The 239,714-nt window shown below is 52.3% G+C and overlaps 8 protein-coding genes, 1 long non-coding RNA gene and 1 other non-coding gene across 22 annotated transcripts; 3 read left to right on the forward strand and 7 right to left on the reverse strand.

Moving 5' to 3' along the window:
* Nucleotides 1-426: 426 nt before the first annotated feature.
* On the reverse strand, nucleotides 427-11,769 carry NUAK2 (NUAK family kinase 2). Of its 2 annotated transcripts, XM_051639062.1 has the most exons (8): nucleotides 11,557-11,586; nucleotides 9,186-9,363; nucleotides 6,544-6,664; nucleotides 5,069-5,220; nucleotides 4,093-4,158; nucleotides 3,000-3,119; nucleotides 2,578-2,710; nucleotides 427-2,497 (listed from the first exon to the last, which is right to left on the reverse strand). In XM_051639062.1, exons 3-8 carry the CDS (start codon nucleotides 6,584-6,586, stop codon nucleotides 1,362-1,364), a joined length of 1,650 nt encoding a protein of 549 aa, XP_051495022.1. In that variant the 5' UTR covers nucleotides 6,587-6,664; nucleotides 9,186-9,363; nucleotides 11,557-11,586; the 3' UTR covers nucleotides 427-1,361. The 2 variants fall into 2 exon arrangements, with proteins under 2 accessions (XP_051495022.1, XP_051495021.1); XM_051639061.1 differs by lacking the exon at nucleotides 9,186-9,363 and having other exon boundaries at nucleotides 11,557-11,769.
* A 9,173-nt stretch (nucleotides 11,770-20,942) lies between these two features.
* KLHDC8A (kelch domain containing 8A) lies at nucleotides 20,943-54,476 on the reverse strand. 6 transcript variants are annotated; one of them, XM_051639043.1, is made up of 8 exons: nucleotides 32,991-33,074; nucleotides 31,999-32,172; nucleotides 26,383-26,449; nucleotides 25,763-26,195; nucleotides 24,179-24,343; nucleotides 22,746-22,961; nucleotides 22,291-22,392; nucleotides 20,943-22,074 (listed from the first exon to the last, which is right to left on the reverse strand). In XM_051639043.1, exons 4-8 carry the CDS (start codon nucleotides 26,136-26,138, stop codon nucleotides 21,881-21,883), a joined length of 1,053 nt encoding a protein of 350 aa, XP_051495003.1. In that variant the 5' UTR covers nucleotides 26,139-26,195; nucleotides 26,383-26,449; nucleotides 31,999-32,172; nucleotides 32,991-33,074; the 3' UTR covers nucleotides 20,943-21,880. The 6 variants fall into 6 exon arrangements, with proteins under 6 accessions (XP_051495003.1, XP_051495000.1, XP_051495001.1 ...); XM_051639040.1 differs by lacking the exons at nucleotides 31,999-32,172; nucleotides 32,991-33,074 and adding an exon at nucleotides 54,445-54,476; XM_051639041.1 differs by lacking the exon at nucleotides 31,999-32,172.
* Nucleotides 47,568-47,639, reverse strand: TRNAW-CCA (transfer RNA tryptophan (anticodon CCA)). Its single transcript has one exon. It is a non-coding gene; the product is annotated as a tRNA-Trp (tRNA).
* A 621-nt stretch (nucleotides 54,477-55,097) lies between the features above and the next one.
* BLACAT1 (BLACAT1 overlapping LEMD1 locus) lies at nucleotides 55,098-82,002 on the reverse strand. 3 transcript variants are annotated; one of them, XM_051639057.1, is made up of 2 exons: nucleotides 81,893-82,002; nucleotides 55,098-55,262 (listed from the first exon to the last, which is right to left on the reverse strand). In XM_051639057.1, the coding sequence occupies exon 2, from the start codon at nucleotides 55,221-55,223 to the stop codon at nucleotides 55,122-55,124; it is 102 nt and encodes a 33-aa protein (XP_051495017.1). In that variant the 5' UTR covers nucleotides 55,224-55,262; nucleotides 81,893-82,002; the 3' UTR covers nucleotides 55,098-55,121. The 3 variants fall into 3 exon arrangements, with proteins under 3 accessions (XP_051495017.1, XP_051495015.1, XP_051495018.1); XM_051639055.1 differs by lacking the exon at nucleotides 81,893-82,002 and adding an exon at nucleotides 71,578-71,608; XM_051639058.1 differs by lacking the exon at nucleotides 81,893-82,002 and adding an exon at nucleotides 58,733-58,778.
* Nucleotides 82,003-96,152: 14,150 nt separating this feature from the next.
* Nucleotides 96,153-131,543, forward strand: CDK18 (cyclin dependent kinase 18). Its single transcript, XM_051639028.1, is given in 17 exon segments — nucleotides 96,153-96,259; nucleotides 114,386-114,540; nucleotides 120,551-120,696; nucleotides 121,093-121,218; nucleotides 122,905-122,961; nucleotides 123,204-123,318; nucleotides 123,473-123,567; nucleotides 123,659-123,721; nucleotides 124,098-124,221; nucleotides 124,299-124,366; nucleotides 124,368-124,420; nucleotides 124,743-124,840; nucleotides 125,135-125,240; nucleotides 125,466-125,508; nucleotides 126,003-126,093; nucleotides 126,402-126,479; nucleotides 126,793-131,543. Coding segments are annotated over 16 exon segments (1,422 nt in total). The 5' UTR covers nucleotides 96,153-96,259; nucleotides 114,386-114,416; the 3' UTR covers nucleotides 126,828-131,543.
* On the forward strand, nucleotides 128,471-156,478 carry MFSD4A (major facilitator superfamily domain containing 4A). Of its 2 annotated transcripts, XM_051639020.1 has the most exons (11): nucleotides 128,471-128,647; nucleotides 131,598-131,680; nucleotides 142,724-142,922; nucleotides 143,058-143,297; nucleotides 148,786-148,957; nucleotides 150,583-150,698; nucleotides 151,739-151,912; nucleotides 153,240-153,387; nucleotides 154,018-154,088; nucleotides 154,230-154,350; nucleotides 155,350-156,478. In XM_051639020.1, the coding sequence occupies exons 1-11, from the start codon at nucleotides 128,471-128,473 to the stop codon at nucleotides 155,412-155,414; spliced, it is 1,566 nt and encodes a 521-aa protein (XP_051494980.1). In that variant the 3' UTR covers nucleotides 155,415-156,478. The 2 variants fall into 2 exon arrangements, with proteins under 2 accessions (XP_051494980.1, XP_051494981.1); XM_051639021.1 differs by lacking the exons at nucleotides 128,471-128,647; nucleotides 131,598-131,680 and adding an exon at nucleotides 136,605-136,878.
* Nucleotides 156,479-157,465: 987 nt separating this feature from the next.
* Nucleotides 157,466-179,380, reverse strand: ELK4 (ETS transcription factor ELK4). Its single transcript, XM_051639029.1, has 5 exons — nucleotides 179,156-179,380; nucleotides 170,708-170,923; nucleotides 168,394-169,314; nucleotides 167,141-167,257; nucleotides 157,466-165,875 (listed from the first exon to the last, which is right to left on the reverse strand). The coding sequence occupies exons 2-5, from the start codon at nucleotides 170,912-170,914 to the stop codon at nucleotides 165,777-165,779; spliced, it is 1,344 nt and encodes a 447-aa protein (XP_051494989.1). The 5' UTR covers nucleotides 170,915-170,923; nucleotides 179,156-179,380; the 3' UTR covers nucleotides 157,466-165,776.
* Nucleotides 179,381-188,841: 9,461 nt separating this feature from the next.
* Nucleotides 188,842-194,093, reverse strand: LOC127393699 (Krueppel-like factor 15). Of its 3 annotated transcripts, none has more exons than XM_051639038.1 (4): nucleotides 194,036-194,093; nucleotides 191,874-191,980; nucleotides 190,954-191,774; nucleotides 188,842-189,222 (listed from the first exon to the last, which is right to left on the reverse strand). In XM_051639038.1, exons 2-4 carry the CDS (start codon nucleotides 191,892-191,894, stop codon nucleotides 189,051-189,053), a joined length of 1,014 nt encoding a protein of 337 aa, XP_051494998.1. In that variant the 5' UTR covers nucleotides 191,895-191,980; nucleotides 194,036-194,093; the 3' UTR covers nucleotides 188,842-189,050. The 3 variants fall into 3 exon arrangements, with proteins under 3 accessions (XP_051494998.1, XP_051494999.1, XP_051494997.1); XM_051639039.1 differs by having other exon boundaries at nucleotides 190,954-191,213; nucleotides 191,490-191,980; XM_051639037.1 differs by having other exon boundaries at nucleotides 190,954-191,980.
* Nucleotides 194,094-195,870: 1,777 nt separating this feature from the next.
* Nucleotides 195,871-223,021, reverse strand: SLC45A3 (solute carrier family 45 member 3). Of its 2 annotated transcripts, none has more exons than XM_051639012.1 (5): nucleotides 222,929-223,021; nucleotides 205,892-206,304; nucleotides 204,793-205,626; nucleotides 203,129-203,394; nucleotides 195,871-199,671 (listed from the first exon to the last, which is right to left on the reverse strand). In XM_051639012.1, the coding sequence occupies exons 2-5, from the start codon at nucleotides 206,061-206,063 to the stop codon at nucleotides 199,216-199,218; spliced, it is 1,728 nt and encodes a 575-aa protein (XP_051494972.1). In that variant the 5' UTR covers nucleotides 206,064-206,304; nucleotides 222,929-223,021; the 3' UTR covers nucleotides 195,871-199,215. The 2 variants fall into 2 exon arrangements, with proteins under 2 accessions (XP_051494972.1, XP_051494973.1); XM_051639013.1 differs by lacking the exon at nucleotides 222,929-223,021 and adding an exon at nucleotides 209,271-209,470.
* On the forward strand, nucleotides 199,484-211,250 carry LOC127393710 (uncharacterized). Its single transcript, XR_007891533.1, has 3 exons — nucleotides 199,484-199,566; nucleotides 202,951-203,724; nucleotides 210,345-211,250. It is a non-coding gene; the product is annotated as an uncharacterized LOC127393710 (long non-coding RNA).
* Nucleotides 223,022-239,714: the final 16,693 nt, after the last annotated feature.

The following is a 239,714-nucleotide window of genomic DNA, read 5'->3' on the forward strand; positions in this document are numbered from 1 at the left end:
ACAGCAGCGCAGAGGAGACCTGAAACATCTCCTGTTTAACCCAGCTAGAAATGGGAAATCGTTACGGTGCTTTTATAGAGCACTGAACTCGTTTCAGTGCTGCAGCAGGAGGACACAGGTTGTTGGGGGAGATGGTTTAAGCCCACGGAGCAGCCTGAGCCCTGGAGAAGGGGCATGTGCTGGAGCCCTGGAGGGACCACACACACACTGCACAGAGGTGTTACACCCCACAGGACATGTCCAGAACCAGCTCACATTCAGCTGTACTGGATGGAGCAAGACCCAGCACCGTGCACAGCCCCATCCCACCAGGAGCAGCACAAGAGCCATGATCCACCAGCCTGGGACAGGCAGCAGCACCCTCTGACAGCTCCCAGCCCCCCAAAAAAACCTGCAGCAGGCAGCAATCAAGAGAAAAACTCAATCTACCATTTGCTTTTAATTTAATGTTTTTCACAAGACCACTTTGTAGGAAGGAGGGGAAAACACACACACCCTTGAGAAGGGAAAGGGCCAGAGAACATATGGCAATAGTGCAACGGAGCTTCAACCTGTGGCACATGAGACAAGGGCACAGGCACCTCCACCCCTCAAGGAAAAACATCCAGGAGCCCCACACTTCCCGTGCTGCTGAAGTTTTATAACAAGTCAGACAAAGGCAATAAATAAACAAATGGTGCCTCACCAAGGGCACTTTTTTTTTTTCCTCCTTTCAACATTTAAAAAACAACAAAACAACAAAACAAAAAACACGTTGACATCAGAGTGTGTTCTCAGCCTGGGGTCTCAGCCAGATCCAGTTGGGTTTCCCAGAACAGGAGTGGGAAGAGCTGGAGCCTGGGCAGTTTGGACCCTGTTGCCATCATATCCCAAGAGCCCATCAGCCAGGGCAGCACCTTTCAGCCCCTCACCAGCACCCTGCTACATCTCCAGCTTATTTGAGGTATATCACCTGCCCCATCCATTACCTTGTGCAGCCTCCCCCCCAAAAAAAAAAAACAAACAACAAACCAGTGCAAAGAAAAAAAAAACAAACCCAAACCCATCCCCCCATCCCCTTGGATTGCCCCCTTGAGATGAGCCTGTTTGCAAGGGGAGGACAGCAGCGAGGAACCTCCAGAACCCTCCAGGCCCCTCTGTGGGGTTGGTGAAGGGATCACTCAGGGCTTTGGTCCATTTCATGTCCTGGCCCCAGGGTGTCCCAGCATCCCACAGCCACCACAGCTCCCACGTTCCTCCCCAAGGGACATGGGGCTGCAAAATAAATAGGTGGGAGGTGGCTCAGCAGCACCAGGGCAGGGAGGGCTCAGCCCCCCTCCCCAACACACACACCCCCCAGGGAGCCCTGCTGGGAGGTGCCCTCAGCTCAGCTTCATGCCGATGGTCACGGCACGCCTGTAGACCTCAGTGACATTGTCACAGCCCACCAGGGACAAGCTGCTCTCACGCAGGGGGCTCCGGCAGTGGGTGACAGTCCAGCGGCGCAGCCTGCGTCCTTCCTCCACCTCCTCCTCCTCCTCTTCCAGCCGGAGGAGGCTGTCGGCAGAGACGCAGCCCCTCATGCCCCCAGTGCCGTGGGGGACACGGGTGGGCAGGTCAAGCTGGTCGAAGGACTCGGTGGAGAGGATGCTGTCCTCGCTCACGGCGCTGGACGGGCGGGCGCGGGGCGCCTGGGGCAGGGGCAGCTCGCTGAAACCCCCAAAACCCTGCCCGGGGGGGCTCTCTGCCTCGGTGCTGCTGGAGGAGTACTTGCCGTTGTGCTTGAGGATGCCTTTCCGGCGGGTGGGGAGACCCTGGGGGCCCTGCTCTGGGGAAGGGGTGTCAGCAAACACACTCTCATCGAAGTCCAAGCTCCCCGCATCCAGGACTCCCCCGGATTCGCAGCACTCCAGGGATGAGTAATACCCCGATTCCCTCGTCGAGGGCTTTTTCAGGATTCCCTTCTTGGGCATGGCCACGGGCACTGCTCCAGCACCTGCACTGCACAGCAGCATCCCAGAGGACAGGATCCGGGTGAGACCCACAGCAGCCACCTCACCGTCCTCCCCCTTCACCTCTCCCACAGGCACTGCTGGTGGGGGGCCAGGGCCAGGCACCTTCTGCTCGCAGGAGTTCCTCTTCTTCAGGATGCCCTTGGGCCGCTTGAGGATGGACTTGGAGGGGTTCTCTGGGGCCAGGGCCACCTCCTGCAGCACGTGGGAGACGTCGTTCTCCTTCTTGGATTTCTTGAGGGAGCGCTGCCGCTCCAGGGCCACGCCAGGGATGTGCTGCTTCAAGAAGCATCGCACCTTGGAGCTGTTCTCCAGGAGGGGGCGGGAGGAGCGGCGCAGCCACTCTGCCACCGTGGCCATGGGGGACTCGTTGTCCCGCAGCTGCTCTTGCTCCCCCACGGGCACTTTGTAGCCCCAGTTCACCCACCAGTGCGTGGCGATGTCCTCGATGGTGGCGCGGCGCTCTGGGTTCACCATCAGCATCCAGCGGATTAGCCCACAGGCATCTGGGGAAGAGGCAGGTGTCAGGCACTGAAGGGAACATGGGGAGGGGGGGGGACAGGCAGCCTGGTGGGGGTCTGCCTACCTGACAGCTTCGTGGGCTCCCGATAGTCCCCGCTGGTGATCTGCTTGACCAGAGTCTTGTAGTCATGGCCATCGAACGGCATGGTGCCGTGGACCAGGATGTAGAGTAGAACGCCCAGGGACCAGCTGTCCACCTGCCAGAGGGAGGGATAAGCCTGGAGGGGGGAACCAGGACCAGGTTGCCCTGACCCCCAGCCCAACTGGGCACAATACCCCCACCAGCACCTCAGCAGCAGCTCCAGCCACCTGCCTCCCACTGTGCCCATCCCACTGCAGCTGCCACGCACCAACCTTGTGGTGCCTGGGGGACCTGTTGCCCCAAACCAGACAGGCAGGGCTCTGTCCATGATGCTCTGATGGGAAAACAGCCAGTGCTTTGTGGGGTCCAAGTGAAGAGGCAGCAAGAGACCCCACAGAACCCACCTCTGGGCCCTTGTAGGGCCTCCCGTTGATGATTTCAGGGGATGCGTAGAGAGGGCTGCCACAGTAAGTCTGCAGAAGTTTGTCCTGCTGGTAAACGTTGGACAGGCCAAAGTCTGCAATCTAGAGAGACATTTATAGCCATTATCAAGCAGCAGTTCTCTATAGGTGGAGCAGCACTGCCACCTGAAACTCTCCCGCTGAAAGCTTGGCTGAAACCAGGGCTGCCCTTGGCATCCTGCTCCTGAGTGCCCTCAGTCTCCCCAGAGAGCAGCAGCAGCCCAGCTTTCCACCCCGAGGCTGCTCCTGCCCCTCTTCCCCTCCCAGAAAGCTCATTCCAGCCACCACAGCCACTGCCTTGCGGGCTCTCCCCTTCCAGCCCCAGCACCAGCCTGCCAGGAGCAGAGGCAGCTGCAGGTGTGGTTGGAGGCAGAGCTGCTGGGCTCTCCTCCAGCTCATTCCCAACCACAGCAGGCTGCCTCAGTCCCTATCTGCCCCACCTCACTCACAGGCACTCATTATCCTCATTACGCCGTCACCTCTCAGCAAGCAGGAGGTACAGTCCCTACTCGTGAGCTCCCAATTGCAAAATTACCCCTGGCAGAGATAAAGCCCCACAGCCTGTTCCTCCCCAGCCGTGCCCTCCCTGCCCAGTGGCTGCAGCACCGCCCGGGGCCAGTGGAGCTGGGACCTGCCTGAGCATTCAGGGACCAGGACTTTCTCTGGAAAAGCCCTTTCTTACCCAGCCACCCATGCTCTGACCTCAGCACTCAGACTTTGCCCCCTTATCAGCAGGCACAGATACATTATGGCTTTAATGGGCAGCACCAGGGCTCTGCCTCTCCTGATCCACCGCCCGGCACAGATAACAGGGAGCAGGGACTGGTGCCTTCCTGGCTCCCCATCTCCTGGGCAAACAGCAGCGATGCCAGCGGTCCTGGAGCTGACAGATGCTTCCCAGAGCTGTGGAGAGCCACGTGCCCTGGGGACATTGGGGTGTTATGGCCACCCCAAGTCCATCCATGCCAGGCAGCATCCCTCAGCCCCCTCTGCCAGGTGACACCCCGAGGGTGGCCAGGCTCTGCCAGCCTCTCACCTTGATGTTTCCATTCGCATCGAGCAGGATGTTCTCCAGCTTCAGGTCCCTGTGAACGATTCCATTCTGTGCAGGGGAAAGGGAGAGCTGGGGTGTAGTTCACAGCTTGTTTGAGGAAGAGAAAGCCAGGCAGCGCGGGGAGGTCACTGCCGTGCAGCAGCACACAAACGGCGCTCGGTGACGGCAGCCGGAGGAGCAGTAAACAACCGGGCTGCCTGGGTGAGGACGGGCTGTAAACCACGTCCTACATGGGTGCTACCAGCTCCCCGTGCTGCTGGGAAACACCAGCAGGGTGACACCCTGCGCCGGGCACCACGCTGGGCTCCCGCACCCACGAGAAGCGGCAGCTCCTGCCAGGGCAGGGGGGGCACAGCTCCACGTCTGCCAGGACCTGCTGCTCCCCAGCTCAGCGAGACCCTGGTTTGCTTTGGGTTCAGGAGGTGTCCTTAAGCACTCTTCCTGCTAAGGGCATGTGGTACCCAGGATGGAGGCATGGCCAAGCATGGCCTTAGAGGAGGGAGACCGACAGGTTTGAGGGTCCTTCCAGGGCAGGCACAGCTCACCCCACAGCCCCAGACAGGGCCCTCCATCTATATCCCTTTCAGGGCACAAGATGGGTGACCCAGGGCTTGGCTTTCATTCCCAGCCAACAGCCCCCCTCCGGGCAGGCAGGCAGGCAGGTGTTGGTAACTCTCCAGAGGGTTACTCAGCCTGACACCACAACAAGCCAAAAGCCAAGGCAAGGACTTTTCCAAAAGCCACTCAGGCACTGCCTCGTGGAGCCCGAGGGCTGCCACACCCTTCAGATAAGGGCAGGATTAACCCCTCTCCTGGGAAAAGCCAACAGCCACGAGCTCCCCTTACCTCCCACCCCAAGCTGAGCTTCCCCAGTGGGCACTGGATCCATCCCAGCTGCTGCCCCTCTGCCCAGAGCCCACCCCTCTGCCCGGCCCCCGGGAAGGCGGTGCTGACCCACCTTGTGGCAGTAGTAGACAGCAGACACGACCTGCCGGAAGAAGTGCCGAGCCTCCTGCTCCGACAGCCGCTGCCGCTCGCTGATGTAGTCGTACAGGTCCCCCTTAGGGGCGTACTCCATCACGATGACGATCTTGCTGCTGTTCTCAAACACTGCGCGGAGACGGGAAGGCACAGGGCGTCAGGAGGGATGCTGGGAGCTCAGGAACCTCCTGTCAGCACGTGGCTCTTCACCAGCAGCCACCCCGCCGCCTGTGCCCTGGGTCTGTTGTGCACAGCAGCAGGTGTTGGGGTTTCTGCGGGTGCCTGCAGGGCGGTGGGGGACAGCCAGAGCTGCCAGCTGGGCACTGCCACCAGGGTTGCTGGCCAAGCAGCCTCTGCAGCCACAGAGCACAGGAGAAAGGGTCCTGCTCTGCCAGAAGGTGACTAAGATGCGTGGTTCTTTGCTAGATAGAGCCCTGCCAAGGGGGAAGGTGACAGAGCTCCCACTGGCACGGGCCAGGTGGCCTTTCTGCCCGCTCCCATTGCTCCCAACAAGGCTCTGGCTCAAGCCAAGAGATGGAGCATTTTCTTCCTGTTTGCAGAAAGCTACCTCGGTATTTCTGAATTCCAGCAGTCAGGGTGACTCAGTCCTTGCAAACACCAGCTATGAACTGCCAGCCTGCTTTGCTTGCTTTTGTTTGGAGGACAAAAGGGCTCTGGAAACCTCACGTACGCCAGCGAGGCGGCAATGACCAGGCACGGGGCAGTGAACCCCAGCAGAGCCAGCCCCGAGGAGGAGCACAGGGCACAGCAGGTCTGCAGCCAGGACTCGGTGTTGAAGCAAAGCCTGATCCAGCAGGAAGGAGGTTTGCTCCAAGTCTGGTGATAGCTAGAACTTGAGAAATTTCCCTGTGGTTGGTGTCGTCCCCACACCCTGGGAGCAAAGCCCAGCCTGGCTGTAACACTGAGCCCAGCAGCATCAGCAGGTCTCCCAGCATCCTGTGGTTTGGTTTTCCTCTTCCCCAGGGCAGGGAATGAGAAGGAGTCAAGTGCTCAGATCAGCTTCAGCCTCGGGCTGAGAGCGGAGCCAGAGATTCCCACCGCTGCAGCACTTGCCATGGCTGGAGAAATCATCCAGCACAACTGGAGCCACACACAGCACCAGGTTTCCTGGAAACCCCTGGTCACCAGCCTCCCCCTGGCACAGCCCCAAGGCTTCCAGCCTCAAAGGGCCACGTAAAATCTTGGAGCCAGCTTCCCTCTCCGGACTGGATGGGAAGCAGCTATTTCTGGAGCAGGTATTTCCCCTGCAGGCACGTGGGGGAGCACGGCAGGGAACCCACAGCAGCATCTGCTCTTCCCGTGGTGCTGAGTCACCAGCAAACAGCTTCTGCTCCCAAGGAACCAAGGAGAGAGAGCAGCAAGAGGCCCAGCTCGGCCCTACCCAGCCCCGTGGGGGGGGCTGCTGGAGAGCAGAGGGAGAGGAGGGCTCACCTTCATGGACTGCAATGATATGAGGGTGGTTGAGGGAGGACATGATCTCAATCTCTCTCCGGATATGGACAAGGTCCTGCTCATCCTTGATCTTGTCTTTTCGGATCGACTTGATGGCCACCTGTGGATGAGCACAGAGGGTCACTGAGCTGCTGGGGACAGGAGCACTGCAGCTGCCCAAAGCCTTCTGCAGAGCAAAAACCCACCCTGCTCCTTCAGGAAAGGGCTCACAAGAAAGAGATCACCACGGCCCATCTCCTGCACCCAGGTGTGCTGTACCCAGCTGCTGCACAGCCCCCTGAAGCACCTCCAATAAAAGTGAACTTCATCTATTCATTTTGTATACTTTTCAAGTCCTGTTGCTGTGCACCAGGGAGAAGCCAGCTCTCCCCAAGGGAAACCTGCTACCAGAGGAGCTCCCCAAGCCTCCTCCTGCAGGTAGCACAGCCTGCTCCTCATTTATGTGCCATGGTTTTACAGGAATTTTGTCCCAGGCTACTGCTGCCACTGGACCATGGCCAGCCAAAGGAATGTGACCTGCACACATGACTTCCAAGATAATAGCAGCAACATCTTCTTGGGGTCATGGAAATGAAACAAAACCAAACCAGGTTTTGTTTTCCATGCAAATACTTAATGGCAAGGAGCTGATTATGTAGAGGTAAGAGAAAGTTTGGTATTAAAGGGTAGCTCCCTCCCAGGCACAGGACTCTGCTCCAGCCAGGGCTGCAGATGCTGAGCTGCTTTCCAGGCTTTTGCTTGGGTTTTCAAGTTATCCTCTACAAGGAAACTGAAAGGGGAGGAGAAAGAAGAGTAAGTGCTGGAGAATAGATGCCTTCTAATCCTCTTTCAAAGAGGCTGGGGGAGAGACAATGTGCTCCTAGGGTTGAATTTACAACTGAATCCAGCAGAACCTCTTTTTTTGTATGGGACAAGAATGCGGAACAGCATTAATCCTGTAAAGAGACCCCCACACGGTCTCCCAGCAACGGGAAGAGGGACCATGGGCACCCACCAGCCCCAGCTGCCAGCACAGGAGCAGTGCTCAGGGCTGGGGCACACAGGGACCCTCCTCTGCCTTTGGCTGTGTGGGGTGGATGCTCAGTCTCATCTCCTGATGATTTAGGGGAGCAGGGAACCCCTCTCCCTGAGACCTAACCCACCAAGCAGCAAAAGCCCCAGAGCAGGTTCACAGCCCTTGCCAAGCCAGTCCCACCACAAGTAACCAGACACTAAAGCAGCAAGATCTCAGCTGCCACTTCAGTGTCTTCACCTGCCAATTTTAAAGGCTCAGATGGGCAAGTGAGAGGTGGCCATGGATGTCCCTTTGGCCCCAGAGCACACCTCTGCTGCACTGGGCCACTTTAGGCCAGCAGTGGCCAGGGCAGGGGCTGCCCCATGTGCTGGAGAAGGTCTGTGCCTGCACCAGCCCCAAGGCTTGAAGCAACCAACCAGAATGGACTCTGGGCAAGGGAAGTTCAATAACCCAGGCCCAAGTTTCTCTACAAAGCAATACTGAAAGTGCTTAATAGCTTCTCAAAAGCCAGGTATTCTTTTCCCTGACCTTTGTACTAGGTTAACAGGTTAAAGTTTAACAATTTTTTAACTTTTTAAATTTTTTTTGCTCCAGCCCCTGATTACCTGACCCCCACTAGAATGCAGGCAAAGCCTTTATGCAGCAACCCAGCCTTCTCCTGCCCTCCCAGATTCCTGTTGACTCAATCCATTCATCTCCCCCAGCCCAACAGCCTCAGCATTTTGGGGTGCATGCAGCACATTTGCTTGCTGACCCAGCTGCTCAAGCACACGAACTGCTGAGCCAGGGCTCAAGGCAAGATCCACCAGCCATAAAAAGACCAAGTGGCTCCAGGCTGTCAGGGCAGGAAGCCTTGGGAGATGCCAGGGGCTGTACCCAGCTGAGTGCTGGAGAAGGCCCTCGCCTACAAGCCTGGCAGTTTGTGCCCTCTGAGGCAGATGGGAGGCAGGGCTGGAGCTGTGGGCAGGTTTGGGAGCTGTGAGCAGGTTTGAGAGCTGCTGGAGCCCCGGGGCTGCTGCCTGTGTAACGGCCAGGCAGAACACACTGAGGACAGGACACTGTCAGGGTCCACTTCTCCTACAACAGAGACTGAACCAGCCGCTCAGGGTGGGGTGATTTATCCATCTGCCAAGCCCTGCTGGGGAGGTTAATCCCTTGGCCATCCCATCCTTCCCCAGGGGTGCTGAGAAGCAGCTCTATTCCAAAAATATTCCCTACCCAAGAGGCCTGACAGCAGAGGATCTCCCCTTGAGACAGAAAAGGCCACGCTCAGCCACCCTGGAGATGGGGACCAGCAGCTTCAGGGACAGCCACTGCTGCAGCCTACACACTGCCATCAATGCCAGAATTTCCTGCAGGAAACAGCCCCAAGAAGTCCTGCTGCAAGAGCCTTGAGAACTTGGGAGTACTTTCCAAGTCAAAAAGGCTTTAATTAAAAAGTTTTTTGGGGGCAGAACAGGTATTTTCAGCAGCTGCTGAAAGATGCATTAAGCTACAACCCCAGGCAGCACTTCAAAAGTTGTTCCAGATTGCAAGTGCAGCATTTCATGCTCCATGAAATATGGATTACAACCCAGTACGGAAGAGACCAGGGTTCACCCCTTACTGGAGATCAAAAGAAGCTTTGCTGTTTTGGAATATTCCAGGTGCTGCCTTCCCCTTGACACCAGACAAGCCCACAAATATGTTTCCGACACTGCGAGCGAGTCCCACGGGAGGTCCCTCTCTCTGTTTGCCTTGGCTGCAGGCCAGGGCTTGGGAACCAGGCTGGGAGAAACAGGAGGCTGGAAGGAAAAGAAAAAAAAAAAAGGCCAGATGCTGCCATGCAAACAGGTGCAGGAGCCAGTTTGCACCACCATGGCACACATTACTGAATCTTCCAACCAAAAGATGCTGGTGAAAGGGGAAAAAAAAAAATATTAAAAAAAAAATATATATATATAAAGAAAAGTAAAAAGAACCAGCAACTCTCCCCCCACCTGCTTGATAATTAAGGGACACACTAATTTTCCAAGGAGTGGAAAAGGCACTCAGCAGCAATATCCACCAAAGACATGAGCATCATTTCACCTAAAGGATTTCTAATCAGAAAACAAGGGTGTTTGGTTTTTTTTCAGACAAAGAATGTCCATGGGAGTCCCCAAAAATCCTTCACCCGTGGGAGCCTGGTCTTCCCTGGGGCCTACAAACTGATTAGACACTTTGCTCTGAGCTAAGTCCAAGTAGGTATTTCAAATTCAGAGGCCAGGAAGCAAAACCAAGATGCTTCAATATTCAGTGCCTCTGCCCAGGCAGTTTCTGATTTGCCAGCAGCAAAACCCATGGATGGAGCAGCTGATGGAGCAGCTCCAGCTGGTAACACGGTGGTGGAGGTGGCAGTACCTGTGCTCACACCTTGGTGTTTAGGCAGTGAAAGCCACTTAGAGCAGGAGTAAATAACCACCCAACTCAGGATTAGCCTGAAGATTAAACAGGTCCGGAAATGCTGAGTGCTACAAGAAAGAATTTGTGGGAAGAAGAGAGATTTGTGGTTAAGCCTCCTGTTCCTACGTGGCCAGCTCGCCGAGGTACTAGTTAGTTCAGCCTTTGACTATCTCAGGCATTTATTAGCGAGTCATTGGCCTGCGTATTTAATTTGCATTATAATAGAGAAACGCTGCTAGAAAAGCATTCCCTCTCCGAGGGGCTTCCGTAGACAGGTGAGTTTTCTGGCAGTTCAGAGACTCCCTGCACAAGCTTTGTTAGGCAGAGCCAGGCAGAGCCCTGCTCGCCCATCCCGAGGGGAGGGATCCTCCTAGAGCTGTGGGTGGAAGCTGCATTTCAGGGCCCTGATTATGCAGCAGAAGAGCAGCTTCCTCGGGATCAGATAGGCTAATGGCAATGGCAGATCTGCCTTAATTAAGAGCTGTCGCGTTACACAAGAAAACCTCTCAGATTTACAGTTGTTTCCCTTGCCATGCCTCGGTGGCACGTTAGTGATCCAATCTCACCCCCTGCTCCTCTGCTCAGCCCCGGGAGCCCCGCCGGGCCAGTCCCACCCTCTCAGGCGGGATCCTCATCTCTCACCCATGGTCTGAAGATGGATGGGTGCACAAGTGCCTGTCGAGGGTCCCATCCCACACCGCAGGGTGCTGGGGGCTGAACGGGGGCAGGGCAATCCGGCTCAAGCTTGCCTTCAGAACCCTGGCAGACCCCCTGAGGACAGGGCTGCCCGGGGAGCAGCCCCCCGCTTTCCTGGGGGAGCGGGTCGGGTTCCCAGCTCCGACCCGCGCGTTGCCCCTCGCTCCGGAGGGGCCGGGACGTGGAGCGAGGCACGATCAGACACTCGGGGGGGGGACACGCGGCTTCGCCGCACCCCGCTGCCCCCGCCAGACGGCAAACCCAGCCACGAACCGGGGCGAGAGGAAGGGAAGAACCCTCCAGACTCAAGTGCGCTGTTTGCTCTTCGCTGCCGGAACCTGCAGCCTCCTTTCACCAGGAAGCCCGACGAGGTCAAGTGGGCGAGGGGAGATAACCCCCCACCCCCCCAGCCCCCCGGGGTGGTGGGAAGGATGCGAGAACCCTGCGGGCTGTCCCTGCCTGCGGCGGGGGCCGGGGGAGCAGGGCTCAGCCTTCCCGGGGCTCAGCCTTCCCGGGGACCGGCTGGGGAGGGTCGGGGCCGGGGGGGAAGCGTGGCGAGGGGAGAAACGGGCCGGGGCGATGCACAGGGCTGAGGAGGGAGACGCACAGGGCTGAGGGGGGAGACGCACAGGGCTGAGGGGGGAGACGCACAGGGCTGAGGGGGGAGACGCACAGGGCTGAGGGGGGAGACGCACAGGGCTGAGGGGGGAGACGCACCGGGGAGGATGAGCTGGAGGGATGCAGAGCAGCGCGGGGGGGGCTGCACCGGCCGTGCTGCCCAGAGCAGGGGGATGCTCCGGCGCTCAGGCTGAGGATGCAGCGGGAAGAGAGAGAGGGGGCGGGGGGGAGATTCTTACCAGCTTCCCAGAGCGTTCCCGGGCTTTCTTCACCTTCCCGTAGGTGCCTTTCCCCAACGTCTCCAGGAACTCGTACCGGTGCTTGAGGTTGTGTTTGTGGTGGTGCCGTTTCACCGCCTGCTTCTTCATCAGCGGCCGCGGGGACTTGATGAGCCCCTCGGCCAGCGAGGCGGCCGCAGCTGCCCCGCTCCCCGGCCCCGCCGCCCGCTCCATGTCCCGGCCCCGGTTCCGCCGCTGCCCGGCCCGGCCCGGTCTCTAAATGCGGCGGCCCCGCCGGCCGCGCCCCCCCCCCGCGCCCATTGGCCACGGGGCGGCGGCCCCGCCCGGGAGCCGGTGCGGGAGGCGGGGGGGGAACCCACGGGCAGGGGTGCGGGGGGACCCGGGTGGGGGGTGCGGAGGGGAGAATGCGGGGGCACCCGCCGGCTGGTGGGTAGGGAAGGCGAGGGAGGTGCAAGGCAGAGAGGCAGGGTTGAAAGGGAGGGGGGACAGTGGGGTGTAAAGGGGTGTCCTGCAGGATGGGGGGAGCTAAGGGCTTCCCAGAAGAATCACGGACTGGTTTGTGTTGGGAAAGATCTTAAAGATCATCCAGTCCAAGTCTCTGCAAGGACACCTTCCGCTAAACCAGGCTGCTCCAAGCCCCATCCAACCTGCCCTTCAACACTGCCAGGGATGGGGCAGCCACAGCTTCCCTGGGCAGCCTGGGCCAGGGTCTCTGCACCCTCACAGGAAAGAATTTCTCCATAATTTCTGATCTAAACCTACTCTCTTTCAGTTTGAAATCGTTTCCCCTCATCCCATCCCTCCCTGCCCTTGTCCCAAGCCCCTCCCCAGCTTTCCTGGAGCCCCTTCAGGCACTGGAAGGTGCTCTCAGGTCTCCCTGGAGCCTTCTCTTCTCCAGGCTGAACGCTCACAACATTCTCAGCCTGTCTCCAGAGCAGAGCTGCACCAGCCTTTGAATCATCTCCATGGTCTCCTCTGGACTTGCTCCAAAAGCTCCATGTCCTTCTTGTGTTGGGTTACCCCAGAAGTGGACACAGGAGGGTCTCACTAAAGCAGGAGGAGAGAATCCCCTCCCTTGACCTGCTGGTCACTCTGCTGGTGATGCAGCCCAGGACACAGGTGGTTTCTGGGCTGCAAAACCACATTGCAGGCCCATGCTGAGCTTCTTGTCAACCAGCACCCCCAAGTCCTTCTCTTCTCAATCCATTCCCCACCCAGCCTCTATTTGTGTTTGGGATTGCCCCGACCCACAAGCAGGACCCTGCACTTGGTGGTGCAGAAAGAGACTGGCACCCAAAGGCCAAGAAGAGGAGCAGGAGCAGAGGTGCTGGGAGGGTGTGGAGCAAAGAATCCTGGTGCCTCACACCAGGAGAACTGCAGGGACACATGGAGACAGCCAGCCAGCCAGGACATATACACACAGGTGTGGTTTGCTGCAAGAGCCATGAAGCAGCCAGAACTCTATTAAAAAATACATATTGAGGGCAAATTCTGAGAGAGGAGAGGCCTGGGCAAGTGCAGCCTGTTTGTACTTGCCACAGGACTGTGCTTTGTCCTCCTGGACACAAGGCCTGGGAGGGAGCAGTGAGATCCACCAGCAGAGCCAGGGGGGGAAAGGTCTGATCTGGAGCTCCCACGCAGAGGCTCCTTGTGGGCTCTTCTGGTTAATTCTGCAGCACCTTCCCGTGTGGTCCTTCTGCCCCTGTGGTAAATCTTTGTTTTGAGATATTAAAAGAATGCAATTCTTCCCCAAAGCAGCCAAAACAAAAGCTCTTGCCCAGCTCTGGCATGTGTGAGGACACACCATATTGATTGAAGAAAGAGATAGCTCCAGCATTACTCACCCCAGCGCTCAGACCTGGATTTTCCCACCACTTCCAGCAGCTCAGGGCAGGGTGAGGCAGAGCAGGGGCTCAGGACAGTCTGCGAGGGATGATCTAATCCAGCACTGTCCCCTCTCTGCAGGCTTTATGTCCCCAGGCACAGGAGTGGCACAGGACAGAGCTGTGCCACAGCTCAGCACCACTCTGTGCTGTGTCAGGATGAGACCCAGGCAGGTGTTGTGGTCCCCTGAGTCCTGCACTCTGGGTACTGGAGGGCTGGGATTATGGAGTGACTGGGGAGGACATTGACCCTGCAGGGAAGCTGGAGCAACACCCGAGTCCAATCTGTGGAGCTGTGCACCAAATTCCTGCTCCTCCATGGCTGTGATCTGCCTTGGTGTGTGACGGGTTGCATGTCACAGACTATTTTGACCCACTTAGGACTCAGGTATCTTTTACCACCAATATCCCTGACTTTAATTGCCAGTGACCTTGTGGGACCTCCATTCCTCAGGGATGAACAACTTCTTGGAGCTTCAGACTGGTCCTGCATCCCTTCCACTCTCAAACCTCCCCCCTGGGCTGAACACACAGACAAATCTCTCCTCTTTTTTAAAATGAATGATCTCCCACCCGCGTGGTGGGGAGGGGGAATGACCCGGGAAGACACTTTGCTGAAGCAGAGTTGCAATAATGAATTATTTACTGTGCAGTAACAGGAGCTGCACTTCACTTTGCAACCAGCCAGCAGGGCCCATAGGGAAGATAAACAAGGCGTAGATGAGATTAACTAAACTGCTGTAATTTCAATGTCAAAGTAAACAGATAGGATCCTGTTCAGGCACAGCCCAGAGATTGCAGAAGGGTTGAAGGGAGAAGGTACAAACCTACCTGATTGCAACCAACAAAGCCATTTCAATTGACTAAGATGAAAGTGTCTGTCTCCTGGACACTGCAGGAAATGCTACTGACAACTCTGCGACCGCTCGTGGTTTAACCCACCGCTCCAAGAAGGCACTTGAGCACACATTTAACTTCAAGCACATGTTTAATACTCCTGTTGATTTACAAGGATGTTTTCCAGAGGCTTTCCCCATGATGAAAGGAAGTGGAGCCTTGGCCAGCTTCTCTTTCTGTTCCTACCAGACAAATTCTTCTCTGCAATTTTCTGTGTTGATAGGTAGGCTTAGGTATGCTTTTGTTCTAGGCTGGCTCAGGAAGCCTATTTTAATGGAAATGTCAAGGGACACAGCTCTAAGTCCACTGGAATCCACTGATAAGGATCCTCTATTGTAGCAGGATTGCTACTGGTTTCTTGGCAGTGGTGAAATCCACTGAAATTCCCCCTGCCTCCCCCACTGCAGCCTCAGAAATCCTCACGGGGGTTTCTCCAGCGGCAACACTTTGTGCCACGGGCACCAGTGCCTGGCTGCTAAAACCAACATGAAAGTCAACAAGGAATTTGGCTCCATGTCAGGCAACCCAGCTCCAAGGCAGTGTAAGCAGCCCGGTGCTTTGTCTCAACGGAAGCTCTGTTTATTGGCAGGCTCCTAACTTGGTATTTATTTGTTTCTTATTTTACAATAAATGCTACAGCATGACCTCAGTGCTAAAAACATCCCGGGCAAAACCTACAGCTCTGCCATCAGACTCGAGTGGCCACAGGCTCTGTTCAGCTCTGCGTGAGGACTGGTAAAGGAATAAACTTTCCCCAGAAGATACACTTACAGCAGTGAGCCCTCCGAGAGGGAAAGGAAGAGATTTGCTGGGCATTAGAATACCAAAGGCAACAAAAAGCTTAATGATCACCTCTCCTTAGTGTTGTCAGCTGGCAGCATTCCTCACCTGCTGCTGGAGAGTGCTCAGGCGGGTGGGAAACGCATTGACCCTCAGAAAACACCAAGGAAACTGGTTTTGCTCTGATCCTCCCAATTGGGTGCCACATCCATCAGCAGAAGAAGGGAAACACATTAGAGTCAATAAGAGCTTTTTGGAAAAGTAATTTATGGCCTATCACATCTAATGATTGCAGCAGAGGCCACCTCTGCACCCCACTTCCACCACAGCTGTGGATCACACCAGCCTCCATCCATCCATCCATCTGCTCTGGGTAAAGCCCAGCTCACTTTTTCCAGCTTGATAACTACTTGGTGGGGCAGGTTTCATGCCCAGGCTAGTCTTTTGTAAGGATCAATTTGCAAAAACCCTATTGACCTGATAAAGTTTGCACCGTGGTGCTGGTGAACATGGGCCCTGCCATCCCTCCTTATCACTGCCAGGGTGGGCAGAGCAAGGAGCTCCCTGTCACATGGAGCTATGGAGACAAGGGACATGTCACAGCAAGGATGGATCATAGCTGGAGAAAGCAGAAATAATGTCTTATTCAGCTGGAGAGATTAGGAAAAAAAATGAAATCCTTGCTCTTTGAGGGGCTCTGTGTGTGGAAGGGTGAGTGGTGAAGCACAGCCAGGAAAAGAGGAAAGCAGAACTGTCCTTAGAGTGACCGGGTTGTGGGCAGGGTGTGCAGAGCCCTGCTGAGGTGCAGCCCTCAGGGAAGGACAGGCTCCCAGGCTGGTATCCTGCTCACTGGGACCCCAGGAGTTCCCAGGACAGTCTGTGACACACACCCCTTTCACCAACAGATTGAGGAGCCTTTTAGTCCAAACTATAGTAACCCCGGAACCGGCTGCTTCAAAATGTGCACTTATCTTCTCTGGAGATTTAATTGTCATGTTATCAGGTGATAACATGATCTTTGATATTCTGTGGTATTTACCTAAGAAATTGCTACAGATAGAAGAGAGTTGTGCAGTGGTCTGAATTGCACTTTAATCTAGAAGTTCTGTGATTAAAAACTAAAATAGCAGCACCCGTCCAGCCCCAGCCCTGTACTTCAACCACCACAATATAGGCCAACCCCCATGGCTGAAGCCCCCACTTACAACCAGTAAACACAGAGAAAATATTATAATACATTATTGTACATGTGATTCTTCTAATATACCATCTCATCTAGGGTTCCCCTACCACAAACCAAACAGGTTGTACAAATGAAACGACCCGGGACACCCTGTGATACACTCCCAGGCGCTGGAAGGTGACAGCAAGGGAGGGTCACAGCCACAGCAGCACGTGGGGCTGCAGAAATGCTGAGGCATTTCTAAAAACAATAAGCAAACTCTCCAAAAAAAGCTGGAGCTTTTCTTCCCAAGGCAGGAAGTGTCTGTATCTCAGGGTAGTGACTGGATTTCCGTTACGGGCGGATGCTGACGGGGGGGGTTTGTCTGGGGTTGGCTTGGCTGTGACTCAGTGGCTGGTGTCCTCTCAGGGTTGGGGACCTAGCAGCAGGGAGAGAGGGGCTCTGGTGTCTCCCAGTGCTGCTGCAGCTCTGACAGAACAGAGGAGCTCTATTCCCAGCTCTCCAAATAAATCAGGAGCTGGAGCTCTAGGGCAGCGTTTGCACAGTGACGTTGGGTTCCATTTTGGGAAGTGCTGGGCAACTGGTGGCCAAAGGCCAGCACAGATCCCAAAGAGCATCTCCCCTGATGGCCACAACCAGCCCAGCAGAGCTTTGCTGTGCATGTTACAGGCCCAGGGCAAGACACAGGAGTAATTTCTGCTCCAGAACCCGCTCCGGGAAAGGTTGTTCTAAGGAAGTTTCCTGTTTATGCAGACAAAGGCTGCTCGGGGACAATGAGGAGCGATGCTTTTTGACCACCAGCCCCCAGCCCACTCGGCGCTGCTGTGCCAGGGCAGCCACCAGCAGTGGTGCTGAAAAGCCTGGCTGGCCGAAAGCACAGCTCGGAGCATGGGGAGGTCAGGCGAGGACACAGCAGCAGCCAGCGCCGGGATTTGTTGAGCCCCACTGGGCAGCTGGAAAACGACAGGAGCTCAGCTGGGTTTCAGGTCAAGGACAAGAGGCTGTGGGTGAAGAGGGGGTTGCTGGTGGGTACCGGGCTCCTGGGAAACCCGGGGGTTGGCTGGGTCAGAGGGACCAGCCCACAGCTCCCTGGGGACAGGAGGAACTGACTGACACAATCTGCTGAAGATCAGTAAGGAAGCAAACCACAGTGCAGCGTTCAAAGCACTCGGTGTACTGGAATGTGATCCCATTTCAAGACAAGTCTCTGTGAGATCTAGCACATACATTAAAATAAATAAACACAAAATCCTGCAGACAATTGCTGAGGCCAGAAGGTCCTCTGTGTGAGCAACCAGAACAGAGCAGGGAGGAACGACACAGCCCAAGGTGAGGGGGAGGACCTGATGTGTGTCTGTCACCCACTGAGCTGGGACAACCTGTGAATTCATGCATGTACCTCCCTGAGAGCTCCTGAAGCAGCTGTGTGGTACAGTGGTGGCTCAGACAGCAGAGCCTGCTGGAGGTGACAGTGGCTGACAGGTATGTACTCTAACACAGGACCAACCCAGCCCTGGGCACAGCCCGTGGGATGAACCTGCAGCTGCCCTGGGCTCAGCCTCCCAGCTGAGCCTTCAGCTTGTCCCTCCAGGCACAATGAGATCCAGCACGTGTCCGTGTCAGCGATGGAAGCACTCAGCACTGTCTGCTGAAAAGCGTGTGCAACACACACCTGAGGAAAGAAACTCTGCAGCAGGGGGAGCAAGAGAAGGATTCAATCCCACAGACATTCCAGTCTGGGGGATCTGAGAAGAGAATTCCAGCCCGTCAGAACTACTGCGAGGTGTGTGGGCTCACAGGCAATGTCTCTTTAGGGGAACAAAATGCTGGAAGAGACGTGACATGTCCTTTTCACATCCAGTTATTTGCTGGATACGCTTCCAGCCAGGATCCCTGCACAACCTGGCGTGTCGCAGCCAGGCTGCCATCCCCCCGGCACAACTCCCGCACGATTCCGGCCGGGAGGTGCCGGTGCAGCCTGGGCTCAGCCCGTGGATGCCATCTGCTGTTCAGAACACCGGGAGGACACCGGGAGCCCGTCCAGCCCAAACGCACAGCACTGCTCTTCAAACCAAACCAAGCCAACCCTACACACAGATTCACCTCCCTGCTCCCCAGCCCTGGCTCCCGCTCACCTCCCCAGCACCCGGAGGGCAGGCACAGCCCCTTGTTTCAAACCAAAGCAGATTATCTCCTGCAGCCTCCTCCTTCCCGCAGCAGAGAAGGGAAGGATTCAAGTTGCAGCTGTGAGAAGGATCTGTGGAGAGGCTTAATCCCCCAGCTCGTGTCTGCCAGTATGCTGGAATTAGGGAATGCCACCACCCAGATGTAGAGGTGATATGAAAGCTTGGAGGATTTCCCCAGCTCCAGGAGGGAATCTCAACCCACTAGAAGGGATTTCCCACAAGCCAAGGGAAGGGCTCCAAGAAAGCGGCTGTTGCTGGGGTCCCACAGAACCTCCTTCCAGTCTTTGATGAGCATAGAAGTGACTTTAAATAAGCCAGTGCTGTCCAACAACTTGCCATGGATTGCTGGGCATCCCTCATCCCCACAAGGGAGATGCTCTTGGTCCAGAGGAGCATGGATGAGCCCCCAGAGAAGCTGAGCACTAGCAGGGGGGGTCCAGGAGGGCATGAGGAATGGCCCTAACTGAGCCATTTTTGGGGTGCAATGCAAGTATTGCTGCAACTCAGAGGGCTCCTCTTTCTGTCCCTCTCTAAATGCTGGGCACATCCTCAGCTTTGATCACTGACCCTCTCCCCCCAGCCTTGTCCTCAGTCCCTGACATCTCTTCATTAAGCCCCAGAGCAGGTTTATTCCCATGACGCTGCTTTATCCAACTGCTGCTTTATGTTTCAGCCTTTCTTGAGGGAAAAAGCAAAGGCTCAGCCCCCAACTGTGCTGCAGCCAGACAAAGGGAGCAGATTCCTCCTCCCCTTGCTCCAGCTGAACAAAGCCAGCCCAGCAGCACCCAGCCCTGAGCCTGGACCAGCACAGCCCCAACAAACAGGGCTGGGGCTAATGGGAAAGCAAGACCAGAGGAGCACCAGGCTGAGCTGTGTGTGGGAAAGGTTCCTTAAGGACAAAGGAAAACACTTCATTAACAGCTAGAGACTCTGGGCTGTGCAGAGGCGGCTGAAACAGAGATCTGCTGTGCTGGGAACCACAGGGTTTGTTCTAGAAGAGAAGTTCCCCTTTCTTCCTCCAAGCCTTCTCTATCCTCCTCCAATTTTTACAGTTCAAAGGGATGTTTTATGAGCCCTCTGGGGTCAGCACGCACAGAGAGGGGTGCTCTTAGCACCTTCCCTCAGCCCTGCTAGACCCAGAAGACCTTTAATCATCCTGGGATGCTGTGAGACAGCAAAACCTGGCCACAGTGCCCTGCTCACCATTCCCTGCAGCCTCAACCATAGCAGATCTCACCACAGAGCCCTCCCCAGCTGCACTGTGTCATGACTGTCTCTGCTGGGCTCTGTGTCCCTCACCAGGGCCTGGACCAGCTCCTCCAGCCCAGCCAGGGCTGCCTCAGGGGTTGAGCTCCTTCCTGCAGTTAGATACTTGCAGTTAGACAACCTTCCAAAACGTGGTGCCTTAACAAACGCAGCTTCAGGACCACAGATGGGGGTGTGACAGGGGATGGGGACAGACACTGTCATGCCTACATAGGCAGCCAGAGACAAGCAGGTGGGATGTAAATAATTAGTGAGCAGGTTGTTAACTGCCGAGTTGGTGCCTTTTCCCTTTCATCTGAGCTACACAGCACTTTGAGATCAGAGAGTGGGGACCTGGAGCTGACAGAGCTGCACTTCACAGAGTCATCAAATCGCTTCGGTTGGAAAAGACCTTTAAACCACTGAGTCTCAACACTAACCCAGCACTGCCAAGTTCACCACTAAACCATGTCCCTCAGCACCACATCTACATGGTTTTTATGTCCTTCCAGGGATGGTGACTCCACCACTGCCCTGGGCAGCCTGTGCCAGGGCCTGACAATTCTCTTGGTGAAGCAATGTTTTTCCTACTATCCAATCTAAACCACCCCTGGGACAACCTGAGGCCATTTCCCCTTGTCCTATCACATGTTACTTGAGAGAAGAGATGAACCCCCCCCCCCCGTCTCAAACCTGCTTTTGAAGGAGCCTTTTGCTTCCCTAGCAAACACCAACAGGCAGGAATGGTCCCAGCTCCCAGGGAAGGGGCAGCAACCAGGGGAGCGGGGCTCGGGGGCGATGCTGAAGGTGAGGCCGGTCCCTGCCCGCCCGGGAAAGCAGCTCTGGGACGGGACACCCGCGGAGCCTGTGCCCGAGGGGCGGCGGGGAGTGAGCCCCGCTCGTCCCCCTGTTTCTGCCGCCACCCCCCGGTCCCCGCCGCCCTCCCCTGCCGTTGCCGCGGCCACCGCACGGTGTCCTCGGAGCTCCGCAGCGGGTTTCCGCGGTTCCCACCTCTCCCCACAGCCCAGGAACCGCTTGAAGAGGGCTGGGACACCTCGGGAAGGAGCAGTGCCCAAGGCACAGGCACCCACCGATCCCATCCCCCGGCCGCCCCCGCCGTTCCCCCCGGCCCCCTTTTTACCGTCGGGAATCCCACATTTTCGTTCCATCGCAGCACAAACGGGCTTCTCCGAGGGCTTTTCTGAAGACAGCTTTTAATGGTGCGACTGCTACAAGCTGGAATTGTAACCCTACGGTTCAGACAGCCCCTCAAAAACTGCCCCAGCTCTGGCCGGGGTCTTCTGGCTTCCCTGCCAGCAAAGCCATCACCAGTGACACTGCCCAGCCCTGGGGGAGAGCTCTGGAACCAGACACAAAGCTCAGTTTTGTTCCTTTCTCCCAGAGCTGAACAGAAGATCTGGAATCATTACAGGGGCTAAAAACCAGGTTGGACCATTGCAGGTTAAGGACCATCTCTGCACAAAACCCAAAGGTAGTATCAGTGCTAGTCCTGTGCCAAAAGGTCTGCCCTCAAGGCAAAACAAGTCCCTTGGGCATTCATGCCCTCAACTCCAGCTCCTGGCAACATGACAGTCAAATGCTACAGGTCTGCAGGAAAAGCCTTGCTATGAAGGCAAAAAACAATCCCCTGGATCTGGCTGCAAGTTGGGACATTCCCTTCTGGCAAGCCAAGGGGATCTGTGCAGGGAAGCACACATATGTCCCAGGGTGCTCAAAGAGGGCAACAGCACATCAGTTCTCCCTGAACCACCACTGACCTGTCTGGATACTCCTGCACCTCCAAACCTTTGGTAGTGGGTGAGGATGGCAGCAGGGAGATGCTCACCCATGCCCTGATCTCCAGAGTCCTTCCTGACAGGAGACACTGCACACCAGTGCTGCAAGCTCTGAAGGTGACCAGACAGGACTCCTTCCCTCTGTGGTCTGGAACAGCAGCACCCAGGAGGGAGAGGAACAGCAGCCCTAGCTGCCAGCTCCTGCTGGCTCCAGATTCAGGCTGGGTTTAGCTACCAGCAGACCCAGGCTCCCAGGGCAGCTCAGGTGGTTCTCACCCACCCCAGGCACTGCCCAGCACCACCACGGCTGCTGGAAGCAGGCAGGGGCAGGGTCCACTGCTGGGCAGGAGCCAGCTAGGAGTCAGAGAGGCACAGAGCCTCCACAGCACTGCTCAGGCCCTGGCTCACCCCACCCACAGCCAGAAGGCAATTCCGGACCACGATGCTGGAGCAGGCACAGCGTGGGGTGGGCATGGGGGGCAGGCTCTCCCACTTGTTCTTCTCAGGGTGGAATGCCTCTGCAGACTCCAGGACAGTCGGCTGGTTTCCTGGAAGCACAAAGTGAGGCACTGGGTCACCTGGGAAGCACCAGCAAGCATCCCCTGTCTGCTCTGGGACACCATCTGTGATCTGGGCCCCATCCCCTGGTAGGGTCTGTTTCCCCTGCTCCCTCAGGCCAGCCAGGGCCAGGATCTCTCCCCTCTGTAATGATAACATGACTCACATATGCTATTAAAGTGTCACCACCACCCCCAGTGCCTCACCTAGTCCCCCAGCCACGACAACTCTGCCTTTCAGGTAGCCAGCCACAAAGTCTGCTCGCCTTTTCTTCAGGTAGAAGGAACGCTCCATCTTCATCCAGCCACCTGGAGGGATGGGACAGACTGGATAATACAGGAGCATCCACTCCTGGGAAACCATCTACACCTCTGACTTGCTTGTAGGAGGGTAGTTTTGCTGCCACGACACAGGGGTCAGCTTTCTGACCACCACACCAGGAAGGAGCTGTTGAACCCAGCTGCCTCAGCACCATGGTTTTCCCCTCTGCTGCTTTAACTTGTTAATCCTGACTGCAGACCTGCCTCTAGGCTGGGCTCAAGGCACCAAGGGTCCCAGGACTCAGCAGATGAGACTCCATGCTCTGCCAGCCCCCAAAGCACAGCCTGGCACACTACCCACCCTGCTCCCCTGGGAAGGACAGAGCTGGGAGAGCCCCCACCTTGTTCCACGTCAAACACGTCCACGGTCCTCATGAACTTGGGCTGCCGGTAGAGCCGCCCCTGCCGCAGGCCCCCGAGACTGAAGAGTTTGTCTTCTGTGGGCACGAATCTGGAGAAGGCTCTTTTGTTGGGGATGTTGGGAAACTTGGTCCACGACCTGGTCTCTGTGTCAAAGACTTCAAAGGCGTTGATGGCGTACTTGGACTGCCTTCCACCTGGGACAGGGAGGTGGAAAGGGTCAGCTGGGCTCAGAGCACCAAGTGCCAGAGGAGCCTCCTGGGACAGGCTGAGAACGAGCTGCCAACGGATACACTGTCCCCTCAGGTCTCAAGTCACCTGCAGGAGGGCCTTCTGAGCCAGATTAACTTCTCACCCTTCCTTTAACTGCAGGTTCACGAGATGAAAACAGTTCATTTCTCAGTGCCTCACACCCTTCACCGCGGCAGCGCGGGTGGCTGGCACTGGAAGGTGTTCAGTATGCACCCGTTTAATCAAGACAAATCCACAGCAGAGCAGGGATCAGTGCTCAGGGAGCCTTTGCAATTCAGATGAGTTCAGTGCCGGTGCAAGCCCTGGCCTTGCTGCTGAGCTCCTGATGGAGCAGAGCCAGAGCAGCTGCTGCTACCACCAAAGATGTGCATTATTCTTCCCCCATCTGATGCAGATGAATGCAGCTATTCTCAGCTCAGATGCTCAGCCTGCCTTTGAAGGCAGAGCCTTGTGCTCACTACCAGGGCCACAAACTGCTCACCAGCAGCAAGCAAACTGCAAAATAGATCAAAGAGTTTCTTCTGGTAACCCCTAAAGAAAGCCAGGGCTGTCTGGTGGTTTGAGCAATCAGGATTCCTGCATTTTGATCCTGATATGCCATGTGGCCACAAGCTAACAGCAATATTTCTCAGCCTTAGCTGACCTTTCTGTAAGCAAATCTGGTAAAATTTGTCCCCTGAAAAAGGCTTGGTCCAGCATTTCCCAGCTCCAGGTCTCTCCTCTGCCAGAGCCAGTCTCTTTGGGAAGCTGCACAGTGCTTTGCTCATGATATAAAATGCATAGTAGTATTTCCACTCACTAGCTGAGTGCAAGGGCTTTTAGCACAGGACTGCAAATTGAGCAGAGAGAAGCTGTACCCTCAGCTGCCAGCAGCCATGGATGGGCCTGGGACAGGGAAGGCCACTTGCCAAGCACAGAGCTGCTGCTGAACTCCTGGGGCATCCAGGAGTGCAGGGGCTCTCATAGGTGCTTGCTACAGAGCTGTGAATCCCAACCCAACACCAGCCCCACACAAAACCTACAGCTGCAAGCTTTGATATTCCTACATGTGTGAGAAAGCAGGCAGGGATGGAGAGGAGCATTCCCAGGAAGGCTTCTCAGTGCTCAGATCAAAGGAGAAGCTGCCTGATGAAGAGGAGAAGGAGGCAGGACTGCTGCTTACCCAGCACGTAGATCTTGGTCCCCCGGAGGAAGGAGGTGGCAGCATACCTGGGTGTGGGCATGGCTGCCAGTGACACCCAGATGTCCTTGAGCATGTCATAGTGCTGCAGGTAGTTGTGGGGCCTCAGGTCAGACCCCATCCCTCCAGCTGCATAAACTCTGTAGTCTGGACAGGGCCGAGAAGAAATCCCACAAAATCATTACAGGAAAGCATCAGAAATACATATATACACAGAAATACCCCCTGCAAAGACACACGTGCCATCACACCAGTGCCAATGCTCTTTCCCTGGCTGGGGCTGGTGCTCCTCAGCCCAGCTCCTGCCTTGCCCACCAAGGTCTGACACAGGATGGTGGCTCTGCCACCCAGACCAGAGGGTTCAGAGCCAAGACAAGGCACTGAGGCTTCCTGTTCCTCACCAGATCCCTATCAGCTACATCCACCTCTGGCTAATGGCAAACCTTGCTCTCCAAAACAAATTCCTACCTGCACAGCACCCACATTATCCCCTTCAACAAGCACTTCATAGACAAGGTTAAAGAGAGCAGAGACAGCAGCCTTGCCTGTGTGGGCAGCCCTACAAGGCAGCTGAAAAAGCAGAGACCAGCCTGCAAGCTGCATGGATTTGGGCAGTTATTTTTGTTCCTGGCCTCTCACACCACACTGACCCTGCCCTATCAGTCAGGCAAGCTTATACTCAGAAGAAAAAAAATCACCTCCAAGATGGTAAATATTATTTTTCAACATTCCTTGACAGTAGCTTTTAAACCCACTTAAGCAAACAAACCAAGCAGCTCTCAGAGAGGCTGCCTGGAGATTAGATTCATAATCCCAGGCATGGTGGGAAGCTGGCTGACCCCAGGCATGCTGCTCCCCAACACAACTCCCAGCCCCAGGCTCTTCAAAGCACAGCAGAGCATGTGAAAGGAAATCAATGCTCCTCATCTCTGCTTAGGAACTAAAAAATGAGATGGGCTGTTCCAGCAGAGCCTCACAGACACTTAACAAGCCCCATTTAAGGCAGGGGTTAAATGTTCTGAGGGGAGCTACACAAGAGCTCCCCTGCAAGGCCAGCAGCTTCCCCTCCTTGTACAATGATTTGAGTCCAGGACCATGAAGCCAATTCTCTCCTGGCTGGTTCTGGGTTTGGACCAAAGATGTCTCTTCAAATCTAAGCTACTCCGTGGCCCTGAGACCTTCACCTCAGCCAGCAACATCATTCCTATTTTTTCAACATCTGCAGCACATCAAGTCCAGAATGTGCTACAAAACCTTGCAGAAATTTGATTTGAGGTCCTGGAGCTTGGACCTGCTCAACATATCCCCAGGTGTTGATGTTACAGAGCAACCCCCAGCTTTATCTGCTTTTGGCTGCCTACAGAACAGTTGTCTTTAGCAGGCAAGATACTACAGATACCTGGGGCTCAGCTTCTAGGAGTACAGGTAAGGGTTTGGAGAACAACATAACCCTGTGCCATTGCCCAGAAAGCCTTTGTGCCTGATGCATCAACTGATGCTAACCCTCCTCATCCCACCACCCCACAGACATCCCTCCCTGTCCTGGAAGGACTGAGCCCTCCTTGCCTTTTGCTGTCACGGAGATGCCCATGGCTGCCTCTCTCAGCGAGTTCCTCTTCTTCCACTTGCCCTCATCTATGTTGTACATTTCCACTATCTTCAGCGGCATCTGATTCACTCCAACCCCTCCTATCACCATGATCCTCTTGCCCAAGTTGACCACGGCCACCCCTGCCCGTGCTGTGGGCATGGGGGGCAGCGAGGTCCACTGGTCGGCCTCGGGGGAGTAGACCTCGAAGCAGTCCATGGGGACACCATTGTCATCACAGCCCCCAATGGCAAACACCTGCCCACCAGCTTCCACCAAGGTCGAGTAGACCCTGCAACTCGGGAGTGGGGCAAGGGTTTTCCACTGGAAGTCTTTGGAATTAGCTAGTTCCATCCTGGCTGGTGGGGAGAGGCAGCATCGGTCCCTGCCCGCGGGAGGGGGCTGGTTACGCTGCAAAACAGAGCAGAGAAGTGCCAGGGGAAAAAAAAACAAACAGCAAATATGAAATGCAAACAGCATCCAGCCCCTGGCAGAGCTGCAGGCAGCCAAGAGTAGGGATGGGAGCACCCACACCAGGCAGCCCCCCCACCCTGGTCCCCTCTGCCACCCCCCAACACACAGCACCAGCCACCGGTACCTCTCATTGCATCTCCATCAATCCTGCAGTTCCAGATCTGCCTCAGAAGCTCATGCAGAGATGGATCCTGAAAATAAAACAAAACAAAAGGGAGAGGAAGAAAAAAAACAAGGCAAGAGAGGTTGGAGTCAGTCTGTTATCCTGTTTCCTGAGCATCCCCGCCCCCAAGCGACATTTAAACTGAGGAGGCTGCAAGCAGTCTGCTCACTTCCCCGGCTGCTTTCCTGCCTGCTGGGGAACTTTTCTGCCTTCTCTGATCCGATGACTCCTCCTGACCCTGTGTACCTCCTCCCGCAGACCCAGCTCTCAGCTGGGAAGGTGACAGTGCTCACCCCTCCAGCCCCGACCCACAGGCTGCACCCATGAGCTGGGAGGGTTGGGGAGAGCAGCCCAGGGAGGGAGGCACAAACCCACAGCCTTGTTCTCCTCTCTCGGAATGGCTGTTGAGCATGCAGATGAGGTTAATTAATGCAGGAGGACAGAGAGAGGGCAAACGGAAAGGAACAAAGGCAGCAGCTTGCTCAGCTGCCCACCGTGTGGAAGAAGGTGCATCTTGCACTGAGCACCTCTGGTTTTGTTGTGTAACAGCCCAGCTCAGGGTTATTCTTCTTCCTGACACAGCAGCAGGGATGTGGGGTGGGAAGCAAAGAGCCAGCCTGCACTCTGCTACCTAAGATATATAAGCACAAATAAAACAACCAACTGTTATGCTCCTGAGGTCTCTTGTGGCCATGGACACACTTCTCCCAAAAAGGAGAACCAGACTTGTTCCTGCTGCTTCACCTGGAGCAGAGAGTAAACAAATGGGGTCTGCAAAACTGCCTGTCCCAGGAACAGGTTGTCTTCCCCCAGCACCCACTGCCTGGCCCTGCCACAGCACTGGCTGCCCAGGTCTGACCACAGCCCTTCAGCTCCCAGCCCTCCAACAGCCAGAGCCTGTAGCTTAGCAACAGCCACCTCCAGCTGCTTCTCATCACCCAGCACTCCAGATAATCCAGGGTATCCTGATGCCTTCTGGGGACAATGAGGAGGATCCCCTTGGAAAGGGAGAAGCCCCAGGACACATCAGGCTGCACGGAGGGCAGAGGCACATGGGCTGTTATGACTGCACCCCAGACTCATCCCACATGTAGCACACTGGAATGCCACATATTTCTCCTATAAATCCATGCCTGTGGTGCTCATCAGGTAAGCAGGGAGGCAGAGATGGCCCTCGGACCACAGCCAGGAGTATCTCGGGTACCATCCAGCGTCCCCACCAACTCCCTGTCTCTGCCTGGGGCTCAGCCTGCACAGCCCAGCTGAAGGGGTGAGCAGTTTCCACAGTCATGGTGGTCCTACATCTCCTCTGAAAGTATAAATTAGAGGAGACTGACAGAAAAGCATCACTGAAACAGGTCTCAGACTGAGATCCATCAAGATCACTTCATATACAAGTCTGAACTGACAAGAAAACCCATCAGTCCAAGCAGGGCTGCTTATTTCATCTTATTCCCCCAACTACATTTCAGAAGTCAGCTAAGCATCATTTATGGCATAAAGAGTGTGGTTAATAAACCCATAAACACTCCCTGGGCTGCAACCCCCTCAGCAGCAGGACCCAGCCTGGGCACATGCGCACAGCCCAGCACCGTGGGGCCGTGGTAAAAGGAGCACAAAGCAACAATCAAAAGCAGCAGCAAGTCAAGCCACGCTTTGCATCTTCCCAGCAGCTGAGGAGAAAGGGGCAAACAACAGATCAGATCCCCAGCTGCTGTTCTCCCCTCCCTCCAATCCCTTCTCCTCTGATGTGCCTCACCACACACAACTGGATCCGCTCAGGGATTTTTGCCTTGGCAGTTTAAGCAGCTCTGGGTTATTGCTTTCATTAATAATTTATTTTCTTTCCAGGTGAATTTTCATGCATCACCCTGGACAAATTCAGCATGGTCCAGCAAATCAGAAAAGCAGAGCCAGCTCCTATTTCCAGGAGCATGACAGATTTGCATCCTGACCTCTGAGAAGTAATTTCCCTGCCCTGAGCCTCAATTTCTTGAGCTATAAAGTGAAGTCCTGGGATGAAACACAATCAGCATCACTCAAATGTCTGACAGAAACAGAAGCTTATGGCTAGTGCCAGACAGTTTCTCTCCTGTCATTAAGGCTATCCAAAGCTCAAGCATAGTTGTCTAAAAATGCTTAAAAATCCTTCTTCAACACAGCAGCACACAAAGTGTGACTCCAAGCAGTTGGAGATGCTGCCCAGTATTTTCCAGGGAGTGCTGGGCAGGTCCTTCGTGAGACCAGGCAGAGCAAAGTCCTGCACATTCAGCCCAGCTCTGATCCCAGACAGTGGGAACCAGCAGATCCAGAGCCACCAGCCCCAGTAATGCAAAGCTCTGCCTGAATCGAGCTGCCTTAGCACACAGATCATTTGCTATTCTTCTCTTTCATGCTCTTTGAAGAAAATCAAGGTCAGCCTGAAACACCCCCCCCTTTTTGTCTCCATCTCTCCATCATCACCTGAGCCTCAGAGGGAAGCAATGCCAGCACTGGCAGCTGTCAAAATGTGCTGACCAAACACCTCCCTGCATACCAGCTGTGTTCTCCTCCCAGGCAAAGGGAATTATCATTCAATTACACACAAAAAAAAGGGAGCTTTAACATTTCTTTTTCCTTAAATGGCTACATTGAAATAAAAATTAATGGTAATTGCTATTCTATCAGAGATGGCAGGCATGGTACTTAGCCCAATCCAGGGCCCAGCCTGTACCTTTGCAGGACACAAGCCCTGGCTTTAAGAGCTCAGCACCCACACACCTCCCCAGGGTCAAGTGGCTGTGGAGCACAGATGGGCAGGGAGGGTCCCACAACACCCACAGAGAGGGGGACAGGGGCTCTGGTGGGAGAGAGGAACCTCCCAGTCCCTAGGGCTGTGCTCCCTGTGCTGTAGCACCCAGCTGCCTCCCCCAAGGAGGGGCCATTCCTCACCCTGCAGGTTACATCAGGCTCTTTTATAGAGCTCCTGGCTTAGTGACATTTATTACCTGCAACAACTTGTGATTAGTGAAAGAGAAATGCTGGTGGGTATTAAAGTGATGGATGGGCTGAAAAGGGCAGAGAGGCCTTGGGGCTGCCTTCCCTGTCCTTCCTGTCTCTCTTCTCTCCAGGATTTAGAAGTTTTTCTGCTCTGGATTTGAAATTCCCTTAGTGCACAGGGGCCAGCACATGGCCCAGCTGGAGCTGAAATCTCCACCCCCAGCCCCCCGGGTGGTCCTTTGGCTGATGCACTACCCCAAATCTTGCACTGCAACACTGCTGCCCCAGCACAGAGCAACAAGGGCTCCGTTTCCACCTCTTCACATGGAAGGAAAGGCAAAAAGGCTCCAGGATATGAAAAGTCATGGAGATACTCCCAAATCTAAGGCTCCTGGTGAGGATACGAAGCCCCAAGACAACACTGCACACATCCCCAGGCACACTCACGCGTAACACACGTTCCCTCCAGGAAGGAACTCCGGGCTAGACACAGAAGGAGCCCCCTAATCCTCACCCAGCCCGAGGCAGATACAACTCACTACAAACTGATCCTGTACCTTGTCCAATTTGCTCTGAAAAGCCTCCAGCACTTCTGCAGCCCCAGCAGATCATTGCCATGCCTATTTGCTCAAACCCTCACTTGAAGAACAGTCTTCATTTCAGAGATACCACAGAGAGCCAGGAGACCACCATGCTTCCTCCTGGCTGAGCCCACCTGAGCCATATCCAGCTGACCCTCAGCTTCACTGACTTCAGTAGCATGACCCCAGATTTCCATCCCTGGATCTGGGAATGGGTCAGACCCAGGATGCCCATCCAAGCCCAATCAGGAGCTGTGCTCCCAGAACATCACTGTTCCCCATTTCATCTGCCAACAGCCACAACACCCACATATTCCTTGCTGTCACCAGGAGCAGGCCAAGAGACACAGACAGCAACCAGCCTGACAAAGAAGCCTATTAGAATAACCACTGCCTTCAGAGAAGCAGCTCTTGTACTCACCTAAATGTCATGTCAGATAAGCATGGGGCAGCCCTGCCCTGTGCCAGCCAGCAAGGGGCTGCAAAGCTGAGCTGAAAACAGCCTGACATCCAGCCAACATCACTGCCCAGGGTGGTAATGATTCCCACTGCTCTGGGGAGGGGAAAACAGGAACAGTATGCTGGCAATAGCCCACAAACACTGAGAAGAAATTCCGGCTCCTGCTCAGCACCAGGCAAGAGTGAGCAGCTTTGGTTCAGCCCTGTCTGGGCTGCCTGCACTCTGTTAAATAACGAGCAGGGAGAGATGACACAGCACAGAAGAAGTGATTCTGTGCAGGGCACCTGTTTCTGTCCCAAGGTCAGGGCACAAGGCCAGGAGAAGGGACACTGAATGCAGATCCTCAGGAAATTCACCCACTGCCAAGGAGGGGTGTCGGGCACAGCCCAGATCTCCCTGCTTGCTCCTGACTCTCTTCCCAGTGCAATTCCAGGTTACAGCACTTGGATGCTTTCTGGGTGCTGCTCCAGGCACAGGATCCAATGCACAGTTTGGAGCAGGGATCACCCCCTGGAAAGTGTCAGTCCCCTGTGGCTCAGCTCTTCTCCTCCCAGTGTGACCCCAGACCACTAACCACAGCTCACCTGCTCCAGGGGGCAGAGATGGAGCCTATTTTCACCTACACTGGAAGTTAACAGGATACAGCACATCTCAAGTAACACATTGAAAAGTTTCAGAAGTGGGAGCAGCACCTAAACCTCCCCATTAACCACTGAAATTGAAGCAAGCTGCTTTTCCTCCCAGAAACACATAAATGTCATGATTCAACCACCCTTTGCACTGTCAGATAAACATGAGCACAGGGTGAAGAGGCCGTGGGCTCAGGTACCAACCTTTGCTATTAAAAAGAAACAAATGCATCCTTATTTCAGAGGGAGACAGCTCACTTCTCTGCTACCCAATAAAGAACAGATGTTGAGAGGAGCCCAGCACCCCAAAACCCCATTGTGCAACAGCCCAGAGAGCTCAGCACCCCCACAGACATAGCTCGCTTCAAACCCTCACCACTTATTGGAGATTTAGAGGGATCAGGGTATTTGGAAAAGTCTGGGACCTTTGTAATGTGATCTCCTATCCCAAACACTTGATCTCTTTTCTTGGTGACACTCAGAACCAGACACAGACAACCTCTCTATAAGCTTTGACTATTACACAGTCCCAACCCACAAGGTCATGCCAAACCAAATCTAGGTTTTCAGGTAACTCCAACTTCTAAGCAGAAAATGCTTAAAAAAACCTTTGAAAATGGGAGACTTTGATGCCTTTACCTCTCCCTTGCTCAAACCCTGACAGCTGAGGCTTTAAACAGAACATGCATGAAATTTTCAGTCTGGTATTTCCGACCTCTCTTCACACTGAATCAAGTTTCCCTGCCACAGTAACAGCTACCCAGAAAAATAACAACAAAAAAACCCCATCAGTTCCCTGCCTTTCTCTGCAAATCACCCAGCTGGGAAAAAAAAAAAAAAAGACTGTTTAGCTATAAGGAAAGAGGAAAAGCAATGCAATTTTAAGAGAATTAATTGTACCAAGCAAAGAAAAAGCAGCAGCACTCACACGCAGCCGGTTTCATTCCTGTTTCTGAGCATCTCTTCAGACCCATGTAGGGGCAGTTTGGAGGGGAGGACAGCAGGCTCTGACCCATCTCACCATCTCCCCAGCTTTCCCCCTTCACCAGCCCCTGGAGATCATTTCCACCCTCATCATGTCAAATGCAATTTCCTGTGGTTGCTAATAGGAGGAAGGCAGAGAGGTCATGGATGGAAATATTCCAGAGCCAGCAGAGCAGCAGTTGTGCAGCACAGGGATGCAGGAGGTTTAAGCAGACAACGGGACAAGGAGAAAAGCAGTTTCATATTTTGGCACTTGTCAGCACAGGGAAAGAGCCCAGACCATCCTTTTTTCCTGGGTGGGCTGAAAAGCCACCAGATCAAGGTAAGATTTATTCCCATGGCACTTTGTCTCAAGAGACAGAGTTATTTTATCAAGAGAAAAGATAACCCACCTGCAAACTGAAGGGTCCAGCTCCCAGCAGCATCCTGCAGCTCCCACCCTCATCCCCAAAGGCTCCTTCTGCTCTCTGCACAAACAGCTTCTCTTTTGCACAGGTCAAATGCAGAAGGTCTTTTTCAAGCCCTGCAGTCTCACTGGTTATGTTTATAAAGCTCCTGTTAGTCTGTATTTTAGGCTGGATCCCTCTGGAGGGAATGTAAAGAGCCTGGGCCAGATCAGCTCATGGCACACACCCATCCTTGCCAGCTGCCAGGGCCTGGCCTGGGAAAAAGGCTGAAAAAATGGGATTTGGGGGCTAATAGCCAGGGGGGGTGGGGAAGAAAAGCAAAAAAGGGAAAATACATTCTCCTTCACTGCTTTTCTTGGTTGAAACAAGCTCAAAGGGTGGTTTGTTTTGTTTGTTTTTTTCTGGTTGCTGAATAAAAACCTGGCCTGACAGTGGGAGGAAGCTGCCCTCCTCCTCCTCCCCCAACCCCCTCAATAGCCCCCAGCGAGGAGCACCCTCCCTCCTGCCCAGAGAGCTGGGATGTACTCACAGCTGCCGGGAAGCGGCGGGTCCGGGTGCAGCATGGCTGGGAACGCTCCTCAACTTTACCTCCCAAATCCTGGGTGCCCGCAGAGCTGCCCTCCCTGCCCGGCTCCCTGCCCGGCTCCCTGCCCGGCTCCCTCCCGCTGCCCGCGGCGCTGCTGGGGGGGATGCGAACGGCGCCGGGAGCAGCCGGGGCTGGAAAAGCTGCGTGGGAGGGGAAAAAGATATATATGTAGATTAAAAAAAAAAAAAAAAAAAAATCAGCATCAATCCAACAGCCCTAATCTTCACCCCCTGGGAGATGTAGGACAATGAAGAGGGAGAGCGTGTTTCCCCATCTGGGCTCTCCCCCAGCGCGCAGCCGGAGGGGGGGTGTGCACAGCCGGCATTCCCGGCCCCAGACTTCAGCCTTTTATGGCTCCCCAGCTTGCACAGGATGTTCTGGCACCGCGGCTCCCCCCGCCGCCCTCCCCGCCTGCAGAAGCAGCCTCGGAGAAGAGGGAGGCAGACAGACAGAAAAACCAAAAAGCAGGAGCTGCCTCCAAGAGGAACCAAAGGCCCAAACGTGCTCCCCGAGAGCGGTGGGACCCCCTCTGGGAAGAGCTCCCGGGCACTGGAGCCCAGCTCTGGGGTGCACATCCCATGGGCACCCAGTGTGGGAAAATAAGGGAGAGTGGGGTCAGGCAGCAGCGACCCCCGAGCCTCTGCTCCCTGCACCTGGGGCTCCAGATGCCCCATGAAGAGCTCACTTGGCTCTTCTGGTGGGATGTGGGGCCCTCTGAGCCCCCACTTCCCAGTCAGCCCAGGCTTTCCTGTCCCTGACCTGCTTCTCTGCTCTTTTCCTAAAGGTGTTGCAGAGTAACTTTGCAGAAAAATCATTTCTAAGCAAAAGCAGAGAGAAAAATCCTTTCAACGCATCTTCCATCGAGCTTCAAAGCTCCTCCCCAGAGATGCTCAGCCCAGCAGATGTTTCTAATCCTTCAGGAATCCCCTGAGCTCTGAAAGTCCCCAACACCCCCAGGGATTTCTGCCTCTTTCAGCACTGTGCTCATAGTTCTCCTCACCAACACAGAGCTCTGAGCACAGCTGGTACCAGTGCAGCAGCATCAGTTGCTCCAGCACTCGACAGCCTTTGACGCAGCAGCTTCCAGAGCTGGGTTTTCATATCAGAGGGACTCACTTCTGCAGCAGCCACTTCCTGCAGCCTGGACCAGTGAGTCTCCAGAGGGGGCCAGAGGAGGTTTCAGGTTCAAAAGGAGCTTGAAAAAGCCCCTCAGTGCTGTCCCCAGTTCAGGCCTGTAACAATCCAGACAAGGCTTGCTCACGCCGGTTGAGACACGAAAGTACTTTAAAACAGCTCTAGCCATAAAGGAAGAAAAATGAGGAAATCAACAATAAGTTGAGTGAAATGACTCTACATAAAGCAAATTCTCATCCCCTACCAGCTATTTTAATCTCCTGTTAGCTTTCCAGTGGGAGGATTCAATTTGCATTTAAATAAAAACCTCAAGCTCAGGGCCCATCTAACATTAAGATGTTCATTACAAAGGCATTCACCTCTTAAGAAATTTTGTAAAGACCCCATTGAACTGGATTTTAACAGGGGTCTACTAGCAGTCTGGCATTATTGGACATTTAGTATTTCTAAGTTATTATTTACCAGACTATTTATAGATGAGTCTAGGCAGCTCTAAACAAAGGTTTCCAGCAAGCTTGCAAGCTCCCTGCTTACAATCCAGGAGGTAAAAACAACTCCAAAACATCACAAAAGGTCTTCTCAAGAAGAGCTGTCTGCAGAGAGCTTGGTTTCATGGGATAGGGAGGCATGGGGAAGGAAAGGGGAGGCTGAGGGCAGGCTGATGTCAAACCACATGGGAGCTCCTGCTTTGTGGGCTGGGATCCAAAGCAAGACCTTGGCTCAGGACACTGGCTTTGGTCCCAGGTGAGTTGTTGGTTGGTTGACTTAGTTTTTTCTTTAGTCAAGTCTTTCATTTGGTTCATTTTGGTGTTTTTACACAGCTGTTTGATCTCCAGCCCCTCATCTCCTTCTCATTTTCCTTCCTGCTTTCTGTCAGCCCATTTCACCTGTTGTTCTGTGACTGAGGCTGAGCTCCCCACCGTGTTTGTACAGCACCTGGCGAGTGGGGTTCTCAGGGCAGCCAGGGCCTCTGCCTGGTAGCAGAAATGTGATGGATTGGGATAAAAGAGGGAGCAGAAATGGTGTGACACAGACCAGGGTCCTGATGGAGCCCTGCCAGGAAGCCTTGATAATCCTTGTCCTCATAGTTCCTACATATCTGATGCTAATAACTGTTATTGAAACTACCCTTTCATCTCCACAAGCATTTAATTCACCCTATTAAAAACAAAACAAAGTAAGCCCAAGAGACCCCTTGCTGACCTTTCATTCCCTGGTGTCATTTCTTAGAGAAACACAAGCAGCCTTACCTGCCCACGACCAACAGTCTGCCCCATGTCAACACCTGCCAAAGACCAGAGAGATGAAGGCAGGGGAAGAGGGAGAGTTTAAATTGGATAAAAGCATGGAGTATGACAGCTTGGCCAGAAAGCCCCAGGTGTTCAGCCCCTGACTGCTTTGCCTGGTGGCAGTCAGACCTGACAGCCTGGAAAATAACTGTCTGGGAAGGACAGAGCTGAGGAAATGTACTCAGAGACCCGAGCCCTGGGACAAAGGCAAGTGTTGGCTTCCCCCACCAGATGCTTTTTGAACAGTGAACATGGCACAGCACCACACCCCAGCAACCAGTGAGCCCTTCCCATAGTGCAGGGCTCCTGGGAAGGAGGGAGGGATGGATCTGCTACCCACCAACTGTGAGGGAAAGAAACCCACCAGTGTCAGTCAGAGAATGGTGTGAGGAAACCAGAGCCTCCTCCTGATGGAATCTCTTCCTGGCAGTGTTTGCTTGTTGTGTACAGAGACCTCTCAGGATATCCTGGAGAACTTGTACAACAAGGAAGGCCCAGGGACACTCCACTCAAAAAGGAGAGAAAAAACTTTTCCAGGCTGCTTGCAAATGCTAAAGGAGATGTCACTGTTAAAGGAAAAAAAAAAACACATTCAAAACCTGTAGCAGTTTCCTGCAGTTCAACCTCTGTTTCCATAGGAACAGCAGGAGAGTTTCAGGAATTCCTGCAAATTACACAAATAAGCCAAAAAGCACTATTTTCTTTTCATATTCCTTACCCACATCACTACCAAGCACTCTTGACTAGACCACTTCTCCTAAGTGTTTGGAAAGGACACATTGAACAGCAGTTATCAGGCCAGGAGGCAAGAAAACAGAGAAAAAACAGCAAAAAAGCATCCCAGAAGCCCAGTAAAAACACTTTTAGAAAAGAAAAAAAATCAGGATTTTGTAGCTAAAGGAGAAAAACATGCAAGAGGACCCAAGACCTGTCCATCCGTACATTGGTGCTGGAGCACACAGGCCCCTGGCACCACTGACCATGGGAAACCATGGATGGGCACAAGCAGAGGGACTAGACAGAGCACTCAGTCCTACCCTGTCATCTCTTCCAGTGATTTGGCAGCCTGACAGTTAATTAACTAGTTAATTAATTAATTAATTCTCCCTCCTGCAGGGCCCTGAGCTGGTTACAGTCACCTTAATATGTGGAGACAGGAGCCAAGAGCTTCAGGATCTCTCAATCAGAATATTTAACCCACACAGAGAAGTCCACCAGCTGTGTCTGCCCATTTGACAAACACAGAGAGACACCATTTCAGGACAGACAGGCACTTCAAAAAGACAGTTGCTGGGAAAAAGAAAACACAACACCCAAAACCCCCTGTATCATTAAAAATCAGCTACAGTTCACAGAATTACAGCAGCATGAAAGAGCTTTAAGCTAACTAGTTAGGCTATGGATGCATCTGGCTTTGCATGCTTTTTATAAAAACAAAAGTCCTTGTTTATATTCAACTGGGAGGAAAAAGAAAAAAAAAAAATCTGTTTGTTCCCAGAAGAGGGTTAATGCCAGACACAGGAGGGCTGGAACAGCTAATCTCCATGCATGGTTACCAGAATGCTGAAATACAGCAGTGGTTTGCTGGTATCACAAGCTGCATCCCTTGTGGTTTTACTGAGTCTGTTTCAATGGAAGAACATCTGCCTTCCTGACCAGTCCTGCAAGAGTCAATCTAGCCCAGTGCAGGGCACAGAGCGTCCTGAGTTTCCCACAGAGCACATCTAGCTCTGGGAAACACCTGAATGCCCAAGGAAGAAAAGGGACTTGGAACAGCAGCGTTTTGTTCTCTGCTCTTCAAAGGAAGTGAGGGTTAATTATTCATGGAGCAGGCAGTGACAAGGGACAAGGCTGTCTTAAGAATGGATTGGAAAGGGGATGTGGGTAAAAAAAGTCAGTATATCATTTTAATTTTCTATAAAGGAACTATTTTAATAGATTTGGGGGAATTAACTCCCAATCTACCCCCTTTTTTTGTCCATTTACACTGCAGTGAATGTTTGCCTCTCCTCTACGGGTTAAATATTGAAGCATTTTCTGCTTTAAAAAGGAAAAAAAGGGCCCAGCTTGAAAATGAAATGCTCTCAGAAGTCCAGCTGCTTTGTTTCAAAGGTTGCCATAATGAAACTTTCCCATTTCTCAGAATTTTTCTCTTTGTTTTGCTGATCCCCAAAGCTAAGTTCATGGGTAGACACATTAATCTGTAACAATGGACTTTGCCCAGTTCTCCCTGGATTGAGAAGTTCTGTTCTTGGCTCTGGCACGTGAAGCTTCTGTGACAAGTCACCAAAAGTCACCCATTTCCAGCTTGCCTGGATGGTGGTGGATGCTTGGCAAACACCTCTGACCAGTGGCTCCCTTATATGTTGCCCTGCTCCTTACAGACTGGGAGGAAAACTGCTCCTGCACCCACAAGATCCCAAGAGTGGTTGGATGTAGCTACAGGCCTGGGAAGCCAAGGGAAGTGATGAGCAGGTCTGGAGCTGCTCAGATCAAAACCATCCCCAGGAAGAATGAGGCAGATGCAGAATCATAGAATTGTTTGGGTTGAAAGGGACCCTAAAGATCATCTAGATCCAGCCCCCCTGCCATGAGCAGGGACACCTTCCACCAGCCCAGGTTGCTCCAAGCCCCATCCAACCTGCCCTTCAACACTGCCAGGGATGGGGCAGCCACAGCTTCCCTGGGCAACCTGTTCCAGTGTCTCCCCACCCTCAGAGTGAAGAATTTCCTCAGGAGTTCTCTCAGAAGGAAGAGATTGTCTCACCCACCTAACCAAGTCTTGTTTTCTGTAGCTCCCACTCTCCAGACATCTCCCAGCCCCAGCTGCTGCCCATCCTGGGGTGTCCCTGAGAATACAGGGATGTGTTGCTTATAACTGACCTCAATGCTACAGCACTTCTGCTGTTCCCCACTTAGCACCCACTTGGCTGTCATTACTCTCCTAAGCTATTCCTGCCAAGCAGAGATCCTTGCTGACAGGTCTCCAGTGGAGAAGGCTGCAGCAGATAAATGAGAGGCAGGGGGAGGCAGTCAGGGCAGGCTGGCAGCCCCCACGGGGGCTCAGTGTGCAGGAAGGTGCCAGGTGCTCCCATGTGCCTGGGTGCAGGGCAAGGGGAACTGCTAAGCTGGAGGAGGTGGGTGGTAATGGGATGTCAGCTCAGCAGCAATCCTACCCACACTTTCAAGGGAGCAAGGGAAAACAGGCTGAGGGAAAAGACTGAGAAGTGAGACAGTTAAGGCAAGAAGGTGGGAAAAACTGTAGAACAAGATTTTCTCTGCTGCCATCTGAAAGGGGTGCCAAGTCCTGCTCTCCTTTAGACCTAGAGATGCTGCACATGGAGGGCACAAATCCCCATGAGTGATGTGTTCCTCAAATCACACCCTACTGGGGTTTTCTTTTATGGGGAAGAATGGAAATAAAGGTGGGGTTTCTACCTCCTGGATAAAAAGAGAATTCCAGACCAAAACCATTTAACCTATATCCCTCATTTAGGGTAAGGTCTTCTAGCTCAGTTTTAAGTGTCATCTTTCCTCAGCAGCTGATGCCACATGCAGATTTCATCCTAAATGCCAACAACTGGAACTGGATCAGGGCACAGAACTGCAGTTTCCACCCCAATCCCATGGGAAGACAAGCAACCTTTGCCAAGTTCAGCCATCTACTGCTTGAAGGTCCCACCAGGACATAACCCATTAAGCACATCCTGAATTCATTTTAAGGACTCACCATCCTGTCAAACACATTTAAAAGCACACGTGCTCTCAGACCCTAGCATTTCATTAAACACAAACCTTTTGTGGTTACATGTACTGTAAGGTCTAAACTTCCAAGTGCTGACAGTCTCAGTGAGGCCATTCCTACAACAGCCCAATGCAAGGTTGCTTCCCAAGCAGGGGTGAAGCCTTCAGCAGCCCAAGAAATTGGCAGCCTCTTTTTTTCTTCTCTAAATTCCCAGACACAGCCAGAGCTACCTGAGATTGCCCAGCACTGAGCTAGATTTGTTTGCCAAATCAACTGAGCTCATACACTTCAGGCTCAACAGCAAATATCTGTGACCCCTGGCATGAAGCAGGGCCAGCATTGATGGTGATGTTTTGCTTCCATCCACTGGGAAACCAGTGCAAATTACAGACACAGCAGGGCTGGGTGCTCCATCAGGTCCATCACTGCAAATCTTATTGTGATCTCTTAAATCACAGAGTGCTCTAAGTGTCAAGTAATTTTACATGCACAAGTCAGGCCAATCAGCTCACAGTGCCCTGACTCCACACTGGTTTTAGAGCAGAACAGCAAAAACTGTTCATTAGCTCAGTCAAAAGAAAGTGGATCCAGACCTCACATTTGCCAACTAGAAGTAGACAAAGTCTGTAGCCCCTGCAGAGGCAGCAGTGGCCTCTGCCATGTGTCTTCCTAGTGACAAACAGGAAAACTCCTGCAGGAAACAGGAGTACTCTGCTAGAGGAGGGCAAAACTCCTTACAACATGTTTTTTCAGATGAATTGATGGATGTTTTCTAGATGGCAAAGGATGCTTGCTACCTGTGTAGGGTTCTACTTACAGAGAAAAATCGCTGTCATTGGAGGTGTCCTGCTGTATCACAGTGAGTTTATCACTAGCAGTCCCAGTGCAGTCCTTGAGATCTCCTTTGCACACAGCAGGCAGGAACAGAGCACCTCTGCATCCTTGTTTTCACACCTTGCATCTTAGCTGCTGGCCAAGAAAACAGTTATCATACATGTCATATATTCTATCATTCCATGGTAAATATAGTCCCCCACAAAGTAGGTGCTCTCTTTAACTGTAATTTTCAGGGGCTGAGGTTGCAGCTAACTGGGAGCAGGGGTGGAATGGGGCCCAACTTGGCTCCTCCCAGTGCAGACAATACCTGTGGGTTATTTGTTTTGCTGATCAGTTCAATAAAGTGAACAAGCATAAAATGTGCTAAGCTCACTCCCCAGGGAGGAAGGATTGGTTCCCACTCCATGCTGGCAAGATCACTGCTCTGCCTTCCTCACTTCCAGGGAACCAGAGGAGTCTTGACACAAACTGAGCTTCTCTGGAGGTGGAGGAAGCTGGTCATGTCTCCCCACGTTGAGCTGAGGAATGCATCTTTAATCCAAAGCCAATATTAATGAGACCTACAGCTCAGTACAACTGTCTTGAAGGAGGTCAGGCAGTAACAGGGACTGGGTACCACCACCTGAGGTTGGGAGGAAACCAGAAATAACTGACATTTTCAGCAAGCCCAGCAAGCCTACCTCCTGTGCTACAGAAGAGCCAGAGTGGGAGTTTGTTTTCCAAGCATGGCTTAAGCTGCAGCACCTGATGTGCTCAGGAGCCTGGCCTAATTCTACATTTTTAAATTTTATTTTTTTTTAATGCTAAGCCATTAGGAACATTTGCCCTCAAAGCATTTATATCTAAGAAAGACCCAATACACCACCACTGGGCAGTAACACACTTCATGTCATATAGCAGAAGAGGACATGCATTTGAACACAAGCACACACATCCCTAGCATGTTGAACAGGAGATGAATGGTTCTGTTATCCATTGCCAGGAGGAGTTCAAAAATCCTCATCCCTGGAGCCATCACTTTAGCATTCTCAATTGCAAGGAGGGTCTAGAATAACTCACTAAATTCAGAACACAAAAAAAAACCAAAAAGGGAAAACAGATGCCAAGTATCACACCGTGCCCCCAGGGCAAGACACCTGATGCTAGGGAGGAAGAATTCCACCTCAGCTCATACATGTTCAAATGAGAGGAATAAATGATAATTTTCCCAATAAGAACAAGGCTCTGAAGTTAGTTAGGAGGAACAACATGACTACACAGCCCTTCTCCACCACCCTGAGTAACCAGACCAAAGTTACTCCACATCAGCTGGATCATTCAAGCCAAGGTTTTGCAGAGGAAGCACAGGATGAGAGAGTGGGGACATGGAAACAGCAAGGAGCCAAGCCTGGAAGTGTGAAACAGAACTGACAAGGTCTGTCTGTTACTTAACAGGGAAGTGATGGCATTTACATAGCAATTTGAAGCAGCTAAAAATTATTTTCCTATGAATGCAACATCAAGTAAAACCAGAGCACATTCCAGCTTTCATCACACTTGCTAAACTGGAAAATGAGCTTCACAAAGTGGGAAACATTTGAGAAGAGAGAGCTAAGACCACACCTTGGTGGAAAGCCAGTTCCTTAATTCCACTTACTTAGACTGTTATAGGAGTCAAACTCCTCTTTTTAGTTTATTACCACTGATTTTAAAAAAGAGGTAACTTCCTACCTCACATTACAGCATGGCCAAGACCTGAGGGAAAGATTACAAAGTGCACACAGCTTAAAGACAAAGCAAAATGTCTTAGAAGTGAAGGAAACCATTCAGCATCTCAGAAACCACTCAGTCTAAGAGGGAATGTGCCCAGGCATAAGAAACACCATGGTACTTCCTGATGGGAAGTGATTCAGTGAATGGAAACTGCCTTTAAATGACATTATTTCAAGTGGATTGTTCTTCTGCAGATAGGAAATAAAAGGGCTTTGGGAAGTACTTAAAATCACTAAGAGATTATGTTAAAATAAAGGCTGGTTGCCTGCTCTAACAGGGATGCCTCTGGAATATTAATTGGTGTTCAGGATCTCATTGTACTCTTGTCCACCATTTTCTCACCCTGCTGGAGAAAGAAATACTACTTTGAAGTGATTTATTGCACAAGTTAGTAAGCAGTGCACAATCAAGAGTATTTTGCCTCCAGACCCATCATCTAACCACAGCAGCTCATCAAGCTCATCTGCATGCCCAGAAAACAGTGCTGATCAGCCTCCCTGGCACAGTGATGCTCCAAGGCCTCACTCAGGACCAGAGTCCCATTGTGCCACCAAGAGACAAATCTTGTGCCAAAGAGACTGATGGCCAAGCCCTGCAAAGATGGAGCCACCACCTTTAACATCAGGCACCAGGCCCATGTCCAGGGCTGCACACCTCAACAGATCCAAGTGCTTGGGCAAAGAGATCCACCTGGAATCTCGTGTTCCAAGATGGTCCCTGGCTGCATTTTAAATGCTACATAGAATTTAACCTACATCACAAATTTCTGGTAAATACTCTCTTCAAAAGGGAATGCCATCTTCTCTAAGATAACCATCTTCTAGGCTATAGGCTGTGCTGAGAAGGAAGTGGGATGCCTGAAGGGGAGCAGAATTCCTCTGGAATGAGCAAGCTCATTTGCTCCGAGTTGAGTCAGGATCCTCACACTGTTCTGTGAAGTGTCTGCAAGATAAATTCAGACAAGATGGAAGATTTCTAAGCTTGAGGTTTAGAGTCCAAGGTACAGGCTTCTTTGCTGCTGTACCAGTAAGTGAAATGAGATCCATGACTCCCGGATGGGACACTAGTCTAAGGGTTGCACCTTGGAAAAGTTTTGTGCCCAGAGGAAGTGCAGAGATGTGACTGCTGAGAGTCAACAATGTCACAGTGTCTGCAAACAGCCTGGGGACTGCCCTGGGAACTGCCAGCTGACCTCCTGTCCCTGTGTCTATCAGCAATTCATCCTCTGCCAGTATTTGTTCTACCTGTTAATATTTCAAGCCAGACTCATTAATCCAGGCTGCGGGCATGTAATTAAAGCCTCTCATCAGGACTTCCCATCAAGTCCTGAATGCCACACAACACAGACCATGTTCTTGTTATTCATATTGATTTAAATTAGAAACTTTTTTCCAGTTTTTCCACCCATGACATGTCTACACACAGTTACAACACAAAGGTGATGTAAATGTAACTAAGAGCCCAAAACTACTTACATTACAGAAGTAGAAGCAAAGCCATCCTCAAGCTAGCTTGTACTTTAGCACTAATTAGTCATCTGATAGGTACTCTATTCTTAATTAGCAATCCTTTATCTAATTCTTCTATACTTTAAAATCTATGTGAGGGACAGATGGCCCATCAGAAAGTGGCACCAATGTTTGTTAGCAACTAGTTTCACAATTATTCTTATGAATGTACCTAGTGCAAATTGAAAGCTACTAGTGACTGAATGAACAGAGTCCAAGTAAATCCAGTTTCATGTTCTGTTGCCAGAAAGTCAGAATTAGGAGACAGCAAACCATGATGGAATTCCAGTTTAAGTTCATTCCTAGAGCTAGGGATTGCAAGGGGAAAGGCACCACAAAATTAATGTACCCTTCTTTGCAAGACTGGAATCTGCACCAGGCAACAGAAGCTTCATGTGACATTCAGACATCTCCAGGTGTGAAGATAACAAAGGCAGCAGGATGGGCTGAGGGAACACCAGGGACTTTCACTGTGCTGTTTAAGGTCAATACATTTTCCATGAGCATCACAAGAATGTTCTTATTCAGTGAAGCAGCTACCAAAGAATGGTGAGTTTAACAAATCCTGCTCTTCCAAACAAAGCTGGAGGAAGTGGAAGGCAGGCCACAGAAGGATGCTGATTAACTGATTAGAGGTAATTGCTGCCTTTGTCATGAGCTAACACAAAGAACATCAGTTTATATCAACTTGCAATTTCCTTCATTTAGCTGTAGATACATAAAATATTCATGCATTAGCAGATGACTTAGTGCAGTGCAGCCAGAGGCTCTGCCTGCTGCCACTGTGAAGTCTTTTGTTTCAAAGGTTGCTCCAGCACTTCTGTCTGAGGGAGGAGAAAGGGGGAGAAAAAGGGCCATAAAATATAAGTGAATTAACCTGAAATATCAATACCAGGTTGCAGAATTTGATACTTTAACAAGTTCAGGACATCTTTAAGGATCACATTGCTCACCCCCTACCCCCCTCTGGAGCATTCCCTGGTTACAGGTGTGGGCTGCAATGGTTTCCCACCCACCCAGCAGGCACCTCCAGAACATGATTCCAGAAACTCAGGGACTGCAAACAAAGCCAGGAGCAAGAAACAGGGCTGAGGATGGAAGCACATTGGAGTCCCTGGACTAAAGAGATGGTGAAGAGCCCATTCATCTGTTGGGGATCACACACCAAAACCAAGTGAGCAGTCACTTAACCAGCCCCACAGCTCAAAGCAGTAGACCCAGTAAATAACCTTTTCCTTGAAATCATTTCTCAGTCACTCTACAAAGGAGCTGTGTTTGAACCAGCTCTGCTTTTGTTATGACAGCTGCTACACTGTCAGATTAGCCCAGTGCACAGCTGTTGGCTCAGTGCTTTTGCAAAACATGTCTAAACCACTAAGGATTTTGGAACTTTTTGTTTTTTCAAACAGCAACAGAAATCACCCCACCAAGCTAATTGCTTAAACAAAGCTGGATATTCATTATAGTCTGTGGAATAAATGGGAAGTTTGCCTTCATCTTTGAAGAGAGCTTCAAAAGGACAGAACAATAAAGAAAAGGTGGGGACAAAACAGCTTTCAGTACTGAGCAACTCCCCAAAAGGCTTTTTGAGATTAAAACAGACTGTTCTACTTGAGTAAAAAAATTCCCTTTCAGCTCAGATTTTTCAGAATATTATAGGACCTCTGAAATGGTCCCTGTACTTCATTCTCTTCATTCCTCTTCCTTTATCTGCTCATCCAGAATCCTTCTGCAGCAGGATTTCATTTTCTTCCCATACAACTCCCAGCTGAAGCCTTTATTTAATTGATGCTTCCAGTGCTGAGGGTATTGCACTCAGAATGTCAGGCTAAAAGCAGCACATACATACAAAGTACAGTCAAGCAATACCACCCAGCTAAAAGGTAGATTCCCTATGTTTATCTGACATATCATAAAAGGGAAAAGGCACCTGAAATCCCACAATTCAAAGCTCAGCTTTGCTGGGGCTGTACAAACACAATGGGATCTTCTCAGCAGTGCTCCTGCAGCACATTTCCATATAGATTACACAGACTAAATGAATCATTTCTAGCACAGAAATATTGTGCATGACTGCATGCAACAGCTGCTCTTTCATGCATTGGTCTCTTGTGACCTGATTTTGAGTATAACATTTGCCAGCCTGATTGGGAGGGGAAAATAAAAAACTCCAGAGATCAGAGCCTGACTGAAGGAGCAAAATTGCCTCAAGCCACACCTCATTTGCTTCCCTTTCAGAGGATGGAGGCTTCAGATCAGCTATTTAATGCCTTTCTGGGTTGTTTTCTGGAACAATACTCTTTTTTCACTCTACACTGGGAAGTAAAGCCATTGGGACAAGATAAAATTAAATTACCTCAGTGACATTCACAGAGTTTCTGTGAGCCATGGAGAGGTGTTTGTCTCCCAGGACATGAAGTCCAAGTCACAGGTGCAGACAAACATCACTAGCAAATGCTCAGGTGGTTTAGAAAGGGGAGGTTTTATATAAACAGAGCCCCTTCAGCATCAGCACTCCCTGCATTAGAGCCTCACCAAAGATTGATACTTGTCTCCAATTCATTCCTCAATATGTCAGGAAATCCAGAAGGAAGCCTCAGGAGCAGCTCAGGGAACCATGGAACTGTCCAGGTTGGAAAAGAGCCATAAGATCATCCAGTCCAACCTTTAACCTAACTCTACTAACCCAGCTCTACCAGCCCCCTGCTAAACCATGTCCCTAAGCACCATATCTCCACAAGTTTTAAAACCATCCAGGACTGATGCCTCAGGCATGCTGGCAGGTGAGCCATATCGGGGGGAGCAGCTCTTCACCCCTCAGCACCGGCTCAGGGATCTCTATTTTACCAGGAAAGAGGATATGGAAGGAAAGCAGAAAGCTGGGCACTGCCCCCCACAGATCATGGCAGGAACAGGATCCCAGGAGATGCTGTTACAGGCTAAATTTACACCATTTACCTTCACCTTTAATTTTTGCCTCTGGTCAGACTGAAGAAAACCCCATGGCACAGCATGCTAGAATTCCACAGGAAGTTCTGTCCCATGGATTTCATTCTTTCACAAAATATTTCGACCTCAGCAAGATTAATCATGGAATCACTGCCATTCCAGCTTACAAATAGCTTTAGCATTGCACATCTTCAGGGAGCACATTGCTGGGGATAAACCCTTCCAGACAGGAGGTTATTTTTTGCCCAGCTGTTTTACCTTAATTAAAATTGTATCAGTGAAGGCAGAGCAGGGCAATAAAGACTCCCTTTCTTTGGTGCTATTTTTCAACACAAAAGGAAGCTTCGTGGCAGCAGAAGCTCAAAGCATCATTCCTGTCTGCTATTATAAAGCAATGAAGTTCAAAAGAAAAGCCAGTCAAGACAAAAGCCATTTAATGGAAAGAGATCAAGACTGCAGGAACTCAGGTGTACACACAACCCATCATCTTCTGAGCAGGTTAAAGCAGTTAATGACCACTTAGGAGCTTTATCCATCCTGCAGGTTAGACTTTGCCTTTACTGTTCCTTCCAAAAGTAAAATAGTTTCAAATAACAAAGTGCATGGCTGCTTCAAAGCTAGAGCTGCTTCTACCATGAACAATTATGCATGGAATATTGTGTGCTGTATTTAATTCTAACAAGTACCTGATTCAGCTGTTTCTGGGGCTTCTTAGCAAAAAGGCACCACTTGATGGAGTGTCCCAGGAGACAGGCACTGTCACCCAGGGGTGCTTAAAAGCTCTGCTTCACTTGCTGGTGGTTCAGTTTTGCTTATCCCCTCCAAGTCTCCAGCCCGAGATCCCTCAGAGTCCGTACAGCACAAGCACCTGAAAGCAAAGACATTCCTAAAACATTCCTTACATTGACGAGAGGCTCGAGCTGCTGCCATCCCTCAGGGTCACTCCTCACCAACCCACACCCTGCTCCAACACCCCTGGGACCACACACCCCTGCTCGAGCACTTCGGGGTCCCACCAGGGTGGGGCTGCTATGCTGAAAAGCTCGGGCATCCCCCCAGCCTTCCCCAAGCCCCCCTCCTTCCCTCCCCCGCCCTCCAGGAGCACCCGCTGAGTTCCCAGCGGGTGGGTTCAGTTCCACTAATTATGGACACGGCCCTGCCCGGCCCCCGAGGAGCTACATGCACCGGGCGCCTCACGCCCCTCCAGAGCAAGAATTAGAGCCGAGGAGGAAACCCACGAGCTCTGCCCTCACCCCAGGCTGCAGCTCCAGCCCCTCCGCCTAAAAAGCAACCCCGCAGGGCACCGTGACCCCGACGTGATTCGAACACGCAGCCTTCTGATCTGGAGTCAGACGCGCTACCGTTGCGCCACGAGGTCTCGCTGCGAGCCTCCCCGGCCTGCCGGGAAGAGCGTGAGGCCGCCCCGCGCATGCGCGTCCCCACAGGCCCCGCCGGGCCCGCCCCGCCCCAGCGGGGGGACCCCAACATGTCCCGGGACGGGGGAACCCCCCAAACCTGCCCTGGGAAAGGCCCTGACGCGCCTCGGGGAGGGGGGAAAGGCCCCGCACAGGGCCCCGCACAGGCCGCGGGGCTCGCAGGCCGCCGCCGCCGCTGCCGCCTGAGCTTTCAAGGCTCCCGCCGCGGGCGGTACCACCGCGCGGGGAGGGGTGTCCCCGCCCCCCCCCGGCCCGGCCCCCCCGCGCCCCCCCGCGCCGGGGCGCAGCGTCCCCCCCCCCGCCCCCCCCAGCCCGTTGGTCCGGCCCGGGCTGGAAGGGCCCCCGCGGGGGGAGCCCCGTGACATGCGTTGAGTTGCGGCCGGTCTCTGGTGCAGCGCTGCCCCCGGGGGGTTACACCGCATGAGGGGGGGGTTGGTCCCTTCCACAGCTCGAGCTGATAGGATTTGGGCTGCCCTTGTGGTTTTCTTTATAGCCGCCGGCTCCTCAGGGCTTTGGGAAGCCGCCCCTGCAGCCGCTGCGTTAAACACCGCTGGGTTTTCCCGCAGCTCCCGCTTTGCGCTGCGGGTGTGTAAATCAGTGAGTTTTGCAGCCCGACCCCGCAGCGGGCTGGGCGGGAAGAGAGCGGGGTTCGGGAACCCACCTCCCCCCGTGCCCATCTCCCCCCGCAGTCCCACCAAACCCCCCCTTCCCCTCCCGCGCCCAGCCCAGCCCCGAGCAGCCCGCACGGAATGACACCCAACGCCGGGGGCTGTCGCGTCAGGCTGGTTTATTCCAGCAGCTGCTGCAGCTGCTGCTCGAACAGCCGGGCCGGGAAGGCGCTGACCCCGAGCGCAGACCCGGGGGGGCCAACCCACCGGCCCCGGCACATCCCGCTGCTCCCGGAGCGAGGTGAGCCAGCAGGAGAGACAGATCGATAGGCGGGTCTCGCCGTGCAAACCGCAGTCCTGATATGCATCTATAATTTATAGTACAATCTTGTAAACCAGACGGGTTACAGCAGAAGCCGTCGGGCTCGGGGTGTTTACAGCTCCAGGATGCCCGGCCAGCGTTACAAAGAAACGTTCTCCAGCCGCTCCGCTCGGCAGGGGTTTGCGGATCCCTTCCCACGGAGCTCCCTGAGGAGACGGCGGCGGGTGGGATGCTCCTGCACCCCCAGGAGCTGCCCCAGCGTTTGTACCCCCGAGGAGGGCAGGGAGCAGCTGGGGAAGTGCCCCCCGTGGGCTGGATCCTGCCACAGGGAAGGGAGAAGATCCCGGGAGGTGGTGGTGGGTGTTTTAAGAAAACCCTCCAGGAAAATGATGCTCAGCCCCGGCTCCCTTCCCTCCCGGCCAGCGTTGCTCATTAGCATGTAGCCCAACAATTACTCAGACAAATGTGTTTTTCCATCTGACTTCAAAAAGCCTTTGGCTGTGAGTCTCACTGATATCCCAGGAATGACAGATGCTGTTGTGGGGCTGATTTATGCTCTGAGTACCACCGTGCCCTTACCCACATTGATCTCCCTTCCAAGCACTGGTGATTTGTTTTACGAGGCCTTGTGAATCAGCTCAGAAAAGGAGGAAGCTTGTCAGGTACCAAAACCCCTGATCTCCAAATGTCTATAAAATCCATATTCTAAAAATTCTTATAAATATTGTCTCTAGCATAAGAAAGGCAATAGGAAGTTAGCTGCTCTGTGCCTAGATACGTGTGCTTGTTTACAAATGCCACATTTATTTTCTCAGAGGTGCAGTGGGTAGAGGAGAGGACTCTTGCCTTGCTGGAGATGCTCATTTACCATCCACCAGCACACAAGGCTGACCTGGTCTTCTGTCTCTCCAAAGTAGAGAAAAGTAATTTACTGGCATCATGAAAACAGACTAAAAATAGCTGGTTTCTATGGCTACTGGGGCTGGGAGACTCCTGAGGAACATGTCTGGGTAGGTCCCTTCGTGATGAAATCCAGACAGTGGGATAAAAGAAAAGGACAGTAAAAAGAGGTTTAATGCTTTGATCCTTATTAGGGAGATGCTGCAAGGATGGTTCAGTGCCTCTCCCTCTGCTTGGTCATTCTAGGGATCGATAGAGCTTTATTAGAAGGGAATTAGGCAGATGGATTGGATTGAGCAAAATCCCAAATCAAACACTTCGAGTGAGCTGGGCTGTGTTGAGTCAGGGCTTCCTCAGTGTGTGCTGCCTCTGCCTGTGCTTTTGCCCAGGGATGGGGCTGAGACACATCCAGGAGAAACCTGAGTGCTGGGGCTCAGTGCAAGCTCATCTCTGTCTAATTAATATTTTTGTAAACATCTCATCATACAAACTATCTGGCCTAAAGAGGTCAAATTTAGCCCGTATCTTTAAATTTCTAATAAACTCCAGAGCAGTGATGAATCTCTCATGGTTTAATTCCACGGGTGTGTTACTCCCGTGGTCACCACAGGATACAAGGGGACTGTGCAAAAAAAACCAACAAAGTTACCTTCAAGAAATAACACTTGGTGTTTCACCAGCTTCCTATTTTTGGCCTAAAGATAAATCTGAAGGTCCCTGCCAAGGACAGCACCGGAGCTGCAAGCCCTGGATTCGGGAGGCTGTGCTGATGTGCAAAAATAGGAACTAAACAAGGTCAGCATTTTCCCAAAACAACGTGAGCTTCCCTGTGCCCACCTGGAGCTGCCTGACACTGCCTGCACCTGGTCCCCAGAGCAACCTGCTGAAAAACGGGGTGTTTTGGGGCAGCCAGAAAGACTGGATGTTTTTTTGAACCAGTGGAAGGTGAGGAGGCAAGGGCTGGTGGGATGGAGCCCAACCAGGAACTGCAGCTTTTGTCAGGGGTGTTTGTGCCCTCACAGGGCAACACGGGAATGCTGAGCAGCTGGGAGAAAACCCTGCCTGTGAGAGGGAGAAAGGGTAGCTTTGAGCAGGTAAAAAAAGGTTTTTTTTCTCTTGGTTGGTACCTGGGATGCAGAAATTGCCCAGCACACATCCAAAATCCAACAAGATGCTTCTGGGGCATTAAAGCAGGAGCTGCCTGTCCTGCTGCAGAGCATCTGCCTTGGGAACACTGGGGTTATTCCCTCATCCTTTTTCACATCTCCACCAAAACCTTTAGGAATGTGTTACAAGACAAGAGTTCAAGCTGCAGTTTCTTAAAAATTTCTTTTCTTGCCTTGCCTCCTGCAGTTTGAGCACCTACCCTTCCAGCTCACTGCAGAAACATCTCGTCTTCTCCAACCAGCTGCCTCAGTAGGACCAGGAGCATCTTGGCCACCAGCACCTCTGCCCATGGGGGCTGCACCCCACACCCCACACACATACAGGTTTTGGTCCCCAAGCCCTATATTGTAATGCAAATAAACATCTGTAGGCTCCCTTGCTCCCTAATAATCCAGTATTTTCGAAGGGGTTTCACTGCCTACCTTGGAAGTGAGCCTGAGCTGATGCTCTGGTTGTTTTGGTCACTAAAACTGATTTTTCCCAAAGCTCCATCATGAACCCTCAGTACAGGCAGCTCCTTGTTTCAGATGTTGCTACTCTGTCCCCAGGGCTGGTGCACGGGCACTGCTGGCTGCTGCCAGCTTCACCCCAGCCCTTTGGCACAGGAGGAAAAGCTTGGGGTGCACGGGAAGGGGTGAAGGAGGGCTGGAGGTGTGGGCTCTCTTCATAAACCCTGGGAACCCACAGAGCAGGTAAGGCTGGCGTCGTCATGAGGGGTCTGCAGAGAGCCCAGCTGCTGCTGAGCCATCTTGGGGAGGACATGCTGCAAAGGCAGTGTCTGCTGCTGGAGACATCCTGAACAAAAAGCAAACTCCCGGTTTATAAAAGTGCTGGGGGGTTGTGCAAACGTGGGGGAGAGAGAAAGCAAGACAGGGTGTGAGAGGGTTTGCAGTGTGGCAGGAGCTGCCAGGCGCAGCCTTCAGGGGCTCAGGAGCAGACGCTGCCCTATTAAAATGCTGCCACTGGAAAGAGGGGGGAAAAAAAACAACAAACCTGTTTGGTTTTGCCCACAGCAGCTGTGTCAGTGAAGCTGCCTGGGCAGCTCAGAGGAGCACGAGAGGCTCAGCTCCGGGCAGGTTTGCTCCAGAAAAGCATCAGGCTGGAGTCTGGTGGGAAACAATGTGCGGATGAAAGGACCTTCAGCCATAAATCTAGAGGTCAAGTCATTATGATGGGGGAATCAAACAGCACCACAAGCCATTTATGAACACAATAGAGGTCAATCCAGGAGCAAACCATTTTGCTCGGAGCCATGGTGGAAAACATATTGTTGCTTTGAGAGCTACATCCATCCAGGGAGCTGGGAAGTTCACTTTAAAAACAGTTGAAGCTCAAGTGCTTTAACGTTTGTGCTGAGCTTGGTTCGTTCATTGTCTTCTCCAATGCACATACAGTGGGTGTGGGTGAGTCTGCCCCTCTGGGTTCTACCTGCTGCACCATTAGACACCTGACTTGGGAACCTCCAGCTGGAGATGGGAATATTTGAGACAGAGAGAAAACCTGACCAGGCACAGAGGTGCTGCACACCCCCAGGGTGCAGCCAGGTGCATGTGTGTGCAGAGCGTGTGCACCGTGTGTGCACGGCATGTGTGCAGCATCTGCACAGCCTGGGCAGTGTGTGTGCAGCCTGGGCAGTGTGTGTGCAGTGCGTGCACAGCACTGCACAGTGCAAGCAGAGCATGAGCACGGCCTGTGTCCAGCAGAGCTCCCAGTTCATCCCAGTCCAGCCTGGGGGACGCCCACCACCACCAGGAGCCCCCGGAGCCCCATCCCATCACGCACCAGCCTGGTCTCCCGGGCTGCTCCATGCAATGCTGAACCTCCCAGCTAGACACCAAATCTCAGGCTGGCCATTAGCACCACATCTTTAGCTGCCAAACCATGATGGAGCCTGGAATCCAAGAGGCTGAGCAGTAAAGGTTACACAGTAAAGGACTGGGCCAAGCTCCCTCAACCCCACAGTGATAATTCACTGTACAGCCTGAGCAAACCTGCCCATGATTTTCTCCAGACCTCTGCTTTTGATGCTCTCCCCCAGAACAGCTCCAGCTCTCCACACTGCACTCACAAGGGTGATCCCTGCTCGGATTGTCGTTGGGAGGGACCCAGCTTGTGTCCCTCCAGGAGCGAGGGAGGAGTGAGGGACCCTCAACCAAGCCAAAATATGTGGGCATCAGCATCAACCTCACCCTCTGTGCCTTGGCCCAGCAGCTCCGCATGCGCTGCCTGAGGCAGAGGTTGATGCAGCCCTGGAGGAGACATCAGCCCCAGCACTAACCCCAGGGTTTGCCACCAATCCCTGCAGGCCAGGCTGGAACCTGCTGAGCTTCATGGTGACAAATGACAGCGAAGCTGGACTGGTGTCCTGGCTGGCCCCTTTACAGGGCATCCGTGTGCCACCGTGGGTGCCATTCCGTGCCAAAACCTGGAGCACAGCTGGGAACTGCCTGGCTGGGAACACTGCCCTGGGGCTGGATCCCACAGCTCACATTGCTTGGGCTTAAAGAGAGGAAAAAGTAAAGTGCTCTGAGCCTTCTGACCCAGGGTCTGACACATGGGGACCACCTGCAGTCCGTGTCCCCAAGCCCAGTCCTGGCTGGCTGCCACCTCCAATCCAGCTCCGAGCTGCTTCCCACTGCAGCCCAGACAACGGGCACCCAGCAGAGGGGATCTGAAGCTCCTCAGCAGCACCTCCTGCTATTGGTGCTCCTGACTAGGCTCAGGTTTTTGTGCTGAATCCTTTGGATAAGAAAATAAAGTAACAGTCGTGTTGGTTCTGGCTGTTGGCTGAGCCAACAAGTCTCCTCCAGAGGGAAGGGGAGCTGCCAGGGGCACGTACAGCTCTGTTTGCCCAGTGCAAATCTGGTCTGGGAGCACTGGGCAAACCCTGGAAAGGTTGAGCCACTTGATTATGGGGGGATGATGTCTTGCAAACAGGAGCATTGGGGCCATTGGAGCTGCTGGTGCCTGAAATGAGATCTGGAACGTCAGGTACATTCAGGGATGGGGGAACCAGGCACTGAGTCCTCCATGGCGATCCTCAAACTCCCCAGGGGACCCCAGCTCACTGACACTTGCTGGCTCTCCAGAGCCTGGGGCTGTTTGGAAGACAGCTGAGTGGGAATCTCTCTGAGCTCCCCCCCAGGAAGGCACAGCACACAGGGAGCTCCCAGATGGCTTCACCAGAAGGTGGGAAGGACACATAGGTGGGAAGGGGAACTTGGGGACAGCCACACAGCACAAGGAAGATGCTTGACCACTGTGGGAGGAGACAGTGGCAGGAGCAGGACTAACCCTGGGGGTTAAACTCACAGGGTCTCCATACAGAGAAGGGAGGAACAGGATGGAAGAATTTTAGGATTTCACCTCCAAAGGACACGTTTGTGCTAGAAATGCCCCTGCAGTGAATCTCAGGTGCCTGGAGCTCAGGGGTTTCATCCCCTTTTCCCAACAAGAACAACCTTCCACTTATCCTCATGGCTCACACCGAGCTGTGCCCCCCTCCATGGTGTGGGAGCTCCCAGTCCACACCAGTCACACAGGGAGAAGTGTCCAAGCAGGGTCAGTGAGTTTGGAGCCTCCAAAACACCCCACTGTGCTGCACCCAAAGGACCAGGCAGGGCAGGGGCATGGAGGATGGCTTCTTGGAGTCATAGACATTTGCTTGAGACAGACTTCAAAAAAGAAAACCAACCCCCAAACCAGTTTCTTTTTACATTCAGCCGATTCTGCAGCAGCAGGACAACTTACCAGCCAGGGGCCAGCCTCTCCAGCATTGTGACTCCAGGAAGGACAAGGTCTGGCCCCGGCTTTTGAAAACCCCTCCAGGGTCTGTCTGTTGAGATGTGCTGGAGCAAGGGCAGGTCGGCTTGCTCAGGAGGGAAATCTCTAACCCATGGGGACGCAGGGTCTCTCTGGCACCAGCTGCCAAGGCCTCAGCACCCAGCCAGGCTGGAGCTCTGGGCAGAACTGCTGCAGCACCTGGATAATGTCCACAGCATCTGCTTCTGCCTCTCAGGAAGGTCATTCCTGTGCTTCAGCTCTCCCCCGGCCAGGCAAGTCTCTGGGGGGGAAACAGGGGAGACAAAATGAGAGAAGCTGCAGGACAAGTGTGTCAGGGCAGATGAACCAGCTGCCTCCACGGTCTTCCCAGCCTGCTGCTGCTAGTGAGGAGTAAAACCATTGCTCAGGCCCGGGCTCCCCTTCCCCTACCAAGCACCATCCCTGGCACATCGACTCAGCCAAACATCCTCCCAGCCCCCCAAGACACCCCAAGGCAGTGCAAGCAGTGGGTGATGCCCAGGGGGAGCTGGTCCTTGGAGAGGCAGGGAAAGAGGCAGCAAACGTCCCCCCCGCAGCCCCGCCGTACCGAGAGGAGGGGCCGGGGTCCGGGGGCAGGCTCTGCGGGGCACACAAAGGGCTGCTCCTCACACCGCTGTCTCCTGCTCCGCGCTGGACTCTTCTTTCTTCCTCTTCATCTTGCAGAAGCCATGGAGCCCGCAGAAGCAAGCAAAGGTGAACTGGGGCATCACCTGGAGCAGGAGAGGTGCGGGAACACCCCAGGAGACCTGGATGGGGACAGGGAGAGGAGTCAGGGCAGCTCCGGGGGGGGTGCACGGGCAGGATGGAGCGTGTAGGACAGATCCCCAAAACCACAGGACTGGAACATCACCCTGCACTGCCCGCATCTCCCTTCCCCCTCCTTCCCCGCATCCAAAGCCCCCAGCCACGCACTCCCAAATTCCCTACCCAGTCAAAGACGAGGAGATTAAAACTCCTCCCCCCAGCCCCTCTCCTCAAAAGCAGGGAACAATGGGGACAGCCGTGGGGACAGCTGGCAGCTCCTGATGTGCACGGGAGGTGCCCCGGGCGCGGGGCAGCACAGCCCGGAGCCCCGGCCCGCACCCTTTGTGGCCGTTTTCAACAGACAAAATAATGCCCCAAAGCACAGCCCGGGTTACAGCCCAACAGCTGCAACATGTAATTATGCAAATGAAACGCTGGGGTTTGCTGTTTTGGTTTTGTGTTGTGATTTTTTAATATTTTTTTTTAATAAATAAAAATGCTGGCAGAAATACTATCTGAAGCACAACTTTCCTTTTCTTCCTACTTGAAATTTTAGCTTTTGTCCGGTTGGCAGATGACCTGCTCTACCTGCCCCAGAGGGGCTGGTGCTCCAAGGGAGCTGTGCCCAGCCCTTGCAGTCACATTGTCACCACCCCGTGGTGACACCCTCCAGCCGTGCCAGGAGCAGAGGGACCACAGCACCCACCACACACCCACTGCCCGGGGCTCCCGGCAGAGCCTAGACTCAATATCTGCTCCTCATCGGCACCAGCTCAGACAGGGAACGTCTTGGGGCCTCAGTTTACCCATCTGTTAAATGGGCACGATGCTCGAGCTGTAACAGAAACACGTGGAAACCTCAATGTAGGAGTTACTGTCACCTCCCGAGCCTCACGGCCACCAACAGCAGTGAGCAAAGAGTGACACCCCCCACCCCCCGAGAGCCGAGCACTGCTGAGCCCCCCCAGCCCACAAACCCCGGCAGAGTTTGGAGCAGCCCTAGTTCACAGCAGGGACAGCTGTGAATTAACCACAGGGGAAAAAAAAAAAAAGCCAAAGCAGGTGGGACCCGAGCTCCCCCCCCCCCCGCTCCCTCTTTCCCAGCGGTGATGTTGCAGGGGGGTGATGCCACATCCCTGCCTTCCTGCTTTCCCCCTTTCCAAGGGGCCCAGCTGCAGCACAAAGCCAAGGGCAGCAGCGTGAGGCATCCCGTTTAATTCACTTCTGCTGCTGCTCCCCCTCCCCAGCCATCTGGGTACCTGCCTGGTAGCTCCCAGATTAAATCAGGCTACCTCTGGAGCTCTCCAATAAGGACAAGAGGCTTTTTAATGAGTCTCTCCCTCTGAATGGCTCCTCAGCAAAGCGGCAGGTCTCGCGTCTCTCTCTTTGTGCTGCTGCTTTTTTGTTACCAGCCTGAGAACGGGATTTTGGAGGGAACGGCTGGTGCCGAGGGGCTCGCCAGGGTGGGGGGCCGCTCACCTCCTGGCCCCTGCACCCTCCTGGCTTCGCATGGGGTCAGCTGGAGCAGAGCAGAGCACAGCCAGTGGGGAGGGGATGAAGGGAGCGCCCCAGTTTGGCACCCCAGGTCCGATCCAGCCCTGCCAAACCCAGACTCAGTGCACACCTTCCTCGCCCATGCAGGGCTCTCCCCGCCTCACCGGGCTCCCTCCCAGCACCCTCCCCGCTCGTTAACACTCTCCGCATTAACCAGGCCAGCACGGCTGCCCCAGACCTCCCAGGCAGCGCCGCCTGAGCCGCTCTGTGTCCCCAGGGCTGCCCGTCCCCGCTGCCCCATGCCACCCCATGTCCCACCCGTGCCCGTCCCCTCTTGCAGACACAAAGCCACCCCGAGAGCCTGGGCGGTCCAGCGGGGACCCCAGCGTCCATTAGGGACCTATTGATATATTTAGAGGAGCTTGTTCCATGGAGGCTTTTCAGGCTGACCCTCTGCCTCGCATTGAGGCAGCAGACAATGATGAATGAGCCCCGGAGAATAGAGGCAGCCCAGCTGAGGCTGACGCTCCTGTTCTTCTTGAAAAGGTAGAAAAAGGACCCTGAAGGAGCAAGGAATAATTAAAAAATAAATGAACTGGCTTGGGCAGTGATGACAGAAGCCCTGCCTGATTTGCAAGGGCTGGGCATGCTTCACAAACCCGGGCTGCCCTTTCTATTCAAGGGAGAAGATCCTCTGGATAAAACTCCGCTGCAGCAGAGAAAATGCGAGGAGCATTAAAAATGTAAAGCTAGAGAATTCTCTTTAGTCAACTGCATAACCCCGGGCCGTGTTTGTCACTGTCACAGTGATGAATTGGGAGCTGTCTGAAATCAGCATGCTCACTTTAATAATGTCACTTTCCCCGAGCTCTAAAAAATGTCTTTCTGAAGCAGCTGGACGGAGTCTGTTCCTTAGCCCGGCAATTACCCATTTCCCTGGGCTTCACCAGGCAGCCCTCGGCAGCACAGCCTGGGCAGGGAGAGACCAGGGTGCAGGCAGAGATGCAGGCAGGGATGCAGAGATGCAGGCAGGGATGCAGGGATGCAGGCAGGGATGCAGGGATGCAGGCAGGGCTCAGCACAGCCTTGCTGCAGAGACAGGCTGTGGCTGCCCGGTGACACCGGCGGGCACAGGAAGGGACGCTCCAGCATCAGGATCTCTCCTTTCCCCTGGTTTTCTTACCCAGCTTAACGATTTCCCAAAAATGCCATTGAATTAATTTTGAGCTACTTGGTCGGAAAAACAAAACAAAACAAAAAACCCACAACCCCCGACATTAAGTTTTGCATCTTAAACCCTAAATTTCAAAGCCGCCTTTTGCCGCCAGCGTGTCGGTTTTTTCCTGGGAAATGGGATCATTTGCAATGGAAATTGGTCCCGTACTTTTGCAGGGAACTGAGTGGAATTAAATCATTTGTAATGAAATGCAGAAAAGTTCCCAGAAATTTCATCTCTTTTGCCTTTCACATCCATCCACCTCTACAGATTTTCAGGAGTGACTGATGGCTTGGGGATCACCAGCTTGGTTTTCTAAAATCCGCTGAGCAGACACCCTGGGAAAATCCCTGGGAAGCACCTGGAGCTGCAGGACTGAGCTCAGGGGACTTGCAGAGACTTTCTCCTGGAGGATGGCAGCTCTGTGCCATACAGACACTCCTGCATAGAGAGATCCTGGCATCAGAGATGCAGGTCCCACATCCCCTGGACAGCCTGTCCCTGTGGGGAGGGACAATCCCCCGCCCCCCCATCCTCCCCACGGCCACAGGATCCATCCAATTTCACGATTTTTCAGCCAAGTTTTCAAACCTTTTAATTCCTAGGGTTACTCTTTATTTCCCCCTCCATCCCCCAAACCTTGGACATTTCACTGCTTACAACCAGTCCTGAGATAAAACCAACTTCAAAGCAGTTTCTATAATGAGCAGCAGCGCATTAGAAACCCCACAACAGAGGAGATGAGACCGGGATAAAACTAACCTGAAAAGAAGCACCATCCCTTTAAGGAGAGATAATGAACGGAGAAGCTGTTGCTTGGCATGTTTGCAGAGAATCACTAATTAAAACATCGCTTCTGTAAAGTCTGCTGATCCCATTGATTCTTCCCCCCACACAGTTAATTTGCTGCTAGGAAGGCAAAGTCGCAAGGGTCCTCATTATAAAAATTTCACTGGCTGCAGCTAATGGTTGTAATTAATAGGTGCAATAAATTTCAAATGGGCAGCCAGGGTGTTCATTAGCTGTGGGCTGACTCAGCACCGGTGGCCTCACCAGTTACTAAATAACCCATTTCCAAGCAGACGGGAGGAGGAAGGTTCTCAGTGGCACAACCAGCGCATCCGTAATTCCCCGCCGAGAGCCGAGCTGAATAAATAATTCCCGACGAGTCCCTGATTTGTCTCATTGGTGAATTGTCTGTGCAAAGCTCCTCCAGCTCTCAGCCAGCTAAACCAGCGGCAGGTTTTCCCGAAAGCGCTGGCACGGCCAAGGGACCTGGATTTTGTGTGGGATCAGCACTCGATGACTGAACACTTTGATGCAAAGTAGGTGAACATCCAACTCTGGCATCACGTAGCCAGGCATGGACCAACCCCCTGGGAAGCTGTTTGTGCAAAGCACAGCCCCACACTTGCCCACGCAGCTGCTGGCTCTGCCTGTGGGGGACGTGGGCTGCAGCGTGATTTTTAATGCCCTGGTCCTGCTCTGAGCATCCTGCGCTGGGGCTGAGCTTGGAAACCACCTCAGACTCCCACTGAGCATCATTTCCACCTCCCCCAGGAGGTTCCAGTTGCTGCAGCCCCATGACTGCACCAGCCCCTCCCTGGGTGCTTCCAGCAAGGTGCTGGGCTCTGCCTCGTTAGGGCTGGGTGCTGTCACAGCTTTGATTAAAATACCCAGCTCATTATCATCTGGCTGTAATTAAGCTATTAATAATCGGCACTTTCTCCCCGAGTTACCTCCTGCGATCAGCATCTATAGGACACTGGTGCTGCTTCTGCTGCTCTTCCTGCACCACCACGGATGCTGTTGGGAGGAAAACCCCACTGAGCTCAGCCCGTGCATTGTGTCGTGGGATGACACCTCTGCTCAGCCCAGGGATATTTAGGAGCTGGTGCCCTGTGCATGAGCCTGGTGACCCTTGCATGCCCGAAGCCAAAATCAGGGCTGCAGCCCGGAGTGGTGCCTGGGGCTGCCAGCTCTGTGTCAGGGCTTGTTTCCCCTGTCAGGCTGCAGTTTCCTGCCGGACAAGCCTGTGCCTCGCCCACCGGCAGCTTTGGGATACAGGAGCTCCACACCCAGCTCCAAGAGGAAGCTGGGGATGATGGATGCCTGACTCATAAAGGGCAGCTATTATCTGTAATTAGTGTCTTGTCCTGCTCTGCACATTCTCCCCTGGGAGCTCAGGAAAGACCAGGGACTGTTGGGGGGGATTCAACAGCTCCAGCATTTTTGCCGGGCGCTTTTGGAGATGGAGCTGCCCAGGAGCATCTTTGCAGCAGCTCTTCCTCTTCTCTGGACCAGGGACAGGATTTCCATCACCGTTTTCTTAACAACAGGTGTGTGCTGAACTTACTCCAAGCCGCTTTGAAAACACCAACCTGACCCACTGTTTCACCGAGGGCTGTAGATGTTGTACAAACACGGCAGCTGAGGGGGTTGGGTTTGCCCGGCTCTGGGCGTGGGCAGGAATTGCAGCCACACGGGGCTGCGGGCAGAGGCCGTGCTAATTGAAAGGTGACAGGAGCTGCTGCTGGGAGCTGGATGCCAGACAAGGCGAGAGCTCACCTGGCGCTGGCAGCATCTCCTCTCCACCATGGACCTTTTCCAGGGGTGTCTGCCAATGTCTTCTGCACGGCAGGGCTTTTGAGACACTCGTCCCGGGTGCGTCCCCCTGAGAATCAAAGACTGAAAACTCCAAGTCACATCTTGCTGCTGAAGCCCTTGTGCATTGCCAGCAAAGTGCTGCAGCTGGGCAAACAGGGGCAAGAAAGAGATTTGGCAGAAAGTCACCAGCCCTGGCTCCTGAGCACCAGACACCCCGATCAACATGCCCAGTTTCCTCCCGTCCCGGCTGCTCCTCGGCACAGCACAGAACCACAGAGCCTCCCGCTCCCTCCCTTTCTCCCCTGCTTAATGCCTGCCTTGCTAAAAGGAAAATCAATAGCATCAAGGGTAGTGAGAGCAAGTCTCAGGGGTGGAGTATCTCGCCAGCACAGCACAGACCAGCTGCCAATAATCCTGCTCTGAGCTGCCTTGCCCAACAGCCACCGAAACATTCCTGCTGCCGTGTCTGCATCCCGCGGCCGGAGAGGATTTTCCTCATTGCTTCCCCAGCACAACATCTCGGGTTGCAAGTAAAGCAAATGGCCACCAAAAAAAAATATAATAAAATAATTCAATAAAGAATGGGAGCCCTGGTGTATTTTTTGGTTAATTTGCCCTGCTCTGCCCTTCTCAGAGGTTCATGGCACCCTCACCCCAGGCTCCACATCCCTGGCCCTGGGCTGAGTCGTGCGTGTCTGCCCCAGGGATGGGCCTGAATGGCTCAGGAAACCATTGTCATGGGTGAATTTTCTGAATGAGCAAATCCTCATTAAAAAATAATTAAAACAGCCTGGTGAGATTGGCTTAATTCCTTTCATTTTGACCGATGGTGTTTAGTTTTGATGATTTATGTGCCACAGTCTTGCCAGTTCTCATGCTTTCATCGTTGGAACTCATGGGATTTCAAGATTTTCTTCCTTCCACACCTCCCTGAGTCATGGGATTACAGCTGAATCTCAGCTTTCATTTTTTTCAATGATGATTATTTTTAAAGATGCATTCCAGGCTGGTGAAATAAACTTGAAAGCCTGACACCTAATGACTCAAAGCTCAGGAAGTGAGGGGGAAAAAAAAATAAAATTAAAATAATAGAGAAATTGTTGGTTTCCTCCTTAGTGAGGGTGGTTTGTAATTGCCCACCGTTGTTTGGGTGCTGATGGAGGTGGTGGCATTTGTGGTGGTGGGTTCTGCACTGGTCTGATCTGTGGTGATGGGGTCTGCAGTGACGGGCTCTGCAGCAGCACCCTCCTCTCCCACTCCACCCAGCCCTGCTCTGCCAGGCTGCTGTGCTCCCAGACATCTCCTTTGTCAAATTTTAAAAGTGCAGTTTGCCAGGTCTCACTGTTTAATTAACCTTGTCCCCATCACGTGCTCCCTGCCACAGCCTCCCCTCTGACATCCTGGTGGCACCTGGTGGGACTGGCGCTGTGTGGACAGACCCTGCCTGCTGCAAACTGGGTGGCTCCAGATTCTGAGCAACCCACTGGGTCCACAGCATCCCTGGAAAGGGCACAGCATGGTGGGGAGACAGGGCTGCAGGTGTCCAGGCTTTCCTCAGCTCTAAGAACCCCTGCCTGGGAGACCTGACACCAGCAGTGAGGGCTCCTGCCATCACCTGCAGCCTCTTCGGTGCCGGGTGAAGGCAGCGGCTGCAGCCCTTGGAAATGCCCTTGGCCTCTGCCTGAGGCTTTTGTTGAGCAGGGCTGCAGGTGGGGAGGCTTTGAACCGTGTGAGAACCACTCGTTGCCAAAGAAAAGCCTCCCCCTGCACCCGCACCCCCTTCAGCTCTGAATGGGGACGACGGCGCCTGAAAGGCCGTGCCCCCTGCCATCCCCGTCCCCCTTTGTCTCTCCCTCTGCTCACCAGCCCCTGCCCCATCCATCTTGCTAAACCTCTAAGGCCCTGCAAGGCTTCAATGCCCCCTTTCACTTGTTATTTGTTACCAGATAAATATGGGTGATTAAAAAGGGATCAGGAGTCCGTGCCGTTTGCAGAGGTGCCTGGAAGGTGGAGTCCCTCCTCTGTGTAGCCCATGGCTTTTCGCCCTACATGAGTTAAGAAAAGCAATCACATAGGAATAAAAAGCCATAGACCACAGCAGAGGGCTTACCCAGGATAAGCCAGCAGCCTTGGGGGAAAGAAAATAAAAAAGGGAAAGTGGGGGTGGAAAGTAATCCCTCTGTCTATGTTGTCCTCCCTCCGCATGCCCAGTTGGGAGCATGATCTGCTCCCTCAGAGACCCCAAAAGCAGGGGAAGCTACCACCCAAAAAACCCCTATGGACTCTGTCCCCATCACCTCTCAGCCCCACAGCATCTCAGGGTGGTTGGTTTCTCCTGAGTTAACCTCTGGGTCAGGAAGGAGCCAAACCTGCCATCTCTGTCCCCTCAGCAGTATTTCTGTGGTGGCCTAACACCAGGAGGAGGACCCAGCATCCTGCCTTTTCTGCTCCAAAGGCTGTAATGAACCCTGGGCTCAGGGAAAACAGCCTCTCACAGCGGAGGTGATGTTTAAAAGACAACATGCCTGAAGCAATGGCAAGGTGCCCAAGGAGCAGGCAGTGAAATGCTTCATTTTCACTCTCCCCGTGTCCCTGACACAGCTACACCTTATCTCCAAGATGGTACTTCCCGTCACATTTTTATATGCTGCTGTTAAGGAACCAAATAATCCCGATAAACCCTGAGTTAAGAACCAGATAGTCACTCTGGTTGCAAATGGAGCAGCACAAATTTACACCTGGAGATGAAGCAGCCCTTCCTGTCTAGGAGCACCTTCCCGTGCAGCAGCCCAGGAGCCCACAGGGCAAGTCCCTTTCGCTAGCAAGGGGGAAAAGCGCTCACCTTCTCCTGCAGCTGGATTGAAAACCTGACCCTTCAGGCCACTGAGGGACTTGTCCACAGTCACAGAGTCGCTCAGAGGCAGAACTGGGAACCAAAACCCTTTCCCCGGGCCCCGCTGCCCCCGCAGCTCACCTGGCTGCAGAGGGGAGGGACGCTGAGCGGCCAGAGGTGCATCCAACAGACCCGCCTTTGTCGGCTGAGACAAAGGGCTAAAGAAAGGTCTGGCTGCAAACCCGTCTGGCTGCAAACCCGCCTCCCGCCGCCTTCCCCCGCTGCCTGCCCGGGGAGCTGCCATCTCCGGACTCACAAAAGAGGCAGCTCAGGACGAAGTGAGGAGTTTCATGGGGAGCAGCTGCTCCAGCAGCTCCTCGGAGTGCTGGACACAAACCTTATTCTCCAGCAAAAAGCCTCTGCACCTGGGGGAGCTCCTCCGGTGGCCAGAACTGCCCAGGTTGTCCCTGGGAAAGCACTGGCCTCTGCTTTTATTCTCTTCCCCTTCCAGGACACCGGCTCATTCAGCAACAGTGACTGCTAATTGCCAGGAGCTGACGAGGTCAACTCTGCTATTGAGCGGAGGAAACTCCCTTTCTTGTTACCCTAGCAAGAATCCTTGGGAAATTCAATGTTTCTAAAGCCACACAGCAGCCAGGTTTGGAAGCAGGAAGGATTTTGCACCCTGCAGTTCGTAATAGCAGTGAACATGACTTTGACCTACAAACCAAACTTCTGAGGCACATGGGTAGCTCTGAACTGGCGTTTTCAAAGGTCTTTCCTCTTTTAACTCCCATATATGAGTGGCAGAGCAAAAAGACCACTGTGTTCCCCCCCTTTCCAACACAGTCACACTTCTTTCCCTGGTCCTTCGCTCTGTGGGTGGCAGGCACAGGACAGTGTACCCATGGCTCTGCAGGAGTATGGTCTGGCCCTGGCTGAGCTGTAGGTGACACCAGGAGCCCCACGTGGGTCTTTTCCCTCTCGCTCTGCCCCACCCCACCCCCTGGTCCTGGGGTGCACTAAGGGGACAGCCCCAATTTCATTGCACGTGGCACATTCGAGGGATAAATCTGTCGAGCCAGACTTTGTGGCTCCCTGGGACGTGTCCCTGTGGCTCTGCTTTGGCACCCAAGACCTTCCCAAGGAGGCTGCTCTCCCCAGCATGAAAACACAAGGGCATGTGCTTGTCCAAAAGCCACCAGCCCCACTGCACACCACAGGGACCCGAGGACAGCCTGGAGCCACCGGCTGAGCGCAGCTGACCTCACCTTTGGCAGCACCGTGTCCTCCTGGCAGGAAGGGCACCAGGCCAGCAGGCAGGGGCCATGGGATGGCATCACCTGCACCATCCTCTCCTCCCCACACCACCCTGGCCCTCACCAGCGAACCCCAGGTGCTGCAGGGATGTTCAGCCCAAGCAGCCACCCCCACCACCCTCAGCAGCTCTGGGTGGCTATAGGGGGGGGGTCTCATTTTTGAAGCCCTGATGCCTCCCTTGGCAGCTGCTCCCACCGTTGTCCCCAGCACCCTGTCCCAACGTCCCCGCCGAGCCTCGTTGCACGGGCACATACTTGGGATTGTTGTGCACCGAGGGGCTGGGAGCAGAGGGGGGGGAGGAATCAGGTATTTCTCCATCCCCGGCTCCGGAGAGCCGGTAACAAAGGCGCTATTGAACTGCAGCCTCTCTGGTCTGTGAAGCAGAAACCTCTTGTATCTACTTCACTGCCTTTGATCTAACTCCCCCAGTGGGATGTATATTACTCATGTCCTGCTGCTCGGGTACTGCTGCCAGAGTGGGACGGGGGGGACAAGCCCCCGCTCACCACCCCGGGTTTGGGAAGCGTCCCTTCCAGCACGGGGCAGGGGCGCCCAGCACCCGCTTCCACTGCTGCCCTTCCCGGTGTCCCTTCCACCTCTCCTCCATCCCCCAACCCTGGCACTCTCCTGGACCCCAAACTTCAGGGGATACGTGCTGGTGCTCAGCACTCAGCCAAGCATGGAGGCGGGAGGAGCAGGGCTCTGCGCCTCACATTCCTCTTCTGTAATTAAAGCCGGTGAGCTGGGTGGAGGGGGAATTTCCCAAAGGGTTTTACTGGCATCTGGACAAGGGTCAGACAATGAGAACATTTGACAGGGTGCCCAAATCCACTGTATCTTGGATACGCTCAGAGCCTCCCCCATGCTGCTCGTCCCAGTCGCTGAGTTACCCAAGGTGGGGGCTGTTGGGGCAGGTTGGGAGGTGGGGAAGGTGGAGGGGAACCTTGGGGACTCTCCCACCGTGTCCCCAACAGCCTTCAGCACAGCCAGGCTGCCCCAAAAGCACCAGAGCTGGAGCAGCACCAGCTTGCTCTGAAACCACATCCCCGCCAGGATCCCCCAGAAGATCCTGGGTAAAGGCACCAGATGCACCTCAGGGACTCACGGTGCTTCAAGTGCTGCTCTAAAAAGTACTTTCCTGCCTTCAGCATCTACCTGCCATGCTCCCCAGGGAGCCAGGGGCACTAGGGGCTTAGCCTGGTTTTGCCATCCCAGTTACCCCAAAGCACTCGAGTGCTTTTGGAAATGTTGTTTTCCTGCCTTTCCAGTTGGTTTGCAGAAAACCTTGTGCCTGGCAGCTCCCACCAGCACCCCGAGAGACACACATGGGCATCCTCTGTGGGCCCCTGGGGTGCCCACGGGACAGAACCCAAAACTACAGCACAAGAGGAATTCTCCCTGCAGCCAAAGGCTTTCAACACTGCTTCCCTGTCTCCCAGGGCTTATCCCTCCATCCCCAGCTCCCTGCCCGTGTCCCAGAGCTGGGACATGCTCAGAGCCCCTCCGGGGCTGCTTCCAACCCTGCTGCAAAGTGGAGAGAAATAACACAAACCCAACAGCTGAAACAGAAAGGATGGACAGATGGATGAATAGATACTCAAGATCAGAGACCAGCTGAGCCAGGCACACCTAAAGGATTTTGTTTTCTATGAAGATCCATGCTGTTTGCATCCCAGGAAGATGCAATCAGCATTTATTTTAGGGGATCATCTGCCATTTATCTCTCTTCCCCCACAACCTCAGAGGCTGGCTCATGCCCCAGGGCATGTGGGACCCACCTCTTGTTTAGTTTTTAAACATCAACTACAAGAACTTGGGGAGCAATTGAAGTCAGAGTTGGGCAATGATCCATTTTCAAGCTGTCTTGACAACTGGCTCCAGCACAGCAAGATTAGATCTACTAATCACATCTATAAGGCGCCCAGGATCATGAATTGGGTATTTGGAGAATATTTGTCATTGTAACAATGTCATTTCCCAGCCTTCAATGTGCACTACCTTGTCCTCCGAGTCCTTATGGTTGGACTTTTTGGCTTTACAGAAACATCTACTTGGGCAAGAGGAGGCTCAAATGCCTTTGTTGTATAGGTGCTCTGTACAGCTAAAGGAGCACACTGCCTGTCACTTGTGTGTGTCCCATGGAGAGGGTAATATGGGGGTTATTTATGGATTTTAATCAGCATTCTCATCACCTGATTTTGTACTGACAGCTGCTTTCATGAAACAGATATAACCCGAATTTTTCCAGTGTGCTATATAAATCCCTCAGCTCTTACAGGCAATAAAAGGTGGGGCAGGAGAGTTGTGAGACACCCCAGATCAGGCAGCACATCCTTAGGTGTGAGTTCAGGAAACAACAAATCTGCCTCCCTGTCGTTCCCCAAAGCAGGCATCTGACAGCGAGACCCCTCAGCAAGACGTGCTGGAGAGATGTGTTCCACAAATGCAGGTTGGCAGCCCAGGGCAGTGAGCACTGCAGCACTGCTCTAAGGACAGACCTGAGAGAGCCCAGGCTTCCTTCACAGGATGTTCTGGCAGCCACAGAAAATACAAAGGGCCAAAATAGTCCTGATTTTGCAGGTGCACACGCAATCACACACTCCTTCCAAACCACAGAATGCAACATAAAATTGGTCTGATTTGTTTTCAGGAACGAAAAGAAAGCCTTTAATTTTCTGGCTACTTTTGCACTTTATGCCCATAAGGATGCTCAGCTCAGCCCAGCACCACAGCCCCACAGGACTGGCTTTTCCACGGGTGCCTGAGGTTGCTTTGGAGAGCAGAAATGATCTCGCTGAAACAGCCAAGTTTGAGCCAGGAGGAGTATTTTGCAAAACCAGTTAGTTTATAGCAGTCAGCTTGGGGTACAAAAGCAGCTCTGAGAAGTTACAACTGTTCCTTCCCACTTTCCCATTTGGAACAGCATGCCAATTCCAGCTCTCCTTCCCTCTTACCAAAAATACGTGGTTTAGGTGACTGGAAATGTAATGACAGCTTTTTCTCTGGGTGAAACAAAATGTTCTCCAACCCTAAATTATTTTGTTTCTCGGCTTGCTGGAAAAATTCAGAATAAATTCATGTTGGTTTGACCCCTCGGTGCTTCTGTGCTCTGCAAACCAACAAATCACCCCTCAGCAGAGGACCTGCACCCCAACCAAGCTGTCCTTGGAGGGGCACGTCTGGCCCCAGGACCCCAAGACTTGTGTGTGCTGGGTCACAGCCTGCAGGATGCTGCTGAACCCCAAATCCCTCTGCTGTGCCTCTGCCCAGCCCTGCTGCACACGCAGCGTTGCTGCTGCCTCCAGCTTTTTTTCAAGGTGAAGGGCTGAGGGAGGGAAGGGACGATAATGACCCAGACCTGCTTCCTGCAAAGTAGCCATCAATTTGCCACACAGCCCATTAAGAGAGGGCAAATGCAAGTCGGGAATCCAGGTAAGTCACTCACTAACAAGATCCTCCCGGGCCTTTTAGCACATTCCTGGTCACAGATATTTCAGCTCCCGCAGCCCCAGCTGTAATTAAGTCTGGGCTGCGAGGCAGGAGACGCCGCAGCAGCCAGAGGGGAATTTGTCTGGATTTGCCGGAGGAGCGCACAAAGCTGACGAGCAAAAGGTCCCTCCGGGGGGGCTGCAGCCCCGGCAGCCTGCTGGGCTGGTCCCCGATCCCGGCAGGGTGAGCGCTGCTCCCCTGGGATCTCCGGCAACTTGGACTTGGTAACGGAGGGAGAGGGAAACCCAGAGGCTGAAGGGGGTGGTGGTTCAGTGATCGGGAGCAACTCAGGAACAAAGAGATGGAGGAAACAGAGGGGAAGGTGAGGAAAGAGCCCCGTGGGGGCACTTGGTCCAGAGGTAGAAAGCAAAGGAGAAGCATCACTTCCACACCAGCGTGACCCCTTTGACTCCCCTGGGGACACTTCCTTGGACTCAAATCTGCCTCAGGGGGACTCCAGTGATTTCAGGGACATCACCGTGGGCGCAAACTTGAGGACAAAAGAGCTCAACCCGTCTCCCACCACCATAAATGAAGGCTGAATCCACTGACCACAGGCGGTGCTGGGGAAAGCAGAGCCCCTAAGGTGCCCTTCCCCATCCCCTCGCAGGCCAGACCCCAGCCCCTCACTGGATGTGCCTTCACCATCACATGCACAAGCTCAGACAGCTCCTGCACAGCTGTCTGAGGGACACAGCTCCCTCCTGGGACAAGGGCAGAGACAGCCACCAGCAGTCTGGGACTCACACCACTGCTTCACACTGAGCCTGAGGGGGGTTCAACCACCCGTTTCCACCAAGTCTCCTCTTCCTCACTTACACGGAGAACTGGCACTGGCACAAACCAGAGAAACTGCAGCCTCCTTTGCTAACAGCACTGACCCCCAGAGTCCTCTTGGCTTATTCTGTGCACACAACAGAGGATTGCTGGCACATATTCCTATCCAGGCTGTCCTGTGCAGTTGATGGTCTATCCACCTGCCATTGTGTGCCTGTGCATGTGCAAGGCAGAAGGTGATTAAGCATCACCCAGCCCTTCATGCCCTTCCAGAGTTGGGTGAACCATGTCTAGGCATTGAAAGTCCAGCCTGGCTCCTGCTCTGGATTTTGAGGGGTCTCTGCCATGGTTGTGCTGAGCTGGCAGCCCCAGAGGGAAGATCTGTTCAATATCAAGCTCGGGCTGCCCCCAGCCCCACGGGCTGTCCTCTGCTGGTGTCAGCAGCTGGGTGCAATAGGCAGTGTGCAAGAGCAGGGTGTCCTACGAGTGGGGAATGGGGGCTGGAACAAGGGACAGCACATGGCTTAGTCTCTGGGAGGGCACGGTGGCATCCATGGCCCATCTGTATGGCTTGACTGGTGGGGTTTGGGGAGCATCAGAGATGCAGCCTCCGTGTCAGGTTCAGGGTGTTGCAGACATGAGATATTTGTGTTCCGTCTGCTGCTGGCCCTGCTGTGCTACCAGTGATTTGTCATGTTCTGCTGACAAGTCATCAGGGACTCGTGACATAATGTGACACTTATTAGCATGAGGAGAAATTCTGGTGGAGAAAGTGTCTCTTTCCCACTTTGGAGACTTTCTCCATTGCTCACCCTGCAGGACTGAGCACCAGGGTCTCATTGATCTCCCAAGGGACAGCCACACGTGGGGGGAAGATGAACCTCACATGGAGCCCCATAAACACTCTGTGAAGGTGCCCCAAACCCATACCCGACCTGTGCTCTCCACCTGGAGCTGTCCCAGCCCTGGCCCCACCCAGCCCGGCTGCTGAAGCTCTGCTACTGCTGCCTGGGGACACACGGACACCTGCCAAAACCAGGAGGGAACATCCCTCGGGTTCCTCTAGACACCCTCAGCCCACTCCCTAGTGGGGGGCTCAGGGGGCTCTCCCTCCCTCCCCTCGCCATTGCTGAAGCTTCCAACAGAGGAAAAATTATTATTCTCCTTAAGGAGCTATTGCAGCCCAGACAGGAGAGAGCAGCCAGGCACTACTCACACACACACACACACACACACACACACACACACACACACACACACACTGAGTCTTTGCCCAAATCCCTGCCCAAGCCATCAGGAACCGTTTGGTCTCTCCAGACCCTGCCAGCCCTCAGGAACCCCATTGCTGGAGCCCATTTGCTTTCCATACCCCACGTCTGCAATAACGGCAGGAATCAAATGACACCAAAACCAAGGCAATTCCTACCTCCAAGTAATTAATTTCCTTTCCCCCGGCTGACATCACCCTTCAGGTTAATACATGCACCACTTCCCTTATCTTTCTTCGGGATTACCTCATCGGAGAGAGCCCGGAGAGCCTCCCTCTCTGCCCTGCCCAACACCAGCCCTGCTGCTGGAGCTGCAAGTTTGCAGCCGGAGGAGGAATCGCTCGGATGCGGCTCCCCCAGCACACCCAGCTCCTCTGACCACCCCGTGCTGCTTCCTCCCGGGAGCCAGGGGCGTTCCCCGAGGCACAAGCACTAACAACTCTGCTCTCTGCCCTTCGGTTCACACTCGTCAGAAAGCAAAAGACACTTCGGCACCCGGCAGAGTTTCTCTTTGCCTGCAAGCGGGGCTGAGACGGGATTTTATACGTTACAAACGGTGCAAAAGTGTTCGCAGACACACAGACATACCCAGTCCTTACACTAACACCCCCACTTCGTGTGTGGTACCTGAGTAACACCGAAAACTTATCATCTATGGCCGCAAACTTATATTCATATACAGGAACTCTCATGCAAGCGAACCCTTCAGATCAAAACCCAACAGTTAAAGAGCTTATGCGTAATTTAGCTGTTAAGTACATTAATGTGTTGCATCTAATTGTATGTCAACATAAGTGATGTGAACACATACGAATGTATATACACACATCTTCACACATATGAATGAATGGTGACTATTTGGTGATTATTCTCACCTAAAACAAAGACTATTTAGTTGCGGGTTTTTTTTTTTAGCTAATCACATCTATATCGACAGGAATATAAGGACTGCAAGCAAACGCCAGGCATCAGCTACAGCGCAGGGAGAACAGATGTAAAGACACACACTCACATCCACATCCACCGACAGATTTTCAACACCCACAGGAGGCAGAGAAAGGACTCGCATTGCTTCGGGATGCTCCCAGGCAGACCCTGCCCGCAGACTTCGGGTCCTGGGAGGGAAGCTGGGTGCCCAGGGGACCCAGGGTGGGTGCAGGTGTGGGGTTGTGTCACACAGACACCCCTCACCCGTGAGCGGGCAGCCTGCGGACCCGCTCTGCCCCCCGCCCGGCTCTCCCGCACACGCAACTCCTCCGGGCAGGACTTCAAACAAAGAAAGAAAGAGAGGGGGGAAAAAAAGGCTGTCTTACTTTTTTTTCTTCTTCTTCCTTTGTTTTTTGTTTGTTTGGTTTTTTTTGCTTTTATCCCCTCCTCCCCGCAGACTCGGTGGCGGGACCCGCGCGGGACGGCGATGCGTTTGGTGAGGAGGATGAAAAGGGGCTTCAGAGAGCGGCGGGAGCTGCGCAGAGCCGTGCGGAGGGGGAAGAAGAGCTTTGCCAGCAGAGAAGAGAAGGAACAAAAGCCCAGAGACGCCGGAGCGGTGCTGAATAGGTGTCTTCCTAATTGTAAAGGGATTGTGCGGCTGTGTGTGGCTGCGGGGCGGGGGGAGGCGGGTGGAAGGGGCGATGGGAAGAGGCCTCCCTCCCACGCCGGCTGGGGACGGCCGCCCGCAACCTCAATCTGAGGTTAGCGCATAAATTATCTCCCGTCTCTCCCCTACTTCTTCTCCCCGGTGGATCCTGGCAGACGGCTGCATCCCCGCCGCTCCGCTCCACCGCAGCTTCCCCAGCCCCGCACAGCCCGGGACCCCCCGGCCCGGCCCCATTCCTGCCCCCCAGCCCACGCCAGGGATGCCGGCGTTCCCCATCTCTCCTCTCTTCCCCCCCTTTCTCCCTTTCCCCTTTGTCTTCGGCCCCGTCTCCCAGCCAGGCAGACACAAAAGAGCCTCTGACCTGGGAGGAGAAACACCCGTTTCCAGAAAACAATCCCCCCGAGTGCTCCGGTGTGTGCTTTCGGCAGGTAGGGAAATTAAAAATAGCTGGGATAGCTCGAAATTGGAGGCAGCATTCCTTCCCTAATGGGTGTAATTAGCGGAGTGAGGAGGGAAGCGTGTTTCCCCGGCTGTTCCCTGCATCTTTCCGCGTCTCCAAGCGCCAGCCTGCCTGGGCTCTTCCACGGAGCTTGAGGAAACGGCGTTTTTCCACTTCCAGGAGCTGCCGGGGCAGGAGCTGTGCTTGGATGCAGCTACACGCACTTCAGCTGCCTTAAGGTCTTCCTCCACCTCTGTCTCAAAACAGAGGGTTTCAGGCAGGATTAAATCCCCCAACACATCCCGAATCCTCGGGGGCTTGCAGAAGCAAAGACAAGTCAGATTTGGGACTTTGTCCTTTATTCCCTCTGCTCCTTTGCTCTCCATCCACTTCAGCTCTCATAAATCCCGAGCTGTCAGTGTAACAAGGGGTGGTTCAGTGGGTTTGTAGCCGTTGGACCCATGGAGGAGCCAGATCCTCCTCCCGTGGCAGGGTCTGACCCAAGATGAGCACAGCACAACCTCACCTCTGCTGGGTCCCCTCATGCTGGGACACGGGGTCTTGGGCACCCAGGAGGTCCCTGGCAGAGAACAAGGACCCTCTCTGCCCTCTGCCTTGTGGGCAGCCCCCTCAGCAAACCCGTCAAGCCAAATTCTGTCCAGGATCAGTCTAATAATCAATTTTGGCTGCATTGGGCTTGGTGAGAGCAGCGAGCGCCTGTGATGGGCTGAGGATGCAGCAGGGTCCACCCCGTGCATCCTTCTTCCCAACAGGGAAGGGGCAGCAGATGAAGCCCCATGGGAGGGCAGCACTTTGGGAGAAGTCTTGGGCAGCTCATTAACTGATGAGCCTAACGAACCTGCTCGGCTGGGTGGTCTGCATGGGACAGAGGAGGAGCAGGAGCATCTGGATGGGGAGACACACTGAGGGTGGGCAGGGATGGGCTGAGCAGGAGGTCCAGCCAGGCCAGAGCCAGCTGGGGGGGCTGCACCAACCCTCAGCATCTGCTGGGCTCTGACATTGTGTTCACTTGGGCTTTTTTTAATTGTCTTGATGTCCCTCATTTGCATAATCCCCATAATGCAGCGCAGCAGGACTTTTGCTCTGAGCTAATAAATAGATGACAAAAATAAATGTGTCATGTAAGATTTGCTTCCATTTCTTCCCTTTGTGAGCAAGCTATCACCAAGAAATGATGCTCTCGGGGCTGATCTCACAGGAACTGTCAGCCTGGCCTGCCATAAGCAGCGATGTTTGCTCTGCCCGTGGTACATGACTTTGCCAGATGTTAGGCTCAAGTTGTGAGCAGGGAGCAGGAGGAGAAGCTGGCTGTGAAACGTGAGGACCTGCACCTCAGTGCCTGGGGTTTGTGCCACGTCAGCCCTTCAAGGCTCTTCTCCAAAAGCTGCCCCAAAAGTGGGCTGGCAAAGGGCTGCAGGAAGGACTGGAGGCTGTGAAAAGGTTTATCCTTGTGTGCATAGGGTGTTTGCATCCAGGCAGGTACCTGCAGTGCCTTATTTTTATATTTATTTTCTTCAAAATTACAGGGCACTGGGGGTTCCCCTCCTCCCTAACACTGCAGCCAGCTCTCTGCTCCTGGAGGAGTTAGCACCATTTATGAAATGAGTTGCCTTAGCTGAGAAGAAGAGTAATTGCTCTGCTCTGGCTGTCCAAGGGGACTCATGAGGCTGGAAAGGCACCAAATGTTTGCTACAGGATTATTTCTTCCTTGGTTTTACAAGAGTTAGTTTATCACCTCAAGAACCTTGGCTGGTTGGTGCACAGGGCATCAATGGGAACACCAGAGATCCCACCCAAAACCAGCCTTAACAGGCTCAAAGTTTCAAAACAGAGACTTAAATTCATCACTAGGGCATCCCTGAAAATCTTCACTCCAGGATTTGGGATTTCCCTTGGCTGGAGCTCAGCTGGAAGCTGAAGATGTAGTAGAGATGGTTCCTTTGCAGGGGGTGCTGGCAGCTCTGGAGATGGTATCTTGTGCATTACAGCACTTGGTATTTTTTTTTCCTTCCTGTAGCCCTGTGATTCTGGAGGATTCTCAGCTCTTGTACAAAAACCCTTTTAGCATTTCCAACTGTGCTGTTGAGAAAAGCTTGAAAACACAAAACCTAAAGGGTAAAAGCTACAAAAGAAATAAAGACCTGATAATAGATGAGCTGTTTTTTAAAAAACCCACACCAAATTTGTATCATTTTTATGACTGTACATAACTGCCTTCTGGCATGCGGATGCTTGAGCTTGGAGTCACCATGAAGATGAGTTCTCAACTGCTGGTCAGTGGAGGGAAAAGCACTGCCTGTGGTTTCCAACAGACTCTGATCAGGCTGTGAAAGGAGCTCGTCAACCTCAGAGAGCTGTACTTAATTGACAACGGGTCCAGGGATGAGGTTCTCGGATCACACGGGGGGTTTCCCAGCAGGGCTGCTCTGCAGGGCTCTCCCATGAGCTGGAGGTGGGATGTGTTGGCTGGGCTGGCAGTGGGGCACGTGGGGATGTCTCGTCCATGGCAGCAGCCCCAGAGAGGAGACACACGTGCAGACAGGGTGAGCAAAGGCAGGGGGTGAAGAACAAGAGACAGGGAATGAAAGCAGAGGAGGAGAGAGAGATGAGCTATGGCATGAAGCTGGATCTGGCTCTGGTGAGCCCCAGTGGGAGAGCTTTCCACTGCAGGCAGCCAAGATCTGCAACAGGTCTCTCCCAGCTGGTCCCAGCAGAGAGGCCTGCACCCCAAAATGCTCTGGACATGGGTCAGTGCCTCCCAGCATGACCATCACATCCACCTCCCAGTGCCTGCTGTGATGGTAGAGTGCTGGGAGAAGGGAAGGCAGGGAGCCATCAGGATGGTAAGCAGAGAAGAACAGAGAGAGATGGAAATTGGATAAGGTAGAGGAGTGAGGCCTGGAGGACCACAGCACATCCCTCCAGGATGCAGCAAATAATTTTCCCCTTCCCCAAAGCACCGCAGTGAGGGGATGGGATCATCCATCTTCATTACACCACCAGGATAGGCTCTGTCAGGTTACACTGTAAAACCAATCAATATCCCCCGTGGCCTCACTGGCCACAGCCCCCACCACACCAGCAGGCAGCCGGGGTGGGAACAGGGCACACCAGCACACGGGGCACTAAACACCCCCCAGGAACACCAGGCACTGCCCCCGGGGCAGCACGGGTCCCCATGGCACTGGGGCAGCAGGGACACACAGCTATTGCCACTGTCTACACATGCTTGATGATTTTTTTAAACAAGTTCACACTCTTTCTCATCTGCCAACCCAGGTGTTTTGCTTTCCCCTTGCCATAAAACCCTGAACATCTGGCTGATTATTTTCTGTAGACAACTGAACAAACCTCCTGCAACAAAACCTTGCAGAAGTGCATCTATTCAGGGAGCAAATATCACCACATAAAGCCTTATTTGCCCAGTTGCAATCACACAACCCCACTTTGATTGCAAACCTCACTCATGTGCAGTGTCCCAGGGCCTGTGCGCAGAGCAAGACACTTCCCTCCCCAGGGACATTCCTTCAGAGCAGAGAGAAGTGAAGGGCTGTGCTGTGAGCATTGCTTGTCTCCTCGATGCAGTTTGGACCAGCTTGGGCAAGGCATTCAGTACTCAGCAGCTGCCCTTGTGTCCAGCTCATCCAGCTCTTACACCCAGTCCTTGCACCAGCCCAGCCCTTGGTTGCTTTTCCCTGGTGGAAGCTCCCAGCACTCCCAAGGCTGCACTGGGAATGCTCCTTGTCTCATTGCTGCCTGGCCCTGCTCACTCCACACCTACGGGGGCAGGGAGTTAATAAACCTGGGAAATAAAGGTCAAGATTCAATCATTGGATGCTGCTGAGAGCAGAGCAAAGATGCTAAAGCTTTTATTGCCTGTGGCTGAAAAATGGTGGAGTGGACGTGGCCGTGCAAGCAGAGCCATCGGGTGATGTGGGGTGCAGAGGGTTTACCCCAGGATCAGGCCTTCCTGAGGGATCACACGGCTGCACCTAGAGCTGGGGCTCAGCAACATTCCCACCATCCAATCGCTCCCAAGAAACACCAGGGAGAAGACAGGCCCTTGGGATGGGGGAGCTTCAGGGCAGACGGGACCTCTGACCAGCACTCGGGTCTAGGGTTTTTACAGGGGATGCTGCAACCAAACTCTATCAGGGGTCCCTTCTTTGGGGTAGCTGCCTAGTAGCACCCACCAACTCAGACCAGCCCCATTCCCAGCCTGGCTGGGTCCATGCCCACCCCACAGAGTGTTCCCAGGGCAGGAGCAGAGACCTGCTCAGCTCCCTGCTCTGCACCAGGCAGCTTCACCCCGGCTGTTTGCAAAGCAGTCCCTCCCGCCCTGTGCCCAGGATCCTGCTGCGAGCAAAAGTCTCACCCAAGACAAGACCCATCCATCTTACTCTCAGCCCGGCTGCACAGCTAAAAATAAGCCAATAAAGTAGCAATCACCTTGGAGCAGCAGCAGCTCCATTAGAGCAGAGAGAGCTGCGGCACCTGCGCCCCAGCACGAGCCAGAACCCCAGGAGCCTCCACCTGCCCCACTACCCTAAAGAGGGGAGACTGAGAGATTAGGAAGGAATTCTTCCCTGTGAGGGTGGTGAGACCCTGGCCCAGGTTGCCCAGGGAAGCTGTGGCTGCCCCATCCCTGGCAGTGTTGAAGGGCAGGTTGGATGGGGCTTGGAGCAGCCTGGGCTGGTGGGAGGTGTCCCTGCCCATGCAGGGGGGTGGAACTGGATGATCTTTAAGGTGCCTTCCAACCCAAACCAGTCCATGATTCTACGGCAGCTCCTGGTGCTGCCCCATGGCCTTGTGCTCTGTCTCACTGGGCTTCTCCCAAGATGTTCCTGGTGGCACATCCCTGTGCCTCCAGCACCTCTCCTGCCTGCTGGGAGGAGGACAGGAGAGGGGCTGATGGCAGCAGTGGCTGCTTTGCACCTCTGCCCTGTCCCAGCCGCTCTCCTGGCCCCAGTTGCCCACCAGGGCACCTCCACTGCCATGTGTCCTGGCTGCAGGAAGCCCTGTCCCACCAGGGCTGCTCCTGTGCCTCTTCCCGTGCAGATGTTGGCCCGGGGGGCAGATCCAGCCTGGATGTTTGCATCGGTTTCCGTAGCGAACGCTCATTTGTCATGTAGATCTCCTGGCATTTTTTTAAAGGGTAGATTAATTTAGGGGAGCTCTCAGATCCAATTTCCTCTGGCAATGGCTCTATTAGGCTGTGCACAGCAGAGATACAGGCTCCCGTCCTCCTGCTGCTACTGATGGAATTTGATTCCACGCTGCCAGATCTGCAGGGCTGCGAACACATTCTCACTCTTGATTAATGTGAGTAATTTCTGCTTGAAAGAAGGTTGAAATGAGCAGCCAAGGGGAAGCGAACGGTGAGGGTTCCCCCCCCTCCGCCTTTCCCCAAACCCCCCTCTCCTCCTCCTCCCCCATCCCTCACTGCTGTTTGCATTTTCCCAGCTCTGGCATGGGCTAACACAGAAACAGAATCGCTGGCCCGGTTTCAAGAGCAGCAGAAGGTGCGGGAGGCGGGGGGGGCACCTCGGAGCAGGAAGGCGGGGGAGGGGGGAGGTCGCGGCGGGGCTGGGGGGGGGGACGCTGCTGCGGTGGAAGGGGAGAGGGACGGGGTGGGATGCAGGGATCGCCCCCCAGCCTGGACGGGAACAGGGGACCCGGGGGGCAGCGCCGGGACGGGCCCTGGGGCAGCCGCGACGGGGGAGGGGGCTGCGGACACGGGGGTGCACGAGGGGTGCACGAGGGGTGCACGGGGGGTGCACGGGAGGTGCACGAGGGGTGCACGGGATGTTGCACAGGGGGTGCACGGGGGGTGCACGAGGGGTGCACGGGGGTTGCACGCGGGGGGCGGCAGGTGTGGGGCTGCACGCGGGGCGGGGAAGGCGGGATGAGCCTGAGGTAAAGGCCGGAGCTGAGGGGAAAGGAGGGTCCGGCCGTGAGGGGAGCCGGGGGGTGCAAAGGTGAGGGAGGGAACGGGGGCCCCACCTGGGGGGCAGCACGGGGGTCCGGCCGTGAGGGAGAAGGGTCCCCCAGGGCCGGCTGCAGGCAGCCTGTCTGTCCCCCCCTGCAGGCACCCCAGGACACGGGGGTCCTGCCCCCAGCCCAGCTCGGTCGCTCCCGCTCTGAGGAGCGACGCTGTCAGCTCCAAGGCACGGAACATCTCCCCGGCTCTGGGTCCCTGTCCTGCCCCCTCACCCCATGGGTCTCCAAGGGTCCAACCTGCTCCTGGTGGCCACTGCAGGGACTCCCTGCTCCCCTGCAAGGCATTCACACCGTCTGCCTTTGATTCCTTCAGGTACATCCCCTGGGGGGCTGCCGTGGGGACCCGAGATGCCACACGGCTCTTTGTCTGTCTTTGGAGGGGGAGAAGCAGCTGCCTGACACCAACAGGGTGAGTACCCCCTGCCCAGCATCCCTGCAGCCCCGGCCACGTGAAAACCTGCTCCCCAGGTAGGGTCTTTGGAGGACACCATTGTAGCACTAGTAACAACAGAAAGTTTTTCCCCAGCCAAACCCTGTCCCCTACCTCCTCTCCCTCAGGAGCAGCAGTGGCTCAGCATCTCCTTTTCAATTTATTTTTATAAGGAAGGAGGGAGAGAGGGAGTCACATCCTAATCTGGCAAAATGTCAGGGAGTGATTCAGAGAAGAGGCGAGCAGCAGAGAGAGGCAGCCCACACAGGAGAGTTGTTTCTGATTTCCAAATGTCAGCATGTCCTTTAATTAAATGCTGATTAACAGGGGACGTGCTCCCTTGCGCTGGGACCCAGGGCAGCTGCTGGTACCATCCTCAGAGAGCCCAGGTGGTGCCACCAGCCTTGGTGGCCCATGGGACAAACTGCCTGGTGCAGGAGCTGGCCCTGCCTGAGCAAGGCAGTTCTGCCCCGTGGTTTGCCCCACACTGAGGACACCAAAAGGTGCTGGTTCAGCTGCTGCACGTCTTGGTCATGGCAGGCAAGCCTCTTGTGCCCAGGTCCCCCTTGGTCTAGCCTCTGAGCTGGGATTATGCCTGTGATTTTTTGTCTCCAAATGGAAGTTGGGTTGGATGTAGTTTAGTGAAACTGGATGCAAACTCCCTTGTGGATGCTCTTACTTTAGTTTGAGCAGCTCTTTTCTTCCTCGGCTTCTGCCTGTGCTCTGTACACTTAAGCTAGGCTGCAAAAATGCATTTGGGATCTCCAAAAACAACTTCTGTACCTAATACTGTCCATAAGCACTATCAGTTACAATGCTTCTCTTTGTCCTCTCAAGCATGCCCTGTCTTTGAAGTCAGTGGGAGGGTTATCCTTGAGGCTAGGAGGGCTGTGCTGTGCTCTGGGCTGTGTCTGCCCTGGGGGGGTGTTGTAAACCCTCACTGACCCTGGAAGTGGAGAGCAGAACCGTGCAGAGATAACCAGCCTGGAAGGTGGCCAACTGCTTCAGTCCTGGCTGCCACCCAGCTGCCTCTGCCTGACGCTGTCCCCAAGCACCCGGGATGATTCTCTCCAGTGGCACAGGGAGGTGGCAGGTGGGATGGAGCAGGGCAGATCTGTGCTTCCCTGCCTGCTCCTGCAGCCATCCTGGCCTGGAGAGCTTTGCACCAGGACCTTGCTACATACAGACCCTCCTGGAGAGCTTCACTTTGTGCCCTGGGATGGGCGACCGCCCAAGCACAGCCCTGCTCTGGCCTTTGGGATGGTTTTGGCTGTCCCAGCTGCAGGTTTGGTTCTGGGGATTATAGAGCTGGGGCAGCCCCACTCCAGGAGCAGCAGGCTTATCAGGACAAAAGAGGTACATTCTGCTCCACACTGAGTGCATCTGTCTGACCATAAAAGTGTTCCCAAGAGTACAAAGCTCTCTAAACTGCACGGAAACTTTTACCTCCCTCAGAGACCTGTGTCACACTGTGTGCATGGAGCCACTCACACAAACAAAGCCTGCCAAGGAGGTTACAGGCCTGAAGACACACGCCAAACAAGTCTAAATCTGAAGAAATACAGGCTATAATTAAAATCATGCACCTCAGTGCCAGAGCTGAGAGAAAAAAGCTCTTCACGCTTACCCTCCCATCTCCACAGCAGAGCCTGCCCTGCACATCCCTCCCAGCTCCTGCAGAAAGTTTTCCCTCCCTTTCTGTGTTGCATTCCAGCAATTGGCAGGACTGGAGGTGTGGGCTTGGGTGCCCCAGTGGCTCTGGGTGCCACGTTTCCCCCTGCCCCGCGCAATCTGCAGCAGCAACAAGTGTTTGCTCTCCGGAATCCCACAGCGACGCTGCCTATTTCCAAGCGCCACCTGATGGCATCATCTCCAGAAAGGGTTTGTTAGACAGTAACGATACTGCTCCGGCACCAGAGAGGGTGGAAAAGGAGAGCAGGGCCACTGGGTAAGAGCAGCCCTGCTCTCAGCACCCTGCCCTGTCCCCAGAATGGAGCAGACCAAAGCTGAGTTCAGCAAAAGCACATGCTGGCTGCTCTCTTCTTCTCAACACCACAAAAGTTCTTCCACGCTACCCAGAAGCCAGACAGATCCCACTAGCCTGGACCCCCATAACTCCCCCCCCTTTTTAATTCTTCTTGACATGCCTGAGAAAACAGCTCTGTGTTTATAAACGTGAGACTGAATTACACCGAATTCCCGCGGGTAGCAAGCCCTGAACACCTCCCACATGGCAATGGGACAGAAGACACTTTCTTCTACTGCCAGACAAGGGGTTTTGCCACGCCAGTGTCACCTCCACCTCCCTCTGCCTCCCCAGACAGGTGCCACCCAGACAATTGCTGGGGGCCCTTCAGCTGCAAGAGCCAAGCAGCAGGTCAGACACCTGCCCAGCCACAGGGGGAGGGTCTCCCCTGACACAGCAACCAACCAGCACCACCAGCAATAGTGCATGAAGGGGGATCCTGCAGTCAGGCCTCTCTTCCTCCCTGCTCCCCAAACCCGTGCCTGCTCAGGGCAGGGGCTTTAGGTGAGATGAACACAGTGCTGTCTCGGGATCCTCTTTGAGCACAAAGCCTTGGGAAGGGGGACCCTAACTCTGCCAATGTCCCTGCTGCCCTGCCTCCCTCCCACCCTCCCCTCCCTCCCCTGGGAGCGCCGGGCACTTGTCAATTCTCAGGTGACAGGCAGCGCTTTGGGGGAGCCCCTGGTTGCCTCCCAAGCGCCTGCATGGTGAGCAGGGCAGTGCCTGGCTCCCCAGGGATGGTTCTTACCAACCAGGATCCCTGCTCAGTGTCTGGCACAAGCCAACCTGCCAGTGTCCCAGGTCCAGAGCCCACCAACCCTGCAGGGACCGCTCATTCTCTCCTGCTGCTCTGGCTTAGCCTCCCAACTTCAGCACACACGGGAACACTGAGGCACCCCACACTGAGGCACCCAGATGGAGAGAGGCTGCAGCAAAGGGGTTTTGTGCTGGGAGGGATGGGGAGAGGACACAGGGGGAGGGGAGGTGGTGGGAAGGGGGGATGAATCATTTCAAGGGAGCCAGATTTCCATTTTCCCCCTGCTGGAAAATTAAAGTCTCCTCTGAGTTTGCATCCCAAATGTGATTGCTTTCGGATCCCTGCCTTGGAAGGCACGTACCTCTCTCAGCAGCCGGCCCTGCCGGGATCAGTGTCCATGCTGTCGACCTGTCAGCAGGCTCTTCCTTCTGTTCACGCTGAGCATCATATTTTCTTTGAACACTGAGGCAGTTAAAAGCTGCAACTTAAGGACTCAAGGCGGGTGGGGGTGGAGGTGGACAGCCTCACTGAGCATGAAAAGCAGCTATTGGCTCTCCCTCCCCAGCTGCTCTGCCACTGGGTTGGGCTGAACATGTATCATCCTTCCCCTCCTTTCTCCTTATTTCCCCATCTCTGTCCTTCCCTGCTCCGTGCCGGGAAGGCAGGGGAAGGAGGAGAGTTCCTGCTGGGTTCTGCTCCCCCCCCCCGTGAGCATCACACCTGCCCCTGGTGGGGCCGCCGGGCAGATGCGAGCGCTGCCCCAGCCGCCCTCCCCGCGGCATATGGCGCGAGAATTCTAATTTCCTCAGGGCAGCAGCTCGTGTGGTGACTGGCAGGCTTCTCACCCTGCTCTAGCAGGCCTTTGATTAACCCCCAGGAGATCCTTTCGTGCCAACTGTCCGTATGGGCTGAACAAAGCACTTCCCACTTCCACCGCTCCCTACTTCCTCTTCATTAATGGGGAGCTCTTCTTTTGAGCCCCAGCCAGGGCAGGGAGAGCAGCATCCTGCTGTTAAAGCTGCTTTCCCCCATGGAACTTCAGGTGAAAGCTGTTGCTGGGAAGAGGAGCCCAGCTATAATCCTCTTTCAAAGGCTGCCTACCTGTTACTTGGCAGCCCCGTGCAGGACTGGTCTTGCCAAGTGAAATAGCTGAACATTTAAATCAGTGGCAATGTAAGAATCCAGCCTTTCTGCAGGGCTGCTCTCCCAGGCTCTCTGCAAACACAGGTAGAGTCACTGGGTTTCACTAGAGTCCTGCTGAGGAAGCTTCCTCTGCAAGCCCAGACATTTTTCCTGCAAAATTTGAGGTCCTTAAAAACATGAAAAATTAGTCCACCCCTTTGACAAATCCCTGTGTGACTACAAGGAGCCACACCGTGTCTCTTGGGTAACAGACGTCATTTCCAACAACACGTATTGTGCCTGCAGATCAGCCTCAAGTTTTTTTCGCTCTTCTGCGTTAATTATCGGTTCCTCATGGGAGCAGCTTTCACTCTGCAGACTGTTCAAACTGAGACTGGGTCAGGGCTGGTGTGTTTGAGCAGCCTGGTTGTCTCTTCTGCTGAAAGGTTTCTAATATGTGCAGCACTGGCTGCGACAGCAGGAATGCCATTGCTTTCATTTCATCTCATATTAACGCTGCCCTGCTGCTGCTGCGTGTGGTCCTGGGTGCAGAGGCAGCACGGAGAGCAGGGAGACCCTCACCTGGTGGGTTGTGGTTGATGAATGATTGTGGAAAAGCAGCTGCTGCTTCGGTGAGGAAGGGTGTGCACTTCCCACCTCTAATCCAGCTCTGCCGTCTCGCTGCAGCATCGCCATGGCTCTCTGGTCCTCTCACTGGCATTGGAAGGAACAATCACGTTGCCTTTTGCACATAAGGAGCATGGCAAATGGATTCGCCATCTTCATGGACTTTGTTTTTTAACAAAAGCAAAAACTACTAAAAATGTAATCACTTTACGCTGCTGCTGCTCCAGAACAAAGCTGAGTCTCTGTCCTGGCTGGCAAACACTCAATCATTCACCTTTGTGCAGGCAGAGAAGGGATCATTAGGACAGCAGATGCCATCAGGAAAATCCTTCTATTTGTTTAATTCTTCAGTAGACCTCGAGTTTGCAAGAGCACCCCGTTAGCTATGTGGGAACTAAGGACTTTGATATTTGTTTGGTGCACAGGATGAAGATTTTGGCAGCACCTCTGGACCTGGGACACTGCTGCCTGGAGTGAAGGACCTTGGAGCCATCATTAGAGGCAAACCTCCAAGAACAGGTAAAGCTGCTGACAAACAGGCATTTCTGATGCTGCTCGTGAGGGACAGGTCACATTAGCACAGCACTTGGATGAGCAGTGTGATGGGTTCCTGCAAAACTGCCGTGGAGTGCAAGAAATCTGATGCTCACACCATCAGTAATAGGGTGAGACTGTGTCCTGCATCCCCAGCTGCAGGAGTTTCACAGCCTGGCAAGATACAGGAGAGCTACAGCTCAGCTGTAGTTGATGTTGAGAAAACTGTTTGTAAAAGAGTGGCTATGTCCTCTAAAATACACATAGTGAGTTGGATTTCTATAGCACTTGCTGAGCTCCACAAGAGGCAGAAATGCGGAATAGTTGTAATCTTTGGGGATATTTCAGAAAAATACAGCTGCCCTAAACCACGGTGTTCTTACAAAAGCCCACCTGGTTCCTGCAGCAGCATGGGGGGGGGGTGGGGGGGGGTGGAGGGAAGTGCTGCCAGGACTTTAAGTGTTTTTCCAAAATCCACCCACTAGCGGGCAGCAGGAAGAGAGGCTGTTTATGGAAGAAATGAGATGTCACCCGAGAATTGCAAGAGAGGGATCGCTTGTCTTAAAAACATTTGATGTGAAGTGTAACATTTGTGACCCAGAAGGAAACTGCAGATGTTTCATCCCGACCCTGTGCAATAACCAGCTGTGTCCTAATGGGAAATCTGTGTGCAAGCCGGGTTTTTTTCCTGGAGCATTAAAGCCCAGGGAGCTCCCAGAGTGGAGGAGAAGTGCCTTTCCCGGTGTTTTAGGTGGTGTTGGTAGCAGACTCGGGATGGGGACCCACACTGGGGTGTGATCCCACCTCCCTGCAGCGTTTCCCATGGGCTGGGGAAAGTTGCACGGAGAAGCCCTGAATGTCACAAGGTGCCTGGCACTTACCACTCTGTGCTTGAGGCTTTTCCACTCCTTCCCACCCCACCCGCCTCTGCAGGCAGATTTTGGAGGGGAAGCAGGGGTGGTGATGCTGTCCCCCGGCAGAACAGGTTCGGCAGCTCCAGTGCCCCAGGCTGGGCTTTTGCAAGCACTTGTGCTCCTGCCTGTGTGTCCCCCAGGGATGGGGGGACAGTGGTCGAACAGAGCTGCTTTAACTCCTCCTCAGCCCTGCAGGGACAGGACAGCCCTGGAGAAGTTCTTGTCTGTCCTATGGGATGTATCAGCTCTGGTCCCTGCCTGCTGGGAAGCTGTGGGTGTTCCTGGCAGGGTGGTCTGCACTGCCGGCAGCACCCAGGCAGTGCCAGGGCTGAGCAGAGGTTCTGGGTGCCCCACTTCATCCCGGGTGAAGACAGTGGACCCAGCAGAGAGGGTGGCATGGCCTCGTTTCTGTCTGTCTCAGCTGGGTTGCACGCTCAGCCTGTTTCCCAACCAGTCGGTTCTCCAGAGGGCCACGAGGTGGAAGCATTTTCCAAAAACTCCTGCGATGTCCTCGGAGTCTGCCTCTGACTTGAACAGGGGGGGACAAGACTGCCAAGGAGCTGTGTTGCAGAGAAAAGAGCTGAGAAGGGATCCAATTAATTGTACAGGTCACAAAAGCAAAAGCCCCTTTTCCAGGAAAAGGCTCCTGCAACTATCCATGATGTTAGCTGTGCACTGCCCTGGGGAAAGGGTTTTGTGTTCTGCACCTCAGAGGCAGAAAAGCAGGAGCACACACTGCCCAGGGGCCACACACCAGGCTCTGGAGCCCCCCATGCTTTCTCCACGCCGATGACCTGCCTAGTAGTCATTTGCGTGTAACTTCTGGGCCTCAGGTGCTGAGCACAGACGTACTGGAGAGATCGCCAGGTTCATCTTTTTCCTCCTCTGAACAGAACTCCTGGCCACAGGGATTTGTGGCAGCTCTGTGCAGCCTACTCCCCTTTCACAGGAGGGCAAGCACAGATATCCAGATGCTTGCCCATCTGCCTCCCCACACACCATGTGCTGCTCAGAGCCAGCCAGTCCAACCAGTAACCCTGGGGCTGTGAGCCTGGCAGGAGCTGCCTCTGCCTGCCTGGGAGGATCAGAGCTTTCCTGGGGGCTCAGCAGCAGGCAGGTGACACAGCCAGGAGCAGGTTTGTCCCTTGGCATCACGCTCAGCCCGTGCTCACCATGGTTGACAGGGGCTCGGGCTGCTGAGTCACGGCCCAGCAGCTCTGTCTTACCCAGCCTGGGGAGCAGGCAGCTGCTCCAGCCCTCCTGCCAGGCAGGAATCACTGGCACATTCCTGGACACCAGGCTCCAGCCTGCAGAGAGGTCTCAGCTCATGGGAGATGCTGGATGGTGCTTCCAAGCCAGGAGAGCTCAGCTGCTGTCAGCCAGGGTCTGGCATAATGCAAGTTGGGGACAGAGCCCCCACCCGTGTTCTTCCCTATGGTCTGTGTAACACTACTCCACCCTTCTGCAAAACCTCAGTGCTTGTGCTGCAAGCACAGCTTTCCCTGAAATGTTTGATAAGGGAGACTGAGGATAAAGGACTTGGCAGCACTGAAATGGCTCTGAGATTTGCCTCTGTCTTGGAGACCTCCTGTTTGGAAAAGTCTCTTCACCTCTTCTTCACTTGTGACACTGGAGTTGGACATTTCCTTGTTAGCTGTGGGCATGGAGAGCTTCAATATGGTAAAAACCAGAGAGGAGATGTTATATACAGCCAGCTAAATGAGTACTGCACTCCTTTGACAGGCGATCCCACAGTCAGGATGTGCTTGGCTTCCAGAGGTTTCAGGGGAATTATAAGCAGCACCAACTTCTAGGCAGGACCCATGTCCCTTGGCTGGCCCTGCTCCACCCCTGGCTCCAAAGCAGAGAAGTAGTTTTGTTCAGCATCCCTGTATGTGGCTGAGTCCAGCTCGGTATGCAAAAATGCCTTGACATTTAGTCTTCCCTTGTATTTGTTTAATAAGTAAACAGCTAAAAATAAGTTGGTTATACCCAAGGGGTTTTTGAGTAGCATTAAACCAAGAGAGCGAGGCTGTTTGCTGGGTAACAGAACTGGTATTTTCCTCTCACTCTTAGTTCTACATCAAAGTAGTTTTATGGACTGTGCTTATTCCAGACTTGAATCAACATGAGCACAACAAGAATCAACCTCAGCATCTGCAAATGCAGACCTCTTCTGTGGTGCTAATTGATTTAATCTGTGAGCAATAACCAGAGAGCAGATTTATCCAGAGCAGTACTGCTTCAAACCTGTATTTAACTCATTTATTTTTTTTTTTTCACAAGTGCCTTACTTAGTCAAAAGCAGTGGCATCAGTGGCTGGTCTACAGAAATGCCTGTGCTGGCAGATGCTGGGTCACTGCTGGGTCTCTCCAAGGCACGGGGAGGGGAGAGCAAAGCTCAGCACCGGGGTTGCTCTGGTTTCTGGAACCTCCTGAGGGCTGTGCTGGCTGTGCACCCTTACAGGGTCACACAGCTGCCATCTCATCCACCCCTTCCAGCCCACTCTGGCTGGCAGAGGAGGTGTGGGGCCCTTTGAAGCCCTGCTGTGAGGCCTCTTGGCTGCTGCTGGAGCCCAGGGAGGGGTGGTCTCTTTGCCTGTATTGCAGGGCTTGAAATGAGCAAGTGCAGCCTCCAGTCCCAGGGCATCTCGTGCTGGAGCATCTGGCTTGCATGAAGCACCATGACTGCACAAGCCTCCAGAGCCCTTCTGTGCTTCAGGATTTGGGAAGGCTTCTGGCCAAGTTATTTGGTACACAGGGATGGTACACAATGGAATGACCTCCTGCTTTACCCCAGAGCTAGAAATGACTGCAAAGACAGTGTTTCCCTACAGCTACCTGCAGAGCATCAACAGTCCTGGGGAGCCCTTTGGTGATGCTGCAGGTGGGATGTGGCAGTGAGGAGCCCTGGCTCCCAGGGGTGCTGTGCAGACACCCAGGAGGATTTCAGCACACTGTGGAGGCTCAGCACTCAGAAAACTGGACACAGCAAGGGCAGGATCAGGCCAAGACCTATGGAGCACAGAGCAGTCAGCATCTGTCAGAATGAATCTTGAGCCTCTTCCAGCCAGAAGTCAGCAGGAAAGTTTCTCTGCAGCCTGTCAGGGAAGATGATTTCAGGCTGTTTATAGCAGGTCTGAAGCATGTGAGCAGAAGAGTTGCCTCAACATGCCATTAGAGCACTTATTGGCTGGGGAATTACAGCGCTAATGAAATAATAGGTGCATTCAGCTAGGAAGAGGCTTGTGCTGAAGATTCTCCCCAGAGACTGCCTTGCAGGGAGCTGCCTGCCACCAGCCTGCTGCTGGTTTTCTCCTGGGCAGAGGCCTCAGCACCAGTAGAAGCAAGTTCTGGGTTGCACCCCAAAAACCCTCTCCTGTCAGGGGAAGGCAGCCCAGCTCCCTACCCTGCACAGCCTGGAGCAGGACCTGGGCTCTGCCTGCACAAAGCCGTATGCTCTTCCTGAGATGCTTAGGGCTTTCCTGCTGTCCTGCAAGGCTTTGCTACCGAGTCTCACTTCCAGGAATTCCTCTCTGCCCATCACAACCTTTGCTGCCAAAGCACGTGTGTTTGCTAGCTGGGAAGGAGGGGGCAAGGTCCTTGTCTGCTCTGCCTGCAACAGCCAGCTTTGTTTTGCCGAGGGAGAAGCAGCCGCAGAGCAGCGTGCAAATGTTGATTGTGCAGACAGAGGAGGGGAGCAGAACTGTATTCTGCTCTGTATTCTGGTGCAGGTTTCCTGAAAGCCTGCTGGGATGAAGCCAGGAGCAGCCCCTGAGGTGCTCGGACCTGCAGGAGCTCAGGCAGCCCCTCAGAGCAGCAAGGGGGAGCAGGGCTCCTGCCATGTATGTCACCAGTGCCTTGTCACTGACCACGCTGTGCCTCACACCCCACACCCACCACCTTCAAGGTTGCCCTCCCAGCAGCCCCCAGCCCCCAGTGGGAGCCTTTGGGAGCTGTGCCTGCAGCACCCTGCCCCTCTGATCACAGGAGTTGTCATCCTCCTGACTTGCCTAAAAGGCAAGGACCTGCTCACAGCAAGTAGCAGCTGTGTATGAGATTTTCCTCTTTTCAGCTAACTCTGCTGCCATCTGCTCCAGTTCTCTAATTATCCCAGCAGAGGTGGGGGTGTCTGGCTGGGTAGCAGGCACTGGGGGGTGAACACCAGCTCCAGCAGCCTCGATAGACCTGTGTGGGCCGGAGTGGCTCCCAGATGCCACCAACTCGACTGGCACAAGCCCTGGCATATGTGTGAAGGTGGGACTGCACCCACTCCCCTCCCAGCAAAGCCAAGCATCTTTCTTGGGCATATCCCTGCCATTCCAGCCCTCTTGGGGATGCTTTGCTCTGTGTCCAGCACTGCAGTTCAAGCACTTGTTTCTCTTTTTCAGGAAACGTTCTCGCATTTATCATCCCTCTAAAGACCACTGAAGTTTCTGCCTGCATCAGTGTTTTGGGAAAGCCAAAGCTGGGTTGGATTCCTCATTTGGGCTGAAAATAGCTAACAGACTGTGAGGCAAGCAGCAAGTTCTGGCTTAGCATCCTGAGGCTGTCATAGTCAGCAGTGAGGGAGTCCCTTTCTGGTGCCACCCAAGCTGTTCTTGCTGAATAGTGCCAGCCTGATGCCAAGGCTCCTCCCTATCCATCCATCCATCCATCCCTGTGGACAGAAAAGTACATGTTATTCTCCAGCCAGACCCCCTGCACTGCCTAGGCTAAAGGATCACATCCTGCTAATGGGGATCTTACTGGTTTGGGGCTTGAAAACCCCAAGTGATGCTCTGTTCTTAATCGCTGGGTATTTCTGATACGCTGGTCTCAATCCAGGTAGGGACTCCCACTTTCTGTTGGCAGGAAAGCACCAGATACTTTGCTGGTGTTTCTGGTGTGTGCTGGTGAAGAAAAGCATCTGGTCTTTTAGGTTTGCTCAGGCACATTCCCCTACAGAAGTTTAACCCTGGTGCTCCTTGCTCCCAAGAGGGAGCAGAGATTTAAGCCCTTGGTGCACTTACTCACCTCTTTCCAGTCGAGAGGACTGACTGTTCAGCCTACAGCTCACCCAGTGAACTGCCTTGGAAAGGGGAAGCTTGTCAGTGAGTCAGTGGGAGAGAGATGGATTGTTCTCTGAAAAAAATAACTTATCTCCTCCCTGCCCTTGCTTCACATGGGGTGGTAGGGACAAGGTTCGCTCACAGGAGCAAACTCCTTTGGGGACGACGTTCGGTTCCTTTTGAACTGCAGCACTGGTGCTCGGACTCCTCTGCAGAGCTGAGATGCTTTAACCCTTGTGAAGCAATTGCTAAACCTCCTTGGAAACCTCCAAGCAGGGCAGTCATGCTCAGCTTCAGCAGGGCCCATGGCTGGAGCCAAGATGTGTGTTGTCAGGAGCTGTCAGCCTGGTTCTGCCTGCCAGCCCTTCTTTGCATTGAGGATTCCTCTCTCTGCTGTGTAACAGGGAGGAGGGACCAGGCAGACTGAAGTGAAATGCCAAAACCAAAGGCCAAACTCACCTCCAGTGATGCCCCGGGCAGGGCTATAGATGTATTTGTTCAAGAGCTACTTGCTGGGGAGGAATTTTGGTATCCATCTTGCTCTGTGCTCTTCTCTCACTTTGGCCATCATGCTGCTGGAGTTTTGCACACTTATAGTAGGATTTTGGAGGAAATACTTTGTGCATAATTTTTTCTTTTTTTTTTTTTTTTTGTAATTTGGCAGCTTCTGGTTGCTAAGTGCATGAATCTCTGGTGTGGATTGGTGTGTCTGTTGTTATGGAGATGCTCCATGGGCAAAATTAAGAGGAGATGCGACTGGATTCACTGGTTTGCAATTGGCCTGATGGTTGCCATGGTCAGCTTTGTTTTGCCCAGCTGCACGTGGTGGATGGAGACTTTATTTTGCTTGCAGCACCTTGACTTTTGCAGTGATTTACACTGAGTTTGGTTTCAGGGTGGTTGGTGTTCACAGGCAGTCAGTTCTTGTGTGGGACAAGAGCAGACTGCAGTTCACCTGGGCTCAGTTTGTGGCTGCTGTTAGAGGTCTGCAGTGGGACCCTGAGCAATCCCCTCAGCTCTGGGAGCAAGCACGACTCTGCATTAGCAGGGACATCTGCCCTTGTCTCCATTTCTCCTGCTCCTCAGCTCACCTGCCTGTAAAATGGGAATGACAACATTCCTTTTGTCTCGCCCACTTGCATTTTCAGAGTCAGTGGAGCTGCAGATGCCCAACAGAGATGTAACTTGGGGGGGAGGGGGGGTGCTGCTAAATGGGGGTGACCTCCAGCCATTGCACCCCTTGTTAGCACCAGGCACAGGCTGGACTTTGCAATACAGCAGCAGCCACCCTCCCAGTGCCAGCAGCGGGTGCATTTGGCCTCTCCTGCACTGGAGATGAGCAGATCCTGACATGCCAGGCTGGGCAGACAAGCACTGGGCCCTTTTGCCCGTTTTCCTTGTCTTAGCAGCCAGCCTTGAAACCAAAGCACTCGATTGTTGCTGAAATGCAGCGCTGGTCTCCGGGCAATGATTTCCACATGCCTGCATGTGCACAAGGGAGAACTGTCCAGGGGCAGGGGAGGCATTGAACACATTTTCTTTCCATGACTCGGTGCCTGCGTTACTATTGAATGCCAGGGCAGCAGGGAAGGGAACTGCTGTCTGGATGCAGTGACTGTAAAATATTCCCCGCAGACCCACACACAGCCGCTTGCCTTGGAGCAGCACACATGCAGGCCCATGTGAGTTTAGCAGTGGAGAAAACGTGCCTGTGAGCTGCTGGGGATCTGGGGGTTGGGGGGCTACACTGCTCTGTGCAGCAGGGGAATGAGGCCAGAGGAGCTGCAGGAAGGAAGCAGGTGAAACCCCCCGGAGCTGACCCGCATTTCCTCGGGAAGTCAAAAACATTCAGGTTGCTGCCATTTCTCTAATGCACCAGTCTAAGCTGTCAGGTTTAATATACTTCCTATACTTACTGGGATTGCCAGGGCTTTTACGTGAGAGTGCAGGGCTGCAGATGGGCTCCCTGGACATCTCTCTAGGGAGATGGTGATGCCTACTGGGTAGAGCACTGTTCGGTGGCTCTGACTTTCCTGACTGGCTCTTACTGGGCCTCATGCTTCATTGCTTAGTGTGTTTTGATATCTTTGCCCCGTTCCTCTCCCTGCTAAGCACACTCAAATGACTCCCACTTAGGCTTTGACTCCTGCTCCCCCAGCCTGGAGACTGTGGAGGTGAACTCCTGTCTCTCTGCTGCATGGAGCACATGCAGTGGGCAGGGTCACCCCCAGCCTGAGACAGGCATTCAGTGGGTGCTAGCAGCTTGCAGCAAAAACGATGTGTTCTTAGACCAGGGGATGCTTGGCACAGCTGTACCAGAGGACAGGCTGCACCCTTCCACTTGCATGCAATTGGGGACTGCCATTCTATCTGCCCAGCTTTTTGCTCTAGAGGCTAAACAGCCTGAACTGCCTTGGTCCCCTCCTAAGGGGGACCAAGGACTTCTAAGGATTCCTGTCCCCCCTTAGGTTGCCCTGGGCACTCTCCCTCCTCTTTCCCAAAGCTGGCTCCCAGGGCTGGATGGAGTGTCCCTGCTGGGGCCTCACCATGGGAGGGAGGAACAGGAGGATTTAATGTGTCTGGCCGGGAGCCAGGCAGGGAGCATGCCTGGGGCAGGGTGCAGTTCAGCCAGACAGGCTCTGCCTGGGCTTTAACTCCATGGCAGCCCATGCAAGCCCCATCCTTGGACAGGTTGGCCACAGGCACAAGGGGTGCTTGCCCCTGTGTTGGCTGTGGGGCTGGCCCTGCCCTCCCCACAGCCCCGAGGCTCTGCTGACACCCGGGGTCCCACGGTCCCTCTCTCACATCTCTGCAGTGGTCTTTGCTGACAAGGAAGTTTCTGGAGAGGAGCAGCCCTAGCAAACCCCTCGGGTCTGTGATTAAAATGCTGCTCAGGATGCTGCTGCCATCTCTGCTGCTCCTGAAAATCACTCCAGCCTGCATGCTGCTTGCAGCCTGTGAAAGGGAGGTGCAGTTCTCCCCTGGCTTAGCAAAGGGGCCCAGCTCAGCATCTCTGGCTGGTGTGTTTCTGGGGGTGGCTTTTCAGGAGGGGTGAAGAGGGTGCCTAATCTGGTGTACAGCAGAAAGAGGATTGCTTCTACCTGGAGAAAGTCCTAGGACTGTGCTGATGGCATGAGCAGCTCAGTGCCAGCATCCTGGGTTATGTCCATCACAGTCCTTCCTGGCTACAGCACCCAGCCAGCCGTGCAGCTTGGGACAGAGGCAGACATGAGCACACTTCCCCCTTCCTTCCTCTCTGAGGCCAAAGGTGCAGCTGGGCTGAGGTGCTGTTTGCAGGAAGGTGACAGCAGACAGGCCCAGGGTGAGGAAGCATGGCTGGTGTATCTTCAAAAGATGCAGTTTATCTGGGACCAGGCAAGGGACCCCCTTGGATTTGCTTAATGGGAGGAAGAGGACAAGGATTTGCTAAGCAGACTCCCCCAGCATGGGCTGGGGTGACCACAACAATAGACTTAAACAAAATCTTGTTGTTTCCCAGTTAGACCCATTTTTTATTAAATACTCCTAACTACTATGAGCCCATTTTCACACCTGATTTCCCCTGGAACTCCATGAGGCTGTGTGATTTCACTGTGACAACACAAAAGGGAAAAAAAAACAACCTCAGAACCCGCAGTAGTTTCAGGAAAAAAAACACAACCCTCACACAAAGCAAGCACCCTGCCTTTTGCTCAGCCATGAAGTTGGCACGTTTGAAAAATGCCCTGCAGGCACTGCCTTGCAAATGCACCACTGAGGATTGCCCAGGCATCAGCTGGTGGGTGCCAAGTTCAACATCAGTGACCTCAGCCCATGTTGCCCTTCACAGAGCACACATTAAGGGACAGTTTGCTTTGGGCTATTACTGCTGGAGCAGACTCAGCCCCATTACATGGTGTAGAGTCTCACTAGTCCCACATCAGAGTGACGGGGAGATGCAACTGTGTTCTTGTCCCAAACCCTGGTGAACACCCATCACACCATAATGCAGCTCCTCTTCCATCCAGTCTTTGACCACTCATGTCTAGGACTCTCTGCTGGCTGCAGCAGCTGGGTGCTCTCCCTCCCTCTCCACATCCTCCTCCCGAAGCCATCTCTGTCAGGCTTACAGCAATCCTTCCTTGGCAAGTTGATTATTGTAATTTGTGTTTATGAGGAATGTTACCCACCAATAAGCAGCTTGTGTGACACAGCCACTGAGCTCATGTCTTTGCTAATCACTTCTAACACTCTTGCCCTTTGCACGTCGCTCTTTCTCTTAGAGCTGGTTTCTCTGTCCCATCTCATTTGGGGTCCTCCTCTCCCTCAGTAGCTGTAGCTTTTGCTGGGGATCTCCTTTGCTTTCTGTTTTGAAACGGACTTACAGTGCCAGGTGCTCTCATGGCTGCGGTGTGGAGTGTGTGGCAGCAGTTGTTCTGCCCAGGGCTGCACTGTGCTGGGAAGGGCACACAAGTGCTGGAGACATCTACCCCCTGGAGACATCTTCCCTTTCAGTAGAGGGGAGGGGTGAGGGTGGAAGTCAGAGACATACCAGAGCCTGGTTGGACCTCTGGGCTGTGGAAAACATGCCAGTTTCTGCAGCCAGTGGTGTAAAGGGACGGGGATGGCTAATGTGAGACAGAGCTGTGCTGACTTTGCAGCCCACATGACCAGGTACTCATTGACCAGGGGTTAGGGGAGGGCAGTGGCTCACACAAGCCAAGAGCCAGTCTGTACATCGTGTCTCTGGGTCTTATCCTTTGCTGCTCCTCCCCAAGCCCTGCAGAGCAAAGGATGCAAATCCCCACGAGGCAGGTGAGAAACAAGCTGCTCACTCCATGTCACGGAGACTGGGTGCAAAGTCATCCCCCCCACCAGCTGGAGCAATGTGCCTCAAGATTCAACTCCACACCTGCTTCTGGAGGGGCAGTTCCAGTTCAGAGCCCACTCGTTCAGCCCTGAGTGCTCAGATGAGTCTTAGCTCGTGTGCCCACTAAACAAGTTGACTGAAGAGCTGGTGTTGAATGTTTTACCCCACTTAGAGAGCACACAAGCATTGCTAAGGGCTTCAGGTCCTGGCTGGGTGTTGCCATGGGACAGGCTAAAGTGAACAAACAAAATGGAGCCTGGTAAAACTTCCCTTTCTCCCATGGGGGCTCAGTTTTTATCATTCTGCAACGCCATCTGTGAACCACTTCCCTGTTCCTGGAAGTATCTCCCAGCAAGCTTGACGGTTCTAATATAAGAACAAGGCAGCAAGTCCTCTGAGACTCCCACATTCAAAAAGGAAAATGGAAAAAGGATTTCTGTCAACAGCAGAGCTCAGGAAGCCCAAATTTGTGTCTTCTGGAGCATCTTCCTTGTGGAATCTCAGCTGTCTGGAAAGGAGAAGCTGTTCTATACTTCCTTGGGATAGGATTTCGCCCCAAAGATCTTGTGCCCCCTTTCCTCCTCCTCACCAGCTCTGCTGTGCCCTGTGGGTTCCCACTCCCCATACTCTGTGCAGATGGATTTTGTTCCTTCCCTGCCCAAGTGCCCTGCTGCCATCCCTCAGCCTTCCTGCCATGTTCAACCCCCTGCACATCCCCTCGATTTAGGTGTAACAGCCACTAATTACAGAAACTCTTGTGACAGACAGGATGGTCTGTAGAGGGAAGGTGAGGATTAACATAGCTGGGTATATAAGAAATTAATTAGTTTCAGACAATGTTGGCACCTCCAGTCAGCCTGATTTACTTCCATGGCTGGCCTATTTTTGGCAAACTGAGAATGTCTGGCTAAATATAAGACAATAAATAGTGGGACTGGAAGGTGAAGCGGCTGCTAAATAAACACGTAACCGCACCGGAGCGACGGCGGCTGAAACTTCCCCGGCTGCCCAAGGGCCGCAGGTCCCGCTTTCAGAGCTGCCCTCGCTCACCCGCATCTGCCCAGAGCCTGAAGGACGAGTAGGAAGAGCGGGAGGAGGGAACTCCCTGCCTGCTGTGCTGGGCTCGCTGCGTGCGGCTCCGCAGAGCAGCCTGAGCAGCTCCTGCCCGCACGTTCCGGGCCCGCCCGGGCCGGGTGCGGGGAGCGCGGAGCCGAGCGGGCTCTTTATCCCGGGGCTGCGGCGGGGAGGAGCCAGAGCCGCACCGAGACCAGCGCCGGCACCGCGCCGGGCCCCGCACCGGCACCGCACCGGCCCCGCAGCCGCACCGCCTCGGCACCGCGCCGGTTCGGCACCGCTCCGGCTCCGACACCGGCTCCGGTTCCGACACCGGCTCCGGTTCCGACACCCGCTCCGGCTCCGGTTCCGACACCGCTCCGGCTCCGACACCGGCTCCGATTCCGACACCGGCTCCGATTCCGACACCGGCTCCGGCTCCAGCACCGCGCCGGCCCCGCTCTCTGCTCCGGCACCTCTCCCGCTCCGGCCCCGCTCCTCCCCGGCCCCCAGCACCGCCCCTGCTCTTCCCGGGACCCGGCGGCAGGAAGGAGGAAGGAGGGAGAGCGACCGGCTCGGTGAGTGCCGGGGTGAAGCCAGCGGGGACCCCCTGCCCGCCCCTCCCGCAGCCCCGCCGGGCGGGCAGCCCCGGCTCCGGGAATGTCGCTGCCTTTGGGACTGTGCGGGCAGAAAGTGGCAGGGGAGGGGATCGCTCAAGTTGGAGAGACGGTGAGGGAGGGTTCAGTTCTGTGCCGAGCGTAACAACCGTTTGCAACCGGGGTGTTCCCCGGTGGAGGGGATCCCTGCACGTGGTTTGATCCTAAAGGTGATTTAAGGAGCCCTTGTCAACCCTGTCGACTTCAGCATGTGTAGACACCCCTGGCCTGGGTCCCTCTGTGAAGGACCTCCTCTGTGGGGGGGTCCGTCTGTGTGAAAGTTTCCAGGGGGGCTGCCCCGGGGTCTGTCTGCTGGTTCCCCGGCTCGGGCTGGGTCCCGCCGCCGGCCGGCAGGATGGCATTCTCCTTGCTCTGCAGTTTTTGGTGGCTGCCGGTATCAGCTGCATCTCTCCAACACGCCTGTTGCTCCGACAAGCTCCCAGGGGTGTGGAGAACTTGCCCCCAGAGCTTGTCCCCCTCCTTGCTGGCAAGGAGCCCCCCAGAGAAGACCTTCCTTTGAGAGCTGGTCTCCCTGCCGTGCCAGAACTGTAATCCTGTGAAGTCAAGCTTTAAGTGAACTGGTTCTTCTCTCCTTGAAAACAAACTGGAAGGAGCATGCAGGCTGCTGGGCACGGCGCTGGCATGAGCTCTGGAAAGGGGAAAGCATCAGGGGGAGGCCTGGGGCTGCTGGCACTGGGGTTTTTTTGTGCAGTGCATCACCCAGATGAAGTGGAGAAGGGGCCTGAAGGGGAAGCTCTTTGAGAGGCAGGCAGAAACTTAGTGCCTCCAGATGAGATTTATGCAAGGGCAAGTGCCTTCGGACAGGACTCTCTTCCTGCAAGGAAATAAGATTAATTTCCTCCTCAGTGGTAATGAGGCAGCGTGTAGATCTCCAGCATGTGCTAACACACAGTGCTGAAATGTGGTAAATGCAAGTAGAGTCTTGTTTTCCAGCCTCAGGAGGCATTGGCAGGGCCTCTGGGTCACTCCATCTGTGGAAAGCTGCTGAAAAACAGTTCCCAGGATCCTGAAATATTCCCTTGATGCAAACACCAGGCTTTAGGTAATTGGTCAGGTAGTGTCAGTGGGAATGCATCAGTGGTGACATGCAGAGATCTCAAAGTGGATTTGTAGTCCAGAGCATCCTTTCCTCCCTGGAGGGGATACATTGATTGGAGGTGAGATCAGAGGCAGGAATAGAAGGAGGGCACCTGGTTCACCAGCTGGCACCCCATCCATGAAACTTCATCTGTGTGTGTATGTGTGAGGCAACCAGTTTACAGCTTGCTGATTTTTTTAGGCTCTTTTTGTCATGCCAGAAGAGTTCTGTGCAAGTTTTGGTGCCTGTTCTCCAGGGTCTATTTGACCCTGTCTCTGGCCTTGCCAAAGATTCTGTCTGACCTTGGACACGTCACCTTGTCCCCATGTCTGAGTTCCCCCTGTCTGTTAACACTTGACCTTGCTTTGTTCTCAGAGGTTTGCTCCCTGAGATCTGCAGGGCTTTGGGATGCTGGCAGGGATAGGCGTGGAAGCACTAAAATGCTTGTCTCAGTGCTGTGAAGGCCCCTTTCACTAAACAAGCACTCTTTGTGGTCCCTTGAATGGACCCTTCAGACAGGCTGCACTGCAAGCATGTGACAGAGAGTGAAGGGATGGTGTCAGATACGTTACAGGTGACTGAAATGCAGCTGACATGCCTGGCTGCTTTTTCCTGGCTTCCAGAGTAGCTGCTTTAAATCCTGAGCTGCTGAGCTCCCGTGCAGTTATTGCCATTGCTGCTGCCTCATTTACCAGTGTTAGGCACGGGCTGGGGTACAGCCCTGCTGTGCCAAGGGCAGGAGGAGACAGTTTGTGCCTTCTGTTGCTGTGCTGTAACTAGACAAGACAGATGAAGGCAGCTTCATTTTGCATATGGGAAAGTGGAGAGACAAAATGGCTTGCTCATGGTGCTACAGGGAGCCTGTGGAAACACAGTGAATTGGATTTTGATCTCCCAAGTCCATGAGCATCCCTTGGTTCTCTCTGTCCTTTGTGCTGTGCCCTGCCACTTGGTGAGACAGAAACCCCTATATGTACTTTCTGTATGTTGTCTATGCATTAACATATCCACGTTGCAGTTTCTACTGAGGCCATCCCTTTGGTCTGGCCTTCTTGAGAGGAATGAATGTTTGGTCAATCCTTGTAAACCCTGAGACATTCCTCTGGCTTCCATACAGACCTCAGGTTTGGGCCAGGAGGTCTGAGAATCTCCAGAAAACTTAGGACACATATTTGGAGTCATGTCCAAATACTAGTAAGAGTTTCCAGGAGGGTTCATGCTCAGTAAGAGCCTCCCAAATTCTCCTTCCATGCTCAGGGAAATTGTGGCAAAGTTAAAGCAGCTTCTCCAGGCAACAGGACAGGGGCTCCTGGCTCTCTGGGGCCAGCTACACAGTTCAGGAAAGATACCAACCCAGCCTGGAGTGAGTTTCACTCTGAGTAATTAGTGTACTGAAACCTGGAAAGGTCAGCTCTGGTTGATGACATGGTCTTGGTTTGCATCTTTACAGGTAGGAAAACAATAAAAGGTCTCTATTTAGAAGGGCCCTTCAGCTGCTTTCCACCAACTCTGTCCACACAGAGGTTTGACCTGCTGGGTTTGCTTTTCTCTAAATTTCTTCTGCTGTTTGTAAAGGGAAAACTGATAACAGAAGGCAACCTGTTGATTAATGTAGATGCAAGAGCCCAGATTACAATCTGGTGAACAATTAACTTTGCAGAGTCGATCTGTAATCAGAGGGAGCATCTTTTGCTCTCTCTTGACGTTTCTAATCAAGGTTTCTCTTCAGGTAGCGTTTTGCCTGCAGCCAGTGTTGCTCATCTGCTGCTTGTTTGCTCAGTCACTCACAATCTTAGCTTGTATCTTTGTCTAGGCAGCCTGGCTGGAAAAGAAGCTGGTGTGAAATGATTTCCAAGCCACAGAGCAGAGCCAGGAAGCCTTGAGAGGGGGCTGAGCTTCATCTCTGCTTCCGACACCGCTGCAATCTCTCATCTCTCTTGCTCTTTCTTTGCCTCCCTCCTTTTGTGTGGCATATTCTTGCTGTATCTCCAATCACAGCTTGGGATCTGTATTCTCTTGCCTCCTGGGTTTCCTCTCTGTTTTAGGGATGAGCTCCAAGCCACCACAATTAAGGCTGGATTTTCACAGGCGGGCTAGGCTCCCCGCATTCCCACTGGGAAATGTCCACATATCTTCAGCACAGCATGGCTGCCCACTGGGCTGATCTCTGCTGAAAATCTGGCTGTTTCTTTTTCACACCTGAGCAGCAGCTGGGCTCTTGTTAAAATTCTCCCTCGTGTGCTGAATGCATAAGGCACCACAGTTTCAAGTATAGCCAGGACCTGCGGGAACACAGTTCATGAGGATGCTCCAAGCTTTGGGGTACTTGCTTCAGAGGGTTGGATTCAGATGCCAGCACCAGCTCTTTTGGTTTTGCTTGTGGCTTTTCTGTGCTCCCATTTTCCACTAGTTACTGCCCCTGCCACACCAGGGTGCTGGGAGGATAAATGGCTCTAAAAACATTCACACGGTGGGACGGAGCAATGCGTGACCTGCTGCTTTCAAAGACAGATGCTCACTGCTTTTTGGGAGCCAGGTCTGCCAGAGAAGCTTGGGTTGAGACATTTCAGAGTATCTCAGGCTGTGCACAGGCAGCTTGGGTCTGATGGTGACCTGCTGTGAGCCTGGGCCCTGTATTCTGCTTCACTTCTCAGGTGGGAAACCAAGGCAAGGAGCATATTCCTGGTGTTGGCAAGGCCCCATCACTGGTGGCACCAGATCTCAAACCTGATGTCCAACACTCTCTCCAACACGTGCTGTGTTGTGCTGCTCTGTAGCTGACAGGCTCTCACTGTGCTCTGGGGTGACATAATCTCACTTGTCTCCTGGGTTCCCTTTCAGTTTTTGCTCATGACCTGCCATGCAGTGATGTTTTTATTACTGAAGACTTCTACATGAACCCTCTCCCCCCACTCTCTTTCTTCCCTAGCTTTCAAAATGCTCAGCTCTTTCCTTTAAAATAAGCCCAGTTTCTCCAGCCAGGGGCTTTGCAGTGCTGGGGGGGGCTGGATTTGACCAGTTTCGTGGAGTACTGCTGTTGTTTTGGTGGCTTTTAATTGAATTGCTAAATTAAAAAGGAGAGCCTTTTGAAGCTGGCCATGAACACAGAAACCTCTGAATTAATCAAAATATGCCTTTTTGGGGAAGCAGAAACATTCCAAACATTCCGTTTATTCCTGCTATTTCTCTGTTTTGATTTAGATAAGTTTATTTTTACTCTGTTTAATTATTTGGTAAGTGTTAATATGCTGGTCACCCAGGGGTTATGATCCATTGTTCCAGTTAGATTTAAGTGCAGCCCCCCAAGCCCCCCCTTGCTTCTTCCTCACACCCTCTCCTCCCCATCACTGCCCACCCTTGAAGCTGTAGCTGGTTTTAGTTGCTGAGTCTGACAAGGTTTATGAACAGGAGCCTCAGCTCTGTGCCTGGGAACAGGCACATGCATATAAATTCATCACTGTTGGTATATTTCTGTATTCCAGCATGGACCATCACCTGGAGCTCAGTTTTATGCCTTGTAGCATGACTTGAATTATTTGGTGGAAAGCCTCTTAGGCTGGCAGCTTTTGCACTGAGCCTGTGCTGGAGCAAGTGCTGTTGATCTAAAGAGACCCACAGATGCAGCCAGGGACCTACAGAGACCTTCAGCAGCACTTTGGGTTTGGGTGGGTTTGGGGGGGGTTTTTTTGGACTTTAAAATTCTGTTTTGAAGAGTATAAGAGCAGCTGAAGTGACCTCTTTTCACCCAGAAAATGCATCCTCCTATTGCATCTGCCCATGTTGGTGGGTTATATTCCACTTTCTGGTTTACTTCACCAGGTGCTCAAGTGGTGTAAATCAGCATTGCTCTGCTGAATTCAGTAGACCCACAGCAGCACAGGACGTGGCAATTTTGTCACCAGCCAAGACTGTGAGTGTCACAGATCCCCTGTTTTTCCCATCTCAGTGCAGGGGATAATAGCCAAATTCACAGTCAGCAGTTGGTATTAGTGCAGTGCTTGGCTGTCCTCGGGTGCACAGTGATCCCAGGCAGGTGAGGAGCCCTTCCTGTGGTGCTGCAGGAATAACCACCCTGCTGGCATCTGTTCTGTGTGCCTCACACTGGAGCAGTGATTTAAGTGCTAGGGGAGAAGCACTGAGGAAAATCTGCATTCAGCCCAAAGCATGCATGGCTCCTTCTGCTGCAGATATTCCTGAGGGTTGGCCAGCTTGTAATTATTAACTAATTACTGCACAGTAATCACTGTGCCTCATGATACAGGAAGTAGAGGCAGTTGGGAACAAACCATATCTGACAAATCCCAGCCTTTTCTTATCTCTCCTTTGTATTTTGCCTGTCATGGTTGTATCTGACTTACAGCCCTGCCCATCACTCTCTCAGAAGGGACACAAGGAGTCAGCCTGTGGCTGGATACCTCTGGGTGCTGTTTGCTTTTCATGTTTGCAGTTAGGGGACTGGAGGCCAGTGTTAGTGCAGAACAGGGAACAGCTACATCCCGGAGTGTGGCTGTGAGGAGGAACTCTTTTTGCAGGGCTGCCAACATTCCTCATCCAGCTTGAAGAAGACCACATCTAGGGGTGAGCCTTTGCAGCCCTCACAATCTGCCTCTACAATAAAGGCATTGATGTTGTGTGTTTCCTCAGCACAGCACTGGCCAGAGGAGGTGAATTCACAACCCCAGGGACTGAAAGCCTCTGTGTATCCCAGGAGCAGGTTCAGCACAGACAGGGTGACACACTGGAGTGCCACGGGCTCAGGGACCTCCTGCACAGGACACCGTGGAGTTGGTCCTCATGATCCCCTTGGGATGGGTGTGATGAATAGAACTGCCTGTCCTTTGGGATCTGTGGGACCTGGGGGACAGCTCAGAGAGCCCTTGTCACCCCTCACAGCAGCATCAGACAAAGCAGGGGAAGAACCAACAGTCCATCAGCTGGAGTCTTTTCTTTTTTGAGGAAGAGAGAATCTGAAATGCTGCCCAGTGCAGAGGAAACCTCTGCAGGGCCAAGTCTCACAGTGGGCTTGTGTGGTCAAGGCAAGAAACCTCTAAGGGATGCCTCAGACTGCCCTGGTCAGAGGAGCCAAGGGGTTTGTTTTTCTGCTGGTTTGGTTTTTGATTCGAAGCAGGAGCCTTCTCTGAGGTGGGAGAGGATGGGCTGCTGAGGCCATCACAAATCGTTGTCAGCATCAAGAGCTGCTGCTGTGCCTGTAGCCAAAGGGACATGGGGACCTGGGGACCTGCAGCTGCAGGAGAGGGAATTTGTGTCCTGCCATCCTTGCATTGACCAGGTGCCTTGGAGCCATTGCAGCTCCTTGGAAGGGTTCCAGAAAGGCTGTGGATGGTCTGGCAGCACCTCAGTAGCCCTTCTGGTACCTGGGTTTTAGGCAGGAATTTTTGCAAACACTATTTGCAATGTAAATTGGTGTGTGGGGGACTGAAAAGCAACATTACCTGCCTGGGAGTCTGGGGAGGAGGCAGAACTAACGGTTTCATTGCTCTTTTTAGTCCTGCTCAGGGCTTGTTTTGTGTCTCATCCAAAAAAATGATAAAAAATACACAGAGTGCCTCCTGGTCCCACCTTAACATCCCTCCCTTCCACCATGATCTTGCTCTAGCAGTCGTTCTCAAAGCCCTGCAAGGAGCAGCAGCAGTGAGGAGCTTTCCCAGCCCTCCTGTTGCTGCCCTGCCCCACGGCTGGGGTGTGCAGAGGTGCCCATCATGCTGTTGAACTCCTCTCTGACCCCAGCTGCAGCAGCACAGCGATGGAAACGGGTATTTCCTCTGTGCAGGAGGTGCAGAGAAAAGGTCTGATTGAGTCATTTTAATTCCAGGAAAACATGACACAGTATCTGAGGGAGAAGGCGTGTTTTTATAAATTACCATTACCAGCATGTGTTCTATTTAAGTACTTAATCCCTTTCAATCCCTTCTTATTAACGATTAATTGTGCAAGTAATCGCACTATGATAGCAGCCCTGCAAGTGCAGTTAGTTGCAGTGTGTACAAGCAACCCCACCAGTATTAAACCAGATAAGATTTTGGGTTGGTGGTGAGAGGGGGGCCCTGGATCTGGGCTGTGTGAACCTCAGCCAAATCCCTCCTCTCTTGGGGTCTCAGGATTAGGATCCTTCCTTATCTTGCACCTTTCTATGAAGCACAGACCTTATCAGCTGGCGAGGCAGGGGAGCAGGAGAATTGAAGACAACCAAGCAAGCTTTGAGCAGCCCTGCTTGATGTAGCCCCTTTTCATCTCTCTTGCTGAGCTTTTGAGTCTCCTTGACTCCCATGGCCTGTTACTGAAAACCACAGGGAAATATGTCTGTGTTTTGATTTGGGGGGTTGGGGAGCCAGATTTGAAATGATTTCCAGACCTGCTTCTGGTGTCTAACAAAAGGGCAGTGAACTGCAGAGGGGTCAACATGTGTTGCAGCCCAGCACCTATCTCCCCCAACAGTGTCCCAAGGACTGGTGAGTCCAGCCATGTGTTTTCCTGCCAGAGATGTCTCTCCCTCCCTCTCTTTCACTCTCTTTATCTCACGCTGGGCTCCTTTACCTCCCCCCAGTTTCCAAGGCTCTTGCAGAAACCCATCAAGCTCATCAAGGACAGCAGAGCTGGGGGCAGCTGCGAGGGGGACTCCACCAGGGTGCAGTGAGAGCTGTGATAGTGCAGGGGGAGGGTGGGTTGGGAGTGAAGAGAGAAGGGGAAAAATCAACTGAAAAAAAAAAGAGATAAATCCTTTATTTGAAAACCACCAAGTCTACTTGCTTTGTCTGTCATTCCTGTGACTGACGTGGTGACTTTCAGGACACTGAGCAGCACTGGGGCTTGGCTTGGTGAAACAGATGTTATTTACAGTTTAACAAGGAACAAGGTTTATCTAAACAGTGTGTGCTTGCCCAGTTCCCAGATATGCATGAAATGTTGCCCTCCATAGGGAAGTGAGCAGGGGTTTGCAGGCACTGAGGCATGCTTAATCTTTTTATACTTGTTTCACCTGGGATATCTCTATCCAGACGTGTCCATGTTTGTTTTCATCTGAATATGTTGTAGTCATGGTGGTGCTTAGGTGTGCTGGGGTGAGGATATCTGGGAGGTGGTTGTCTCCAGACAGTGCAGAAGGGTGGCTGAGGATGCCCCCCTACAAGCATGTGCTGCTCGCTCAGGGACAGAGGTTTCCTGGAAGGAAGCATCTCACCAGGTGTGGGATCCTGGAGAGTTTGCACCATCACAAGGCCTGGGCTGGGCTGTTGGGTGATCCCACTGCATCCCTATGTTTAAGGAAAACAGTGCTGCTGGTGCAAAATACCTGAGAAGGAGCTTCCTGAGCAAAGGAGGTACAGCACAGATGAAGCAGGACAGTCTGATCTCCAAGCACATCCCTCTCCTGGGCAGCCCAGGGGGAGAGGGGTACACCTGAGGACATCAGGGCGAGGAGCAAAGGGGAGGGAGTCTACAAGCCTCCTGTCTTTCTAAGGAAGCTGGTGGAAGAGGCAAGGTAGTTACTGAGAAGGTTTTTGCAATATGGGTTCATGTCCAACTGGTTGGCAACCCCCACATCTCAGGAGCTGCTGAACATCTAGGGGAACCCCTCATTTAATGTTGGTTGTGTCAGTCAGATCCTAAGCAGAATGGGACTATTTGAGCACCTGCTTCATTTGCTTTCACTAACTGTTCCCCAAGATGTTCACTACTGTGAAAATATCTTCAGGTGTTTTTCTCTGCATTATTCCTTCCCTGCTTGTGGCCCAGACAATGTCTGTTTTTCTCTGTGTTGCTCAAGCCCTGGCTCTTTGCAAAGTGGAAATGCTTCATGTGCAGAACTAAGGACTGTAGTGTTATTGGCAGTGGTATCAGAGCTGAGATCTGAGAAGCCAGAGGAGGAATGTCAGGGGCACTTGGCTCCCTTGAGATTATGGAGAACTTGAACATTGAAATGGGGAGAGGGGAGAGCCCAGGGGACAGGAGAGCAGGTGAAACCCTTCTGCACAAGAGCAGCTCAAGGTAGTACATGTACAGGGGCTAGAAGCAAGGGAGAACCATCCCTGGAGGCTGTTCATGCTGATGCAAGAGTGTCTCAAAGCCTGGCATCAAGGCAGCAACACGGAGCTCTTGCCAAGTTCACTGTCTCAGACCAGTGCTGTATCCCCAGCAGCCTCTTGTTCAGGAGGCTTTTTAAATCTCCTGCAATTCTCCAGCCTTGACAGCAGCTTAATAGAGCAGAAGTCCCTGATCACCAGCTGGAGTGAGGACTTGGCCAGTCCCTTCTCTCATGGTGAGGATGAGGTGTGGGCTCTGGATCTAGGAAGCAAAGCCAAGCCAGGAAGATCTCAGGGATGCCCACCTGCACATCTTCCCCCCAGGCTGGGGCCCTAAGCACCAGTGTGGTAATCATGATAAGGAAGGGTCTGGATAAAAGCTCTTGCAGCTTTACTCTTCCCAGGTTGGGGGAGACAGGGATGCCAAAAGCAATTACAGTTTGTGCTGTGCTTTGAAATCCTCTGATTCCTCTTGCATCGGCTTGTCATGCTCCCTGCCTGTGTGGCTGCGTTGCCCTCATGTCTGGGGGAGAAATACATACACACACGTGTGCAAAGCCCTCCAAGGATGGGTGCCCAACTGGTTTGAGATTAAATACCAGATTAATGCGATCCTTGGCACGGAAGTAGACTTGCTCACTACCTTACTAACATGTGACTATTCCAGAGCTTTAAATAAAACAGATTTGAAACCCTGCTCCGAAGAGTTTTAGGTGCCAAAGGCCAAACAGGGGTACCACTGCTCCAGAGCACAGTCCTGTAGCTGGGGCTGTAAACTGTGCTGGAGGGAGGAGCAGTAGGTCAGGAACACCATCCCCTTTCATTCATTTCTCTGCCTGTTGCTGCAGAAAGGTCTGTCTGAGGGCAGTGGGGAGGTGGTTTATTAGCCGTGTTGGCTCCAAGGAGTTGCTGGATCTGAGCTGGGAGTTTGCTGGGGGAGGAAGGAGCATTAATCCCACATGAAGCTCTTTGTACAGCTTCTCCAGCTCCTCCTCCCATTGCCAGGTATTTATGGATTGTGGAGCACAACTGGCAGAGGGCTCAGCCCTTTTCTAAGTGTGGTTTATCAGGGCAAGCTGGGCTCCCTGCTTTTCAGCTCTCCTAGAAAATGCATGGCCAAGAGCCGAGCTCTTAATAGCTCTGAGTGCTTGTGGTGGTGCTGCTTCTTATAAATGTTCTGCTTCTGTTTATATTAAAACCCTTTTGTGTTTTTTTCCGGGAAATTCGGTGCTGTCAAGATCCTCTGATCCCACAGCCCCTCTGGTAAGACTTTCCAAGAGGATCTGGCTTTCATTTCTTCTCTTCACCTTTCCTTTGTGCACTGGTTGCTGTCCCCCTCCTTTTCTCCACGCCAGAGGTAGCTGCATTTCCCAAATTCCACGTGGCTATCGGGTGTACAGGATGTAATTCCTGTTTCTTTAAATACCCTCCCTAGGAATGCTTTTAGAAAGGGGACCCGGGCAGCAGGGCTGTGTGATCCCTCTGCTCAGCTGTGCTCACACCCCTGGGCAGCAGGTCAAAGCTGACTCCTCTCTCTGCCTCCCACAACTGCAGCAGGAAAAAATACTTATCCCCAGTCCCCGTCTTGCACTGATACCATTCCTGTAGCCTGGTTCTCATGTACCAGAAAGAGAGGTCTTAGGGGGAGGGTGAAATCATGGGTCACAGGAGGAAAATTCCAGTGTTAGAGAGAGAGGGAAACAACCTCTCCTGGCTCCTCCTGACTGCTGCAGGGAATGTGAATCCTGGCTTTCCACGAGCTCTTGTCTGCATGGCAATCACAGGCAGGCTTGCAGCTCCAGGAGCTCTGCGTGGGCTGGGGAAGAATGAAAGCTCTAATTAAAAAAAAGAAAGAAAAAAAAAGAAAAAAGGAAAAGGAAGAAAGAAAATAGCAATTAAGAAGCCTGCAGACTGTACGTGCCCCATGCTGTGTGTGTGTGTGTGGATGACAGCTTCATCCAGTGGGATGGAGCTGCTGATGTGTGGGGATGTCACCTGGGGAAAGAGACACAGTGGGACTTGGTCCCTCCTGCACCAGTGATCTCCTGTAACGTGGCTCCTCCTTCCCTTCTAGCAATAAAGGAAGGGCAGGTGCTGACAGCCTCAGCCACAGGTTAAACAGTCCTGGGAGAGAAAAGAAGAGGCTTTGTGTTACTGAGAATGGCTTTTTTGGCAGCTGGAAGCTGGCACCATCTTTGCTGTCTCTCCCAACCACTTGGGAATGCCAGCTGCCAGCTGTGGGAGTGACAATTCTTGGTTTGTCTTTCTGGAGTGTGTTTCATTCAGCAGGATCCACAAACACTTTCTTGGCTGTACCTGTATATCCAAGAGCCTCCGTCACTTTTGGGGCTGACATGACAGCCAGATAACAGGGAGGTGATGCTGGGAGAGGGCAGCACAGGACACTCGGTCTGCAAAGGGCTTGTGAGGAGCAGGTGGGCTCCACAGAAAGGTCCCTGTGGTGTAGCAGGAAGAGCCAGCCTGCCTCGGATGCAGCTTGGATTGTGTTAATTGTCAGTCAATAATCAGTTGAGTGTCGTAAAAGGCAAGGACCAGGCTGGCTTTTGCTGGTCATGTTCCTCTTCAGTAATTACTTGTGTTGCTATTGCAGGAGCTACTCATTGTGCTGGGAGCCTGGTGTGCACATAGTGTGATGGACGTGCCCACTGTGTAGTAAAAGGGTGAAAGGAGAAAGTGAGTCATGGAAAAGGGGAGAGAATGGCTGGATATGATGCAGCTGATCAGCAGCACCTCCAGCAGTCAGCCTGAGAGCTGCTGCCCCAGCAAGCCCAGCACAGCTCTTTGCTCCCAAGCATCACGTTGCAGCCCAGCTCTCCCGGGTCATGGTCCCGTGCTGATGAAGTCTCCATCACTTCCATAGCTGCTGCAGCAAAACCGAGCAGCAGTGGGAGCATCTGTCTCAGAGCCAAGCACAGTCGTGTTGGGCTCCAGGAGGAAAGTCATGCCCTTCTGTTGAGACTCATTTCCCACTGCCTGCCCTTCTGGTGCAAACCAGCAGTGATGGATGGTTTGGAGCAGGGGATCTGCTGATCCACCTCCAGACCCCTCATCCCCCGAGGGTGACGCAGGTACCATAGCAGCACTGGCAGCTCCCAGACAATGTCAGCACTGAGCTCCCAGCTGTGACTGGGATGTCTGCAGTCTATTGTTGACCCAGCCAAACACTGGACACTTTTCTCAGGTTAGCATCAGCTGAAGAATAAGCTCCTAGTGTTTGGAGGCTGCTGGAATAATGACCATCATTTTAGTGCCTTCCTCAGAGCTGTCCTGATCTCACCAAGAGCCGGGAAGGGAAGAGCCAAGTGAGAACTGCTGACTGCACCACACAGGGGGAGGCAAAAACACAAAGGCAGAACAAACCTCCTTTGTGTGCTCTTGTTACTGGGCTCATTGTCAGCACCGGGACAAATGTGCATCCAGCAAAGCGCCCTTCCTTCCCGCCCTCACCCGTGCAGGTTATGAAGTCTCCAAAGGCTGGGCTTGCCGGAAGTTTTCCATCACATTCACCCTTCCCAGGCTGTCTTCATGCCCGTTTGAGTCTCAGATCTGCATGTGCTCCATGTGGCTTGTGCTTTGCATACATCATTGTCTTTTAATGCTGTACCAAGGAGTGCTTGCAGTGCTGCCAACGAGGGGCAGAGACCCCACCGTGCTGGGCACTGTGCACCCCACAAGTCCACTTCTGCCTGCAAGGGGCTCACAACCAAGGGACATGGAAACCAACTGGGAGGGAGGAAGGATGTGTCATCATCCTTGAGTGAGGGCTGGGGAAACCGAGGCATGCCGAGAGGGTCAGAGCTGGAGTGGAAGCCAGTCTTGCACATTTGCTACAGGATCATTTTTCCTCCCAAGCCTCCTCCAAACTGCAGACGTGAGAAGGGAGGACAGAGATCTCCAGGCTGCCATGACCACATTCCTAGTGCACTGCAAGTGTTGTAATCATGGAAGCCAGTAGCACAGGAAAAAACAAATGGCAATGCAAGGATAGGCTGACTCCCTGGAGACCCAAAGTTCCCTTCTCAATCATGCCCAGTGCAGTCATTGCCTTGGGATGATGGTCTTGCTGTTTGCTACAGGGCTCCTGTAGACTAATAGGAATTGATTGCACTCCCATCCCTGCAGGACCTTGACCTTCTGGCAGGAGCTTTACTCCCTGTGTAGGAGGGAAATGTCAATCCCCCTGAATAGCAGATCTGAGCAGTGGGAGGCAAATGTGGAAGGAGGAGAGCTGGCCTTGCTCTCTCCCCTCATCACTCACCTTTTGGGGAGAGTAATTGCTGCAAACCACTGTTTAAATGGGCAGGGTCCACTGCCCAACCCAGAAGCTGAGCAGGATGTGGCCCTGGCTCTGCAGGACCAGGCCAGTCCTCGCTGCAGCTCAAAGCATCCTCTGTCCAACTGAGCTAATCTGCCCGGGCACTTGGGCTCTGCTTTGCAGCATCTGTCACAGGGAGGGAGTGTCTGGGAGGCTTGTTACCCCGGGGAGGATTTCATGCCGACAGCTGAGCAGCTGGGGAGACATTAATTTGGTGGTTGGGGCTGATATCCCTCCCTGCCCCTCCAACCTTGTCCTGATAGGATTCTCAGCTGCTGCAGAAAATTCACCGTAGCCCTGGTGTATGTTAGAGTCATCCCCAGCAGGCTGTCATTTCTCTCTGGCTCCCCAGAACAACTCCAAATATCCCCCCTCTTCCCAGGGACCCAGCTCTGGCTCTGCCAAGGAGTGGGGGAGGAATTTAGGTTGTGCTGAGCTCCTGTTTGCACAGGAATGAGCACCATGGAGGGGCCAAAATCTCTCCCATCGCCACGCAGGAGTCTTGGCAGCTTGTGCTACTTTTCCCTGCCCCTCCTCTGTGCTGGAGCTTGGGAAGGAGCACATGGGCTGCCCAAAACAGGGACCTGCTGCGGGCACATGGGCTGTGCTGCTGGTGAGCTTTTGTCACTCTGATTTTTGTCTCCACGCCTTGCCATACCAGGAGGGGCACATATTCAACTGGTGCCTCCAGTCGTTGTTTCCTTAGCCCTGTCCCCACAGGCAGCACTGCATGAAAACTGTGTTTGCAGAGCAAATAGGGCTCCGTGAGCAGAACTCACCATTTCTCTGATTCCTGCAGGAGTAAATCAATGCTACCTAATAGCTTGAAGTGTGAGCCCTAACTGCTGAATGGGACTGTTCATTTTGCCTTGTAAACACAACTGCTAATCTCTCTGGGGATAAAAAGAAAAAAGAAAGCTTTTTTTTTAAAAAAAAAAAAAAGCATACTATTCCCTCCAAGCCTTCCACCCTTTCAGCTGGGAAATGGAGGCAGGAGTCTGTTAAAATGGTAAGAAAAAAATGGAGCCACTTATCGTTAGTGAAAAGCAATAAAAAAGCTTCCTTCTGAAGGAGGAAGACAGTTTCATACACTGAGGATGGCTTGTCTGTGCCTAAAATACCTGTCTCTTGAATTCCACAGTGGGTTTTGCTGTACAAATGCAAGAGATTTGTGTGGATAGTCACAGCCCCAGTGCCTGTGGGAACAGTTAGCTGGAAAATAGTGAGCTGGGTTATTGCTAGAGCAGGGCTTTGAATGCAGAATCGTTAACAACTTGTCTTGATCATGTGATGAGCTATCCTGACAGGATCCAGCTTTGGGTTCTTTGAAGTGTTTTAGCCAAGTATTTACTATCTGACTGTATTACAGCAAATGCAGATCATTCTCACTGCTGGCTTTAATCCCTGCTCCTTGGCCAAATTCCATCCTGAGTGATTTCGGTTTTGCCTGTTGGTGCCTAAATTCCTTCTTGCCATTCTAGGCTGCTCCTTCCCTTCATGTCCTACCCTGCAACGTCATGTTTCTGTGTGTTGTTCATCAGCTGGTTTCTCCATCCCACAGATGACTAGAGTTCAGGGGTTGCTGTAATTCCCTTTGAGATCCTTCAGGCTGTAAAACAAGTGATGTCATTGCTTTGCTTAGCAAGTGTCACCTTCCCTCACAAAGTCAACAAATGCCTCCACTTCCTTTTGGGCACTCCTGTGAAATGTGATGGAAAACAAGAGGCAGTTGCCACCAATTCTCCCTTTGAAATCTGTGCTGGGGGAAAGGGCTGGGCTGCTCTGTTTAGCTGTAAAAGGGGCTTCCTTCTCTCAGAAAAGCAGCTGGAGGGAGAATGAAGCCCCTCGCACCCCAGGGTGCTGCCCAGGGCAGCGTGTGGGGAGGGTGCCCACCAGGGACCCCAAACTACCTGCCCCGGGAGATGCTGCAGCCTCCTGGCATGCAGGGCTGTGGGATGTCAGGCTTGCAGGAAGGAAGCAGATCCCAGCTTTGGGGTACCTGGGATCCCAGTGGCTATTGGGGCAGGATGAATTCCTCTCTGGGAGGAGTGGAGGGCTGAGAACAAGAACAGTCCCATAAATTCCAGCAGACCAACCCTTTAATGTCAACTCCATCACCAGATGCCAAGTAGGTCCGGGTCTAGCTGGAAAGAACAGCCACGATTGCACAGAGCCATAAAGATAATGAGAACAGGGCAGGCTTGGGCAGAGCAGGAGACACAGCTACCAATGTCGGAGCTATTTTTACCACCCCCCTCACTTCCTCTGCAAGAAAGTTTATATTTAGCTGCCCGTAGCTGCTGGCATTCCAGAAGGTGGCAAGGGGGGAAGGATTCAGGCTGCAATTTGTGGATCACAGATTTTTGTAGATGTGAAGCTGTTTGCCTTTGCACCATTTTGAGAGGGGTGAGGGGACGGTGGGGAGGTGGAAAGGCCACTTCCCCTCATCCTCACCTGGCAGATGAAGTATCTCTCCTGGTCCTGGAGTTGAGGGATACTCTTCTTTCATCTGCTGTTAGTGGTGCACACCAGCAGTGCCTCTGTTAGAACCTGCTTAGGTAGGGAGCCAGATCAGAGCCATGGGCTGGGGGAATGGTCTCCAAAGCAAGTGTCAGGCTTTGCCTTCCCTGCAGAAGGAGCAGCACTGCTGGGAGCCTTGATTCTTGGCTCTGAGGAAAGCACCAGCACTGAAAGACTTGGTTAATGCAGCGTTCACTAGTGCCAGCATCTTTGTTGTCAAAGCATGTTTCTGTAGTGCAGAGAAAACATTTCCATGTCTGAGGCCTGAAGAGGATGTCTAGCATCCTCCTGCCTCTCTTTGCAACTCAAAGCAGGCTCCAGCCTCCCTTCCCACCCCCAGCCAAATCCCCAGCCCTGATTCCAGGTACACAAGCTGTTGCTGGTGAGCCTGCAGCTCTAGGTTTTTGAAGCATGAAAGGTGGGAGATGAGTGGGGATAGTTGAAAGGTGAGTCCCCAGGATTCAGGTGAATCCCAGGCATTTTCAGGGGATTGCACCCACAGCAGGGTGCCAGGCCTCCCAGCAGAGCGTGGCAGACACGCAAACAGAGTGTTTGTATTGCTGAGGGATAATCTTTTAAGCTTTCAGATGCAGGCATGTCAACCCAAGGGTTCCGGTTGCCCTGGCGACGCGATGCGTTCGCTCCCGGATGCTGTGTCTGATCGCATCAGTCTGGAATGTGATCACCGTTTGTTTGTGCTGCTCAGCCCCGGCGGGGGCTGCGGAGGAGCGGGGGGAGCAGGGAAGAGGGGCTGCCGGCGGCAGCGGGGACACCCAGGAGGAGGAAGGCTGAGCTGCTGCGGGGCTGCGGGAGAGTCAGTGCCTGGAAGAATCACTCTGTGTAGGTTTTGATGCCTGTTTGGTACCAAGGAGTGACTTTCCCCTCAAGATCCCCACTTGGGGTGGTAGGTGAGAGCAGCATTAAAGGACTCCAGTGCTGTTAATGGAATGTCCCCCACTAGACTGGTTAGAGCGCTGAGATGATCAAGGCTGGTGGAGGATCAGCCCCTGCACTCATCAGATTGGGAAGGGGAGAGAGACTGACCCAGATCTCAGGTCTGGGACTGGAAGGGGCAAAGCTGTGGCTGGCTGGGGATGAGACACTGGTGTCTGCTGGTCTGGGAAGCTCCTGCTGTCTGCTAGGTCTGTGCTCAGCAGGAGGAATAACACCTGAGCTGAAGACCAAGCCCTGCACAGACACCTCTTGCAGCCTGCTGAGCTTCAGATGGGCCTGGCAAGAGCCAAAGGAGGGAAGGCAGAGCAGCGTGTGGCTCCAGGACACCCAGAGCTCCCTCAGCCCACTCGTGTGGCTGCTCAGGCTCAGCAGACTTCACCGTGTGCCCCTGGAGGGTTTTCTTCGTTTAAGGGTTTTAGTGCTTTAATCAGATCCCTGGCTAAGGCAATTGTAATGCCCATCCAGGCTGAGTCATTCAAGAGCTTGTGAGCAAGCTGTGAGCTCCAAGCATCTCCCCTTGCCGTGGCTCTTGGGGACCCCCCTGGCTGGTGCTGGCTCCACTCAGCATTTTGCTGCTGGCTCAGGAAGCCTTTCTTGCAAGGGCAAAGCAGAGACCAAACTGCCAGGGGAGAGGTGCCTCCTTCTGCAGGGAGGAGTGTGGTACTGGATCTTTTCTGTCATTGTTTACTCACTCTTGCCTCTCTTCTATTTCCACCCTGCTTTTCCCTCTTCCGGGCATTCCTGGAGTTTCCAAGGATGCTGTTAAGATGCAGCCTGTGTCAGTCCTCATGATTCACAGCCCTGCCCTGGGCTCATCTCTGACAACGAGCTCAGAAAAAGCCCCCTGCACCTTTTGACCACAGTCAGCTCTTAGAATTCCCGAGGAATCCGATTCCCCTGGTGAGCACGTGGCTCCTCTTTTGCCCTGACACAGCAGCGGTGCCCGGGAGAAGAGGATGTCCCGGGGACCCCTGCAGGTCCCCAGCAGGGGAAATTCGGCTCGGGGCTCTGCCAGCCCCAAAGAGCAGGAGCTGTGGGTCCGGGGGGTTGTCCTGTGCATCCCCCAGCCCTCTCAGCCTGTCCTCTCCCCTTCCCCGCAGGGCTCTGCCACCCCCCTCGGCACGAAATAAGATGAACAAGATGAAAAACTTCAAGCGGAGGTTTTCCCTCTCGGTTCCACGGACGGAGACCATCGAGGAGTCACTGACGGAGTTCACGGAGCAGTTCAACCAGCTCAACAACCGGAGGAATGAAGGTAAAGGAGCCCCCGGGGGCCCTGCCGCGGGGCTGGGGCGGGTCGGGAGCCGGTGGGGCCGGCGCTGCCCTCGAGCATCTCCATTCCAGCCCCCCTCAGCCTTTCTCTGGGTGTGCTGAGGTGTGGAAAGTTACTGCCCCTTTGTCTGTGTTACTTCCCCCATCTGTCCTGCAGGATTAATAACACCTTGTCATTCAATCTGATCTGAAGAGAGATTTATACTTGCATAAGGAAAGCCTGGTAGGAGGGGAAAGGTGTTTGCATGAAACGGGGAGGAATGACATGTCTGTGGTTAAGGTAGAGAGTGTGAAAGCAAGGGATCTTCTCCTGCCTGCCCAAAAGGTGACAATGGTGTTTGAGCCCTCTCCAGAACCCTCCTTTGCTCCTGGACCCACAGCCTTCTCCTGGGGTGCAGTTTTCAAGGTCTCAGGGAGCAGGGAGGTTTAGGGTTAACATCTCCCTGAGCCGAACATCCCTTCTGCAAACAGAGCAGCCTCTCTGCAGGCTGGGGCAGGCTCTGCTGGCTCTGCCTGTGGGCTCTACCGGGGGAGAGGCAGTGCTGGAGGCACAAACCCAGAGCAGATCGTGCCCAGGTGGCCGTGCAGGGACAGGCAGGCAGAGCTGCTGACAGGCAGGCGTTTGCAAGCCTGATGAAGTGACACTGGATTCACCCAGGGGTGAATTCCCTGCCGCGGGGGCAAGGATGAACATTCTCCTGGTGATCACCGCGGGCGTCTCCTGCTGCATCCTCCCCAAACAACTCACCTTGCCACGGGGCAGCCCCTTCAGGTGTCTGGTGTCCTCAGCTCCATTAAAGTCACGTTCAAGCTCTTTTTCCCCTCACCCTGCAGCCACAATTGCTAGAAACTTTTGCTGCAAGCAGGGGCTGAGGCCATGATGTAATTGCCTGGCACTCACATCTGCCCCAAAAGGGAGGGATCATCTCTCTGCCAGCTAACCTGCTTGAAAGAAGAGATGCAGTAACCTAATTCAGAGCTGCCTTGCTTCTGCAGCTCCTGACACTCTTCCTTATCCCTCCAGACACCCAGACAGCCCTGAACAGCATCACTTCATGGCCTCCTTCCCTGCTCCCCCTGGTACACACCTCCCCTCACACCCTAGCAAGCAGGGAGGGCTATAATTAGACTTGAGCCCTTAATTAGATGTGCAGAAGCTGTGGGGATAAAATGGTGCAAGGCTAAGAAAGTCCTGGGCACTGACAGCTGCTGCTGCTGTTGTCTTGCTTGGGGGGACCTCTGCTCTGGGATGTCTGAGCCTGGGCTTGTTATCTCTGCCGTGCAAAGCGAGGCTGTGTTGGGGAGGTGACTTCCCTGTTCTGCTTTAATGAAGCTTCAGTCACGGTTCTTCCTTTGCCCTTGAATGGCAAACCAGTGCGTGCAGCGTCTGCCTGTCCCTGCTCTGGCCTTGGGTCTTTCTCCTGAGGTAGCCAGAAAAGAGCAAATTGAGAGTGGCCTGAGGATGTTCCTGACCCCGTGGGTAGAGGCTGGATCAGAACTAGACCCTGACATGGTATCATTAGGAGATCCTCCTGCCAGATCCCAGGAATGCATCAGGGGCTTGGGTTCTGCCAGCACCAGCCCTGGGTACAGCTCCTCAGGTGCTGCTGCAGGACACCCCACTGCCAGCCCCACTGGTCGGTGCATCCCTCCCTGCCTGGATACACGTCCTGGCCCCCCTGCCACAGCTTCCCCTCCCTGCTCCACAGTTCCCAGCTTGCACCCCAGCCCTCTCCCACACAGCACAGGCAAAACACGCTGCCCCTGCTTTACCCACCACCCTCAGCCCTCTCCCTCCTGCCCAGGATCTCTTGATTAAGTTTCCCTTGGGGATTGTAAACAACCCTGAGAACTCACCTCCACGATGCCCTTAATCTCCATCTCCTGCAGGCTGTGGCTCTTGTTTATGAAGAGCCCTGACAGCCACATTTGTCTGAGGCAGCTCTTGGGCTGTTTAATAAACCCCTGCTGGCTGGGGGATGCTGGAGGCACCAGTGCCAAGGTACAGAGCTGGGAGGGACAGGAGCCCCAGCATCCCGGGGTGAGGAGGCACTTGGGCAGGGTGTGGGAGGGTGATGCTTCAGATGTGGAGCAGGATGGAACCGTTTTGGTGGTGCTGGAGGGGATGAGAAGGGGGTTTGTGTGCAAGTGGCTCTTCTGCAGGCTTTGGTGATGAGGTTAGTACCTCGTGGGAGCTGCCTGGTCTGGAGAGGGCTCTGACTTCAGGGAAGCAGCAGTTCTCTCAGCTGTTGGTCTCCATTTTACAGATGGAGAAATCAAGGTGCAGAGATTGCAAGTCACACAGAAAACTTATAGCAGCGCAGAAACAAGAGCCATGGCACTCACCCTTGTGCTTCTTCTCTTCCCCATGGAACAGGGAACAAGTTCTGCTTCAGGTTTCACCCTCCTTGCTCAAGACCTCTGAACGTGGCCCTGGGCTGTCTCTGCTGTCTTGCCTGCAGTGTGATCTTTTCCTCCCTGTGAGCGGATGACCCATGACAGTTCAGGCACGGGCTCCAGAAAAGAGTGCTAATCACAGCAGAGATCAGCACATCATTTTCTCTTTCATCACCTCACACAGCTCCTCAGGGAATTGCTTGCAGTTTTTATTTTCCCTCCAGCATCAGAAATCACAGGTTATCAGCATTCACAGGTCATGGCAGTCTGCAAATCCTACACTTTTGGTGGCTGGGAGTGCCTCTGCCTGTCCTTGGGGAGGAGGGTGATGCAGAGGCCAGAAGACCTTCTCATGAGATGCTCCAAGAGCATGTCCAGAGCTGCTCTGACTTCCAGCCATGGGACAAGGCAAGGCCTTCTCATGGGTAGAAACCTGTTGGTGGGAATTCCCCAGCTCTGTCCTCTCCATCCCATATTTCTCATGACCTCACCCACAGAGACTGATATGATGAGGCTGGAAAGAAGCAGAGCTGGCAAATGGAAAAGCAAACATCTTTCCAGCCTGGACATATCCCATCCTGGGCAGTGTCACCTTGATGGAGCCTGGCAATGCAGAGGGGCAAAGGGGGTGCCCGTGGTCAGAGCCTGGCATGCTCACAGCCTCCCTTGGGTCCCGATGCTGATCCCTCCAGCCTTGCATCCCTGCCCTGCACAGCCTTGCCTTGGCCACAGTGAGTGCTCAGCTGCAGAGACAGAGATGGAACAAAGCCCCTGGGTTATGGAGAGACCAGGCTGAGCTCTGTGCAGTATCTGATGTCCTTGATAAAAGCCAGCACCATCTCCACATCCTCAGAGATAACGAACCTTCTCCATGGCTGCTCCAGCCTCATGCTAAAGGACTCTTTCCTTTCTTCCTGGACTTCCCAATCACACATTCCTCTCCATATTCCAGATTCTCAGAGGTATGAGGTCTTGGTGGCTCCTGTTTGATTTGATAGGAGCTGGTATCATGGCTTTGCCCCAAAGCAGCTACTGCCTGGTCTGTCCTCTGAGGCCAAATAAGGTCTCAGTGTTCAGGCTGCAAAGGCTGCGTCACTCTCAGTTTGCAGTGGCATAAATCAGAGCTGAATCTGGCCTTTGGAGTGCAAGGCCATGGAGCAGTGATGATGGGGGGGAGGAAGGAGGACGAATAATCCAAGATCTGAGTGCAGCCCTGCCTGGTGAGTGTAGCAGAGCTTTGAGAGGAGAGTTCACACTTAGCGAAGTAATTAAAAGTTCTAAGTCAGGCAAGCAGTGAAGGGTTCTGGCCCCTTTCCTTGGGAGATCAAAGCTTGTTTTGGCAGAGACAGTGTTTAAATATATTTATAAAAAAAGGCGGGGGGCTCGTCAAGGCAGCCGCCGTGTCTGCGGTCTCACTTGAATTTGCTTTGATATCCCAGGCAGCCTCATTATGTGCAGAGTGTCAGGGCTCAGCCTCATCCTCATGAAATGCTGAGCAGAATCAAACAGGCCCTCACTTTTGCACGCCCACGGCTTCGTGTCTCCTGCCCAGCAAGTTCCTCCACGCCTGGGGCAGCCCCAGCCCTGCAGGAGCATCTCCTTGGACTGGGTGTCCCCAGGTGCTGTGGGCACCTCAGGGCGACGCAGGATGGGCTGGGCTGGCACCTCCTGCCTGCCCTCTCTGGCCCCAGGGCAGCCAAAACACCATTCCCCTCATCTGTGCAACTCTTCTGGGGGGTTTTGTGTGCTTTTCCCATCCTGTGGTTGTTCACATCTTCTGCCGGTCCCGTTCCTCTCTGATACCCTGGAATGTTCAGGTTGGCATCTTAGCTCTGGCTTTACATCTGATGCCCTTGCAGATGAGACTGGCACTAACCTGCCTGGTGGGCTGATGCTTCAGGGAGTGCTGCTGGTTTGCAGCTTTCAGGGACAGGCTGCTTCTTTAACCAGGACTTTGGGCTTGTTTACCTTTGGGAACCAGCACAAATTCACCCAACCTGTCATTCGAAGTGGATTAGTTCAATGCCTTGCAGTCAGATTTTAAATGTTCTCTGTTGTTTTGTTGTGGTTTTTTTTCAGATAATTTGCTTAGGGAGCAAGCAAGTTAAAAAGATTGTATTCAGTTTAATTGATCCATGTTAGTTTTATACCTGTGGTTAATTCAGGGTAAGTTTCCTAACTGTCCCTGCATAGACAGATGGCCAGAAAGGGACAGGGACCAGAGTCCCACAGTGTTCCTGGGAGAGGGAGTGACTCTGTGCCTCATTCTTGCCTGTCTGCCCAAAAAAACTCCTGGCACTGTTTCAGATGCTCCCGAGCCCAATGCCATGGGCTGAACCTGTCCCTTAGGTACAGGCTGTCTGTTGAGGACACCCTGCATCCCTTAGCATGCAGGTCCCCTGGTCCCCCAGCGACCATGGCACGAAACCACATCTTTTCCCAGGTCACTCACCTGCCACTTCCCATCCATCAGATGAGCAAACTGCAGCCAGGTCCCAGCCCTGCTCACCGCCCCGTGAAAACCAGCCCTCCCTTTCCAGTCTTCAGCAATGAGATCATTGCTGGCTGCCTGAGCACACTGGGATCTGTGCACTGAGATCAGCAGTAGGCAGAGCAGGGGATTGTCTCTGTACAGCTCAGGGAAAGGGGCTTGGCAAGGGGCAGGACTTGGTGGCTCAGCCTGGGACATCACAGGTCCTCCCTGGGGAGTTTCCCTACTGCTTTGTTCCTCCTTGCTCTGTGGACATCACTGCAGGGTGCGGGGACACTTGGAGGACACTGGTGCTTTATGGCAGGGCCCTTGGAGGCATTGCTAACTGGGAGGGTGGCTGCAAAGTTCAGATGAGAGGGGAGGGAGCTGGGAAGGGGACAAAACAGATGCCCCTGCTTGGTCCCACACTTCTTCAGAGGGAGATGCATCCCTCTCTGGGGGAGGTGACACTTCTCCATCCCAGCACACCTGCTTAGCACTGCCTTCTTTGGAGCAGTCCCTTGGAAACAGCATCTGTGTGGATCAGGGGAATCCACTTTGCTGGGGTCCAGGTGACCTGTGTTGAACTCCTCAGTGTTTTGCTGTGCCCCTGAGTCTCTGCCTGCCAGAATGTTCCTACCAACCAGCTTCTAATTACAGAGTGAGGAGGTTTAAGTGCAAGCCTCAGACTGGAGACCAGAGGGAGCTCAATGGCTTATTTTGTTCTGATTTCTTGGTCCTTTCAGGGTTTCTTGGGTTTGGTGAGGCTTCACACCTGGAGTCCCAAGAGAAGAGTGATTTTTCTGAGCCACTTTGGTTTTCAAGAGAACTTTTGTGCATCTCTGGGTGGTGTATCTGGCTAAGTGCAGTGGGTTTGGCCAGGAGTGCCTAGAGTGTTTTGTTTTGCAGTAAGTGACTCTGCAACCTTTAATGCCAAACACCTTCCTGAGAGAAACTGTCACATCCTTGGAGGCAAGTAGCCTGTTGTCTGTTAGTTTTGGTGTTTCCTGAAGCAGATGAGGTGCTTGTGAGCTCTCCAGAGCTCTTTTCTTCAAAGCAAGTGCGTTGGGCCTTGGCACTTGTGCTGCCACTCCAGCGCCTCACTCTCCTTTCTCTTTGTTCTCAGACCTGGCTCAAGGGCACCTGCAACTGGGACACCTGGGCAGGGACTTCCGAGCAGACACCAGCCCCATCTCCCCCCCCGAGGTGGAGGGCCAGTCCCCAACAGCCGTGCGCTACCGCAACAGCAACCAGCGCCGCTTCTCCACGGAGGCAAGTGCTGCTGCGGGCGGAGAGGGCAGAAGGGACAGGGCAGGTTCTGGTTGTCACCTGCCTGCTGGCTGGAAGAGCCACTCTTCCAGTCTTGGGACCCTGGCAGTCTCAGGAACGAGCCCTGGTGTCCTCTTGGGTGCACTCAGCATGACTCCTGGCAAAGCCCAGTGCACGTCCCCCTGCACTGGGACACACACACACACACACACACACACACACACACACACACACACACACAGAGCTTCCCTTTTCCTTTGGCTGGGGGTCCCACAGATGCCTCCCCCTTTGCTTCACCATGAACAGCAGCTCTGGTCGGAGAGCGCTTCCCCTTGAATGTCTCTCTGCAGTCCTTTCATCACCCACACTCATCACCTGCTCTCCTGGCCCTCTCTGCAGGATGTCAGCAAGAGGCTCTCCCTGCCCATGGACATCCGCCTGCCCCCCGAGTTCTTGCAGAAGCTGCAGATGGAGAGCCCGGAGTTCCCCAAGCACCTCAGCAGGATGTCCCGACGGGCCTCCCTCGTAAGTCTCACCCTGCAGAGCAGTGCTGGGCACAGCACCTCACTTCATGTGCACAGCTCCCAGCAGCAGATGCCTGAGCTGGCTGCCACCCACCCGTGCAGTCAAGCCCTGCTGTGCAAGCTCCCGTGTTCCCCACGTGTGTCACTGACACACACACGTGCCCTGCCCGTGTAGATCCCTTTCTGCACACTCCCAGCAGCACAGTCCCCCCCCCAGTGCAGACAGGCATCTCTCCCCATGTCACTCCTACACATCCCATCTGCACAGTGCCCTGCAGACCCCCAGGCCTGCACATTCCTTCACTCACCTCTGCACATACCTGACTTTCCTCTTGGCCTGGCTCCTTCCAAACTGGAGGAGGTGGAAATCCTCCAGTGGTTTAGCAGGTGCTGGAACCTCTGCTAGTTTAAATGCAAATGCTGATAAATAATTAATTTGCCTTTGCATCAGCATTGGCATTTCAGTTTCTTTGCTGCAGAGCACCAGCATATGTAGGAGCAAACACCCAGTGCCCTGTTTACAAACGTGCAACCACGTGTCTGCTGCCCAGGGGTGCTCAGTGCTGTGCAGATACAGCAGGAAGGTCTCAGCAGGTCTCTTCAGATCTGGCATGTCTGTTCAGGGGGAGGCAGGAGGAAAGGGCAGCTTGCATTTACCTGCCTGCTCTGTCTAATTGATAAAACAGATGCAGCCAGAGCAACGTGCTGTTAATATTCATAGTCCCCAGCATGAATAAGGCATGTTGCTGCTGCTGCTGCTGCTGCTGCAAAAGAGGTATGGCTCTGGGGGGTGTACAGCACCTCAGACTGGAGCAGCCACCTCATTTCCCTGCTCAGGACATCTGTTGACCAGGGTCTGGTCAGCGCCTGTTGCAAGGAAAAAGCCTTCCCATAGGGCAGCTCTGGTGAGCAGGGGAGGCTGCAAGAGCACCCCAGAGCTGGGGCTGCTGGTTCCCTGGGCACAGTATGGGGGGCACTCCCTAAGTGCCTCCCCCAGGGGTCCCTTTCCCTGCACAGCCCTGTCCCTGCCCACTGATTGACAGCTGTCCATCCAGCTCCATCTGCTGATGGTGAGTGGTGTGGCACGAGCCCTGGGCTCAGGAGAGGGGCTGGGGGGTCTTTAGCTGGGCTGGAGTCAGAGCCAGCTCCTGACCTGGGATTACACCCATGCCAATATAGTTTGTAGGAGAACAACTCTAGTTTTATTTAAGCTTAAGGAGCAAGAATTGGCCCTGGGATCTGGGTCCTGTTGTGCTGGGAACCATCCCCTGCCCTGGCACATGGATAGTCCAAACAGAGGAGGTTTCTTTGTCCCCACAGAAAACTGTGATTTCAGGGGACTGCTTGGAGTGACACCTAAATCTGTGGCCTTGCAGTGGTTGCCCTTCTTTCGTGGGTACATGAGAGCAGGTCTCAGCAATGCATTGAAGAATAACTGTTCCAGGTGGGAAAATGTCCCTCTGGAAGGGGGAGCAGAGGCCAGGACGTAGGGGCAGCACTCCAGAAAGGGCTGGGCAGGGGCAGCAGGATCCTATGAGGACCAGCTGGGCTGTTGCATGCAAACACCTGCCTTGGTAGATCTACCTCCAAAGCTGTTACTGTTCAGTGTCCTTGACCTTCCCCTGCAGAAGTGAAGGCACCTCTGGGTAAGATCTCCCCCAGTGATGTTTTCCTTTCTCTCTTACAGTCAGATATTGGGTTCGGGAAGCTGGAAACTTACGTTAAACTGGATAAACTGGGAGAGGTGAGTAGAGTGTGAAACCCCTGTAAGGGTTTAAATTAAGTTAGAATGGCAGCTAGAAGTGCAAAGGGCAGGCTGTAGCCAAATGTCTTCCATATCTAGCAATTTTTAGATCAAGTCTTTGCTTCAGCCTTAGCCTTCCAGCTTCAAATGATCCTTCCTGCAGATGTGACAGACAAGATCAGCGTTGTGCCACCCTGGTCAGGGGTCTGCACGGCTTGTGTTTTCTCTCTTCCCCCCCACAGGGCACTTATGCCACTGTCTTCAAGGGGCGCAGCAAGCTGACTGAGAACCTGGTTGCCCTGAAGGAAATCCGCCTGGAGCACGAGGAAGGGGCACCTTGCACGGCCATCCGGGAAGGTGAGGGCAGGAGGGGCTTTTCCCCTTCGCAGCCCTCAGGAGCGATGCCGGCTCACGGGTGGGGTTTGGGCCGGGTGGTGCAGGTGGATGTTTGGACCTCCAGTCCCACCATCCAGGTCCTGCTGCCCCGACCTGCCATCTCCTCCCCTTGCAGTGTCGCTGCTGAAGAACCTGAAACACGCCAACATCGTGACCCTGCACGACATCATCCACACGGAGCGCTCCCTCACCCTCGTCTTCGAGTACCTGGTGGGTCTGGGGGGGCTTTCTGTGGGAACCTGCTGCAGGCTGGGTGATGGGGGCCGAGGGAAGGACGGGCTGATGTGCCCTTCCCTTGCAGGACAATGATCTCAAGCAGTACCTCGACAACTGTGGGAACCTGATGAGCGTACACAATGTGAAGGTAAGACCCTGCACCCCTGGCTCTCCCTGCATGTGGGGAGCTCACCCTGAGGGCAGTCCAGGGTGCTGCAGGGCTGGGTGAGGCTGGGTACCCCTTCTCTCTTCAGTTCAGCCTTCACACTCTTCTTTGACTTTTTCCACCTGCTCTCCTGCTCCACCAGCTTTTCTCAAATTGCTGCCACCCTGAATAAAATGGCTGTGCCTGCAGACTTTGTTCAGCCTCTTTTCTGGATTGCTGAGCACTTGTCTGCAACGCGTTGCCCCCCAGGCCAGCTTTGAGGGGTCTTTTCCTGGCCAGGAGTTTGAGAGACCTTGGGGCAGACACTTTAGGTGCCTGTGTCCCTGTCCTAAAAGTCAGCTCCTTCTCCTCCCCACAGATCTTCATGTTCCAGCTGCTGCGTGGTCTAGCTTACTGCCATGGGAGGAAGATCCTGCACCGAGACCTCAAACCCCAGAACCTGCTCATCAACGAGAGAGGAGAGCTCAAGCTGGCCGACTTTGGTAGGTGGGCTTCTCTGGGGAAGATGCAGCATTGCAAGGAGCTGCAGCTCCTTGATGCCCATCCCTTTGGTCCGCAGGCCTAGCCAGAGCCAAGTCAGTCCCCACCAAAACGTACTCCAACGAGGTGGTCACGCTGTGGTACCGGCCCCCCCGATGTCCTGCTGGGATCTACTGAGTACTCCACACCCATCGACATGTGGTGAGCCACAGCTCCAAAATGAGCTTCCCAGGGTCTCCAAAGATGGTGGGTTGGGCGTTTCCATCCCTCTGCCAGCAGGTGCCTGCAGTGTTGGTTACACCAGAGGGTGGGGGGTTCTCCCAAAGGCCACGGCGTTTTCTGTGCCCCTGGGGCTCAGGGTCTTCAGAGCACACTGTCCACACCAGGGGTGGATGGTGACCCGTAGCAGAGAAGGGACAGAGCTCCTGGAGCTCATTTCCTTCTCCAGGAGCCTCAGCCCTGGCCACGGGGTGGTAGGGCATCCTCAGGGCTCCTCCCTCGCTGATCCCTGCTGCTGCTCTAGGGGCGTTGGGTGCATCCACTACGAGATGGTGACCGGGCGGCCCATGTTCCCCGGCTCCACGGTGAAGGAAGAGCTGCATCTGATCTTTAGGCTGCTGGGTGAGTCTTCTGCTGTCTCCCCGACGCCCACGCGAGGGCAGTGGCTGCCTGCAGGAGCGGTGGCAAAGCCCAGAGGGAGCCCGATGGCAAAGCCGAGGGCAGAGGCTGCCCGCAGCCCCCCCGGCTGGCAGAGGGGTGAGGGGCTCCAGGCTGCCTGCCCGGCGGGATGCGGGGGCGAGTCCCAACCTGCTGGGGAGATTCCTGCCCTCTTTCCCGGGCAGGGCACTGGCACTCGCCTGTGTCAGGCTGTTCTCTCTGCACCAAATGACAGGTTTCTGTCTCTCCCCCTCCCAGGAACCCCAACAGAAGACACCTGGCCTGGAATAACATCCAACGCTGAGTTTAAGGCTTACAATTTCATGCAGTACCGAGCTCAGCCGTTGATCAATCATGCCCCAAGGTACCTCTTTGAGCAGGGACATGTAAGGCATGGTGGGCTGGTTGTAAACGGGAGCCTGGAGAGACCAGTTTCATGCTGGTTGTAAATGGGAGCCTGGGGAGACCAGTTGCATTTCCTCCTTGTGCTGGCAGCTTCTGAATGCAGCTGTGCACGTACCTGGCACTGACGGTTGCAGTGTCTCCTGGGTGCAATAATGCTCCGTTTTTTATTTCTTCCTTCTCTCAGGCTGGATTCAGAAGGCATTGACTTGCTGATGAACCTCCTTCTGGTGAGTGGTAGAGCAGTCCAGGTGGGTGGCAAGGGGATTTGCTGGAGTGAAGGTCCTCTGCTTGCCTTCACACTGCCTTTGGAGCCAGGCAGGAGAGGAGCTGTGGCTGCAGAAGAAGCCATGGCTCCACAGCTGTGGCCTTGTAGATCCTATCCCAAACCACCTCCCATTAAGGACAGTGAACCATCCTTCCCCTGTGTCCTCTCGCACAAGTGAGGGAGCCCAAACCCAATGATCCATAAGGTACAGCATGGCCAGTGCACTCCTGTGGTCACACGCTGTGTGCTGTCCCTTGTGCACATGCAAATGGCCCTGGGCATTCCTGCACACCCCCATGCTGTGCACACTGCTTGGACACGCTGTCCCCCACAGAGCATAGGAAATTTCCTGGGCACTTACCCGTGCACAGGTGTGCACACACCCTGTACATGGTCCCTGTGCCGTCTTGGCCATGCAGACTGTGTGTAACTGCCTTTCTCTGGGGCTTTGTGCAGTTCGAGGCCAAGGGGCGGATCTCGGCCGAGGCAGCTCTGAGACACCCCTACTTCAAGAGCCTGGGAGAGCGGGTGCATCTCCTGCCTGACAGTAAGTGCACCCTGTCCTCCTGTCTGGGGGGTGTGGAGCAAAGGGCTTCTCTGCACCTTAGGGTGCTGGTTTGCAGCCAGGTCTCTTCAGACACCTCTGGTCTTTGCTCACTCAGAGCTGTTCCTGCAGCAGGGTGGGGTGGGAGCTCGGTGGCTGTGAGAGCAAGAAACAATTTGGGTAGGACAGTGTAGGGTGGGAGTGGGAGAAAAAAGCTCTGGTGAGGTGCAGGGCTGCACTTGGGCACTGCCCTCCCTCCTGCCAGCTCAGCCAGCTGGACTGACCACTCTCTCTCTGCCCCCTCTGCCTAGATGCCTCCATCTTCTCCCTGAAGGAGATCCAGCTTCACAAGGACCCTGGCCACCGAGGCTCAGTCTTTCAGCAGTCAGGTAGGACTGGGGAGAGTCACACTGACCTCCCCCAGATGGTGCCACAGACCACCTTGGCACTGCAGACTCCTAATCAGTCCTGCACAGGAAAAAGCCAAACCTCTGACCCCTGCTCCCTGTTTTAGTCCACGAGTTTCCCCTGGGGCATCCTTGCTTGTCACTTACAGTGGTACCAAAGTCACTTCTAGGTGCCCTGAGGCACATCTCCCTCCTCCTCGTGACCTCCTAACCCAGAGCACCACAGGGCTCAGCTTCTCTGCAAAGTGCCCTCGCTGTCTGACCTCTCTGACCCATCTCTTTCTCTCTTCCTCAGCCCGAGGGAAGAACAGGAGGCAGAGTATATTTTAAACTTGGATTTCGTGTTCCTCTTGTCACCATGGAGATCAAAGCACTGAGACAGGAGACAGCGACACGCTCCCACCTGACCCACCGTGGAATTACTGACTCGAGCAGGACGATGCTGAAGCCCTTGGCTGCAGGCTCTCCCCTGCCCATCCCCACAACCACAGCCCCTGGCAGCTGCCCTTGATGGACCCGTGGCCTTTTTTTCCCCTCTTGTCTTTTTCGTGTTGCTCCCATCAGATGTGAGCTGCCACCCTCTGTGCAGGAGGAGCTGTGCTGGGCACTGCCTGGGATCCTGTGCTGCCCCCGGGAGCCACTCACTGCCCATGGGGAGGTTTTGTGAGCAGAGGGTGGTATCTCCAAAGCTGGGCTGTGGATTGCAGGGTTTGGCCCAGACCGGCATTTCTGAAAATGTACCTTTGCTCAGACAACCTGCTCTGCTCTCTGTGTTTCCTGGGGAGACACTTTGCAGCTACGTTACAAGTTGGGGGCATGACCCAGCCTGGTACTGGAGAGACTGCATCCGAAACACAAAACCCAGGGCAGCCCTTCCTTGCCTCTGCCTACGTAACCCCTCTTTCTTTCCTCATCTTTGGTACCTGAATCCCAACAAGGATGGGGCAGCTGGCAGGCAGGGGCTTCCCATTGCTTCCCTCAGCATCTCCCCCTCCTTGCCCCCATGTGTGTTTCCAAACTCAGTCACCTGGCTGCTCCCAGGGATGTCCTGAGCTGAGAGCAAAGGGTTCAACCTGCCTGGGGGGCAGGTGCCTGATTGTAGGGGCTGTTCAGAAGCAGGGCCTTGGCTTTGTGCTGCCTCCCGTTGCTGCTCTGTGCCCTCAGCCCTCTCTGCCATCGTCACAAGGGGCAGGACATGGTTCCCAGCTGGTGTCTCAGGAGCACATCTCCCCCCACGTCCCGTGGCTGAGCCCTGCACAACGTGGCAGAGCCCAAGCTGTGCAGGCAGCCTCTCCCAGCCAAAGTGTTGCACACACCCACCTCAGTGCATTTCTACCCAGAGGAAGGGGGAGAGGTGCCAAACCTCCCACAGCTCAGCTGTGAGGACCAGAAATAGACCCAGAGAGAAGCAAATCATCCCTCAGACCTCTTTGCCTGGCCTCTACGTTTGCAGCCAACAGCAGATCATACCAGCTCTGGCTCAGATCGATGCTGTGGGACTGAGGTGCCTGCTTAGATCTGAGCATCCTTGGCTGGCCGAGGACTGACTGCTCCTGGTGTCTCTTCCCCTCCATACGCTGCAGGAACGTGCCAAATCCATCCTGAGTGAAGAGGCCCTGCTGCACCTCTCCCCTGCAGTCTGCAAAACAGCCTGAAACGTCTTCAAGTGTGTGAGCATTGCAAGTCTCTCTACTGTATAATATTCACATCCTTTTCTTGGCTGTCCCAGATGACTAGTCCTCTCACCCACTGGTCCTCCAGCTCATGGATATGGCCAAGAGACTCTGGACTTGGCAGGTTCTGTGACTGTCACCTGGCACTGGGACTGGCAGGACATGCTGGTGTCTTAACCTGGCGTGGGAGGCGTTGCTCAGGGGACAGTGTCTCTCCATGCTGCAGGGAGCCAGGGTTCTCTTCCTGCTTTGCTGCCTGGCATTTCTGTGGTCCTCAGGAAATGCAAAGCATGAGGATCAATGCAGAGACCCCAGAGCTCCCCAGAGCTTCTAGGGTGGCTCCTCCCTGTGTCAGTGCGACGCACCCTGCAAGCACCCCCCGGCAGAGCAAAGCTCTTACTTTGGGTTTGTCCTAGACAAGCATCCAGACGTCTGCATTGTTTGAGGTTTGCCCATCCCTGCTCCGTTCCCTTCCCGGTATGTCCATCATACAGGCTGAATGCTTCATTAATTGTTTCCATTTGATAGGGAAGAGCATGAGCAGCCGCCAGTGACGCAGCTCAGCGCGTGTCGGGAGCGCTGCGCCCGGTTTCCCACCCGGCTCCTGCTGCCGGGGGCTGCTCCGCAGGGAGCTTCACAGAGGGAGGTGTTGGCTGGAGCAGGTCTGAACTCTCACACTGTCATGCTTCCTTTCACGAGGGCGTTTCGCACAGGCATTTCCTCGGCACGGCAGGGATCTGTGGTGCAGACTTGCACTTCCCAGGGCAGCCAGGTCCCATCAGGAATGGGGGGCTCAGCGGGCAGGCCAGCTCGCCCACCCAGCGTCTCCCGTGCCCCTGCGGCAGCACCTTCAGGTACAGGGGGTGAAGAGTGCTGGGGGGCAGAGCCCCCCTGGGGCCTGTGAGTGCGGAGCAGACCTGGGGGAGCAGGAACCCCCTCCACCTGCTGTTGGAGAGGCTCATTCAGGACGTCTGACCTATCTTGGTGGAGTTTTCTTGCTCGGCTTTACCATCGCCATGCATGGTTGCCTTGGGCACAGAGCGCCCTGGGGCAGAGGGAGCCCAGCAGAGCCACCCTGGGGGGCATGGAGACAGACCTGCAGCTCCAGTGGGGTCTCAGCTCTTCCCCCATAAGACAAGTATTCCTGCCAAAGGGCAAGGTCAGCTATGGAAACCACTGGAGCAAAGGGTTGAGGAAAAGCCCTAGCAATGACCTAGTAGCTGGGACTGCTTTGCCTAGGCTCAGATAGCAAAGACAAAGGGCCTGTTAGCTCCTGTTTATTCTTTTGTAGCCTTTGCCTTTTCCTCCTACAAATCCTCCCTAAAGGAGACACTGTAATTTATTAGCCCCGTGCACTACTAACAGCCCAAATCTAAGATAACCCCTTTGTTCCACTGCATTTAGTGAATATTTGATTCCTATTCAGGAGGGTGATAATGTGTGTAAATATTTGGTGTCCCACTGAGCAAAATTTGGTTTACAAGCTCCAGTTGCTGCTGCACTTGCACGTGTCAAGCTGGCAGAGCCCCAGCTCCTGGTCTCCCAAAGCCCTTCTGGGGGCAAACAGGAGCTGCAGGTTGGCAGCGATTCGAGCCCAGAACTAACTCCCCCTTCTCCATCTCCTGGATGGTGTTATGGTCCTCCTGAGGACCGTGGGGTCCAGCTGGGTTTGTGAGGATCAAGATCCCTCAGATAACCCCAGTGTGTGAAGCCCTGGGTGGAGCTGTGCCCTGCTCCTCCCTTCCTGCAGGGGAGGAACCCTGGCTGCCCATGCCATCGCTCCTGGCTCCAGCAGCTCATCCTGGGGCAGCCTTGCCCCAGCTTTTGGAGCCCCAGCTGTCTCCCAGGTTGGATTTTTAAATTAGTGCTAATGAAAATGCTGGGAATGCCTGTGGCTCCAGCATATTTTATTTTTTGTTTCATTCTGTGGGTTCTCCCATCCCTGGCTTAGCAGAGTCGCTGGCGCTCTGTGCACACGGGGAGGTTTGGACAAAAGGAAACTCTTGTTTTGTCTTCCAGACATTTTTGTCTTGCAATTTCTTTTTTTTTTTTTTTTTTTACCAGTTCTGGTGGAAAATGGAGTTTTGGCTGTGCCCTCAGGAGAGGCTGTATTCTTTCATGCCTCCAGCTGGTAGCTAGCTAAAGAAATGTAAGTAATGAATGTGTAAAGCGAGGTCTGAGTACAGGACAACAATAAAACTTACAGGCAGAGCAACTTAATTTCACCCTCTCCAGACACACATGCACACGCCTTTCCTGGCCCAGCCCGTGGCCAGATCCTTATTAACATTTTAAATAACAAAACTACATTGTATATTGGAGGCTAAGGACAAAAGAAGTGGCTTTTGGTTTTTTCCCCTCTCCCTCACTCATGGTGAAAAAAAGTAATAAAAAAAAATAGAAGGCCATTTTCCCAAGCTTCTCAGATGTTTTGTTTGTTTGTTTCCCATGACGTTTCTTCAGTCAGAAGTTAGGTGAGCATGAAATGGGAGCCCAGAGCTCCCAGGAGCAGGGTAGGAACAGGGGGGTGGGAAAATGTTAGAGAATTATTCTAACCCGCTGGAATGAGTGATGTAAGAGAGTTAATGTGTGTGTCCCAGGGCACAGGGAAGGGCCAGGAGCTGGGGTGGGAGCCTGCCTGGCCTTAGGTGGCCAAACCCTGTTGTCACCAGAGCAAACCTGGTCCCTTGCAGCCACACCAGCCCGGGAGGGCTGAGCGGGTCCTGCAAGCACCTCTGGGTCTTGATCCTGAAATAACCTGGGTTACAAGTGACATGATCTCACCTGCCAAGAGCTGTGGCCCTGCCTGGCCCTGCTGCTCCAGCTCTGCACACCACTGTCCTGTGTACACACAGAAACACGCTTGGATTGTCCCCTCAGCACCCTAGTGTCTGGGCACAAACACTTTGAAACCCGCTTTCTGGTTCCTTCGTTGCCTTCTTTCATCCTCAGCTTGTCCTACAGCAGCAAAAATAGATCCAAGTGGCCAGGATACACATACTGTGAATGTTCTCTGGTGTGATTCATTTGCAGAATACCAATAATATATTTAACTCGTGTTGTACAAACGAAAGATGCATTTTAAAAGCAATGATTTTAAAGATTTATTCCAAAAGAAGCAATGATTTTTCTATAGGAAGTTTTTCTGGAATAAATGGAAAGGTACAAAAAGAATTTAAAAAATAATAAAAGATTGTATCCATCTGTCAATCTCATGTCTGAATGTTTTATAAGAATATTTCAATTTTTGCATTTCAGATGTGACATGGACTGTTTTGTGGATGTGCTCACTTTATTGCCAAGGCTCCTATTACATCTGTATGGTGCACTCTCCAAAGCCAAGACTGGACAATAAACTTTATTGAACACAGGACAGTTTTCTGCAGGTTATAATTTTTCTCTGTTTTGTTGTTGTTGTTGTTGCTAGGAGCAGGATCCTCTTTGGTTTGCATTTCAGCTCTTAGCCCTGATGTCTCAGGCACACAGGACCCTTTGGATGGCTCCTGAGAGGTGAGTTGATCCGTGCTGGGCGTGCAGGGAAGGCACAGGCTGCTGGACCTTGGCAGGGAGTGAGCTGGGCTGGGCTGTTCTGTGCTATGCTGGGCTGTGCTGGGCTATACTGGACTGTGCTGGGCTATGCTGTGCTGTGCTGTTCTGTGCTGGGCTGTTCTGTGCTGGGCTGTGCTGTGCATTACTATGTTGGGCTATGCTGGGCTGTGCTGTGCTATGCTGGGCTGTTCTGTGCTGGGCTGTGCTGTGCATTACTATGCTGGGCTATGCTGGGCTGTTTTGTGTTATGCTGGGCTGTACTGGACTGTGCTGGGCTGTTCTGTGCTATGCTGGGCTGTGCATTACTGTGCTGGGCTGTTCTGGGCTGTGCTGGGCTGTGCATTACTATGCTGTGCTGTTTTGTGCTATGCTGGACTGTTCTGGGCTGTGCATTACTGTGCTGGGCTGTGCTGGGCTGTACTGGGCTGTACTGGACTGTGCTGGGCTGTGCATTACTATGCTGGGCTGTGCATTACTGTGCTGGGCTGTGCTGGGCTGTACTGGACTGTGCTGGGCTGTGCATTACTATGCTGGGCTGTGCATTACTGTGCTGGGCTGTGCTGGGCTGTACTGGACTGTGCTGGGCTGTGCATTACTGTGCTGGGCTGTACTGGGCTGTGCTGGGCTGTGCTGGGCTGTGCCCTGCCCTGCCCTGCTGTGCCATCCACGTTCCTTCCCACAAATCATTCCCCACAGCCACTTTCCCCAGGACACCTCAGTCCCTGCTAGGAGGGAGTGTTTTTTGGCTGGCTGCAGTTAAGCTCCCAGTCACAGTGCAAAAGAAGTTTCCCACTACCTGACCTTTGCAGGGGGTGGAAACACAAGACCTCAGAAACTTGTGCGCAACAGGAGAATGTTCCTGTGGTCCCTTGCGTGGATCCTGAGGCCCTAAGCAAATATTGCCATAAGGCTGTCGGGCAGATAAAGCACAGAGCTGGCATGCCCAGCCCTTGCTTGCAGTGCAGCTGAAGGGCAGAGCTAGGGAAGGGGCAGGGAGGCCTGTTTCCCACAGCTCTGGCACTAAAAGCCCCCCTGAGATGAGCCCTGTTCAGCACAATCCCCCTCACACCTTCCTGCTCTCTGGGCCATCAGAGCTAAGAAGAAACCACAGCCACCAGGACTGGAAAGAGCCAGAGGTGGAGTCTGGGGGTAACCTGTGGGGTCTTTGGGGCCAGACCAGGGGTGTGAGCCCGTGGACAATGCATGGGTGATTGAAGGAAGGGACAATGTCCTTCACCCCCACCTCGGGCTGCAGCTCCAGCCGGCGCCCAGCCCGCCTGAGTCACGTCCAGGCACCGACGTGGGCAGATCCCCAGTAACAACCTGTTTGCCAAACCAGTTCCTCCATCTGCCACTCTCATTCCTCCAGTCTCATGGTGGTGGCAGCTGCTGGCGCTGGGCCTGGGGGAATGCCACCAAGTAGCCCCAGCCCACATCCTCTGCCCACAGACCTGACCAGCCTCTGGATGTTCCTGGATGCCAAAACAACTGTGACCTCCCTACTCCATGTCCCTTAGCAGGGTCCTCCTGCCCCACAAGGATGTTCAAGCCAGGTGACCCATCACTCCCTAGGTCTTTCAGCATATCTGCAAAGCTGGGGTGGATTCCAGCTGCCCTCAACGAGATTATTGGTGTGTCATTAAATCCCAGGTGTGTTTGGGGAGGCTCAGCCAGGTTGGTTGATTGCAGCCCACCCCCCTCAGCCACAGAGCTGGTGCACTAAAGGAGGAAGCACGTGGATTCCAGCTAAAGCAGAGGGGGTGTATGAATTATTTCAGTTGGACAGTACAAAATGTGTGGGTGAGTTCTTCTACCTTTTAGAGAAGTGTTATAGGAGCTGTAATTACCAGGCCAAGATCTCGGGCTAATGTTTGACCTAGAAGTGGAGCCAAGCTTTCCAAATCACACAGGGTGTTTTGAAACTCTTAACCTCAAAAGACATGAGATGAGCACCTCTCTCATGTGTTGCCATTCAGGGTGGTTATTATCAGCTCAAGCTTCCTTGGTGACGGTGGGGTTTTTTGGTGGCTGAGTTACAGCTGTTGAAAAGCATTGGTGCTCCTGTCTCCAAGTGTGTGTGCACTGTTCAAGGTTGGTTGGGGCTCTGAGCAACCTGGTCTAGTGGAAGGTGTCCCATGCAGGGGGGTTGGAACTAGATGATCTTTGTGGTCCCTTCCAAACCACTCTGTGATCTTCAGCCCATCACACATGGTTGCTGGGATAAAGTGTTGGGGTTTCTGAGGGTGTCAGCCCAGATTTGCCCTCTGTGGTCACTCGGCAAAAGGGGGACAGGGGCAAAACTGTTCACCAGTATCTTACCTTTAGAAAACCTATTACTGGAATTGAATTTCCCTACTGTCTTGAGACTGGGCCATGAGAAGTGATGCCAGCATCACAACAGTGAATCTGAACGAAATCTGGCTTCTGGGTTGAAACTATAGTCATTGCAAAGCAGAACTGGCCATGTAAAGGAAGTAATTGCTCTACAGGCTGAAAGGATTAACTGATATAATGTGAAAAAAAACCCACAACCTGCTCTGCCTCTTGCTGCCCCAGGAATGTGCAAGGGCACAGGAAGCAAAAGGAAGGTGTTTCTCCAACCTTGTAGGATCTCTAGGAGCAGCAGTGGCACACAGGGACTGCTCTGCTGTGCTTTCATTCATGATTTCACTTTGCAGCAAGCTCAAAAATGTGGGTGTTTAATTCACTGCAAGCACAACATTGATTTCAGTTTGGAAAACAGCCTAAAGTGCCTCCTCGTGAAGCTAATTCTGGTATTGCACATACTCATAGTCCTGTGGCTTGCATTTTTATGAGCTACCTCTGAGGATCTGGGTTTCAGTATGTGGAGCCAGAAAGGATCTGTGTGTTCCTGTGCTGACTAACCCACCTACGCTGCGTTTCTTATTTGCAAGCACATCTTGCATGGTTTGTGTTATCCCTGATGAAATGGCCTGATATTTCTGGAAGCAAGTGTAGGGGCATTTAGGCCGTGGCTTAGCAAGGTGGGGTCAGTTGTTGTAGCTGGGGTGGAGGTTGTGCTGATGTTTGTTACCTCTCGTGCCTGGATGCTGCCTTTTCATCTGGGAGTGGATGCAGTGAACCTGCAAAGATGGGAAAAGGATTGCTCAGCCATTTTATAGTCAAGGAAGTCAGAGCTCAGGGAGCTGATGCTGTCAAGTGATGGTGATGCAGTTATGGAAGCCAGGAGTGGAATGCAGGTCTCCTGACTCCCTGTCCTGTAAAGGGAGAAACAAGATCAAGATTGAGATCAAGAATGTGGTCCAGAGGAACCACGGGTAAGTCAGCCCTTTTCTTGGAGCATGGCACCCAATGTGTGGAAGATAAGGATCTGCTGTTTCATCAAGTAACTCCAGCTCCATGAACATGAGATGGGTGGACAAAGCAGGGCAGGAGATAACATTCCCAGCAGTGTTTTGATGGAAGGGTCTTTACTGTCACAATCCTTCCTCCCCCGAGCTGTTTTGTCCCCACTTAATGGATGGGAAAAGAGAAGCTGAGGTGGTGTTCAGTGGTGTGGCCTTTCAAAGCCAGTTATTGCCTGGCCAGGAGAGCCTGAGGCTGTGGCTCACAGGCCTGTGCATCAGCCTCCCCCCCCCCCCTCCATCCTGCCATCCAGGCTATTAAGGAAGATGATTTATCACGTAATGATAAAACCCGATTTCCGGCCGTGCTGTTGACTCACTCCATGGCCGTAAGCAAATCACCTCCTTTCTTTCTGGCCCTCGGTCTCCCCACCAGAAAAGCAGGCTAACAACCTTGCTCCCTCCCTGCAGACAGCTGAGCTGTTTCTCTGATTGCTAAATGGCCTCAGGTGCAGAACACAGGAGTTGTCCCTTAGGTCATCAGGGAATTATCTCCCACCTGTTTGATGCCCCAGTCTCTTTATTCACTTTGGTGGTGGAAGAAGCCATGTTCTGCTCCCCTTACTTTGGGAAGACTCCCAGGAATGCCATAGACAGGGAAGAAAAAGGACTTGGATGTGTTTTGGATTAGCTAAATATTAAACTATGTCCAGGTGGAAATGAGCACCTGTGAGCCCCAGAGCAGCATTCCTGAGGCACGGGTCACAGGAGGGGTGAGTACATGTGTGGGGTCTGCTGGTGTGGGAAGGGAGCTGGTGTGGGAAGGGAGCTGGTGTGCAGGCCTGGAGCCAGCCCTCTGCCCAGCCCCATCCATTCTGCTTTGCCTGGAAGGAGTGTTCTAAAAATTGCTAGTCTTTCCCAGCTAAAGTAGGTGAAATATTTATAAACCCATCCTCTAGAGGAGACCTTTTGCATAAGCATCCACCACTCTGACTTTAAAACATGCAGCCCCCCCCCTCCCCCCCCAAAAACAAAAAAAAAAGGAAAAGAAAAAAGCCATCTTGTGCTTCTCCTCCAGAGAAGTGGCAACTTTAATTGCATTTGTCTGGAATGGTGGCACCTATTTACCAGTGCAGAGATGGGCAGCAGCAGAAAAAGGGGCTTTCTGGGCTTCCTTGCCTGGCTGTGCTCTCTTTTGCATCAGGTTCTCTGCCGTGGAGTTCAGGGTTGTTTGTGCCGTGAGGTGGGGACCACGCGGCGGGGTCCCAGCTGGGGGGGACCCCCACTTCTGGCAAGATGATGCAAACCCCGTGGGGATACTGGGGGGAGGGAAGCGGGGGGGAGGTGTGTGCGTTGGGGCTCCTTTTGGCCCCTCGGAGCGATGCGCTGAAGCTGGAGGGATGGAGAGGGGCTGCAGGAGATCCCGGGGGGCTCGGCCCCGCTCCGCACCGCCCCGCGCAGCCCCGGGGAGGCGGTGGCGGCCCCCGGCCCCGGAGGCGGAGCCACCGCCCGGCTCCGGAGCCACATCCCGCACAGGAGGAGCGGGAGCGGGGCCGGGAGCGGGGCCGGGGGGCGCGGGACCCCATCGCCGTGGCCGCCCAGGATGTGGTGGGACGAGCGGGTGTCGTCGCGGTTCCGGAGGAACCTGCAGCCCACCCTCACCTACTGGAGCGTTTTCTTCAGCTTCGGCCTCTGCATCGCTTTCCTGGGGCCCACGCTGCTGGACCTGCGCTGCCAAACCCAGAGCTCCCTCTCCCAGATCACCTGGGTCTTCTTCTCCCAGCAGTTCTGCCTCCTGCTCGGCAGCTGCCTCGGAGGGGTCTTCAAGAGGACGTAAGGCGCCCGGCAAACTCATCGCACCTCCCGCGGGTGGGCTTAGCTCTCCGCAGAGCCCCTACCCTTTCCTCCCGGGCTGGGGAAGGGGGGGTGGGCAGCGCCAACCAGCTCCCTCCCGCCGGGATGGCTGGGCTGGGCTGGGATGCTGCGGTTCCCGTGGGAAAACCCTGCCCGAGCGGAGTCCCGGGGGTCCCCTCGGGGGGAAGGGGCTTCCCGGCAGGCGGGGCTGCAGCGGCTCTGCGGGCTGCTCCTCTCCTCTTCCTCATGGTTTCGTACCCCTGGAGAGGAGCTCCCGGCTCCTCTGGAGCTCAGAGAGAGCCCTTAGCCTGAACTTACAGCCAGAACTTCCTGGAGGGTGTTTTCCTTCACCTGGTGGTTTATCACCAAAAATAATAATAAATAAATTGTTGGGAGCCTGTTTCAATAACCTGGGCGCCAGAAATGGAGGCTCCCCAGGAGCCTGGGCAAGCACGGGGGTGGGGACAGGGCAGCAGGTCCGTGGGCTGGGCAGGAGCTCAGGTGCAGCCCGATGGGGATTTACACGGAGCCTTCTGTCCAGGATGTGTTTAAATAATACAGGATGGCTCAGCCCTGCACATTGCCAAACAGGCACTGGAGTTGGGGCTTGGTGACAGCTCTACTGTGCTGAGAATCAGCTGGTTATTTACACTGCCACTATTTCTGCAGTGATGTAACATGTCAGCTCCAGGTGTGTCTGACAGACACATCGTGTAGGTGTAGATACTTAATTTGTATGGGGGAGAATTTTGCGTGAGTCCTTTTCTGCTTTCAGATGTCCGTTTGAAAATGTTTTGTTAAGCTCATGAAGTAGGGAGAGTGCTTAATGAAGGTGGCATTGGAGCACCTGTTAAATTGCCGTCCTGGTACACTGAGCTGTCCTGGTCCCCCGTCTGGACAGAGCAGGAGCTGTTCCCTGTCGGGCTGTGCTGGGAGAGGGGGTGCAAGGTGGGGTGCATGGGAACGGGGATGGCTTGTGGGAACCTTGTCCTGGGTCTGACCCAGACCCGAGGCTGCTGGGTCAGCAGGCAGTGCCTTTGCCAGCCCCTGCCCTGCCTCGCATATGTTTGAAGGAGCAGTAAAGGAAAATACAGAATTGTTTCCTGCTGTCAGTTCCTTCCCGGAACTCCTGCCCTTGGCCAGCAGGTTACACAGACCTGTTCAGGTTTTTGTGCTCAGAGACTCCCAAACTTTTAACTCTGCAGCAGCACGTTGGGGAGCAGAGAGTGTGTGTGGCTCCCTGTGGTTGGGAACCAGGATGTGTTTGTGATTGCAGCCACTTGGAGCAGCGGGCTTTTGCACAGGGTCTGTGAGCTCCACTGAGGAGCAGCAGCCCTGCCAGGCAGGAGGGCACGTTTTGGGGCAGTTGTAGCTTGTGAGAGTTGTGGGGGAGTTACTTGGAGCAGTGTGGGTACAAACGTGTGGGTTTGGATGAGAACATTCACTGCTCAGACTATGAGAACTCCTTTCAGAGATGGACAGATGGAGCTGTCCTGCTAAAGATTCTACTTCTGGGCCATGGTGTGGGTTTATAAATGAAATTATGCTGGTGCTGGGCAGGTAGGAGCACTAGGCAGGCTGTCTTTTCCAGTTAGAGGAGGGATAGCTGCTGGTAGAGGGTCCCAAAGCGTCGCCTGCCTGCAACCCAGCTGAGCCAAGGTCTGGCTGCCCACTGTGCTGGATTTCTAATGCCTGAGGAAAATAACACTTTGTTGATTGTTTTTGATTAAAATGCATATTGGTTTGAGCTGTCTGCTCTGAATGATGGATTTGTGAGTCAAAGCAGTGTTGTTACTGGAGTCTGCAGCAGAAGTGGGTGGTGGGACCTGAATAATGGTTTGGTTCCTCTTCCCGGGGAAGCTGCTGAAGGCTGGGTTGTTGTCTCCACTCTCTCGGCCCAGCTGGAGTCCTGGAGCACTGGGAGGACTCAGCATAATGGTGGCATCTGTCCCTTCCTCTAGCTCAGTGCCAGCCTGCCACAACTAGCTGCAGAATTCCCTCTGGTGCAAGATTCCAAGGAAGAGGAAAGTTTGCCAGGGGGAGTTTTCCCCAGCGATGCAGGCGCGGCTGGAGCCGGTTCCGCTGCGCGGCCCCTTCCCGGCTTGTTGGGAGAAATGGAGCTGGAGCTGTGGGAAGAGCAGCAGCTCCGTGGGGCAGTGTTTGAGCTCGTGCTCAGGTTCACCACAGGCTGCTGCTCCCTGGTAACGCGTGCTTGGGGTTTGCTGGGTTGTAATTTCAAGCTCTGCTTTGGAGCACCGCAGGTTTTTACAGGGTGTTTGCAGGGGCTGGGGTTTAGGTGAGGTGTGTGGTCCTGGCTCAAGCCCCAGAGCTGCTGGGGTGTTGGTAGAGGCCCCTCAAGCAAAGGCAGCCCTGAGAGCAGGTGATGGCCTCTGCAAGGAGCCCTGTGTGTGGAGCACACTGAGGACTCTTCTTTCCTGGTATTGCTTGGATTGGATTCTCTGAGGTGCCTGATGTGATGTGAGACTGCAAGGCCAGTGTTGGGGTGGGAATACTGAGAGGACTTGAGGCCCTGCCTGGACTCAGAAACCCAAGTAGGTGGTGAGGTCTTCCCTAAATCCACCCCTGAGCACCTGGCACTGCAAGCTCCAGGGGTGTGCTCTGTGCACCTGCATCTGTTGCTGCTCTCCCCTGTGCCCCTTGTCTTCCTCTTTTCCTTTCCCATTTTGCTGGATTTTAAGCTTGTGCTGTGAAGTTTGGGTCATGCCCTGTCTGTGCTGCTGTGCCACACGCGTTTGTGACAGAAGCACCAGAGTAACTGAGCCTGTGTCGCAGTTTGCTTTTTTAAAAATTATTTTTCATTCAGAAATTGCATTTTTCTGTCCTTCTGTGTTCTCTGATTTTGCTCCCAGTGCTTGGGTCAGCACTGAACTAGTCCCACTGGTGTTGGCAGAGGAGAGGAGGGGGCTGGTAGGTCTGTGGCTGTGTTGGAGCCCTGAGCAGGCTCTGCTTGAAGCAATGAGCACACCAGGGCCTGGGGGGCTGGTGAGATGGGACCCTTCTTTTACCTTTAGCCCTGGGCACACGTGAATGTCACAGCACCTCAGTTGAGTGTGGGTGACCCTGTTCTCTCCCTGCCCTTCACACCCCCATCTTCTGAAGGTTTCTGTTCAAGCATGGGGCTGGTGCAGAGGACACTTTGCACCACAAATGAAACTAAAGCCTTTTGTTGCTGAGAGCAGAGAGCACAGTGACTTGAGCATGAGCACCCTGGGAGAGGGCAGTGCTCCCCAAGCCTGGCTGGTGCTTCCTGCAGATGACAAGGATGCCTGAAGGCAGGTGTGGGATGATCCATGCTGCTTCCTCCATGTCCCCACCTTGTCCCCTTAGTGCTTGGATTTTCTAATTAGCAGCTTAGGAAGCCTGAATCAGCCTGATTATAATTTTTCTTCTTCATGTGGGGGACTTGGAAAATGCTCCCTGGGGTGGGGAAAAATCCTTGAAGTTGAAGAGTGTGGCTGCAACAGGAACGTTGAAGTGGGGGTTATATACACTGGGTGGGAAGAAGAGAGGAAGCTTTGCTGGCTGTGACTACAGGTTTCCCATCGTCGGGACCCCCTCTGAAAGACATGGGGTACCTCACTGAAGGAGGCTTTCTAAGACGTTGTTTCTAAAAAAACCCCCAAGCAGGTTGTTCTTTGACTACATCCTGGGGATCTGGTGTGGGAATCAGCAATTTCTTGGTCCCTCCTGATGCCAGAGGCAGGGAAGGGGGCAGCAGGGCTGCTCTGGGCTGTGGGCTGCTGGGGTTTGCAGGGAAATGCAAATTCCTGTGTGATTAACACCTTAGGGCTGGAGGCAGGAACTTTTGCTCATTGGCAAAACCCGAGGTGATCTTCTTCATGCTTTTTAAGGTCATGGCATCATCTGCAATTAATATTTAACTCTCTAGCAATGAACATGCTCCCCAGCCAAGCATGAATGGTGCTGTGGTTGCTTTGCTAGGGCTGCAGAAGAGAAGAGGCATTTCTGGGATGTCTTGGTCTGCATTTCCCCACTGCTGCCAGCCTTGGATTTCCCAGCTACTACTGGTGCCTCTGCCTCTCACTCCTGCTGTACCCTGGAGAGTGCTGCCTGGTCTCTCCAAGCTCGAAGCTGCTTCTCTCTCATTTGCTGGTGGTTTTCCCTGCCGTGACTGCGCACATCTCACTTAGCTTTGCTCCCTCCCCCAGAAATCCCACGCTGGCTCCCTCTTTGCTGTCAGAGGAACATCAGGAGTTATGGCTTTGCAAAACATTGGCTCCTCCAGTGTGGTCTGGCTGATGGGCGGGAGGGACTGTGCTGGGAGATGGGAGGGACTGTGCTGGGAGATGGGAGGGACTGTGCTGGGAGATGGGAGCGCCCCGAGGTGCTGGTACAGCCAGGTTTGTGCCACTGGGCAGGAGAATTAAGGAGACGTGTCCTTGGCCCGTTTCTCTCCGGTGCTGCTGGAGGCAGGGGAGCAGGAGCAGGACGGGGAAGGCCACATCACTCTGGGTTTGCAGATGAACCAGGCCACGCCAAAACGCAGTGACATGCCCAGGGCTGGGCCGTTCTGGACGAGCACTCCGGGTTGGCAGGGAGGTGCCCGGCAGGCACAGGCTCTGCTGCAGCTCCAGCCTCTGCTGCCTCCTTCTCCTCCCTGCGGAGCACGGGCTGCTGAGAGCCCGCGGCGCGTTCTGCTGCCGGGTTGCGTGTCTGTGCCAGGGACGTACCCGTGCTCCTTGGGGCAGAGGGCTGTGCCCCACACCCCAGCAGCAGATCCCAATTAGCAGCTCATTACAGCGAGACACTGGCCATTGCAACAGGGCTGGGGAGTCCAGGGTGGGGAGGGGACGCGCCTGAGCTGCGTTACCCTCTGCTGGGACTTTACGCTCCCGTCTTTCTGCTGGTTCTAGCGCTTCGCTGTCTGGTCCTCGTTTCCTTCCTTCCTTCCTGCTTTTCCAGCTGGCAGCTCCGGAGCAGAGCGGTGCCAGCCCGGGCTGCCGGGTGCCCGGCTCTCAGCGGCAGGAGCTGCCCCTGCCCGCACCGCCCCTGCCCGCACCGCCCCTGCCCGCACCGCCCCTGCCCGCACCGCTGCCAGACTCCAGGGATGCGCCAGCGATGCCTCCACCGCAGAAACCCCTCGGGCTTCTCCGAGGGACCGCCTGGCTTGGGCAGGGGCAGCAGCGCTGCATCCCGCCCCGGGAGCTGCGGGCAGGGCCGGTGCTGCGGGAGCAAAGCGCGGGGAAGGACCCGCAGCGGCTCCCGGGGGGGTCCCTGGGGAGGCAGCGCAGCATGAGCAGGCAGGACCGGGGGGAGACGGATGTTGGCAGCTGGGACTGATTGCCCAGCAGCTCTGGTGCCTGCTCCTGTGACACAGCCCTGCACCAGAAGTGTCCTGGAGCTGCTCGGAAGTCGTGACGTGGCCTCACCAGCCTCTACCCGTGTCCCTTTCCATTCCCAGATCTCTCCAGTTAACAAGGGAAGGTTCTCGGGCTCTATTCTGCCTTGAAATGTGCAGAACAGGGGGCTGAAGCGGTGGTTACTCTTCTCCATGAAAGCTGGGTGGAAGATGTGCCTCTTTGAAGCATCCCACAGGAGCTGGCAGTGCCCTAGGCTGGCTGTGGTGTGGAGCTATGGGGGTGCTGGGTGTGGAGCTATGGGGGTGCTGGGTGTGGAGCCTCTCCCTTGTCTTCTCAGAAGAGCATGTGCTGGAGCTGCATTAGTTGGAGCTACAGCCTGTGGGTGCATCTCCTGCTAATGCCTGCACCACCGACTGAGCTGAGGCTGAAAACTGTTCTTGTGGCAGTAATTCCATCCTGTCTTTTCTCTTTCCCTGGCTCAGGTTGTCTCAGTCCTTGTTTGCACTCTTTGCCTCATCACTGGCCATCTCCTTGGTCTTTGCCATCATCCCCCTGTGCCACAATGTGGTGGTCCTGGCTGTGGTCATGGCTGTGGCAGGACTGGCCATGGGTTGCATCGACACCATCTCCAACATGCAGCTGGTGAAGATCTACCAGAAGGACTCAGCCATCTTCCTGCAGGTGAGCATGGAGCCACAACTCCCCTCTGGCTGTGCTTCCTCCTCCGAGGAAGAGGAGTGAATGTTCTGGCCAGCCTCCCTGCAGAGGAGAGCAGCACACACCGTTGCTCCACTTGCCCACCTCAATCTCTTGCAGGCCCTTCATTTCTTCGTGGGCTTTGGGGCACTGCTCAGCCCACTGATAGCTGACCCCTTCCTCTCAGACACCAACTGCATCCTCTCAAACTCCACGGCCAACGCCTCCAGCAACCTCCCCCACATCCGCAAGTCCCTGGTCCCGCACCATCCGGGCAACCTGTCCCACTACGACCTGCCCATGAAAGGCATGGTGGTCACACGTGTCTCCTACGCCTTCTGGATCATGGCCCTCATCAACGTAAGTGCTGCAGCTGGGGTGGCCCAAGCTGGGGACACCCCTGCTTCTCAGCTTGGCGGGTGGTTTGAGGGGGGTGTTGGTGCCTGTTGGGTGGTCCCAGCCATGGAAGGAGGCCTGAGGGTGGCTGTGGAGGTTCATTTTTATTTTTTTTTTTCCCCCAAATGCCCAGTTTTCAGCTGGCACCTTGGGCAGGAGGGCAGGACTCTGGAGCTGGGCCAGTGGCTGCTGCATAGTCAGATGTGACAGGGCTGATGTACCGTCCTGTGGGATTTCTCTGACCTCTGGGGAAGCAGGTTGTACCTCCAGCGTCCCCCTGGGCAGGAGCTACACCTCTATATAACCTGTAATTATACCTATGTAGAACTGCACTCAGAGCCAGAGGGTCTTCCTCCGTGGTCAGTCTGGGAATGGAAGCTTGATCAGGAGTCTCTGCCTATTCACTGTGTTTCCCTGGAGATTTGCAGCAGATGTAAAAGCCCCTCCTTTGTGAGAGGGCTGGGGTTTAGTTCCCATCCTCTTTCTCTGCCCTGCTGAATCCCAGAGCTGGTCTCCAGCAAGAAGCTCTTGCCTGCAGGCTCTCCCTTTGAAACATGGCCCAATTCCTTATGCCCCCAATTAATACCTGAATCCCAGCAGGGTTAAATACAGCTGGTCCCTTGCCCAGCCTCCCTGGGCTGTGGCTGTCCCCATGCCTGTCCCCAGCCCTCTGCAGCAGAGCTAGATAAGCTGCTGCTGTCATCTCCCTGGTGGCACCAGCCCTGGGAGCGGGTGTGTAATTGTCCAAGTAGCTCTGGAGTGAGAGCAGAGGAGCCTGTGGTTGCATAAGGATTCCTGGTGCTCCTTCTCCCTGTCCCAGCCTGAGGAGCAGCCCCTGACCTCCCTCCACTCCATCTGCACTAGGTCTTTAGAGTGCTCTTGGAATTCCCATTTGTCCAGGACTCCAGCAGTGCCCAGTGCAGGGGCTTTTGCTGGGCCCAGGCAGGCAGGTCGCTGGGGTGAGGGGCAGAGCAGCACCCGAGCTCCTGGGGCAGGGGCTGCAACGAGCTGCTCTGCTGAGCTACCAGAAAGGATGCTCTCTGCCCAGGAGGAGAAGCCAGCTTAATTACCTCTGACTTCGGCGTATGCCGTGGGAAATGTGCTTTTAATTACGCCAGAGTGTTATCTATTTTGCCAGTCAATCTTGAGAAAACTAATTTAATTCTGAAGGCAACATTTTAATATCTGCCTTGAACACCGCGACGTGTCTGGTGATCTGGAGCACTGGTGGGAGGGTGATTGTCAGACCCCTCTCTGTTCCTGGTGGTGTCTCATGGACATTTTGGGAGCAGGATGGGACCCTCAGCTGGTCCCACCGTGTCCATAGCAGGTTGTGAGCTGGGCTGGTGCATCACTGCACACCCAAGGGCTGTTTGCAGGTGTGGGTGTTTTGCACGTGCTGTGTGGGATCCCCAGGAATACTGCAGGGAGTCCCAGGAATACTGCAGGGAGCCTGATGGGTTTTGTGATGAGGATTAGGTAATAAATATAAGAGGAGTGGTGAGTTGGACATCTCTGGAGTGTGTGCCCTTGCCAAAGCTGAGCTGTTATTGTCTTTCCCAAAGCCTCACTGAGCTGACTTGATTCCTTGTTCAAACTAAATAACCCCCTGACTGGAGAGACTGGGAGCAGCTCAGCTCCAAAACTGCTGACCCTTCTTTAAGGTGTAAATGGCAGAGGAAAATGATGATAATTGGTATTTAAAACCCCAGGGAAGTGGATGAAAGGAGTAAGCTCCAGAAATGGAAACCAGGACCAGCAACTTTGTTATAAAATGGTCAAAACCACATTTCCATCCCAGTTTTCTGACAAGCTGAAATTATTAATTTCCATTTCTTGCTTTGTTTAAAGTGGAAATGTCTCAATTTGACTTTGGCATAACTGCCATGTGTAAAGCTGACAGAACAGTTGTGTCCATGTTATTGAAGCAAAACATCTTTGATTTAGTAAAATGAAGTGGTTCAGCATTATCAAAATGAAGTGCTTGGCTGACTCCTGGCCAAAATTCTTCATTCTGAAAGAAAAATTTGGCTTTTTTAATCTGGATTTGGAACAAAAAAAACATATTTTAAAAATCAGTTTCCCACAGAACGGAAATTTCATCATCCAGCCCATTCCGAGGGGCTGGAAATGAGGAAAATGTTCCTCTGAGAGGGATGTGTTTGTCCGGAAGGTGGTTTCCCAGGGGAAGTGTGGGACACTCCATTGTGCTTAGGTTGCAGGGATACAATAGCAGGGAATGGTCCCGTGCTCCTGGGGGGAGAGACTGAAATAGAAACTGGAGGGAAGGAGCCTGGATCATACCCCTGCTGGGTGGTGTGATGCAGCAAGTTGTTGAGTTTATAATAACGGTTTAAAGCTGCCAAGGGGAGGGGAACATTCCCAGGGATTTGGTGAGTGGAGCTGGAGCACCAGTGGTGGGGCTCTGGCTGCCCCCTTAGCCCTGCAGCCCCTGCCAGCTCCCAGCAGGGTGCTCAGGTGCTCAGTCTCCTCCTTAGGAAACAAAGAAAAGCAGAGCTGCCCTGGGAAGAAATCCCAGGAGCAAATGGTTATCCCAAATCACTGCTGGCTCCAGAGGGAGGGCTGCTCGGAGGTGGGGGCTGGAGGTGGCCAGCTGGGTGTGGTTGGGTTGTTGTGGGGCATCATCAACCCTGCAGGGCTTTGAGGAGCAGTGTCCTCATTTTGGGGGCTGTGTCTCCTCTCTGGTTCTCGCTGTCTGGGCTCCCTGCAGGGTGGGAAGGCTCTGACAGCCCTTTGCCTGGTGCCCAGCAGCTCATGTCAGCCCCAAGAGAACTGAAGCTGCTGTAGGAGCTGAGCAGCAAGATCCTGCCCCTGGGAGCCTTGGCAAGTGTCCTGGGCCAGGGGGGCTGCAAGGCTCATCTTTCCCATCCCAGCTCTCTGGGGATGGGGACAGGGGCTCAGCACCCACCCAGCAGCCCTGTGCTCATGTGGGACAGTCCTCAACTTGTCCTGTGGCTGGGGTAGGCTGCTCCTCTGGGATGGATTTGCCCCTTTGCTCAGTGAAAAGTGCCCTGGCAGGGCCCTGGTGTCTGGCTCTGTTTGCTCCTCCCCATCTGCCCCTCTGATAACTGGAGCTGCTGTCGTGGCTGCTCCAGCCCCTCTGCACACCCTGGGTTTATGGCCAGCCCTTCCTGTGGGCCAGGTGGCCACAGGTGACTGTCCCCAAGGCAATGAGCCAGCCAGTGTTGCAGGAGACAGGGCTGCCTCAGGTTGGAGCCCCGAGAACCTGCTTTTTCTTGAGCTTGATCCTTTGCTTCTCCTGACCTTTCCTTGAGGCTGTGGCTGCCCATGGGTGAGGGCCATGGGTGTTTGGCCACGGCTGAGTCTCCAGCTTTTGGGCATTTCCTACCAGAAATGGCCAGGGCTGGCGAGCAGCTCATAGGGCTGGTGGGGTCAGAGCACCCAAGGTGCTGCCAGCCTCAGGGTGATCCAGTCTGGGTACAGCAAAAGGGACCCTTGTGCTTTGGAGGTGGGGATCTAGGGAGCAGGGACATGCCTGTGGTTTGAGTGGGAGTTGGGGGAGTCCAGAGCTGAGGCCCCTTTCTACATAGACACCAAGTGCTCCTTAGGGCTGGAAGTGCCCAGAGACACTATCTGTAGGGCCAGGCCCTCTGCGTGGGTATTTTTTTTGCAAAATCTGCAATTTAGAAGAATCAAAACAGTTCCTGACCTCCGGAAGGATTAGAACTATCAAGCAAACGCGTTTTTCTTCCATGGGACCGAACTAACTGTTCCTATTCCCATTGTTCCCAGAACAATGAAGTCCTCCTAAACGAATTCAGACAAGAGAGGCGGGGGGTGGGGTGGGGTGGAGGGAATTCTCCATACATTTAAATCATGCCACGAGCCAACAAAAAGCAGGAAATTTGGAGCTGGAGCCTGTGCTTGTTCACAGACATGTAGAAAACAAGCGCTTGGCGGCTGGAGAGTCAGCTGTCACTTAGGATTTCCTGGCTTTCTCCCCCAGTTTGTTGCAGAATAAACACCACTCGGTTGTGGTGGGAGGAGGAGGGAGGGCTGGGGCAGACTGGGCTTCAGTTGCTCCCTTCTGTTTTCTCTTAAAAAAAACAAACAACAAAACCCAAGGAAGAGCAAGTCCCTCCGGGCTCGGAGCCGTGGGTGGGAGCAGGAGCAGGAGCAGGCTGGTCCCCAGGCACGTGGCAGGGAGGGGGACAGTGCTGTTGGGCCTGGCATCTGGGGCTGCCATGGGATGGATCCAGTGGGAATCACAGGATCTTAGGGGTTGGAAGGGACCTGGGAAGACCACCCAGCCCAACCCCCTTGCCAGGGCAGGGGCACCCAGAGCACATCACACAGGAACGTGTCCAGGTGGGTTTGAATGTCTCCAGTGAGGAGACTCCACAGCCTCTCTGGGCAGCCTGTCCCAGGGCTCTGTCACTCTCACAGTAAAGAAGTTCTTCCTGATATTCACATGGAACCTCCTGTGTTCCAGTTTGCACCCGTTGCCCCTTGTCCTGTCACTGGACACCACTGAACAAAGCCTGGCTCTGTCCTCCTGACACTGCCCTTAATGTATTTGTAAACGTTGATGAGGTCGCCCCTCAGTCTCCTCCAAGCTCAAGAGACCCAGCTCCCTCAGCCTTTCCTCATCAGGGAGATGTTCCACTCCCTTAAAATGTCCAGGCCCACAGTCCCTGTGGGTGTTGGCACAGGTGGAAAGCCCTGGCTGCAGGGAATGGTGCTGGTGGGACTGTGATGTGCTGGGAGATCAGCGTCCCTGGGTGCAGGGGGGGTCTGTGGCTGTGACAGGAAGACTTTGTCTGGAGCATCCTTGCTCACCAGGTGGCACCACGGGGCTGTTTGAAGCTGGGGCCGTTGGCCTGGAAACCACTTACCAGGTGCCAAGCAGCCTCTGCTGATGGCTGGAGAGGGGCAGAGCTTGCTCTTCCCTCACCAGAGTTGCAGCCACAGGAGGTTTCCCAGTCGAGCTGTTCTTCTCTCTGCAGGGAAAAGCTGCTTCGTTATTGTCTTTCTTTGGGCAGAAGGGGGGAAATGCTGGGAGAGCAGAACATTTCAGTTCTGAAGGGCAGCTTTGGTGCTTCACCAGGTTTGCATTTAGGTGCTTTCTGTTCCAGTGTCCCTGTCCCCCCTCCTAGGTGAGTGTTCCCCAGCCCTGGCATCCCACAGGGACTGGCAGGAGGTGCCCCAGCCATGCTCTGGGTTAGGACTCTTGGCTTTTAACATGTTTTCTTTATTTCCCCCCCCCCACTAGTTCTAACAACCTCCACCCTTCCTGGTGGCTCCTTGCTCTGCTCTCAGCCTCTCTCCTTGCTCGTGGAGGTTAATTCAGGCACATCAGCTGCAGGTGCCAAGAGCAGCAGCTTCCTAGAAGGCCCTCGTGCCCAGGGAACGGGGCTGTGTTTTGTGTGAGGCTCGTGGTCCTTACCTGCCCCTCTCTGCTCCTCCCCAGCTGCCTGTCCCCATCGCAGTGTTTCTTCTGCTCTACAAGGAGAGGATGGTTCCCTGCTTCCCCAGCTCCAGCCACCCCCTGCTCTCGGCCGACGAGCTGGCGATGGAGACGCGACCCCCGGAGAAGGAGGATCTCTCCACCAGCACCATACAGAGACCACAGGCAGCAGGAGGTGAGCTGGGGGCACCTCTGGTGGGTTTGGAGGAACGAGGGGGGGAGCAGGGGGAGAAAAAGCCATATTTCTGAGGGCCTCTGTTGAGTTTAACCAGCAAGATCCATTGCTGCGAAGGAGGAAACTTTCCAAAATGTACACATGAATGTAATCAAGAAGTACCCAAACAATCCAGTTTGGTGCTCAGTTGCCCTCCAATTAGATGGGACCTGAACAGAGATTAGCATCCTGCTGTTTGGACTCCAGGCTGCCCTGAAATTAGACCTGGGCTCCCAAGTTGTTTAAGTACACGTGAAAGTTGTGGCTCTTCTTCTCCTCCTGGTTTTGGGTCAGGTTTTGAGCTGGCTCTGCCAACTGCTCAGTTTAAGAATCAGAACTCTGATTTTCATACATCTGAAAGCAATAAGGACACTGCCCTTGTTGAGGGGAAGTTAAATGCCAGCAATAGTTTGCTCTTGAACTTGTGACTACACCCTGTTTTGGGGACAATAGTGACATTGTTCTTTGCTACCCAAGAGAAACACATCGAAGGAAATTCTTCAGCTAAATAGAGAATCTCAGAAGTAATAATAATTTAGGGTTATCAGAGGAGTGTTTTGTGTTATTACAGAAGAGGCGGCTTTACCTGAACAATAAAAGGAAATTTTGGGGAATATTCAAGGCAGAGGCAGGTGGGGATGTGGTGAGGTGCTGCTGTAGGTGTCCCGAGCAGGGTGGGTTCTCTGGTGTCAGAGACAGTTGTGCTCAGCTGGTAGCATTTCCCTTAGCTGAAACATTGGTGTTTCTTTCCTCAACCCCACTGCCTGTTTTCACACAGCCCACTGGAGCTTCCTTTTCTTCAGATCTCGATCTTCCTCTTAAACACAGTTGAGATTTATCCTTAGAGAAGCAGGAAGGCTGTGCTGCCATCCTGCACAGACATGTCTGTGCTGGCAAAATCCCTCCTTCCCCATGCAAGTAGTGAGAATTCCATCTTTGCTGTGCAGGAGCAACTGTCTCACCTGCACAGGACTCCAGGTGCTGTGACCTTCACACCAGCCCCAGATTGGAGCAAAAGGATGGGACAGTCAGGAATTCCTGGGGTCCTGACCCCCAGCTTTGCCAGGCTGTGGCTCCCAGTCATCTGTTCAGAGGAGGCAGCACTAGCAGTGTGTTTATCACCTCTCTCCTGAGTTTGGCTTGTTTAGTTATCATTTGTCTGAGAGATGGGAGGTGTCCTGGGCAGGACTCTGCTGTGTGGTGGCACCAAGGATTGAGGGGCTCAGAGCATGAGTGCTGCCATCAAAGGGGCTTGTTGCCATTGCCTGTAAGAAGGGGCCAGCAAGGTGTTGCTCCTAAATGGGAAGAGGAGCACAAGCAGCTACTGTAAGAGAAGCAGCCAGTGTCCCAGAGAGCCCAGTCTGTGGCCAGCAGCCCATAAGCACATCTGTCTTCCTTCTGAAAGTGTATAGGGAGGTACAGAAAGAAGTTGTGCCAGCAGGGGTTAGCAGTGCTCCACCCTGGTCACCGTCCTCTATGAATCTCTGTCTTGCAGCTGAGCACAAAACAAATCCCCGTTGGGCTGGCACCCACCCAGCCCCAGGGGGACGTTCCAGCTAAGTTTGCTTTGCATTGTTTTTCACCAGGTCATGATGACTTATTTAGCTGCTGCCAAAGCAAAAACTTCAGAGGGGCTTCTTACACCTACTTCGCAGTCCACATCACTGGGGCTCTTGTTCTCTTCATGACTGATGGGATTGTGGTGAGTTCAGCTGATAGAGGGATCTTGTCTGAGCAAAGCTTGATGGCTTTTCTTCCTCCTAAGTCACCTGGAGCAGCCCAGGCCCAGCACAGTCCTCTGAGTGCAGTGGGCTGGACCTGAGGGTCTGCTGGTTCCCAAGGCAGCTCATTCAGAGCTAATCACAGTCAGGCTGGTATGTGCCCTGCTTCTTGGGAGGGTTTTGTGGCTTCTCCTAGGCTCTGTGTTGTTACAGCTAGGTGGCTACTGCTAACCAGGCCAGTTTAGAGCTAGAGTTGTGATGTTGTCTACTTGTGGGCAGTGGAGGACTCTTCTCATTTCAGCCAAGGGGCAAGAACAGCTTTGGTTTATTTCCTAAGAAATGGTGGCTCTTTGTTTGACCCATCTGAGCCCACAAAAGCCAAGAGAAGAACATGTGGGGATGGTGCCACCTCTCTGTAGTGGCCTGGCAGCGTGTCCCTGGCCAGCACAGGCACACAGGGGTCTCCATGTGTAGTAATGTCCTTCTGTCCAGGCCAGGAAGGTTTGCTCTGGGCTGGCAAGTTGATGTTCTGTTTCTTTCAACGGTTTTGTCTCAGTTTCCCCCACACTAAAACACTGCTGAGTCTTACTAGGGCATGAAGCAGGGCCCTGAAAGATGAGCAGGGTTACACAAAGCAGCTGTTAGGAACTTTCCAGAGCCTCCATCTTCAGGGATGATCACCTCCAGGTTCTTTATGTGATAAGTTTTGAGTATATGCAATCCCAAAAGGCAAGGCAGTCCCCAGGGAAGAGAGCATCTCTACAGCTAGGAGCTCAGCATGTGTTTTACCTGGTATTGCTGGCAACTCTTGCCCTTGTAGGAGACCTTAAGCCCCTCTGCTTTTGGTGGGAGCCTGTCTGCAGCTGCCAACCCTTGGGAACAAGGGTGGTGGAGGTGTGGTAGCAAATCCATAGGTGGGCTCTCCAGTGCTATCACAGTGACTATCTGAGGGCCAGGTTGAAGTTGCAAAGCCTGGCAGCCCCCCCCAAGCAATGTGAGCAGCTGTTTGTTTGCCCTGCAGGGAGAATACTCGGGCTTCATCTACAGCTACGCGGTGGAAGAGCCGCTCTCCGTGGGACACAAAGTGGCCGGGTACCTGCCCAGCCTCTTCTGGGGCTTCATCACCCTGGGCAGGCTCATCTCCATCCCCGTGTCCTACCGAGTGAAGCCAGCCACCATGGTCTTCATCAACGTGGTAAGGCTGGGGCACTGTGGTGTCCTTGGCCCTGTCTGCTCTGGCTGTGGCGTGTGGGGCTGCAGGGGCAGCTGAGATTTGCAGCTTGGGTTGCACTGGTTTTCTGAGCTTGCACCTCAGCTAATCCAACATTAGGTCTGTGAAAACACCTCGTAAAGTGTCTTCTAACTTTGTTTACTTTGCAGACTGTCTTCTCTGGCAGCTACAGGGAAGTGTACTGCCTGTGTTAGCCATGGGACAGAGAAGGCAGATTGTGCAGTAAACTCTCCTTAGACTGCAGCAGCTGTCAAAGAAACCACCTAGATTAATAAAGCACATTCACTTGAAGGAATCCTTTAAGGAAATGCAGGAAAGATGCATGTTAAGGATGTGCGGGCAGCAGGGAGGGAGCTGCTCTCGTTCACACTTCTTACCAAAAGAGAAAAAAACCAAGCAAACAAAGAAACCAAATGAGACGCACCAGTGGGGTCATTTCAGCAATTAACTGCAGTTAGAATTCCCTGCCTTCAGGATCCATAAGGGCCTGATGGAGGCAGGACAAGTCGCTCGTGCTGGTTTTGCAGAGCTCCCTCTGCTGGGGCCAAGCCCCTCAGCTCGGGTCCCTCTGCCCTGCTCGCTGCTCCAGCCGGAGCTGCCCCCTCTGTCTGGGCAGACACAGCGAGGGGATCCATGGGCTCGATGAAGAAGACTTAGAGAGGTTGGTGCTGGTCTTTTCTCACAGGTAGTTAGCGATGGAACAAGAGGGAAGGGCTTCAAGCTGCAACAGGGCAGGTTCAGGCTGGACATTAGGGAAAAAAATGTTCACAGCAAGAGTGGTTGGACACTGGAACTGCCCTGGGAGGTGGTGGAGTCACCAGCCCTGGGTGTGTTTAAGGATGGTTTGGATGTGGTGTTGGTGGGAGACGGGTTAGGGGAGAACTTTGTAGAGTAGGGATGATGGTTGGACTCAGTGATCCCGAGGGGCTTGTCCAACCTGAAAGGTTCTGTGATTCTATTGAGACATGGAGACACGATGGCAGTAGCAGTCCTGTTGGATTTAAAGCTGCAGAGAAGAAGTATTTTTTTTAAACACCACTGTGAGTCTCTACCTAATGAAGTTGAGGCTTAACTACCAGGCTGGGTCATGAAGTCCTGTTATAAAAAGTACCAAATTCTTTGGTACTTTGGATTTTCTTTGGTTACTTAAGTTTTCTAGAGACCACAATGTTTTTTCAGTATAGTTTATTTTATTTTCCAGATTATTTGCTTAAAAAACAACCAAACAAATCTAGAGCCTATTGCAACTCAGCATCTACTTCCCTAGTGACTCTGTGTGTGTTGTTCACAGGTTGGAGTCCTGATCACCTTCCTCCTGCTCCTGATTTTCTCCTACAGCATCGTGTTCCTGTTTGTGGGGACAGCATCCCTGGGGCTGTTCCTCAGCAGCACCTTCCCCAGCATGCTGGCCTACACTGAGGACATCCTGCAGTACAAAGGTGAGCTGCCATCCAGGCACTTCTGGTGGGCTTGGGAAAACCAGGGATTGTTCAAGGGCTCAGATACCATCACTCCTGCTTTGGAATACAGTGTTTATTCAAGCTTGTAGTCAGAAAACCAGACTGCACAAATCCCAGCTTCATTGTACTAATAACTTCTCCAGGCAGGGATCCAGCCTGGTTCTTGGTTTCCTGCAGCTTTAGGGCCCTGGGCACTGAGAGGAATGTCTGCTCTAGAGACTTAGAGGGAGCTGGTTTTGGAAACATCACCCAGATTATCAATGAACTGAAAATCCCTGAGTTTGGCCAGTGCTTACACGTCCCTGCCAAGCTGTGTCTTTGGGGCAGTGATAAGGAAGGATTAACATCTTTCCAAGAAGAAGCAACATCATCTCTGCCAACAGAGATGAGTGACAGAACCAGAGGTGGTTTTTTGGCTTGAACTTTTACCTTTCTGCAGCACCACAGGTTGGAAGAGGCAAGTCTCAAGAGTAGATAGCACCATACATTAAGTATTGGTAAAGCTTGTACGGATTGATCATGGAAGAGCAGTTTAAAGAAGCCACAGGCTGATCCTGCTGGTGCTTTCACCTGTTCCTTGCCAGCATCACTCACCCTGTTCCTTTGCAGGTTGTGCCACAACCGTGCTGGTGACTGGAGCTGGAATTGGAGAGATGGTGCTACAGTTACTGGTGGGATCGGTAAGTGCAGGCAGTCCCAGTCCTGGCTGTGCAGAGCTGCTGGAGAGCACAGCAGCTCCCAGCAATGAGGCTCTCACTGAGGGCTGATGAGGTGGGAGGGTTACACTGACATCTCTGCTCCCTTTCCCCCTCCGTTTGCAGATTATACATGATCAGGGCAGCTACAGTTTCCTGGTCTGCGGGATGATCTTTGGAGGCCTGGCCTTTACCTTCTACGCCTTCCTCTTGTTTTTCCACAGGATGTACCCTAAGCCCTCATCAGGTAAGAAAGCACCAGCTCTGAGCCCTGCTTCATCATGAGAGGAAGAGTGGCACATGCTCCACTCCATAACCAGGCTGCAGCACTCCAGCAAAATGCAAGGAAATGTTTATTTTACTCCTGCTTCCCGTCCCTTCTTCCTGCTTTGACTTGCCCACGAAGCCTTGGCAGCCACAACTCAGGCTTTGCTTGTTTTTTTCTGCTGGAGAGGCAAGGGAAAAGTAGGAATGGTGTGTGAATCACAGAGGAATGATAAAGCACATAAGACAGTAGCTGTGAGAGCCCTGCTGTGCCATGGCAGGACTAGCAGCAGTAAGTACAGACTGCACGAGCTTCCCTACACTGTTCCCTGGCTAAAATCCAGGGAATAAGTGGGTCTGCCATCCAAAGGCAGCTGTCAGGCTCTTGAGAAGAGCCTCACTGATAAAGGATTTCTCTTACAGTTTGCCTCAGGCTGCAGCCACTATTTGCTTTTATAAGAACCTTTTGTAAGAGGAGCACTGTGTGATGGGCAGAAAAATTATTCAGGTTACTGGAAATGGAGGCCTTTTTATTCCATGACCAGTGAAGTAAACTGGGAGGTGTGGTGGGGGGATAGAAGAACCATGTCCATGTCTGGGAGAGCTGGGGCATATTCCCTCCAAATGGAATCACAGAATGCATTGGGTTGGAAGGGACCCTTAAAGGCCATCTAGTCCAGCCCCCCTGCAGCAAGCAGGGAAAACCCAGCAATTATTAACACCTCTATAGAGATGGCAATTCAAAATGGTTACCTTCCCAAACTGGGTCCTGCAAAAGTTAATGGGACAAGGAAAAAAAAAGTCTTTTCAGCCCTCCTTAATACCTCAGAGTTCTTTGACCCATATAGCCCTTGATATTTCCCAGAGCTAGTGGAATTGTTATGTATATTTTTATACGTTTGTTTGTGTGTATGCATGTGTACACAAACACACACAAACACCCCCGGTACCTTCAATTGAAGAGTTCATGTCCGTTTTGCAGATCTGGATGATGTCTCCCCTGACAAACCAGCAGTGATGGAGGACACTGGGCAGTACCAGCGCTGAGGACGTGGCCGAGGCTCTAGACAAGCAATAAAGAACACACAGTTAAGCATTACTATTAAGGATGATTTCACTTTTAAAGACTGAATCATGCAAGTTCTCTGCAATCAAAAGCACATGGGACTGGGTAAGTCAGAATCAAGGAAACATCCTCACACTGCATCGAGCTAAACACGAGCTGCCCCTGCCACAGCTACCAAAAAGAAGAATGAGCATCAGCCTGACCCCGTGGTGAAAGGCTGTGGGGTTTGGCAGGGCTGAGGGGAACAGCCCCCCTGCAAATGAACTTTCTTACCAATTCAGGATGGAGGGTGGGAAGGGATTCTCTCTGTTCCAGAGGTAGGGCTGAGATCTCCTGGCCTAGTCATTGAACTCAACAGATTGTCCCTTTGGCCTGGGAGGTGCAGAAGCCTCTACAATGAGCAGCACAAGCCTGGATTTGAATTAAGTTTTGTGCAACACTGACTTGAGCATCTGTCACCTACATGAAGACTTCCACGGGGGGGGGGGAATAAACTGCACAACTGGTGGAACTCCCCAGGTGCACAGTGGTAGCAGGACCTGTTGATATTTGCACAGTTGATTCTTGTATATTACACAGACATGTTCACTGAGACAGTGTCTTTTCCAGCATGCTTGGGCCTCTTGATTATTAAAATCATTAGCTTTATTATTTTTTTTAAGAGAAGTCAAGAATGACTCGTGATGGTTTGTTTTTTTGCTTTAAGTCACTAGTTTAGCTGCTCCAGTTGCAGTCTCTTTTGAGGGTGGTTTTATTTCTAGCTTCCAGTTGAAGCTTAAACAGGTATTTGGGAGCCAGTCCCCAGCTGCTTTATCTGTGCAATACTGAGGATACAGGTGCCTTCTGCAAGGTACTCACACCCACTCATGGCCTGTTACAAGCTCTGAAGAAAGGACTGGCTTTAGCAGAGTGCAAAGCCCCACACCAGCTGTTTCTTCAGTGAGTGATTGGACATGGATTTTTTTTGCTGTAACTGCTGTACGTGGATGTACATGTGTGTATATAAAGCAGTGAGTAATTAAAGGTGGTTGATTGCTAGACTGGACTTGGGTAACTTCAGCTGTTTCTGGCCAGGACTATCAGCTAAGTAATAAATTATCATAGTATACTTGTAATATTAACATAATTGTTAACTAATTAGCTAATTATTTAACAACATCACCAGTTCTGGCTTTCAAACTCAGCCTGAACCTACCAGCTGTTTTAAACTGTCCTCAGCATTTTTATTTTTCCAAGCAGTAAATCTTACCTTCCAGAAAGTGTCTTCACAAGGCTCTGCAGAAGCCTCGGGACAAGCAGGCTGGGTGAGCTGACCCTGTGCACCCGGGGCTGAGGGCACAGGAGGCCGGTCCAAGAAGGAGGTAAATGCAGCTGAATCCTGGGCTGAACTCATCCCTGAGCAGCCCTCCTGCCTCGCAGCCCGGGCAGCCTGGGCTGTAGTTCTTCTCTGGCACCACAGGATGACACTGTTACTCTGGGAGAGATCCCGAATGCAGGAAGTGTCTCCTGCAAAACCCATTTGCAGCCAAAATCTCCCCCCCCCGATCAGTCCTTAGTCCCTCCATCCCTGTTCAGAGGAAATGAGCACAAAACAACACAAGGAGGGCGTTTATTTTGAAAGAAGTCTACTCAGATGACACAGATCTCACAGCAGGGACTGTCTGCTATTAATAAAAAAAAGTAAGTATCTGGTGATGTCCTGGCAGGGTCACCAGCTGAAGGTGCTGCCAGGATCAGGTTTCTTTTGTTAGACTGTCCTTAACAATCCAACTCTCCACCTTCCTCTCAGCACCAGCTGGAGTCACTCACCAAAGGAAATTCCCACCAGGAGAGACTATCCCTGAGGTGGCAAAAAAAGCCTGAGCTGTGCCACAGAGCCAGGAGATGGGAAGGGCCAGGTCAGCTCAGGGGCTGGTAACTCCTCATCACCACCCCCTCGAGCTGCTCTGCAGCTGCAACTTTCCATTTCCTCTACTGAAACAAACCAAAAAAAACAACCACCCCACAACAAACCAATCAAAAGATCCGAAACTTTGTTAAAAATATTTATTTAAAAAAATACAATTGTTTTGCATGTCTGGTTGCACATAACTATTAACATATGATTGACTTGAATAATTTGCTACAATGCTTTTTTTTTTTTTTTTAAAGCCAGCTTGCATTATACAAAGCAAATCCCTCTGTCAGTTCTTACATAAAATAGTTTTCTTTAACTATTCCCACCCCATTTTTTTTAATTATTTTTTTTTTAAAAAAAGATTGCAATACATTGATTTAATTTTTTGTTTGTTTTTTTTTTGTGTTGTTTTGTTTTTTTTTTTTGCACATAAAAATTGAAGCAATAGAAAAGTCACCTGATTTCTCAGGAAAGACCTTCATGATGTTTGAATAACAACTGCCAACCTGCCACTCGTCCAAAGCAGCATTTGTTACTCTGAAGTGTCATTCCAGTGCACTTCCTCCAAAGTAAGTTTTTGCATCTTGGAACTTTGCCTCCAAAATTGTATTCAAACCTGAAATGTGTTCAAATAACTGCATATCTGCTATAAATCAAGTTGATCAGACTTGTCAGTACAATATCAACACGCTGAAGGTCTTTCTAACGTGATCTTGGAAGGTTAAATAAAAGCAAATTTAGTAACACTGAACAATTACTGAAAACTTTGGCTATTTATGTACTTGCATTACATACCAGCATTTTATTTTTATTTTTTTTTAAACACAATGGCATTAAGATACTCTTATTATAAGGTGTTATTTTCAAATAAAGGTTAGACTGAGAAGCTGTTCTCTCCCAGGCAAGTTCCCCCAGCTGCAACAAAGCGCTGCAGGTTCCAGCTGTCTGAAAAAGACAGTGTCTTGAAAAAGCCTCCAGTGCAGGAAGGTAAGACACTCACTACAACATAACTTGCTTTGTCTCTTGACTTGGTGCTATATATAAATATATATATATATTTATAATTTTAAATGCAATTCTGTTCTGGAAAGAGTAGCAGAAATCATTATCGCCGCTGCTTTCACTAGAATTGTCATCACTAACAGTTCTACTAAAATCACAGGACAGTAAAATGGAATCCATTCCAGAGTTAAAAAGTAAGTTAAGAGACATGAGTGGCTGCTCTGAGATGTCAGAGCTGCTGGAGTATAAAAAGCACTCCAGACATCACCTTGCTGATCTGCAAAGAACCCCGTTAACCTACAAGCTCCATTACGGAGTGAACGCTAAAGGCATCAGAAAGTCACTTTCCAAAACAGATGTGCACCCCCCAAAATAAACAGAACTGTCACCACAGCTGGTTAGGTTGATTTGGTTCTCTAAAATTTAACTGAAACGACTCTATCTGACCACAGCTACAAAGCTGCACAGAGCAGTCTCAGCTGTTCTAAGTCAGAGCAGTTGCAGTGAAGCCAACAGATCTATTCCCATTTCCAAGCTCCTGGCAAACAAGTCCCATCTGCCACCAGCTCACTCGAAGGTTCCCAGAATTCCCAAGACAAAGTCTCATGCTGGTTAACAATCCCTGTTCAGAGCTGCTTCACTCCCAGATTAATTCCAGCTGTCTTAACACCCATTAGAGGAGACAACCCCTCTCCTTACCATACATGTTGCTAGAATCTTCCCCTTGATTCCTCTCTATTATCAAGAATACACTTCTCAGCTATAAAACAGAGGGGGAGGGGGACAGATAAGCAATAAATCTGCTACTGTACTTATCACAAACACTGTGAGGTACATAAGGCCATCTGGTAACACTGCAACAGATACAAACAAGATTTTTTAAAAGGGAGGTTTTGTGGGATTTTTTTCTAGAATACAACTTTTTTTTTTTTTTTAAACTACAATGAATAATTTCAACCCTGTTCACAGAGAATTAACGTTAAAACTACTACATCATATATAGAAAACTCTGTGCAACTGAACAACAGCAGAACAAAAAGTCAACACAATTCTATAAAGCAGTTTTCAAAGCCTGAAGATTTAAGACATGCCAGCCAAAAAAAGAACACATCTCAAAGAGCTTAGAGCAAATCCAGGTATTGTAACCCCCCCTCACCCCCCCAGCACACAGCACACACTAGGAACCATGCAGAGGCCATCCTCAAACCCTCCTGTGATCAAAAAAAAACAAACACAAAACAATCCCAAAAACCCCAAAGAAAACAAAAACAAAAAGCCAACAGGTTCCAGTTATTAGCACAGCACTGCTGCACAGGCTGCTTGAGGACTGAGTGGGCTCCAAACACACCTTCCAGCCTCTCCTCCCTGTGCTGCTGGCAGTTCCTTCTGCATCTCCAGTAAAAGATCCCTGTTCCCCAAAGGTTCATATTTATCCTGTTACACCCCCTGCCAAAAACCTTACTTTGAGATGTAAACCTTCTGCAACGCATGGTCTCACCAGAGAAGCAAGTGATTTTCAGTACAAAGTCCAAACTTTTGTTCCATGAACATAAAACTACTCAAAGACACGTTTAAGACACTTTTTTTCAGAAGATGTGGCATTCAACAATCTCAACAGCGCATTTAAAAATATCCTTTGGCAACTTACTAGTCCACACTGTGGTATAATTGATTTGAGTACTATACATTTAAAAAAAAAACAAAAAAAAAAGCCCCAAAAAAACACACCAGCATGTGCAAAAAACATCCAGAACTGGCAGCTGCTCAGTGGTGCAGAAATTGCTCTGAGCATCCTGGGGAAGTGGTGTTTATCTAGAGCTGGAAGCCAGAGCAGGTACTGAACATCCATCCTGGCAGTGAGCACATGTGCACAGGGATGTTCATATGGAGAGAGAGCAAATCCAGTCTCAGTTAATCACCTAAAAACAAGTTTTCAGCTCTCAAAGTATGATTTTTATCAGATGTCTGGAATAGCTCCACAGTCAAAATCTTTTACTACATTCTTTGGGAGGGGGTAAACACAAAGAAACTCTAGTCAGTTTTACTTGTTTTTTTCTGTGGAATTAATTTCTACAAAGCAGACATGGTGCTGTCCCCAGAGGGCAACACACCAGCAGACACCTTCAGGAACAAACACTGGGTCCTGCCCAGGTTTCTTACCTTGCAGGTCACATTTTTTGCCAAGCCTGGTGATGGTCAGTCGAGCCGCATCCTCCAGAAACAACCATGGATTGACTGCACTGCCCTGAACATCCTCCCTTATCTTCCTTTGTTCTTTGTACAAAGGCAAGAATAATGTTCTTCAGCTCAAGATCCATGAGACACCTAAAAACCAAAGCTCAACCCTTCTGCTTTAGAGGGCACCAAGACAGTGAGGAACTTTCACAGGAGCTCTGTGGATGACCCGCACAGCAGAGCTCTGGCTGCGCTGACACCGCTGCAGCTTCGTAGCCCCTACTTTACATCCTCGTGCCTAAAAGCAAGCTAAGGAGAAAAGAATTGGTTCTGCTTTCAAAAATTCTTCCCACAGGGTCCTTACTACTCGTGCAAACCCAGTGGGATGCCACGTCCACAGATGTCCCTCCAGGCCAAAGCCTGTGGCAGCACCGGCCCCGCAGGAACCGTCGAAGCATTTGCTCTTTTAATCTCCATCTGACAGTCCCTGATTCCAGCAGATCCTTTCCATGTCACGCATTAACCCCCACTCAACTTGATGCCAATAGCCAAAGGCTCCCACATGAAGCAGATCTGCTAATACTGTTCTGACTAAACAGCAGCCACAGCCAATTACTGTTTAATTAAATTCTAATCAAACCATAAAAAATTCCTGTTTCGGCAAGACACACGACTCCTCATTAAAGATCCCAAAGAGCTTCTAAGCAACACGACTACAATTCTAATGGATTTTCAACTTCTCTGCTCAGTGCAAGGTCCTGTGGGGCTTGGGCTGTTTGTTTGCAATACCACACTCCATGGTTATTAAGACAAAATAAACCATCCAGACGCAGGACCTGGAAGGCCAGAAGGTACATGCGTGTTCCTTACACGGGAAAACTAAGGAACAAACCAGACCTCCATTGTTATGGACACCCAAAACTCAAACATCAAGTTTTAAAAATACCTGTCAACTTGGACAATGTTCCTCAACTACTGATGTAGTTTATATTCATAGCTGACAATACCAAGATAGCCTCTTGATACAACACTGAGATGTGTCTTGTAAACAAAATATGCATTAAAAATGGAAGAGGTTAAATTGTAGAGTAAAACATGAGTACATACAAAAAATGCTATAAAACAATGGCAAAAAGTAACTAAAAGATACATGAATAACCCACGGGCAGCCAACAGGCTGCAGGAAGTGTAGGTCCTGACCTCAGCACTAGGAAAAGGCTACAGGAATGGATCAGAACTGAGTGCCTGTGCTCACCTGAGGAACCACAGCAGGCACCAGCCCAGCTCCTGCCTCCCAGCTCCACCTGCACAAGTTCTCCCATGGAAGTTGAAGCCATGAGGGAATCTGACATTCCTGCATCCCACTGCGCTGTGGAAAGCTGTGTAAAGGAAGGCAGGCAGGGAGCAGCCTTCCCTGGGGTGAAAGTGAACACTGCAAAACCAAGAAGAACTATTTGCTAAGTAACTGAGGTTTGAAAACAGATCAGAGGGAGAAATCATCCCAAACAAACCAACTCAACAGCCAAAGCCTTTCATATTACAATGCACGCTCCATTTTGCCAAAGATTGCATGGATACTGAAGTCTTAGGATACTCTAAGTTCAAACAATGAATTTTCAAATCCAAGGAATTTCATCACTTCCTGACCTACTGCAAAATGCAACCTGAATGTGCCAAAGACAGTGCATAGGAATGACATTCAGCCCTCACTGCTGAAGACCAATTTCTGAAACAAGGATCTAGACTTAAGCTGCTGTTAAGAAATAAAGTATAAATAAACAATTTCCTCCATCACCCTCATTCCCAGGATCACATTCTCTGAAAACAGTTAAGACACAACAAGTGTGGTTCTACAACCATAGGGTGTTATTAGCACGTTTCTGCTTTCCCTGGATGGTCCTGCTGGCAGCACGTGCTGCTGGTGGCATCCTGACAGCTCAGGATCTCAAAGCAAGCCAGACACAGCACACACAGCACCAGCAGTGCCAGCTGCCCAGCCCTGCAGTGCCACCTCACAGCAGCAGGGACATGTAAAAGAGATTTCCAGAAGCAAGACAGATGTTCAGCTTCCACGCTCATCCAGCCTGATTCTACCACCACCCACGAATTAACCAATGCAAAGATTACCAAGCGTTCAACACCACCAGGGTTACTTCAGCAACACCAACTGTAATGAAATAAAACACCTCTGTAATGCTGCATGATTATTTTGTTACCCCAACACAGTACTACACCCATCCCAGAGGCTGCTAACATGAGAATTAAGAGAGCCAATAGGAACCCCCACCTTCCCTACACTAAATTAAAAAACAAGTTGCAACGAGCTGCAAACTGCTCCTGAAGTGAGTCAGTAAAAGTGCCAGCAATTCACATAACCAAGCTCCAAGAAGTCACAGCAGCTCTGTGCTCAGTTGGGAATGTGATCCAAAAAAGCTGGCAGTTCCATACTCGTTAGTAAATGTGTGTTTAATGAGGCAGCATATATACAAGTTAATATTACCTTAAGTGACCTGGAAGTTGCAATGGAGAAAAGGTGAGCACGCCTCTCCTCTCCCACCTCCCCTCCCCTTTCAACTTGCTCTCCCAACTGCCTCCTGAGACTATAATCCTATGCAGGACTTTTGTTTTCTTAGGCAGGTGCTTAAGAAGCAAAAGCAATCACCTCCTCAGTGCTGCCAGGAAGTTGGGTATCACCAGACTGGAACCAACACACACTCAGCCTGCCTTTTCACATTAAGTTTCTCTGCAGAAGTTCTTCCCCAAGGGAATGTGCACCTCCCCAACCAGCTCTGGCAGTGCAATCCTAGGAAGCTGCTTGGAGAAGAGCATGGAACCTGGCCAAGCACAACTGACCAGCTACATTAGCATTTGGTTCTCTTGCATACCTATGCTGAAAGTGATACAGTTTACAAAACATTAAGTGCATGTGTGCACATACACAACTTTTTCAACAAATAAACTTGGCTTTTCTCCATAGGGGACAAGGAAAGGGAAGCAATTAAATTGCAAGTCTTTAGTGCTCATTAATTATTTTTTAAACTCTAATCCTAGTCTGCAATGTTGCTCTCAAGTCCACACTCTTGGTGGGCATAAAATTGGCCAACCTAAAACAACCATTAAAAGTGCTGCTATTTCTATATAGCTATACATGTTTTCTAGAGCAGACTCACAAGCCATCATGCAAACCAGAAAATTCCAGGTGCCTGCTCTTAATTATGACCTGCAGCTTTCTTTCTGCAGTGACCAAAAAAAAAAATATAAAATAATACAATAAAATAAAGTCAATATTGCACATTGTCATTTTCAGAGCTGCTGGCACAGGAACTTCAATCCTGCCTCTGCTGATGTCTCCAAGGCAAAGCAGTGTCATGCCTGACATCACCCAACGGGAAGACAGTCACTACAAGAGCTCAGTCCCTGCCAGCTCCACCTGAAGAAGGCAAACTCTTTCCTCCCACTGGGCAGGGGACTCTCTGGATGAACAATGCCCAAAAAGCAACTCTGTCACACCCACCCACCTGGGGGGTCGTGTCAGGAACAGACCAAGTGGTTTACATATTTCAATGCTAGAATACAGAAAGGTAACATCACCGCAGGAAATTAAGTCTTGGGTATTGTCAGATGCTTTAAGTGAATTCAGAGTCTGCAAAAGTGGCAAAAGGAAAACTCTGGGAAGCCTGAGTTCCCCACTGATCCATGAGAGGTGCCATATATACAGAGTGCACTGTTAGCTCCTCGTGCTGTAAAGGTACCATCTTCCTCTGCTCATTATAGCCTTGAAGACAGCCAGTGAGGATGCCAAAGGAAAGAGATGGTCTCCATCTGTTTTCTAGCAGGTATTTTATGGAGAAGGAGATCTTACATCACCAACTCACAGTAGCAAATGGAAGTTGCTGCCTGACATCAGATGCCCAAAGTGGGCCCAGCACCGACAGATCGTGGTATCCAGTCTCTGAGGGGCTGTGAGAGTCTCTCTTCTTTCATTCCCTCAGTTCTCTTAAAAGGCCTCCTGAGGTTTAAAAATCTACCTACAAACTTAATTTCATCAGTGTTTCAAATGGCTCTGCAAACCGACCTCATATTAATCCATACACACACGGCCACCAAGAAAAGCAACCCAAGCACAAATTTACAAGGAGGCTGCTGGGCCGTGGTGCCCCCTCTCAGCTGGCTCCACACACCGAGCCCGACTGACCCTGGGTCTGAGTGCTTCCTCAAATCAAAAAAGCAATAGCTCTAAAGCAAAACTTGAGATAAGAGCTGGTAGAAGAGGAGCTTCTCCATCTCAGCTGTGGGAAAAGAGCAGTCACACAAATGCTCAGATGTTAGTGTTCTCCCCCAAGGTTTGGGTCTGAAGCTCTCCCCCATCAGGCAGCAACCTCACCAAATACACCCTCAAAACCTCCTGGAAAATCCACCATCCTGCTCATCTTCCAGCAGTGAGATTACAAGCTTTGTAACGGGTCTCTGGCACAAGAAATGTTTGGACTTCAGCATTCAAACTTTCTGAGAACTGAAAGGAACTAATCCCACCATTCACGTGTCTCCAAGGCCGCGTTCCCCGCGGAAGGGGGGGGCAGGGAAGCATCCAGAAGCCAGCCAGGGAGCTCCTCCGAGGGGCTGGAGACTGTTGATATGTAAATGCCATTCAAAAACTGTCCGTATCTCAGTAACACAACCACCACTTAATATTCCTTTGAAAAATTTCTCCCTGCAAAAAAAGACAAGATGTTTTTACAGCAGAAAAAGACACGGGCTGTTGTGTTGCTGCAGAAGTTACCAGGCCCCAAGGCGAAGCCGATGCACACACCCCTTTCCCAAGCATTTCCTGGAATGCCAGCTTCGATCCTGATTAGATTCCTTCTTGCCAAGCACAGGAAGCAGAAGAACAGAGGGGTTTGGTTTGTTTTTTTTCCAAGAGTGGCAGCGAAAAGGCTTCTCTGATACCAATTCCTGCAATCAGTGCAGACTCAGTTCCTGCAACACCAACCGAACTCCCTTCAGCCACGGGGAAGATTCCCAAACCAAGGAGGGAAGAGAAGAGACTGGAGCTCCAGCTCCTATTAAGGCGTTTGCATATACATTCCCAACCTGGGTCTTCAAGAAAAGGGAATTTTGCAAAAAAAGGCATTTTATCTGGGAATGGCAAAAACTATGATTGTTGATAATCTCTGTGGAATTATAAATTGCTCATTTAAAAAACATGGTTAAATAGAAGTGTCATATCTTTCCCTTGCTTGCCAATGTGTCCTTTCCATGAGTTCATGTGCTATGTCTTCTGTAGGTCAGGGGAAAACGGGCCGGGGGTAGAGGGTCCATCCAGTCCAGACAGAGTAAATGGGCCATGACTGTTCAGCACTGATGGAAACTAAGAGACAAAACAGAACTTGTCAGGGAAGAGGCCATTTTAATTTACTGTTCCTCTCATATCTGTGCCTAGAATCACAGAATCCCTTGGGTTGGAAAAGACCTTTAAGATCAAGTCCAACCATTAACCCTACTTGACCAAGTCCAGCACAAAGTCATATTCCCAAACTCCTCCAGGCAATAAAAAACGGAAACAAAACAACTACAAATACAAACCCAAATCACAACAAAAAACCCCACCCCAAACTTTCAAAAAATCTTCTTGGCTTCCACCACATAAATCACTTTTTTAATGCCACTGCATCAGAGCCCACACCAATGCAGCTGTTGGAACCAGTGTCACCAGGAGGACCCAGCCTGTCACCTCTGCACTGGACACTGCCTGTGTCCTGAACTAGTAAGTGACTTTAAAATACATTTCTTGGGAAACTATGGTCTAAAATTGTTCCTCAGTTAATTATCAGCTATTTATAGAGAAAAATGTCTGATGCTGTTTCAGGCCTACTTGTTTATTTCCCGTCCTCATGGTACATATAAAGCTACTTCCTTCATCTCCATGGAGATGACAGCTTTAAACCCAAATGACAACCAGTTAAATTTTACCCCTTGCCTAAGCAGACTCAGGCAACAGATGTGGTTATTCCAATTCCAAAGTGGAAGGTGAAGGAAGAGCACAGGTCAGCACAAATAAAGGTTGTTGGGGTTTTTTTGCTTATATGTTAGTTAAACAAAAATATTTCTTAAAAACTGTCCAGTTGAGAATTTCCCAACAAGAGAAACCAGTAGAATACAGAGACCATAAGGAACTGTGCTGCACGTTGCCAGTCACACACAATCTCCCTCCTTACTAGTGTTGAGATTTAATTAATGTCTTTCAACAGAAGAGGCTGTTAACAAACAATTAAAATAACCAACAGAGTAGCAAAATTCAATTTCCAGGAAAATCTCAACTGGTAAATTACAGAGAGGCAACTTTTACCAAAAGGGCAGAGCTAACAAACCCCAAACAACTCTCTCCAACTACAGCACAACCTGCTATTGATTAAAAACATTTCTAAAATACCAACATTTACAATATACTCAAATAAAGCTGAGTAAATGCTACCATCAAACGCTCTCAGAAGCTAACACGGAGGACAGAAAACAGAAAGATCCCTGGTTTGTTTCCTCATCAGATATTTGGGCTAACTGGTCCCTGCAGGACCTCTGAGGAAGGTCTGACAAGTGTCTCCAAGGGAGAGATTGGCTGAAGTGGCTGGAACTTACCTGAAAGAGCGTGTTAGCACCTTGCAACCTTGCAGGACTGAGAGGAGCAACCGGGCTCAGCGTGCTCCAGAAGTGAATGCTGGAGAGCAGGGGACTCGGGGTCAGCAAGATGGGAGTCTGAAAAACACAAGGAGACAAGTCAGCTGTGGGAAACCTGCACTGGGAGTAATCCTGCTCATGTCAAACCAGCCTCAACCACCCCAGGTCCTGCAGCTGCAGAGGGCTGGGTCCAGACTTCAGGAACTCCCATCCCCTCCGCTTGCCTCCTCCCACCTCCTTCTCCCTTCAAGCCCCACAGGAGCAGCAGCCATCCTGCTCTCTCTCCCCTTCCCAACTAACTGGCCCCTCTCTTCCCAACAGCTGCAAGTCCTGCCCTCACCCACAGCAAACCAGCTCCTCCTGCAACGCAGACACAGCACCTGCAAGTGACTGAAAAAAGCAGCCTAGGGATTTCAAAAGAGCAGGCAGTGGCACCAGCATGGCCTGGGCAACACTGGCAGTGCAAGACACAAGAAGAGACATTTACATCCAGCTTCTGAATGTTCTGGATGTTCCAGGTTCACTGGCCAAACAGTCCAAAGGGTGACAAAAGAGCAAGTGCACTGGAGTTTTTTCCTGCCTTCAGCCATTCCAGTTTCCCTACAGTTTCATTCCAATCTATTACAGGAAAGAGATTAAATATATACAGAACCATTTAGCAGCCTGGTTGGGTTCAGTTCTCTTCCAAAGCTTCCCTTTTCCCCACAAAGGTAACAACCAAATTAAGCAGCCTGCTGAGGGCTGTGAAGTCTCTATACTCCCCTCTTAGGTAAATGGCTACGAAATCAAAGCTGCTCAACAGACATCTCTGTGGTTCTCTATTTTTAAAGCATTTTCAGAATCAGCCTGAAGGATAAGGGCAGGGTTGAGGGGTTTTGAAATCATTCAAGATCAGCCTGGCAAGATTTACAAAGGATCCTGCTGGTGCTGGTTTGGGTCTTGCCTCCACACGCCGAGACTGCAGGGACGTGCTCGGCTGGCGCTCCACTCGGGCACCCTTTGGGCTGGAAGCTGATTCCAGTTCTGAATAAAGTTTCTGTTTTCTAAGGAAAATGGGAGTAACATCCTGAGTTTCAGAACTCCAGATGCAATCTACTGACTGTTCATTTGCCACTTCCCTTACTGTTTTAAGATATAACATAACCACTATTATTACTGGGGGGGGAAAAAAACAACAAAACAACAACCAACCAACAGGAAGGGAGTTAAGTTACCTGAGAGAAAAGTGCTGGAGTAAGAGAAGCAGTTGGGAGAGAAGGACTCAGAATCCCCAGTGGACTTGGATCGCTGCCTGTGATGACGAGCGTAGGAGCCAACTCCAAACCTTTGGGTTTTTTAGATCTGGAGAGGTGATTGGCAAATTCCTTCTCCAGTACAGATGAATCCTGCTCTTTGGGCTCTGGGGATTGATGCTGAAGGCTCTGAACCTGCTCCAGCTGCTGAGAAGCCACGGACTCTATGTCCGTGTCAATGTCCAGGTCAGGATTAGAGCTCAGGGGCGGCGATGGGGGCGTGGAAGGAACTTGCAGAGTGGGAGAAACTGAGGATATGGGTGGAGTTGGGGTGAAGCTGGTGGTTAAGTTTGGCAAAGGTGCTGGAGCTTCAGGGACAGTTAACTTGGGTAGAACAAGTGTCTCCAAGGTCTGGAGAGTTTCTTCCGATCCCAGGGGAAGAGAGGATGTGGTTGAAGTGGCAGCAGCAGAAGTGGCAGAGACTGCAGAAGGGGTAGAGACCAGGGGGGCAGAGGGAGGCTTTCTGGAGGGCATGGTTACAAACTTGATGACAGAGGGGGTTGGATCCTGAGCAGGCTTTTTCTCCATCAGCTTCTCAGCTGGATTCTCAATCTTGATGGACCTGAAGAGTTTTACGCCGGAAGAGTTGAGGGAGTTCAGAGTAAAGGAGGAATACAGGCCTGAGTGGATATAGTCATTGCGGCTGGAGGATTTAGCACATGACTGAGACTTTTCCTTCCCACAGTTTTCCACATCCTTTGGAGCACTGCTAACTTCTGCAAAACCAGCCACTTCAGGGTCTCCTTCTATTCGGGCCACAACAAGTGGATCCGTATTTAAAATCTCCGGATAAGAAACAAACTTGTACACAAACTTCTTACCACTCACTTTTTTAATGATATTCTGTGGGTAAGAAGATACACATACAGATTTAGACCTTCTTCAGATTAATTTTATTCCCAGAAACACTGCATAAAATAGACCCAGAAATTAGAAACTCTGTAATCTTTCATCAAAAATTGTGGGTCTTTACTTTTTAAACACACACAGACACTTGCAATTCAGTTGTGCTCCCAAAGAATAATTTCCAGAACTCGCAGACAAAACACTAAAACAGGTGAGCTTAACTTGACATTAAACGTACTAACAACAGCCTTAAAACTGGCAAGCAATTCTGTTTAATGCATTTTAAAACACCAGCTAAGACACAAAAAAATACCCATTACCCCCATGGAAGATCAGCACCCTGGGCACAGTGAGTGAAACCTAACAGCAGAATCTGCAGAATTCAAGCTTGCAGGTTTGCAGAATGGCAAACTAATACTTCAAATCATTTTTATTCTTAGTAAGATGATAACAAAAGAAAAGAAGTAGCTGAACGAGTCAGCAGAATGCAGGCTCATCAGCTATGTCAATACCACAAAACAGCATGTGTGGAGCTTGTTTTGCTCTCAGTGAAATGCCACACACGATCTGCACCCAAGACCCTTATTTATCATGCAATTATTATGACTGAGACCTCTCAGTACAAAGCCAGATTTGTGCCACCCAATAACAAACTCCAAGCAATGAACCACCTGCTACAAACTGACAGGTTCCTCAGAAGCTCTGTTTTATTTTTTTTACCTCCTACACCCACACAAGAACAGTTGTGGGATAAACAGCTCAGTGAAACAAAGGTGAGACTCCCCCAGTGTGGTTCTAGTTCAGCTTTTGACACTACTGGAAGACTCTCACAGTTATTAGAAGACATCAGGTAAAAAAGGGAAGCATCTTACTCTGCTGGACTAAATTCCCTGATCCCATTGGAGGCAAAGTTCTGAATAGATGGAGAAAAAGAAAAAATACTTTGAGCTGCTTCACTGAAAATCCTTATTTTGACAGTCCCTTTGCAGAGACAATTGCAGAAAAGATCTCAAGGTGGTGCAATATTCACCATCTTAATCATAACCATTCTGCTGCTTTCCTTGGAGTGCTGGGGATTTTAACCCATGCAAGGGCAAATTTTTTGGGAAAAGGGATTAGTATTCAAAGGCAGATTTGTATTAGCAAAGACATAAATCAAAGAAGGTAACATTTTGCAGAAAGATATCTAGAACCTTATAAAAAAGCCTCGAGGGGAGGGGGAGGAAGTGCAACGACAAACAAAAGAGAAAACCCTCTACAACAGAACCTGGAACACCTTCCTTAAGTCTGAAATGACACCTATCCCCTTGGAGAGAATGAAAAAAGGAAAACAAAGCTCATTAGGCAGAAGCTGGCTAAGGATTGGAGGTGGATTTAGGGCCTTGGTTACCTTCACGTAATAGTATCGGAGCGCACGGCTGAGTTTATCATAGTTCATGCTGGGCTTGTTCTTGCGGATCCCCCAGAGTCTGGCCACCTCCTCTGCCTTCAGCAGCTTGAACTCCCCGTCGTTGGAGGTCCAACAGATGATATTCTTGTTCTGAGGCTCTTGGAGGAGCTGGAGGAGGAACTGCCACAGGGTGATAGCACTGTCCATAGCAGTAAGCTGAAATTGAGAGAGGCAGATAAGAGGCCACAGATTAGGAACAGAGTGTTTTCCTCCTCTCCCTAGAAGGGGGTAATGGAGCAGAGATGTTATTTCCAAAGCCAGCAAGAGTAAAAATTATTAGTCACCAGTCGTGAAAGATGTTCCCTGCAGAACCGAGAGGCTGAGAGCCAACTGCTCTCCTCTCCTCCCACATGTCAGTACTTTTCACATGGGTTATATTTAGCCTCATTTAACTAAATCAGGTCACTTTGGGTAAGTTGCAATGAGTCACTACCCCAAAATTTTTTTTTTCTAAGTTATTCCATGTTCACCCACTCTGACTTGAAGTGCTGAGAAACAGCTCAGGTGCACCCAGGTAAAAATCAAACCACCACCCCCCCTCCCCTATCTGCACCCACCTGCAGCCTCAGTGTCTTTAGCAGAACTGAGCAGATCAAGAACTGCTTAAGCTGCATGAAGGTGCCAGTGCAGAACAGCCCAATTTCCCTTCAGTTCACATTTCCACTGCCTCTTTGGAAGCAGCTTTCTCCATCAACCCCCAATCTCCTCTCTTTCCAATCTCCCTGCTTTTCCAGGTATCATCCCTGTCTTCTCTCAGGGAGTAAACATGGAAGTAAATAAAATTATTTCACATGCTGCCTTTTTTCTTCTCTGGATTCCTGAAGTCTCACCTACATCAGTCACTTAGGCTGAGACTTCCTGGGACCAATGGTCTGTTGATCCCTACACTTCCAGCACAGTTTTCTTGCACTGAAGCTGCAGATGTACAAATTCACCAAGGACACACCAGGCAGCACAGAGGATGTTCTTCCTTGACCATATCTGACTACACAAAACAGAACTTCCACAGGCATTTTTAAGCAGAACACTAATAATCCTGACTGCAGAAGGGAAGCATAAGATATACTGTGAATTTAAACAGATAAAATTACATTAATTCAGTATCCCATATGGATTCTCTTATTCTGGAACAGAACAGTTTCTATTAATGCAGCTTAAACTTCTTCCAAAGAAACCAAAACAAACCCAGCCCCTCTGGAGTAAGAACCATCACAATGAATTACACTGAAAACACGTTGATAAGTGTAACTGCTTGAGTATTTTTTCCCCACACAGCCAAACCTACAGAGCACAGGGCTTTCCATCTGGGTCAACCTGCAGCCAGAGCCACCAAGTGCCATCCACCAGAAGCTCCAAAACAGAGACATCAAGTCCACCTCAGTGAGAAGCACTCACGCCTGGACTGTCTGCAGCCCATGTCTGCACGGGGATGAGTTTAAGATCCAGTCGGGACTGCCAGTTCATCTTCCTGACCAAAGCCTTTTATTCCACTCCCATTACTGCCCAGCACTTACCCAGCCCTATATAAGGAAGAGAACGGTCTACGTATCAGAGCTTCAGAACTTAGTCGGCCCTGTAAAAGGATTGCTGCCCACAGTTTACACAGGACTACACGTTCTTATTTAAATAAGGTGCCCTGGGGCAGGTACTTTTTTGGGCACAGCTCATTGCATTTAACCTATTTTTAAGAATACCTGCATAATGGCACCATTACATGACTACACAGGGATGTTACATTGATCAAGTCAGTCAAATTGCTGCAATTACAAGGAACAATCTCTAAGAGAAGGACACCCACACCACCTGGTTATGCTGGCCTAAGGTGCTTTCCTTGTTAATTACTGCATGCACACAGCTCCCTGCTTGCCCAAATTAATTGCTCGGCACTCTAAGAAGTATCAGGGACTCTTCCCACACAGCACCCTGGCACATCAACTGAACCCTGCAGGAACTCAGGGCCAGGTAATCACACTAAAATTCTTCCAGGACTTCTCCTCTGACTTGTATTCACGTTTGCCAACAACATTTCATCCCTGCCCACCAGCACCACGAAGGACACACACGCCACGAGCCCCGTTCTCCTGCCAGGATGAGGCACAGGCAGGGTAGGCAGAAGGATGTGATCCCACCCTGCTGCAGAGCTGTCAATCCCGGGGAGATGTGTTAACAGGGAAAGAGGAGAACGGGGCTGAGTGATTAGTCCCACGCTACGTTTATCTTCAGCACTTCCAAAGCCCACAAGCAACACTGCAGCAAACAGCACCGACGGATGCACCGGGCGGCAACCACGGAGAAATCGGATTAAGCAGCAGAATTTCAGTGTGGCAAAGGCTTTTTGCTGGGTTTTGTTTTTTCCCTGCTCCTAAAAAAAACACAACACCATGCAGGCTTCATCCCAGAATTGAAATGCTATTCTTTCACTGGGCTGCTCCCCTTCAAGAAGTGCCTTTCCTATCATCTCACAGCTCCGCACCCCCAGTGCAGGCAGGCACTAGTGCCCAGGTCACAGCTGGATTGGAATCCAGTTGGAGAATCCCAACAGCAACAGACCAGCACCAACTGGAGCGAAGCAGAGCACACACAGAGTGGACAAAATGATGGGAAAATCCTTATTTTCTTTTTTTAAAAAAGGTCACCTTTCCCAGTGATGAGCTGTGTTGTCCTGAGGAACATTTACCAAAATAAGAGTTCATGCTGCCTAAATCTCAACTACTTCAGCTTTCCAGGTGGAAGGATCCTTCTCCCAGGGCAGAGTTCCAGCCTGGACTGAAGTTACATTCTGCTCAACTTTACTACTGATGTTTCTGGCAATTACAGGCTTTAGGGCTGTCACGATTCCATCCATCATTTGGTGGATAACCTGCATGTCCCCAGCACCCTCTACTTTAAAAAGTCTCATGCCAGACACATTAATAACAAGGTGAAAAAGTGTTATTTATTCCTTGCCTGTTGCAGAACAGGAGCAGAGAACACTCTGGAATTTTTAATGGATATTTTTATTACATACGAGAGAATGAATGTCTCTCTTTATTACAGAATATCACAGCTACAGAAAAAAATAGATAACCCAACACAACTGGGAGTAGAGCTTTCCTGAAGATTATACACAGGCAATGGGAAGACCAGAAAATGACCCTTCAAACTGGTCAAAACAATGGGATCACAGTGGGATCCTGCCCCATCAGATTCCAGGAGCAAGCTGTAACTGGGAAAATACAGTATGAATACAGGAGACAGTGCTGTGTTGTGAACTGAGACATGTAATTTAACTTTTTTGTTAAAGTTACTTTGATACTGCGTGAGAATACATCAAAGAACCGTTGTTTCTTCTGGAAAAAGCAGGATGAAAAACATCACAGAAGATGCAAAAATCAAAACCAGTACAGGCGAGATGAGCACTTCTTTTTGAGATGAACTTAGGAACATGTCAAAAAGGTTCCTCCTCCTCCCGCACCTGGGGCAGGAGGCATGTTCATGAGCCCTGACCCTGCAAGCACAGGGACTGAGCAGCAGTTCCAGCTCCCTGTGCTATCCCTGCTCTGCAGAACATCTCCAGCTGTCTTGGCAGGGGAACAACCTTACACCAAAGCCATTTTCAGGGCCACACACTCAAAAGCATCCCCCTCCTGCACTGTCACTGGAAGGAATTCAGAAGCTCCTCTTGTCCGTTTTTTTTTCAGACATACAGCAAAACCCACATGCCTCGGAGATGCTACAGGCCCCTTAGTTAGAGAAATTAAAGAATTGAGGATGAGGACAGGAACCCACTGCCCCACTCCTACTCTGCACTAACAGTGGCAAGATGTTATTTCTCTCTTGCTTCATAAACAGCCTTTCAACTTCTTTCAAAACTCTCCATCTCCTCTCATGAAAAGGCACCAAGCTCCTAGCACAGCTCCCCATCAGCATAAAAAGCCCAGCAGTTTGATTGCTCTTTCTTCAGGATGAATACACCAATAATTACAAGAACACCACTGCAAAACGTCATTTTGCTGAAGGTTATTTTTCCTTATCAGAGTCCATGGAGGAAGAAAAAGGTCTCATATGAAAAGACAATGAGGGAATTAAGCAGAGAGGCAACACTGCTGCATCTGACTACAGCCTTTCCACTTCTGCACCATCTGAGTACAGGGAAAAAATAGTTGCTAGAGGCAGAGGGCAGTTATACTTTGTAATGAGTATGCTAAAATAGAGCACTATTATTGTCTTGAGATCTTCTGTGACGCCTACAGATGACCCTTGAAGTATACTGAGGAGCTGACAGAACTTGGCTGCACTACTCTAAATACAAGTGCTGCAAACTTGAGCTTTCTCATGTTGCTGCAGCTTCATCTGAGGTTGCTGTAGTTTTGTTTTAAGCCTTGAGTTTACAAAAAAAGCCAGGACATGAGATATGTATCTTTTCCGGTGACTTCTCCTCCTGCCCCTGCGCCACAACGTGCTCCACACAATCCGTTTGACTGCAGAGCCCCAAGGCTCTGGCTCTGCTCTGGAAGTGGAGTGTGCAATCACGGGGTGGCAGAACAGACAGGAGGGAGGTTTAGGAAGTGGCATATGGTAATCTCTCCCCGTGGCCACCAGCTATGCTTACTAGTGCAAAACAAACTCTTGGGTTCACCCCCTGGTGCTCCAAAAGCAGAGGACACCTCGCTGTGCAGCTGCCAGCCAGGCCCTAGGGAGGTGGCAGGGGCAGGACCAGGGAGGACCTGCCCTAACCCCTGTCCTCAAGGTCTTCTGGCAGATTTCCTGTGCTTTGACTCAACACCAAGAACAGCTCAAGTCATCTTTCACCTCGGTTTGTTCCAACAGCCTCTCAGAAGCATCTGCAGCCTGATGGCTTCTGCAGATGGCCTCAATCAAGCAGTCAGGTCTGCAGCCTTGTCAGACCCATGCAGAAACAAAGGATGGTGCAAAGGAGGGAAAGGATGTCACACAGACATGACACAGCGAGCACAAAACCATCAGCACCATGTATTTAAAAGGCACAGTTACAGCTGTCCATGTATCTACAGAGATGTGAGAGCTCAAAAGATGACTTTGGGAGCAGCACAGAACAGAGGTAAACAACACACAGTGACACAGAAACCTCTTCTCAGACCACAAACACTTTGTTTTAAAAAAACCACAACAACAAAAGGAACAGAAAAGGCAGCAATAGTCACTCAGAGATGGTGCTGGGGACCTGGTGGTGCAGGTCAGAGCCACACAGGCCAGGGGGTGAGCAAACTCCTCACAATTCCAGGAAAGCCGGATTTGCTGTGGGTGCAACAAGCAGCACAGCTGAACTGCTCAGAATTCCCTGTGCAAAACCATTCCCGTGGCTTCTCCAGGGTTTCAGATGGCCACGGTGTGTGAACAGAAGGAATGTGCAGACAATAACTCCTGCGACATCGTGCAACATTCCTGTGGACACAAGGCCTTGATAGCTGTTCCAGGGAAACAAACAACAGAACAACTTTGGTTGAAGGAGATTTTTGGAGGTCACGGGCTCAACTCCATGTTCAAAACAGGGTTAACTTCAAAGCTGAGACAGTTTTTTTAGTGTCTTTGTCCAGGCAACTAATAAAACATCCGTCCTTTACTGAAATAAAAAGGGACAAAGAGGTGCAACACTCATGATGAAGTGCCTAATTAAGTGGCCATCAACACACAGGCAAGCAACAACTCCATTAGCACAGCACTTAAAATATCCCATCACTACTAAACCTTTCTTAAAATATTTTCAAGCTCCTGGGACTGCAGATCACCTGAACCACTGCTTTTAGGATTCTAGCAACTCTTGACTCATTTTAGGAAGTCTCCTGCACAACATGCATGAAGCCTACTGCCCAAAAAGCAGCCTCTCCAGGGTGCCAGAATCCAGCTACTGACACACTCTGAGGTGGTGAGAAGCCTCTAAGGGTATTTAGCCCTTTTCCAAAGCACGAACAGCACTGTTACACTGTCACTATCACTTGTTTTGTCAGCTTAATTCCCATATACAGGTGATGACCAGTTAAAAGCCTGTTACAAGTGTAAAATAACTGTACTATTTACAAGGAATTAAACTAGAGATGCAGACTTCAGCCTCTGCAACACCACCATTAAAAAAAAATTCCAAACCCTGGCAGCTTTCCAAGTAGTAATCACATTATAGATTCTCTAATAAATACTAAAATCAGGCAAGAGTAAGGAAAAAAACACCCCAGACTCCAATAAATTCTTGTCTTGCCCTTGGCTCTGGCAGTCACTGCACCGTTGTTTCCAAACCAGTCAGGAAAATCAGCATGTTCTGCAGGAGAGGCCATGGTTATGGAGGCAGGAAGCTCCTTGGAAGGAAATGCTGAAGGATGTCCTCATGATAAGAGCTGCTCTGGAGTTTTCACTGCCTAATCCCACTCCAAGTTTGACAGTTGTATTTACTTAAAGCAAATGTAGCAATAAACGTTGGGTCCTTGGCTCAAAAATGAAGCTACTCTACACGACTTCAAGGTGTTAACAAACATCTGGGGGTTTAGGAGCTATTTGTTTCAGCTTTTTAACTCCTATTTGAGAAAAAAAAAAAATCCTTTTACAAGTATTTTCTAGTCTCTATCATTCAGATGCCAAAAAAGAAAAACCCTCTCTGTATTAGCAAACAAGCAACAGAAAACAAGTCATGAAGGAGAACAAGGAATCAGGAATCCCATCGTGTTTATGGCTCATGATGGGAAGATGAACCAAACAGCTTTTTTTGTTTGTTGTTTAAAATCTGGAACCACAGACAATGGTTAACTAGCATGGTTTCGACGAGCACACCCTGACAGTTTAAAATCCTGTAACCTGTCTGAACACAGGACTTCAAAGCACAGCCCATGTGCTTCCTCCAGCTGCTACAGTCGCTCTGATCCTCCAGCCCTGGCGAAGGGTGACCAGCAGCCCAGCACAGCTGGTTCCATGGCCAGCAGACCTCACTTCCCTGCTTTTCTGCACTTGGATGAAGAGCCTCCCTTTTCTAATTCTCCTTCTACAGGGTAAGAGGCTGAAGAAGACACGGGAAAGTTTAGGGCAAACAGAAAGGCAAATTTCAAAAATGAAATGTCTTTGATCAGTCACTTGGTTGGTTTCTGACACGGGTGTGATTGGCTCCGAGTAAAACCATAAAAGCACTTATTTCTGTGGCAGCTCCTCTCTAAGCAGATTACACTTGATTCCTCCGTAGCAGCCACCACAACAGGGTGAGGGGAATGTTTACCAACAGCAGATCAGAGAGCTCCAACAGGCACCACACATCTGAGAGCAGCAGCACCCTGGTTCAGCAGCCAGGGGCCGGGTCCCCACACCCCTGCAGTGACCCCTGACAACAGGTTAAACGCCCTAATATTGATGCCAGCTCGATGATGAAAAGGAAGCCTCATTTAAGACGGAAAGAGGTTTCCTTTAATAATGTTTATCATACACTCGGCCTGGTTGCCATGACGACGGAACAACTATTCTCCACAAACAGGCGCCGAGACCCTAAAAATAAACAGGCCGACAAGGATCAGGAACACGCCGCTTTGTCAGGCTGTGCCTGGTGCAGGCAGCGTGTTTGTGCTGGATGTGGCGAGGAGAAGGAAACGCTCACGGCGGGGTTCGGCACCCAGCGAGCAGCGCGCTCGCCCGCACAGCCGTTCCTGGGCTTCTCAGGAGCTGCTCCTGAAAAGCAACAGCAGCGAAGGCAAAAGGCTGGATCCTCCCCCCCCCCCAGCCCGCCGGGACGCGGAACAATGGGGGTGATGAGAAGTCAGGCTGTGAAAACCAGCGCCCGGGAAAGGCACACGCAGGTCCAGGAGGCAAACGAGACACCGCCAGCGCAGCAGCGCGGGGCTGCTACTTTCTGCACGGCCCCGCTTCGGGGTGCGGGGAGGCACCCACCGCGGCACCCGGAGCCGCCGACACGCACCAGCAGAGCCGGGAAGACAAACAACAAACCCCAACCGCGGGATCCCAGCCGTGCGCTCAGCTCCCGGCGGCGGAGCGGGGCGGCTCCCGCAGCCCGGGGCTCCCGCAGCCCGGGGCTCCCGGCGGGGAGGGAAGCCCCGCTCCCGAGCCCGGCTCGCCCGCCCAGCCCCGGGGGAAGCTTCGCCCCGACCCCCGCGTCCCCAGCGCGGAGCGGGGACCCGGCCCGGCCCGGGGAGCGGCCCCGGGGCCCCGCGGATCAAAGTCCCGGGGCCGCCGCTTTCGTTTCCCGGCTTCCGGACGCAGCCGAAGCCGCGCACACAAACACCCCCCGCGCCCCAGGGCCAGGGCGGGGGGTCCCGCGGCTCCAGCCCGGCCCCTCGGCCGAGAGGAGCCCCCCCCCCCGGGGACCCCCCGATCCCCTCAGGGCCCCCGCAGCCCCCCCCCGCTGCGCCCGGCGGGCGGGCAGGCCGAGCCGCCCCCACTCACCGAGGAGCCCCGCCGGTCCCCGGGCGCTGCGGTCCCCTCGCGGCGGGCAGGTGCTGGGAGCGGCTCCCCCGCCGCCCTTCATGGCCGGGCGCCCCCGCGGCGGGCCGGGCGCCGGGCCCCCATCCCGGGCGGGAGGAGCCGGGCGAGCAGCGCAGGGCAGCGGAGCGGGGGCGGGAGCGCGTTACATGGCGGGACGCGGAGCGCCAGCCCCTCCGCCGCCGCGCCTCCCCGGCCGCCGTACCGCACACTTCCGCCCGCGGCCCCGCGGGACCGGCGGAGCGGCCAATCAGCCAGCGGAGCGCTGGCGCCGCCGGCCAATGGGAGAGCAGTGCCCGCCCACCGCGCGCAAAGACCGCTGGGAAGTGTAGTCCGCGGGGCCTAGCGCCGCTCGCGGCCATGTGCCCGGGACCCCCGGGACCCGTTCCCGTACCGTGTCACGCCTGTCGGGCCGGGGGGTTCCCGAGCTCCAAGGCACCCCCAGCACAGCGGGGCGCGGGCAGCTCCCCCAGGGAAAGGGGCTCGGGCTGCAGCCGGTGGTTGAAGGGTTAAAAAAATAATCAAAAAAGCGCGTTTTTTCCAGCATTAAAAATAGAAATTAAAAAAGAGAGAGAAGCTGCAAAACTGGGGAGGCTGCCAGTGCAAGGTGAGGGAGGAGGGGGCCAGGGCTCCCCGGCACAGGGAGCACCCCAGCAGGGTCCCGGCCCCGCGCGCCCGGGGGTGCCCGGGGAACACGAGCAGCCCCCGCGGGGTCCCCAGCCCGGGGGTCCCCAGCCCGGGGGTCCCCGACACTCGGCATTCCTGGCTCTTCCCCCCAGCCCAAGGCGCCGAAGGCACAATCCCTGCAGCTCCCCAAAGGGAGAGGCAACCCCAGACGTGCTGCAGGAGCCCCGCACACCCAGGCAGGAGCCTTGCACCCCCAGCCAGAGCCCCGCACACCCCAGGCAGAGCCCCGCACCACCCCCAGGCAGGAGCCCCGCACCACCCCCAGGCAGGAGCCTTGCACACCCAGCCAGAGCCCCGCACACCCCAGGCAGAGCCCCGCACCACCCCCAGGCAGGAGCCCCGCACCACCCCCAGGCAGGAGCCTTGCACACCCAGCCAGAGCCCCGCACACCCCCGGCAGGAGCCCCGCACCCCCAAGCAGGAGCCCCGCACCACCCCCAGGCAGGAGCCTTGCACACCCAGCCAGAGCCCCGCACACCCAAGAAGGAGCCCCGCACCACCCCCAAGCAGGAGCCCCGCACACCCAGGCAGGAGCCCCGCACAACCCCCAAGCAGGAGCCCCGCAAAACCCCCAAGCAGGAGCCCCGCACCCCCCCCAAGTAGGAGCCCCGCACCCCCCCCAAGCAGGAGCCTTCCTCGCACCAAGGCTCCTTCAAACGGCCCCGTCCCCGGGAAAAAAAAAAACCTCCCCTCGCCACAGTTGGACAGAGCAGCCGCTTCGGGTCGGGAGCAGGAGGGGAGGCAGAGCCCAGAGCCCCCCTGCAGGCACCAAACCCCGGGCCGGGATTCCCACCCAGGGGCAGAGGAATTAAAAAAAAAACCAACCCCAAACCTGCAGCAGCACTTGGGTGCCCAACAGGGCTCGTGCAGCCACACGCAGCTCCTCGACCTGCTGCTGAAAGGGCAGCTGCCTCGGGACAAAACCCGCAGACGTTTCACCCCCTGTCCTTCCCACAGCCCCGAGTCCTGCTCCAGAGGTGGGCACGAGCCAAAGCCCCACACAGACAGGTGGATTTTCCTTTGGGAGGTACCATCATCCCCCTCCAAGGTTCTAGAGAAGCCTCAGCAGCTCCAGCTGCCATTAATGCTGCTTCTCTAAAGACAAATTCCATGTCATTCCCAGGTCACCTGCTTCACCCATTTCATAGAGCCAAAATGAAGCCAAAGGCTTGTAAAGTTGGGAGCACAACGTTGCATTTCAACAATACCTTTAAATAACCCTTTATCAGCACTTACACAGGGGATCAGAAGGGAAATGAAAGCAGAGAAAGTAAGGAAGTTTCAGGAACTGAGATGTCTTCTGACTACAGGGAAGAAGTGCAGGCTTTTCACCCAAAACGTGCTTTCTCTCCTGGGGAGAGGGGAAGTTGTCAGCCAAGTTGACCATTATTGATTTACTTACAGGAATTAACCACCACGGTTTAAAATAAAATGAATGGTTTTCTTTTTTTCCCACCTCCACTCTCAATTAGAAAGAAAAATAAAACAGAAGTGTGACAGGGATTGGGCAGGAGAGGAAGAAAAAGGGACAAGGAAATCCACCACACAAACCCATAGTCAGTTTCTTCAGCTTTCAAATTAAAGCCCCTTTGAAATGAAAACATGTCCTGGTGTGTTTTTTTTTTCTTTTTTTCCCCTTGGAAATGACCAGTCATTATTTCCACAGAACATTTCAGGTTATCAGTACTGCTTTTCCCTTGGGAATGCCCAAACCAGGAATGCACTGACCCAGGCAGAGAGGTCTGGAGCTCAGGAGGCCCTTTCCCAGGGCTCCTCACCTCTGCCTGGCCTTCTGAAGACTCAAATCCAACTCCACAGGTGAGCCAGCCTTGCTAACAACCACCAGCAGCCTCTGGTCATGCATTTCCCTGCACCCACCCCTCTTTTCCCCTTCTGCTGTGCTCCATCCTAACCTCTTGCTTGGATTCCTTCTCCCCCAGTGAATCAAGCGACAAAGAGGAAAACAAAGCAGAGCCCTGTGCTCTCTCAGACTCTTCCTGTAGAGTCACACACGGGAGGTTTGCCAACATCTGCATGTGTGGACCTCAAACAGAGCTAAAGCCATTTCTCTGGGAAAGGACCAGCCCCTGGGATTGCACAACTCGGGGAGCACTCCTGACACCAGCTGGTTTCTCCATGGACAACCTACAGGACCAGCACTCACCTCACCACTTCTCTGAGTCCCTTCTCCCCATTTGGCACCGACCATCACTTGCAGACAGGGAGAAAGAGACAGCTCCAAAAAGAAAAAGGAACATTTCACCAGATAAGTGATCACCCTAACTTGGTGTTTCCACACACGTCCCAGGCTCAAGTGGGGTCTGAACATGTTTTGCAAGGCAAACAGCTCCATCTCCACCACAACTCCAGGTTCTGCCCTGGCTTTGTTTCCACTTGCCACCAGCAAAAAATTACCAACAGATCCCAAAGTTCTGTATTTCCTCAGTGCTCAGGAAACAAGAGGTGAGCCCAAAAAGGCACTGGAGGTTGCCATGGAAGAGGAACAGCACAAAAACCAACTCTATTCCAGCATCCAAGGGACCTGAAGGGCTTCAGCTACAGCTGCATCAGCTGGGCCCAACTCCCCTGACCAACAAAGGGTCTTTTTCAGATGGATCATAAATTTCCTACTTTGTGCAACTCTCACTTTGTTCTGCTTCCCCTGCCGTGGGTTTGCAATCCAACGTGGGCTTGTTCCTATCTTAGACACCATCACAAGGGAAAAAATACAGGACAGACAAAGGAAGGGAACAAAAATCAAGCAGGCAACGAGGCAGGGCTTGGGAAAAGCTCATCAGCAAAGCCCTTTCAAAAAGCAGCTCACGTGCAAAAAACCTTTGAAAGAGGCAGCAGGAGAAGGAAGTCAGAGGCACACGTTTTAGTTGGGATTGAAGGCTGATCAGGTGGCAGCACCTAGAAACAGGGTGTTCTGAGGCAAGGACAAAGTCATTAAGTGACACCCTAAGGAAGCTCTACCAAGTGGGCACGAGTGCTAGTTTGCCTGCAAGGCCTAGATGGTGCTAGTCATCAACCATCAGGTTTTACAGCAGGAAATCTGCTGTCACTTGGTCCCCAGCAGCTTCACACCATGATCACAACCCACAGCAAAGCCCTGGCTCTGCCACCCCCACCGTGCCAGGATGTGGTGGCTCTTGCTCATGTGGGAAGTCATCACTTCACAGAGCTCCCCAGGATGCTGCAGGGTGCCCAGGGAGTATTGCAGGGCACAGAGGGGTCCACAAAGACCAGCTGCCTGGTGGCTAAAGGGACCACCTTGAAGGGGATGGAGACATCACTCCATTCCCACCCCAGTGTTCTCCTTCACACCCAAGCTGCCAGTGATGGGATATTTCTCAGACCTGATGGAGCCTTTTTGCACCCAGTTCTCAGGGGTTCCTTCCCAGAGATCAGCTCTGCTTCTGCTCTGGTGTTTGCTCTCTAAACAGCCACAGATCTGTGCTGGTCTCAGACCCTCACTGTTTCAGAGTCTGAAAATGCAGGAGTCCCTGCCTGGGGGTCAGGCAAAGTGTGAGGCAGACACCAGAGAGAGGAGAAGCTCAGCATCCTGCTGCAGGACGGGATGGCTAATCCAGGAGCTCTACTCCCCAGGAGACAATTGCCTGGGGCAAAGGTGAGTCTTGCCTGCAGGCAGCCAGGCAGGGGGGTTCACTGCTGCAGTCAGTGCTCCAGCTCAACCCTTTGCTGAGCAGGACACACAACACAAGGTTACACAGCAGCTGGTGACATTCACAGCTCCACTGTAGCTCAGCCAAGGAAAAAGCAGATTTACCCAGTTACACGAGAGCTTCACTACACACCAAGGAACCAGATCCAGCAGGAGAAGGGCTGGTTTGTTGGTTTAGTTTTGTTGGGTTTTTTTCCAGGAGGGCTATTCTCCACGGACTCAACAGGCTCAGAGGTGGTTTCAGGTGCTTTTGAAAACTAAGCCCTAGAGCTGTGCAGCAGAGGATCTCTGGTTATTGCACAACATTGCCAAACTAGTTTCCACCCTGTTATCTCCACAGCCCTTCTCCTACTAAAAGCACAATTTTCCTTGTGAAGTTCCCACATCCTGAATAAAATTCCTGGATACAACTTGCAAAAACCTCCCTGGTTCCTCTCCTGGCCCAGCAGCACCTTCACAGCTGGTTAACAACAGGGTGAGATCAGGACCCACAGTGACCATTTAAATGACACCCAGGATTTCATTTCAGAGCCTCTTGTTTGTGCAAACCACCCGAGGTCTGAAATAGAAGAGGTGAGAAGCAGACTGCAGCATGCTCAGCTCTCTGAGCAGGGAGCTGTGAAACTGCAGTTGGGGGGAATCTGGTGGAATTCACAGAGAAAAGCCAAGTCTCCAAAAGTGAGCACAGATCTGGGGATATCTGGGGATACCTGATCCCCCCACCTCTCCCTCCTCATGTACTTTCCAAGCAAAAATAAAAGGTTTTATCTGGGTGGAATTTCCAGGAAAACAAGGAAGGATAAGCCCTTTCTGTTCTAGTTCCTGGATCAAACAGCAAGAGTCAGCACAGCTGAGCAGGCACCATCGCCCCCATCTTCTCCTGGGGGGCTCCAGCCAGGGAACTGATCACATCAGCCAGGAACCCTCCCCAACCAGGCAGCCCCAACAAAACCCCAGAAAGGAAAGGTTGTTACCTGCACAGCACTGGAGACCCACTCCTAGGAAAGGTGCATCCCTGCCAACAGCCTGGCTGAAGTCCATGCTGAAAACAAACCCTCAGCCTGGGGCTGGAATCTCCAGGCCCCAAAGAGCAAGTGGCAACAAAAGCCAGTTGCTCATTCACCTTATTCCTACCCAGAAATGTTCTCCCCTTCTTATGCCTCCCTGCCAGGGGACCTGTGCCTGCTCAGAAAGCTGGTGATGAAGCAGCAAGTCACCCAGCATGGCAGGTCAATCCAGCCAGCTGTGTTAATTCAGCTCTTCATTAAGTTTCCCTGTGCCCTTAACCCCTCTGCTCCCAGGGACTGACAGAGGGGAGAGGTGAGCAGAGCATCAGGTGGGAGCTGCAGCACAAGGCCATGACATCTCCCCCTTCTTTGCAAGGACACATGGTGTTTTGTGTGTAGCCTTGGCTCTGGGAGAGCTTGAACCCAATCCTGGGGCTCATGGAAACCAACAAGGGGCTCCTGTCCCTTTTTCTTCCAGCTTCAGGCTCAAAAAAAGCAGCTGAGCCACCCAAGGGTTAAGGCCTTGCTGAGGGGCTACAAATCTTCTCCACCTGCTTCCCATTACCAGCTCTGAGCTTTTGTTCCTCAGGGCCAGGATCTGGCCCAGCTGGTGCCTGGCTGAGAAAGACTCAACTGATCCCTCTTTGCTCCTACAAATCTCTGCCTGTTCTCCAGCCTGTGCCCACAAAAGCCTTTTCTTCTGAGGAAACTCCAGGCTGTCCCCTGCCCCAAGCCAGCTTCTGCACCAGGAACAAGAGAAACTATGCCAAGAATTGCATTTGCCCCAAGAAAGACTGGACTCTGGAAGGGAGAAGGGTTGATAAAACTTCAGTTCTGCTCTTACTGAGGGGAAAAAAAAAAAAAATAAAAACCTAATTATCCATCTCAGAGATCTATCTCCAAAGGGACCCTAAGCAAACTGTGGGTTTGCACTGGCCCTTCCCTCATCCCTGAGGATGAGCAGCCAGCACGAGGTGCCCGTGGGCTGGAGCTGGAGCTGTCAGAGCTGCAGGGGCTGGAGGGCTCAGCACAGCTCTCCAGAGCCACGGCTGCAAATATAGAAACCTTGCCTGCATTTCTCCTCCTGCTCTCCCACGTCCTGCCCTGCTACAACTCCTGTCTGCTTGCATTTCATTTCTTCAGAAGCACTGCTTAGCAACCTGACAGCCTTTTCACTTCGAGCACAAGGCAACCAGTTCCTCCCATCCCCACTCCTCCTGGCAGGCACACGGCCCTGCTCACTGAACAGCAGCATCTGAGGTGGAGCTGGGGTTACAACCCAGCAGCCCTGGTGACACCAGGGCAGTTTGTGTCACTTCTTTGCGGCTCCAGTGAGGTTTTGTCTGTGGGAGGACAGAAGGGTCCTCCTCCCTCCTGATGCCACAGATCTCATCTGTTCCTCCACAACGAACATTTCTGCTGTGGAATAAAATCCTCACTGGAGCAAAGGACAGGTAATTACAGAGCCTTTTAAGCCATCCATCCCAAACCCCCAGAGGGAAGCAGGTGAGACTCTAACACTCATTGCACAAGAGATGCATATCTGGGGTGTTTTATTTTATAAAAATCTCTCCCCTCCCTTTGTGGTTTGTTGAAGAGGAATGGCAAAACAAACCAGGTGAGATGCCAGTCAGCACTGCCAGCCCTGCCTTCCATGGCAGATCCACCCTGGGACCAGTGTGGATTCTGCAGGAGCTGCTCAGCAGATCAACTCCTGGAGAACAGAGAAGGGCCTTGGACTCACAATGAGGCTCCAGCTCTTCTTGCTCCACAGTCTGGAAACATGCAACCTCCCCAGTTGCCTTCGGCTGAGGGCAGAGGGAGGCAGGATGGGGCAGGTCCAAAACTGGGAGTGCTGTGAATGTCTGGAGTGAGGGAGAAGAGCAAAGGGGGACAGATGAAAGCACGAGACGGGCATGAGTCACGTTGGCTCACGGCCTCCCAAGAGAGCCCTCGAGCAAAGAGGGTATGAAGTAAATTCAAAGTCAGGCCAAAATCCACTAAAACAAAAGGCAACCCAAAATAGGCTCTCCCATACCTGGCTCAGCATGAAAGGTTCAGCATCACACGCGCCCGGGCGCTGTTTCTTGCTGGCAGCTGGTCAGGCTTGGCCAGGGCAGAGGTGGGAACACTGCTTGCTCCCCAAGGCAGGCCGAGATCTCCAGCTATTTGTTGCAAAAGCTGCCTGCCTTCCTCCCTCCATCCCTTCCCCAGAGGGGAGAGCTCTCTCCCAAGAGTGAGGCTCACAGGTCTGACACACTTCCACTGGCACCCACAGGAAACAAACCCTGCTGCAGGCAGCTACTTTCCCTCCAGCCTCTCCACACCTACCCAACTTGTGAGCTAAGGATGAAGGAGTTTAAGCAACCAGCCCTCCCAGACCTTTGGGGAAAGCTTGGATCTGAAGTCAAGCAGCGTGGCTCCAGCTATTTGTGTTGTAAACCCTGCTCTCCTGCCTGGGGATTAGGAAAGCAAGCAGTGCAGGTGCTCTCCAAGAAACACGCAACCCAGGCACGCCAGCTCGCTGGAAACCTCCCAGCAGATCCGTGGTTCTGCAGCTGGGTTGAGCCCCAAGTCAGTTCCCTGCTATGCTGGGGCTGGAAGCTGGCCAGCCAGCCTTCCTTCAGCTGCTGGCCTGCTGGTTTGTACAGCGAAGAGTCCAGCCCCCCAGCCAGCTGTAGTTTCTCCTTGGTGGGATCACCATTTCTGCACAAGGAGGTTTCCAGTTTAGGAAAACTTTTGCTGTTTGTAGGGGCTGAAGGCAAGGAGGGGAGTGGACCCTTCTGTTTGGTGCTTGTACAGCAACCTGCAGCACCAGGTCCTGGGCTGGACTGTGGCCCTGCAGCACTGGGACAACAGCAGGAGCAACACTTTCATCCTGGGGACCCTGAGTGCACCAGAGAAGCTCAGCAGTGGAAAGTGCCCTGCCCCATCTGTCTCCAACCTCCTCAGCAGCTCCTTCAGGAGCAGCATAAGCATCCCCAAATATTCTAGGCTAGGAATATATTAAGGTCTTTCAGCTCCCTTGCTCCCTGTTTCCCTGAAGTCACACCAGCTTCTCAACAAAGCTGGAAGAGCTCCCATCACTGCTCTGAGGAAGGAGCAGCCACCAACCACATCTCCAGCCACACGACACTGTCACTAGGGTAGGTTTTGCAACTCCTTTACAAGCTTCTGTTTCTCACACAGAAGTTTTGTGTCTCCTCCAGAGATGCTTGTACCAACCCCTTAGTACAGGACACCAGATCCATCTCTCCAAGTCTGGCTTTTTCCTTCCACAGAGTCATCACTCAAACAGGGCTGCAGGGACCAGAGAATAACCTCTTTGCTGTACAAAAATGCCCTCCACAGGGCAGGGCAAAGAGTTCAGCTCATTTCCCTCTCCTTCTTTTGGGTACAACCCAACACTCCTTACAAAAGCCAGCTCAAGGGCACCCTCAGACAAGCACGTGAAGTCCTACCCTGGAAGAGCACTGGGGCAGCAGCAGAAGGGCACACTGCCTGGCTCCAACTCCTGACGCTTATTCTTTGTTTGCACAAGCAAACAATTCCCTCCCAGGTGTTTGCAAAAGCTGGGGAAGCTGGCACAGCAGCAAGGAGTTGGCCTTTTAATTAACCAGCAGTCAAATACAAGAAGGATGTCAGAGACCTGTGGGCTGCCCCGCGCCCCTGGCTGGTGCCTTCAGCCTTTCTGTGGCTCCACACACCTCAGTGTCTCCCCAGACCCTGGTTCTTTCATCCCAGCGTGGAAAAAAGGACTTTGTTGGTGCTGCTTCCATTGCTCCTGATCCCCTCCCAACAAGCCCCACTGGGTGAGCTGAACAGATGCATCTGCCACAACGTCCTGCCCAAGGACACCAGCCACCCAGTGCCAGGCAGGGGGAAAAACCACCAACACAGGAGAGCAGAGGCAGGGACAACACAGCCACCCTCCCCACTGGAAAAGCCATCCCCAACATCTGCCTGCTGCCCCCCCCAAGCACCCCAAACCACTCAGGGATGCCTGGATGCCACCTGCCCTGAGCGAGTCCAGCCAGAGCAAATCCTCTCTGGCTGCCTCCAAAATGCTGCTGACCCAGAGCCTTGGGATGCTGGTGGGACTCCCAGCTGCAGCAGCCCAGGAGACAGCAGGTGGTGGGGATGGAGAGGTGTAAGCCAGGTCTTGGCTGTCACACTGCAGCTGAGGTGACACCCAGGAGCCGTGCAAAGGGGGCTTGTAAACCTGTCCCCCACCCCAGCCCCACTGCCCTACACGCTCACCTTGACTCCACTTAAGTTTCCATCACATATATTTAAGAGAGGGTCAGTAGCACCAGAGACAGGCTGTGAAGGTCATCCTTCAATAGAGATACAACACTGCATCTCCTAGAATTTATTCCTCGTTACTCTTCTTCATTAGTGCAGTGGTTTTTGCACTGCTTGCCTGGCTTCAGGGGCCTCCTGGGCTCAGCCTGGCGAGGATGAGCAGCTTGGTCAGGAGTCAGCTTCTGCCCTGCAGTGTCCCTGGGCTGCTGGGCTGGCCCTGGTGGGTCTTCACATGCTTGGCTAAGTGGTCACTGCGGGCAAACTTCTTCAGGCAGGTGACACACTGGTATGGCTTGTGACCAGAGTGGGAGCGCCGGTGCCGGGAGAGCTCATCCGAGCGGGAAAACCTGCAGGGGAAGGAAGTGCTGGATCCAGCCCTCACTGCCAGACAGGACAGGGGACATGAGGACCCTGGCATGTGGCAGGCTGGGGTCTGTCTCTGCCACAGGTGACCCTAGACAGGTCACTTCTGCTCTGCTCCATCCAATCCACCAGCGAGGCACAGGTTCCCCAGGCTCCTGCTGGAGACATGGAAAAGACCAAACCCCTCCAAGGGGTTAAAGGGGAAGAAAAGAACAGTTTCCCACAGATAGGAAAGAGGAAAATAATTTATTTAGCCACTGAGGTCTTCAATTCTTTCTACTGCTCTTAAGGACACTGTCCAAGTGTTTGCTTTGTTTGAGACACTGAAACCTTTTGGGGGCTGACAGCCCCAAGGCCAGATGCTCAGGGAACCTGCTTTTTGGGGCATCAGCCCAGGCTGGCAGTGACTAAAGGACTCTGCTCGGGAGCCTGGGTGGAAAAGTTTTGCTGTAACTCCCACATCCAGCCCAGAAGAGCATCACTGTTAGGAGAGGGCTTGTTTTTCCTGAGAGAGGAAACCCTAGCCCATCTTTCTCAGAATGGCAGCAAGTTTTCACTGTCATCCTGGGCTGGGTGGGAGCTGGGGAGAGAGAGGCTGCCTGTGAGCTGGTTTAAATACTGAGCACAAGGGAGGAAAAGCAAACACACCCCAGGCCCTGAGCATCAGGTGCAGGAGGGTTTAGCAGTACTGGTTGATACTGGAAAAGGAGTCAGTGCCTACAGGTATGTACTATGGCTACAGGTGACATGGAGGAACAACTGCTGATGGCAAAGGGACAGCAGCATGTCCTACAATTCACACCTAGTCTCACACCTTCCAGAGGTTTTCACCACCCTGAGACAGAAGCCACAACCTACCATTCCAGGAAACAAGGCAGGGAGTGTGTGCCAAAGCATTGCCTCAGACCCCAGGAAAGCTCAGTGCTGCCAGCACCAGTTTTCCTTCTGATGAGCTTTGAGATCTGCTGATGAGAAGTGCTGCTATCAGCCCTTCTTGCCAAGGGCTGCACTGAGCATCCTGCCCCCAGGACAGGCACATGGTGCCAGGAAGAGAACACCCCAGCAGAAAAATAATCAGAGAAGTGCAGCGAGATTAAAAAGCAAGGTTAATTTAGGGAATACAGATGAAAGCAAGCAACAACCACCATCATCTGCAGAGGAAACAAAAGCAAAGGCAACATGGAGATGTGCTCCAGGCCCACAGGTGTCTAGGGATGCAAGCAGCCAGGGCAGGCAAACAGTGAGAAAGCAAAGGGTTGCTGAAAAAACACAGGACTAGGCACTGGCTCGTGAGGAAGCCGTGAGACTCCTGTTTCCAGGGACAAATATGAATGGAAAAAGCCGTTTTTGTAGCCCAACTGCAGAAATTGTCCTGAGGTAGAACAGAGAAAGCCTGCAAAATTACATCAGCACTTGGAAAAAAGGGTGTTTGGGCATCGAGTTCAAGGGGGACCTGGGGTGTTTTGGAGAAAGTGTCCCCTACCTCTCCCCACCTGCAGGTTTTCAGCACTTTTGAACTGAGTGAAAACTACCCAAAGCGCTGAACAAACTTCACTCCTCCAGCCCCTCTCCCAGCTCCCACCTGCAATTCCCTCGGGAAAGAAAACGTAGTGATTTCATTCTGGGTTTTCACAAGCCAGGAGCTCTCCTGGCAAGCAGCAGGAGCCCTTTGGCAGGGACACCCACTGTCCTAGAGCCCCCTGGCTCCCACTTACCTCCAGCCACAGTTGGGCCAGGCACAGGGATAGGGCTTCTCCCCCGTGTGCCGCCGGGAATGAGCCTTCAGGTGGGAGCTCTTGGTGTACATCTTGCCACAGCCTGGGTGGGAGCACTGATGGACACGGAGGAGGGAAGGGAGGGATTTCTGACACCTGGGGGTCACCTCCATCTCCTGTACAGCCCCTGGCCTCATGGTGACTGGCAGGGGGGCAATTCTGATGTACTTTTGGTCCGTGATGGTCACAGGGGGCTGGACCTGAGGGAGGAGGGACAAGTTTTGGCCCTGCAAGCTGATAACCAGCTGGGCCATGCTGGCACCACAGGCAGCACTCTGCACAAGCAGGCTGCCACTGTCCATCTGGAGAGGCTGGATTTGGAGGACAACAGGAATGCTTCCAGCAGCCACTGCCTGGTCACCACCACCAGCTGTCCCTCCAGGCTGGGCAGCATTTGAGACCTCTTCTTCTTGAGCCACGCTGGAGACAGGCTGTCTCCCACAGCTACCTAAGCTGATCTCAGATTTGATCCTCACCTTCCCTCCAGCCGGGTCAAGATCACTTGCTTCATCTTTGAGGAATTCAGCTTTCTCCCTTAGGAACTCCTCAATCTCCTCCAGGGTGGGAATGAAGTCCTGGGAGAGGCTGCTGCAGAAGTCAGGCAGCTTGAGGTGAGCCTCACAGACAGTCTCTTGGGGTTTTGTGTCTTCCCCCTTAGCACTGGGCAGGGGGAGTGAGGTGGCTTCAAGGTGGCTGGTGCTGTCTGCAAGGAGATGGCCAGAGCCTTCTGGGGAGCTGGACACCTTCTCAGTGCCATGTCCCTGCAGAAGGGATGGTGACATGCTGTGTTGCAGGGCACTGGCAACACTCTCCAGCAGCAAAGAGCTGGTCAAGGAGGGCAGCAGCTCCTGGCAACTCACAGAGACCATTTGTTGACTCATGTCCTTTACCCACACAAAGCTCTTGGCTGAGCTGGGTCAGAAGCCTCTGCAAGAGCTCAGCTGGGGCTCCTGAAGTCTTTGTTCATCTGTAAAGGAACACCACCAAGGTTATTTCCAAATTAAAAAACAAACAAGAAAACCTCAACCTTTGAATAAAACAGGCTGTGCATTAGAAAGAAAACATCAAAACTAGTCAGTGGCCTTTGTTTTTAAAGAGTCTGTTGCTCAAAAAAACACACACTAACCATTTTCCTATGCAAGACACAAACAGGCTGCAAAGAGCTACATTCCACCCAGAAGAAAACTTCTCTGGGGAGTTTATTAAGGTTTATACAGAACGAGACACTTCATCCCTCTCCCACCTGCGCCGGAGGGCAGGTATGTGCTGCTGGGTGGCAGAGAGGATGACCTGTGGCTCACAACTAGGAGTTAACTGAGGTCCAGGAGTGGGTGCTGGTTTCTCCACACTGCAAATGTTGGTAAGAGCCACAACCTGACACAGACCAATCGTGGCTGGATTCACTCTACTTTGGGAACAGATACCAAGACCATGAGGTGCCTGCTGCCAAACTGCCTGGGGCTCTGTGCAAGCACCACAGCTGGGGAGAGTTCACCAGCAGTCAGGCTGTGTGGTTACACTGGCTATAGGTGTCTGAACAAGTGAGTTTAAAGCCAGTTCAGGCAGGTCTGGCCAAGCTCAGTCACACCTCCAAGAAAGCCTTGCAGACAGACTGTCTGGGGTCAGCTCACAGGGCCCCTGAGGACACAAACACCAGGCTCCAAAACAAGGGAGGAAGATCACGGTGTCTCCAGGTTAGGCCTTGTGCAGTCTCCAGAGGGTGGCTGGTCTCCCAGGAGATTTCTGCTGAGACCACGTGAGGTAACAAAGGTGTCTGGGCTGGTCTCAACTTTCAGGCTTCAAGTTTTCATCACAACACCCCTTCCACTCCTTCCTCCACACCAATTTTATGATCTCTTTCTCATCTTTCCTTCTCTGACTCTCATCTCCCCTTTCCACAGGCTTCAGAAGCTAGAAAAGCCTTCCCCTTCTGGCTACACTTCTGTTTACCTCTTCCAGAAAATCTTAAAACCTGATTTTCCAACAAGGTCTCCTAGCCCAGCAGCTCAGGAAGTCTCCATCCCTTCAGTATGCCCCCAGGACAACTGAATTAAACTATGCACTCAGCTCATTCAGTTCACATCTTGCAAAATTCACACCAAGAAAAGCACAGCCGGAGGACAGGAAGGTGGTTAAGCTGCTGGCTTGGGACTGAGGACCTGAGATGGGTTTCCTGCTCTGCTGCAGATTTCCTGGGCAGCCTTGGGACAGTTCCTGGCATGTTCTGGTTTCCCATCTAAGTGGGGGCAACAGGAATGTCCTCCCTTGCAGAGCAGTGCTAAGGGGAAAGATGCAATCTGGTGGGATGCTCCATTACTACAGGCTTTGTAGATGCCTGTTACAGATGTCAGTGCCTTGTCAATCCAAGGCATTTCTGCAAAATGCACGTCAACAGGGCTGTCACCCCAGAGAAGCCACTGCAAGAAAATGGAGACCTGACTCTGGCCTCAGTGAAGCACACTGCAAGACAAGGTCAGTGTATTTTTCAAGCTTCACTTTGCGTTTCTGTTCCCATAGTTTTGCAAATCCCTATGAGCACTCGACTGCTGCATGAAACCAGCAGATGTGCAGTCTGAGCACACAGAGAAAGAGTAATTTGCCCAAGGTCAGCCAACAAGCAGGAGCTGGGAACTCAGCCCAGGGTTACAACTGTCCTCTGGTGACTACACAACACGAACAAAACACCTCCAAGGGCTGTGGATTCCATCCAGTGTCCGTGCAGGACCTGGACTCTCCAAGCCTTTCAGGACAACCATAACGTGCTGTAACAGGTCAGACACCGCCACGTGTAGCAGATCCCTCGAGAGACAAACAGATCCCTGGCGCTTCCCCCCGGCCAAGGACCAGCGCGCCTGAGCTCAGCCTGCCACGACTGCAGCCCCCGCAGCACCGCGGGGCTGGGGAGCCAGAGCCTGGCCCGGCAGCTCGCTTCACCCCCGGGGGGGAGGAAGAACAACCTCTCCGCCCCCAGGCCGCCCTCACCCCGGCTCCCGGGGAGCGGGGACCCCCCGCACCCCCTTACCGGTCCGGTCCGCGGTGGCCGCGCGGCTCCCGCAGCGCGGGGGCGGGTCCGGTCCGCCCCGCCGGGGGCTCGGCTCCTGCCGCCCGCCCCATTGGCGGCCAGAGCCCGGCACGGCCCCCCCCGGCCCGGGAGGGGCACATGGGGCTGCTGCCCGGGCCTGGGGATGAGCTGGTGCTGGAGGAGATGCCGCGACCCGGCCGCTCTTCGCCATCGTCTCCTCTCCTTATTCATTCGCACTGGAGAGAGCCCAGAGCTCTCCCAGCTTTCAGGGAAGCGCAGTCAAGCCCCAGCAGGTCGCAGCAGTGAGGGTTCCTGCCGGCGTCCAGCTGGATACAGGTTTTCACTTCAGGAGAAACAGTTTTGGCCCGGCCACAGGGTCCAGATGCTGCTGCTGAGGAGCATGAGGGCTGTCCTCACCGAGACTTCCCGGGGCAAGGCTGAGCTCAAGGAATGCTGTGGCTTTCCAGGCTTCCAGGGCCACTCCCAAGTGCCTGGTGTTCCTTAGGTGGCCAGAGGAGCCACACATTCTGTGATGGGGAAAAAAAACAAAGCGTGAGAGGAACAGAAATGTCATTGTGCTGCCCCAAGCACGGGGCAGACACTGCCCAGAGAATCGTGCTCTCTCCAACCACCTGTAGGGTTTGATGGTGACAGTGGTTTGGGGTTCAATATTTCCCAGCAGAAGGACAATTTAAGGCAGGAAGTGTCCCTAGAGGGAAAGGGAGTTTCTCTCATCTACTACATCGAGCCCCATAAACCCAAGGACCCGAGTGCAGAGTTCCTCTGCTTTGTCAGAAGCATGACACGACATTTTGAGCCTGAACAAAAACTCCTGGACCAGAGTAAGGCTTTGCACTTGGAAAACAAAACAAACCCAAACCCAGCAGTGAAGCTGTGTGGTCATTTGGCCAGTCAGCCCGTAGCCATTCCCCTGACTGTGCCTCTGGGTGTCACTTACCCCTCGTTTCATCTTCACAGCTGATGATACTTAAATTCCTTGCAGGAACTGGGAAAGTCTGAGCTCTTCAAAATCTTCAGGCACTACCTACTGCGATACTGCAGGGTTCAAACACAAACGCTTTTGATTTACACCATGTCACAGAATTACTGAGGGTAACAGGAGGGAGCAAATTCTTCCGCTAGGTTCGTACAGCACCTAGTGGACTAAGTGGGATGTTCACGTTAAAGCCAGTCCCGGGTACCAGCAGGCGGCCCCGCTCCCCTTGCTCCGCCCAGGCCGTGGAGAGAGAGGTCAGGAACAGTCAGACCCTTGCCCAGGGCTACCGGCGGCAGCTCACAGGGGTCACCGCAGCGCACGGAGTGGGGAAGGGGCAGCCCGGCGGGGGATACCCCGGGGATGCTGGGGGATGCTCGGTGGATGCTGGGGGGATGCTCAGATGATGCCCCGGGGGATGCTCAGGGGATGGTGGGGGGATGCTCAGATGATGCCCCGGGGGATGCTCAGGGGATGCTGGGGGGATGCTCAGATGATGCCCCGGGGGATGCTCAGGGGATGGTGGGGGGATCCCGGCGGGTGCTCAGTGGATGCTGGGGGGATGCTCAGATGATGCCCCGGGGGATGATCAGAGGATGCTGAGGGGATCCCTGGGGATGCTCAGAGGATGCCCCGGGGGATGCTCGGGGAATGCTGAGGGATTCCGGGGGGATGCCCCGGGGGATGCTGGGGAGATGCTCAGGGGATGCTCAGATGATGCCCCGGGGGATGCTCGGGGGATGCTCCGGCCCCGCTCCCGTTAAGGTCGGACAGGCCCCCCCCCCCCTTGGCGCTGTCGCCCCCTGGCGGCCCCGCCCGATCAGCCACACACCGCGCGGGCCCCGCTCAAACACCTTTTATTTCTTCCTCGCCCATATAAATTTAGAATAGCCTTCCTCTGAAATCGTATACAAAATATTTACTCTAGCGAATAAATAGACCACGAACATCTCGCAGACAGCACACGGTATCCGAAGAAACACAAGCATCCACACATCCTTCCTTGAACCTGGAGGTTCACACCAGCCTGGTACCAGAACCACCTTCTCCCTTCTCCCCCCCTCAGCTCCCAAAGCCCCAGCGCACGAAAGGAAAGGACAGGCACGGTGTGATTCACCCGTGAGAAGAAAGCAGGAGGGCACCTGGAAGAGATCACCCATGGTCACCCTTGGGAGAGCTGGTACTGAGACCTGCACGTGGTGCAGCCATCGAGTCCTGGGGAGGTTCCACACAGGTTGGATCTGTAGCAGCGTGGGAGGGGTGTGCCCACCTCCACCTGAGCAGGAAGGGTTCTGAAGTGGTCTATAGACAGGGCAAGGCCACAGCAAGGGGCACGGTCCCACCAGCCCAGCTCCAGCCCCTCACATCACTGCAAACCCTCAACCCCCTCTCCCTCCTGCTCCCTCTCCCTGTTCCCCAAAACTGCTGCCTTTTTGTCCTCCACACAGAAAGCTGCTCCTTGTCCTCCAGCTGCCCACCACCCACCCACTCCTGCACCCCTCCTCTCCTGCACACAGCCCCACTCTCAGGGCCATCAGCCACATCTGTTTGGGGCCGAACTCCCACGGGGACAGGTTTAGTGAAGACAGTTGGGTCTTGGCAAACTCTCCTTCCTGTACCCATCTGCCCACTCTGTTGGGAGCTGGCACATGGCCCAGCAGATTTCTCCCGATGGAACAAGAGGGTAAGAAGGAAAGGAGCAATTCCTGAGTTCACTGGCTTTCACTCCAGATGGGAGACATGGGAAGAAGGGTGCAGAGGAAGGAGAGAAATCAAGTAGATCTTCTCATACTTGCTGAAATGGCTGAACAAAAAAGCAGCACAGCCAGAGGACAAGTGGATAAGGAGTTCCTGGTTCAGGCTGGATTGTCTCTCCAGCTGAAGTGGAGCATAAGCTCTGTTACCAATCCAGCCACAGGTCAGGCCAAAGCCAGATGTCAGGCACCCATCTAGGATCAGCAGCAAAGAGCAAGAGCAGCTGCTGCAGAGTCACAAGTCCAGTCACTCGGAGGTCTTTTTTGAACATAAATGAAGAGCAAGCACCTCCCACAGAGCACATCTGAATTAAGAGGAAACTGGACAAACCCAGCCTGCCCTCTCCTAGGGGCAGTGAGATCAGACCTCTGGATGCAGACACCAAACTCACCAAGGAGACCTGGGTGCCAAGCCCATGACCCAGGACAACGAAGGGGATGGGAGAACAGGTCTGAGACCCAACCTGCACTGACTGATCCCAAGCCCTCCAGCTCAGCTGCTGCACAACCCGTGAGCCCAAACCCACTCAGGTCCACCAGCTACAGACAGGATATCACTGCCCCAAAGCCACCACAGCAGATGGAGAGCAGGTCACTCAGGGAGCCTAGCAGGATTTAGCCTTTTCCTCTTGAGGGACACATACAAGTTATGAATCAAGAACTGCAGCATCTTTTTCTTTCACATTCCAAACCAAAGGACATTATAAAACAAGGCTGCCTCCCCCTCAAGCTTACTGCTTTCTCAAGGATCACTCAAGGCATTCCAGGCCTTTCTCATCCAACCCATACGCCTGAAGTTTGGTGTGGATGCCCTCTCTAGGCACTTAAACAAATGGCTCAATTATCAAAAGCACTTTTACACTAGGAAAAATAAAGGATTCTTTAGCACTCAAGTAGGAATGTGCTTGAAAAATCTTGGGTCAGAGGTAACTGATCACTAGAAGCGTTTATCCAAGAAACACACCAACTTTGGCAAGAACGTTTTGCCTCAAACACTTCCTGCTGAAGCCTGAAGTGGACAGAGAGCAGGGTAGGAAGTACAGACAAAAAGCTGTTTATGGAAGTGGTTAAGCAGCTGCCAAATCCATCCCCAAAACAGCTGCATTTCAGCACACAAAGCTTGTTGTGGGAAATGGAGGCTGGTAGGCATATAATTGGAGAAGAAATAAAACAACAACAGTTACCCTTTACGGGAAAGAAATGTTTAAAAAGCTTAGGAGAAATTCTCTCAGGACCCGTCTGCAGACAGCAGGGGAGTAACCTTGCTTCCATGCCAAGGAATAGTCTGACAAGACCTTGCAAAAATAGCAACATTCTGCCCTTCAGCAGAACCTCAGCAGTGCATCTCACTGCCCACACACCTCCACAGAAAATTACTCACAAACGCTTTGTTTAGACCAGCTAAGGACTGGTGAGCCTCTTGTGCACACTCCCAGCCTGGCCTCCCAGCACTCAGTTCATGCCTCCTCTACAATTTAGAGGCAGAGTTTGGGTCATTCCCCAGTCTAAGTGCTGACTGAGGGCCAGGACCTTGACTCCTTGTTGGCGTACAGCACCTTTTAGGGGCCAGCTGTGGAAAAGACAAAATACCTAGATGTGTTAGGGAAGAGGCAGCAGCCCAGAGAGCCGAGGGCTGAGAGGTCAGACTCACTGAGAACTGTGTGAAGAAAGCTAAAAACAATCATTAAATAAATTAAAGAAAGTTAATAAGTCCTTTCCACCTGATGCAACTTGGTGCATAGGTAAAAGGTAAGTCACCTTTTGGAATTGGTCCTAACGAAACATTACTTGTTTTTGCAAAACAAGACATTGTAACTTTTCTCCTAAGTGGTTTCTCCAGGTCAGAACAGAGGTGGGGAAGAACAGAAGTGTGTGTGCACACACGGGCACCCCCTTTTGCCCCATGGCCAAACCTTAGCTACTCATCTCTTTCTTTTTCCAAGGGAATCTCCCAGTGTCCCATTTGCAGAAGTATTGCTCTAGCAGTTGAGTAAAAGCAGCAGGGGAAGATGAAACTCTAACTGGAGAACAGGAGAGCATATTATTTCTTCCTCCCTTCCCCAAACCACTGCCTCTCCTCAGTTTAGGTAGAATTACACAGAAACATGACCCGTTATTAAAGGAAAAGTCCATTTCCTTTCTCTGCCCTAACTCCCTTTGGTGCTGGCTGTGCAGTGCTTTCTTTAGACAAAGGCAGCTTTGGAAAGCACTGATGGCCTGAAGCACAATGCCCCGATGCCTCATATTTACACCTGAGATTAGCCCTGTTGCACCTCTCCTGCCCCCAGCCCCAGAACTACCCCCTAGGGCTACAGCAACAGCGTGGGGAGAGCAGGTGCCACACGAGGCTCCCCACAAGTGGCTGTGTGAACACACACACATCTCATTTCACCACGTGCAGGCACCCGTGTGCTGCCCTCGTGCCTTCCACATCACACGGAATACTTCGCCATGTCACTCTTATCAAAGACAACTTTGGTTGCAAAGTAAATGGCCACCAGGCCAAAGCCAGCAGCTGACACCATGTAGGCAGTCACCGACTGCGTAAACTGGACGATGGACCCCATGAAGAGGGAGGGGACAACCTGAGAGAGGAGGAAAGCACTGTCCAAAATAGCCAGGTCCAGGCAGATCCCTCGGCCAGGAGGCACCGAGTCCGGTTCTCCCACCATCATCATGAGGGAGACGTCGCAGGAGGAGCTGACACACAGAGCTGAGCTGGCAGCTGCAGGAGAGGAGGAAGAGGAGGAAGAGGAGAAGAGGATCCCGGCATGTCCGTTCTGGTAAGGCAGCTTCTGGCTGGAAAGGAGGCCTTTGGAGAAGGCTGATTTCTTGTCCAATCGAGCCGCGTCTTCCTCCTCTTTGCTCTTGTACTTATGCAAAAACACCTGGGGGGAAAGAAGGGCATGTGAGGAGTGAGCTGGCAGGGGAGCTGGTGGGGGCCCATGTTTTGTGCAGGAGAGCAAAGCCCTTCTGTGCTTGGTAGGTGTGGGGTCAGGCTGTTGGAGGTGGGGAGTGCCTGCAGTGAGCCTGGCCCGTGTGAGATGGCCTCCAGGGGCCAGCCTGGCTTCTCCCAGCTGGCACAGGATTCAAAGCAACCCTGACTCACCAGGGAAACCTGGCCAAGTGGTGCCTTTGCTGTGTGGAAGCTCTGGGGCTCAGCAGACTTGCTGCAGCCCAAAGCTAGGCCAGGCTCAGCCTGGGGACATTTTGCGCTGAGCCCCAGGTTGTCACCTCCTCACTGGGTGCCAAGGGAATCTGGGCACCAACTACAGCTCACCCCATCCTGACATCAGCTGATGTGCACTTGCTGGACAGGAGTGAAGGGCCAGAGACCACTTTGAACAGATCACAAAGCCCAACAGTCCATTCCAGTGCCAACACAAGTATTCATAAAGACTGGGAACCCAAAACCTTCCTGCTGAAGAGCCCAAAGGGCAGACAAACAGCTGAAAGCCCTGGATGCATGGTCACTTCAGCCACTTCTTAATCTCTGAGGTACTTAAGAGTGACATCAGCTGAGATGGCACAATGCTGGGAACTCAGGAAGGAGCTCTTTTCTCAGCTCTGCAATGGACTGTGCATGCATGACCTCAACTGAGTTGCTTCATCTGCCTGACCTCAGCCTCTTCACTCAGGCTAGAAAAGGAAGGTGGGGGGAAGAAAAATCTTTTTCTTCTCACCTTTTTTTGCCTTGTTCTGCTCAAGCTGAGGTCTCTGGGCCATGCCTCATCCCAGCAGCACCACACAGAGTGCTTTGCTCCCCATTAACAGGCAGTCATGTGCAGGCAGTGAAACTGCTGCAGAGCTCCAGCTTGAAAACTCCAGGGCATTTGCCATTTATGCAACAGCCACTGGGCTGCACGGGGCGGAGCAGGTAACGAAGGACATTATCTGCATGGGGAGGTTGAACAAAGAAAATAAAAAGGAAAAAAGGAAAAAAGAAAAAAAAAAAAGCACCTGTTGGAGAGCGGGAGCACTGCACCCAGCTGCAGGGGCTTGCTGGAGCTGCCCTTCCTTTTGCAGGAGGGACAGGGACACATCCAGAGGAGGGCCCCGCTGGGGCAGCAGTGTGGGCACTCCAGCTCTGCTGCAGGCCATCCCAAAGCCTTGCAGCAGTCTTGGCACCCACCCAGCTACACCCAGCCCTGCCCTAGTGTAAGTCAGCACCAGGCAGTCGGTCTCTGTTCACGCTGCCCCAGGCCACGGCTGCAGATCAGTAGCACAAACAGTTTCAGATTCAGTCGCAGAGATCAGAGGAGAACTTCACTAAACAGCAGTCATCTTCACAAAGCTTTACCTGGGCTCTGCTCAGCTGCTCACTGCACCCTTCAACTCCTTCACTCGGCACAGGCTTATGAATTTACACTTAAATGCATTAATCCAGGACTTCACTTATCTTATGTGGAGCTTAAAAATCCTCCCACGTGCCTCCTACTGCCATCAGACTTCAAAGCAACTCACAGCCCAGCACAGAAGGGGCATTGTGTGAGCTGAGCTAGCATGTCCCCCGCAGTTCCTGCCCTTCCTATTTGCCACTGACGTGCCCAGAAGCCTGTTCAGCTGCCCTGAGGGTTCATGCCACGTTTCTTGGTTTCTGTACTGATCCAGGCTTGGACTCCAGAGATATAAGTTCTGGCAGGGGTGTTTGAACACCTAGTGTGGAGAATTAATTTAAATCTAGAGGAATGAGCTTAGTGAGAACCTATGCTTTAAAATCACACAGGATACAAACACAGGAGCCACTGGTGCCTCAAGCAGCAGCTTTATCTTCCTTGATGGGGAGCAGTGGGCATGAGGAACCTCATCTGCAGAAGGTGTGAATGCCCACCATGCACCTCACCTCCACCAAGAGCTGTTAGAACATGCAGATCTTTTCCTCCTGTTCTAGACAATTTTCAGTGGCCATGTGAAGATGAGAGGGCATGCAGGAGAAAGGAGAGACTTACACAGCCTGGGCAAAGCAAGTAGCTCCAGCTGAGGTGGCCTCGCAGGCTTTCACCAACGATCCTGCCCAGGGTGGAAGCAACAGCCCCTTTGGATGCCCCTTCTGCTGATTTGCTTCGGGAGGAGTGTTTAAAGTTAAAAAAGAGTGGAAAAAAATAAAGAGAGGGAGGAGAGGAAGCAGGAACGAGGGAAGGCAAACAGAAACGGGGACAGATTTCAACAGTCAGAAAAAAGAAGAGAACAGAAATGGGGAAGATGGGGAACTTTCTGCAAAAGGCATTTTAGTGACTGCTTCTTGTGGGGTCCCTGCAGCCTGCTGCAAAGGAGTTGGTAAAGGAAGGAGGAACTTTCAAGTCAGGGCAACAGAGACCAAACCCAGCTACACACCACACCTCATTGTACTAGGAGTGTTTCCCCATCAATCCTTTGGCAAACTCTTGGGAATGTGGCCTTCACATTCCCAGCCTGTGGAGTTTGGTTTTCATTCTGCTGATAATATGTTCATGGGAGAGCCGAGCCAAGCTGAAGTTCTTGCGAAGCACAACCCTCCCTCCTACCCCTACCCTGACAGGGTGCCTGCTGCAAATTGGGATGGGTTGGTCAGAAGTATTTGTTCAATGTGAACATCTGGATGCCTGTGGTAAAAACTCCTACTTATTTCACTGTGCAGTGAACCGCCTGCCATTGGGATGAAAGAGCTGCTCTCAAACCACAAATTAATTTTGCATTTGCAGCACAAGAGAAACTCTTATTAATCCAGTGTGCAACTCAGGAACCTCCTAGGACTTCTCCACAAGGATAACATCTGTGGCACAGGATTACTAGCTTTTTGTGTTGGTGTCAAAAGTTTCACAACGTTTATTTATCTCGGAGCTAGGGGAATAGGAAGAACCTCAGTTTTCATTTTACTGGTCTTCATACTGTGGACAAAAATTGGAAAGGAGGACCTCTAAGGGCTGAAAATTCTTAAGTTTTTTAGCACCTCAAATTGGCAGTGCTGCAAATGTGCCTTGGTTGCAGAATGCACACAGGTGTAACCTGCACCAGTTGCCCTAGAAAAATATGCAGAACACACAGGAACATCCCTTTTGATATACCAACCCTAGCTGATTTCTCCCATCTTGCCCACTCACCACTTTTAAAAAATTGCATAAAGCTTGTTGTGAGCAGGGGATGCCTGAGGAAGGAGATGCTAAACTCTCTTATTTCCTCCATTTCAGAGCAACCTTCAGAGAAGACCCAGCCTGGAGACAAAAGACACGAGGAAAACCTTTGCACACAGGCATGTGTTCCTGTTCCATGGGTTGAACTGATTGTACCAGTTACAAGTGGCAGAAGAGGCTGGCCAAGCTGTCCTCAGAGCTGTCTGGCACACTGCTCTCTGCAGCAGAGCCCTACCTGCTTTTCATGGTGGTACAGAGATGCCAGCGTGTAGGGCAGGATCTGGAGTGCAGAGAAGGTGAAGCCCGTCAGAGCAGCTGAGATGGTGACAACGATGACACTGTGGGAAAGGCACATGACAAAGGCAGCCACGGGGAAGAACACCACGCTGGCCAGGTAGACCACCCGTGTCCCAAACTGCTTCACCATCCGGTCCATGATTGTCGAGAAGAAGATGGAAGTGACACACTGCAGGAAGAGGCCCAAGCTGCCCATCCGGACACCTGCAGGGAGGCAGAGGTGGTGACAGACACTGTCCTGACTGCACCCAGGCCTCCCACAGTCCTGACACCTCGGGGCCTCCTTCCCTCTCCTTTGGGACCCAGCTCCACAGGGTCCATGCAGAGTGTGGCACAGCCTCAGACAGTCCTGACAGCCACAGAGCAGCATCACCCAATACATCCCACCCTCCACCAGCAGCATACATGTGCTTCTGGGCACCTTCCTACTCTTGACCCAGGATCTGTCACCTGCTTGTGAACAAGGATCTGTTATCATCCGATGCCAAAACCAGCAACTGAACAAAAGGAACAAGGAATTGTGCTTAAGCCAAGGTAAAGTACAAAACAGCCACTAAATGACTGCAGTATCCGGTAGCATTCCGGACCTTACCCTTTGCAAAGATCTATCAGATTTCAGGGAATTAAAACCATTAACTCTTTGGAGCAAGGATCATTACTCAACACATGCTTCTATGACAGGTAGCACAATGGAGTCCTGGCCTGCTGGAAGCCATACAGTGCAAGTGTTAAATAATAATTAAGCTCCCTCTAAGTTAAACAGACACCCAGCACAAAGAGGCAGTGTACTGCAGAGCTCAGGGAGGCAGTGAGTGGAAAACTCTGTGGGCAAGATATGCAGCTGGAAGAGAAAGGCAGGGAGGGGCCTCCAAGAATAAAAGACTTAGATCAGGGAGAGGAAAAGAAAGGGTGGGCAGCGAGTCAAGGCTCTGGCACAACACAGTAGGCAAAACAGGACAGGTAATGTGCTGCAGTGAGCAGTGTCCCATGATGTGGATGTGGCAGCTGCCGACTGCAGCAATGAGAGCTACCAGGGAGGACCTGAGGGATGGGAGCTGGGAAAGCTGCTCTGGGGCTCCCTAGATACAGAGGGGAGATGGAATCTCACAGTTGCATGACAGGGAGATGGAGCAAAGCCCACCTCAATGCTATGGAGCATGTCCCAGATTTCCAGCCCATGCACTCCAAGAGATGGGGAGCACCATCACCCCTTGCTTAAAAAGGAGGGAAGAGCAGCAGAAGGACCTGGCCGGGGCAGCCACAGCTTGCAGACAGAGCTGGATCCATCCTGTTCAGCATGCAACCTGCCAGACTGTTCTGCCACTCAACAATTCAGCCCCAGGCCAGGGCTGCCCTGCCAGGTCTTGGTCTGTGCTTGGTAGCTTGAAGGAGAAAGAGGCGTTTCCCTATTAGGCCCACTGTGCAATGCTCTGGGGATCACAGGGAATGCTTTTTTTCCTGACCCATCTGCAGAAAGTCTAGTTTCCTGCAACCTTTTTTCTGCCATTACTAGCAGAGCTGAGCCCATTCCCAGCTCCCACTAAACACCCCTGTCCTAGGGAACAAGTGCTGCAGCCTCAGAGCAGCTGGTTTGCTTCTCACCTTCATCGTAGTGACGTCTGGCATCCGTGCCTGGCTTGGCCCTGGGGACACCATGGTACAGCCCTTCCCCAACAAAGTCTGTGTAGAACAGCATGAAAGTCATGAGTGCCATCCAGCTGCAGAGCTCGGCCACGAACAGGCGCCGGATGACCTTGGGGATGCGGCAGTAGAGGCTGTGGAGCCGCGGCACCAGCGTGCAGAGGTTCCTCAGGGCCTGCACCATGTGCCTGGCCTGCAGGAGACACGAGCTCCTGGAAAGCTGGCAAAGGCAGCAGGCAGGAGGTGAGGGCTTCGGGGGAGTGTCCTTCAGCACTGGGCCATCCAGAACATCTGCCTGGGTGGCTGCCTCCTCTGTCACAAAGAGCGTGGCCAGCACACAGCCGAGGAAGATGACAGCGAGGAGGCTGAAGAGGCAGGTCTCCTGCCCTCCCAGGTAGGGGGCCAGGAAGCTGCCACCCCAGTCAATGGCTGGGAGGAGGTAGCCAATGCAGCCCCCCAAGCTGATCATGAAGGCATACACAGAGAAGGCCTGGCGGCAGTTGTCTGGCTCCTGGAAGAGGTCTGAGAGCAGGGCCTCCAGTGGAGTGAAGCAGACCTGGCCACAGAAATCCAGCAACCCGATGCCCAGGATGAGGAAGGTGATCTCCAGCGGGCGGGTGTTGAGGGCAAACAGGCTGGCCAGGCTGCTGGCGTGTGGGATCACAAAGAGGCTCAGCAGGACACCCAGGCACAGCATCCAGATGAAAGGTCTTCTCCGGCCATAGCTGCTGTGCCAGTGGTCACTAGCAGATCCGATCAGTGGGACAAAAACCAAGCCAAGGACAGGTCCTATCCCTGGAAAAGAGAAACAGATGTCATTAGGGCGACTGATCTGGAGGACATTGGTCTGTGTGCACTGTAAAAGAAGCTTGGGATGTTTTAGGAGCTCAGTAAGCTTCACTGGGTCACAGCCCCCTTCTCCAAACACAAAGCTGCCCTTGATACAACAGCAGCCCTGCAAGGACCCCACAGAGACAAGCCACCATGTCCTTACTCGACCCTGTCCTGCAGGCAGTAAGAGGAAACACGCACCTCTAAAAAGAGAGAAAAAACCACCTACCTAAAACCATGGTCATGAACTTCTCCTCCACACCCACTTCCAGCAGCAGCGGAGGCACGTAGGTGATCCCTGCAGCCAGGCAGACCTCCAGGCCAAACGTCAGGGAGTTGACCAGCAGGAGCTGGGTCCTGTGGCTGTGGAAGAGCATGGTGGCCCAGGCCCTCTGTGCCATGCTGCCCCTCACTGACACAGGGCTGTGTCACTCCGGCTGCAGCACTCCCAGGGATGCCCCACAAGCAAGGTCTGGAGCTTCCCTTCCTGGTCTGCTGGACAGATGCTGCCTCCCATTTTTAGCAATGGTGAATTAACCATCTTTTCCTCTTCCTCTCATTGCAAGATGTGGCCCCAGCAATGTTGAGTCCGGGGGTGGGCAGGCAGGGATCCCACTCCAGGCTTCTCCTTCTGCTCACATGCTGTGGTGTGGGAGAAGAGAGAGCTTGTTAGACACAGCAGGGTCCAGGGCAGGGGAAAGGGCTGAAAACAGGTACCACAAAGACACATCACCACTGAAAGAGACAGTCCCTTTCCCAACAGGCTTGCAAGGCACATGAGGGTGAAGAGAGGACATCTGGGAGGTGGCAGGGTTAAAAGACACAAACTACATTGGTGCCAGGTTTCTGTCCAAGGGCTTGTGACTGGTGAGACAAGCACCTGTCAGACGTGGTTTGGTAAAATCCCATTCTGCCTCGGGGCTAAGGGAGGTCTAATGACCTCTCAGGGTCCTGTCCAGCCTCATCTTATAGATGGGCAGTTGTAGCAGAGGGACAAAGGATTTAGGGTCCCCTGTCCCATTGAAATCAATTAAGAATCCCCTTCGAGGACCAGCACTGCCTGCAGTCACACAGGGTCATCTCTAGAGACCCATGTCACTGTCTAATGACCAGGGCATCCTCTGTGCTGCCCCGCGGGCTCCCAGGGAAGCAGTTTCACCCAAATCCCATCTCCAGCCCCTGAGACGGCACAGAGAACAGATGGTGCCTCCATGGAGTTTCACAAACAAACCTGACCCACTTTAGCCTCATCTAACAGTGAACGGCAATTACCTTACTCATTAGTCTGAGTCATTTATTTGCCTTGTAACACTCTCTCTCTCTCCAGCTTTCTTCAGAGGGGAGAGGCTACCTGATCAGGACAGGGACTGAGCAGCTAAGGCAGAGTAAGCAGTTGCCTCTAAATAACCTGTTATGAGCCTGCCCCTGTCAGTCTACAAATGAAAGAAAACCTGCAGGGTTACTGGCATCTAGGTTAGTCCACCAAACTGCTGTTTTGGTAAAAAAAAAAAAAAAAAAAAAAAAAGGCATCTCAAGTCTGTAGTTATTCCGGGAAAGGCAGAAAACTCCTGCACAGACACTGATTCAGCAGTAAAAGAAACTGCTGCCTAATTCTCAGGATTCATGTGCTCTGGCTTCTCACCCCAAATGAGCCACCACAGAGTTTCTCTGTGGGGACAAGGCATAACAGGTCCCGCTGGCCTCAGTGTGCTTCAGCTTGTGACCCATTTCTGGACTGTGCTCCCAGTTTGCAGAGAAGCTGCTGTCTCCTGTCCCACCACAGCGCAGCCCCTGCTGCTCCGGGTCCCTTGGATGGAGGAGGGTGAACAGAATGTGAGACAGGCAGGTGGAGTTTATCTCCGCTTGCTCCCTCCCTGGCTGTGGGGGAGCTGTAACTGTCCCTGCCTGCCTGCACACCCCTTCGTGCCAGAGCAGCTAGCTGGTAGCTCCCTCACTGCAGAGAGTGAATCCATCCGAGGAAATGAGGTAAAAATCCAGTTTTTCAGCCCAGTGCCTCTCGGAGTTCTTTGCCTTGGTTACAGGGGAAAGGAAAAGGCTCCTAGAGGGAATGTCTCCAGGCCAACCCTTGTCTCCCTCCTCAGCACCCTGAGGCAGCCAGTGCTGGAGGCCAGACCGTGCAGAGCTGGAAGGGCTGCTCGACCCAGGGCCAAGCAGGAGGCAAAGGGTGGACCAGGAGGAACTGCTGAACCGTGGCCTTGCTGCAGCTACACTGGTAGAACTTCAGGTTATCACCAAACATGGTGCAAATCATTGCTCCCTAACTGCACAGAGCACATGTATTTGACCTCCACCAAGTATCAGTAGACAGGTACAGTTGGGGCAGTCTCTGCATTGTCCCTTTTCTGTTTCTTCCCCTCTTGCCACCAGCCAGCTAAGCCACAGGTTGCTGCCTGGGTGAAGCTGGAGGGTGGTGGTGAGGTTCTTACACAGATGCAAGCATTGCTCTCTGCCTCTCACTGCTGCAGAGGGCAGGCACCACTCCTGAGCTGGAGAGCTGACAGGCTGCCAATTACACACCATAAATACTAATTATTTTCCTTCCAGCATCCCTCACCTTCCCCCTCCACACTCACTTAGAACTCAACTGTCACAAAAGATATCTCCTTTTAACAACTGTGAACATTTAGCTGACTTGCCCAAGGTCAAATAGCAAGCTAACGGCAGAGGGGAACAGCAACAGTTCTCCTTTAATCACCAGACAAGGCTTCAAAGGGCTCCTCGGAGGCCCCAGACATGCTCAGCATTACTTCAGATATACTCTATCTGCAAGGAAGCGATTGGGGGCAGCAACCACCTTTCTCAGATGTGGGCTAGACACAGGATGTCACAGCCTTGTTCGTTTCTGGTGGGTGCCCAGCTGGTTGACAGCCCTGGGACAGGGATTTAAGCTGCAGCCCCCCAGCTCCAGCAGCACAAGCCTCGGTCGAGTGGAAGCAAAATCAGAAGGCAAAATGAACTGAACCACCATCACTCTAAGCTAGACCTGGAAGGGAGATGTAATGTCAACTGTCTGCTGCAGTCCATGGTCTGGAGGGCTTACAGAAGTGGACAAGGTAAATGCCAAACATGAAGTAAAAGATGTGTCTGACACACACGCACAGAGAAAAAACTGGTTTTCTCCCCTTTTATCACAGTGACATCTCTAGCACGGGGGAGAAAGCAGGAATCTGTCCCTCTCCTCAGCTGCCTGAGAATTTCAGTTTGAGGCAGAAAGGCTGAATTTCTTACCAGCAGGTAAGAAAAGACCTGTCTCTTCCCCCCTCCACACCCTCAGAGGGCTTTAACAAAAAAATAAATTACCCAGAGGCAATAATCATGTACAGCCAGCGATGAGAAGCTGTCAACAGCAACCAAGCTGCAGACACAGTTGCAACAGAACATGGACCCTTTCCTGTTTAAACTGCATTTTGTCCCAATACCCATCAACTACTTTTTGATTTTGTTCCCAGAATGCAGGGCTTAGCTGGAAAGAAAAGGAAAACCACTTGAGGTGTTGATCTGTAAGGACAGGGGCAAAGGGATGGAGAGGGAAGATTTGGGAGGCTCGCAGCAGCCAGGCTGAAAGGAAGGCAGAAGCCTGGACTCACCTCCTCCAGCTCCTGCAGCCAGCCCGGGCACCCCGCACGCAGGAAAAAGCTTCTGGAAGAGTTTGTAGGCAGCAGAGGTGGAACGAGATGCAGGTACACACACGGGTTTGGTTTCAGGGCCCTCCCTACGCCGGGTGTTATTAGCACCAAACCACTCCTGCGGCGCGAGGTGCTGAGCACACCCCGGCTCGCTGGGTGCCTCCCACTGCCCCCCACGCCTGCCCAGAAGGACACTCCTGGCCTGGACTCTCATCTGAACTTTGCTCAAAGCCCTGCCCTGGTGTCAACATTTGTCACCTTCTCCTGTTGACCTGCTGGCACTTCACAAACAGCCAGGTTTAGTACATGGGGTTATTATTTTCCTGTTAAAGGCAAGGAGATGTGCCCTGCAGCTTTGCAGGTAACAGTCTGGCTCTAAAGAAGTCCCAGCAGCAAGACCAAACACTTCATTTAAAATGTTAATCTCTTCCAGGACCATTTATCTGGCAGACTGTGCAGGAGAACTGTTTGGGTCTGGTGCTCTGTAACTTTGCCCTGGCGTGAGTCAGACAAACCAACTCCCAGCTGGGAGATACGCTCCACCAGCAGTACTTCCACACCACACTGACAGGGAGCCAGCACCAGCCAGTCCAGCCCAGTAGGACCTGGTGTCTTGTGGTGGGAAGACCTTTCACAGACCCGGGGAGTGGCTCGTCCAAAAAACTGCACAGCAGCAGCCACTTCTTGTCCTCTGGCTTCTGTTTCCCTGAACTTCTGCAGCTGGGACAGTTTGTCCCTCCCTGTGGAGCACAACGCCAAGCACCTTGACAAAGGGAACAGCCAGGTCCCCCCAAAGAGGCACACCAGCCCTTCTGTGTAAGGTTTCCTGCACACAGAAGCAGAAGGGAGCCACATGTGGGGCTTTTTCACAGCTACTCACAGAGCTGTCGTGCCATGGGGACATCATCTGCTGCTGAGTGTTACGGCTTCTACTCTGCTCTTCCTCTCCCTTCCCAAGTAGAAGTAAAGCATCTTTAAACCCAGGAGTTGTGTTTTAAGCTTACAAACCAAACTTTTCCTTTCCTTCCTCTGCAGAGAAACAACAAATCAATTCCGAGAGGCTGGTTCACCTGGCAGCCAGGGAGGAGGCGGGTCCTGGGGGCAGGAGCAAAGCAGCACTGCTGGACAAAGGCAGCCAGGAGCAGAGGGCTCCCTGCCACCTGCACAGAGCTTTTTCAGCAGGCAACCAAAGCAGAAAGGACTGCACCTCCCACAGTGATCCTGGTGCCTCGTGCCCCCTCTCTCTCCTCTCCCTCTGAAGCAGCCAGCAGGACAGGGAGGAAGCCAGGCAGCCTGCCTCTGCGGAGCACAAGTCACCAAGCAGCACAACAGGGAGCAAGGAGAAGCAGCCGGGATGAAGCCAGGGAAAGAGGATTCTGAGAGCCCACTCCTCCAAAGACCAGCAGGTTGCATTCACACATTTCCCCCACGGAGTTTGTTCTCTCTTCACATGCTACAGAAAAAGTTTGGACAAGTGCTCTCCTCTGCTCGATGTGGTACAGAGAAGCAGCAAGGCCCTGCCTGACAAAACCCATGACAGGAACTTGAGGAGAGCACCAAGGAGTGCACAGACAGACATGCCAGTGGGAACAGGACTGCATCTACCCCTGGTGTCAGATGCACAGACTCCTTTACAGGCAGCAGCACCACAGCAGGAGTTCACTTCCCACTTCCTTCCTCTCAGCTAGCACAGACGTTGCCCGTGTGCCCTCACTAACAGACCCTGAATCCCACCTTTGGCTTTAGGAGAAACAAACCCTGAGGCACCTGAAGGAAGTGGACCATGTGCAGGGCACTGATAGGCACGCACAAGCAAAGACTGAAAGAAGTCTCTCCTCCTTCCCATCTCCTCAAATCTTCCCAATAGGATCTTACAAGTAATCACACCCAAACAGTGATTTGACAGAATGAAGATTGAGGAATGGACATTTTAAAAATAAAATTCTGGTATAGTTACTTGGCAGAGAAAAACTCATTTATTCCTCAGAAGACTACACACCATGCCACTCCATTATCCTTCCAGTCTATCACAGGGGTAAAGAAGGGACAAGAGATGTTACTAAATGTGGCAGCAGCCTCCCTGATTTATGACAGTCATGTACCTACCCCACAGTTCAACAAACACAGTAATGATCAAACAACAGAGAATTAGATTCATCAACCATTTGTGACCTCTCAGGGCTCCATAATAAACCCAGCCCTGTCTTACATGGGAAAAAATTATCCCGTAACAAACTTTGCCTTAGGGAAGAAAAAGCCTCAGGTTCTTAGAGAAGCACCTGAGGAACTGGCCAGTGCTGGAGGCAGGAGATGGAGCTCAGGTGGGGGCTGCTCTGGTCCCACAGCTCCCAGGTGACACAGACCCACACTTCCCTCCCTCTGACATGGCAGGTTTGATGCAGGAACCTATTCCCAACTGGCAGCAGAGGGAGGGAAGGCCCGAGGGTACTGACCAGCCATTGGGTTTCCATTCATAACCACAACGTTACACTTCCAACCTTCCAAGGGGCTCTTTATGAATGTCATTAATTCCCCGCTCCCTGGAAGCCCTTTGGAAGAAAGGGTGGGAGAGAGCACAAGAGGAGTGCTTAGGGAAGGGCTGTTTATCCAGTGCCACATCCTTTCACAGCTATCAGTGTCCATTCACTGCTGCTGAATGTGAAATGCACCATGGAGAATAGCTCTGGCAGGATGAAATGGAAAACTCACCCGACCTCTCCTGACCCGATCTCCCCTTCCCCCTCCCCTCCCAAATCTCCTTGACCCCATTCACAGTGTGGTGAGAGGGGAGTGGTCATTAAGCAGGGATGGGAGAACAGCAATTTATTTAGTCTCTCTGAATTAACTCTGCATTTCCTTTGAGCTCAGGGGCTCCATTATATCAGACTCAGCAGCTCGGCTTAGGAAAGGAGCAGCAGTGGGTGGAAATCCCCTCAGAGAAGAACAAGGAAGACCCAGGCACCCCAGCCCATTTGGAATTCCCTCCCTCACCCCACAGTGCAGCGTCCAGCAGCCCAGACACCAGGACATATTAATCCAGGACAAATGCTAGATCCTACAAATGCAGCCAGAGTTTTGGGAAGGGGCAGGTCCCCACGACAGCTCAGAACACCTTCCACGGAGTTTGGTTCAAAGGGAGACATTTGAATTTGTCAGGCCTGAAGGGTGGCTCTTTCCTGCCATGCTACAATTGCTTCCTTGCAGCACCCTCAACATGATGATTCTGCTCTCAGGGCTACCTAGAAGCTGGAGCTTAGTTCAGGCTCTTTTGTGCTGGCTGCTCTCCTGATGCCAGGGGGCCACATCTCCCAGTTTCTTTGGGCCACTGCACCCAGACACTGAGCAAAGCTCTTGTCTCTCATAACCACCAAGCCACTCACCTTTCCTGCAGATGGCTGGAGCTCCCTGAGATCAGAGTTTGAGATGCAGTCTCAGGCCCTGCCAGATTCCTGCTGCCATGACCACAGAGTTCCTGTCATTTCAGAGCTACCAGGATATGTCTGCAACTGCCAGGGAGCAGAGGTGGGGCACAAGCCACCCGGTGACCTTCCCTCTACCTTTGGCTGTCCTAACCTGGGAGGCTGGTTAGTCCTGATGGTGCACAGGGCTGAGCTGTTCCAGCCCCAGGGACTGATTCATGACTGCAGAAGCTTAAGGAGGAACTTGTTGCTGCCATCAGTGGCTCCCTCAGGTAAAGGTGTATCTGAGAGGGAAAGTGACTGTAGCAAGGCCATGTGAAACAGGTCACTGTCCCACATTCATCAACTGGATAAAGCAAAGGCACCAGGGAAAGGCAAATGAAGATCCCGATGAGATGGATGAGAAGGTCAAAGTATTTCTCAAGAATGGGAGTTAGGAAAGGATGATTTCCCAGCCTGGCAGGCTGACAGCACCGTCCATGCTCTGCCTGTCATACAGGGGATGCTTTCCAGGGTGGAGAAAGGTCTGTTCTGCTTGCCCTTCACTCTGCACACCTCTAGCATTTCACACTCTTTTTGGGAGCCGTGCCAATAGCTCTAGGGGTGCTTTATCCTCACCCTGCAACAGGAATATCAAACAGACAGCAGGGCAGCCCACAGGCTCCACTGACCTCTTGTCCCACAACCTGCTTTCTTCCTCTGCCAGACCAAGGAATTGCTCCTGGCAGGAGGCTTTTCTCCCAGGCTTCAGCTGCCCAAGCTCCAGTGCTTTCCTGTTTGACCAGGAGCAAAGATAGAGAGCAGCAAAGAATGGCCAGTTCCAGCTCATCCCCCTCCTCTTCCCTTTGCTGTTACACACAGGAACTGCCTGACTAACGAGGTCACTGACTCTACGGAGGCCACGCTGACACTTTTGGAGCTTGCCAGGGGTCCCAAAGGGACAGTCATCAGCCCAGCAACGCCAGTGGGGGCAGTAACTCTCCTGCAGTTGGCAGATGTCATCACCACCTTCACCCAGCAGCAGCAACAGGTTTCAGGCTGCCTGGGATCCTGCTGCAGTTCCACGCATAGAGGATGGTCACCAAGCTAAGGGGGTGCAGAGAGGAGCTGAGCACTGTGCCTTCTGCAGACAAGTAGGGGCTGAGGCTGCAGCCATGCCTTGCTGGTCTGTAGCTCAGTCCCATTTCCATCAGGGACACCATGAAGGGCTGAGTGCCCCAATAAATATCCCATTGCTGTGCTCAGCTGCAGAGGGGATTTCAAATCACACTGAAGGACCCACAATGGGACTGCCTGTGCCTGCCACACAGCTGGGTGGTCTTGCCAGTGCTCTGGATTGGCACCTACTCACCAAAGTTCATTCAGCACAGAGAAACCTCACACTCTCCTAAACACGCAGTGCGACCGAAGCAGCAGCATTTTCAGACTCTGCGCTCAAGAGCCTCACTCCTCCTGGTCACCCTTTCCTGAGTCGGCGTCAGGTCGGCTATAAACAACTCAAGACCTCCAGACAAGCTTGGCTGGCTCTGCATCAGTGCTACAGCTTTGTTTTTCTACTGCACGACCCAAGCTCTTGCTTTTATTCATGAGAGGAGCCCCTGTTTTGGAGCAGGAGGGGAAATGAGAGACGATCTGGTTCTGCTTTTCACTTGAGCTCATTTCTGGTGCTTAAATACCATGCCCATCACCCTGGCATTTGGTCTGAGTCAGCCTTTCCCCCACCCCCTCTCTATTTTTTTTTTTTCTTGTTTAAATTATTTTTAGCAGAAGAATAAAAATGTAAATTGCACTGGAAAGGGGAAAAATAAGCCCCCTCCAGGTGCCCCCCTTCTCTGCAGCGTGGTAACGGGCACAGATTATATCCAGCACCACATGACCAGGGACGTATTTATATGTCAGTGTGTAAAACCCACCCTGCTGAGCTGCCTTTTCTCTGCCTGAGGCTGGGGGCTTCTGCTACGCGTCTAGTCAAACAGGCCCACAAAGGGGATTAAGGAGAGCCCCTCGGCCCTGCAGAGTAATCCATCAAATTATCCCTTGTTGGCGTTGCTGTCCTCTTCAGGGGAAAAAAAAAAAAAAAAAAGCTCTCCAAAGGCTTTTAAAGGCACTGAAATTACACTTGAGCCTGAAACACTCCACCCAGCTGCTGCAGCCCACAGCACAATGGGCTGGTTGTAAAGGGAATACCGGGAAGAGAGGAGGGAGGAAAAAGAGACGGACACTGTTAAAAAGGGCAGCGGCCTCCCCATGAGTGACACTCCAACAGGTGGCTCAGACCCCCCCACTCCTGGGACCACACCAGAGCCAGCCCCCCAGCACTGGCTGCACCCCCTGCCCAGCCAGCCCTCAGCACAGCGAGGCTCCAGGAGGAGTTTGCTGTGCCTGGATGGATCCATGAGCACATCCTCAACAAGGACAGGTTTGCAAAGGAAGAGTCTGCACTCAACCCTCTCCTGCCAGGAGCAGGGCTGGGGTCTGGCAGTGACCCTGACCACAGGCTGCAGCATGGGCACCCCATGCTACCTCCGCAGTCCCCAGAGCTCTGCAGCTGGACTCAAAACCCCTACAGAAACCTAATGCAGAGAACAGGCTTGCCTGAGGCTTATGGCATCTTCACCAGTGTCCCCACAGGCAGAGCAAAGCCAAGGACAGGTCACACTCACCAAAACTCTGTGACTCTCCACCTGGGCACTGAATCTGCATTTCCTTCCACTGCAGCTACCTACATAAAACAACTGCACGTGAACTTCTGCGCTGGTCATCACCACCCGATTCTGAGCTATGAAATCCGCTGCCCACCAGCTCTGCCTAAGCAAGCACATGGGATCTCACAGGTTTGCATTATCATAATCCTTCTTAGGATGAAATAATCACCAGGAGTGATAAAGGGAAAGCAGACAGGAAAGCACTTACCCCAGTTAACTGGAACTGGCAAAGACAAGAGACCTGGTGGAGGGTTGTCACACGGGTCACCTTAGCACCGAAAAGAGTGACATGCAACTCCTGTTTTAATCACTAGTGCTGAGCAGAAGAATTTCCCCAGAGAAGAGATGGGAAGGCAGAAACTCTAGCTGCTTTATCATGTCCGCTTTGCCATGCCTGCTCACAGGGCTGGGAAAATGGGAAGTGAAATTGGAACTTAGTGTTTCCAACCAGAGCAGAAATGCTGCGTAACGGGATGCCTGACTCCTCAGGAAGCCAACACCAAGCTCCAGCTCCTCCTGCCTCTGGCACACTGTGGCTCCAAGGCAGCTCTAGCACTTCTGCCCCATGACAGAGCTTCGTCATTTCTGGCTTTATTTGGAAAGCTTTAACAGTCATGGGGCCAGCTGAGTCTCAGGACCAGCCTTGGGTGGAGAGGACAGTTCTGATGTACTAGTGTCGCAAGCAGGAGCCAAAGCAAAGACCATGGTTGGTGCTGAGATGTGAGGCTGCAAATGCAGCCCATCAGCCATGGATCCCGGGCCAGGAGCTCTGCAGGAACAAACTGCCAAGCCCCAGCAGGGGGGCTGGAAGAGTGGTCATTAGCCAAAACTGCACCCCCAGCAGGCCCATTATAAAAAAAGCAGTGAGGGGTCTGACAAATTTAACCACAGCAGGAGCTGCTGCCACTTAACACTGACACCCAGCCTGCCCTCTTTCTGCCAGAAGGAACATTTGCCAAGGTCTGTGCCTAGAAAAGAGGGAGGAGAGCAAGCAGCTAAAGCTCCACACATGGCAGTCCTTGGAGAGCATCAGGCTACAGGCACAGACTTCTACAGTCCCTTTTGCTCAAAAGTTTTCAGAGCATGACCTTGTGCTCTTCCTCAAAGGGTATACTTTGAATCTTAGACACACACAGAACTAATGGGCTCTTTTGTAATCACATGGTAGTTAGTCCATTTTTTCATGGTAATTTTCTGGTCTGCAATTCCAGTTATTTGTGTCCCTGCCGGAGAAGTTTGATGCTAACATATCTCTCAGCAAGCCCTTTGACCTCTGCTGGCAGGTTGGTGGGTTTCTCCCTCTCTGTTTTGTCTCTAAAATGAGGTCATGGCTTTGAATGAGACAAAGAGCCTTTGCAGCATGAGGAATAGCCCCAAGACAGCTGTGAGTACAGAACCCCCATCAGTCACATCAGCCCCGGAGTGCACCAGAGACAAGCGAGCTGGGCAGCAGCCCGCAGCTCCCCCGGGAACGTGGGGTTTTACCACCCTGCTCTGAGAAGAGATCACATCAGTGCTGGTATCAGAGCTGGTGCAGAACGGATGTGGAGCAGGCAGCCACCCCCAATGGACAAACTCAGAAGGGGGAGGAAATAAAGCAAAACTCTCCAAATACTTTGGACTGGGAGTGGCTGTAAGATATCGCTGTCCCCGCCACCTGTCCCTCTGGCAGGGTGACCATTACCACCCTGCATGCTGGCTCTCCAACCCTGTGTCCCCAGACCACCCTCTTGACTGCAGTGGCCAGGGGAGCTGAGGTGATACCAGACTGCCAGTAAAGCACCTTCTGTCACCAGCCACTGCCAAAGGGACAGGTGAAGAGCAGCGTGCAGGGAATAACCTGCCCCAGAGAAGTCCTGTTAAGGTCAAAGACCACACGTCAGAGTCCCGAGATCTTTTTTACAAGAACAGTAGTTTTATGTGCCTGGGGTAGCAAAGATTGTGCACAAGCCCTGGCTGCTGCCTGCAGCACAGTGACTTCTCTGAGTTAACCAGAGCCCTCAGATCACTGCTGAAATAGTCCTTCCTTATCATGGCACACCAGTCATGAGGCCTGGCTCTGCAAACATGAGATTCTATGATTTCACTTCTGCCTGAAATTGCCTGGATAATTGCAAAGATAAGAAGCAATCAGATTTTATTTTTTCAGACAGATAAGTTTCACTGGAAGATCTTTTCAGAAGTCTTTTCCTTTCCCCATTCTCATTATCAGTTTAACGTGTTATGGACCCTGAACAGGCAGGGATTTAGCATGAAGCTGTGGCTGTTCACAGAGGACACAGCAGCACAGAGTGCCTGGAAGGGGAGTTTCCCACTTTCAAGAAGGCCAGGCTCAAAGCTGCCATTTCTATAGGAGGGGAAGGGAGCAAGACATTTTACCACCCCCCTCATTCTCCACCCTGTCTCTCCTTATTAACTGGAACCTAACTTCCATTTTGAGCCCTGGAAAGATAATCAGCCCTAAATTATTAGCTTTTTAGTAATTAAGCATGGAGTTCAAGTTCAAAGCTCCCTGGATTTTGCAGAGCACTCTGAGCAGGGGTGCTCAGACTTCTTGTTGCACATGGTTAGTTTCTTGCTGTGATGCAGAGTGAAGGTTTCATCCATCAACAAGGATAGGCAGGAAAGTGGCTTGAGTGCTGAAGTTACTTAGCACTCAAGAAGTCTGCTGCAGTGGCAGAGGATAAATGAAAGTTTGTGCATTTCAGACTTTGAGCAGAGGAGGGATTTTCTCTCCACACTGGGCCCTCTCTTGCCCATATTTACTGGAGTAAAGTTCAGGGTGCTGCAAATGAAGCAGAAAGACCTCTGATATTCCTGTAACATGCTCTGGGCTGCCTTGGGCACAGAGCCAGGGCACCTCGGGCAGGCATAGTGCTGGCTTTGCCCAGTAAGAGCTGGGAAAGGACTTATCATCAGCCCCATCCTGGGCCATTCTGGCTGTGCATCAGCATGTGCTAACTAGCCTCAGCTGCAGCCTTCTGGGAGCAGAGGGGATAACTTGCATTCCCTGCTCGTGCCCAAAAGGCTTCTATGCTGCTATCAACATTGGCCACAGACAGTGATGAATGGGAATATCTGGGGGCAGCACAAATGTAGACTGTGTTCACAGAAATCAAAGATGAAAGAGGTCCTGTTGAATCATCTTCCCCGGGGCTGCTGCAGGACTGCTCCCAACAGCACATTCTCCAGTGATTTGTCCAGTCTGGAAGGAAGGATCTCAAGCACTGAGGTTGCCAGAATTTCCCCTGAAACAATATCCATGGGCTCAGAGATTTAATAGCTGGGAAGCATCCTTCCCTCCCTCTGGTTATTCCCTGTGCAATTCCTGTGCTCTCCTTTTTAAATGCACAGTCAGACCCCCCTCCAGACTACGTTTAGCCACACTCCTAAACCCAGCTTTAGTCAATTCTCGTTGACTGAAGCCACCCTTCTAGGCCCATTAATTGCTCAGTCGGCCTTGGCTGTAGCACAGCAGCCTTTTGTTCCAGCATTGCTCCAGCTGCTCCCACCGCCCCTAGCACACAGGAGTCATTTGTCATAAACATTCCCAAACACACCTCTGGAGTCCAACGGCAACAGTGCCCACACAAAGCCCTTCCCTGTCAGGCCAACAGCCAGTACCTGGTACGCACAGACTGCTGCCCTGGAAAGCCACTGTCATCCCATTGTTCCTTTGTGCTCCATCTCTTTGCATTTATGAACTGCCTCTTGCCACAGACCTACAAGGAAGCTCTCTCTGCACCCAGAACAATCTTTTATTCTGTCTGAACAGGGACAATTTATTCCAAAATCCCAACCAAGGTAGCACAGCAATAATTAGTACATGACATGGGCAGTGATCTGGACTAGCAGCAGTTTCTCTTAGTACATGTACAGTAACGTGGAGGAAGAAAAACTGTTCAGAGCTGCAAATCAAGCACCTGCTTCTTGCTGTGTGTGTTCCAGCCACCCTCCAGCACTGAGACAAAGAAGCCATTGGGACCACATTCCTACATTACACTTCTTATTTTGCCAGACAATATTCACGGGGGTCTGTTTTTCCTCTTATGCAGGCTGGCAAAATGTTAAACAAATATTTTTGAACTGCACAAGGAACTGACATTTTAGGACATGAAAACAAGGAGGAAGGGCACAAATTTGAGGACCTCCAAGGAACAGCATGCCTACAAATAATAAAATGGTGACTTTGTAGTTCCACTTGGTTATGTTTTTTGAACAAGCAACTCGATGGCTTGGCTGGTGGACCTATCAGCAGCTTCTGCAGCTCTGTGATACAAGATCAGACTCAGATTCCTGCAGCAGTGAAGAGGAACTGCAGCACAAGAAAGATAACAGGTTTCAAGTGATGTATGGATTCAACCTACTGTCAGTCTTAGAGACACACGTGCTTTGGCTGTACAGTACAAGCCCCAGGATGCAGAACTGGAAAAAAAATCCTTTGCTTTACTTCTTCTTCCTACTTTACTTCTTCCTATTCTTCTGTTTGTGGCAAGTGCAAGATTTCCTTTATGTTATGCAGATCCATGCTGACAGGCAATCTTCTATGAGCAGACACATTGCTTGACTGCCTTGCAGAGTCTGCTTTAAAGTTTCTCCCTCTTTTGGAAAAGTAAGGATTCCTCTGTGAAGGCCTCTGTCCCCTTTCGTAGCTGAGCTCTAGGGTTTCTGTTTTCACATGGATAGTTTTGATGACTGATACTAAGCATTCAGAAATCAAATCAGCATTGAAGATAACTTGACAGTTGCTCACCAGCTTCTCATGAGTCCCTTGCTCCACTCACAGCACAATCTTGATCATGAGTTTAACTGCACAGCTGAGGGATCACAAGTCTCCCCAGGCTGGCTGTCTAGGGTTAGTTCTAGTTAAAAGTTGCAGTCCTACACTGCCTGCCCCCCAGCAGAAGCCACCAGGCAGGATCATATGATGGAATTATTACCAACAGCAGAAGTGAAGGGAGGAGATTCATCAGATAAAACTCTTTTTGGTTTCTGTGTATCCCTCTCCATACAGTCACCACTTGCTTCTCCTAAGGTACAAGACTTTTTAACTGTTATTGCCTGGTCATCCCTCCTACCACTACCTGCAGCTACTCTCCCACCTCTCCTTTTGCTTCTGCTCCCTGGGAGCCCTAAATCCACCATAAACCTCCACAACTTTCACCCAACAGGTCAAGTGTTTTGCTTTGATGTTGCCTTTGACAAGATAAGGAGATAGTGACACATGCATTATAGAAAACCAAAACAAGGCACTCCTTGGGTGAACTGCTCCACCAGAGAGAAAAGCGGAGAATAAACACCAACAGATGTTACTCACACCACTTATAGCCCATCTGAGAAGCTCTACAATCCTACTGTGACAGAAGTGGTAGAAGCCTCTGAAGATACTCAAGTCAGAGGAGGGCATTAGTACTGACTCAGTTGCTGTGCATGAAACAAGCTAAAATTGCCCAAGAAAATAGAGCTATCGAGAAAAAGACAGACCATCAGCAAATTACTTTGCAACGTCTACTGTGTGGGTTTTTTTCTTGTCATTTAAGCAAGCTCCCAGCGTGGTACCAGACCTAACAGACTAATGGGCATCTTGAATCAAACCAACCACTAGTTATGTCCCAGGAAGAACACACAAACCCAGCAGTGCTCTGCAGTTGTCTGCCACATCACTGTCTGCAGTGCTCCTTGAAAAGGGTGCAGTCAGGGAACTGCCCCAGGCACAACTTTTCATGCTGTATTTTGTCAGTGGAAGACTATGGAAGCCAGAGATTGAGACTCATACAATCTAGTAGAGTAGAAATATCCCATATAAAGACTGCTTGTACAGAGCATCAGTGTTTGTCTCCCTTTGCTTCACAAGAGCCCAGCCACGGCCCTCAACTCCACACGGAAGCTTTAATCAAAGCAGAGTGTAACTCAGGGGGAAAAACCCAACACAACCACCCCCCACCAAACACTGCCACTCAAGTGCTCTGATGAAATAAACAGTTTGGGAACGGGCTAGCAAGAGTTTACACTACACATCCATGCTTTCTAAGGACTCTGGCAAAGATAAAGCAGACCAAAGGCTGTATTTCCCAACTCACCAATCAGTCCAGTAATTTCAGTTTCTCTCACTCTGGATATAGCATTTCTCATGGCTGACAAAAACTGACCATCTAAAAAGATGCTGCTAGTGGAGTCTGGACAGACTTCTACTATTACTCTACTGCATTACAGTGATGATAAACTTAAATAGGTCTTTGTTCACAGATAATGTTATGGTTATCTCTTGGCAGCATCTATACCAAGCCATGTGGCTTTGGCCTTCTAGCAACAGCTTGGTGTTTGGAAACACCGTGAGGATGAGGTGCTTTCATCAGCAGCTCTTCAAGAAAACAAGACACTCTCAGAGAAGACCCTGCCCAGGCTACATATTTGACAAGCTGTGAGGGAGCATACACACCAGCAAACAGTGCAACAAAAATCTCCCTACAAGGAGAAGCTTCCTACTAAATCCTAAGATTGGGCTTTGCCCTGAAATACAGGGATTTCCCTTGTAAAGCTCTCATTTAATTTGCTATTAATTCTGGAGATTCTTGTTATCCATATCAAATTTCTAATCCTTTTTTCAAATCCCATAAGCCAAGCACTCTTGGCTTCCACAATGCTTTGTGGTAATAAGTTCCAGAGTTTAAGGCACTGCCTAGAATCCAAGCACAGGGCTGGGAATCTGGAATTCCTGGCTCCAGCACCACAGCCACTCCCCACTGAGTGGAGGGGTAGTAGCTATGGATGATGCAAGAAAGTTCAGGTAGCATCACTCATTTAAATAACAAAACAAAAAATAAAATAAAATTGCAGGTAGGGTGAATAATAGAAAACATTTTAAGGCTGGTACACGTTTTTCAAGAGTGCCTGCATGACTTCAGGGGCCAAATAATTTGGATACTTTTCTAGTTCTTACTCACGTTCTATTTCCACGAATTTCTGGCCATCCTCTTGTTACACACACAAACCTTGCTGTCTGGAACTGTAACAGTGCCAGAATGGGATGTGGTTTGAGCCTGGCCACTTTCTCAGTACTGCTCCTGAGTCTGACACATCCAGGTGAGGACCAACAGAGCAGTTCCTGATACATTTCCCTTCCAATTTATTATTACTTTTAAACATAGGCATGAAAATCAAGTCTCTTGCCAACTCTGGCTATCACCAGCATTAGATTAAAAGCCTATTCTAGTGCTTTTCTCTTCCTCCTACAGCTGTCACCCACAGGAAGATAAATTAGTCTTTCAGTTTATGTTTACTATAAACAACATTTTACTACCAAAGTCTCTAGTCATGCCCAAGTCAGTTACCAGTGGAATTCCCACATTATGACCTTTAGGTACCACTTTTAAGACAGCAGCCTCCTCAAGCTCCTGCAGCTGAAGGGGAGAGGCAGGTTAACCTGGCAGCAAACTGGAGCAGAGCCTGCAACTGGGTGCAACGAAAACTTCCTTTTTGCCAAGGATTCACTGACCTGTCCCCACAAGTCTTCAGGAATTCTGGAAGTCCACGGTCAGTCACATCATGGATCCCAAACTCTTTTCCCGTTCAATAAGCTTTAAAAGGAACTTTGTCTCAGCAGATCTCTGTAACAATGAAAAGCACGGTAAAACCCTCCTGCCGCATCCACGCACGAAGAGGGCTGCGGGAGGTCGCAGAAGGTGCAACACGCCCTGCCCAGCAGCCTTACCTGCAGCCCCTCCTGCTCCGCTTCCTGATGCGCCAAGTTGGCTTTTTTTTGTGTGTGTTTTCCCACAGCGAAGCCTGCGTCGGCTGGCGAGGAGCATCCAGCAGGACAGACCAGGCTGCAGCTGCCCGCCCCGAGCGCTCCCTGCCCGCCTGCAAGTACCAGCGCTGCCCTGACCCCCGAGCCCCCCGGCAGAAGGGGAAACCCTCTCCCGGGACCCCCCAACTCCGGCAGCCGCATCCCCGCCCGGGCTCCCGCACCCCCGCTCGCAGCCCTACCTCGGCAGCTGCCGGGGCTCCCCCGGGGCTCCCCCCGGCCCCGCCGCGCCAGCCCGCGCCTCCGCCGCCGTTTAAATGGGCAGGTTGGGGCCCGGCAGGGAGCATGCGCTGCCGCGGGCGGAGCGGGGCCGCGGGGGGGGCTGGGGAGCCCCGGGCATCCCGCACCCCCTGCCCGCCGAGCAGCGCGGGGCCCGCGGGCGCCGTGCCCGGTGCCAGCCCCGGCGGTGCCATCAATCCCGGGGGTTGGTCCGCAGCGGGGACGGAAATAACTCGCGTTTTTAACAAGCCCTGCTGCTTTTTTTTATTATTATTTTTTTAAAATTAATATTATTAATTTATTTTTTCTTCCTCCTCCTCTCCCTTCCTCCTGCTGGAGAATTACCCGCTATGAAGAGCTGCTTGTTTTGTTTGGGTTTGCTAATCTATTCATTACTTGTAATTGCTTGGATTGTATGCAAATGGATTCCATGCTATGGGAAGCTTGTGACCTGGCCCCTGGACATTATTCATGGTGATGACTGCTTCACATCACATGGTGTGTGCGTGGGGGGAGAGAGTCACAGAATATATGTTTATACAGAGTGATCTCGACATTATATCAGTATCTAACTTATCTAACAATAGCTGAACAGAACCATAAGTTGAGGAAAAATGCACAATGATTCACAGATCCAGAACCCTTAGGAACAGCAGCCTGCCCTAAACATCTGCTTCAACAAATAGCTTGGGGTTTTGTGTGTGTGTGTGAACACTCATGAGCAGGGGATAGGAAAAATGAGACAAGAATGTAGTTGACAAAACCAGCTGTTCTTAATGTTTGCAAATGCTTGGGCCAGTTCTTCAGCTGATAGGTCATCAAAAGACTTGTAGTAGTTCATACTGTTTAAAGATTTGGCTTTCTGGTTTGCAATGCATTCACCCAGCTCTACCAGTTGCAGGAGCATTATAAAGCTCTAGCTATTTTTAATTGTCACAGCGTCCCTCCTTTGAGCAATTTTGTACCTCTCAAGGTCAAAAATCCCATTTCCATGTCACATTTCAGCTTGGACCAGCAGGATAGTCTTGTTTTCACTGTAAGCAGCTGTTCCCTCCCAAAGTTTGCTGGAAGGACTGACCCTACATGGAAAAAGCAGAGAAGCACCTGCATTTGTTGTCACTTGAACTGATGAGAACTCGCTCACTGGGGTGGCTGACAAGGAGAAATGACACTGCTGTTTCCTGCAAAAAGTCTTTTGGCACTCCAGATGCAGCCAGGAACACAGGAGAAAAAATGAAACCACCACAAAACCAAAAAAACTAAAAGCACTGAGGAGCTGGGCTGTGACTTTGGTTGGTAAAATGCCAGAGTCCAAATCCGGGTGGGGAGAACTGCCCCTGTTTGCTAGTCAGGGAAGTTCACAAGCAATTGAATCACTATTAGTGCTGCTTTTTAATTTGTATTTCCCTCCCCCCTCTTGCACAGGAGTGTCTGGCTGTCCCTAGGTGGGTCCACAACACTGTGCCTGCAGGGAGCTGGAGGAGCTGAGCACTGCAGGGCTCTGTGGTGAGACTGGCAGCGTGAGCTCCAGCTTCCCAGCATCTTCCAGTCCTGGCTCCAGCTCCTGACTCACTGTGTGATCTTGGTTCAGGGACAAGCAGCCAGTTTTAGAAAAGGAACTGCAGGCTGTGGTGGTGGGGACTCCTGGGCTATCACTTGGCTCATGTTGCTGAAGGCCACAGCATGCTGGCACTGTGCCAACGGGCTGGGAGCTCAACCAAGCTCTTCCTTCCCCATGGGCATTTCACAGACATTTCCAGAGGGAAAGAAGGCACGTGTCACCACCAGGAGTAAAATGCAGCCCTGCACTTCCCCCTAACTCAGGTCCTCCTTCCTTCCACTACACCTTTACAGATCTTGCCTCTACCAAACAACAACTGAGCAGCAACAAAAGATGAGGCGTTTCCTGAGCCTTCCTTAGGTGCTCCAGCAACTCATCCACCAGCTGACCAAGGATTTCAGATCACATCATACATTTTCCTGTTGCAAGGCTCCATGCTGACAACTACTGAGGATCCCAGAAGCACCTTGACAAGAGCCCAGTGTGAACAGCAGCTCTGAACACTTAGACCATATAGTTGGGTACCTGAACATCGCCAGAAGAGCCTGTTATCATTGATACTACTGGTTTCAGTAGATCCAGTCCTGAACTTTTAAATGGACCTAACAATTTTGCTAAGTAGGTTCCCAACAATGCAGGATTGAGCCATCACGGGATTCTGCAAACTAGATTAATTTATCAGAAGAGGGAAATACAGTGTCAACTGCCACCTCAGCTGCTCATGCCCGATTAGATCACAGCAAAGATTTGCCTTGGTCTTATCTAAATCTCATGTACCCAGCCAAGCAGAGCTCATGTTATCTGCTTGAATATCGACAGGGATCAGGCAACATCACATGTGGCAAATAAAACAAGGAGCCAGAGAGCAGGAGACTTTCTCAGCTTTACCCTGGGCACAGGGTGCACTGTGAGAGCCCAGACTCTGCTGCTGCAGCTCCACAGAGAGAATGCACAGTCCTGATCTCTACAGATCTTAATCTTGCTGAGGGATTTCATGGATGCTCTGATTCACTCTGGAAGCCACAACAGCCCCACATTGACCAAAGGAAGCTTTAAGCCCATTTTGTGCTTCATTACAGAAAATGCAAGTCCTGAGCTTGACTGCAGACTGTCTGCTGACTCACAAGGCAAACCTTGCACTCCATAAGCCAAGAAAATAAACCCATCCTCAGCACCCACCCAGGGAGGCTAAGGGTGACTATTTACAGAATACTCAGATACCAAGGTGGAAAAATGTTAGAGAAATGCAAAGTAGAAACATCCTTCGGTGGTGCTTAGTGCTATTGCCTCAATAACAAAGGTGGGAATTAACGCTGGACACTCAGGGCTTTTTGAAAGACCTTTCCTGACAAGCTGACAGCCCCAGAGCTCTTGTGCCAGTCTGGACACTGCCAGAAGATGGGCTTTGTATAATGCTGTCTAATACACCTTTAAAGAGAAAAAGCCACTGGAACAAACAAAAGCAGCACCCGGCTGCACAGGCTGTTTATACTTGAGGTAGCCAGAGCAGGAGGCTGCACTTCTGGGCTTATCTTTGCTCTTTCTAAACAGGAAATGTATTTTTGTCTCAAGCATTTCAGGAGAAGCCACCAGGCAAAAACTTCCAGAATGAGGGCTGCCGAAAAATGCGCATTTCAGCTCCTTCATGAGACCTGAGAGATGGTGGGTGGGTTCCCAGAATAGCAGGGGTACAGCATCTAACCACAAGGAGAGGAACTTCCAGGGCTGGGGAGCTCAGCAGGGCTGGGGGGTCAGCTCTGCTCTGCATCAGGGGGCCTCCATCAAGGGATGCAAATGGGGCTACCGGATCAGCTCCTGTGCACACAAAACCTGCCCCAGTCAGCATAATTGAAGAGGGAGAATCTGTGGGGCAGGGAAACTACAAAAATGGCATTATCCATGGCAGTAGGGGTTCCTCAGGAGAGGCATTACCTGTGGCTGGAGTAGTGCCAGGCTGGAAGGTGCTGAAGACTGAAGAACAGGACACATTCTTGCTTCCTCTCCAAAAGCAAACTGGAGCTGCAACATCCCACAGATTTACTGTCTCCTTGCTTAGTGCTGTCATCCCCAGCTAACAGTGCAAGCAGCTGGTTTTCCCTGTGTAAGGGAAGGGAGGACACTCTATCAGCATTATTCTGGCTTTGCACAGTTTTAACTCCCCCTTTTTTGTCCAAAGCTTCATGATACTTAGTCTCAAAGCACTTGGAGTCGTGGATTCAGTGAGGTGGAGTTTTTTCTTTGGGTTTGTTTTTCTTTTTCTTTTCCATGTCTTTATGTTGTAGATAAAAGCTTGGAAACATGATTGGCTATAAACTGCCAAAACCAGAAGGCAATTTTTTAGAAACTTTTTTTTTTTAAATTATGAGTCTTAAGACTTGAACAATCTCCTGATTCTGGGGACTCTGCAAAACCTGTCTCATGTTGGAAGGGCTGGATTTGGTTAGAGAGATTTTTCTTGTTTGATAGGGAAATGGGGTCACTGTGCACCCCCTTACTGGATTCCAAGGCCTTTGCAGTCAAGCAAACAAACTTGCTCCCTCTTCAAAATCCTTATTGATACTGGAACAGCTCCCACAGTTTGCTGTTCAGCGCCAACGTTGCTGGCCCTGCAGGCGACACAGAAAGCAGGAAGCTGCCCGTGGAACTCTGTGTGTGTGAGTGTTGCTAAACAGGGTTTGAAATCCGGGCATATCTGCTGTATTTACAGAGTGCAGGACAAACATTTTAGCGTTCCCCCTGCTGTTCCCTGGGCTGCATTCTTAACCTCTGCCTCTTCTAGCCAACCTCCCTTCCCTGTACACAGCACCACGTGCTCAGTTGCCTTCCTTGCCTTTCAGGATGGAGCCAGAGTTTTGAGCTGTGCCACCTGCCAAAGCCACGGCTGCCCCTTGCCCAGCCAGATGGACACCACAGAACCTGGCAGGGAGGGATGTCCTCACTCCCAGTGCACAAGGAGAAACAGCCAACCACAACAGCAGCACAAAATCCAAACAGCTTCACTGAGAGGAAGTTAGAGAGAAACCGAACAACAGTTCAGCCGAATCCTTTCCCCCCTGCCCTTGCTTTGCATGTTTTTGTTTTGATCTTTTTTGCTGTCACCTCCGGTGTGCAGGTAAGCCCCAGTTTCCCCCGTGTAAGCAGGAAGCACAGCTCTGTTTCAGTCCCCTGCCTGGCAGCAGCTCCAGGCTCCAGCTCCCTCAGCCTCTGGCTACTGTGAACTTTAATCCTTAGCACTGCACTGCTGAGACCCCCAAAGCTGGCTCCAGGCAGCTCTGTAACCCTCTGCACCCTAAGGACAGTGAAGCACCACTGTGAGGCCACTGCAAAGAGAAGGATCACTTTCTACCCCCTTATTCTGCACCCTCCAGAGCATCTCTGACACCCCCCTGCCTCAGCTCCCCTAACACATCCCCACCTCAGTCCTACAAATGAGGCACAGCATCATTTCCCAGCCAGTGCCTGCAGCCATAGCCTGCTAGATGCCAGGTTAGGAAGGATCCCACTGTCCTCTCAAGTAGCTCAAGCTTTCCTCACCAGAGGATTAGGAAATTGCACCCATCCTGCCCCACTTCCTTCCCACTCTTACCCCAAGGGGGTACATTTCATTTCACCGTAGCCCAGAGTCACATTGCCCTGGGGCAGAGCAGACAATTCTGGTGTCAGTTTACAACTTCTAGCTCAAAAGATTTGAGGGTCTTTCCTGTGAAATGGCCTCTTTTGATTCAAAATCTGTTTAGAGAAAGCTGCCTATGGATTGAGCTCCTGCCCACCCTGCACATTTGGTACCTGCAACTTAAAGCTACTGTCTGTCTTGCTGCTCTTTAGTTCTGCTAAGCTAGAGACAAAGCAATGGGTTTCTTTCTGGTTCGGGTGTCAAGGAAACTGTCAGCTCCCATTCAGTCTCTGAGCCTTTCCCTGCAATACGTTTGCTCAGCCACTTGCAAATGATGCACCCCATGAGCCATCCACTCGATTTCCCAGGACAGCTTCAGCCATGAGCCCTGGCCATGGGACCCTGGGACATTAGGTAGGTAACAGATGAAACCAGGGGCCCTGGTATGCAAGAGGCTGATGACCTTGGCTGAACAATTACTTACTAATACAAGTCCCTCTTGAACAAGGAGAACTAGATGAAAAAGCAGGTCTTGCTGTTTGTTCCAGTTGGGGGCCAACTCATTTCTTTAATGAAATTTTACTTCTTTGCAAAGGGACATAAAAAGTTCCAGTTCCTGGAATAAAGCCGGGCATAAACAATGAGAAATGCCTTCTTTTGATTATAAATCCAACCCCTGTGTCCAGACAGTACCTACTGCCACAGCACTCAGCTCACACTGGATGTGTCCCAGGATGTGTTCTCACAGTGCCCTTGGCTTTTCTCCCTATACTCCAATTTTTTCCTTCCCACTCCTGCTTCTCTTGCACAGCCACTACTCCTCCAGTCACTATCCTTAGCTTCTGCTCCAGCAAGCCCTGTTGCTCACCTGGCAGTTCTCAGCTTTGCCAGAGAGTTTTGTGCAGAACTTGGAGTCAATTATTTTCAGAGTAACTTTTTGGCTCCCCCACAGGCTTGCACACTCCTGCAGATGTCCCAAGAGAAAATAAAAAGGTGGTCCTAGGCTTAGATCTCACCATCTGAGCATAGGAGGAGATAGGACAAGTGGAGTAAAACAAACTAGAGGAGGGCAGATTAATTTACTTGCATCCCAGAACAGTTTGGGATGAGGTCCCAACTGCACCATGTCTCCCACCACAGGGTGCATAGTGGGATTTGTGAACAGGAATCATTGCTGGGGCCTTAAGTGGGATTTAGTGCTCACACCAGGAGACCCTGCTTATCCACCAGCCTGCGAGGCAGCAGGAGACACGCAGGGCAAGGGATCACAGGCAGAAGGGAGGAGAGCAGCAATCTGAAGGGGAAGACTAATTTTGAGTGGAAGTCAAACCATTCTATGATTCTATGATAAAACAGCTACAAAATATTCACTGGAACCATCCCAACTATATTTGCTGAAAAAGAGATTTATTGTCAAACCAGTTGATCAAGAATAATCGTTTATGAAACTTAAGAGATTAAAATTTCCCTTTTCTTGACTATTTTATTATACAATTGCTGGGCAGTTATTTGCTTCAGGTAAACAACATGCACCCTGTTTATAGCACAGTGCAAATATTTCCCAGCATGTTTATTCTGAAATACTTGTACTGTAGGGACAGGAAGTGACTGCAGAAGACACCCAAGCTGTGGTCCTTTCCAAAGCACTGTTTGGAAGCAGCTGTTAGATAAGCTGCATCTTTGCTGGATGATGAATCCTGCCTTAGAGGAACTGAGATACTAGAGATGGAGAAGAATGAGGCCATACACCTGCCTGCAAACATGGAAGTGATCCTGTAGGATTGGAAGAACCTTGATTCTATTTTATTAATAATGATAAAGATTAATTAAAAGAATAGTAAGAGTTTTCCACTCAGATCTCACAATGACAGAACAGGGCACAAACACTGCAACCTCATTTCTTTACCATCATTCCAAGTTTCTGTGGCTTCTCAGGTCTTGCCCTTCTCTCTCTAAAAGCTGTTTTTCTTTCCATGTCACACTTCTCCAGAATTTTCATTGCTATTTGCAGCACCACGAGTCATGAATGCAGGATTCTAGAACTAGCCAAGGCATCAGCTCCTTTGCTTCTGCTATATCCAAATATTAATAGTGACCATGCATTGATAACTGTGTGATTAATTCATTTCCTAAGCAGCCTCACTATATTAAATCCTAGGGATGACTTTGACCTAAATGTTAAAAACTGTCTCATGCTAAACCCCATCAGATATTATTATTGACAATTCTGTGTCACTCCCAGCCCCAGCAGGAGACTTACTAAGGGGTCACTGGCATTCAACAAATCACTTGTTTAACAAAGGAAGAATGGAAGAACTGCCTGGGGTCAAGACACACACATCATTGGAGACTTTCCCCAGCAGTGGTCCTAGACAGAGTTCCTCCTTTTCCATATGGTCGAGTGAGTGCTCAAATTTGATGTAATGAGCACTGTCAGAATGGGATCAACTAGAGAGAATGATCTATCACCCAGCCCCCCCGCCCCCTTACTCCCGATTTTTAAGGAGCTGAGAAACCTCTTCTGCAGTGGATTTAGCTGTCACTTGCCTTGGTTTTTATAGGGGAATTTTTCTCTTGCAGAAGCCTAAACATGAAAAAGATCAGAGAGCCTTGCCCTAAGAATGAAGATAGGGCAGCTCAAAAGTCACCAGCTGATGGGCCACGGCCACTGCTCAGTAAAATTCAGAAGGAACAGCTCCAGCAGTTTATAGGCACAGGACACATGCTGAGAGGTGCACATGATTCAAGCAGATGCAAGTCAGCCTCATGAGAAGTCTCCCTGAGGTTCTCTTTCCTTTTCCTATACAGCACTTCCCAGTTTTGCCACCACACAACCCCCAGTCACCATGAAGGAGAACAGCTTCCCTCTCATTCAGCTGTAGCAAGAGGGCAGGGCTGCAGGGGTCTGACCCACTCCTCAGGTGGAGAAGACTCCCAAGAACACAAGTCATTTGTTTCAACTGGGTTTCCCTACTTTTTTGCTCAGGTTAACTTCAGATATATTCCAATGAGGAATGTGCTGTAACTAGCAGCAAGTTAAGTCCAGGCTGATCATCAAGGCTCACTACACACCAGGACATGTTTCTACACCAAGTTTTCGACCTGCCCTGCAAGCACAGCCACCCCCCAGCAGATCCAACACATGCCTAGAGATGGCATTTCCACCCCTTCCTTGTTGTAGGTCTACGTACTTCAGAGAAAAGCCTGGAGATAAAAGTAACATTTTGAGAAATTATGTAATATCAGTGAGGAAAAGGAGGTGGTGGCTTTGTTTGTTTTTTTTTAAAGGGTATTATGCCAACAGCTTTTCTGCCAAGGCTGCCAGATAGACCAGACCTATGTCTAAAGCTTGGTTTTGTTTTGGTGTCAGCGACACCTTCAAGCATTTAAAGTCTTGGGAATGTTTGTTTATTTTAATTAGTACAGGTTTCTACCATCAGATCAGAGAACTGGTCTCTTCCTTGTTGGGTTTGAACTAAAATGACTGAAAGTGCAAAGAGAATAATTCCCAGCAGCCTGCTTCCCACGCTGCAATCATTGGTCTCAGTTGTTCTCTTTCCAGCCCCATGGAGTACTGCTCCAGGGGCACCTACATAAAGTGGTACCCAGGGAAGCAGCACTAAGAGGCAGAGAGCTAACCTTCAGCCAGGCAGGTTTTCCAAGGGTCAAGTGAGCTGGTTTCTCTCCCCCAAATCGTCTTAGGGTCCAAGCTGTAACATGGCTTGGGCCCCTTTAAAAGGAGACTTCCTAGTTTCTTTCCCTCACCAACACTCAGCACAGACCTGCCCACTGGAAGGCAGAGTCCATCAAGTTAAAACAGACCGAAGACATTATTTCTGGAAAGAAACAAATATCCAACAAGCTCACCTTAGGTGTGAGCCAAGACAGTGATATTCAGCACTCAGGTAACAACTTTTTCAAAGTGATCTATTCACATGAAGAGTATTTATGTTTGCATTTAACTGGCTTGGGAAAATGACATACAAGAGGTAACACGAGTTGCTACAACTCTGCAACTTAGTCTTTTACACTTAAAAGCCCTTGGTGGTGTGGGGAGGAGATGCAAGAGTGAGAACAAGGACTTGCACCCAAGGACATTTTCCTTTTGGCACCCTTGCTCAGCAAAAGAAGGAAACAGGGAAAAGTGTTTAAAAAGTCACTGAAGTGCTATTATGCAAAACCAGTTTAATGTGAATGAGACTGAAAGAACCTGAGTCACTTCCAAATATGAGACCTAGTTTGCCTTTGAGAAATGCATCACCTTTTGATGTTCTGAACTGTTTCTGGGAACAGAAAGAAGTGTTTCAAATGCAGTATCCTAATCAGCAGTCAAGTAAAATTAAAGAAAGTTAAAAAGCCAGTTTAGGGAAAAAGAAATTATGGCTCTATATAACAAATATGTTAATACTTAAAATATTCCTTCCCTTCATTAATTTCTCAGGAAGTGAAGGAGAAACACAGCACATGCTTTAGGAGAGACTACAATAATATCCTCATTTAGCTAAAAAAAAAAATCCAAACAGAAAGAGACAACCTTTTAAAAAAATCAGTACTTCATCGCAGAAGAGGAGGAGGACAAGTTCTTCAACATAAACCACTCCAATTTATCAAAAATGTTTGAAAATGTTTGTAATGAACTAAGCTAACAGACCCCAGTGCTAAGGAAAGCCACTAATTGATAATGTCAACCAAAACCTCCTAACAAGGCCAACTGCTTAGCTAGAAATGCTTAAGGAAAAAAGGTAGTTGTGACAACAGGAAATTTATTGCTGCTGGAGCTGTTATCTGGTCAAAATATAAATGTTATTCAGTCTGGAAGACAAGAGAATAGTCAAATAAAAGACCAGGCCCTCTTCAAGCTACAGAATTTGCAAGCAAATGTAAAGCACACCCTTGAATATAAACCAAAACTTATCATTTTGAAGGTTAAATGAAATATTATTGAAAAGACAGATGAGGAAACGGCTTTGGCTTTGTGCAAGAAGGTTTTAATTTGCTGTCCATCAAAAAACATGCACATGTAGGAGACCAAACTGCAGCCGCGGTTTAAGGCCAAGGGCTGAATTTGACTCAGAGACTTTAATTCAACACTGACTTGAAAAAGGAGCAATTCCTTACTGGTCTTTTCCACTTCTGGGTGGAGAGTGCATTCTGATGCAAGCCCGGAGTGGGATAACAGAACTTGAACTTGATCTCTTAACTATGGAAAGAGGAAAAAAAAAACACAACCCAAAACACAAAACCATTTCCTGGTCTACATACAACTCTGAAGCTGGAGATGTGTGTGAGCCCAGGATGTGGTTATGAACTAACAAGCAGCACTCTCAGATCAAGTTGAAGGTCTCACACAGTACAGACATTTAGTGCCTTTCAATCAATGCACCATGAACAGACACACAACAGACACTTCCAGAGCTCCACCTTCTCCTCACCTGGCACCCCAGCAGGGCCTTTGTACAAACTCCCCAGGAGTTTTAGGTCATTAGTGATGCCTTTCTATACATGACTTGTCACAAATAGCAGTTAAAAAACCCCACTATAACAAAAACACAACATTTTGTGGTTTGTTGTATCAAAACTGTACCTAAAAATATGCTTTTACAGTACAGGCAATTTGCTGGGAAATCCCTCAGTTTCCACAACTTTCCAGGTTTCCTTCAAGAAGCAAGATGGGCAAGAACAGAACAGCAGCTCTTTAAATCAACTTCATCCCACTTACTTTCTTTCAAGGCCACCTATAGGGCCAAAACAACCTGTATTGCAGAAAACAGATCTAAATCTTGAGTTCTACCTTTTGACTTTATTTTCATCCTATAACCAAATATTACCAAAAGAAACACAAACAGGATATTCCTGAGGCAAAATTCTGTTAGATTACAACTTGACAGCTAGTATTCTTTGCCAAGGGGATCTTGTCCTCCCTGGTTTGGCAGCACTTGCTGTGGTTACAAAACCCTATGTGTGTCCACTCCTCAGATGTATATTCATTATTTTTTTCTGGTATTAATTCCCTGTAAACACTACTACAAAGTGAACAGGAACTTTTAACTGGTGCTGGGAGAGCATCTGCCTACAGGATGGAGCGTTCAGTAAATAAACTGGGTTCAAAAGAGCAATACTGAGGAGAAAAGCAGCTGAAAGCTGCGTATACTAACAGGACAAAGACCAGTGCCAGTGGGGAAGAAGAGTGGCTCTTGAAAAAGAGTTCACAGATTCTGGTCTTGCACCATTTATTAGCATAAGCAATTAGTGTTTACATCTGGGGACAAAAGAAAAGTCCCACCTGCTAACTGCTAATTAATCCTAACACTGAAGTCATGTGGCAGCACCTGAAGGTACTACAGCTGCTCCAGATAAAGAATCCATGTCGAGACTGCAGCACATAACTGCAGATACCATAGTAGTGAGGCAGAAATACCTGGCAAGGTTAATTGCCCGGCATGTTTAAAAATAAAAGGCAGGAATGCCACAAGCTGCATTATGAAACCACTCCGTTCCAGGAGCCTGGAGCATCATTGCCAACAGCAGAACCCGCACCAAACACACCTATGTTTCATAACCTCCTTTTACCACGCTATGGAATAAAACAAACAGAACAGGCAGGGAAGCAGAGCGTGCAGCCAGGCACCAGCCCGCGGCCATCAATGAGTGAACCGGACTTTGTGCTGGGAACCAGAAATGGTGTTTCACAAAGCACCCCAAACAGGCCCGAAGGACAAATACACGGGCTGTGCTCTGCTGCAACGGGGGGCGAGGGCAGCCTGGGCTCCTGCCCACCAAGTGCCTCAGAGCCAAGCTGAGCCTGCTGCTGGGCCGCAGCAAGCACAGACACACCGGGATCACCTGCTCCGTCAGGTCACAGGGACACACGTTTTGCCAGGCTGAACTCTTGGGCCTCAGGATCCCAGAACCACAAAGGATCTCGGCACGGTTCAGGTTGGAAAAGGTCTTGTAAGATCATGGAGTCCAACCGCTAACCTACCTCTGCAGAGCCCAGCGCTACAGCGTGTCCTGCGGGACCCCAGCAGCGGGTCAGCCCCCCTGGGTGTCTGGGCGAGCTCCTCCCGCAGCCTGTCAGGATGGGGCGGCAGCGGGGCCCGCTGCCCTCCCGCCCCGAGGTGCCTCAGCTGCCCCCCAGAAACGAGGCCTTTCGGTGCCCGCGCTGACGAGCCACGAACTCCAGCTCGTACCAGTCAGGCAGACGAACACAACACAAGCCCGGGGGCGGGATGCGGGGGATGCGGGGGATGAGGGGGATGCGGGGGATGAGGGGGATGCGGGGGATGCGGGGGATGAGGGGACGCGGGAGATGCGGGGGATGCGGGGGATGAGGGGATGCAGGAGATGAGGGGACGCGGGAGATGAGGGGGATGAGGGGACGCGGGAGATGCGGGAGATGCGGGGGATGAGGGGACGCGGGAGATGCGGGAGATGCGGGAGATAAGGGAGATGCGGGGGATGAGGGGACGCGGGAGATGAGGGGACGCGGGAGATGAGGGGGATGAGGGGACGCGGGAGATGTGGGAGATGCGGGAGATGAGGGGGATGAGGGGGATGAAGGGGACGCGGGGCAGCAGCGCCCGCCCCGCGCGGCCTGAGGCGGCGGAGCAGCGGGGGGGGGCAGCGCCCCCTGGCGGGCGCCGCGCGGAGGCGCCCTCGGGCCGCAGGTCCCGGCGGGGCGGGGAGCGGCCCCGGCGCGTGTCTCGGGGGCAGGACCCGCCAGGAAAGGGACCCGCGGCCGGGACGGGGCGAGAGGAGAAGCAGAGCCCCCTTCCCCAGGGGCAGGGCCGCTTGGAGCGCCGCAGGGAGCAGGCGCAGAGAGGAAGGCTCTCTGCCTTCGAGTGAGAGGTGGTGGAGTCTCCTCTGGAGACATTTAAAACCCACCTGGACGCGTTCCTGGGTGATGTGCTCTGGGTGACCCTGCTCTGGCAGGGGGGTTGGGCTGGGTGATCTTTTGAGGTCCCTTCCAACCCCTAGGATTCTATGATTCTATGATTCTAAGGCTGCGGAGGGCGCGTGGGGCGGGAGGAAGGGCTTGTCTCCCCTCACCCTCCATTTTTTTGCAGTTGTTTCTGAACCTGAGGAAACAACGAGATTGAACCTGAAAACCTCAACTCACAGCTCTGGTGGAGGAGCCTGTGAACCCCAAGGCTGTGTTTGCTACAGCCAATGCTACTTCGTTCTTTACCTCTTCCCCTCAGCTCACATCGTGCGCCAAACTGCTCCAGCCAGAACCCGACCTGCCCTCCTCGGAGAAAGCACGAGCTCTGCAAGGGAATTAATCCTCCAACTATCACTGTCAGAGATGAACACGTTTGCACATCTCACCAACAGCCACAAAATCAAAAGCCACGGCTGAAGAATACCTCCGAAGAGCAGAAATATAACACAAGCCATGTTTACGGGTTATAAAAGCCCTTTTATAAAGCCATTTTTAAACAAAACCAAAAAGTTTACAAAAGAAAATAAAAGATACAGAAGAATGAGTTGCTTAATATATTCCAAAAAAGGAGAAAAAGAAAAGAGGGGACACAATTTCAACATGCTGAACAATAAAGGGTTCTTTTTCCTTGTCTCTTTTTTTAATACAAAATACAAGCGAAGGATACACATACTTAAAACAGAGCTCAGGAGCAGGTATGCAGTCCTGGGAACCCTTCAATAAAAGCAAAGCAGGGTTTTGTTATTTTTTTTTTTCTTTCTTTCTTTCTTTGCAGGTACATAGAGACTGGAATATGTAAAATTAAGTAGCACAAAAGACCATCACACAATTCTACCAGTGAATGTTGCATCTATAAATTCACGAACATGGTCAACAGTCATGTTCACTTCAACCCCTTAAAAAAAAAAAAAGTGTGTTCATTTTAAATAAAGCATTAATGTTACATTCAGACTTAACTCCTAGTACCATGTGGTAGATCTCATTGTTGTCAAGGTATTGCAAGAGCTGCCAACCAGCAGCACTGAGCACTTTGCAGCTGCCCCTTGGTCTGCTCTTGAGATTAAAAAAAAAAAATCTTAAAGGGATGGGGAGGAGAACTGCAAAGAGCCTGATTTTTAGAAAAAGCTCATTAGGGGATTGCAAATACTCAAGACAAATATTCATTGCATATCATATAATGATGCCTTGCTGACAGCCAAAGGCCCTACCTGGAGTCTCCTCTGCTACCTTCGAAGTGATTATTCAGGGTTTGCTGTGACATGATGTTCATGGTTAAACAAAAATTATGTAGCTCTTATTTACAATTTTTTTTTTTTTTTTGTAACAATTGCTTCTGCAGGAGAGGGGGGGGAAAAAAAAGTAAAACTCACAAATCTTCAGAACACAAAGGGAATAAGATGTCAGACACTCCCATGCGCGCACTCACACCCGCGCACTCACACACAAAATACTTCAGGGGCTTTTACACACATTATTCTGGCTTAAGCTGATTGAGTATTTCTCCATCCCACCCCACTACCCCTCCCAAAATATATATATAAAAAACCCTTGCCCCAATATACAAAGCATATGCACAATGGTGGTTTGCAGTCACACTGAGCATGCGCAGACCGATGGACCCACTCGGTTCACCACGCTGGAGGGGGCAGGCAGTCTAGAGTCATCTCCAATAGTGGTTGATACACAGTCAGCACATGGTGAGAACTTGACTAGACTGAGAAATATTCCTGTGTTTTTTTTTTTAATATAAAGAGTTCAAGGAAAAGACATTCAAATGCCAGTCACCTACTGAAGTGGGAAGTCTAGAACGAGGATACAGAAGGTTTGGGGAGGTCTCGAAAGGACACCGTCACCTTTCAGAGCTCTGGTATTCCTCAGAGTGCTTTGAAAAAGTCACCCTGGACAGTAAGAAGGGAACAGTTAAGTTTTGCTTCCTAGTTTCGTTAGCAGAACTTGTATTTGAGCCTCCCAAAACCGTAGGGAAAATATTCAAAGTTCAGGGAAAACTTTCTGTTTGATCACATCCGTACAGAATACGTGATTTCCACACGTTGATGTGAATCCCCCAAAGGAACAAATCCTGCACACCACGTGTTTGGTGACAGCGTCCCTTTAAATATCCATCTGCTCACATTTTCATATCCTGCCTCCCCCAACAGATGAACATCCACTTCTCAAATATTAAACTCATGGATCAGTTCATAGTTTTTTGAGAACCATGTGTTCAACAATATGATCTGGTATAAAAATAAACACTTCACAAACAAATTACATAAAGCAAAGCACCAGTTTCTACAGCTCAAAAGCTTCCAGCATGTTACAGTTTACTTCCCTCCCTCCTTAACATGGGTGCCTCAGTGTCTATTGTACCTTTGTGACCATCACCAGCGGAGGGGAAGATTAAAAAAAGAAAAAAAAAAAAAGAAAAAAAGAAAAAAAGGAATTCAAGCACATCTTCTGCCACTGCCCTGGTAGTGCTGGCCCAGGGGCTGAGCATGCTCCCAACCGTTCCCTGCATCCGTGAGGTTACCTAGGAGAAGCCACCCAGGATGAGCTGCTTCTCTCCCCACACTCTGCTGCTTTGATGATGTTAAAACAACAAAATCAGAAGTTTCTTGGCTGCCCCGTTTCTACGTCTTGCTCTCACCCACAATCCATTCTGAAACCCATTGAGGAGCTTGGCATGTTTGACGTTCTCATGCTGATCCAACAGAAACTGAAGCAAATAACCTGTAGCATGAAATTCCAACTGGAATTGCCAATTTGTACTGATGAAGCCTTGTGGCCAGTTAAGAGGCAGGACTATTGGCATAGAACTGTGAAACAATGTGGTGAGGATTCAAAAACAGAATGTATGAAAGGTTATATAATGGAAGTTAGTTATGAGATACCATTTTAAAAGTAAGCCCAGGGCAGGGCACTAGATGAAGTGAACTCTGGAATAAATCCATTTACCTCTCTGCAAAGGCTCCAAAATGACAGCTGTGTAACAGAAGACAATATTTTCAAAGCCACCTTCTGTCAATGAAACTTTCTACTCCATGAAGAACTCTTCATGCTCCTCAAGAAAGGCATTTTACAGCTTTCCTTCAAGAAATCAGAACGCTTAATACAAATGAAAAAAAAAAGACATTTAAAAAGG

This window comes from Apus apus, chromosome 23 (genome assembly GCF_020740795.1).
Source record: "Apus apus isolate bApuApu2 chromosome 23, bApuApu2.pri.cur, whole genome shotgun sequence".
In the NCBI taxonomy this organism is placed as follows: domain Eukaryota; kingdom Metazoa; phylum Chordata; class Aves; order Apodiformes; family Apodidae; genus Apus; species Apus apus.

Coding starts and splice junctions, on each gene's coding strand:
- NUAK2 (XM_051639061.1), bottom strand. CDS start 11,769: ATGGAGCGGGCGGCGGGGCCGGGGAGCGGGGCAGCTGCGGCCGCCTCG. Junction 5,221..6,543: donor TATCATTGCAGTCCATGAAG/GTGAGCCCTCCT, acceptor GTCTCCGCGCAG/TGTTTGAGAACAGCAGCAAG. Junction 2,711..2,999: donor GGCCCTACAAGGGCCCAGAG/GTGGGTTCTGTG, acceptor TCCCTCTGGCAG/GTGGACAGCTGGTCCCTGGG.
- SLC45A3 (XM_051639012.1), bottom strand. CDS start 206,063: ATGGCACAGAGGGCCTGGGCCACCATGCTCTTCCACAGCCACAGGACC. Junction 205,627..205,891: donor GTTCATGACCATGGTTTTAG/GTAGGTGGTTTT, acceptor TCTCTTTTCCAG/GGATAGGACCTGTCCTTGGC. Junction 199,672..203,128: donor TGTACCACCATGAAAAGCAG/GTAGGGCTCTGC, acceptor CTTTCCCCCCAG/GTGTTTTTGCATAAGTACAA.
- LOC127393699 (XM_051639037.1), bottom strand. CDS start 191,894: ATGAGTCAACAAATGGTCTCTGTGAGTTGCCAGGAGCTGCTGCCCTCC. Junction 189,223..190,953: donor TGGCCCAACTGTGGCTGGAG/GTAAGTGGGAGC, acceptor CTTCCCCTGCAG/GTTTTCCCGCTCGGATGAGC.
- ELK4 (XM_051639029.1), bottom strand. CDS start 170,914: ATGGACAGTGCTATCACCCTGTGGCAGTTCCTCCTCCAGCTCCTCCAA. Junction 169,315..170,707: donor TCCGATACTATTACGTGAAG/GTAACCAAGGCC, acceptor TCTTACCCACAG/AATATCATTAAAAAAGTGAG. Junction 167,258..168,393: donor CTCCAGCACTTTTCTCTCAG/GTAACTTAACTC, acceptor TGTGTTTTTCAG/ACTCCCATCTTGCTGACCCC.
- KLHDC8A (XM_051639040.1), bottom strand. CDS start 26,138: ATGGAACTAGCTAATTCCAAAGACTTCCAGTGGAAAACCCTTGCCCCA. Junction 24,344..25,762: donor CATCTCCGTGACAGCAAAAG/GCAAGGAGGGCT, acceptor GGCCCTGTCCAG/ACTACAGAGTTTATGCAGCT. Junction 22,393..22,745: donor CGTGTTTGACGTGGAACAAG/GTGGGGGCTCTC, acceptor CCATCCCTCCAG/GTGGCTGGATGAAGATGGAG.
- MFSD4A (XM_051639020.1), top strand. CDS start 128,471: ATGCAGAGACCCCAGAGCTCCCCAGAGCTTCTAGGGTGGCTCCTCCCT. Junction 128,648..131,597: donor CCTGCTCCGTTCCCTTCCCG/GTATGTCCATCA, acceptor TGTTGTTGCTAG/GAGCAGGATCCTCTTTGGTT. Junction 131,681..142,723: donor CTTTGGATGGCTCCTGAGAG/GTGAGTTGATCC, acceptor TCCCTGGCTCAG/GTTGTCTCAGTCCTTGTTTG.
- BLACAT1 (XM_051639057.1), bottom strand. CDS start 55,223: ATGCCCCAGTTCACCTTTGCTTGCTTCTGCGGGCTCCATGGCTTCTGC.